The sequence below is a fragment of the Rissa tridactyla genome, chromosome 4, assembly GCF_028500815.1.
Source record: "Rissa tridactyla isolate bRisTri1 chromosome 4, bRisTri1.patW.cur.20221130, whole genome shotgun sequence".
In the NCBI taxonomy this organism is placed as follows: domain Eukaryota; kingdom Metazoa; phylum Chordata; class Aves; order Charadriiformes; family Laridae; genus Rissa; species Rissa tridactyla.
The window spans coordinates 9438046-9726403 of record NC_071469.1 but is presented as its reverse complement, the minus strand read 5'-3'; the positions used below and the strand labels follow the sequence as shown (position 1 = coordinate 9726403).

At 38.3% G+C, this 288358-nt stretch overlaps 7 protein-coding genes and 3 long non-coding RNA genes across 40 annotated transcripts in view; 4 read left to right on the top strand and 6 right to left on the bottom strand.

Annotated features, from left to right (window-relative positions):
• Positions 1-15303, bottom strand: part of LOC128909060 (uncharacterized) — a 33527-nt gene extending 18224 nt beyond the window's left edge. Inside the window, exons 1-2 of one of the 3 annotated variants that reach the window (XR_008466212.1) lie at positions 15203-15303; positions 56-158 (exon numbers count right to left, since the gene is read on the bottom strand). This is a non-coding gene — a long non-coding RNA (uncharacterized LOC128909060). Of the gene's footprint in view, positions 1-55; positions 159-13860; positions 14644-15202 lie in introns of those variants that run through there. The other 2 variants (XR_008466210.1, XR_008466211.1) reach the window with 2 other exon arrangements.
• Positions 14689-65465, top strand: CSTF3 (cleavage stimulation factor subunit 3). Of its 4 annotated transcripts, XM_054200228.1 has the most exons (22): positions 14694-14939; positions 16871-16955; positions 23880-23981; positions 24111-24206; positions 48883-48915; positions 49304-49401; positions 50845-50911; positions 51011-51045; positions 51153-51279; positions 53956-54033; positions 54230-54392; positions 54918-55027; positions 55440-55556; positions 56708-56782; positions 58110-58253; positions 58343-58445; positions 59877-59946; positions 61246-61441; positions 62960-63113; positions 63503-63597; positions 63727-63787; positions 64776-65465. In XM_054200228.1, exons 2-22 carry the CDS (start codon positions 16953-16955, stop codon positions 64976-64978), a joined length of 2130 nt encoding a protein of 709 aa, XP_054056203.1. In that variant the 5' UTR covers positions 14694-14939; positions 16871-16952; the 3' UTR covers positions 64979-65465. The 4 variants fall into 4 exon arrangements, with proteins under 4 accessions (XP_054056204.1, XP_054056203.1, XP_054056201.1 ...); XM_054200229.1 differs by lacking the exon at positions 16871-16955 and adding an exon at positions 23067-23108 and having other exon boundaries at positions 14689-14939; positions 23880-24206; XM_054200226.1 differs by lacking the exon at positions 16871-16955 and having other exon boundaries at positions 14699-14939.
• TCP11L1 (t-complex 11 like 1) lies at positions 55550-84024 on the bottom strand. 8 transcript variants are annotated; one of them, XR_008466209.1, is made up of 11 exons: positions 83454-83816; positions 80071-80236; positions 77151-77283; positions 73990-74110; positions 73206-73426; positions 71990-72126; positions 71345-71541; positions 70801-70982; positions 69945-70117; positions 67325-69731; positions 55550-59112 (listed from the first exon to the last, which is right to left on the bottom strand). XR_008466209.1 is itself a non-coding variant. In XM_054200231.1 (11 exons), exons 1-10 carry the CDS (start codon positions 83454-83456, stop codon positions 69496-69498), a joined length of 1569 nt encoding a protein of 522 aa, XP_054056206.1. In that variant the 5' UTR covers positions 83457-83816; the 3' UTR covers positions 66861-69376; positions 69471-69495. The 8 variants fall into 8 exon arrangements, 5 of the variants coding, with proteins under 5 accessions (XP_054056206.1, XP_054056207.1, XP_054056208.1 ...); XR_008466208.1 differs by lacking the exon at positions 55550-59112 and adding an exon at positions 65468-66027; XR_008466207.1 differs by lacking the exon at positions 55550-59112 and having other exon boundaries at positions 66861-67478; positions 68087-69731.
• A 2192-nt stretch (positions 84025-86216) lies between these two features.
• On the bottom strand, positions 86217-95355 carry DEPDC7 (DEP domain containing 7). 4 transcript variants are annotated; one of them, XM_054200962.1, is made up of 11 exons: positions 94806-95124; positions 94433-94458; positions 94007-94118; positions 92550-92937; positions 90484-90614; positions 89391-89580; positions 88458-88672; positions 87223-87365; positions 86901-87026; positions 86722-86800; positions 86217-86534 (listed from the first exon to the last, which is right to left on the bottom strand). In XM_054200962.1, the coding sequence occupies exons 3-11, from the start codon at positions 94116-94118 to the stop codon at positions 86320-86322; spliced, it is 1599 nt and encodes a 532-aa protein (XP_054056937.1). In that variant the 5' UTR covers positions 94433-94458; positions 94806-95124; the 3' UTR covers positions 86217-86319. The 4 variants fall into 4 exon arrangements, with proteins under 4 accessions (XP_054056937.1, XP_054056935.1, XP_054056936.1 ...); XM_054200960.1 differs by lacking the exons at positions 94433-94458; positions 94806-95124 and adding an exon at positions 95231-95350; XM_054200961.1 differs by lacking the exons at positions 94007-94118; positions 94433-94458; positions 94806-95124 and adding an exon at positions 95231-95355.
• A 9639-nt stretch (positions 95356-104994) lies between these two features.
• On the bottom strand, positions 104995-152339 carry QSER1 (glutamine and serine rich 1). 3 transcript variants are annotated; one of them, XM_054199331.1, is made up of 13 exons: positions 152156-152339; positions 135067-135179; positions 133683-133847; positions 126175-129876; positions 123030-123325; positions 121455-121571; positions 120716-120849; positions 118192-118403; positions 116404-116541; positions 114954-115051; positions 111229-111381; positions 109762-109857; positions 104995-109153 (listed from the first exon to the last, which is right to left on the bottom strand). In XM_054199331.1, the coding sequence occupies exons 1-13, from the start codon at positions 152269-152271 to the stop codon at positions 109013-109015; spliced, it is 5481 nt and encodes a 1826-aa protein (XP_054055306.1). In that variant the 5' UTR covers positions 152272-152339; the 3' UTR covers positions 104995-109012. The 3 variants fall into 3 exon arrangements, with proteins under 3 accessions (XP_054055306.1, XP_054055307.1, XP_054055308.1); XM_054199332.1 differs by lacking the exon at positions 152156-152339 and adding an exon at positions 151289-151840; XM_054199333.1 differs by lacking the exons at positions 135067-135179; positions 152156-152339 and adding an exon at positions 132412-132537 and having other exon boundaries at positions 133683-133796.
• Positions 151453-166724, top strand: LOC128908678 (uncharacterized). Of its 11 annotated transcripts, none has more exons than XR_008466058.1 (6): positions 152434-152707; positions 153770-153902; positions 155883-155976; positions 156932-159293; positions 162352-162749; positions 163983-166724. It is a non-coding gene; the product is annotated as an uncharacterized LOC128908678 (long non-coding RNA). The 11 variants fall into 11 exon arrangements; XR_008466061.1 differs by having other exon boundaries at positions 155883-157090; positions 159087-159293; XR_008466063.1 differs by adding an exon at positions 163456-163568 and having other exon boundaries at positions 155883-159293.
• Positions 165242-172571, bottom strand: PRRG4 (proline rich and Gla domain 4). 2 transcript variants are annotated; one of them, XM_054199344.1, is made up of 6 exons: positions 172525-172571; positions 171587-171702; positions 168418-168581; positions 167109-167157; positions 166231-166366; positions 165242-165470 (listed from the first exon to the last, which is right to left on the bottom strand). In XM_054199344.1, exons 2-6 carry the CDS (start codon positions 171690-171692, stop codon positions 165242-165244), a joined length of 684 nt encoding a protein of 227 aa, XP_054055319.1. In that variant the 5' UTR covers positions 171693-171702; positions 172525-172571. The 2 variants fall into 2 exon arrangements, with proteins under 2 accessions (XP_054055319.1, XP_054055318.1); XM_054199343.1 differs by lacking the exon at positions 172525-172571 and adding an exon at positions 172113-172223.
• Positions 172572-172777: 206 nt separating this feature from the next.
• Positions 172778-258145, top strand: CCDC73 (coiled-coil domain containing 73). 2 transcript variants are annotated; one of them, XM_054199335.1, is made up of 19 exons: positions 172778-172877; positions 200344-200490; positions 210815-210886; positions 213938-214009; positions 214799-214834; positions 216577-216651; positions 218740-218778; positions 225598-225733; positions 228610-228689; positions 234692-234820; positions 235161-235220; positions 237767-237871; positions 242301-242411; positions 243783-243917; positions 246236-246271; positions 247833-248001; positions 249141-250697; positions 253793-253926; positions 257231-258145. In XM_054199335.1, the coding sequence occupies exons 2-19, from the start codon at positions 200359-200361 to the stop codon at positions 257438-257440; spliced, it is 3288 nt and encodes a 1095-aa protein (XP_054055310.1). In that variant the 5' UTR covers positions 172778-172877; positions 200344-200358; the 3' UTR covers positions 257441-258145. The 2 variants fall into 2 exon arrangements, with proteins under 2 accessions (XP_054055310.1, XP_054055309.1); XM_054199334.1 differs by lacking the exons at positions 237767-237871; positions 242301-242411.
• A 113-nt stretch (positions 258146-258258) lies between these two features.
• Positions 258259-274548, bottom strand: EIF3M (eukaryotic translation initiation factor 3 subunit M). Its single transcript, XM_054199341.1, has 11 exons — positions 274408-274548; positions 272969-273101; positions 271442-271580; positions 270940-271063; positions 270298-270392; positions 264933-265016; positions 263444-263543; positions 262914-262995; positions 259626-259769; positions 258961-259021; positions 258259-258534 (listed from the first exon to the last, which is right to left on the bottom strand). The coding sequence occupies exons 1-11, from the start codon at positions 274447-274449 to the stop codon at positions 258414-258416; spliced, it is 1125 nt and encodes a 374-aa protein (XP_054055316.1). The 5' UTR covers positions 274450-274548; the 3' UTR covers positions 258259-258413.
• Positions 274549-277950: 3402 nt separating this feature from the next.
• On the top strand, positions 277951-285789 carry LOC128908679 (uncharacterized). 2 transcript variants are annotated; one of them, XR_008466065.1, is made up of 5 exons: positions 277951-278238; positions 278462-278514; positions 278965-279090; positions 283356-283418; positions 284393-285789. It is a non-coding gene; the product is annotated as an uncharacterized LOC128908679 (long non-coding RNA). The 2 variants fall into 2 exon arrangements; XR_008466064.1 differs by having other exon boundaries at positions 283356-285789.
• The last annotated feature ends 2569 nt before the right edge of the window (positions 285790-288358 follow it).

Genomic DNA, 288358 nt, shown 5'->3' with positions numbered 1-288358 from the left:
GATTTTCAAGAGGACTTTCAAATGGAGGCCACCATAGAACAGTATCTACACATACCCTGCTTCATGGAAAGATAGGAGCAAATAGGCTTTTTCCAAGAGATGGTGTATGCAGGAAGCCCGTCAGTGCCTTGTAATTCCAGTTACGGTCTCCGTCCATCCTACCAGCGAAAGCAACATGGATGTTAACATACAAAACTGACTCTGGGGAACAAAGCAGATAAATGGTAGTCAGCTGTGCATGATGCAAATGAATGGGTCAGGGATTACTGTTAAAGGGGCCCATCATACATATTTGTACATATATTTTTATACATACATATATAAATACACACATGCTTTAAAATGTGAAACAAGGGTGAATACATAAGCTTCAGACTTTCTATTTTCAGGTGCATTAACATCTGCTGTACAGACACAAAAAGCCAAAAAGGTTAGACAAACAACTATATGCAACTTATGACTTAATATGAGAGAACTGTGTCTGCTGCCTGTCTCTAGGGACTGTTCTTTCATTTGGGGCTAACTGAAAAGTTTTCTGCTTCCTGTCTATTTCTAGCTAAATGTAAAAGCTGTGACTTCAGCAGACTACTTCAACTATCACAACGGTGCTTGTTGAGAACAACATAGTCGTATCCTTCGTTGGGCTGCTCCACACCTTCATGCAGCTAGCACGGACAAAACACTAGTGCTCCATGGAGAAATTTCTGCATATAAAGTAGAGAAATTACTCTTCCCAGTCCAACCTGGGAATGATTCTGCTCAACCTTCAGTACCAGACTTGACAGGTGAGAAGACTGCCATTTGGTAAAGCCACTCGCCCATCAGCTTCATGCAGGCACAGGTCAGCTGATGAGCAGCATTTCTATTCTCTCCTACCCAAACCAGGGCAGAGGAAAGTAACATAAAATCCAAATAAATATTTAAAAAAAACCTTTAAGCATTCTTTTTACATTACAATTCCCATCACCATTTGCTTTTCTCAGTTGCTTAACTTAAAATAAAATTTGTAAAAAGGCAATTTTCAATCCAGAGTCACTGAGTATGTAGACGCCTGACACACCCCAGTGACTTGTTTTTGCGGGAGTTGCACAGTAGTCCTTGTGTTGCCTCAGTAACAACTCCTACACTAGGATACTTGAGGAAACCAGGGCACAATTTAATGAGTACCGTGGCACGTACTCTGTAGTCCTAAAGCTACCTCAGTGGTGTCTGGGAGGAGACTGTTTACTTCTTACCTTGACATTAACAAAGAGAATATGAAATAGACTCTGTCACTCATGACACATGCAAATCCCAGTGCTTTGCAGAACGATGTGACACAGCTACTGACACAAATGATACCAGAGAAATGACCAAAGTACATGTATTAGGTTTGGAGTTTGTTCCGAAAAACCTCCTTTTAAAAAAAAAAAAAAAATCCTGTCTGAATGAAATTTGTTAAATCAGATGTTCTGTAAGGAAGAAAAGACAGATAAAATTAAATAAAGGGGAAAAAAAAAAAAGAAAAAAAAAGAAAAGAAAGTCCTATGAGCCTGTAGAGAGAATAGGGAAGATCCTGCAAGGAAAGTAGCCCAGCTCAGCATCAACTAGACTAGTGAAGTTTTACAGTTCTCAAACTACATTCTGGATTTCCTATGCTGATTTGCTAATGGAGCTAGCCTAGAGTAAAGAAGAACTGGTGAGCTGCAAGCGTACTGTTGGTAGCAAAGACAGCCGTGAAAAAAGCAGGATGGGTGCTTCATCAATAGCAGAGATGGATATGACAGGATTCGCAAAAGCTGGTTAGGAAAGTTTAAGAAGCAAGCAAGTAAACAAGTTAAAATGTCTTTTTCTGGTTTTACCTTTTTGCTCTTCGTAATTGGAACCTTGTTTATAAAAGCAGTTTACTTCTCCCCCTACTCAAACAGCCTAGAGGTGCCATACCATCGGGATGGAATGCCTTCCCCCCGCCTTTTTCTTTTCTGGTCAGAAAACAGGCAGAGGATGCAGGCCAGGGAGACAATTCAATAATGATGTAGTGATTTTTTTTCAAATATAGCCAGTTCCTAAAAGGATTTGAAGGGTCAATAGGTGTCAAAAATACAATTTTCTCTGGAACAACTACAGCACCTCTTCACATTTTTATAGTAATTGTTAGGGACAACAGGACATTTTTCTTGCAATTATGGGACACGTGCAACGGTCTATAGGATCTGACAGATCTGATGTGCAGAAAAGAGCATTGCTCTCAGAACATGATGGTTACCTCAAATATTCTATAACCCCATATTGCAGCCAAAGCTCTGCAAATTACCACAAGTGATTCTCTAAAGCAGTCCAGTAGTAAGATCTTTGTGAGCTGTACAGTTAACTTCTCTAGGATCAGAATTTAATCCAAAAATAAGGACAATCTGAGAAGAAAGAAGGATCCAACAGTCAATATGAAATAATAGCCTTGTGGAAAGCACAGACTCTCCAGATGGTGGGTTTGGACTTTTTCTGCCTTTGGTTATGGCGACCTCAGGTCTGGCTGTTGTTTATTTTTATAGTATTTTTCAAATTACACTCCAATTTTAAGCATTCATTACTCTTTAATTAGAAATGGATTTGACTGTAAATGTCAGTGCTGGTTCAAGAGGGCCTACAGCTTGAAAGAGGGAATTCCTTACATACAGAGAGACAGGCTTTGACACATTGAATATTTTATTATTTATTTATTACTTTTGAAGCTTTGTATTTACAAGTTTTTATTTACAAAACTGGATAAAGGGGTGTGTGTGATTACTCTTTCCTACAGAAATAACTTTGTGAACTGGTAATGCTCCCTCAAGCATTTGGTATCTGCTTTAGCCTGTGGCAGGTTTCGTTCACACACATTTTGACGCTGCATTCTAAACATTCTTTCAGACATTTTTTTCGGTATGTGCCCTTTTTTAATAGAAACAAACTGCATTAGTCCCTAAAAAGAACTACTCAGGTGGCCAACTAATGAGATTACCTCTTTACCCCTAGTAAAAAAATCTGGGCAACTCTTCTAAAGGGTAGTCTATAGTTATTTAAAAGTACTGACTACAGAAAAGTAACATAAACTTTCCCTGCTTTTCATCATTTTACAAGTGCCTAAGTATTTCTTTACCATTTTATTCTCGGAATAATGGGAAAAGGTATTTACTTTCTGAAATACAAAAGGAATTGCTTTAATTGTATCCTACATATTAAAATAATCATTTGTGTATTCAGAAAAAATATTATTCCTAATGTAAAAGGTAAAATAGTTTCCCTTAAAATAGTGTTTTATTCCTCCTTCTTACATTATTGGAATTTCACAGTCATTTGCTGTTCACTGTCACTCAAACGTTTTACTGAAATAGATGGCAATGCTACCAGAAAGCTGTCAGATGGCTCTGAAACAACATGCCATATCACCTTAGATCTATGTGACTTATGTCGCACGTTTGGTAACAGTTCCATTTATTTTCTATAACCCTAAGACAAATACCCAAAATATTAGAAAAATGTACAAGCAATGCCCTGAGTACACAGCAACAACAGCATCAGCCCACACAGCTCCTAAGGCCTGTCTGAACTAAAATGTATTTTAACATTATGAAATATTTTAAACAGATTTAGAAAAAAAAAAATATTCAGGGCTGAAATTCCCTTTTCACTCAGATGCCTTATATCTGGGGTTTATAAATGCCTTTGTTTATGTTGTTACCATCATGCACTATATGGCCTCCCTTTTAATACAAGTTAAATACAAAAATCAGTATGAATGAAATACAGCTGGGAAAGAGAAAGGGCAGTTGTTTCCTCAATTTTATATATGCATGTCTTTCAGCTTTTCTAAAGCTGCTGTCTTTCAGCTTTTCTAAACACAACTACAGCCTTTGATGAGCAAATAATGTACGAGACACTACTACATGTCAGCCTTCAGTCTAATCACATATGCACACTGTCATCAGTTACTCCCTAAATGTTTGTCTTAGAATCATAGAACCATAGGGTTGGAAGGGACCTCTGGAGATCATCTAGTCCAACCCCCTGCCAGAGAAGTGTCACCCAGAGCAGGCTGCACAGGAACGCATCCAGGCGGGTTTTGAATGTCTCCAGAGACGGAGACTCTACCACCTCTCTGGGCAGCCTGTTCCAGTGCTCTGCCACCCTCAAAGGAAAGAAGTTCCTCCTCATGTTGAGGTGGAACTTCCTATGCTCAAGTTTGTGCCCATTACCTCTTGGCCTGTTGCCGGGCACCACTGAAAAGAGCCTGGCCCCATCCTCCCAACACCCACCCTTTAAGTATTTATAAGCATTGATAAGGTACCCCCTCAGCCATCTTTTTTCCAGACTGAAGAGACCCAAATCCCTCAGCCTTTCTTCATCAGAGAGATGTTCCAGTCCCCTAATCATCTTGGTAGCCCTTTGCTGCACCCTCCCCAGCAGTTCCCTTCCCTTGAACCGGGGAGCCCAGAACTGGACACAGTACTCCAGGGGCGGCCTCACCAAGGCAGAGTAGAGGGGGAGGATGACCTCCCTCGACCTGCTGGCCACACTCTTCTTGATGCAGCCCAGGATGCTATTGGCCTTCGTGGCCACAAGGGCACATTGCTGGCTCATGGTCATCCTGTTGCCCACCAGGGCTCCCAGGTCTCTTTCAGCTGAGCTGCTCCCCAACCTGTACTGGTGCATGGCGTTACTCCTCCCCAGGGGCAGCACCCTACACTTGCCCTTGTTGAATTTCATAAGGTTCCTCTTTGCCCAACTCTCCAACCTGTCCAGATCTCTCTGTATGGCGGCACAGCCTTCTGGTGTGTCAGCCACCCCCCCCAGCTTTGTGTCATCAGCAAACTTGCTGAGGGTGCACTCTATCCCCTCGTCCAGGTCATTGATGAATATATTGAAGAGGACTGGACCCCGTACTGACCCCTGGGGAACACCACTCGTCACTGACCTCCAACTAGACTCTGTGCCCCTAATCACTACCCTCTGAGCTCTGTCTTTCAACCAGTTATCTATCCACCTTATTGTCCATTCATCTAACCCACTCTTCCTAAGCTTCCCTATGAGGATGCTGTGGGAGACCGTGTCGAACGCCTTGCTTAAGTCAAGGTAGACCACATCTGCCGGCCTCCCCTCATCTATCCATCCAGTCATGCCATCATAGAAGGCTATCAGATTAGTCAGACATGTGTCTTCAGTGTGGGAACCAAGCAGCAAGTTATCACACGCTTTTCAACAAGTTTTGTCTATCCCTCCATAATACCACGCCATTGCTGATAAGTTTCCACGCTGCTTCCATGCCCTCGCTCCCACCAGCCTCAAATAGAGCTGCCTGGCTCTGTATGCCAAGACACGCAGGACCACAGCATACCACCTTATTTCTTGCTTGCACCCAAAAGAAATTAAGGATAACTTCTGTGTTAATCTCCAGGATCATGGGATAAAGGAGGCCCCTGAAATTAATTTCTTAGTTGTAACAAAGTTAACGTAGGGGTAATCTGTTACAGGACATAGAAATTGATTCTGTTTTCTGTAATTACTAAGATAGAGCCCTGTTGCTCTTTAGGCATGCAACATTTCTGCAAGAAGATAGCAATGGGAGTTTCAGAAGCTGTTTTAGAAATGAAGTCCACAAAAGCATTAGCAGCAACTTTGTCAGACTGCACTGACACAGATCCATGGGCTGAACTGGTTCTGTTCTGACAGACCAGTGATTCTTAAATAGGTTGTATTTCGCTCAGGAACAGAGAACATACTGCAGAAAGCACATTTTGACGTTTAAGCCACAGTAGGTCCAGAGCTTTTCATATGCATACAGCTTTCTGAGAAAGTTCCCTGGTACTTCCAGCATCCAAATGATAGCCCAAAGGCACGTTTCTACCATTCCGTGAAAACAACTACTGCTAAATCATTTCAGATCTGCTGGCAATATGCTTAAAACTGGGAGAGCTACAGTTGTTGCAATGGGTGCTTGTATTTACAAAGTAATTAGCATTGACAATATTCCCAATCCTAGTGTCACGTTTGAGTGGACGGCATTCCCAAACTGTGCTGAGATACAATATGTGCATCCTTCTGTGCTCATAATTTCTAACGATTTACAGAAATAAAAAGGAAAGTTGTGGGATTCATTCATTTTGGATCAAATTTGCATTGCAATTCTGATTTTCATACAGTGTAACGATGTGTACTTCTGACACACAGCAGCTCTTTCACCATTGCTTCAAGGAACAAAACCAGGATAAATGACTGCACAAAGACTGGAAATGGAAAGAATGAATGACAAGAAATAAAGGTAGATCATTTCTAGACAAGGAGCAAACAAATACAATAAAAAAAAATAGTATACTGATTTTTGTGTTAAATCATCGCAGCATTATTATGTTTTGGGTAATTTTACATATACATACACATACACATATATGCATCTACAATTTTAGTAATATATGATAAGAACTTCTTCATGGCCTGTCTTGTAGCTCACCATTGAGGGTTTTAACTGCTTCGCTGTATAGCAATAGCAACTCACAAACAGTATGTGACAACGTGTACCATAATCAGGGAGGAATTTTCCCCACGAATTGTCCCCAGACAGTCTTTGGAAAGTTACTACTTGGAACAAGAACTAATACATAAGCATGACATTCCCTTTTCTGCCTCATTGACCTGGGTAAGCTAATAAAATGAAATGACTGTTCCAGAATAAACGCTCATCCATGTATTATTATTTAAAAACTGACAAAATAACACAAGGAAAAAAAATAACAAATGCATGAATGCAATATGAAATTAACCGTAATGTAAGCTTTAAGTATAATCAATATGTAATTAGAGCTGTATGGAAGAGGCAATACTTTTCAGACTGTTGACCTGAAGGGTATCTTTTCTTATATTTAGGCTGAGACATTTCTTTTAACTGAGATTTCAAAGTGCAGTGTTATGCTATTTTAGAAATACAAAACCAAAGCAAATTCTGCTATAGCACGTGGTGGTTGAGCTGAGGTATCATGACTGAGGTTCAAATGAAATAACTTCACTGCTAACTACAAGCTAATAAAGAGAATGCAAAAGCACTTCCTTACCTTTGTGTCCCTATTAATTTACTAAAAAATACCACATGCTAACACTTGGAATCACTGTTTTACTAGAGAACACAGCTCTGTTAACATGAAGTCCAACTTCTCGTGGAAAAGGACCCCGGCATCGTAAATTAACATTAAATGCAAATTTAACTGCCTGCTTGTCTGATCTGATCACCATGGTACCCAGATGCTTTATAGATAAATACAGGAACATAATCCTTAATTCAAAGAGCGCACAATCTGCCAAGGTAAATTTACACAGGGGTAAACTCAAAGGGAGCTGTTATTTCAAGTGCAGCTTGCAGGTCTAATCTGGAGTAGGTAACATCACCAGTATAGGAGATTTGCACTGAGGTCAGAAACATTAGTTATTTCTTCAAAATAAACTTTGATAACCATAAACTCTGACAATAGCTGCATGAGAGACAGAAGTGTAGCTTAAGGTGGGACACACAGGACAGTCCCAATAGGTTTTGAAGGTGAACTGAGGCAAAGAAAATTTTGTGGATCAAGCTGTACATCATGAATGCAGAAGGAGAGGGTGATTGCTATTCCAGGACCATGAGAGTACTGGCATTTCCAAGATTTGTAACTCAAGCTTGCCTAAAATAAGGAGATTAAAACAACCCTAAACTTTGGTTTCTTTCACATTGCTTCTAGGTTTCTGAGAGTTTGCGATATACTGGGATCATACAAACAAGCTTTGTTTCGTAACAGAAGGAAACTAACTTAGAAGAAAGAAAGATTGATTGATTCTTATGTAAACCCTTGTTTCCTGGAGCTGAGCTTTCAAATAAAACATCAAATACTATAGTTGCATAGCAACCTCCCCACCCCCATTACAGGTGGACTGGTTGGCCAGTTCCACCTTTCCTGTTTCTCTAGGCTGCACAAACACAGCGCTTGAATAGGTAGGATTTATGTCAGCAGGGTGAACTTCCTCATTTGTGGACAACTTGTATTAAAGAAAACAAGAGTTCTACCCAAAACAGCCTGAGGTGGAAACCTGTGATGTTCTGAGTTTATGTATTCCAATATATTATGAAAATGAATAGCATCTAATGTCTTATATAAACTTACTTTTACACCCTCATCTTACATTGATTGGATTATTCAGATAGATAGAGGGCATTTTCAGTGCAAGCAACACTATGCTTAGTAGTCAATTTTTATTTGCTGTTAATCACTAACATTTTTGGAAGCATTCCAGTATTATATCAGATAATCACCATTAACACTAAATTTTGTATCACTGATCGTGAGAAATAACTGCAATCAACACTTTTAAAAGCTTTGTCTGCGTATTTACAACCAGAGTAAGCATATACTAGAAAAAAACCAAGAGGAATACTGGTATGCAAAAGCATGCAACCCCAATTACAAATGAGTATGTTCCACCCCACCTCACTTTGTTCTCTTTTTTTGTTTGTTGATGACTGCTATGCTAAATACTGGCAAGTTCGCCCTTTGATTTCCAATCATCCTTTGATGCCTCTATTTTCCTTCCGTATGTTTCTACTTTCTGCCCTTATTATTACCTTCGAGTATTAATACCCTTAAAACCAGGATGCGCGTGACTTTTTCTAAAATAAAGTTAAAATACTTTAAAAATGATTAATTGTTGCAAGCTGTGACTCATAGTAAGATTCATAGAAAGCTACTTCTGATGTCAAACAGTAATGTGGCAGGAAAAAGTCCTGTAATCTAGACATAAAAAGAACCGAAATTACTGCCATGCCATTTTCTCTGTTGGGTGGCCGCCAGGTACGTGCTGCTTGTCCCCTCGCTGGGCTTCCAGCCGAGCCAGAGTGGTGTTTGTCTGCCACCTCCCGGGTGAGTCACAGTGCGGGGGACACAGAGTGGTGACAGGCAACAGGGACGGGCCGCAAGAAGAGATCTAGCCAGGGTAGTGATCATGAAACGCATTATAACTACTTCAAAAATACTTAGGTTACGAAGTCAAACACTCAAAAATTTGAGAACACTGCATTAGTGAACTGTGCTGCTGTATTTGTATACATTATTTCATCTTTATCCCTCTAGCTGCAAGGCTTGTTTTGGACTCCACTTTAATTCAGTACACAAATAGCATTATTCAGTTGGAGGGTTTTTTTGTTGGTTTGTTTTTTCATTTGGTTGGTTGTTTTTTGGGTTGGTTGGGTTGGGTTTGGTTGTTTTGGGTTTTTTTTAAACTTTGTTCTGCAATTTCAGTTTTTTTAGATTTCTTCTGTTTTTCTGCCTGGAAATTTTGTCCAGGCAGCACTGAAGGATGTCAGTCTCTCTCTGATTTTCAGACACTTGGACACTGTTGCAGCCTGGTGGCAGGCATGCAGGAATGCCATAGAAATGTCTGCTGGACATGCGAGACTGGCTGTGCACGTACTGGAGACCTGATCTGCACACTTACTATACACCCAAAGCATTCAGGACATATTGGACTCACTGTATGTAGACTATAAACGGTACACCCATAAATATCTGTCCACAAATCTTAAGAAAAAAACAATGTAACCCCGCCTCTAAGGCTATACAGCTGTTGGCTTAAACAACTTTCAGCACTATTTTCACTGCTTAATGTTTCATTATTAAAATACAGTTTTAAACAGAGAGAGACATCCATCTTCAGATTTCATTTCATTATGGTAAATTTTCCAAAGAATCCACAAGGTAATATAAATAAATGTTGATGAATACTAATACTGATCTGCAGCAGCAAGTAGTGTTACAGAAAGAAAAGAGAACAACTACTGACACTGGGAAAGAACACTAGCAAGACTTTAAAAAGCTTGTTCAGTATAAATGTGGATTATTTACACTTTTCTTGGAAAGCTGAAAAGCTGCTTACAAAAAATAAACTCGGCAATACTGTGTTAAATAGCATTAAATTATAGCCAATTCAAGCAAATTAATTGACGTTGAGGAGGCTAGAATTCAATTCATAATTTTAACATCTTATTACGCTATTAAAATACATTACTGCAACTATGCAGTCTGCTACAATTATTTTCCATTATTCACCCCAGTTATTCACTAATCCATTCACCTTTGTTTTCTGCTCATATACTACATTTCTAAATTGGTTTCACTCCTTAAATAAACTAATTTTAAAATCTGTCAAATTTATCTCAATTCTCCAAAAAAGAAACTTCTTTTGATTGCATTTACCTCTGCATGTCACTGATTCCCTTTTTAATTTCATAGCAGACTGTGATCATGAAGCCTGATTCACTGGGTAACAAGGGACACGGAATTTCATCCTTTGCTATTGCCGACATAACCTACTTTTCTGCACCTGTAATCTAAACACCTTTCATGACACGTGACCCTCTCTGCACTTTCCATATCGTAGACCTCTACTGGGAAGATAATCATGAGTATCTCAGACACTGGTGCCTGGAATAACACATGCAGTGTATGCCTCCCATGCCTTTCTTGTGCAGACTGCCTACAGTAGTCAAATGGGAAAGATGACAACAAAAGCCGTGAACTGGAAAAAAAAGCAGAATTAGAACAAAATAAGACATCTCCTCAACTACTGATGATAAACAAGACCACTACTGTATCTGGCAATATAGAAGCAGCAACAGATTCAATACCTGGGCTGCATCATTTTGACACATTAAGGTCTTCCGTATTCCAAATCCCACAGAACATGTATCAGTCTGACTGAGTCTCACATAATAAGCAAGTGGCTCACTGCTCCAATATCCTACTTCAGCATCTGTACATCATGTATTTAGAGCAAAGAAAGGCTCTCTATAGGGCTGTGCTGCACCTGACATGGGGATCAGAGTTAGAAAATACCCAGAATGAAACCTATTTCAGAGAATATTACTCAGGCAAGAGATCTGATGCCACAGCTCCTACCAGTCACATACCAATGCAAATAGTTTCACACGCTGACATTCCTGTCAGCTGAAGGGTGCTTACAGGATACCACTGCCTTCTCCTCCTCACCGCCCAAATCCCTGCAGCTGCTTCCTTCATTCTTCACAACAAACCCAGCAGTACCAGTGCAGAGCACAAGAAAACAAACCCAGCAAAGCATGTTAGCTTGGGTTTTGCTTTCTTCCTCATCTTTGCCATTGATGCAACCAATTAATGAGACACACCTCACTCTAAACCATCAAGTGGGGAGCAAAACCAGTTTGGCACAAAGATGAATTTCATTCTTAATTATGGCCTATGGGAATATAAATTTAGACTACCTTCTTATTTTAGTGCACAGAATTCCTATGCTGTTGTTAATTTAGAAATGTAAAAGGACAGATTATGAGCTCTATAGGGGTACTCAAGTACTCCAGAACTCTCAGATGAGGAAACAACAGGGCCCACCATCATCCTTGCCAATAGTAAGACAGGGTCTGTCAGTTTTCAGGTCAACATGTCTTCACTCTATGTATGCTGAAATCCAACTTAGAGGAGGGGTGACAGAGCCCACAGCCTCCAATAATATTATGAATGAGTGGGGAGGACAATCCCCAGCATCACCTGTGTTCACGTAGCTTGTGATTCAGCATTAACATATAGAAATTAATAGGGCAGTTCAAATCCAAGAGCTGTAAACATTCTCTCTAGCATTGAATAGACATAATTATATCTGCGAGTGAATCCTTTTTGAAAGAAGTTTCTGAACAATGCTTTTATGGTTATAGAGTTGCACAAAACCTGTGATTTCACAAGTAGTATTAAAAAATAATCTGCTGTGGCAGCTAAAATTACATGGAAGACATGTAAGTCAGCTCTATTTGATAACCACTTGCCCCAACTCTGTGAACGCCATTTCCTTTCAAGTTTGCTCCGCTTTATGGTTTGCCAAGATCTTGGCCTGGCAACCTTTAAGGTTCAACATCTATTTGTTTTAAGATCTCATTTTTTTCTAGTTGTTTTTCCCTAAGTGACACATAATTTTTGTATATTTTTTCCAAGAAAAATATTTAAGTACCACTGAACTGTAGGTATAGGTCTTCAATTCATGTTCAGTTTCAGATTTGTTTTCAATTTCTGCAACACTCACAGAGCACTATAATCCACAATAGCTTACTTGTTAACTCATAGCTTGCCATTAAATTTCGTGTCAATTACGGAACTAAGCATGAATCACTACAGCATAATACATATTAGCAATGTCCTGTTGCTTTGATATCACAAACCATCTGAAAATTAAAGTGCAGCCATCCCAAGCAGACAGGCCTGTAATCATGTCTTCACTGCTCTAGTTACCTTGGGCTAGAAGCCTTGAGCTACTCCACTCGAGATGACGCAGCTTGAGAAGGATGGGAAGAAACAGCCACGTTTTAAAACAACATCAGAGCTATGCAGAAGAAATTAGCAGCTAAGTAGTTGTAAGCTTAACTGCTGCATCCCCATTATTTGCCCTCTCACCATCAGCCAGAAAGCTACAAATCAGCCTGTCAAATGGGTCAACCAACACAAACTCACACTACTGAACTCAACCCAGTAGACTTTTATGAGGCCCAAATTTAAATTACAGTGAGGCAAAACTTGGGTTAACACTGTTACATCTAAACTCTAAATTTAAGAGAAGGAAACATCTTCAAAGTTACTTTGAAACATAACCTATCATTTACACACAGGTTTTGTACATAATACTGCCTCATGTGAGATTCATGCTAAAACATAAACATCATCATTATCACACAGTTGTGACGAAGTTCACATTTAACTGCAAAACAAGTCGAACTATTAGGGCTTAACTGGTAAGATACAAGATATCAATACGAACTTAAAATTTAATTTTCTTTCCATATATTACCTTTTAATTTTCTCCAACTAACACATTACAGAGTTAATACCATGTATTAGAGCTGCAGTTCATGCAAACTATCACAGCAACACTTGACAGAAAGGGAATTTTGCCTGACAGCTGGGATTTTGCCTGAGGTCTGTTCTATGCATGGAATTAGAGAAATCAAGAGCAACACCAGTTTAATAGATAGTACGTTATTTTATTACGTGGGGTGAGGGGCTGTAGGAGAGAAGGAGCAAAAGTCTAAATGACATTAGGCATTCCTCATTTTGCTCTTTACTGACTTGTTCTATGAGACAAGCAAGATGTCCTAGGTCTCGTCATCATTCAAAAACACCTTTATCATTTTATGAAACTGAATAAGGCAATCCCAAAACCACAAACAGCTAAAACTACATACTTGAAAAAAAAACACAAAGAACTAAAACAGGTCCTGTAGACCTAAGAATAACTCATATTACTAATTGGAAGTTTCAACAGCATTGTTTTAAGCAATTAATTATAAAGAATTGATTCATACATGGGAAATGGAAAAACATTACATTGATGAATTTGAAATGCAATTTTTTAAAATAAATTGTATTTATGTATTAAATGTTTTCAAAATTAAATCTGTTGTGACATGGAAGAAAGCCTACAAGAAACAACAAATTAGTCTGGTATCATAAAATCACTATTCTCTAAGAAATTGGAGGACAGTTTATTTATCAAGACAGATTGATAAGCATGTCTGTATTTCACTTCTGAAGAGTAACAGAATCAAAATTCTTCAATACTGAGAAGAAAAATGTTATTCCACAGATGGTCAAATAAGCATTTATGATCGGCTCCCTCTTCTTTTGTGGGAGTCAAGCTTAAGAAGGTTATGTATTGTGTTTTTCTAATGTCTTCTTTATACACAGTACTGTGGTTTAAGAATGTGACTTCTGGAAGATGAAGCATAAAGGAACCCAAGGAGTGCTGGTATCAAGTTACTTTAAGTATTTCTGCATAAATATGACTGTATTATACAATTTTAAGAACACTTACGCTGCTGTTGTGAAGGCAGCTAAGTCAGCTTTTGCCTTGGTATCTGCCAAGCCTCCTTCAATGAGTTTGTTTCATACAGGAGTTTCTCTGCAGTAGCCGATTCAAAGCCCTTCTCCCGCAGACAGACTGGTGATTACTTCGCAAATAAAATTAAGTAGCTTTAGGGGAAGCTGCTTCCTGTGTCCTTGAGGTCTTTTGAGACAAGGACCTCTTAGCCTGTCTTTTGAACTTGCCTCCTTGATCAACAACAGCTCTCGTGAGGTGAAAGAGATAGATGCACTCCTAGCAGACATTGCTGACGCTACCATAGATGGCTTACTGTAAAGAAGTGACTGTTCAAGAGGCAACGCTTCAGTAATGTAACAGCCCATGACGAGCCCACAGGGCCAGGGCTAGAAGTCACCAAAAACCTTCTACTTTCTGCCCAACGTCCTTCAGAGCCTCAACAACAAGCAGTCGGCCGGGACACAGCGACCGGCCAAAGGGAAAAAACGCCCACACTGCGACCCTTACGGGCGCCATGACCACAACTGCTGTGGCGCCCGGGGCCCCACGCGCCCGTCCTCCGGGGAGCGCCCCACTGGCAGCGTCGCCGTGCCCCTATGCGGCGGCGGTAGCCGGTGGGAGACGGGCCTGCCCCCCACAACGCCAGGAAAGGGGGCCCGGGCCCCGCCGTCGCCTCCCTCAGGCTCTTCCCATGGGGACGCGCGCAGTGACCGCTTCCGCCCCGCGCGCTGCCGTGACGCACTTCCTGCCGCTCTCTCCCCCGCGCCACACAGCGGCCGCTCAAAGCGCCGCCCCCGCCTTTTCCCGGCATCCCTCGCGCGGCGCGGCGCGCGCAGCTCCTCCCCCGCCCTCGCGGAAAGCCGGGCCGCAGCCGCTGCGCCGCCATTTTGTTGGTAACGCTGCTGGAGCTCCGGCTGGTGCGGCCGGGGGAGCTGCCCGCGGCGGCGGCAGCGCCAGCGCCGGGCGCTTTTTAAAAAGGGTTGTTTTGTTTTTTTTTTTAATCTGTCCGGGGGCTCCGTGCCCTAGCCCTGTTTTAACACGCCATGTCTGGAGAGGGAGCTGCCGGCGACCAGGTGAGCGGGAGGAGGGGGGTGAGGTCGCAGGCCTGAGGGGAATAGTGGGGGGCTAGAGATGGTGGGGTGGGCCCGATGTTGGCTTAGTGTGGCCGCGTGGTGTAGGCCTCGGCGGGAGGAGCGGGGTATGGGGCCGGCCGGCGCCTGCAGCCGCCGTTGGGCTATCGGCCGCGGCGCGGGCCGGCCTGGGGGTGCTAAGGGGAGCCCGGCCGGGGTGCGGGAGCGCGGCCTTCGCCTCTTCCCGTGCCCCTCGTACGCCTTACCGGTCTCCTCGGCGGCGCGGTCGGCGAAGGGCTCCCCTCCCCCACCGCACACACCCATTTTGAGGAACTCGGGTCTGTTCCGTCAGCGAGGCGTTGCGCCGGGGTAAGGGGGTGCGCGGAGCCGCTCCCAGCGCCCGCCTTCGGTCAAACCGGTAATGCTCCGAAAAATATGCCTTTCTCGGCCTTCGCGTTTCTGGTAAGCAAACTTTAATTCAGGTCGAGGCGGACAATAGACGGTTCAGTGAGTTTCGCTTTCCCGATCTCATTTATTCGTGGTCGTTGAGTACACGCACTCCAGAAGAAAACTGAAATTTGGATAAGCTGTTTACATTGATATATTTCCAGTGTTTTGTGTGAACGTGTGCGCTTAACGTATAAGATTGTGTCCCTCTTTAACAATACCCTTTTCCTCCGGAATAGGGCATTATTAAAACACCTTTAAATTAGAAACAATAAAAATATGTTTATTTAATAAAGAATCTTAGAATCTTTATGATACAGCATTCTTGCTGTTGGGGGGGGGGAATAACTACTGTTTCAGTTAGTTTTGGCTTGGGTTTCTTTAATTATACTAAAATACATATTTATCATAACTTATTATTTTCTAGGCAGGTGCAATCAGTGTTGTATGTCACCTTTTAAAATCTGCTATTACCATGAGCTATCTTGCACTTACTGACATGATTTCTCTAAACAGGTCTTTTTAATAGTTAGGGCTATGTTTAAAATCGGTATCAATTCGAGCAGTGGCAATGAAAGTTCCTGACTGAGGGAGGAGTGATTGATAACGTTGTGGTATGCCTTAGTGGCCAGTGTAGCCTTCAAAAATGCTTAAAATTAAACTGATGACTTAGTGCTCCCTTAAGAAGCTTTTCTTTGTAGAATGTCATTATCTTTACAAAACAGGTTATGTTTCTGTGTGTCTGGGCCTGTACTCTGAAAGGGTGGTGTATAAACTCTTTGTAAGATCACTAATTCTGGGGGTGTAGGAAAGACAAGTGCTCAGAGTGTTAAATACCCAGTTTCTGTCTCATTAGGAAAATATTCTATGAATTACCAGCCTGTATGCTCAAAGCTGGTCAGGTTAATAAGTATATTTGTAGTACATTTTATCAAGAGATTCTAAAGAATAGTTTACTTTATCACTAGGTAGGTGGCTAAAAAGAAGTAGGAATATGCTACAATAAAATTTTTATAATCCTGGTGTGTAATATATCTCACATTTAAGCTTACCCAGTCCATGTATTTTTTAAAAGATTACATTGATGTTTAATTGCATAATTAAACTGCTAGTTAAAGTAGTGTGTTTGTTTCTATAGCTTGGAATATGTTACTATTTAACTTAAAAACTCTTTTAACAAGGTTGTATTTTCTTTTGTAAGGGAGAATTTAATATGCAAAAGGTGGAGTTATTGTCTGTATACTGAAATAAAAGCTGTTCTGGAAAGTAACAACTTTAATATCGTGATACCATATCACAGAGAGTTTTAGCATTCAAAAAACTGCAAATCATTATTTGTTGCCTGTATAAAGCATGTAGTTTAACGTATGGCTTGGTTTTGTTTTTTTGATCCATATTAAGGTTCATCCTTTTTACCCATTGTGATTACTGTTTTCATGTTGTGTGCAGTTAAAATAAAAATATTAAAAAACACAACTGTTTTATAGGTTGGGTTGGATTATTTTTTTTCCTACTCCATCTTTATGAAGGCCTCTGGATTCTGATTTCCTAGAAGACTCTAATTTTGCTATGGTCAGTTACCTCTGTTCCATCAGTTTGCTTCAGTTTCAGTGACTTATCATTTACAAATTTTTTTTCTTACCTTGGCAGGCTTCTGTTTCTTAGTCCTAATGTTAAGGCAGGCCATAATTTGATAGCAATGTCTTTAGCAATACTACCATGAAGTTTTCTGCACTGTAGGCTACCACTCACCCAGTTGCGTAGTGAGGGAGGTGTACCTTAACTATGTGTTAATGCCAGTTTCAGTGTGGTCTTACAGAACATGGTATACCTAAATTCACTGTGTCTCTGTGGAAGAAGGAACAACAGAGCATTGTGAATGGGGCAGTTGTGCCTTGCTCCCTTCCCCACACTGCAGCTGCTATATACTGTAATCTAGTGCTATCTGAAGGGCTCTCTGACTTTGCGTGCGCTATATTCTTATGGCTATAAATGTTCCTTTCTGTAGGAAGCTGAAGCTTGGGTTGTGTCTGGCTTTCCTGTTTCAGGTTTCATCTACTGCTTCCATGACCAGCTTCTGAGTTTTTGGGTGCCATTTTCATTGACAGTCACAGAGATCAATATAAAGGTGTGACTGTACAGTTAATTTGCATCTACATTGTGCATAAGATGTGTACATGGTAGTGTATGATGCAGATGTTAAAGATCTTTGAGAAATCAAAATTGGTAGCTCTGACTGACACTGAGAGGCGTCTGCATCTTGCTTCCCAGATCTGAGAGTCTGGAGGGGACTTCCAAAAGCAACCAGGTGAATAACAAATTGCCATTCTGTCTCTAGCAAGTATGAAATTGTGGTAGCGCGGGAAGGAGGAACAGAGAGTGGAATGCTGATGTGGGGAGGGTAGGAGAGTAAAGGTATTGTAAGGTTAAAGACTCAGCTGGGGCTTAGGAGGCTTTATTCTATCAGGTGCAGTGCAACTGAAATGTGGCTTTTCTGCCTTTAGACTGAGCTTAGTTTCAGGCATTGTTAGGGTGCTTTAGTGTGTATAGCAGGAGCCTAAAGTATGTTATGTAGATTGTCTCCTCCTTGCATCGTTATTGTAGAACGGACTGGGGCAGAGGGGCACAGAAATGTGGTGTTGCCACCACTATTGCAGTATATTTAAAATTCTTACACTGTGTTAACTATGCTGGACCCAAATTAATTTCTGCAGAACCATTTTAGTGATGTCAGGAATTAAAATCTGTTAGGTCTCTGCCATACTCCTGGCAAAGCATACATGATGTTAAACAAACCAGAATTTCCAAGGTCATTTTTTAGAATACCAAACACTTAGCCCAGTCTATATCATAGAAATCCACATTTGTAGACTGAAAGGCTACATCTGCCAGGGTTTGCCAGAAAATTCCCTGACCAGCTCATCCCAGTCTCTTCATGTGTCAGTTACAGAGCATACACAATTGCACCTACGTATGTCTTCACATTTTTCTGTACCTTAATGTACACATCTAGTTTCATTTCAGTTGTGTGGTGGTTGTTTCATGTACTCTCTAGCAAGACCTAAATTAGTTGTGCTCTCTGCCTCTTTCTACCATGGCAGAACCACTTTTTCTTATCCACTTAGTAAATATGTAATTGCCAGGCATCAATTTTGTCTGAAGACTTGATGCAAATTTTGCTCTACTCCTGCATTAGTTGCCTTCTAATCTTTTAGCAGTCATTTCTGGTTTCTTACTTCTTTTTTTTTTTTTTTTTGTCCCTTCCTACTCCTTCCTCTCATTCATGCCATGTGCCTGTTTGATATAGTACATGGTGTAAGTTTCTGAATTCTAAATGCAATAGTAAATGCTATTGTAGTTAACTGTAGTTTAAGAAAGTGCAAGGATTGATAAGGTATAACTATAGTGTAGTGAAGGCATGTGTTACGGAAGAAAGGATTTTAAAACTTGTTCTGTGCACATACAACTATAACTAAACTTTAAGAAAAAAACCCTAGGCTAGTTAAACCTGTAAATTAACCTAGCTGAACAACTAACAATGCTTGTTAAGTTGCATGTTAATATATTTGAAATTACATTCGTTGGGTCCATTACAGTCCAGGCTATGCTAAACTGTGCAACAGCCGGCCAAAACCTCCAAACAGTAGCTTGTGTCTTAATGGACATAAAACTCCTTTTGGATGTTGAACAAATTTGACTGAGCTAGCCATTAAAATGACTGTCTTTTTGTGTATAACTCTCTATATGTCTTGTTTGTAGAAGTTCTCATTTCATAATTAGTGGTGGTTTTAAAGCATCTTAAACTGGCCACTTCACAGGTGGAACAGCTGTTTAAATACATTTCATTTTCACTGCAGAAGATCCTTTTGTGGAAACAGGAGGATGCTTTAAGCAATTGGATGCATTAGGTGGTGCAAATAGTTGAAAGAGGTGTTTGGCTAGGTATTTTCTTACACGCTTGGAGTCATAAGGGTTCGTTCTCAAAGGCCAGGGGAAACTCTTAACTGTTGCTTTATCAGTAAGGTATAAACCAAGAATTTTTCTTGGAAGGTGATTGTTAAATAACTTGTAAATATCAGAAGTCAACTTTGTTTCTTCTGATCTTGTTTCCTCAGACATCCATTATGAATTCAATATTGGATTTTGTGCATTTGGTGTATTTTGCAGGAAAGGGGCTCCTAGATTTCTCGTTGTATAATTTGGTTTTAGGTCTTTTCAAATTTTGGAAACTGGTCATAAAGACCCTTTTTACACTCTTAGTATCTGTGAAACTAAAAACCTATTGCTATTTATCTGTGTATAAATAATAAAAGGGAAGCTGTGAATCAGACTAGGTTGTAGTAATACAGATACTTGTGGTCATGGAACCTTAAGTGATAAAATAATTCTGTGACCTTCAGAGGATTGTTTGTGGGACAGGAGCCCAATTACGTGGGTATACTGAGGTATACTGAGAACAATTATCAAAAGCAGAGGGGGAAAAAGTATTTTTCAGATTTGTATGCAACAGTTCTTTGCAGAATTTATTTCTTTTTCAGGCATTAAAGAAAAATTAAAAGCCGATATCTGTATGATTGGCTGCAGTTTTATGGTAGTTTAAGCTGATCTAAGTTGGGACCGCTGAAGTCCTGTATGGTTTTGCATCGTTTATTCTGCATCACATCCGATCCTGAAATCAGGGAACTGAACCATTAGAAGGTTACTCCCTTTTCTAATACAATTACTTTTGTGCTGATTTAACTCCCTGAACTGGGTTGTTACAGGATGAGATTGACTCAAGTGCCTCTGTTAACCAGGGGGAAGGACTGAAAATACTTAACTAGGGGTAGGATCATGGCAGCAAACAAACACCCAAGAATTAAGTATTCACAGTTTTGGATATTGGCAGTTGTACAAGCAGTACAATGAAAAATACAGAATCAAAAGCCACATGCCATTGATAATGGCAGATCTAAGCACAGAGTGCAGTTAATGTGCAGTTTTCATAACTGGGATCAAATATCTTTCTGGCTATAGTTGAGCTAGGTTAAAAGTCAAGCTCCTTGTTCCCTTTCACTGTGTGCTTGCGTTAGATGTTAGTCCTCACAGATTTGATGTGTAATTGAAGGCATCTTTGCTTACACACCTAATTCTGGCAAAATGGTCCAGACTGGAAATCCTAAGTGTGGATTTCTCCAAGTTATTAGGAGCGATTATTTGTAAAGGTGCAAGGCAATGAAGCGTTATTTTCACTCAGATAGAACCAGGACACTGATTTGCCTGCAGTGTCATGTGCCTCTCTGAAATATGGATGGCTTTTATCCATCCTGGAGATGGGTAGGGACAGGAGAGGGAGTACTCACTGGCCTTAAGAAGTTGAGTGTTTTCTTACGTATGCCATAAGCAATTCCAAGCAGTCCTGTTTAAAACCCTGATGATATAGTTATTTTCAAATCTGTAGAGCTTCTGTAATTTTTGTCTCATATAACTGCATGGAGAACTTTATCTGCTGCTGCTAAGTGAATATTTGCTAATTTAGGAAATCAGTCTTTCATTTTTTTCAATAAAAGAATGAACATTTTATTATGCATCATACACAGATTAGGAGTCCTGTATCAAACATACAAAATTCATGTAGGATTGCTATGTTTATGCATCTTATCAGCATCTGGTTTTTCCATCAGCTTAACTTATATCAACCTTTGAGTTTATTGCCCTGTTATCTCTAAAGGTGAAATCAAATTCCTGGAAGCCTTAACTGTTTCACTGCAATGTCAGCTGAGTTTTGTGTGTCACATGGAAAGGTTTGAGATAACACAACTGAACTACTACTAAAATAGTTGAGGTGTGTTTCAGTGGCCCAGTCTTTTTCTTCCTGTTTGAAAGTCACTACTAACAGTGCAGGCCTCTGTGCTTCAGGAAATGCTTCAGTTGTTTTTGTAGGGTGGGGTTGGTTTTTTTCATTGTAGCTGACATTAATAGTACTCCTGATAGGCATTTCTATCTAACTGAATGCAGAATAATTATATGCTTGATTGAATATTTGAGACAAGTAGATTTCACTGAGATGGAATATAAAGAGAAACAATGCTTACCACTGATTTGGGCAAATTTGAAGTAGTGCTTTATTGAATAAAAACATTTCAACTTTGGGTGATCTGTAGAGAAAACTTACATAAATAGTCTTTAAACTTTGGAAATTTCAGCTTCGGTGCTGTCTTCTATAAGCTGAAATATGTTTATGCACGTCATTTTGGAAGAAATAAAACCACTAGTTCATTTCATACTGTGTTTTGCATGTTAACCATCTATCAGTTGAACTATAATATGCAGTATTATAGAGTCAGAAATTTCATGGATTTAGTGATGAAAAAATATTCATATGTAAATTTATAAATTTACTACTTCTGAGTTGACAACTTTGAGCTACTAATTTTTTTTTAATCAAATTACTTTTATAATTTAATTTGCTGTGGGACATGGTACTTGCCTTTTGAGCTACGCTGTTTTGCACTGAGAAATGCATGTTAAGAATGACTCAGACTGAATCAAAAAGAGTAATGGTCTTTAAACTTCTATAAAGCCCCTCCTACAGATTTTTTTTTCCTTTTCCCTTTCATGCATGGCTGCTATTATATGTCAATTTAACAGTTCTGCAACATTTTTGATCATTTGTCCATTTTATAAGTAAATTTAATTTTAAAATCTTTTAAGGGATATGCCTTGAATTATATCCTGCTAGTAGGACTGACACAAAAACTGGTAGTGCTGAAAAATATTCAACAATATTGTAGCTTTAAGTGATCAAGTTGAATTGCAATGCATAACATAAGCAACAAAAGCAGGAGGGCAACAAAAGCAAAGGAGCAGAGCACTCCTGAAAATATGGTTAGTGGTCCTAAGTAACTCAGGCTTGCTGCATTTCCTAGCCCCAGCTTTTTCTTTTCTTTTTTTAAGTCACTGTTTTGTGCAGTACTTCACTGTCAGCTTGTCTTCATATAATGCCATTGTAAATGGTCTTCCAGCAAAATCGATTAATAATACCTTGGATTTGTATTCTTGCAATATCTGCTTTCCTTCAGGAGCGATGTGCAATAGTGATGCACAATAGTGCTGCCTGTTAATTTTACTGGAAGTCATACCTCTGTAGTGTCTAGTTACTTTCTGTTTCCCTTTGTAAGTGTGTGATGGCACCTTTGATAGACAGGAGTATCGGTTCTCTCTGTCCTGTTTACTGTCTTTCATCTTCAGAGCTATGTATTGACCTAGATCTAATATTAAGAATTAGTATTACTTCCTTGAAATACTCTTGTAGCAATTGACAGGGTTTTATAGAGTTTTCTGTACAGTAAATCAGTCACACTGTGCTATACAATACAGAAACATGTATTTTAACAGTAATTATGTAGATAATTGTAAAATTTCACAAGAAAGGTCTTGTAGTAATAATTTACAGGTAATTATCGTTACATCTCATGAAGGCAAGAATTTACTTGATCGTGTGATTTGGAACTGCTAACATCTGCCTGAAAATGAGTCAAGTTTGGAAAGTTAGTAAATAAGTTGTTTGGCGTACAGGTCAGAACAATATTTCATGCTTAATAAAGAGCTTCATATCATTTAGGGTTGTAACAAGCATGTATTTTAAGGCTTGTCTGATATGATCATCAGATTGTAATTTTTTTTCATCTACTTTGCTAACAGTGTTAAATCTAGGAAAAGAAATTGTGGACACCGTGAAGTAAGGTATTTCCACAAGTCTTTAAAAGAACACTTAAAGCTATACTATAATAGTAACTGTTAACAAGTTAATGTTCAATTTAGTAAAGCTTTTAGTATCAAAAAAAGTTTTTAAACTCCAATATGAATGTCTGAGTGTAAAAAAGAAAAAAAAAAAGGCAATTTAAGGTATTTAGTGCCAAAGCTACAGGAAGGCAACTGTAAGAATATACTAATAAAATATACTAACTGACAGATTAGATTGATTAATTGTGTTTGGATAACATGTATATGTTGCTGCTAGGACTGCCATCTTCTAGCTTTCTTGTTGAATCTGTAACTTGTAATACGAAATACTTACTGTCTTGGAAATGCGTATACAGAATGACTCATGCAGTGACCTGGATTTGTTTGGCTGAAATCTATCTGTAATAGAAAAATCGGTCTGAATTTACTTTTTACATCTTAAAAGTTTCAGGTTAGTAACACTGTTTAAAATTCATAGTGCAATAAATTTTGTGACAAACTCAAATTTGTTGTAGTGTTTCAGAAGCAGTCAATTTTGTCTTGCTTTTTGCTGGATCATCAAATATGTAGAACTTGTTGTGGTGAGAGTGCATTATCTTACTGGGACAACTTGTTTTCCAGATGAAACTACAGTGTAGTAACTCCAGCACAAAAACCGAGATCTGGAATGTTACATTGTCGGAATGTTGTCTTTGGTGTGACTCTGTAGCTGGGACAGAACTTTTCAAACTCTACTTGTGATTTCTTATGTCTTATTTTTAATTTTTCCAGGCTGCTGAATATGTCCCAGAAAAAGTGAAGAAAGCTGAAAAGAAACTAGAAGAAAATCCATATGACCTTGACGCTTGGAGCATTCTCATTCGAGAGGCACAGGTTTAGTGACATAGGATTACATTTCCTTATCTATGGTCCACTCACACTATTTGGTTCTGGAGTAAAATCAGCATATTCATTTACATAAATCATAATATTGTAAATGCTGTTTTGATTTTCAATTTTTAGAATCAACCTATAGACAAAGCACGGAAGACCTATGAACGCCTTGTTGCCCAGTTCCCCAGTTCTGGCAGATTCTGGAAACTGTACATTGAAGCAGAGGTTAATATTTTTACATTTTTTCTTATATAACATTTAATAGGAGTTTAAGTTTACACTTTCATAAGCATAAATAAGATAGGCACATAATATCTAGGGAAAGGGGGATTTTAAATATGCCTTGCCTTTATTTTGTAAAATAGGTGCAAAGGAGTGATTAAAATGAATTCTAAAGTATTGGGTCTTTTATGACTTGATGATTGTTGCATTATGGAATTGCAACAACATTAAAACCGTTTCAATGGTATTGGAGTGCTTTAGCCTTTTATTTACTTGTCGTGTCAATTTATTGCCTCCCGTGTCATTTATTTAGAGGACTTTTTTTTTTATTTATACGTGCAAACTTACTTGAATGACTTTCTGTGAATGTTTGAATCTTAATTTTTTTGCTTTCTTAGGGAATTGATTGTTTCTGTGAACAGTGTTTTCAGGGAGGGTGTGGGATGGAAGCTGATTTCTGGAATGAAAATGCTGGGAAAATGCATTAGCACAACTCATTAGCTTCTAAAAATCCTGACAAATTTGTGATTGTTTACACATAACTATATAAAACTTCCTGCTAAGTGCATTGATCATTTAAACAGTCTTTAATGACATGCACTGTATAATCTGAGTTTTGGTGTGGTGTTTTTTTTTTATTTTCTTTAGCTGATATTTAATACTAATACACATACTTTTTGTGGGCATTTTCTAGCTGCACATTTTCCTTGAGACAAATCTTCTACATGTTAAACTATAGGGGTGGGGACCTGTGTTCTGTAGGTGAGAAATGAGATAGCTAAATTTTTTTTTCCATTTTATGTGAAAATCGCTAAGCAACAATCTGAGTGGCAAAACTGCATTATATATTTACTATATCTTATTTTACATTAAATTACGTATCCAAATGTGTTCCGGCAGTAAATTTTGAAGACTACTAAATAAAATTGGGATCATGGGAATCTAACAGAAAATTTTATATTGCAGTTTATAGTAAGATGTTATAGTGCAAAATACTGCAACCGAAATTTAGTATTACCTAATCAAATATTGTAGAATTTTCACTATTTTCTTTCCAGTAGTTTGTAGTAGTAGTTGGAATGTTGGTGAATGGACATATGTGGGAGATTGTGAATGCACTAACACATACAGATGCGTATTTTTCCTTTTGGGAAAAGGAGCCAAATCCATTAGCCCCTTGTACCCCGTAATGTTTCCTACATGATCTAGCCTTTAGAATTTAATCTAGCTTGATGATCACATTAAGTTAGCTGATTTCTGTGCTTATTTAAAACCTATATCTTTCCCATGCCTCAGATTTAAGAGTTGAATAAGACCACCTCAGCCTGTACTACATTATAGATCTTTCAGCAGAAAGTAGTATTATCAGTGTAAAGCCTCTTGTCTGAGGCTTCTTGTCTTGAACCACGTTCAGAGATGAACTGACAAACATTACCTCCCTTAATCAATACCTTTTAACTAATTTGTAATCTAATAGTATTTAGCAACATTAACAGTAGTCAAGCTTAAAACAATCTAGGGTATAATTTTTTACATGCTTCTTCAAGGAAGGAAGATCAGCTTCTACCCAGCAGGTATGGTAACCAGGTAACACAAGGTAAATTCGAGAAGGAAAGAATTGGCATAAAGATCACTAGTTCTTCACGTGTGTGTGTGTGTGTGCGTCTGCCTATAACTATTCTTCAAATATAAGAGAAATGGAAATACGATTCTGTTATTCTAAACAATGGAAAAACATGAACTGTAGAGTTCTGGTAGAGGTTACACTTGAAAAGGGTTATATTTGAAAGAAACATAAGGGGTTACTTTTTAGAAATTTATCTCTCATTTTAATAGGCAAATTTTTAAAATCCCAGTTATGACTTAAATTTTCAACTTTTCTTTCCTGGTTCCAGTACCTTCACTCAAAACATAGTGACCAATTAACTAAAAAGCAACATGCTTATCTCTGCCCTTTTTTTTTTTTAATATATATAAACATTTATAGCTATCAGCTGAAATAACTTCTTATTTCCAAATTTATCTCTAAAAAATATATTCACACAATTGGGCACTGTTGTCAGTGTTGTTTTAAGTTGGATATCATATGTATAGTCCCATCCGGAAGTAAATTAAAAGTGAAATGTTTTCTCAAATGATCTTTTATCAGTGTGTTTGAATATAAGTTAAGATTTCAATTATTTTTGAAGGCTACTGAGATAGAGGAATTGTTTTGAGGCTTCTTTTATTGCAGCCTTAAGATGTACAAGGAATATAGGGAAGGTATTTTCCAAAATCTTTTTTCCTTGGAAATCCTTGTAGTCTCCTCCTGTTAGAAAGTTTCTCTTGGATAGTTCAGAAGTATAGATCTTTCCAGCCTTGAGTTGGGAAAGTAAACCTGTGGTGAATCTTTGTTTAGCATTGCTTTTGATCCACTTGCACTGCCTCAGTATTTAAACATGAAAATTGCTGAATCTTCAGTCATCTGTCAGCTGTGTTTTTCCTGATGTCAAAACAAGCATATTACTTTCCTCTTTAACATGGTAACATTTTCTCTTGGCATCACAGAAAGACAAAAAGGGAGAGGAAAGTGGGGGTTGTTTTCTGGCAGGTTGTCTTTCACTAGAGAATTTTGTCCTCTGAACGACATAAATTGGAGCTGAATATTATTACATAGTGGTGGTCTATTATTGGAAGATGAGCTAGGGTGAGGGTTACGATTACGGCCTTACAAAAAAGGAATGAGCCCTTTAACAGCTGTATTCTTTGTAAAATTGTTAGAAATCCTTAAATTTCCCTTTTCCTAACTTGAGAAATGTGTTCTTCTTAGTCACTTCCAATCTTCAAGTAGAAATCATTGTTTATATGAACAAAAACTGTTTCCCTGCATATGCCGGTTCAGTTTATAATGTATAACTTTTAAGTGCAGGCCTTACTGCTGTGATTACCTCTTGTTTTTACGACAGCATTTGTTCAGCTCACTGACTGTTTTCCTTTTCGTGTATGACTTCGTTCCCTATTGGAAGATAGTCCAAAGCAGTGCGCAGCGCTTAGTGTATCATCTAACTTACTGCTATTGATACACAGACTGTGCTGAAGTAACTGGATACTTCACGTTTCCATGTGCCAAGCACTGATTTTGTATGCTCTGGTCTCCCTGTTATGACTGATTTGGTAGCCGGTAGAACATGGAGATTAACTGGGAAGAGCTTTGACAGTTTGTTAATGGGAACTCTGCTATTAAAGTTTGAATTGGTCAAAACATTTTCATTCTCACACTGGTTCTTATTTCTTCCGACATTCAAAGAAGCAGTTGCAGGACATAGAAATAATAGAATTGGATGAAACAACTCCCAGCTCACATTGTTTTTGCGTCATAACATTTGAATGCTTGAGACTTGTGAGAACAGTTTCATTTAGTGAATTTGACAGACTGTGTAGTCTATTTTTGATACATATTTTAACAAGTAAAATAGTTAACTTGCTTTTCTGCATCTACCAAATTTAGGAAGTGGTACAGTAATGCCACTCTTCTTACTCAGACTCTTGTTTCCTGTAGTTGCTTCAAGCACATTTTTGTCTTGATACCTTTCCCATAAAAATCTACATCCAGAAAACTTGAATCAATTCGCGTCAGTGCCTCTTTCACAGTTTTAAAAAGGAGCATATAAGTCTTGGTCCCCCATGTGCCATAATGTTAAATTCATAGATCACATGATCTGGATTCTAGCCTGTTCTGCTGATTTGCCGAGTCTTCTTGGGTAAGTTATTTAACCTGTTTTGCCATTATTAAAACAGATACCTACCTACCTCACAGGGTTGTTGTGAGGCTCACTTTAGTGATTAAAGTGCTTTTGGCATCTGGCTAAAGGAGTTACAGAAATGTAAAAATAAATTCTGCTGTAATACCCTATGATCCCATAGGCCCAGCTGTCTTTTACTATTTCCTTTATCTCTTTGACTGTTTGAACCATCTTTTAGGTACAGAAAGACTTGATAATGCTTTTCATGCACTTGAAAGAACTTTTACTTTACCAGTGTTGTAAATATTTCAGTAGTTCTGAAGCAAGCATTTGAAGTTGTCACCTTTTTTCTGCTAGTTTCCTTTTGAGAAATCACCAGCTTTAAAATCCTCTTAAGCACATTTATTAAACCGTGTTCATGTATTTGCAACATTTTTTTAATGATCTAAAGAATTTTTAGTTCCAGTTGCTCTAAGTGGAAACCTTAATCTGTAATTGTCCTGAATGTTTCAGGCCAGTTCACACCACACCTTTTTACCTTTTTTATTGTTGAGTATGTTGCATTATATCCTGGTCACTTTGAATTCTCGTTAGTAGGAGATGAAAGGTTGCCATAATTAAAGATTTAAAAATCATAAGCACAAGACAGTTGCAACAAATACCCCAAGTCTAGAAACAATAAATACAAAGCTAGTAACGTGCATGTAAAGTGTTTGGCTGTTAATATGTACTTTTTGTCTTGCGAATTTTGCAAGTGAGACTCCTGTGTTATTGCGTGTTCTAAAGAAATTAAACTACATATGTTTGTTCAGATAACTTCTATTTGATATGAACACCTCGAATTTTAGATGTCTCAGTAACAAACCAGATGCTGTATGAGGATTCAGAGGGTGGGACCAAAGCTTAGGGTTGATTGTTTTGCATTTCATCATATGCAATACATCAGTATCTTTAATTTATGTAATTCACACTGGTGTGGATACTAGTCAGAATGTATCATTTAACATATTTGTATATGAAAAATGTAAATAAAACCATTTAGAAAAATGATTGTTTTTGTTTAAAATGTTTGTGTTTCTTCAAAGCATTTTCTTCCCCTGTTTTACTTCAATCTAGTTCTGAGTTCAGAAAAAAATCGTTATACGTACCACCAAAATTCTTCTGCGTGGGGAAAAATGGGAACTGACTTCTGTCAGGATGAAGTTGGAGTGATCAGAAGTCAAAGTAGTGTAGACTTCTTGGCTGAGATTCTGTTTAGTGGTACTCTCAACTGAAAATATTGTATATATCACTAGCCGATCTTTGTTAATTTCTTAATGAAAGGCATACCCATTATAATCCATGGCCACTCTGCTAGTCCATCACATTTCTCATAGTAAACTTCAGCTTTTGAGAAAGTGCTGTACAGCTGCTCTGTACAAATGTCCATATTGCACATTCTTGACTGCCTCAGTCTGAGATTTTTTTAATCTTTTTTTTACAACTGTATTATTTATGATCTTTCTTACTCATGTGTGGACTTGTTCCATTCCTGTTAATAAATGTTGTTCTGTCTGTGTGATTATTGTAGACTTGCACTAGAAAGTGAATGCAACTTCTTTCCTGTCTTTTCTACTCAATATGTAAATACAGGCATGTACATCTTGCATAGTTGCCATGGTTCTACAAGTTGTATAATATCAGAAAGTTATCCACGTGATTGACGTTTGTAGTTTCAGAAGATGCGCGGTACAACACTAGTGGGTTTCTTTGAAATTCTATTTTCTGTATTTGATCATAAAAAGTATCATGGGAAAGTTAGGAATTTTAATTTTTGAAGTGGGAGTGATGCCTAATGAAGAGATTACTATGAACCTTCTTCTATAGTGTGTTGCTGTTTTTACATGAATAAACATGAACTGCTTCCTGTTCTGTTGTATTCTTTCCATATGGGGTGACAGAAACATCCCTATTAGAAGTGTTAGTTACATAAAACTCTTGTTCACAACACTTTTGAAGTCTCATTTTCAAATGTAATGAAGACAGTGAAAACTTTTCTCGTTGTGTGCTTTCTTTTGTTGTGATGTTTTGAGGGGGAAATATGTGTGCTAACAGGCACAAACTTGAGCTTCTTTCTCATGTCTGAACCAGAAGTAAAGCAAAAATATAGAGCTTTCTTGTGTACTCTGTACTAGCTACAGATTGGTTATCTTCATCTGCGTGGGTGAGGGAACTGTAATCATAATTTCTCATTCACTTCTACATCTCTTCCAGTTGTCAGCTGGTTGAGTTACCAAACACTCTTTATTCAGATTTTGAGAAGCCTGATGACTGAGAGAACACTTCCCGTTAAATCCGACCTCCTAGTGCTACTGCCTAAAATAATGCTTGACTTTATTTGCTACAGAATCTCTTTGCAGACTGTGGAAAAGGCTTTGAGTCACTGCTGTGATGAAATATAATGGCTTCTCTTAGCTAGAGACTCTGTGAAGGCAAGCCGTTCATTCTGGCACTCTTGTGTACTGTTAGTACAAATGTTCTTCATTTAAGAGTGTGCATTGTTTTTTCCCCTTGTTAGCATATGCTTTTTCTCACTGATGGCTTCAATGTGACAGGTGCTCTACATCCAGTAACAGTTTTGGACTTCTGCAGTGAAGTGTTGTGTACCTAATACCGTAAGCTTTGATAATTTTCCTTTCTTACATAAAGCCATTCAAAGTGAGAAGAAATTATATGCATTGATGCATAACTGTACCATTGCACAGGCAGCTTTCATGTTTTTTGTGGTGGATTGTATACGTGCAGTTAACTACACGAGAAGATCTTCCGTGATTTTAATCTGATCCATAGTGGGGTTTAACTAGTTTGGTAGTGACAAATGTTCATCGTGTAGAAGGATAGGAACATTTCCAGAGTTCATTGGAGTTGTGGCATCAGAAGTGTTTTCATTTGGAAGGACAGGCATTAGAAGCAGTAAGATGTTCTTTTTAAATTTAGTTAGACAATTTTCAGTAATACTGCTATAGAGCAGAGTGAGTCCTATTGCAACTTGAGACAAGACAGTTGAATAGAACTCACTTCTAACCTAAGCATGAACATTTTTGAACATTTTGTCTGGGTTTGTTCCCTTAGAGGCAGATTGTACTCAGCCATGTGACAGGGTCCATATACTAATCTCAGTTTTCAGAGTTCCAGGGAGCACACGTTGCTGATCTCTTAGTGGATCCTGTAACTAAAGGTCTTGTAGACTGATTGCTGGGTTAAAGGCTTTCAGAGCTTTAACAACTTTGACTTTCTCCAAAAGGAGGAGGGTTAGGATTTTTGGTGTGCCAAGTATTTTTGGTAATTTTACTAATACTTTCACACTTGCACTGTGTTTCAGCAAAACAGTTACGGAGCTTGTGCATATATCTAAATTATATAGGCTTTATTTCTCTGAATTAACTAATTTGAAAAGTTCAGTAGTGTGATAGAGGGTCGACTGTCTTACTTCGTTTGATTCCTGTAATATGACTGTATAAAACTTAAGACTTTCTAATGAGGACAGCTTACTCTCTCCAGTTCCCCATGGTTTGCATTAGTGCTTGAAATAGAAATAAGAAATAACAAATAACCAGTGTGTGAAACTGGAAAGAGAAATGACTGTACATGCTTTGAAGTGTTAACTCATGACCAAAGCAGAACGAGCTCTTACTATAAACAGTCTGATACTTCCATATTGGTTTATGTAAGAATGAATATCAAACGTATTTTAAAAAATACTTTGCAAGTCATGCCCTTGGGCTGGAAAGCTAACTTGCAAAATGATGCCTAATTGTTTGATTTAGTGTTTTCTATGTCCAGACTGCAGCAAAGCCGTCAACTTCCTTCAGATACCATCCCTCCTGGAAGTACAGGTTTTCAACCACCATTTTTACTGTTTAAACAAAATAAAAATAAATTCTCTACTCGGAGATTAAAATGGATTAGATTTACAAAAATGAGGTGGCAGGTATGTAATGTATGTCCTGTCCTGCAGATAAATCAGTGGAACTACATTTATACATGAAACTAAGTATTTTTAAAATGTTCATAGTGTGACCGAATAGGAAAAAGGGCAACTCAGTTGCAGCTGGGTCTTTGTGTTCCTTAGGAAAGGGGGAAGATGCCTTGTCAAAGAACACAAAGTTGCAACTTAGTTGCAAAGTTCTCTTAATTTAGGAGCTAGTTTAGCATATTTTCAAAAAAGTTAGTTTCAAAGTGGAATTTGAACTATGAAATGACTTGTTCTATTTTAATACTGATACCATTCATCTCAAATCTGCTTTCAGACTATATGAAGGGGAAGAAACAGATGTTGTATTTTACTTCTGTCAAAGTCTGTCCCTGCAGCTTCCGTTAAGGGCTTGTTCCCCAGTATATACACACATCTGTATATTACTTAACCAAGCGATGGATCGGAAGCATAAAAAAGAAAAAGTATGCGTAGTATTTCCAAAGTTAAAAAGGAACCATTTAAAATTCACTGACAACATTTTTATTATTTTAGTTTTTATGGTTAAATGAAAACATGCTGTGGTTCCATGTCTGTGGATTCCTGAGGAACCTCAACCTATGTATGTGTATACATGTTCATTGATGTGTATATACATCTTAATGTAATAAGGTCACACAGAATAATTAATGTTCTTTTAAAACAGTACTAAATAGAAATCTGTGTATGAGCATATCAGTGCAAATTGTCTACAGAAAATTTACTTAAATTACTTACGTTTATAGGTACTTATAACTTAAAAAATAATTTGTGCATAATCTTGAATTGGAATATATTTAGAATAACAATGGATTTTTTTTTCTACATTATATACAGCTCCAGTCTGAGTGCAAAAACCTGACTTGATGCACTATGTAAATGATGAGAAAAGTAGAACTAGATTTCCTGCTTAACTTCTGTACTCTTGAACCCGGTATTGGCCTGCCTTGTCACCATTCCTCCCTATCCATCAAAAGATTATTTTATATGTTTTTATGGGCAGAATTAGAATTGTATTTGACGTAAGAATTGTGGACTTTATCAGGTATTGCTGTGGGCTGTATCTTTCAATGTGCCCTTGCAGTTCATCTTTCAGATGACAAGGTCCCAAGAGTCCTTATCAGGAAGCTGTCTTTGGACAGTTCAGACATGTTCTTTGAATTTAAGAAGCATGATTCTACTTAACATTTTGATGGGGCAGAAAGCCGGGGGGGTGGGGTGGGTGGTGGAATTGTCTAGTACTGAAATAATATTTGTAACTTTTTCCCACTGTTCTGTAACTTTCCTGATTCTGTTTTTAAAATATCTAAAACTAATCCCATGACAAACCTTTTTATTTCCTAATTGTCACAGAAGAAATATGGTGATCTTAACATCTCTTAATTATGCTAATGCAACTGTATGGCTGCTGGTGAGATTGTAATGGTATTGCATTTATAAAGCACATAAAACACATTTAGCAGCCTAGGATGTGCAGTATGTTGTAGGAACAGATCTGATTTGAGTTTCATTTAAACTTTCCCTGAAATTTGCTTAGTTAAGTTCTTCAGTTTACTCTTTTGTACTGTATCACAGATACGTAGAAGATAAAATAGTAATTACATTGTATCGTGCAGGAGCTTGAGGTGTAAGAAGCCCTCTCATTGATGTTACTATTGTGGAAAATAGAATGACGGTAACTTAATACATGTAGGCTTTCATCTACTTAAAGGTCTTAAGCACTTTTACTAACATCCAATTAATATAAGTTGAAGATAACTGACAGTGAATAAGTTTACAAAAAATTGCTTTATTAACACATATTGCTGGTGGAAGTTTAGCTTGCAGTTTTCCTTCCCTCGGCTATGTCAATTGACCTCTCTCCCCAGATTTTCTGTAGATGTTGCAGTAATTAGTATTTTTAGTACAAGCAATACACTTTGAAAGTCTACCTACATAACCTGATAGTGCCGACAAGTTCATACATGAAGAAACGTTTCCTTTATACTAAATTAGAATGGGAAGCCTTACACCGAGAGCCTTAGTCTGGCAGTTTTAATGTCATTAGGGGAATTTCATCATTCTAGTACTGACTGTGGCTTTGGGAATTGTAAATTCTGTCTAATTGTAAAACTGTGCTAGAAATGCTTACTCTGTGGTGATGATGACTGATCGTTGTGTAAAAAGTAACTGAAAGAAAGTACAGTTCATTTATAATGAAGAATGTAGTTTCAAGTGGACTGGTCTTAAGTAGACTGGAAGGAATGTTTAAAAGTACAAATAGGTGCCCTGGCAACCCTACTAGCTACTTAAGGTTTTCTGTGTAAAAATTCACTCTAAAATAGCCTCCGGTGCATGACTTTTTGGTTCCGAGCTACCTGAAAAAATGCTGTGGATGCAAGCTAAAATGTTTAGTATAAAGGAGTGTCCCCATCCCTACTCCACCCCCTAAGAAAAGGAATTGCTGCCCTGGAAAGTGTATGTTATTTGCTCATTATTGTTGCCTGCTAGCTAGCATTCCTCAGGGAAGTGTTATCACTGTATTGTCACCTGAAATTCTGCACAGGAGTACTGGAGCAGTAAGCCTGAGCAGGAAACTGACAATACAATTTATTGTTAAAGAATAAAACATCAATTTCTCCAACATAAGATGTGACTAAACATAATTCAGGCTTTGACCTTCCCCCCTCCCCCGTAAATTCAATTTAAGATTGATACTTAAGAATTATATACCACATGCTTATTTGTATGTGTTAAAGATGGGTATTAAAAGGGAAGAACTATGGAACTTTAAAATTAGCTGACAGACTGTAATTCAGCAGAAATATTTTTCTGGCACTAATCAGATGGAGGTAAGTCTCTCTTTTTCATAATGCCACGAAGTTTCTGCTGTTCTTTCTACTAGTCTTAGCTGTTAAAAAAGTACTGTTCCATAAGAAATCTCACCTATTTACCAAAAAAAGGCGCAAAGTTAGATATTACATGTTTATTTGTCATTTTACTTATGTTCCAAAAATTGTTTTACCCCCAGAAAAGTTCGGTGATTTATTTTTTTCCTCATTTGCAGAAATTTTAAAACTAAGGTCATTCTGTGGGTTTTTTTAATTTAATAATGAGAAAAGTATAGGTTTTCTAAATAAGTCTGATAATTCTTGTTAATCTTTGATTTGAATCAAATTAAGATACTGCACTGATGAGATGTTATCGATAGCCTGCATTGGATGTACAGCAGTCTGTCATTTCTACAAAAGCTTCATAGTCAAACATATTTCATTGCTCTAAGAGTGTACTTTTGTGCCTCCAATGCAGAGAAATCTTGACCCAGTTGTTAAGTTGCACTGACTGCTTGAAGTCAGTAGCATTATCTCCGTTTTGCCTTTCTCCCAGGCTGGCGGAGTTGCTAAAAACTGTCTAGATCATGATGTTTGTCACCTGTGTGAGCAGAGTTTTCTGTTACAATCTATATTCACAGTCAGTTCTCTGCTCAGGCGCTGGCTCATTCAGTGAATCACAGAGGTTTTGTAGCGATGCTTTACCATGTTGCTAAATCTTCAGACTGGATTTTTTAAAGATGCTGCATCACCGTGATGACGTACACCAAAAACAAGTCAAGCACCGTCGTCTTCCAACCCTAGGCTAAAGTTTGAATGTGGGGAAATTCACGCCTTTTCTTGTGAACCTTGTCTGCCTTGCCGTGAGCTGCTGCTTCTCAGTTTATGTAGTTTATGTTACATTTTAGTAGCAGTTCTTTGTTTTATACTTAACCAAATATTTTCTGCTGGTAATACAAACTATCAGTTGGGCTACTACGTTAGTTACATGTCGCTTTTACAGATTATGGTGGTTTAGTATTGTGTGTTTGGTGTCTTTACATCAGACCAAGTGCTGCTCTTGACATCCTAGCTTAAAGAAGCCAAATATAACAACAGAGAATTGTCATAGTATTTCTGAAATCCCTTGCGTGCTTCTGTACAAATTACATGGAAGAAATGAGCTGAGAGCCTGCATACTATTTTTTAATGCGATGCTTGATGCTGGCAGGCATTTTGGAACATTCTTTAATGCAAATGCTATCTGAAAGTATTCTGTATTTTTCTGTCCAGTCTTTGTCTGTGTAACAATGCATCTATCCTAGCATTTAAAGTACAGCCCTCAGTCCAAATCAAATACTTACTAGCTGTCCATCTACTGAAGAGGCTCTTTTTTGCGGAAAGTTATAGAACACTTTACTTGGGATTTCTGAATCATCAATTAGAGCAGAAAAGCCACAACATGCTTGAGGGGTGGAGGGAAGAAGTATCAAAGTGACTGGATCTCTGCTGTATCAAACAGCAGTTTCCTAGAATGTGTCTAATTCTACATGGGCAGCACTTGCCGGTGTCAGGGTGTAGAAGCAAACACATTTTTCATTACGAAAAGCAACAAAGAAATGAGATGATCAGTACCAAACGGGCCTTTACTGAAAGGAAATTAATTGTTCAGACTGCTCTCTAGCAAGGGGCACAGAACTAGCAGCTGTATTTGTTTGTTCTGTACAGGTGTACATAAAAGTAGCGCTTCCATTTCTGGGCAGTAAGCAGGGTTTTCTTTCTACCTTATGGGTCAAGGCTAGCCTTTCTTTGGCAAGTCTAAGGGTTTACCTGTGCCAGTGTCCTTACATTACTCCAAAGTAAGTGTCCTTACATTACTCAGAGGCTCCAGCTTAAATACCTGACCCTAACTTCTGGTATTTCTTCTCTATGTACTGAGATGGGGAGAGGTGGGAGGAGACTGCGATGTCAGTTGTATTGCATCTCTCTTGCTAGGCTACATAGGCTTGGAGTTTCTGTCCTGCTTTTGTGACAGGCTGTTGCATTTCATCGTTGTCATAAGATGTGAAATAAACTGTAAATGCACCTACCTAGGCGCATGTGAAACGAATGTTAGCACGTGACATTTCTGTTATATTGAAATCTGAAGTCAGAGGAGCTCTTCTCTGCTAATCTGACACCGGTGAATTTCAAATAGGAACAATGTAATGAATTGTCCTTACAAGTCTTTTGTCTTACAAAAAGTACAGTTGACTTAAATGTGTTTTAAACTTAAACACGTCTTAATTATTAGATTTATAAGTCTAATTGCATGCAGTGTGTACGAACAAACAAAAAATAACCAACCCAAACTCCCCAAACCTATCTCACATAAGGTGTAAGTTATTTTGACTTGACCTGTAAAATTAAAGACCTCAGCGTAGAGCTAATGCCTCTGCCCTTTCAGTGGAAATGTTACCTATGTAGCTTTCATTTCTAAAGCATGGGAATGTGTAATCTGTTTTTGTTTTCCATCTTCAGTGCATCTCTACATAGCCAATTATTGAAATGTAAGGTAACTTAATAAATGATCTTAGCACTAATATCAGCTCTCATAGATTTAAAAGTAGCTGCGTGTATATTTTTGTCTTAATCCTGTTTTATGAATAGTGGGACTATTCCCATAGGTGGAAGCCCAGCCAGTTGAGCTTTAACCTTTGAAGGCATCAGGCTGAAGTTTAAACGGGAAGGAGAAGGGCAAGCGACTTAAACACTGTACAAGTGCAGTTTTTAAAGTGGGGAAAGCAGTATAGCATTTAAATATTCTGGAAACCTGCTCTTTAATGTACGAAGCCGTCTGATTAGTTGGGATAGTAATTACACTCAAATTCAGGTATTCTGGAAACAGATCCCAGAATAGTCGTGTAGAGTCTACCCACTTAAATGTTTTTGGATCAAGTCTTTAACCAAAAAGATCTGTATTGTTCATGTTGTTTCGACTTGGGATGTGACCAGTCCAGACTTGGTAACTAGAAGACCCTGCAGTAAAACTTATATGTTGAAGGAAACCATTAATTCTTACCACTGAATGTTACTTTTATAGTGAATTGTTTTTCCTCTTCATATGGATGTTTAATTCTGTAATCAGCTTCTAAAATACAGTCTTTCCTTTTTTAACGTTATAGATGAGACTTTTCAGTAATTATAATTAAGAATATGCATTCTCAGAAAGGAAACAGTAGACATTTCCTTGATTTCTGACAGACTTTTAAGATGGAAAGATTTTTAATTAGGGCAGCTGCCTGTATTAGAAAAATAGGATAATTCCCTGAACTTCAGCTGGAATATCTCATTGCTGTAGAACAAAGACAGCTCAGTCATTAGGTTAATCTTATGTTTCTGAGGCAGATTATTTTCCCAGTTTAGTAAATGACTGACATAATAGATGTTTCTTCATGATTTTGTAGGAAATTCATGGCAAAGCCAGGACACGCATCCCTTCCTTAGAAAATTATTTTTGTAGCATTGCAGTTCGAGTACACTTGGTTTGGGTTTAGTAAGGTTTATTTTGTGATGCAGTATACATCCTGTCAACGGCAAATTGATGCTGCGAGCAGTTGAAGAGAATTACTTCTGCCTGAGCATTATTCTCCACTATTAACTTTGAGATTTCTGATTCTTGTTTTCCTGTGCTGAGACAACTGTCTAATGTGGTCAAACATTAAGGCCCTCGGCACCTTCGGAGACTTAGGTCCAATCTAACGGTTTTGAGAACCATTCTTTGGACCATTTTTGCAACAAATTATTGGAGAATTACTCTTTACGTTCCAGCCATGGAGAAGAAATATTAAGAACAATTTGTCCTCTGCTGACTGGCCGAGCTAGTGTTGTGCTAATGTTGTAACAGTAAGAGGATTATGCTGTATGATACAATTACAATCTTCTAGTACCATTTTTTACTCTTTGAGAAGCTCGTGTTCTTTTTCTTCAGGAGAATTGCTTGTTTGGGTGTCTTTTTTGGTGGGGACAGCCTTTATTAGACCAGTTCCATGCTAGAAAATGCAAGGAATTAATGCACAGTCTCTGAATGAATTTGACCGCTCAAAAGGGCAGCAGTTCTTTCTGGTACTAAGATGTTTTCGGGCTGTTTAAGGGACCTTTGCTGACTTCTAGATGTGTTAATTCTTTTTTTTAAATAGATATTCAAGGTTCCCTTTAAAAAGTAAGATCTTTCTGAAATTCTAGTTTGTTCGAGTGTAATATTAACATATAATCTTGGTTAGTGAGTGGAGAATTCTTAAAACCTTCCGTGCAAAAATTATTATTATTTGATAACTTTATTCTACAGAAGGAGATTCTCTGAAATATCATAATCCAGTGTGAAACAATTACAGATATCAGACTTCTCCTTTTCTGCACTTTTATGCAAGCATATTTGAAAAGAATACATCAAAAGTGTAGGCATGTGATGAGTGTAGTGAGAAATAACGGAACTATAAACCTAATGGGCAACTTAATGCCCCCTAAAATGTCCCATTTTCCTCAGCTATGTCATCAAATCACCATTTGCTTACAAACTTTGCTTTCTTACTTTCTCTGAGATATCTTGAAGATACCAAAATCAAAGGAATTATTTTTTTTAGAGCAGGATGTTACTGTAATGAACACTGATTTCTGATAGAAGTGAAAAGCAACTAGATTATTTTAAATTAAGGGTCTTAAGTTTGATCTTAAGTTAGAGCATTGTAAGGTGCAAGATCTGTGTGATGAAACAATTGGCTTTTATTTTTCCTAGGTAGTGATGCCCCACGTACCTCTTACGACATGTAATCTGTTGCAGCGGTGTGGTCCCTGCCTTGTTTTTAAAGTCAGTATTGCCAGGAGTTTTACGAGCTTAGTGCCTCACTAGTGGTGATGGCAGACTGCAATTTGTCTGTGTTCCTCAGTTAGGCAACCTTGTGTAAGATACTGGCACCTCTTATCTTACTAAACTAGCTGAAAAAAAGCATTAGAGGAGTGCATATGTCCAATTCCATTGCACCTGCTGAGGGACTGTTTGCTTACGATACACATTTGAGGTAGACGACCGGTGTAATTCATCTGAGTTTATAAATTAGGGATCTGTAGCCCAATGACATGGGCCAGATACCATGCTTTTAGGTTTCCCTCTTAATTTAACATTTTAACGTTGATGATCTGGACAATAGATAAGACGGCAAGTCTTTAATTTATCTCATTGCGTTTTGTCATGTTAACAGATTATCTTGCAATCCACGGGTGCTGTATGTGCTTTTGAGTCCTATAAATTTGTTCCTCTGAGAGTTAAACCAATATAAAATTAATTCTAGGCAAAAAAGCACTGCTTCTTTGTGAAATGGCATACTTCCTAATAACTGCAAAGGGTATCAGTAGATCTGTTAATGTTAGCTATATGAAAACGCATTTTAAAACTTCCCACTGCTTCTGTAAAATACAAAAGACATGGAGAAACAGGAATGAGGAGCGAAAGAGAACTGAAATACATAGGAAGAACCAAAATGGCTAAGTCGGGAAGGAAGCAAGGTCGTTTGCAGGAGTGTGAATATGGGGTGATGTTTTCTGCTGTGGCTTAAAGTGAGTGTGAAATTGAAGAGGAAATTACAAGCCACAGGGCACGTTGAAAATTGACTTTTTATTAAAATGAGATTTGCAGGCAAATTGAGAATCTAGGCATGAAGTTGAATCTGGCTAGAAAGGAGTGGAAAACGGAAGGATGCTTAGCATTTGTAAATTAGTGCAGTTAATATTACATTAAATTTGATAATGGGCAAATTGCCTAAATGAAAATGGTGACGATTTTCCTGATTTGGAGAAAATATTAAAGAGTGGGTAGCACAGATAAAGATGTGTCATACAGTAAAACGCAATAAATACTGAAGGAACAAAGAACATTGGATCGTCTCCCATTATTTGGAAAAATTATTGGAGTAGGTAACTCATACTTCCCCAATTAGAAGCATAAAGCGAGACACTGTTACAGAAAATATGCTTGTACATGGCAAGACCTAAGCACCTAAGACAAGTTCTTGTTTCCTTGAATAGTGCTGAGGAAGGAGCAGGAGAGACATCTTCCTGATGTTGGGTAGGAGGTCTTGGTGCTTTAAGTCAGATGTGTTTCGCAGTAGGCTGCTGGAGTGTTACAGGCACGTTTCGGAGCAGGGAGAGTGAAGGGGATGGTGCAGTTCAGTCAGGTGAAATCAGTGAACAGTATCTCAGAATGACCGTGTGAAGCTGGTAGATGCAAAAAGTGAGCAAAAGATAGTATAGGGGCCAAAATTGACTAAACAGAAAAGAATGGATCAAGATTTTTCTATTAAAAAATATTTAAGAAAAGTAACTGTAGTGATAATGTCGTCCTGCCTTTCTCTAATCAGGAAATACTGATTTCCATCTACTAAATATGGTATGACCACAAACAAGGTGTTTATTAAAGAGGTCTTACCGTCTATTGATTTTTAAATTGGTGTATAAGAACTGCTTATGCTAAGAGCAGGTATATGAAGACTGATTTGTGGGGGAAAGTGTAACTATTGATTATATACTTAATATGAAATTTTGTTGGGGACAGTTGTCTCACAACATTAGTAAGGGGAACTTCTGAATTATTTTGCACAAAAGAGTTTGAGGAGATAGAACAAGCAAGAAAAGCTGGCAGTGCTGCTGCTTGACATGAGCCATATATACATGAACTTTACCCATACAGCAAAGTCAGTTCAGTAGACTGAGGCCGTACTCACAGGTAAAAGAGAGAGGAAAATAGCAGTGCAAAAGATTAACATGAGGTGGGTTTGGTGTTTCAAGATAACCGCAAACCTGAAGTGTTCTTTTCTGAAAACTTGTTCTGGTCTGGAAGAAGGAATGAGAAATGTTCTGGAAAGGAAGTAAAACACAAAGAAGCAAAATAAGAAAAAACAGCAGCAGAATGAAATAGATAGGAAGAAAGGGGAAATAAGCTTGAGAAATTGCTTCTTCATTTTTGTAATCCACATTGGGGGAAAAAAGGAAGAAATATTAGAAGTATATGTGACATCAGAAATATATGAGATAGTGAATCAGTGATCACAATTCAGTACCATTCCCCAACTAGCGAAATCATTTAACAGTTTTGTCACCACAAAACTTTTTTTTTAAGGCTGAAATATTTCTCTGTACAGCCTCTGGCTAGTCTCTTGACAGTGGTGCCTGAGATTTATGCTTGCTTTTCCAAGTATTAACATGAATAAAGTGCCTCGCTGCAGGACCAAGAGGCCAGCATCTTCTGTAAGGGAGTAGAGGCAGGTGCTAGTCCTAAAGATTTGTCTGGACGTGGAAATTAATTCAAATTGCACTAAGATGTAAATTAAAGCACAGTAGCTATTTTTTTAGTAACTCCACCTCTGATCTCTGTTACTAAGTCCTTGTTCTTCTTTACGCTGGAGTAGATATTTAGGAATTAAGTGGGGGAGGTAGTTCTGTAATATTCCAAACTATTAAGTAGCAAAGTTAAGTTTCTTTACTGGGATGCGTTAATCTTTATTCACTTCTAGATCAGTCCATTTACTGTAAGTTTGTTCAGCAAGGTTGTCCAGATTCTCAGTCCCTGTATTACTGCACCTGCAGAATGCAAACAGCTTGCTGATACCTAAGGATGTTGGATTCATGTATTCTTCTGGATTGATTTCTTTCCTGGTGCGTCTGAAAATTAAAGGTATTGGGTTTTTTAGTCTAATAGATTAAACAAAAAGACATCTTCCACTTGCAGATATTTTTTTTTAATTGGTAATTACTTGTTTATGTAGGTTTTTTGATTAAGAATGCTTTAACTCTGTTTTAGCTGGGGCATACATTACTCTGGCTTTAGAGTAACATTTCACAATTTCTTCGTTTGCACTTTTTTCTGAAGACTTCTGCTCTGAGCTGCTCCCTCACTGCCCTTCAGCAGGCGCAGCTGGGTTCCTCCCTTTCCTGAGCTTCCAGATAAATCTAGTTTTATGTTCACAGATGTGGAAATAGACTTTTCAGGTCTTCAGTCATGCCTATTTTTTTTATGTTTAGTCAGATGGTGGAGATGCTCATGTAGAGCTCTCTCTAGGCTGCTGCCTCCGAGAGGAGAAAGGTTGGTCGAGTGTGTTAACCTAATGTGCTTTGGTTAATTGTTCCTGAAGGCTATTAAAAGCTTGAGGTCATGAGGCTGTAATAACAATTTTCAAGAAGTTAGAGAGTGAGGAGCAACCTTGCATATTCACGCAGCAGCTCTCTCCAGCTTTGCCACTGTTCTGTCCCAGTCTCCCGCTGCAACTTGGCTCCTTACGAAAAATGCTGCCCGTCATTTACTATTGATCGCTTTTCCTGTAGGCAGGGCTGCCTTTTGCTGGTTTTTTGTCTTTAACAGAGAACGGGGACGTGGCCCTTAATTTTGCTATAGAAAGTTAACATTTTCACTAGCTGCCCAGTAGGTGCCTGTTGTCATTTATATGTGTAGGATACTAACTGGTAATTGGGTTCACGGAATTACAGGTCCTGTTCATTAGCTTAAACAATAGTCTTAGTTACTGAAAAGTTGATTTATTCTTAAATACCATGAGCAAATTCAAAGTATGTCTAAATATAAATAAAAATACATGATAGTGTATATGATAGGCTGCTATTTTGTTAATCAGGAAACAGCCGTGAAACCTAAAGGATGGTTGTGATCAGGAAGCGGAATGCAAAATGGTGCTTTTTTCGGGTCTGTGTTGTGGCTGCCTGTATGGCAGCTGGGACCGCATCCTGTAAGGAGGCTGTTGTTTCGAGTGATGACATACCTAGTAGAAACAACATGATTTTTAAATTTTAATGTAATGTCATGGTTGTGGAAGCTCTAGAAATAATACATGTGATAGTAGTTGGAGACATTTCATTTAGAATAATTTTAAGGAACTTTTCAAATCCCATTTTATGGCAGACTGAAATTGAGACACAGCCATGTGAAAAAATACACCCTGCTGAATGAAGATACTTAGAATGTCGTTTTATTACATTTTGAGAAAATTAGTTTTCCCATACTCGGTGTACTATAGCTCTTCCTTGCAGTCTTCACTAATAGCAAGATAAAAGCTGTATCTTCACAAGGAATATTAAAACTCCGAATGATGACTGCAGAAACACCGAATCATTCAATCCTTATCTGGTACAAATTGCAGTAAAATTCTATATTGCAGAAATTACACCTGCAATTGTATGCTAATGTTTTTAAATAAAGGATTTCACTGGTTTAGCCTTGGAATATCTTGCACGAATGGAATATGTGCTTTGTTCATCATACATAAGATATGTTTTACATCAAGTTATCTAGGCAGTTATAATCCAGCCTCCTTGGGTTAATGACCACATGTGAGTGCAATGTTAGTCCTGCATTTCACCTGCATTTCATGTACTTGAACAGAGCTTGGGTCGCTATTTGCAAAGGTAATTGCTGTTATTTGACCTGTAGGAAAACAAATTTGTCGTGTTAAGCACTCACGCAATTAGTCAGTGGCTGGAAGCCTCAGCAAATAGCAAAAGGCTGAATGTGCTAAAGATAGAAGAATGAATTAGTGTGTTGCACTCTCCACATCCTTTCAAAGATTACATTTTGTTGAGGCAGTCTGAAAAGTTTGAACTGCTATGGTCCAAGCAGTATTTATCCTGCAAATATAGTGGAAACATCTCTCCAGCCAACCCTAGCCTATATTTTGGAAACGGGTGGAGAAATGTGAATGTTTTTTATTATACCTACGGTTCTCTACTAGCAGAGACCCGAATTACATCCCACTGGGCTTGACAGTGGCTAGTTGACGATTTACCTTAGCAGTCAAGATGAAAAAAAAAAAAAAACCAAACCAAAACATAAAAAGGCAAATGATCAACACAAATGGATTCAGTGATAATAGATTTTGTGTAGTCTGATTTTATTTTTAAAATTTAACTTTTTAATTATCTAATACCTAGTCATCTAACTGTTTGAATAAATATAGGTCTTTAACTGTGAGCTCCCTTCAGTTAATAAGCAAAAGCAATGCTTCCAAATACATACATGTATGCTCTGGTTGTCATTTTGTACTCTGAAACATATGTTGTGTGTATGTTTTTAAAAAAAAAAAAATTAAAGATGTAGCATACATGGCAGTATTTATGACAAAACCAGGTTTTAGGAAATAGTAATTCTAAAAATACCAGCCACTACGAACTAAATCCTTGGAAAGTTAACACTGCTGTGGTGTTTTCTCCTCTCCCAGCGTGTCCCTCACCAGCGGTGTGTGGTGTTTCTCTTCAGGTCTCTCTTCCAAATAAAGTTCAAAAAAAATGTTGAAGAGCAGTGCAGGGGCGGTGAGTAGAGGAGAGGGCAAGAGAATCTCTAGATTAATAAAATCACTTGCTTTGTATAATCATAAATGACACCTGTGTCTTTTAATAAGTCTATTAAAAAGGGTGAAGGGCAGTGTAATTTATGGATTAAATTTTGCCCTTGAATGTTTGTGAAGCTCGTTATTGGGAAGACCCTGTTGTTATAAATTCGTCTTGTACAAAGCCAATACAGTAGTGACTTAAATTTCCTATTGAAGCATCAAATTTAAAGTTACTCTTTCAGGAAAACAGGCAGGGGAAGGCAAGGTCAGGTGTGTTTTACTACAGGAGTGTCTAAGTAAGGTCAGGCTAGGTGGCTTTTGTATAGGCTTCAAGGACGGAGGGGAGATACTCGTATATACCAATTTTACCTTAGAATAACAATACGCCTAAGCTCATTCTGTAGGTGGTGGATTCATGGTGGAGACACCCCTGTATGTTAGCCTCCATGAGGGTAACACCTACCTCTTGAATTAAAGCAATCTGAATAGGAATACAGGCAGTGTTAGAAATTGAAGGATAATCAGCTGTAAAGATCTATAGTTGACTTTATGTTTGTCTTTAAGGACAAAAATACAGTATTAATGACAATTCTTTAATGCTTGTCCACGTCTAATCACCGCCTGTTCCTGTGTCTGTAATAGGAAAAACAAGAAATGTCACAGAAATGTGTGACAGTGGGTCCTGGAGGCAATGTGTGCCCTCTCTGGTCATGGGCTTTCCCCATCCATGTGGCATTCCTGAGCCAGGGCTCCAGGATGTTTGCCTGGCAGTGGTGAGCCAAGAAATGCAAACAAATTCCTGCAGGAGAAAGCTGCTCTTCCCTCTGGCTCTGCTTGGTAAAATCTCTCCAGTGAGAGACACCCAGTAAGCATTGACCAATATTGCTTTTTCTTTTCCCGTATTTTTAACAAATCCTGCCCATCCCCAACCTCCTAACTTCACGGGTACCAACATTTCTGAATTCTCAGATATCAATATCAAACCACTTGTGTGGATTTAACAAATATATAACACTGACTTGAAGTCCTGATGTGGTCAGCTTTTCAAATATCTGATAATTCATGTAGAAAGTATTTTTTTCTTTGAGTCATAACACATGCAAATAAAGAAAATAGCTTTTTTTCCTAGAAGAATATTTTACTTTTAAAGGTGTTTGGTTATTGGAAGCGCATGTAGTCTAATTGATAAGTACTCCATGTGCTCCGTCTTTTGGTGTTGCTTGGCGACAGTGCTGCCAGGTGCTAATAAAGTTGCTCTAGTAAACAATTAAGTGGGATTACTGTGCACTTACCTGATGCTGTGAACAATGGCTGAGGTTGGTCTGGGTCACTTACGCTGAGTAATAGCGGTCATTGGGCGTTTGGGTGACAAGGGGCAGGGAGACATGCTAAGCAGGCGGAGAGCATTCGCAGCCCCATGAGCTACGTCTAGGAATTCTCTGTGGCATAGTATTTCAAGGCAGACACACAAAACACATTTTACGTGGCTAAACCAGGAGGGCACACTGATTTTTGTCCTGCCTGCTTACAGCTTTTCATTCTGAGCTTTTAAAAATTATTTTTTGTCTTGTTCTTGAATAAGTACAAGGTGATGCCTTTTGTCAGTGGCAAAGCCATGGATTAATTTTGTTTAATTTTCACCAAAAAAGGGATTTATACTATTTCCTGGGGATTTACTTTTTTTTTTTTTTAAAAAAAAAAAAAAGCTTCTCCTTATCTTATTGAAGATTTTACTTGACTAAGTACAATGGAAAAAGCAGTGCAGGCAGCTGTTGTCTGTGCTAGACACACAAACCAGGATTAATTTGTTCTTTTCCACCCAGTGAAGAAGAATAAAAGGAGTTTGCAGGGGGCGGGAGGTGTAGACTGCAAGCTCATATTCTTTAGTGAGAGATGCATCTTTTTTGTCATATCCTAAGAGGTACTGAGGAATCTGAAAAGTTACTGGCAAAAAAGGAGGAAGTAAAAATGGGAGATGTCTTTTTTGGACTTTACAATGGACGAGAAATTTAAAATACAAAAACTTACTTTCCCTCAACTAGAAATAGGACAGGATCAGACTCATTAATTTGTGTCCACAAAAGTTCTAAACAGCCTTACAATTATTATAAGTGCTTTTTAAAGGTTGAAAAATTGTGCTTTACCCAAAAAAAGCTATGAGAAAGTAGGGGTGGGGATACATACCCGTACCTGAGGGTGTGCTGGGTCAGCGTGTCTTTCCACAGGGGTTGGAGGTATTCCCCGTAGCATGGACATGCCACCTCCTGATTTTAGTTAAGTGTTACTTCAGAGCATTGTTATTTCTGTAATCAGTCGTTTCTCTGGTCATCTAATTTTTAACTGAATAGTTTGCAGAAACACTGTGTGAAAATCGTGTGTGCAGGACGTAATTAGGCTTAACTTTCTGCAAACTGGAGTTTTGTGAAATCCTTTCAACCAGGGCAGGATACTACTCCGGTTCGAAAGTGGTACAGACACAAGGATCCAGTCTGCCATGTGTACCATTAAAATTTTTATGCAAAACCTGTTTGAATTCTGTTATTCTTAATTGATCTTGTTGAGGAGTGAAAGAAATGGGGGTGCTCTGTTAGGGCTCTGGAAGGCCAGGCTGTTGCTGGAGTATGAAAACTCGGGAAACAAGAACAGCAGTGCATGGTGCAGTACAGGACGTACTTATTTTAAGGCCTCCTGCAGATGGGTCGGTGTCTCCTAATGCTTCCGTTAAAAATTCTCTTGTGCTTTAGAATGGGAATGGTATAATTAATACCTGGTGCAAAAGGGTGCTGTTTGCTGCCCACCACCGAGCTCCTTGGGGAAAAGGAAAGGCTTTCAGAGCTGCTCCTGTGGTTCTTGTGTTTCACACTAAAATGAAAGCTGTGAATCCCTGAAGTAGGCAAAGAGCAATGAGATTTAAAAGGGGGTTTTGATGCTTTAAAAAAATGCAATACAGCGTAACAAATCCTTATTTTGTTAAAGGCTCTTTATTTCAATGCAGGTAAGCATCTTCTAGAGGCATTGTAGATTTTCCTTGTTTCTTCAGGATATGTCTCTACAGATTGCCTGCTATGTTAACGTAACCGGAGCTAATAAATACATGAAGGGTGCCAGTCTGCCCTCTGCATCTGTCTCATGCTTTTCTTTGTCCTGTCCGAAAGGCAACCTGTTACTTCGAGACTAGGTTTCACCCTCTGCCCTTGCGGTGTGCGTGCTGTCTGAATGAGTGCCGAGGTGTGAGCGTGGTTTGGTCCCTCCTGGAAGGGAGCACCAGGGCTGGGGGGCACCTGTCCAAAACCAGGTTCTCTATGGTTTATTATTCCCTTATTCAGCATCAGCATATTATAGCAAAGTGTACTTTGAGAAATAAATATTCAAATATAATACATTTATTAGCCTGTTAGTTTTGTAAATGTGATATTTTACCCTTAATTTACTAAATCCTGATCTACAGGCTTTGGTACCTAAGTCAATATATGCACTTAAGGCAACAGAGTACCTTGAAATAAGGGGCTAAGTCTGGGTCTCCAAATCAGACTTAAGGAAATCAACTTTACCTACCGATACCTAAGTTTTGGCCCTAGTGGAAGTGAAAAATCTAAAAAAAAAATATTAAAAATGCTAATTTTGAGAAAACTAAGCAAAGTACATGATTTTTGTGTGTTTAATTATATTTTTGCAACATTATGTGGTGGTACAATGTAATTAGTTTAGGCAGCCGAAGTACAAACTGAAATGTTATAGTACTGTATGAAGAATATATTCCTACTATTCTAAAATAGTTTCTTAAGTGATTTGTTTTTTTCTGCTTCCCTATAGATTAAAGCAAAAAATTATGACAAAGTGGAAAAGGTGAGTCCTATCAATATATGTAATATATCTCTATAGCAAGAACAAGTATCTTGTGATTGGGCTAAAGCAGGTTGAAAAGAACTATAGTTGTCATTGAATGCGCTATTCAAAAACACAGATAAGAAGTATCGCTAAAGTCGATTTGTTGTTGCAACCAAGCTGTAACCACTGAAGTGCGCAGAGGAATTTCTCTGCTTAATTCTCTCCGGCTCGCTTGCACAGCATGGAGATGCTTTAGTCAAAAAGATGAGTAGTTTAACTTACTCTTTCTTACAAATCTCAATCATAATTACGAAGGTTATTTTAATTCGTACTGTATAGCTTTACAAGTAGAAACCTACTTCCTGTATCTGGAATCCTGATCACGTCTTCTTGATGTATTAAACAGTTATTTCAGCGATGCCTTATGAAGGTTTTACACATTGATTTATGGAAATGTTACCTTTCCTATGTACGAGAAACCAAGGGGAAGCTACCTAGTTACAAGTAAGTTAACAGAGTCGCTCTGAATTTATCCTAGTTTACGGTGAATTTCTTCTTGATTTTTGACTAAGAGGTGGGGAGGAACCTGGGTGGCAAACCTGGCTGGGGTCGAGTGTTGGGGGGATAACATATAATCTGCACTTAGAAACATTTTCTTTAAAGTTTCTTTAATTGACCTTGTTGGGTAAAATTGCTTCCTTAGTCCGGATCCGTATAGCAGGGTGGGACAAGAGCAGGGAGCAGCTGGAGTATCCGTGCTGGTTCCCTGCAGGTGAGGTTGGTGCTTGAGCCAAACTGAAACACTCTGCTGCAGGCAGGACCTTTTGCTGTCCCCCCCCTTAGGGCCCTGTTTAGAGTCAAAATTCAGCATTGATTCCAGCTGAGGTACTGTATTTGACTAGCACTAGTAAATAGTTCAGTAATTAGAGAAAGTTTCTGAAGGCATAAAAAAGCATAAAAGTCAGGGTATCATAATTTTGGGATGCAGTAATCTTCATCCCTTTTCATTTACTACGTTTTGCTTGTTTATAATCCTGCAGACTGAGTCTAATTTTTTCTTCCTGATTGAGGTTTCAAAAAATATCAGTACCTTTCACCATCTATAAACTGTTTCTTTCCCAGCCCACCATAATTTATTTGTATTATAACTGGCAAGATAACTAACGCATTAACAGAAAAAAAGAAGATTTTAATTTTATTTTTTTACAAGACTGTTTTGAAACAATTTAAAAACATATCGGCGCCCCCCCCCCCCCCCCTTTTTATCTAATTTAACATTCCTCTTTTTTTCCTGCTAATATAGTCAAGGAATTAGTAAGTTACTGAAAGATGCTTGAGTAAAGGAAACTGGGAGAAAAGTGGGAGAGAGGAAAAGCTGTTTTCTTTGAAACTTTGACCAAGGAAGTACTGTGTTAACATTTTAAATTTGGGGGGAAATACTTTGAATCTAAGGGATAAGAAATCATGTGAAAGATTTTGGTGAGTTTCCACGCAGGGGAGCTACTCCTAATTGCTCCAGCCTTTTGGTGTTCCTGGAGAACTACAGCAAGGTTTGGGTGAGGGGAATAAAAAAGAAACCACTGGCACATCTGTCAGCTAAGAAGATGTAGAGAGCAGTTGTTCTCGGTCTTCTCAATTTCCAGTGCGCATAGTACGTCTGGATTTCTACTTACTTAAGGAAGGGGGTGTCTCAGGAACCGTTAGTGCGCTAGATCACCACCGATAGATTTAAATAATTTTCTTAAAACATGAAACAAACAACCAAACCCCTAAATGCAGAATTTAAACCTATCTGAATGCCAGTTTCTACTCTCAACTGTTGAATGATACTTTTCATACCTCAATACTTGTTTAGAATTTGCTGCACAAAAGAATGCTCTTAAATAAAGAATTTTTTTAATACTAAAGACTTGCTCTATGGTCTTTGTGGTTTGTTTTTTTCCTCAGAGAAAAAATGGCTCAGGCATATGATTTTGCTCTGGATAAGATTGGCATGGAAATCATGTCATACCAGGTATGTTTTTTTTATCAAAAAAACCCATTTTATTTCTTACTTTATAAGAATTAAAACTAAACATTGGTTTCATTAAATGTAATATTTTTTCTCACATAGATCTGGGTGGATTACATCAATTTTTTGAAGGGCGTGTAAGTACCTTAAAAGAATTTTTTTTAAACTCAGTTAATGTAACGTTGATGTTCATACGAGTTATAATCTGTAATAGCTGACGTTAATCTCTCTCCCCACTATTTAGAGAAGCAGTAGGATCTTATGCAGAAAACCAGAGGATAACAGCTGTCCGTAGGGTTTACCAGCGTGGTTGCGTGAATCCAATGATAAACATAGAACAGCTCTGGAGAGATTATAACAAATACGAAGAGGTAATCAAGAACATGACATTTGTTTGTGACATTTAAAAAAAAAAATATATGTATATATAATTAAGTATGGTGCCCAAACTGTATCCACTAAATAATTAACGTGTGAAAGAGATGACCAGCATTATAAACACATTTTGCATATGCAGTATGTACCAAGACCCATGGCAAAACTGTACAGGTACCTGAGTGTTAATTATTTTAAAGACATTCCATAGGATACATTGAACTCTCCCATTTCCTAGTTGGCCCAGTGGAATTGCTGGTGAATTAGAAATCAGTGGTATCAATGAAAGAGAATATATTTAACAGAAGCTAGAGCAGATCAGCTGGTAATGAGGGCTTGCTTCCCCAAGGAGGCACTCCCCTCCTTTCAGTTATAGTTGAACAGGGTAAAATGGCATTCGGCTGCGATGGTTTGGACTTCCTTCACAGTATTAAGTTATATGGTCTCAAGTACATGTAAAATGTTCCTCACCATCCTTCACCTGAAGCCATTACAGCATCAATTCAGGTGAGTCTGCTACCACACTGTCTTCAGCAAGCCTAATCTCATCTCGTTGACCTTGCACGCTAATTTGTAGCTGCAACTTTATAGTGTATTTGTAAACACATTTGGTAACAGCATATTAACCTCTCCCCATGTGCAGAGGTGGGAATGCAGAACTGAGGGCAGATGCCCTCGTGCTCGGCACCGTCAAGCAGGGATGCTCATACAGCCCTCCCCCTTGTCCCGCAGATTGTTCCTGGGGTTGCAGATGCCGGCATGCTGCGGGTCAGCCGCACGCTGAGCGGGAAAGAAGGGACAATTTCTCTTTCCTTGTTGCTAATTGTGCAAGTTGTAGGGTTGGTGACCCGACACTAATAAGGCCACTGTGCTTAGCCAGTGGGAGTACCCGCTGGCATCCACGGCCACAGCATGTGCTGTAGCAGCTCATCACCACGTTGATATTCAGGGGTACCACAGAGAGCCTGCTGGCCACCAGGGCAGGTACCCAGCGACATGCCTTCTCCTGCGTAGAAAAATCCCTGCTACAACTTCCCTGTAAACCTCCTCTTCCCCTCCCACATAGCAAATGGAGGCCTTCACTGCGGGTTCTTACTGCTTTCATTAATACATAGGGAGACTGTCCAAACAGTAGCTGAGAAATGTCCTACGTTCGATCTGTATCTCCTACGAGTTGAGGCAGCTTTGGCTGACACCTGTAACACAAACCAGTTCCTCGGGCTGTTCGGAGCTGCTGGAAGCCAAGGGCCAGCGCTCTGCTTGGACATGGGTTTCTGCACGCCCTGTTGTGGCTGGGCTGGCCTCAAGGGAAAGGGCTGCTACCTGCAGGTGTCCTGGCACAGGGACGGACGTGCTGCTCACCAGAAGGGTTCTTTGAGGGGGAAGCGATTCCCCACATCAGTAGCCCAGCAATTCGGAGATCACGTGCAGGTCTCGGTGCAAAAGGTTACCGGCTATTTGCTGCAACTAAAATACGCTCAGACTTCCCTTTAGCTCAGTCAGTAGCCGCTGGGTAGCAATATCGGCCTGTCAGTCAGCAGTATCTTTAATTCAACACAGAGTCAAAAGTGGTAACCCCCCTAGTGAATGGAGAAGTGACAATTTTTGTTCACAAAGCTGCACCTCACGAGGCTGGGAGTGCATCCTGGGAGAACACTGCTGCGTCCTCAGCCTGCTCCTGGTTTATATGGAGCGTTGCTGGTTTTGTATGCCAAGTGGCCCGGATAGCTACCCCAGACAGCACTCGGTGCGAGTCCGGGCAGTACATTTTCTGTGATGAGTCGGTAGCCTGCCCGGGTGCCTGTATGGAATAGGACTGAAAGCTTTGCTCGCCTTCCTCGAACTCCTGGCAGGCCACGCCACCAAAATCCGCCCTGGCACAGGCGTGAACAAAAGGGCGGCTGCTTATTCTGCCATAAGAGCGATTCTTGGAGGTTTTGTTCGTGCCTGGGACCCCATGACCGGGCCTGTGTTGCTGATGTTGAGGTGTGGGTTGTACCTGGGGGCCTGGCTGCCCCAGATCCCCTGCTGCTCTTGCTCAGCAGCACGGTGTGCGCTCCTGGAGGGGGTCACTCTCTGCCGTGACGGGTCTCAAGTGTCTCTCAGCTGATGTGTATGGCTGGGTGTGTGTTGAATATAACCTCCTTTGGAAGCTGTCAGCTGCTTCAGGAACAGAGGAGAAGGCAGAGCTTTGAGGTCAATCTCTGTTATTAGTTGTCCAAGAAAACTGCATTGCTCTTGTGCTGTCTCAGTCTCCGCCTGGTGAGCAGCAGGCAGCAGTGAGGCAGGGAGCTGTCGCTCTGAGCGGGCACTGGCCAGGATTTAAAAGAAAAAATGTAAATCTCTAAATCACAAATAGATCCTTTCCACTTTCTCCTCCAGCAGGTTGATGCGAAGTTCATTGTATTTTTAAAAGCTGTAAGAGATTAAAAATATATTGAGGTGCTTCAGGTCAGTTGATTTTTGGTAGTGAGTTTATACCCTGGTAAATAAATTCTTGCCCACATACTTATTAGGAGAAACACAGTACCTTTCGAGATCAGTCTTTTAAAATAACTGTCCTTTTTGCTCACTTTTGCATCCCCTTTCAGGCTGTTTTCTGTATGAAATGAGATTCAGTATTTCCAAAGTGAAATTGCACATTCCCGATTCCTTTTTTCACCCTTCTCCAGGGCATCAATATTCACTTAGCTAAGAAGATGATTGAAGACAGGAGTAGAGATTATATGAATGCACGACGTGTAGCAAAGGTACAACCTTCTGTTGACTTTTCTTTGTTCTATTTATTTCTCCAAACTAGCATTAAACTTGGTTGTTATTTTCAATTACGTGTTAGACTAATAAGGTTGATGTGCTAAAGTGTTTGTATGGGTATTTTAAAGCCTAACCTCAAATAAGTGTTTAATGTGTTTAAATCTGCTGTTCAAAACATTGCTTCTGTTTCAGGAGTATGAGACAGTGATGAAAGGGCTGGACCGCAATGCTCCCTCCGTCCCCCCACAAAATACCCCCCAGGAGGCTCAGCAGGTAGACATGTGGAAGAAATACATCCAGTGGGAAAAGAGCAATCCCCTGCGCACGGAAGATCAAACTCTCATAACAAAAAGAGGTAATTAGATACTGTGCTAGTACATGTACAATTGTATTTCTTAGCTCCATTAATGGCCTCCAGCGTAGTTATGATGTGGTTTACTGTTCAATGATCGTGCTGGAGCAGAAGTTAATCAAGTTTCTTGAATTGTGGGGGCATTTCATTTAAACTGCTTTTTCGTTTTTGCTCAAGCCAAGCTGAAAGTGAGACGTGGGATTTGGGGGCCAGTGCTATAGTCCTGTGCCACTGAATTTTCACTGGAGGTCAGGAAACGGTGGATCACAGCCTAATTTTATGGCTGGTGTTCTTGAACGAGTTCTGCTGCCTCCTCTGTGGAGGAGGCAGGTTTTAGCTGCTGGTTATGATTCATGAAGTCCCTGGCAATATAAAAGAACTGCAGTTGTAATCATTGTATTCAAAGCCAATTAGTGTTAATATTGCCCAATTTATTTGCTGGGTTTTGTATTTCCTACCTCCGTTGTGCAAGATGGTACCATTTCTGGGATAATATATGAGGCGTATTTCTTGCGTTTTTCCCCCCAGTTATGTTTGCCTATGAGCAATGCCTTTTGGTTCTGGGACATCACCCAGATATCTGGTATGAAGCTGCACAGTACCTCGAGCAATCTAGTAAACTGCTAGCTGAAAAGGGGGTAAGCAGATTGCCATTGCTTTTCTTTCTTGTTTGATTGCTTTGACATGGTGTACTGTTAATTTTTCCTCAAATACTTAAGAACCAGGGTGGGGAAGGGTGAAAAATATTTAGCACCGCAAGTTCTGTCACGTTCAGAATTTTAAAATTGGAGCTATTTTAAGAAATAAAAATAATTGCATTTGAGATAAGAATTATGAAAAACTTATTTCAGCGTTGGCCAGTTTTAGGTCTGGGGTGGTTTATTTGGCCTGATCTTGCGATTCCTTAAGTACTGGGGAGATGATTATCTCTTTATTGGAGCACTGCATGGAAGTTTGCGGGGACTTTTCACAGACAGAAGATATTCCATAGATCGGCCTTCGTTGTCACCAATGCTGAACAATTATATTGTCGTACTTATTTTGTAACAGGACATGAACAATGCTAAACTTTTCAGTGATGAGGCTGCTAATATTTATGAAAGAGCGATCAGCACTTTATTAAAGAAGAATATGCTTCTTTATTTTGCATATGCAGATTATGAAGAGGTGAGCAAAAATAGTGATGTACTGACGTTAAAACCTAAGGACATGTCCCATGAATAATGTTATTTATTTGAAACATACCGAATACACAGAGTTCTGTAGAATTAATGCACTGATTCTTCTAGCCTTAACTTCATTCAGTGTTTCGGAGACTGAGTTGACAAAATGGAGGGGAAAAACCCATAACATGAGTTACAAATTTTCTTAAAATCTACTATCTTTCCACTTACATATTGACTATGTTTTTCAAATTACCGTGAAGCTGAAAGGCTGATAGGTTTACATTTACCAGAGCATCGGCTTCTTTACATTTAAAATGGTGCTAAAGAACACCTTTCCTGTTTAATTCTTGGGAGCTTAGTGTTTGTATTTGCACGGCCGTGAGGGAGGATGGGAGGCACCCTGTACTGCCGCTTTCTTGGGGCATCTCTTTGCCCAGGCTACCACCTTATTGCACAGCCTCCGCAATGAGTTGGTTTTCCTTAACCATCAGGAATAAGGGCTGTCTCCCGCTGACCAGATGAGGACAATGGAGTTCTCTGCAGGATATATTTTGCCAATTTACCATGATATGGAAGAGTCTTTGCAGGAAGATCTTGAGGACTACAGCAAAAAAAAAAAACCAACCTTTGCCCTTAAAAGAAAAACGCTTCCTTGGCTTTCAGTGCAGCCTCTTGTATCCTAAGTGTGTTGCCTGTTTAAATTTTTTAACGTTCCACAATACAACTTGGAGGGCTGCAGCTGGCAGGGAGCAGAATGGCTTATTTGCAATGCGTAGGTTGGAGAGTGATGAAGGTGGTTTCCTGAGCTGGCTGCACGTTACTTTTAGACAGAGGTAAAGGAAACAGTCGTTTTATCCCAAACACCTACAATGGCAGCTCTGCCGCAGTATTACTAAGTCAGAAAAAGACTTCAGAGACTCTTGAAAAGCATGTATGTAAGCTATTACTGAGAAATTAATGTGGGAAGTAAAGAAATGACTGCACAAGACAAAAAATGCATCTGATTAAAGGGACTGACATACATAGTGTTCAACTGAGGGGAAAAAAGGAAACAAAAATTTTAGGTTTTCTCTCCGGACTGATTTTTGCATTCTTACAGGTGATTTGTAGTAGTATTACCAAGCAGTTTGTACTTCCTTTTTGTTTACTTAGAGTCGAATGAAGTATGAGAAAGTACACAGCATATATAACCGACTCCTGGCTATCGAAGACATTGATCCCACTCTGGTAAGATGATCCTTAGTATTGAGTTCTTCCACATGTGGCTGGATAGTCACCTGGGTACACCCGAAGAATGGGGAAGTGCCCAGAGGAGTTCATTGGGTCACAGGATGATTGAGCAGGTGGAGTACTGAGATGACAGAGTGAGATTAAAATTTCAGCAAGGTTGATAATTATAGCCTTTAGTCCACTCAGATACACCGAGTCATGTGCACTTTTCCCCTCTGTCTCTCTTGGAAAATCTCTTAAAAGAAGCGATGAAGATGTAAGATATTAAAGATTTCATGACGCAGCTCATAAGAATCGGTGTATGTTTTGTTGGCTCGACTAAAATTTCACTTTGCCTGCCCTTAACTGATGAGAAGCACGTTGCTTTTGCCCGTTGTTCTCCCCACATAGAAATACACCGTCCCGCATACATGTCGTTTGCAAATAAATTTGTAATGCAGCATGTAAGTATCAAAGAGTACTGCTGTACATCTGCTTAAGTTATACAGTGAACAACATTGTCTGTAGTGCCAGCTGTACTGAACAAATGGTGTAAGATGTCACCTGCCCTCAAAAAGTTATTTAGTTTATAAATAGACACAACAAAGCATGAAGAAGAAGAAGGTGGTCCCGGGTCTAAAATTAAACAACAGGTCAGTGTCAGAGGACAGGTATCCATTTACTGACATGCTCGATTTGTGAAACGCGGATCATAATGCTTCCCAAATACACGTTTTCTGAGAAGCCACCTACCATTTTTCCCTGTTTGCGGAATGCTGTTATTTGTGATCTGATTCAGAGTGGAGGGAAGTCAAATCCCAAAGAAATGCAAATCACAAATTGGCCGCTGCATTTAATAGCACATTCATTTTTTCCTTGATTGGGTATAAATATTCGCAGACAAGACGATTTGTATCTTGGATTGTATAATGTACAGTGAAATGCTTCATCAGGCCTTTTAGCTGTTCTTTCAGCCTTATGGATGTCTTAACTTTATTGGAAAGTTACCATTTTTACAGTAAGCCTCTAATTCTCTGAAGGCACCAGCTTATGTAAATGACATTCATCTACTTACGTCCCCTTCCTTGAAAAATCTGTATATTAACTGTTGTCATTTCAGGGGATCAGTCTTAGGTATATTCCGGTTTTTTAAAAAAGTATATAAAAAGCCTTGCCTCTGTATTTCCAGCAAAACCATATGGAAGCACAACGCAGTCTGGTTTCTGTTATGACTTATTAGCTGTATTTGTGAGTAAAGGTTATTTCAGATATAGTAAAAAACTTTATTATATCCTAGCATTCTTTGTTAGCACTGATACTATATAAACATTAATGTGCACCTTAGGTTTATATCCAATATATGAAATTTGCAAGGCGAGCAGAAGGCATAAAATCTGGAAGAATGATATTTAAGAAAGCAAGAGAGGATGCCCGGACCCGCCACCACGTCTATGTCACAGCAGCTTTAATGGAGTATTATTGTAGTAAGGTAATCGGAGATGCTCAATTTGATATTAGTGTCAGGAGGGCATGTAGCTCACTGAAGCTAAATAACTTTTTTCTTTTAAATGTTTGCAGGATAAATCTGTGGCCTTCAAGATTTTTGAGCTAGGGCTGAAAAAATACGGGGACATTCCAGAATACGTACTGGCATATATCGACTACCTTTCTCACCTTAATGGTAAGCTTTAAGCTTTGAGAGGTCTAATGAAGCGTTAATTTGCCTTCTCTGTGAGTTCAGGTTCAGGCCTAGTTCTTTGTATTTTAGTTTTAATTATTCTTGGAGAGCAATCAAACCTCTTCATAAAACTCAGCTGGGGAACCCCGGGCCAGGAGGTGGTGGTGTCGGAAGGTCTCTGTGTGTGATTCCTTAATGGAGGAGTTAAGATATCAAAAGAAACCCGAGCTGCTGTGGGGAGCAGGGGCCGACAGAGAGCCTTCTGTGGAACTCTCCTGGTCCGTGTTTCATGGGGAATTAGAGAAGTGGGAGAAGAGCGGTTCATCCCAGGCTCTTCCCCTGCACAGTCCTCTCTGCCAGGTACTCATTAGATTTTCACATTTCTTCAGCTCTTTTGTCACGTGTTCAGCAGTCTGGCTCACTATTTGTAGCATAACAACGCAGAGGTGTAACACAATCTGGTTTTTATTGCAAATCGCCAGCTCAGTTTTGTGAGGCGGCCTCCACGCCGCTGGTGTGAGCGGTGGCTGCAGGTAACTGTGCTGCTGCATCTTCTGAACCTCCCAGCACGTTCTGTAGGCACCAGGCACGTGAATCTCTCCTGTCAGTACCTTTTTCGCAGGCTCTGAAAGTCTCAACAGATTTAGAGGTTTTTTCCCCCTCCTGTGAGCTGTAAACAGAGAGATTTTTTTCAAATCAAAATATATTTAATTTTGCAAGAAATGGTGTTAAGCTTACATGAATATTTGCAACGCCTTTGCATAGATTGCCATCTGAAAACATTATCTCAAAACTTGCCAGTGTATTGCTCTGCAACACCCAGCAGACTTTACTGAAAAACAAGAAAATTGATCACTAAACTTTCGTAAATGTAAGCTACGGTAAAATACACGGCGCGAGAGACGGGGCAGAAGTGGGAGTTCTTAGGACAAAACCACCACCTTCTCCTTTCCCCCAGCTGGCCACGTACAAAGGCTGACTGCTCGTTGGGAACCAGCTCTAGTAACTTTGGGAGGACTTCTGAGGAATATGTTAATACTGCCCTAATTTAGAAGGGAAGTAATGGATTGGAATGCCAAATGTAAAATTACCAAGATACGCTGTTGTGATAATTAATGGGAAAAAATAGAGATCCTGAAGAGATGCCAAGCAATAGCTGTGCTGTCATAAAAGAACCCGTATTAGGATTGGTTTGTTGCTATCAACAAAAACAGACTTTCAAATAAAAAATTCACAGTAGAATTTACCGTTGGTAAAGTTTTATGCAGGTGTTCAGGTTTTTTTTCTTCTTTACTGAAATTCAAATGCAGGTATCAGAATATCAGCCTCATATTTAATTCAACGTACGCATTTATTTGAATGGAAATGATTTTAAAATTGTCTTTAATGTATTTTACTCAGTGTCATTTTTCTTTTTTCTTTCTATTTTTAAAGAGGACAATAATACAAGAGTTTTGTTTGAACGTGTTTTAACTTCAGGGAGCCTTCCACCTGAGAAATCTGGGTACGTCTGCGAAAGCAGTTTCACTACACTAAAAAAAATACCCTTTCAGCTACAAACATCCCAAAGAAATTAGAAAAATAAACAGCAGGACAAAATTAGGTACAGATGTTCCTTCCCTTCTTCATGCTGTCTAAAATAGCAACGACTGTGACAGATTTGTGAAAGTCCCTATCCCACTTGCGGTGAAATTCATTAATTTATTGACTTTAAAACCTTGTTGACGCAGGATTGTTGAGGATAGAGCGCAAAATCCTCCTGCGCAGTGAAGGATTGGAGGGTTTGAGCAGGTGGCAGGGCTAATGGCATGTGTCGCTCACCAGGCAGACGGTAGGTGGGGAGAGGAGAAGGTTTTTTAGGAGGATTATACGAGAGCAGGTGAGTCAGGAATTTATTGAGGGGAATGCTGAACAGTTCCCAGCCAACTGAAAATGAAACAGTGAAAGAACCAGAAAAGACTTGGATTAACCACTCACCGCCGCATTTTTATTACTAGTTTTTAAAGTTGTTTCTCTGAAAAAATGCTTACTAAAACCCTTTGCGGTCCAAGCGTTCACCGTTATTATTCTGGCAGACAAAAGGCGTCAAACCTACGAAATCAAACATCGCGCTGCTGTGCACATTCATCCTGCGCTTCAGCTCTCATCTTTCGCGAGAAATGTTTTTCTGTCCATTTGAAAAGTGAGAAAACCCAAGAATTTAAAAGCTGAACCTTCTTCGAAGGTGAACTCCAAAGCTAAACTGAAAGCTGAATCAAGTCCAGAAACATGGTCAGATGTTGCTTAAGTTATATGTGAGATTTTCTGCAGAGAAATAAGCAGTAACTCTCCCTATATTGGGCTATGTAAAATCCTGCAGTGCTGCCTGTTGTGTTGTAGGGTGTTGCTCTTGCCTGCTAGAATATGCTGGTCTAGGCAGATGAACTAAATCGTAATCTATGTTGAAAGGTCCTTCACGTATCAGGATCAGAGGGACATTCTGTGCAGCAGGCTGAGTAGAGTCTATTTGTGCATCTTACATTGGCGATAAAAGCTTGCCGCAAACGCTGAAGTCATTTACTCCAGTAATCCTTTCCTTTTCGCAACAAAGTCCTTTACAATCCGCTAGATTGAAAGCTTTTACAAAAATATGTAAGGCGCTGGGAAGGTAATGCACATTATAGACGCGTCTAAAATAAATAACAGAAATGGTCACCTGTTCCCAGATTCCCTTTGAATCCCTCCTCTGGTGTGTTTTTTGGTTGGGTCGTGAGCAGTAATTCTTCCTCCTTCAGCAACTGTCTATTTATCTGTTCTTTTACAGGGAAATCTGGGCTCGGTTTTTAGCTTTTGAAAGTAACATTGGTGATCTAGCTAGTATACTGAAAGTTGAAAAACGGAGGTTTACGGCGTTCAAGGAAGAATATGAGGGTAAAGAAACAGCTCTGCTGGTAGACAGGTATAAGTTCATGGATTTGTACCCTTGCTCTGCGAGCGAACTGAAGGCTCTTGGTTATAAGGTAAGTGGATAAGAACGCTTAATTTCACTGATATTCTTTTAATTCCTAGCAAACTTAAGCAATTCCTTGTTTAGGACTTGCATTACGCTTTTCTCCCTTGGTAGAGAAGCAGGTAAAACAGGCCTGGTGTGCCGCCTCCTCGTCGGGTTTGGCAGCAAAGTGCCAGGCGTTGTGGGCCGAGGGCAGAACGGGGCGAGGAACGTGACGCGGGTGCAACTTCACACGTTCATGTTTGCCTCTCGTCAGCCCACGGAAAGGGCGATGTGTTAATGCCATCGCCACTCAGCTACAGCTTTTACAAAACCCACAATTCTTTCAGAAGTTTGTAGCATCAGGGCACCTGTGTGCAGCATCGCTGGCTGCCCTTGCGCCCCAGCTGGCAAAGCTCCGCTCGCTTCGTTGGGAGCCGTATTAAAACCAACACCTACAGTCCCAATGGGTGCTGCAAACAGCCGGCTGAGGAAGATGATCTGTAGGGATCAGTGGCTGCCTGCTTTTTTTTCAGGTGTTTATTATGGTTCAAGTGCTCTGGTGCCGTGATTTGGAATTTAAAGTCTAGGCCAGACACCCGTCTCTGGTGGTCTCCCATCTCATTTCTGACCACATCTATCTTAACTACTGTTTTAGTCGTGTGGAAGGCCATAACGCTTTGGCAAACAATTAGAACAGAATAAAGCGTTGATTTTATTATTTTTGTTAAGCATGACGTAAAATAGGCTGCCAGAGAAGCAGGAACAGCTCTGTTGGAGGAACTGCTGTTTCCCATTTGCATGAACCGTTAATTCATGTCTCAAAAATAGTGCCTCAGCTGCCTTTATTTCTTACAGAGACAAGGAATTTTTGAAAAATACAGAAGTCGTCAGAGTTAGCAAAGCAGACGGATTACTGGTCTTCACGCAGTTGTAAAATAATCGGATGGGGGGAAAGAAGAGTCCCGTTGAGCCACTGAATACTTTAAATGTGGTGGGGACAAAGTTAGTGTGAAGTTACAGGTGTGCTTACAAGAGAGTAACGTCTTGATAAATGCAGGCGAGGTGGCGTGTGCCCGAGATGATTCAGCCCTTGGGCTGGTTTCTATTGCTCGCAACATGCCAAAATAGAATCCTGTTTGAACCGATGCTTTGCATGCCTGCTGACTGCCTTATGCTAGCTTTCTTTTCCAGCTAAAGCAATCTAGGGAATGAAATGAGGGAGAAATGATAGTTGTGAAGGCCTAGTGCTCTGCACCTGTTCACCTAAATCTTTTCAACCTACACAAAGGGGCCACTCAAAAATGACAAATACCGTCCCATTCGGTAACAAAAACAAGCGTTTCCGCTCCCAGCTGGGACACTGTAGGACTAAAATGTTTGATGAGAACACGCAAGTTTTGCCCAGATGGTCTTCTAGGAGGACATCTGAAATTATAATGATGACAAAATGAGAATAAGCGACCGGTCTAGAAAGATGTTTTGTTCTGTAATTTAAACAAGCGGTGCGATCCTGCTGGGTTCAGTGCTCTCTAACTGGCTTTCGCAGGATGTCTCCCGGGCCAAGCTGGCAGCTATAATTCCCGACCCTGTGGTTGCACCTTCCATCGTGCCTGTTCTCAAAGACGAGGTAGACAGAAAACCTGAATATCCCAAACCGGACACTCAACAAATGATTCCATTTCAGCCAAGACACTTAGCACGTAAGTCAGATGTTCTCTTGGAAGTGGTTATATTTCACCTGGCGGCAAGTCATTAACCTGTGCGTTTAGCAAAGCTCATCACAGAGGCTTCCCTACTCTTCAGTCATCTAAACATGTACTTAAATGTTAGGCTGTTATTTAATTGGATCGCTAAAGGCATATGTATTTTACTTACTAAGGTCACATGGAAATAAGTACAAGTAGTTTGGAGTCTGGCAAATGGTAATAAGCTGTTATACTGCTTATAGACTTCAGATCACTGACTAAACAATATGTAATTAGAGGCAAAAGTGACAGGGTAGTAATTATTTGCATCAAATAATAACGCTGCCAAAGCAATTGAAGTCTAGCTGTCTTGCGCTGGCATCACAGTGTCTTTCTTCCCACAGCTCCAGGTTTACATCCCGTCCCGGGTGGTGTATTTCCTGTTCCACCAGCAGCTGTAGTTCTCATGAAGCTCCTGCCACCTCCTGTTTGTTTTCAGGTGTGTTTTAATGAACGCTGAAAGCTTCAAAAAGTTGTGGAAGAGGTTCTGTTTGGACAGAACCGCGGTATGTATCACTCCATTGAAAATAATCCTTTAAACTTTTTTTTCCTTTTTTTAACAAATCAGGGTCCCTTTGTCCAAGTGGATGAGCTCATGGAGATATTCAGGAGATGCAAACTGCCAGACAGTAAGTTATTTGTTTGCTCTGGAGTCTGTGATAGTGCTGCCTGTGACTTTGTTTTACCTATGGATATTACTGTCTAAAACCCAGACCTCATTTACAGATGTGTAATTATTATTTAAGCGTGTACTCTTGAATCGGCTGCGTTCGTAGGTTGGAGTCTACATAGAGATGTTTGCGCATTTCACTGTGGGGAGATCAACAAAAAGCTGAAAATCACCAGCTGCTGCTTTAATAACATTTTGGTGGTACCCGTTAAATAAATTAAAATTTTTGGAATAGCTTTAAAAGCAGCAAGGCATTATTTCTAGCAGCGTTGCAGCTGTAAAATGAAATTACGAATTTGCAGTACGGTAGGTTCATTGGGAGGCGTAACTGGGAATGCGCATTGTTGCAGTGCTTCAGAACAGTGTTCTGGGAGCTCCTCCAAGGAAGGCAGAGTTCTGAACTCTAAAAAGAGGACAGATCCATGCTCCAGGCTTCACGTAAACTACAGCACATGATAATATGCTACTTTTCACCCCCTCTGTTAGTTTAAGGAGGAAATGATCAGAGAGAGAGGTAGGATTTAATTTCTTTTAGAGTGAAAATAAAACATCTATGTAAATTATACATGGTATTTTTAAAGCTTTCTCTGCTCATAAGCAGAAACTGACTTGCTCTGCGTACTTTCGGATGAATCATGAACTAGCTATACAGTTTCCCCAACAGGCTCTCCTGTTTTATTAAGCTTGCAAATGACCTAAATACTTGTATAAAGGGAGGTCTCGAGCCGAAGCGGCGGCATTTGCTTTATAATTAGTGTTTGCCATAGCTCAGAGTTTTTGACAGTCGAGACTTCATTCTTAACATTTGTAGAAGAGGGCAGGAAAATGTCTCATGTTCCAGAAATCTCCACAACGTATCTATTATCTCAGTGTCCTCGTCTGCATGCTTATTTCTCATCAGGGAGTTTAGTTTCCCAAATTAAATGAATCTTTTTCTCCTTCCGAAGCTGTTGATGAAGCTGTACGAATAATTACCGGAGGCCTGCCTGAAATAGCTGTGGAGGGCAACGGACCTGTGGAAAATAACGCTATGCTCAACAAGGCTGTTAAGAGACCACATGAAGATTCTGACGACGACGAGGAGAAAGGATCCGTAGTTCCCCCTGTACACGACATTTACAGAGCACGACAGCAGAAGAGAATCCGGTGAAACAAGCTTGGATTCTGCTGTGATAGACAAAGACTTGCATCGAGTCTGTCAGTCTCTTAACGTCAACCATCTAAAAGGGACATCTGCAAACAGAAAAATCTGGAAAATGGTTTTGTTACTGTGGTGCCTCTTCTCCCATATGGTTCTTGATCTGAAAACAGCCAGAACAACCTTAGAATGTGCTCTGAACAAAACTAGGTTTTCAAAACCAAAAGTGCAAAATGGCAAAACTGCATTTTGTTCTTCAAGGGTGTTCGCATCTACCACTTGAAATCTTGTGGGTTTTCAACAGTTTTATTTTAAAAACTGGATGGCTTATACTTGTGAAGCATTTTTAATTCACATTTTCTGGAAAACAGTTGTTCTCAGTTTGTTCATGTAGTGTCCTGCCTTATTGTTCATTTTTATTTATGGCAGAATGTATGGAATCTGTTTTGTAGTTGAAAATGGAAAAAAACATTCCTTTAAAATAAAAGGATATCCATAACGTCATGCCTCATTCCGGTTTTATTCAAACACAACAAGTTACTTCTTAAATATTACTCAGCCACTTCAAAAGCGATGTTAATAAGACCATCACAGGAAATTGATCAGAGCATACATATTAGAATTAGCTTTTCCCCCATTTTTCTAGAGGATACAGTATACTTTTGCTTTGAATTCCATGACTGTTTAAAGAAAACAGCATCGTAAGACAAACTCGGTACATATTTCTAATGGGGATTGTCCGGGAGGATGCGCTAACGCAGTCTGGTCCTGGATAACTGCATTGGTCTTCCGCTTACTGTACAAAGCTAAATGCTATAGATTAGCTACGTAGTTTCACCTGTTATTTTCAAACAAGCTAACAAAAACACTATATGAACTTACTTTCAAAGCGGTTTCTATGCATACTGGAGATTGTAACTTGTAATTGACTCCTCAGAATTGCACTCTGGTGAGACCCCAAGAACCCCTGGGGACTACAGGAAGGTCAGATACTCGGACAAGTTGCAAGACATTCCTGCCCCCGGCAGTGTAGGTGACTGCAGGTCAGCGCTCCTGTCTACCTAAAAGGTGAAAGAGCGTACGGATAACCATATAAATGTTCCCAGGGAGGGAGGGTCTGGCCTTATCAACCCTAGAATTTCTGGTTTGCTTTGCCACTGAGTCGTATCTCCCCCTTTCTTTTAAAGAGAATGTAGAGAAAGTATTTGTCAACCACTACCGTTAAAAAAGAAAACAACCTGGGAAAAATCACAAATGTGATTTGCGCTCATGGATGTTTATGACAGTCTCTTCACATCTTTACCATTGAAAGGCCTCCGGCACCTCCCCACGGAGGCACGCGTTCCCACTGCGTGCACCCCCAAAGGTCAGACTGGAGCCAGATGTGGGGGGTGCTCTTTTTTTCTACGTCTTTTTCTAAGCCTTGGGATCGAAGCCTTAGGATCGAACCCCTTCGGCGAGGAGAGATGGGACTTACTGTACTGACCCTGCGAGCAATACACACGCACAAGTGGCAGCACAATCCATGCTTCGATGTCAGCGTAAGCAGGAATCGGTCGTCGTGGACATCTGGACCCTGAGTTCCAGGACTGGGAGCAGCCATCGCCGAGATTAAGCACGTACAATTTCATCTCTTGCTGCCGGAGTGCCATTCATTTGGGCATCAGTCACACACTTTTCAAAGCCTTTTCTACGTACGTTGTTTCACCACAATGTTGTTCCTCCCCACACCCTTGAGCTCATCCCCTGCAGCATCTACGATTTTGTAGCACGCATAATTCACAGGGGCCTTTAAAGGCAGCTTTCTAGGCAATACTGAAGTATAAAATAACAGCGGCGGTTTATAACTTCTGCCACCGTCATTTAACAAAAATGAAAAACAGCTTTGTCCTGATTGTTTATTTTTTTTATATCTCTAGCAATAATGTTTCTGGTAGCTCTTTTGTTACGCGGACTACTGAATGAATTTTTTGGCGCGGCAGCGCTATAGGCTGTGTTCTGAGGTGGATCCTGCACGAAGAGCAAAGCAGAGCAGGCAGATGCAGCAGTCTTGAAGACCTCTGTAGTATCCTTTGCTGATTCCAACCGTGAAATAGGCCACCCCAAAAACCTACTCAGAACTCTGTTTTTCTGGCTAACCAACCTACTCATTTTTGAGTTACCAAAGAAAGATTCTAAGACAAACGGCCATTTTACTATCCGAGTACATTTAGCCAAGAGAAAAATCACTTGTCTGAGCTGGTGATCTCTTACGGGGTTTGGGTAGTTTTTTTCCTTGGGGAAGGGGGTTTGTAATGAATGAGAGAAGATTTGTTTTATAGTTGGACAGGCTAATATGGAATAAAAGGTCTGACTTACCCCACTTTCCTCCAAACTCATCGTTTGTGTAGCTATATACATGCTGACATTTAAAGGAAAACTGGGAAGGGAAGCATCGACACTGATTCATAATCACGTGCTTCCTTCTGGAAGTTCTATTGTTTCAGTTGGCTGGTTGATGAATAAAATGAACCTGGATGTTAGCAATAAAAGGGGCCTTTTATTTATTTTACTTTTTTTTAAATTAAAAATTATGTAAAAGAAGACAACGTTCTATTTTGGATAGTCTAGTACTTGGGACACTTAACTGTTTATAACTATGAACTTTGCTTTCATAAAATCATCAAATTTTGATTACTGTAATACAGCATCGTGCTCAACTAGAGGAAAATTTCAAATGTACTTACCTCCTAGCTGGGCCTGAAATTGCAATAAGGCTGTAAGATCATCAAATCATAAACCACTTTGGGTCGGAAGGGACCTTAAAGATCATCTAGTTCCACCCTGCTGCCCTGGGCAGGGGCACCTCCACCTCCCACCAGACCAGGCTGCTCAAAGCCCCGTCCAGCCTGGCTTTGGACCCCTCCAGGGATGGGGCTTCCACAGCTTCTCTGGGCAACCTGGGCCAGGGGCTCACCACCCTCACAGGAAAGAATTCCTTACTAATACGTAATCTAAACCTACCCTCTTTCAGTATAAAACTGGTACCCCTCGTCCTATCACTCCACTCCCTGATAAAGAGTCCCTCCCCAGCTTTCCTGTAGGCCCCCTTTAGGTACTGGAAGGGGCTATAAGTTCTACCCGAAGCTTTCTCTTCTCCAGGCTCAACAACCCCGATTCTCTCAGCCTGCCCTCATAGGAGAGGTGCTCCAGCTCTGATCATCTCTGTGGACCTCCTCTGGACCTTCTCCAACAGGTCCACATCCTTCCTGTGCTGAGGACTCCAGAGCTGGATGCAGCACTCCAGGTGGGGTCTCACCGGAGTAGAGGGGCAGAACCACCTCTCTCGACCTGCTGGCCACGCTTCTTGTGATGCAGCCCAGGATGTGGTTGATCATTGAACTCTTCTGTGAACGGTCATCTATACAACATGTAGCTAATTAAATTCAAGACCTATAAATATTTTAAGTTTCAAGAACATTTCTACAAAGCAGAAAGAAATCTATTGAAAATATTCCCTGTGTGTTCAAACGAACATTAAACCGTTCACTTCTCACAGGACATTAAAATCACTGACACTTCCAATAGTGCTCTGCACTTCCTGGATATTTTTGAAGACATGATTGAATATGCAACCATCTCTAGGTGTAGTTTTAAAAAACAAGTAAAATTTTCAGCCTAATGTTTCACACACTTTAAATCCACCTTCTGAAAATGACAAAGATTTACTTTAAAATTAGTATTTCACATAAAAAGGAGAAAACGACTAGCAAAAAAAGGTAAGAAATGCCACTTTATCAAAACATTTTAGCTCTGCCCTTCTGAAGTCTTTACAAGAGATAAATACAGCTGCAATCTATAAGATTGCCACCTTTGTAAGTACTGTACATAGCAGAGGACAGTTACCCAATAACCAGAAAATTTGCTACAAAAATATATTATGTGTTTTGTAACATCTGCAGGTAAACAGCAAAAAAATGCTATTAAAAATGCAGTAAAATGCAGAAAAAACTAGTAGACTACCATACTAACCATAATGTTACAATAAAGTGCTGTTTGACTTTGTATTTTGCCTGTTAAAGTTTCTCTTATCTAGAATTTTAGCTTACTTCTGAAGTCTTTAAAGTAAGATTTCTTTAAAGCCAAATCACCCCTTCTGGGAAGAACCATTGCTAATCTGCTCTGGATTAATTAAACTAAACTCACGGTAAATTAGAGTAAAACGCCCTAAAATGAGCCACTTACTTAAATACAAAGTTTGGTTCTTAATCTTGTCCTACCTGGCATCAGCTCAAAAATCTAAAAATCGCAGCCAGAAAACTACCAAGACACCCCCCCCAGGTTGCATACTTACATTAAAAATGCATCTCTCTCTCACCATTTACTTGCAAACCCCTTTTCCATCTCATGGATTTTCCTCATCAAACACCACTAGTGAATTAAAAGGAACCGATATTTACACGGAAAGCTGTTTTCCTAGACAAATATTGGTGCAATTTTTTAAAATAGCCGACAAAGTTAATACCATATTGGCAGCATACAAACTGGTTTTATGATTCTTCTGGCTTCCCTACAAGTCGGGATTCCTCCTGAGTCAGTATTTTGCCAAGGACTGCATCATAGTAAGGGCTGAAGACCATTTTGTTGTAGTTGACGAGACGAACGTACTTCACAGCAATTTCTTCCAGCTCTCTTTGAATAGGGCCTAATCCTCCAGGAACGGCAGGTGATGACTTCTGCTGACTAGATGCAAGATGATTCTCCAGAAACTTTTGAATTCGAGAATCTGGAAAAATTGGACCAAGGGTTTTGGTTTGTTTTCAAAAAAAGACAGTCAATTAGAAATAGTGTAATCTCATGTAAAATACAGAAAGCCCAAACATAGTAAACAAGTATTTGAAACAGATTAAATAAGAAACCACGCACGAAATGCCACCAACAGTTTTACAAAGACAGACGAGCGGTCACTCGAGACGAGAGCGGGTGTGCCACAGCATACCTATTAGCTTGCATATGGTGTTATCTGGGTTGGCCACTGCTTGGATTTGTCCTTTAAGTACAGTCTCTCTCTCGGCTGAGAACGGTGTAAAGCCATGCTGGGACAGGCAGCTGTTAACTTCCACACACACCTTTTCACCGATGGTAGCCAAAGATTCCTTCAGGTTAAAGGAGCTAGAGAATGCGGAGTGGAACATTACTCAGCTATTTCAGTTATTCACTTTTTTTCCCCACTTTTTAAAAAGAAACTATCCAATTACAGTTGCCTGATTTATCAAATGTAACGGAAGAAGTGTAATCCACATAAAGGCCAGAACTATAAAGAATAACACATTTTTTATATATGAAAAATAAAGTTGGGATATAAAACAAGGAGGTGGGATAGCATTCAAGTTTTCCATCCTGAACAACCCATGCAAGTAAGAGCTGACTTTCCTACTACACAGACAGCTCTGCCTGATGCAAAAACCAGTTATCACCCCAGACCGTGTACAGCCGTCATTCTAAGCCCGGAAGCAGCTTGCTGTACCACACTCAAATCCTCGAGAGAGCCTGGCCCAAACCGTGAGCGTGGTTGGCTGCTCGCACTCTCCTGTGCCAACCAGGCATCCTGAAAAACACAGGCTGAAAAAAAGCGCATGTACATAACAGAAAAGAACAGAGCAAGAAAAGACTGTTCTGTCCAAGTAAGCTGGGTGAAAATTGTCAGCCTGGGCTCATCAAAAGTCTTCGTCACTTCCTCTACATGCTCTGGGTCCTCTACATACTCCTCCAGAGAGAGGCTTAAACTGATTATTTACTAGGGTGAAAATGGACCTACACCTGCCTCTGCGTGACAAGGATTATTCAACACTCACGGAAGATGCATTCCCGTCAGCAGCACCTTCACAATGGTTTTGATTTTCTCAGCAAATCCAGGCATATCGACGAGCGCCGAGCCTGCTGCACTGAACGTGACCAGGAGGACTGTCCCAACCAAGAGGAGCTGCTCCAGCTCCAGCTGTATTTCCTGAAAGCGGGTCTGGTCCATCAGCACTGTCTGCAAAGAACGAGGAAGCCGGCATAGAATAAAGTCAGAATTCTGGGCTGTGAAGTGACACAGCGGTGCCTACCTGTTCACAGCAGTGAGGGTAAGACAAAGACACGGAAAAAAGCAACACACGGTCAGCAGGAGAGTAACAGAAACAAAGTGAAAGAATTAACTCCTCTTTTCCAGCTTAAGTAGGTTTCCATACTGAACAAGAAGTACCTCATAGAAGAGGTACAAGGGCTCTCAATCAAGAGATAAATGTTTCAGTATTGTACTTGTTGCAAGGCTACAAATCGAAACAGCTTCTGTTACATCCCAGAAATAGAAAAGTAGAACAAGCACAGAAATCCATTTTTCTGTTAAATACCTACTTCCGGAAAAGGCCTGTTTACATGATCCCACTTTAGGAGCTTCAGGTAGGCCTGGTTTTGTACAGCAGTGGAGCACAGGGCGGAAGCTCCACCAGTGGTACCATCACTACTACAGTGGGGAGGCAACATTTTACGCCTCAGCTTTGCAAGATCATCTGCTGCTTCTTGCAACCACCTTGTGACAAGGTCTAAAGAATCTGGAAGAGCAGGGGAAAAAAAGAAAATCTTGTTAGGAAAATTCCTTTTCAAAGTTAGGTTTTTCCACCAATCGTTTCCAAGTAATCCCATTAGTTACTATTACTAATACCCATTATATTAGTTTTTGACATGCATTTCATTTATTGCATTAAGCAGAACATCTAAAATAAAATTAAAACCATACAGCTACAGGAAATTGGAGGTGAGCTGATGCCAGCTAATTACGCCCTACACTGTATTGAAATGAAAGTAAACTCCAGTGTACTAAGCGCAGAACTATTGTTCTGGCAGACTTTTTTCAAACCACAGTTTTGGGGCACAAGCTGTCATTTACCAGATGAATTCTAGAACTTACAAGAAAATCTAATTTCTTTTCATGATCTACAAGCAAAGACACGCAGTTTACTGGGAGATCAGAGGGGAAGAAAGAAAGGAACAAAGTCATACTTGGCTGTTTCTCAAGAAACTCCTGAAACTTCTTTCTTTCATATTCAGCAGACTGCTGCATTAATTTTGGCCTAATACTACTGACAGCGAAGTTTGCCATATCCATTTTCATTAGGTCTAATACAGAGAAAATTGCTCTAAACAAACAAACAGAAACAGTTATTCAAGGCTGCAGATGTTTAAGAGGTACTATATACAAGATTTATTACAGATTGTCTAAGGAAAGAGCAAAAACATGCATGGGAAACATTAACAGGGTGCTTAACACCTTAAGAGCACGAGACAGAGAGAAAGCTTGAGCAAGCACGTACACACATGCATGTGCCTCTTCCAACTAGGAAATAAAACCTGCTCTCCTGTAAAAAAGCCTCCATGGAATTAACTTTACTAGCTCCACAGATTATATATCCCAGGATGTGCAATATTGTATGCTGAATACATAAGAAGACATCTGGATTTCCAAGCTTGCGTACTATCTCTCTTGGCCATATATTTTTTATATATTGTATATGTCTATAAAGCCAACCTCAGTGGGAAGTGAATAATCAGACCCAAGGGGAAAAAAAAGGAAAAAAAAAAACCCAAACAAAGAAAACCACCTTAATTTCAAAGTAACCTAATTCCTGCTGGCAATATTTCTGCCAAGTCAATCCTGAACTCCTAGAAGCTTATCAAATTAGAAAACAACAAAGTAAATGAAATTTCTTCTAACTGTTGAGACCTTGAGCTGTTCAATCGGTGACAAAGCAGAAGCCTCTGAGCTCCCAGATGTGGTATCTACACTCCCTTTAGAGCTGAAAGGGTATTATACAGGGAGTGAGGTAGAGGGTAGAGAGCGCTCAAACTGGGGGGGAAAGGAAAAACAATAATAACTTTTTCCTATGCTCCTGCTTGCTTTTTTTCCCATTCTGCTGTCGATATTAAATTCTGATACAAACTGACTGTTCACCTGCTATCTTAAGCCTTACATGCATTTGGTATTTAAGAAAATGTCCTTCAGTGACATGCAGGAGCCAGACAAACACTCCAATTCACCAGAACAAAGAGGGTCCTTGTTAAAGGCTTCTGGAACATCTCTCCCCTTCACAACTACATGCCTTTCCCTATCACTCTTTTTTTCTACGAAGATTTGCAGGTTGCCCTGCTGGAAACCCCTCCCCACATCTAAAAGTATTTAACAGATTCTCAACATGACTAATAAATACCATTTCAGTACCTGAACAGAGGAACTATTTCATTAATATCTTTCAGTTTCTTAATTTCTTCATCTCGAGCTGGAGCACAGAGAGTTCCCATCATGCCAATAACAAATTCGACCAACTTAGAAATGTCAAGGGCCCCATTCTCTGCCTCCTGTTTTATCAAATCCAGATCAAGAACTTCTGTAATCTGGCTCCTCAGTCTAGTATGACCAGGCAACAAGAAAGACAGGAGATTCTGAAATGGAAAGTTTTTAACAGTCCATTAGTTCTACATATCAAAGACTACAAGGATCAAAACAGTTACTGAACCACTTTTTATTTAAACTAATTGCCCTTTACAAGTGGAACCTCTTTTTTTTTTTCTTTTTTTTTTTTTAACCAATTGTTCACCAACTCCAAGTGTTTCACCTTATTCTGAAAGACAGTGAAATGACTAAGCGGTGAATATTTTGTAGTACAGGTCGCACTTAAGACTACTGTACTTGGTTTTGTCAGCCCAGCATTGGGGCATCTCATTGATTCCGTAATTAATACTACTATCGTAACATGAAGGAAGCTTGGAATTATAAAACTAGTATGACTTACCTTTTCTTCATCTTACATGGTTTTGCATTTGTTTTTACATTCAAATTTCTCCTCTGGGGTTATGCAAATTATATATGTTCACAGCTAATGTTATAGTAATGAAAAAGATCAAGAGAGTCCTTTATGAAAAGCCCAACTTCAACCACTTTTGCCCATTCATATCAATGCAGCTACACAAATTCACTAAGTTACCTTGATATCACATCATCTTACCTCTTTAATTTCTCCCAATAGTTTAATTGCATGGTCATACGTTGGTGGATCTTCCTTTAGCTGAGCTTCCAGACAATCCCAGAAAGCTTTATGAACAATATCTCTTACTTTTTTTTCTAAGCTGTGGGTAAATATGACCAGTTAAAAAGAACGATACTTGTCTCTGCACCACCTTACATAGATAACCTGCAGCTCCTGAAGAACAGCATGTAATAATATGAACATAACGTAGTAATGAATATATGACGATTAACAGAGATCTGTCATTTTAAGTTCCTCAGAAAAGCAAGAAAAACTGGACATGGGATTTGGAATGGCTTATATCCTAATAAAGGGTTACACACAAGCAAAGGCAGCTACAAATTACAATCCTTGAAAGTATCTATTATATGCTACCCCTAGAGAAAACAACTGGAAGAAAAAAAAAAAAGAAATCACAAAAATTATAGCTTGTCTTCAAAAGACAAGTATTCATATTCTTTTCAAAAGCCTTACTAAGGAAATGCAATTCTACTAAGTAATATTCATTAAGTAAACCTAACAGACATGAAGTAACTTCCCTGACATACAAACTTCTGCATTTCAATGCATAAATATTGCAACAACTCTGAGATAAAGGCCAATTTCAGTTTGTGTAAGAAAATAAACGAATTCCAGTGCTTCAATACAAATTCCTAATTCAAAATACTGGAATTTACTCCTCTTCAGCAGGCAGGCTCCTGTTCACACCAGGTTTAACTTCAACACCAAAGTAAAATGCTCACACGTACAGGCACGCACACAAAGAATGCCCACAACAAACACCAGATTCCCAAAGCTCTGACTCCATGTGCAGCTGAGGTTCAGGCAGCGCCCAGAGGCCCTTATGCCCTGTGGCCCTCTAAGAGGGGCCAATACATGCTCTACTGACAGTGCCTACAACTGCAAATACAGCCACAACTGCTTCCTCCTCCAACCACTTGTCTACACATACGCTAAAGCTGCAGGGGACTCTATACTCACACAAAACATTTAATCCAAGGAAGATTCCAGAGTGTCTCTTCAAGCAAAATCTGAAGGACTGCTCTTTCTTTTCTAGGTGGTAAAGTGCTGTACACAAAATCCTCACCAAAGCCACATACAGGGATCTCGTACTAAGGCAGGCCCGGCCCATCACAAAACCTCCTGAGCAAGGTGACCTCTGCAGTACATTTGTTTCTGTGATCAAGTGAAGAGATGCAAATCACCTGCTCTGGTGAACATCTACAGCCACTGCTCCGCATCAGTGAGCAAAAGCATCCAACTTTCCAAAGTACAGTGTAGGTCTCCAGCTCTTTTCCTCCTTTTTCTTTCTTTTTTTTTTTTTTAAAGGGGGATGGAAAAAAGAAAATATGCTAAAATTCTTCTTCCCTGAAAAATGCTGAGATCAATTTTATGGCACTGAGGCATACCAGAAAACTCATCCATTATCACAGCACGTTTTTACTTGAGAAGTCCATGTGAAGGAACATGGAGCAGAAGCAGACACTGAACAGAACAGCACTCTCTTAACTGTGGGACTTTAGATGAAGTATTTATTCTCAGCCATCAACTGCCGAGCAGAAAATACCTGATGGAAGTTCCCCCAAAAGATGCTGGGACAGAGAAGATAACGTTGAATGAGGAGAACGAGCTTTGCGTGTCTCAGACGTACTTCCCAAATGCTTGCTTCTAGAGGCAGCATTTGTGCAGGCTAGAGACAGGTTCCAGCTCATGGGACCACACATGAATTGCACACAACCTGCACGTAAGGCAACAAAGTAGGACTGGACCACCCTGCCCAGGTCCATCTAACAGACAAGGCAGACACTGGAAGAAGGTGCTGAGAAGACAGATCAAATCATTGCTTGAGCTCTAGAGTACATGAGTCTTGCTGGACAACAGAGAAATTTATTGTCATGTGCTAGCTCAGTTAAATGTTGTTTGTCCTCAGCATTTAAGGGGGCCACAATTCTGTTTCCTACCTCAGAGGCTGAGACAGGTGAACAAAGTATAGCAAAGACCCTCATCTGCTCCATTCAACCCCTACTCAAAGGCAATTCCTGCTGAGACCATGAGGTTCAGTGCATTTAATAGCACGAGCATATTTTCAGTCCACAGCCATTAATGAAACACCACTGGTATAATATGCTGGTGTCAGAGCTGGAAAGACAGTAATAGTCCAGGTGTGAAGGCAAGATGAGACTTCCCATTACTGCCTTTTCACTCAGGGACAATTCTAATTCCAAGCAACATCCTCTCATTACTAATGCTAACCGGAACCACCGCCACCTTGATTTGGTGGAGATTGGCACCAGACCTTTTGTCTCAGTATGACCACTTTCTATAGAGGACAACCAATGCCAGTCTTCTAAGAGCCACCCAAAGCATATTCTCCTGCAGCACCCGTGAAGGTAATGTGCTCTGGGGTCTCTCTCTCAAATGTTGACACCTTCAGACAACACTGGGTCCAATGTGGACCAAGTTTCTTCTATGAAATATGCACACAACTTTCACAAATTAACCCAAGAAACACACTGTCAGCCACATCTCTGTGTCTGAAAGAAAAAGGAACAGCAGATGAAGCATCTGTCGACAGGACTGGGGCAGCTATGCAGGCCAATATGCCACCAGACATCAAGGCCTCTTCTGTTCTCCCTCTCCCCTCTCAGCAGGGGAAAGAACTACTGTAGGTCAGAAAGAGAAGGAAAGACTTCAAAAGTTAAAAGGAGGACTAACTTAATAAAATATGTGAGTCTCTTCCCAAAAAGATCCCTGCCGAAACAGACATTAGGCTCAGAAAAAGCTAAAATGATCAGTTTCATCTTACTCCCGCGGGCAGTGAAATCTTAAAAGATGCTAAGAGCAGTACCTGCATCTGCAGCTAGACTTGGCTGTTCAGAAGACTGCAGACAAGGGGACACTGACAAAAACCACACCACACGTACACAAACAATTACTCCAAGAGGTTCAACTTTCACACACACACATTTCTGAAGAAGCAGAACTGCATGCTTACGTTCTTCTGCTTATGCTCTTTCCTATCTCTTGTCAGGCACTGCCAGACAAGATACTAGGCAGAGCCTTCGCCTGATCCACTAGAGCTGTTATGCACTTCTGCAAATGCACGTTTAATTTATGTACCTGTTTGATAACAATCTTACCTGTGCTCTGGCAATTCAGCTGGTTTTATCTGGAAGTCTCCATTAACAACAATTTCGTGTGCTAATGCCATGTTGGTTACTCCCTTAGCTGTTTCCATGAGCTCTTCTATTGACACAGGCCGAGGAGGGCTTGCTGCAACATAAATTAAACTGTCAGACAGCTATATATAAAATTCTGTGGAAAAGAGTGTCCTAATACTTTTGGACCCTTTCCACCTTCTCGACAGTACAAAGGGCCAAAAGACAGTATCATCTGAAGATTCTCCTCTTTTCCTTCTCTGCCTCTTCCCAGCTGGCAGATGATGCAGGTTTGGAGTTTTACAGGAAACAAAGGAGTGAACCCAAGTGGATATTCTGGGCTCAGTATGCCAATTGCTTCCAAGTTCCATCAAGCTCTTTTAAAAAGCAAAAATAAACCTCATACACAAACCCCCACTTCTTAAGGGTTGCTTAATGTCATCTTTCTCCATACAGTAGGAAGAAATCATTAAAAATACTAGTATTTTCACTGCACTAATTTCTCCAATTGTTGTGCAGATGTTGCCATTTCAATTTTATATTTTTCAAGGAAGTGACTTCATCTCTAAAGCAGTCAGCAAATAAACCACCATTAACATTAAGCAATAACGTACTAGTAGCTAATTATTCTCAATACTTCCAGTGCAACTGGCACCTCTCCAAACTTTTTCCCCAGAGGCCATCGTCCAAGTGACAAAGGACGTCAAGACCTAGTTCCAGCACCAATGCCTAAGACTTCTTCCTCTGGAAGGCATTTGGGACTGACAAGGATGAATAAGCAGCTTCAAATTGGGCCCTGGGGCACACAAGCGAGTAAGAGGAAGCACCAAACCTGAAAAAACAGGCCAGTTTTCATTAGGCAGGAGACAAAGGTAGTGAATGACTGTAGAAATCTAGAAGGTAGAAGAGGGACAGGGACAATCTCAGCATCCTGGATGAAGTGGGAATTACAGCTCCTTATTGTTCTGGACTACATAACATACTCCTGGGACGCTACTGGCATTGCTGTAGTGCAGGAAGCATCACAGCCCTAAAAACAAGGCAACATAAAGACAGAGAAGGCGCCATGGGTGTAGACCATGCTGGTGAGGGGAGTAATCCCATCCCCACCGAAGTCAACTGCAATCTGTTGCCACGGATTCTTTGTGGTGAAGATTCCTCCTAGCTGTGCCAGCATCAGTGCAAGCAGTGCGTGTGGGTGCCCTGAAATGCCTTGGCAAAAGCTAGAAGCACCACAGCTCTTCTCTGGTCCGGGTATTTGAGTTAAAGGAGAAGGCTAGGTCAATTAGTGTCCTCAGGCAACGCAGACAGGAATGGCAAGGTTCATCTTGGCTCCTCCAGAAAACATCTAGCGGAGCACAACAGGGGGAAAAGAGCCGCAACAGAATTGCCCTAACGGATTGATTCCTCTCTGTAGTTCGTTCACTTCAACTACAGTCTGGGCATAGAAAAGACATACTAATTCTCAAAATGAAAGCAACCAACCAGGGACCTTCATAGGCTGGGTTCACTGAGATATGTTTTACGCAAACCTTCACGTCTGCCTCATTTGATAATCCAGTTTGACTGGACTTAAACTAGTAACATAGAAAAGGTCCTTCAAAAGTAACTGTCCGTCACTTGTCTGCCATTCAAAGCTGTTCCAAGTACACACAGTATGGTTCCAATGTGCTAATGTTTCATTAATATCTTGCTCTTTTCGTGCAGCGCTCTTAAACCCTACTTCCTTCTGCTTGGAGTTTAATCTTGCACCGTGGCTCCAGGAACACAGCAAGGATTGATATTCTGAGAAGAACTAGCAGGACAACAAAGTTCATAGCTGAATGAGAGTGCTCTTGTCCGACTGCCAAATGACTTCACTCCAGCAGTGGATGCACTAAAAGCTAAGACTCTTTCATTTACCAAAGAATGCTCTTAAATCATGTTACTTCATCCTCATATTATATCTGCTCCCTTACAAGAGGAGAGGGTTTGAGATCAACGACTTCTTTGTGGTACAATGCAGCGCAAGACTGTGGTATGCATTTTACTTTCACATGTTTGTAGCCTCTCTCCATACATACACTGCTTTTCCTATCAGGCAACCAGCAAGACAAAACAACATAAACTCCCTCAGAACGTCTCCTTTGTGTAACGTGACACTAAAACCAACATTAAATTTCAAGTAATCATGAACACTATTAAAAAATAAAAAGAATGCAACATGCTGAGAATGTTGCACGCTGAGACACTCTCTACAGAAATTTGGAACTAGTTATCTGAGCAATTCTGCCTCTTTGAATTGAACCCCTGTGACCAGACAACTTCCCCTTGGTTTTATCTTTAGATTTACCAGAAATAATTGGCAGCCATATTGCATCCAGCTTCTCATTTTAAAAGCAGAATGACAAAGAAAAATACGCCCTAGGAAGAAACGTAAAATATGCAGTCCTGCTTGACACTAGAAGTACTATTAGGATTAAATATACAGCTTTCCATCTGTATTGGGGGGTGTGTGTGGTGTGACAGGACATTACTTTGTTGATAACAGCCTCCCTTGCCCTGCGGGTAGAAGCAGGAGCTGCAACAATCCAGAAGGTTCAGCTGATAATGCAAAGAGCAGCAACAGCTAGAATTTAGCTAGAATTTAGCTAGAATATACTGGAGTAGTGCCTGTCCTCTCCCTGGGTGCAGACACACAAAGGTATCTGGCTCAGAGCAACATGGTTATTGTGAGCAATTAAGTATTAAAACAAAATGGAGAGAAAGGTGTTACACACAGTTTCAAAGCAAATGATCAGGAGTCATACGACATTTATTTGCAAAACAGTCAAACTCGCACAGATGCTATAAAATGCCATGATTGTCTCCACCAACAAAATTCTAGAATTTACTTTTTTTTTTATAAAGCAGTTTTGCTTACACTTCGGTGTATCATCTCTGTGTGACCCTGGAGCACTCTGTCGTATTCTTTTTCTGATAGATGGATCTGGGTTGTCCAAGCTCTCCTCTTGACCATCCTCCAAAACACTCAACTGTTCTTCACTTGAATGTGGCTTGTCAGGATTCTGAGACATTTTCAGTTGGTTCTTTTCAAAAAAAAAAAAAAAAAAAAAAAGAAAAAAGATGAAAAAGGGAATGAATAAGCATTTTCTGACAGGGCTGAGTGGGAAAACATCACCAGGAGCTCTCCTGATTAAGAAAAAAGTAAGAATAAAAAGAATCTTATGAGGAATTATATGATGTCATTCCCATAATGGTAGGGGACCTGAACTCCATGACTCACTTCCCATCTTACACAGAACAGGATGCTTTCAACACAGCTTCCGTTTACTTAATCTGCATTCCTAGTAAATTCTCAAAAATCTGAAACTGTTCCCTCACCGCAATGCATACAGATGAGAAAGAAAAATATGTTTTATTTTCTTTCTTAGCATTGCTTATGAAAAACACCTTCAGAATAGTATTACAAACATGGTTTACAAAAAAATTGTGCCAAATGAGACATTTCCCCACTACATAACAATAAAGCTTTCTGAACAAAACACACTCCTGAATTATGATCTTCCCCAACTGCTCAGAACTTAAGTTTTCACTCTGAGCCATCCAAATGCATTAAGAAGCAGGAAAAGGACTAGAGAGAAATTAATATAAAATACTACTCCCTTATTTTCATTCCATGCAAGGGTCATGATTTCTGCATAAAATATCAGGATTATTTAAAAAACCCCAAAACATTAAGACAGTAAAGAACATAGTTATAGTATTTAAAATATTTGTTTATTAAACATTAGATATTAAATAATATTTATATTACATCACAGATACCTGCAGTGTACCCAAAATTACACTGAAAAAATGACTGCTAGAAAAGCATGTCTCACCATTCATTATCTTCACTTATTTCACATACAGGTTTCCCTCCAAATAACGTAATTTGCACGTCTTACCACTGAAAACTCTCTGTCATACAGAAGGCTACTGTTCACACTTCAATTTTACAAAAATCTATTAGAGAGCATGTGATGTCTCTACTTGATTAAATAACCTGGATGTTCTGTGAAGTGGGAAGTCAGGAAGCCTTTCAAAAAAAGAATAAAAGTGGACCATGTATCCCACCATCCCCACTCCAACAAGTGATACAGCCTCCGGAGACGCCTCACAGCTCCTAGGAAAAAATACTTGCAGCATCAAAGACTACACCGAAGAGGATGCAGCATAAGCAAGCAACAGTGTAGAAATATAAAACACATCACTGAGATTTTTTTTTTTTATTTTCATAGAACAGTTGTAATAACTAACCCTACTCCATCAGTGCTTAAATTGATTGCGCCAATGTGATTCTCCAGGACAGATGGAAAGTTCAGTGCCTGTAAGAAATGGTTTTGTTCTACAGCAATGACTCAGGATCATCATGTTGCTAGATGCATGAGATACACAACAGCACGCAACACTTGTCCCCAGCACTGTGTGATCTCTATTTTAGAAAAGAAAACAAAGCATGGGATAAACTACACAGGAAAACTAAGACATCAGCACGGGTGTTGTTAGACCCCATATATTAGCCCCCATCTCTAGCTGGAAGAGAGACACTCATGTCCCTGCCCCAAATTCTTGATCGTCTCCCACTGCACACACACAGACAGTCCCAGCTGGGACAAGAAAGTGGTAGTCTGTGCAAAGCTGGAGTCATATTGCCACCCATTTGACTAAGGCAGAGATAGCCTCCAGCTAGGTGTAACGCAAGGCACCCAAACCAGCATGCAAGCGGGAGACCGGTGACGTGCTCCAGGAGAAGTGAATCTCCTGTCTAGCAGAGAAAAGGTCTGTTACTGCAAACAGTCTATCAGTAAGAGGATGAGTAGCTCTGTTAATAAAGAAGCAGTTAGTAGAGAAGATCATAGCAACAATTGCAGTAGAAATTATAAGATAGGACTGGTTAAAGACAGGAGGGAAATACGTTGTTGAATTTGGCTAGAATAAAAGCATGATCATAACGGCTTCCACATTCATCCAACCAGACTAGACAGTGGTTCTTCCTATCTGTTCTCTACCACAAAGCATCCTCCTAAAGTGAAAATCTGAAGCATAAAGATGACTCAACTAAGACTCACTTAGGTCTTTAATGCACATGACACTTCATAATGCCTCGCAATCTCTCGCTGTGCTTTATCCTCACTACCCTTAGAAAAGCAGAGAAATACTATATCTTACTTACAGAAAGGAAACTGAGGTGTCAGTTAAGCTGCTTGAGGACTCACAGAAGATAAATGACAGGGCCAAGGTGATTATCAGTCTCATGATTACCAGCCCCAGCTTTGCCCACCAGGCCATCATTCCTACCATGCAGACTACATCCTAAAGTATTGCCTTCCATAAAATGGCAGATCAAGAGCTACAGTCTCAAAATGAACAATTTCATTTAAATACCATTTGTTAAAAAAACATTTCCTATTTCAGCTGCATAAAGTGGGAACAAGAACTCCTGGGCCATTCTACCAAATGACTGTTCAGCAGATGAGGTAAACAGGCACACTTGTTGGTTTAGTTGTTTAGTTTGCAATAGTCTACTCTTTTCTGCTGGATTACTGCTATTATTTGCCAGAATACATCTAGAACAAATCCTTTTTCCACCGGGTAAGTAAGCTTGACAATACCTCTTCCAGAAATGTGATCATCATCTTTCTTTTCACAGAAACGATTCTGACTCTTAATAGAACAGAATCTGTTTCTTCACGCTTTCCTCCGATTTATTTTTAGTAAAAACCGAAGTGCAAGAGAAAACCCCACAAATTAAAACAAAAAGATTTCCACGGGTTTTTTCCGTCTAAGGTCCTCAAATCATTTGATGCACACACCAGCATTAAGTAAGCTCCATTGCGCTTCTGTGGAGCATGCACAAGACTGAAGCAGATCCTCCTCACTTCACGCGTGACCCCGCTGGTCTGTGTGAGATAAGACTCGACAATTCCCCTTACCTGCAGGCCAAACACACAGGCCCTGAAGGCCACCTTTCTCCAAGCTCTGTTCCAACGCTGAACTGTCTCCTCTTCCCTCCCTTCGCCTGCCACACCAACACCTGGTAACCCACTCGAAGGCAAGCAGCACCTCAGCTCTGCGTGGTGCAGCTGCAGCCTGTCCTCTGTCCCCTCTTCCAGATTAAAAGGGATGCCTGTGAACTTCTACTGTTCTCTCTACCTGCAACCTGTTCTGTGTAAGGCCCTGAAAGTCCTGGTCCATCAGCAGGGTCTGCCAAAATACAAGGTATCACAACAGAAACACCGTATCACATAGCAGTAATCTTACCATTCCACCCCCTGACCCTCGCTGAGCGCTGATTTTCCTGCAATACGCATTTCACACGGGTCGGGAAGTTTCGGGGCGCTCTCCCTGCGTCGCCCAGCCGGGCTGGTGGCAGCAGCTCCAGGCACAGATACCACAGGGGCTCATAAACGGGCCACACGGAAAACGAGCCCCGGCGCGGCGCGGCCGGGTGTGTGTGGGGGTGTGTGTGTGTGGTGCGTGTTTCCAGACGCCAAACGGGCGAGGCAGGGAGAGAACAGAAAAGGGGATGTCACAGCAACGAATCCCAGCCGCCTTCCCCAGCAAACAGGGCCCGGGCCCAGTCCCGCCGGCGGGCCCGGGGCCCTCCACGCCGCCCCAGGCCCACGGAGGCCCGGCGGCCTCCCAGCCCCGCACCCCGCCGCCGCCGCCCTCCGCCTCAGGCCCCCGCCGCCTTACCGCCGCTGGGAGAAGGAGCCGCGGCCACCAGCTCTAACGGTGCTCCCGGCCCCGGCTCCCCGCTGCTGCCGGCCGGCGGTGCGAGGCTGGGCCAGAGGCGCAGCCCGAGCGCAGGGCGGGCCCAGCGCCTGCCGGCGGCCCGCCCCGCACCGGGCCCTGCCACCTCCCCGCGCCGGGGCGGGGCGAGGAACTCCGCCCCGCGCCTCTCTGAGTATTTATTGGGGTTTTTTTTCATCAGAAAGCGGGCCCACAGGGGAGGCGATGGGGCACCGCTCTCCTTCGTTCCAAGGGTGCGAGTATAATCCTCAATATTATGGGTCACCGATGCTTTTTTTTTGGGGGGGGTTTGCCACCATGTAGGCAAGGGGCACTCAAGAGAGCTGCACCACAACAGCCTCCACCTGGACTCTTAACACATACCACACTCTGCTCATTTAGACTAAATCCACCCAGCAACCAGGGAAAGCAGCCGTGGCTTTTCCTTGCTGTCCCACTGGGATGTGTTCACTCACTGACACTGCGACCATCAGTCCCTTCAGCCAAACTTAAACCTTAGCTACTGTCAGACAAGCTGTATCACACCCAAGTAGAGGAAAGGCCATGCTGGCCCTGCCTCGTACCTATCAGCGAAGGCTCCCAAACATCTCTCCTGCCCGGTTCTTCTCTGCAGACTGCTTTTGGGGAGCCTGAAAGCAAAGTTGGCACCGAAGCCAGGCGGTGACTCACACCACACAGTGGTGTCTGTAATTCAGAACTCGTTCTCCAGCCGGCGATGCCCATAGGCAGGAGCTCATTGTCAAGATCGAAATCTCATCCTCTTCCCAGTGAGGTCAGCCCAGACAGCACACAGAATCAGAGGCAGAGAAGGAATATAGTTCTGCTGACGCAACAGCACAAGTAACTTAAAAATACGATCAGAGATTCTAAGAACAAGAAACTGCCTTTCCACCCTCACATTTTAAAGCATGGATTAAGCCACTTTTTCTGAGAAAGTGCATTTATAATCAAAAGCTTTCAGTTAAAACTAAGAACTAAAAAAAAAAAAAACAAAACTGCTAAAAAGGGTTACGCTTCCCCCCTACTATTAGTTTTCAAGAACTGATTATCTTTTAGAAGTCCTTTCTAACTGACTAGAATAAGCCTCTTGTACGTTTGTCTTCCATCCCCCCTCAGAATACAGTAACACATTGTCCTGTTACACACCACGTCTGCATCTCACTTTCAGAGAAAGTGCTCGGAGAAGAAATAACCAGTGGCAACAGATGCCACTAATGACTGAAGAGTTACTTAGTGATACCTTACAGGGTAGTGTCTCAAATAGGACTGTGGTTTTCTCTGTAACAGTTACTACCACTTTGCTTTCATGATTAAGTTACTTTTGATCCCAATTAAACTAGCCTTTTCCCCCCTCAAATGAAAGAACAGACCTCTACCAACACTGGGTATGGGAACAAAATTTGTGAGTTCTTGCAACAGTGACTCTAATGAAGTTTTGCTGGCATCATCCCAAAGATAGCTCCACAGAAGTCAAAATTAGATCTCTGATTATGTTATATATTTTCCTGCTTGCAATTGCCTGTGTTGGCACAGCTTGGGATTTCCACTGTAGACTAGACACAGATAAAATATACAGCCATAAGAAGACCCAAAGGTCTTTCATTTGTTCTAGCTCTTTTCTAATTACAGCTGGTGACATCAATAAGACTTACAGACAGAGCAAAACACTGCAGGGATGAAGATAACTAGCCATGAACAGTACATTCTGTGGCAGCCAAAGCCAGACTGACTTAAAAATCCAGAATATCTTCACCATCCCAGGAGACTCAACAGTTCAGGGTACAGAGCAGGATTCAGCTGGGAAAGAGCCATCTTCCCTGGCAATTCCTCAATATGGTGCCACTTCACCTTAAAACAGCATAGTAATTTGTCCTATACATACACAGTACAGTTAGCTGACAAGCTTGAAGAAAAGCAGTGGAATATCAAGCAGAAGATGCTACTCAGCTCTGTCCATTACACAGCAAGTCATAGATCAATGCTACATGAGGGAGTCACATAACGCAAGGGGAATTAGGAAAAAAACCAAAACATGTTCAACAAAATTCAGTGCTGGTACAAAAGAAGGCAGAGAGATCTCATTCTTGGAGAGGCATCTCCCATCCTCAGTAATTTCAATACTTGAATAGAGGGAGTCAATAGACTTGGCTTTAGGTGAGGAAAAGAAAGGATCATTTTGGCCCTACGGCAATTAAGAATGAGCAAAGCTAAACTGTAAGTACAGGCTAAACTTGGGTACTGTTGGCTTTAGTAATAACTGTATAAATTCCATCCATTTCCACAAAATAATTTTATTAGATACATGAATACAAAAGATTTACAAATATATTAGTGTTTTCAATGCTGGAGTATAGAAAGTAATCGATATTTAAAGTCACACACACATATTAGTAACTCTGTCTCCAAAATACTGCATAAAAATACTTGGATTACTACTATGAAACTGACCTAGCAGTCTCTTTCTCTCTTTGTCAGAAAGCTTTGAATCTTCATCAATAGCTTTCAATAGAGATAATAGCTCTTCTTTTGTGGTCTTCTCTGTACTGGAACGATACTCTCTTTCATCGAGTTTTTGGCAAAAGGTATAGCCTAAAAGGAAACACGAGACATTCAGATAATTACCACCACAGTCAACCACCTTCAAGATTTTACAGACTCATCTTCCTTTAGAGGCAAATTAGGTCTTGTTTCAGCAAGTCTTTTTGCATCATCTCAGCCCCTTCCATTTCTTATCTGGGTGCATGACAAGAATAAAAGGTTCAGTTTAAACTGTTACCTGTTATCTTACTAGGATCTTGGCCTTTCTGCAAAGCCACCAGTTTATTGCTGACCATTTTATGCAGTGTCCCTGGGATCTTGAATAGAAAGAAAAGACAGTCAAACAGCAGCTCAGAAAAAGGCAATTCTGCATAAGCATACAAGGTCACAAAAACCTGGTCATTTTCTAGTACTTACCTTTAACACATCTTTTTGGTGATCCACAAGGAACAAGATCAGGAGGTCAGTTTTCCCTCTGCATAAGGTTTTATTGTTGATAATAGCTTTAGAAAATGTTCTTTTCACAACCATCCTGTTGTCACTCTAAAGAATAGTGTGAAATAATGACCAGAAGAGGAGAATTAGTCTGCCCCTTTAAGAAGGGCACGGCCTTTGTTCTTTTCGAGTCATAGCTTTTCTTGTAGTCACATATTTAAGCTACAAATATGTTTTCTGACCAGTACCCAGGACTTCTAGATTTCAGTAAGCGTAAAGCAACAAGTTCAGTATGCACATTTACCTCCCTCTGTAGTTTGAGCTCAGAATTATGTGCTGCAACAGCCATGAAGTACAGTAGCCTTCTGAACTCCTCCCTGACTTGGCTGTCTAGAAGTTTCAAATAGAGTTGAACAGCTTCTAAAGATTGTTCCATCTTCCCATTCACTGGGGAGAGATAAAGATATCTATTGCCATATTTATTTACAGAAGTGTTACAATAAACCACATAAATTAGCCACTGAAGAGACATTCATCTCTCTAAACAGAGCTGGTCAAACAGAGCAATCCATTCTCACGAAAATTTCTCACAGGCTGACAAGAGCTGTTTGCTTACAGTCTGAGAACAGCCCACACCCAGGCTTTTAGCCTGATATTTAAGAAAACTCACTTTCAATTAAGTTCAATTACAGTTCAGCCATCTTGAATGGAATGTGAAATACTGAAAAGAAGAAAACAGTTCTGATAACAAAATGAATGACGACTTGTTGTAGAAATAGAGATCTCTCAAGAGATGAGGAATATGTCCTGGATAAATGGGTTAGCTTGATGAATTAATTGCAAGCCATTTTGTAGAGCTTCACTAAGTTTTATTTAGTTTGCCTTACTATGCAGAATACCCATTTTAGATGCGTGAATTATTTACACAAAGTAGGTTATACTGATAGCCCCCCCTTTATCATGTAGGAAGGAGGAATGAGATATAAATGCAAAACATTCCTACCAACATGGAATAAGAAGAACAATCAAGCCAGAGGAGGATGAAAAATAAGGAGAACAGGGATGAGTAGATGTTAATTGATGACTAAAACATCAAGAGTTTTCTAAAATGCCATCAAAACATAAGTTTTAAGAAATGCACATTTCTATGGACAAGAGGGGAAGAGTTGCGAATGGGATACAAAGCATCCACGCAGCTTTTTAACTTTAGATCTTATTGCCTAAATATTTATTATTAGGCCGTATTTATATTTAATTTCACAGAGACATTTAATTTCCACGGATACCAACTGCTCCCAGATTCTAGCACACCAGTTTCAGAGCCATCCTACACAGACCTGGAGACAAACTACAGAAACGCATACAGTCAGGACCAATAATTTCAAACCACAGTCTTTATGACTAGAAATTAAAAAAAAAAACCCAACCAACCAAACAACAGAAACTTGCAGAAGTTAACCTTTAAGCTTGGCTGCTGTAGTAAATACTCAGTTTGTCAGAACATCTCTCACATAAGCTTAGGAGCTTTGTTTTACTTACCTAATAGTTCTGCAATTCCTGAATGAATTTCAGATGCGTGGCTTAACAGCGGCTCCTTTTTTTGGCCGTAATATGTACCAATACTTTCAAACAGCAGCAGTTTCCATGTGTCTGCTTTATCTGGTTGATCAGGCAAGTTCCTGCTAATATCTACCACCATATGATCTGGAAGATATTCCAAGCAATCTATTGCTGCTGAGAGCCATTCATCCGTTCTAGAAGAGAGAGTGGTTTAAAGTTTGTAGCATTACTGATGCCTTTCAGAGTTGTTTGTGTTGTTTTTCACGGAAAGTAAATAGACTGGTTTCCCACTGCTTGTGTAGGTCCTTAAATACATTAGAAATTGACACACAAACTAAAAATACACTTTTCCTGACACTCAGGTAGATCACCACCATATACCTCTTTGTTATGTATTTAATCAAGATGAAGAATTAGTAACCCGCACAGGTAAATAGTCACAAGCAGTTACACCTAAAGATAGTGATGTCCTCTGCTGTTAGACAAGGACATAATTATCGCTAGATAAACAGAAACATGAACCTTGATCTGATTCTATGTTTTTAACTGTATTTATACATGGTTTCAGGCTCAGCATTCTTGGCTTTTTTAATATAGTAGGAGAAATTAAACTATTCCCTCTTGGTAATTTTTAAGGAAGAAATTTCAAGGTAATAGCAAAATGCTCTTTTCTTCCCTCAATGCAGCAAAAATTTCCCCTCTGAATACTATCAAATACTACCATTGCATTCAACAACTCTTCCACTGTTCAGCAGAAATTGTCTCAGCTACTTCTGATTTAGAGCTTAGCAGTTGCTATTTACCAATTAATCCAGTAAAGTCTAGCAGAGAAAAGTGCCTACTTGCATCCTTTCTGCAGTACTGAAAGCAGAAAGTTTTTCAGAGTTGCAGAGGTGAGCGATGAATACTTACTGTGAGTCACTGAAAGCCTTGAGAATCTCTCTGTCTAGGTAGTTACTTGTGATGACATATCCAGTTCCCTTCGGTGGTTGTGGAAGCTGAGGTCTGACCTCTTGGTGCTCAAGTAAAGACTCAAGGAGTGGAAGGTCTACAAGCTGCAGCAGACGAGCAATTGTTTGTTCTCGCCATACTTCATTAATAACTAGGAAGGATGGAACACACAAAGCACACAGAGATTCAGCATGTGCAAAAAGAGAGATTATGAAAAGGACAACTCCCCATCCTCCCATCAGTCCTAATCTAACAGATTTCACCAAAATAAAGATATACAGTAGCAGAGAGTGAGGCCTTTATCAGCTTTAAGTGCATTTTATCACCAAAAAAGGAAATAATTAGCCATTTGTTTAGTTAACTACAAGCATCAGAGAACTGCTTTTTGGGTAAGTCTGAAGTGCCTTACAGTCTTTGTGCTCTAATTTGCAAGCAATCTTTGTTCTAGATAAAGGATTAAAAAAAGTGTAACAGCGACACTATCCTTAGTCCACAGGTCCACAGCGTCCACAATTATGATCTGGCTCGAGTTTTGAGTTTCAAGTTTCTAGGATGTATTAGCATTTTTAACCAAATGAAAAAACGCATTAGATCATAGTTTAGTCTGAGAGAAGACATGAATTGTCAATAACAGTTTTATGTAATACTGAAGGAACACTGGACGCTACAGATACACAGTTAAAAAGCTAGGGAAGAGTTTTAGCTAACAGTAGACCATTGTCCGTGATTAAGTCAAGCACAGATGAAATGCAGGTAGTTAAATATTACAAAGAATGCTCCTAACACAAATCAAGCTTTAAACAATTGTGTATTCTTCTCCACAAAATTCAACACTGATTTATTTCAACTAGAGATAACGGGTCCTTGTCTGATGAAACGAAAAGGTAAAAAGCAAGCCTGCAACAAATATAATTGGCCTTTGTTAAACATGGTGCTCAACACAAAATATTATGAGAGTCAGTTTGACTCCCTCTCCAGTCTGACAGGTATAAGCCTCTCCAGTCATTATCTTCCTTCTCCCACATATAAATGACCGAGACATCATTTGGCTTACCTTGACGGGACAAACTATCCAAGATATTTACTTGAGGGGTATTTGCAGGCTTTAAACTCAGGTTTTCCCAGAGATCCTCCAAGCTTTCTGGTTTGACAGGAGTAGAGTGAAACAACATGCTCTTCTCATGCCTGAGATTAAAAAACAGTTTTTATATATATTTATATACATACATATGGATAACCAAACGTATCATGTAACATACAGATGCGGATAACTGTCTGAGATTTAAAAAATGTTTTCTCTATATAAATATTTACATAATTTTCTCCCCCCGACACTTTTTTTGTCCAAGTCACACAGGAGAGAATGTATGATACCTTAAAGAATTACCGGCATGCAGCTGTCGCATGCAAGTGCATAGTTCCTCTCTTGGAACTTGTCACAGCCAGCATTGGCAAAATACTTCAATTACCACAGGGAAAAAAAAATAAAAAAATCTAAGAGAGGAAATAGTTAAGGAGGAGAAATTATTTAAGAAAAAAAAAAAAACAACAAACAACCCCCTCTCAAAACCTCCTGAGTTTTGAAACATTATTCCTGATGGTCAAGTGAGGACAAAAATTAAGAGCTGTTCTTGAAAAACCCAGAAGGTGGTTGTTCTGTAGCATCACCACTCCTAAAGTTATGAGGGTTTTTCATGCCATCAACTAGTGGAAGGCTTCAGAAACCTGTCACCCATTCCTGTGTTTTGGCTGGTTCTTCTCATAACTGCTTTCATATATTCTCAGGTAGCTACAAAATGACTACTTCTCCAAGCATATTTGTTTAATTTCAATTTCTATAGCTTCTTTGTTTTAGGGCACTGTAAAATCCTTTTGATGTCCACTATCTTTGCTATGTATGTGACAAGCTGTATGTATCAACAGATCTGTTCCTTTCACTAAACGGAGAAGTGCAATTCAACGTATCTGTGCCCTGCCCAGAAGAAAAACACCTTCGTTCTACACTAATAGAACATGAATAACCTTGTTTCATGACTGTTTGTCCAATATATTCTAGGTCTTGCTTTAACAGCCCTTGTGATGAATATATTTGAAAATATCACATTGATTAAAGTGTTTTTTATTCCTCACAAATCCTCCCCTTTCCATATAAAGGCATGGGACTGTTTGCTTTAGCACAGAAAAAAAGCTAGTTGGGGGAAAGAGGGGGGAGAAACAGGACGAAGGAACTATCAATTTTTAATCTCTGCTTCTAGAATTTTCTGATCAGTTAGGTTGATGCACTTGAGTTCGCATTTGCTACTCATGAACACATCAATCATTTAAGGTATTTTCTTTTTAGGTCAATACTATTTGCAATTTTCAAAAGTGTGCATTGCTAAAACTATTGCAATAGCTACACAAATGTAGTTTCTTGTAACAGTATGTTCGGAGACAAACACTTGACAAAAACTGTTTAAGGGAAGTTATTTGGCAAAGTCTCATCTACACAGCAGTGTGTTCTGTTTTGTGATTGTTCAGTTAGTACCGGGGTTTTCTTTGCCCACTCCTAAAGAGACGGGGAAACAAAACCACACCATTGCACTTCCCTCTGGTTCTACAATGGCATGCAATAGCATAACGGCCTGCTACCTAGTCTGTGAACAACTCATACACACATGAAGAAACAGCTGAAAACATTTCAAAAAGCTGAATTTGAAGCATAGTGAAACTAAGATGACAAAAGAAAAAAAAAACTATTTTTTACCTGTTCTTTTCCTTATGCCAGAGCTAGGTGTGCAATGACTAAAGATTGTTCCCTTGCCTTAGCCCGATGCACCTGAATTCCAGTTGGTTATACTGGTTTAGAGCCCAACAGATCAGTATCTGTAATGCACTTAATTTCTACCCTCCTTCCCTAAGGCAATGTGATAACAGACACAGAAAACCAGTAACTATGCAGGCTGAATGATTTACTCACTTCAAATTGCTGTTTCCTACCTATCTTCCACCCACAAACATCTGTATCTACTTTTCCCCCCACCCACGTCCTGTAATTGTATGACAGTTTTGTCTTCTCTCCCCCAGAACATTTTCTTATTGCAAAAATTTTCTTATCTTCATGTTCCTTTATGTACTAACCTTTGTGGTGTACACTGCTGGTAATCTTTATCGAGTTCTGTTTGGTTTGAGACATTTGTGAATCTGTAGAGGCTACTGCTACTGTCTTCAAATACAGAGCGTTTGTCTTTTCCAAAGACCCTAGTTGAAACAGCCTCGAATACTTTGTAATCCATCAGGGCTTGACATACGCGCACTATTTTAGCACGGGAAATATCAACATCCCCAAAATACTTGTTCTGTAGAAGATGGGCAAAGACAACATCCACCGCGTCCGAACCAATAAAACAGTCATGGTAGCACTTCAGGTTCTGGCGACGCTTTTTCACTTCCACTTGAGTTTGAAGTGCATTGATAATGCTGCTCCAGACATATGTTGCCCCAAATGGTTTCTGCGCCAAGCTAAAGCCTAAGAACAGAGAAAGCATAAAGATTGAATTCATGCTGCAACTAGAAGAGAACTGCCCCCTTTCTGGCTACTAGCTTTCACAAATCTTGTAAGGATTTAAAAATCTTTGAGATTTCCAGTGTGGCTTGAGTCGCTCATCTATTAACATTTTGTTACTTCCTCAGGAAGTCTGCCAAAGTACCAATGTACCTCACTCTGGTGATTGCTCTCACCAATTAGCCTGAAGCTTTGTAACCAGGACTTTCTACTTTTTCAGCCTGTCACTTTGTGGCACTACGCTTTTCCATGTTCCTCCATCACCTAATTGTTACTCTTACAGAACCTCCTCCTAAGCACACATGTTCGCACAAGGAAAAGCTAGCTGCATGTACTTGTAACTCCCTAGTTCCTCTACTGACACTGACAAAACTATTCACGTGGGCAGGGAAGAGGGAAGCAGGGATGAAGAGACACATCAGAACCTTGTTTACTACAGGACTGTGCATACACATAAGCTACCTAGTACCAGTGCTTAGCATAACACTAATAAGATCAAGAATTCTCTTGAGACACCACTCACTCAACACTTATCCCACAGAACAGCCTTCTACCACCTCTGCTCCGACTAAGACTTAAGCTCTGTGTACTCAGTACCACTTCCCTGAGCCAACCAGTCTTCCCTCCCACAATAAAACCACTGAACTATTACTCATTTACCAGTCTGATTAAGAATAGCATGCTAACAACTAAGTTTGACCAGAGGCTAGACCCAGCCTCCACAAGGACTTAAAAATACAGGATACACTTACAAAGTTTGCAGGTGGCACCCAACTGGGAAGAGTTGCAGCCACCAGAGTGGCTAGAATTAGCTTATATGTTTCTCAGTAAATCAAATGAATAATTTATTAAGACAGAAAGCAGAGGAAGAAGAGCGAAATCAAAAGCTGAAGGGCAAAATATGGAATGAGGAGTTGGCAGCAATCCTACAGAAAGCCATCTGGGGTTATGACAGACCTCAAACCAAATGAATTAACAGTGTGATGCAGTGTTTAAAAAAAACCAACATGAAACTCATTCTGGAACATATTACCATGAACATTTTCCACAGAGATGCAGGAGGTATTTTTTTTCTGTTCAGTCTGAAGTGGCATTAGAGAATTGTATTCCAATTCTAGGCACCAGAACTTCCAGCTGATCTCCATCTACCAGAGAGCCCAGAAATTAGCAAGTTGGCAGGGGGAGGAGGAGCAGGGGGAAAGCTAGGGCATGCAGTAAAGATTGTGTGTGGGGGGGGAAGACAGAGAAATCAATAGCATTTGAGCACACCAACACTGTCATAAAGGAAAGCAACAGACAGCTTCAGAGACATTATCAAATAAACACCTACTTTCTGAAAAGACTTGTATCAGGAAAAAAAAAGCTTTTTAATACAAGGCATTGAACCAGACTAGGTAGAAGCCTTCCAGAACCTCCAGTTTCTAAAGCTACAGAAGTACAAGAGAGACAAAGCACACACTTGCTGATACTTTAACGCGATGACACCTTCAGATAGGCAGAACAAACAAAACAGGATACAGCATTTCCTTCCAGTCCTACATTTTGCTGCTGAAAAAAAAAAAACACCAAACCAACCCAAACCCAACACCACCAAGCATACACCAACGTTGGTTTCTGCTGCTAAAATAAATATCAACACATACTACCTGCAATAATTCTACTATTAACCACTGCTTTATCACCTCTTCCTTTCAAACACACACCCCAAACCTTTTAGGGAATGTGGTATTAAGTGTGGCATTAAGCATTAAGGTGCTCAAGGTGGGGAAAAAAAAGCAAAAACTGTTCTCAACAAGCGACCTTTAGCCTTTTACATCACATTAACGACCCACCTGCTTTTTTACCCGCTTTTAGGACAGAAACAGCTGCTCGAGTCTCCCCGTTACTCACCGCCGCCCCGTGGGCACCTGACAGACATCGCGTTCTCGCCACCGCCCCCTCGCCCGAGCCCACCGCGACGGCCGAGCTCGGGGCGGCGGCGGCGGGGCAGGCGCGAAGCCCGGACGGGGCCTCCCGAGCGGAAACACCCCCCTTCACCGGCGGAGAGCGGCCAACTTTTGAACTTCTGTACAGCCGGGAAAGGCGCCGGGCACGGAGCTCCCGGCGGGCAGGGGCCCGGCGCGGAGCGGGACAGACCCGTCTCGCCTCGCCTCACCTTACCTCACCTCACCAGCCGCCCCCACCAAGCCCGAGCTGAGGGCAGCCCGTTCCCCGCGCCCCCCCCACCCCGGCCCCTCTCAGGCGTCCCGCCCCGTACCCGGTGGCCGAGCGGCGGGGCTGCAGACACCGCTGAGGCTGAGAGCCGCCGCCTTCTCCCGCACCGTCGCCATGACCGACGGCTGCTCCGCGCACTGCCGCGCCGCTCGCCGCCCGCGCGCAGAAGTAGCCCGCCGAGGGGCGGGGCCGTCTCGCGCCCGTGCCCGCCCCTATTGGTCGGTCCCGGGCGAGAGGGCGGGGCGGGGCGGGGCGCGCGCGGCGGCGGCGGTTGAACGGCTGCCCGCATGCCTGCCGCGAGGCCGGAGCGCCTCAGAGGAGCCGGCCGCGAAGATGGCGGCTCGGGGGGCGGGGGTGCGCTGAGGAGAAATCCAGCCCCGCCGCCCTTCTCCCAAGGGCCTGCGGCGGCAGAAAGAGCAGCGAAAGGCCCTCTAGCCGCCCCGCCCCGGAGCCGCGCCGAGGGGCCATCCGCCAACCGGGCACTGCCTGACTCGCAGCCGGACAGGTTGACGTGATTTTGTTGCTGTGAATGCGAACACCATCAAGATCCATAAACGGTGACTGTCCCTGGGGAGAAAATGCGGCAAAGAGTCTGTGTGTGTTTACTAACACTATGGTTCTGGTGCGAGAGGGTACAGCTGGATAACAACACTGCACCGAAACACCCGAGCTGTGAAATCCCCAGTGCCTCCCACAAGGATACAAACGCTACCCTGCATTCCTAGCAACAGGGCACATGACCCTGTTGGTAAAGCACTTTTCCCTGAATGTACTCTGTAATTTAAAAAAAATCAAGACGGTCATCTCAATTGCTTTAAGTTAACCCAAGAATAGGCCTCGTACGTGACCATTCAATAGTGTTCTTGCTTGTTACCACAACATATGGCTTTAACAACCACATATGGTTGAAATTTCCCTCTGATGTATTATATGAGCTGTTTATTATAGCAGTAGGCATTTTTTTATTAGAATGAAATAATAAATTCACTTTCAGGGTAATAAATTTTTTTTCTACTGTCTGCAGGAAACAGCTGAGAGATCCAACATCACTTTCTGCTAAGTAGGGGATATTTTGATGTAGGGGATATTTTGATGATTCCTTACTCAATGATAGTGTATTAGGACAACATGAATTGAATCTGTTTTCGGACTGATTTCAATAGGAGCAGGCACAAAGCCAAATTGATCTCCATGATAAACAAACTCAGAAACTCTATAATGCACATTAAAACCCAAATAATATAGATATCACAAGTGACATAAAAATTCATTTTGAGTTCTCAGATTATTGAAATGTTGATGCTAGTTCTGCAAAACAAAATCTCCCGTGAAACTTTAGCCTGTTCTACGATGAGTTCCATGTAAGCAAGTGTGAAGAGCAGGACATCTGCTATCCCCTGAAGCTCAAGTTAGCCTTCTTTTATCCTTATTTGTCACGCTTAAAGGTAGGGCACTCCAAGTTTTTTCATCGTATACAAATGAATAAACAATGGACTTCATTTTAGGCTGTGAAAAATTGGTACAGGGAACTAGAAACCACAAACTTACAGCAAACAAACATTTCTTCATGTTTCACTGACACAGCAATAAAGTACTTAATAATGGAGTTCCAAGAGTGGAAGTTCTTGTTAAGTTTTTCCCATAAAGAAGTCTTAAGTCTCTGGGCTTAAGCCCAGAGAGAGAGGAATCTATTCAAACTGTAACAGAATGCCAGCCTTTGAAAATGAAAGTTCATATTGTTGTTCAACAATAGGAAGTGACAAACAGAGATTTCTTTCTTGGTGGACAAGGGAAAGATGTTTAAAAAAACCCCAGTTCCGACTCACAGGTGTCTGTTTTGACAGTTGCCTTTCAGAACCTAATAAAAAATCTATAACGCACGGGTCAATGGGGATTTCTATGATACATTATTTTATTATTCCCTGCTTTTGGAATAGTTTGATGCTAGAGTTTTTTGATGCATTGCCAAAATATATTAACTGCAAATCAGCAAATGCCTGAGTTCATTTTTAAAAATAATTTATTTTTGCATAGTTGTTGAAATAAAGTGACACAGTCAATAATCCTGCAATGGTTCAACATAATCTTGAGAGAGGTTAGAATTACAAACATTTTCAGATAGGAGGTGTACCAGCGAACAAGAACATTACACCTTACAAAATATTGCTTGCAGGGAACAGAGTGAACCATGGCTAATGCACTGTGACCTGCTAATAAGATTTTTATTCTTGTATTTTATGATAAGTGATAAGCAGCCTACCTCGGATTTCTGCCTTTGCCTCCGCATTTTCCCACAGTGACCACAACCACAACACACCAGTTCCTCCATGGGCTGGTGGGCAGCTACTGGCTGGTCAGCCAGCTGCTCTTGAACAGTATCTGGTATCAAAGGATGTTGAAAAACGCGATACAACTTTTAGTAATTCTTACATTACATTATTATAAAATGCTTTCCTAAAGCACAGATGTACTTTTATGTAATTATTAATATATACGCAATTAATTTATTTATACTTTTATATAGTACTTTTAAAGAATGCAATCTTGTGCAGCCATTATGGTCATTCTTAGCTGCTTAATTCCTTAGACTGCAGTGGAAAGATCTGAGAATGAGATGGCAAGGCATCGTATTTGGCTTCACCTTCCACAGTGTTTTTCCCAAATTAACCTCCATGAAGTTGAACACAGGATGCGTAAGAGAATGCTAATTACAAAGACATAATTAACATAATTAATTCAACAAAACACTTAGGACCAACTTAGTGGCATTCCTACGTGCACATGGAACAGTAACCTTGCTCCAAAAGCAGTTCTACTGAAAAAAAATACAGGACTGCATACAGAGACAGATACTACTGGAGGCAAATGTATCAAAACCTGGTCTGCAGGGTGTAGGTGTGCAAGGGAGATTATAAACAGCACCAATGAAGGAAGTTTGATGATATGGAAAGCTTTACTGCTGCCTCCCTGTCTAATAATGTTATGTGAAGTTGCATGTGATCTAGTCATGGTGACTAAAATGCATTTTTAACAAATTATGCAGCCGAGTCCTAATTTGTACAGTTGTGTCAAATTCTTTGAAACTGTTATAAAGAACATTTACAGTGAGGGCCAGCAAAAGAAAAATCTATTTTGATTTATTTCTAGGTCATCTAGGAACTCTCTCACCAACTACAAGAGGATCGAGAGAGCGGCCTACATTTTGAAGAATTTACAAACTTAGTTTTCAAGAATTTCTGTGAGTCTTTTGTAAGAACTGTAGGGTTTAATCAGAAGCATAGAGCAGAAAGAGTATTTAAATTCAACAGCCATAATTTCAGGCAAGTCTGCTGCTCAGGTTCCGATTCACTTACTCATGTCAATTAAGTGTTTGCTTGAGGATAAAAATGATGATAAAGGATAACGTGGGCTCTCATCCACATTCAGGTCTTCTCTGATTATGAGGAGAGAGAAGGCAAAATGGAAACTTGTATCATCACAAAGTGAGAAAGTGATGAATACCTTTATGTAAAGCGCTGTCTAGCTGTTTCCATAATGAGTTGGAAGTTGGACAGCCAACCAGTATTTGGATGTGAGAGCACCTGTAATTTCCAGGTATTCTGGGCACAAATGAAGGAGATACAATTGAATACAAGACGTTACAAACTATAAAAATGACTGTGTGATTAAGCCTTTCGATATCATTACCGAAAAGACAAAAGTTGGAGGATGTGTTGCCTATAAAGATGGAGGCATATTAATTGAAAAGATGGGGTCCTGCTGTTTTATCTATGGCAGATCAATGCTTGGTTAAGTGACTGGAAAATGTTATGTGTTCTTGAAAGAAACAAAGGAAAAAGGCTGTTTCAATTTCAAAAGTTTTAGAAAAACTGAAAGGACCCCAAACCTAGAAAATAAAATGTTCTACACCCAAGAAGTATTCAATGTTCCAATTATTACTCACATTTTCAGTGACAAAAGAATAGGAAAAAAATATTGATGTCACTGAAAACTGACTATGAAATAAAGTCATTCTTGCAGAAGAGTACTATCCAATTTATTTTCAAAAGAATTTAGATTCCACTTTTCTGAAGGATTAACATAGACTCTCCATTTTAAATGCTAATCTTACATCTCATAAACACGTCAGACTATAGAAGACTATCTGTTTTACACCAAGCTTTTTTTTTTTGATTTAAAATGCCTTCCCATAACAACATAAGCTTTAAAGATTAAGTGTATGTCAACACAGCTTAAATTTATGTATACATACAATTTTATTGCCATAATCGCAACGATCTATTGAGACCAATCTTTATGGCTGTTTCTGAAAAAGCATAGCAATTAATAATTACCATAAAAATTCAGAAAAATATTCCAGTTATTTAGAACAGTTACTCTTTTGTTTTTTCCCCACTTAAATATCAACAATGCCTGTATTCACTGCAGTGCTGAAGTTGATGAAAGGAGAACATTTTAAACAGTAACCCTTAAAATGTTGCTCCCTTCCATTCACAAATGATGAGACAAATGAAATTTTGACATATGGTTCACTGTCACATAAAGATATTCATCTAAGGGAAAATCAACAGCTTCAGTTACAGAAACTACTATTTTTTTAAGTCACAGTTATCATAACATTATCAAATCCCCTCTATTTCATTGCATGAATATACAAAGTCCAGTATGTGTTTAATACTGAAACTGTCCTGTAAAAACCAGAAAATTTTCTCTTCCACCTTTATTAGTATCACATTTAAGAAAATGAACATCTATACATACAATATTGGATTGCAAAAGGCTTTTTGATATGCTAGACAGATATGAAGGAAGCTGAAAGAACTCCCACGGTGATTCTGCCTTATTACTAAGTAACGTGTTCTGCTATTCGTACTAAAGAGCTCGAGAGGTTTGCCTGGGGCTGAACTCCATGGGTTACAGAGGACTGACACTCTCCCTCAAGATGCAGAGCAGGTTATTCACAAATCCACTCTGCTTAGTCCCCGTTTCCCATCTACATTTGAATTAAAAAAGATCATGCAGTAGTAGGTTCTGTGGGACATAGTGATGCCATCCTGCAAAATTCAACCCATACCAACCACATCTGCCCCACCGCAGAGAGGATACTTGCAGGTGCACTCTTGCTTGGGCAAGAGTACAATGTATTCCCAAAATGCAATCTCCAGTATTTTATACCGATGCGAAATCTGTAAGGATTCCACCCTTGCATTTTTGAAGAGACTGGAACAATAAACAAGTTCCCAGGACAGAAGCTTCTGGATGACTGACTGAATTGACAAAGGGTGCATTGTTGAGGAGTGCAGTCCTTCCATTCCTGGGCTGGAATACCAATGTGGCTGCGGGACCAAGTCAAGCAGGGCAATGGCAAGTGAAGGGCAGGGAGGCAACGTGCCGAGCCTGCGCTGGTGCACACTGACCTCCGGTGGAACACACTGCACTCTGAGTAGGAATCCACACACAGCGGCTGGAAAGGGAGCGAACTGGAGACAGAACAGAATTACTTGACACAGCCTACTGTACGGAAGCGTACAGGGATCAAAGACTATTATCGATGTCACCAAAAACACAGGGACAGGCCTCTGCTTCTCAATCTTAATAAACAGTAAGGCATTTTGTCTTAAATGGATTTTTCAACTTTTCCTCTTGTGGAAGTTCTCTGTGACTTCCAAGAATTATTATATATTACGACCAGAGATGGATTACAGCAGGCCTAAAGGTGCGCAGGATGGCATGATCCTAGCAACACTGTTTGGTCAAAGACTCCTCACAGAACAGTACGGACTCACTGTCATCTACACACCAGAAACCTGTTCAACCAGAATGAGCAAGTACAATCAGACACAAATAATTGAAAGTTACTATCTGCCCAGCTGGGAGAGCATTTCTCAGGTGAGCTGCAGTAACTGACTGAATGTGAACTTCTATATATTGCAACACAAAACCAAACTCACTAACTTGTATTACTACTGAAAGAGGCTTTAGGTAGGTCATTAGGGGAGCAGCTCTCACTGTCTCATACAACTGTGTCAGCCTGTGGGGCTCCAGCTGAATGAGCAGTGATTTCCAGCTGAAGCATGGTGAGCTAGTAACTTACACTGATCTACTGGGGACAAGTTTCATGTCTCTGCTCCCAAAGTAAGCAGCCACTAGTGGCACCAGCTTAATGGGATAGGAGCTGATAGATAAAAGGGGAGAACTCTAAATGGATTTGCCAAGCTTAACTGATTCCCTGATTTTGACCATTTGTTTTGGCTTCTTTAGAAAACAGCTACATGCCCATTATACTTACGCTGAGTGTAAGGCTTGTGTTCTAGGGCAGAGGATCAGGCTTATTGTTCATGTACGGTACAAGCAGGAATCTGTAATTCACCTTTTATATTACTGTACAATGTGCTGGTGCCACCAAACTCAATTATGCCATGTTTTGCCAAGCCCACAGTTCAGGATGGGAAAACAGCCCCAGAAGCACCCTGCAGAGAGCCTTGTTACCCCAACTAAAACCAAAAGAGAACTTGCAGAGTTCACATCAAAAAGAAAATAACAATCCCTGGCCAAGCACAAGCACGTCTTACTACCTTTTTTTTTTTACCAGCTGGTTCCAGAATTGCGACACTTGAATTCTCACACAACACGCCAGCTTTCTCTTCAACTCCTTTAGTGCAAAGTCCATTGCCTGTGGTCAAACTACCTCTCTGGCTGTTTAAACAAAGTTGCTGGACCTTGCACTAAAGCAAATAAAAAGCATTCACTTACTCTGTGCTGTTACCAAAGCTGTAGGGATGGTAATTTCTACATGCTGACCAACAACAAAAATCTGGGAGGTTTCAGAACCCACCAAAGCTGCTTTACTTAGAGAACAGATCCAAGACCTTATTCACCCAGAGCTTTGAACAAGTTACCAATTTGACGTAACCACATGATAAAACACTGATGCTTCAGCTTTCATTCAATTATCATACCATTTACCTTCTGTTGCCGCAGGAAAAATACATGATACAAATAATACACAGACAAATCACACTAGCAGCCACCACAGTTAGAAAGGAGAGGATGATAACAAACAATGTAATTTTACTTAAAATGTCTTGCTATCACAAGCCCTGGAAGTCTTAGAAGGCTACAGCCTGTACTACCAATGACATAGTTTAAAATCAAGTAACACATGTAGAATAAAGAGAGACTTAATTTAATCATAATTTGAACCAAAAACACCTATGAAAAAATAGTAACTGGAGCCAAGAGTGGCTGCTACCATCTATAACCTTTATCACACACAGGATCAGATACACAATTCGAATTCTCCTGTGTGTAAACATTCCAGCGTGTCTAGAAGATGATAAATACTTTGATTTTGAAGCTTTTACACAAACTACATGATTAATAGTTAACTGCTCAGCATGTTCCATGAGGACTCAGTTATAGTATTTTGAAGTTAATATATTAATTGTACACTGGATGGAAATTTTAACAGTTTAGTTTACTGCTAGCATTTCTCACATTTTCATATTACTCCTATTCTTGCTAACGTGCACTTACTTGAATGCCCCCCTTCTAATGGCCAGTTCAGTGTACACTCACCATACACACATTTCTCTACATCAAGGTAAAAGACCTGACTGGATTAATTAAAATATTAGCAACTTGTTGCCAAAAAATTTCCTTAGCTATGTCAAAGTCACAATTTGCACAGGGCTGTAGCATTTTTTGGTTTTATTTGGAATAATCATAATTCAAACACTCTACACTCAGAGAAAAATCCACTCATGCTACGACACAGTCGTAGGGGTTTTTTTTTAACCCTTCACATGGACATCTGAAGTAAGTGCCAAACTTGTAATGACATACCTGCATTTGCAAAGATAAAATAAAAATTCTTGTCTTGGGTGACTGCAACACAAATACTTATTGAAAGGGCTTTTACTCTCCTCATACTTGTTGGAGCACTGACAATACAGGATGACCCCAGTAGGAACCACAGTCCATTAATACACACGCTCAAAAAAGGATTGTAGTAAGAGGCACTGAAAAACCACTGCTTGTCTGCAGCGATATACTGGCACCCACGCTTTCCAAAACTGAAGAAACCTCCTTTTTACAGCAAAACAAAAGGCAGAATTAGGACTAGACTGAATTAATCTTTTAAAGCCATCGTGTGTGGCAAAAATGCTAACAGCCCTCTGGTGGGACCCTCTGCTAGGAATATCCACCTGCCACCAGATCACTTTGCTGGCTTGTCATTGCTTTTCATCCAGTGTATCCATTGCAGCGTGCCTAATTGAAGCTATTCCCTAACTCGGACCACTCCTGACTCCTACACCCTCTGCTCCTCAACTACCTACACTCCAGAAGCTCCTTGAGCCTTAGCCTTTCCAAAGTCCTCCCACATCTGACCCACTTTTCTGCCAACTTCCCACTCCTCCCTCACAGTCCTCCTATATGATCCGTCACATACACAGGAGCCTTCCCACCTTATTCAGTCTGTTTCTCCTAAAGGGCCTTAGCTGCTCCTTCAGTCCTGCTCATGGGCACTGCTGTTATTGCCACTTCCATTGCGCATCGGGTAGCTAAAAAAAACCAAAACGAAAACACAACAACAAAACCCAACCAAAACTAAACACGCACACAAAAGAAGTAGCCCAGTGGAACTGGGCAGAAATGTAAGACATACCCAGGAAAAATGACAAACTTTTGTAGGGCTGTACTCTTTGTTTGCTGTTTTCCTTGACTCACCTTTTATTTTTCTCCATTATAAATAGCTTGTTCTCTGTATTTATTGCAGTGTTCTTATAAGAGACCAAATTAAAAGAATTTTAAGATAGTTTTCTGTTCTTTAGTTTCTGGAAATGAAACAAAGATTTGTTAGGTTTTCTATAGGAAAGGCTAATGCAGAACAAGTTATTTAGACTGCCTACGATACTTACCAACAAATTGCTGATAATAGGAACTGCTGTTCTCATTTGAAAAGCTGCATACATCCAGCTTCTTACTTTTTTGCCTTTCTTTTTTAAAAAAATCCTTAATACATTATAACCTATATCTGGAACGCAGTATCAAAAGCTTCAGCCTCCACACCGCAATGGGACATTCTCTGTGCCTACCCACTTCCCAAAGTGTTTTTTGGAGACAACAACAATCAACTCCATAGGCAAATGTCGCATTTTAGACACATCTTGGTTTGGGAAGCAGCTCTTATACAGGACCACTAAAAACCAAATATTCCAGCCTTTCAGATTCACCTTTTTCTGCAAATAAGTGGCTCAAAGGCGGCCTTCCATGTATCTAATGGCCAATATCCACAGCATGGGACTTCAGCTCTCTGCGTGCTGCAAAAATATTTGTAAGAATATCTAGAGTAATTCATCATAATTGGGGAGGAGAAAAAAAAAAAAAAAGAAAAAAATACTAAAACCCTCTACAGCACCATTTTTTCCCATAGGTACCTAGAGATGATATTCTAGTTTAGCAAGAAAGAGAACAAAAGAAAATAGTATAGCTGAAAACCACCTGAATCACAGCAATAGTCTCTCTCTCATCCCAGTTATCTGTCTCCTCACTTATCACATCAGTTTAAGATCTGGCAGATATATTGTGAAAACTGATCCAGAACATTTAGAATCCATAAACGTAAAAAACAAGATAAACCAGACATGTTCAACCCATGCAATATAATGAAAAAATCCCAACCTCTAGAACTGTGTTTCTTCATATTGAGATCCGAAAATGTAGTTTAAATCGCCAATTTTTTTCCAACAATCTAACTTTCCAAGACTTAATATTTTAATAATAAATGACTAAACATTATAAGGCTTTTGTTTAAAAAGTGTTTTCACTTTAATGGGTTTAGTTAATAACATCATGAATGGTACAAAACCGTCCTTTTTCACATTTCCATACATTGTATTTACGGACCACCTGAAAATCTGGACTAAGAATGCATAAAGTGTCTCTTAATTAGCCCTAGCTTCATTTTGCCATATGTAGAGGAGTTCCGCAGAAAAACATGCATTTGTTAACAATGACATGTTAATATTAGCTTAAACAATAAGATATGGCAGAACGTGCATTGTGTAATGCACAGATATGTAACAGGGTAAGGGAGACCAAATGTCAAGTGTTGGCAACAAAATAAGAAACGGTTGATGACACACTGACATTTTGTGACCATAGTTTTAGCTTTTCTGTTTTAAAATTGTTTTAAATAGTAGTAAATATTTAAATAATATTTAAAATATATTTCCCTATGGAAATCATTTACTTGGAAGACAGCCTGTAAGATTTGACTTTTTAAAAAGTAGCATATCATTTTGACAATATATGAATACAATACACGTCACAGAACTTCAAAGACCCTAAAGTCGTTAGCCATTTGCAGAAACAGTTTTTCAATCCAATTTTGTCTCTGATTTTTTGCTAGCAAAACTTTGGAAAGTAGCATCTCAAAGAAAACCTGCCTTTAAGAGAAATACTGTATTTCAATAAAAACAAGCCTAATGTAAATGGGGATGCCATACAGAAGGAAAAAAATAGTGGAATTAAAAACCCAAATAATTCATCATGCAATTGTTTTAATTTCTGTTTCACTAATTCATAGTCTAAGGAGGGTTTTGCTCCTTCCTAGTGCATCTTCTCTCGCAGTCAAATGAGTGCTCAATTTCCACTGTCAGAATGGTAAGGGATGAAGACCTCACTGTTATTTCAAGGGAAAAAAAAAAGAAAAAAAGATTGAGGTGTGGGTGCAGAATTAATTATCTAAAATGCAACAAAACAAAGCAAAGTATTTGTGCAAAAAAGTAATTTGTACATTTTCTTTTTTCTAAGTTTGCTTCAGTATAAAAAATCTCTTCAATCCCACTAACAAAGCTTTATTTTGATTTATGATCCTTCAACACACTTGAGAGTTCCATGTTTTACTTATTCTAATTTGGTAAATCAGTAATCCAGCCACCATTTTTGCAGCCCAAGACAAAGATGGAAGCTCCATTATATTCATCTTTAATAGTCTGGGGTAGTTATTTTTATTCAAGACAGTTTTTTCCTGTCTTCTACAGGCACAGTGCTTCTTTAACTGGCCTTGGAAATAAACCAGCCAAAAATAAGCCAGGTCACCTTCTATGGCAGTGCAGAGCATCCTGGCCAGTTGTCTGTTGTTTGGATTTTTTTTTAAGTGGTTGTTGCTAACACTAACATTACCTTATTTTAAATATGGACAAGCTACTCCAAAAGCCTCTCATTTCTTTTTTCAGCTTCTAAGGACTCGGATTAAACCAAGTAGCTTCCCAAAGCTACTTCTAGACTCAAAAATCCAGAGTAAGTATACAGTAGCAGTATAGAAATAATTTAGAAAGCACAGAGACCTCTCTCAATTAGTTGCTTCATAGTCATATTAGGAAGGTATGTGAGAGACACAAAGTCCGACAAGTTCTTCGCTATACCATCAGGGAGCCAACTTTATTGTTCCTTCAGTCTGCATCCTAATCATTTTTAAAAGTACAGATTAGGAATTCCCAAACTGTGCTGTGCATATCACTGTAACGCAACAACAGAACTCTGTAATGCGGGCATGTAAACACCCCTCATGAATCTACACACACTGCCAACCACCCCCACCAATAAAGGAATACACTAAGTAGATTTGGGAACCCCCACTATCAATTAAAGAGTATACCAGGCACATTTCTACTTGTATCTCCAGTGTGCATATTTACATTAAAATAATCTCCACTGATTGCTACCGACGTTGGTAACTTCGTTTGGTTTCACCATATAAACTCTAGCTCCTACCAGATTCAACACAGTAGGACTGAAACAATAGCAACTCTTCAACCCTGCGCCTACCCTTCCTTTCACTCTGAAAATTAATTAGCTTGGTGATTGCTCCAACAATCTGCACATTCTTCCTAAGCCAAAACCCATCTCCTCTCCTTGATTATAGTAAACATGGCGGTAGCACAATGCATCTATTGACATGAGAGTTACCTCCCTTTTTAAAGCAAAACTACTATGAAGAGGCTTTAAAAAAGGCACGGGCACGTACCCCTTTCTGTTCGCTGTAGTCTGCATACAAACTGTAAAGGAGAATTATTGCTTTTAAAAGATGAAAAGCTTTGGAAATATGGTAAACATCCTACAAGGTTCTAAAACTAATCAGCTAAAATTCTGTACATACTTTAATATTCAAACATCTATTTGATTAGTCAAGATCAAATCATTTCATTTTCACGTCTATTCATTAAACTCTTTATAGTTCTAAGGTCTAATGAATATTTCACAACTAAATAGGATCAAAACAGGTAACGGGGGAAAAAAAGGTCACATGGCAATGAACATTATTTCATTTGGCCAATGAATAGTGAACCCTGCTTTCTTGGCTGAAATTAAGGCACTCAGTGGCAGTGAAAAGATAAAGGAATGAATTTTTTTTTCTGCATTATCTGAAAGAAGACCAACATGACTATTTTTTTAGGACGCCAGTAGAGTACATATCCATTCTGAAAGACTCAGTAAGGCATTCTGTTGGCAAATTTAAAGAAAATGCTCCCCTGATTAGAGCCCATTACATTCATTGTCTGAGTGTGACTAGTGGCACTACTAACTGTTAACAAACTGGAGGGGAAAAAAAGCTACAAAGATGTCTGAAGACTTGAAAGGCACCAAAAAGAGAACAGCTCTGCAACTGCCAGTTCTACAAACAAATATGTAAGCTGTGTTTAACACTGCATATAGTCTATTCAATCATCAATCTTTGTTGACGAAGATAAAGTGTAGTAGCTCTTCATTTAAACTCTCAGTTAATCAAGTGCTAGTTTAGTAAGAAATTTATTTTCACGTATCAGAAAATAATTGCAGTGTCTAACACAACTACACTTAAAGCAAAACTAGTCTAGTATGCATTATTCTGGTTAACACTGAAGCAAACCTGTATAAACAAAAGGGTTACCTCGAGATACATAGTTTACAATATGAAATCAACATATAAATGAATAGGATTTACTGAAAACAATGGAAAGTGTATTACAAAGATACATGAAACAATTTTAACCACAATATTTTCTCTGTGAAAAATACAACTATTAGTGAGATAAAATGTACAATTGAATTTTTTTTTCCAAAAGAAAAAAAAAAACACAGTATAAAGGAAAATATTCTTTTTCTTCAAAACAGGGAAAATAGTTAAGGTCATTGTCTTTCATTACAATATAATTTGACACAAAAAGCAGTCATAGGATTGCACCAACTCCATGTTCAGTCTCCTGAACATGACAATAGTAAAAGGAGTCCATAAAGCATAATGACATTTCTGGATTTTATGATGGCAATATACGTATGCAGAAGCTGATATCACTCCGGCTCTGTTCACAAAATGTACAAACTCTAAATTTGGTGGCCAGACATGTAAAAATTAGTTCACCCCAACACTGACTTTTCTGTTGCTTAGTCAGGGATGGAAAAATCTGTAGTATTTTAAGTGTTGCTATCTTTTTAGCAATAAAGAAAAAAGTATATGTAGTGCATGCTTTATCACTTGTCAAAAACATTTCTGAAAATAAAGCTAAGTTATCCAATAGTTTACAAAATAGAAAATAACTCTTCAGGTTAAAAATGTGGTTAGGTTTACATTTAGTTCCATCTCCAAAGGACTGATCTCCTTGGCAGCATCACTTTTCCTTAGCAAGAGCCAAGGCACAAAGTTCCATAAAGAGAAATAAAAATGGCTACGAACAAGAACGCAGTCTGGCATTGTAAAAGAAATCAGAGCCTCTCTCTGAGCCTTCTGTTCCACCAGGTTAGTGCCGTAGAAAAATGTGAGATTTGGGATACATTTTTGTTATGAGCATTTCTGCTGGACACGATTCAAGAGTTCGCCAAACTTTTCAAAAAGATCCTCCACCCATTTTATATTTTTCATGCACAGCTGCACAATCTCTTCCTGTCCTAGATCTGTGCTCTTCTTCTGAACAGAAGAAATCTATTTGAAAAAGAGAAGGGGGGGAGAAAGAGAAAGATGCATACACGTACAAATGTTAGGCTGTCAGCATTTCAGAATTTTCATTTTTATAATATTCTGCAGTTAAGTAAGACCCTTTTTTGGAAGAAAACCTTTACACTTTAAAAACAAGGAAAAATGTCCCCAGAAATACATTTCTTAGCAATTGAGACAGAGCTCAACTCTCATGTTTGTGCTACCTGGAGTATTTCCACCAAGGATTTGCAGAAAAAATAAAGCTGACATTCTAAGACAAATGCTAGCTCCTAGATTTGAGGAGTCAGACACACTGATAAAGTTTGTGTAGTTTATTTTGGAACAGTGAAGAATGCTTGCCTATCCTGAGGGAAACTAATTTCACACAGATCTTGCAAGCCTCCTACCTGAATGATCTGGGCAGCAGGGCCCATTAGGGGCAACATATGTGCTCAGCATACCCTTTTGTGTGCCATGAAGAATTAATTAAAATAGGAGGCTACAATCCATATTCATTTTCCAAGAAGAAGAGAACAGTCCCTTCAGTTTGACTCAATTCCCTCAATAAATTTCCTCAATGAATGTAAAAGTATTTCAAAGTGAATAATACTTACCTCTTCTTTACATGTTAGATATATGTGATATTTGTAATGATGGAGTGAGTGATACAAAGAATACAACTGTATTTTTTCTGGATCTACCGTAAACTCCTGCAGAAAGAACAGTTATTTTAGGTAAATTCATGTTATTTCCAAGACAGAGATATGATAGACATTTTCTTCTGGAAACAATTTTTTTTTTCAACTGTTCAGAAATGGAGTACTTCATTCAAATAACTGCTTTGACATATTTTAGTACACTATAATTTATATGACATCATAATTATCTCCTATCTCCACCTTCCCTACCACGTTATTTTATCAAAACTAGGTTTGAGAATGCTTTTAATCCTCCTGAATGCACTGCAAGTATAAAACAGGCAAAACACCCCCCTTCTCAAAAACTAATGCAAGAATTACCAAACCTTAACTATTTTTCTACCAGATTAATGGGTATCAGTGTGAAAAAGCACAGTTTGTGCTTCAGAAGAGCTGATCTATGCTTATCTGACACTTACGTTGCTTTGGCAAGAAACACGAGCGTGGGCTGTATTTACAGGTCGTTTGGCTAGCCACTATTTACTGCTGGGAGGTAAGCCTGGGTGAGCCAGTACCGAGCAAAATCAAGTTATAGTCTTCCCTAGGAATACTACGGAAATTAACAATGTGTACATCTCAAGCTTTACAACCTTACTTTTTAAAGCTTTTTTTTTTTTTTTTTAATTTAAGACACACAGCTTCATTCTGTCATTGGAAATGAGCAATATAGAACTAAATTTTTAAAAAGCGTCATCTAATCTCAGTCTTTACAGTGCTAACACTAATTTTTCATTTTTGATCTAGAAGCCATTGTATCATTCACTTCAGAGATTTTGCAGCAAGTTAAAGAAACGGTTATGATTACGAGCTACACAGTGATTTTACCACAACTGCAATGTAGAAGGCAAAACGTGGCTGCTTCCGCAACAGTGCAGGAGGGCCGACTGCTCCACAGAAACGGGCTCCGACGTTCAGGGCAGCAGAGCGGGCTGCAGCAGGGCTCTGCTGCCTGGCTACAACAGGCGAGAGGCACAGCCACAGCCGAGCTCAGCTCTCCCTTCCCATCCACCTACACCTACCAACTGCTGCCTGCATCAGGGAAGCAGCACGCTACCCCTTCATCTTCCCGCAACCTTGAATACTTGCTGCAGAAAACTTAGAGCATTTGGGTCTAAACGTAGAATTTAAATAGGGGAGTACTTATGAAATTATTTATTATATTTTGTCTCCCTACTGCAATACGTTTCACAGATGAGTTAAAAAATGATTTAATATACTGCTTTAAGTGTTGTTTCCCTTGTTACAGAAAAAGCACCCCAGTCAAAGATTTTATATTTTGATAAATCTACCAAAAAACCTAATACATGAAGCGGTATTGTATATAAATGTGTTTATCATATTAGAAGTCAGATGGTGTCAGCAATAAACCCTCTGAACACTCACCTGTGCTAATTTAGTGGTTGATTTAGAAGCCCTCAGTGTTTTCTTGTTGTAAGCTTTACCATTCATTTTGATCTTAGACACAGACGTTCCTCCACTTTTTGTCTTAGAATCTCGAGTGATCACTGTCAGTTCAGGAAAGTTTTCCAAAGCGTTCTTTAAACAAAGCATATAAGGAGAAAGGATTATGAAAAAGTCAAGAATGGCCATCCTGCCACCCAGACTGCTGATAAATTGGCCATTTTTCTTTGAAAAGTTAAGAGTGTGGCCTATTATAAACTATTTGTTCTTCCAAAAAGACCTGATAAAAGGTATTTATCAGATCAAGCAACCATATACAGTTAGAAAAGCATGACCACCAGCCACTACTATAATTTTTCAAGACAAGAAGATCTCCAATTATCATCTGTGATTCTTTCATTAGGAAAAGCAAAAAAAGGCTCCACTAGGCAATTTTTACCTTTTAAAATGCTTTCCATTCCATTGCTACCCAAGAATCTCCAAGGCCAAGTTACTTGGAGTTGAGTAAGTACTTAATGCCTAGTCAGGCAGGGGAAGTCTGCCAACTGTAACAGGGATCGGATGCCTAAATATCTTCATAGGTTTTGTCCCAGCTTTTGCAAAATACAAATTAATTGCGTCTTATCGTATCTGTAAGGTAGAAAAGCTTATGCACAGTGAAGTACATGGCTGGTTCAAAAAAGCACAACTTTTTAAGACATATTAACTCATGGGAGTCAACTGCATTTCTACCAGCTTCAGTTTGACATTATTTGCATGAGTATATTTGAATACAACTTTGTTGAATAAGTGCAGCATTATGTTAGTAGCTGCTTTAGAATAGTTGTTATGCTAATGATCTGGTCTGGAAAAAAATATTTCGAGTTAGATGAACATATATATCTTTGTATTATACTCCAGTATGATGGAAAAAATCAGGCATACAGAAAAATGTATCAACGCCACAGCTTAAGGACCTAATTTGGACTATTGGGTTAAAATACGAAGATGACTAAATTTTTTTATTTTCTTTTAACAAGGAGTACTAGAATTCAGCAACCTCCCCTGCCTATAATTTCTTAGTACTTTATATACATCAGCCATTTTTCTTTTTTATAGAAAAAAAAATTTAGTAAAAAGCTATAAAATCTACTGCACAGAGATAATTGCATAGTGGTAGCAGTAACCTCGACTAGCTAACCTGTCCGTATACAATATTCATTGCAACGCTTTCAAACTGGAACAACTTCAGTAGGTTTAAATTATTTAGTTTTTCTATCCACTGTAATAGCCTTCCTGAAGGTTGACTCTGAGTGTCAATGGGCTTTGGCCACTTCTGCCTTCCTCTGGAGAATTCCTATCAACCAGAACAGTTTACATGGCCGGACCACTGACCTAAAACAGACAAATTTGAATTGGAATGAAGAAGAAAATACTACCAATTTCCACATCTTTGAGAGTACAAGACATAAAATGGTGATAATTATTTCCCAAATTAAATCTACACAATTCAGCTAAGATGCTTCATTTACCAAGCTTCAATTAAAGCAACAGTAATATTTTCTAATTTTGTTTATAAAGAACTGTAACCCAAAGGACGCGATTAACACTTAAAACTATAAAGACTGTTACAGGCAAAACTACCAAACACTGACTTAATGCTAACTTCAGTGTCTGATTTGATTTGTAATACTGTGCTAAAATATCCCATATTGACTGTACTCAGTGAAAAAAAATTATCTTAAATTCATCCATGCTTACCAATGCAGAATAGTAAAACTATTCAAACTGAATGATACTCATGAACAATAATGATATTTTTCACTTATTGCTTGCTTCAGTGCCTCATTCAGCTCTAATATCTGAACTAGTCAATTGATCAAAGCTGAACAGAAGCAGACTTTCCTGTATTAATCATCAGATTAACCTGAATCTTAGTATCAAACACATTTTCCTAACTAATGCAAACACTTATGATAACAAATAGGTGTTTCATTTTTAGCCAAAATACTGACCCAAGGACAGCACAAGTTGATACCTTCACACCAGAAGGCAAACATAAAAGGCTTTTTATCTCCCAGTTTACATCACAAGCAGATCCCTTCCCTACATCCGTAACTCCGTTAACTTCTTGCAGATCATACTATGAAATACAGGCTAAAGCTAACTTTAGAGACAGGATACATAATCTGCTTTTAAGTCAACACACAGCAAAGCTATTGTATTAGTTACGAACTCCAACTGAATAAGCAGCCGTAATTACGTATTAGTATTACAAAAGATTATATTAGGGGGTTTTTCCCCTTAAAGTGAGGAAAACACAAAATAAGCTACCTCTCGCTTTGTGTGTACTATGAATGTAACCAGAGCTCTACAAATTTGTATCCTACCTTAGCGTGGCCTATCTTCTCTGCAAAACTCTTTACCACGAAAGAAAACCAGAAATGGAGGGTTAATACATGCTACCTCTCTGAGGCTCTGCATACGGTTTGCAAGCACACAGCCCTCCCCAGGCCTTCCTACTGTAAGGAGGAAGCCACAAGAAATTCTGTTCAAGCAGGTACAAGTTGTACAGCTGTTGGGGAAAACAGTGTAACTAACAATAAAAAAGTCCAAGAATCATGTGAATTAAAGCTTCACTGGTTAATGATGTTCTCATCCATGAAACAGGGTCACTTAAGTGTCCCGCAAGACTTACCGGGAACGTGCTGTGGGAAGAAAAGATCTTTTAAAGATTTCATGATGAAAAAGGAGAACTGTCAAGTCTGCTATTATCTCCCTCCTCACCTCGCTCTCAAAAATAAGCACACAGCAGTACAGAGACAACTAATTCCCCAAGTGTCTCTGTACTGTGGACATAAGGGGACGGGAGAGAGACAGGCGAAAGAGCAAGTTTGGTCTGATGGTGTTTATAGACAGGTCTGCTTTACTGTTGTTGGCCTCAAAATTGCCACAGGATGAAATAATCAGTCTGATTATAGACATTGACAACTAAGGGTGAAAATAACCTTAATTCACTTTACTGCACTTTTGAAATCTGTATTGTTGCTTGGAGGCTGGGTGGGAACGGTAAAAACTGCAGTGATTATCTTCCCGTTTACCTTCTCTCTACTTAGATGGTACGGCTGCTCTCTTCCCTCTCCACATCCAGACCTGTTTTTATTATCATGTCAAAGCTGCTGTAATATGGGCTTGTTATTCACACTCTTCCCAACCTTCCATACTGAAGAGACACGAAAGAGTGCACAAATGAGCTGTTCTCGAGTCCCTCTGTCCTGGGTAGTTTTAAACTACTCTGATCATGTTCTGTACTTCAAAGAAGTTCAGACATCTGCTCCACAGCATAGCTATTTCATGTAAAAGTTTATTAAGGTTTTTAGGCAATACAGTCACAAGGTTTTTAGGCAATACAATCAATCTCTAGAAGGACAGCAAACAGATTTTCTTCTGGCAAACTTGAGAAGCTTAAAAGAAAAAAAATGCTTGAAAATGAACCAGAAAGCATGGGGAGTAAAACTAGAACTTTACCTTTGCAGTATAAACTCCTCCATCACAAAATGTTCTCCAAATGCCACATACAAGCATTGAATTTATAGCATCTCTTTCAAATCCATATTCACTTCTGTTACAAATTTGCCTTCTGGGTTTTAAGTTGTGCCTGCATGGTACGCATCAAATGACTTATTTATAATATTACTTTAAAAATCCTAGAATTTAAAAGAGAATACCTTGAAAGTATGATCCAAGCGTAATTTAGAAAGCAGCCTTTTCCTATTGTCATTCAGCATACCATCAATTTTTCTCATGTGAGGCAAAAGTAGCTCATCTAAAAGACACGTAAAAAAACCACAGCAGCTGATTATTAAGAGACAAACAGTAATGAAATACCTATTCAATCTATATTTCTACCCATTAACATAAAATGTGGAAGTAAAAAATAATGCAATTTGCACATAAACTAACTTCAAACGTGAGAGAAAAATCTCTCTTTCTGCATCAGCCTGCTAAGCTGATCTAGATGTTATGCAGTTTAATTGCTGACTGCAATCCCGCTCCTTCTCTGACTTTTCTTTGTTGAAAGGAAAAAATTAAGATAGAGCAATATAGTTCATAAATCTTAAGAGACAATTTCAAACCATTTCCTAGACAATCCTCTTCTGTGCAATACAACTGGCAGGTTTATGAAGACGAGTATGTGGTTTTGACATTCTCTGTTCCATATTACAAGAGATGACCCTGTTGGCATTTATAACATATATAAAGAAGTTGAGGAAAGTGCTTACTGATAAAAGTTATCTGCTGAACCACTGTAAATTGCACAATATACATTTGAGCATAGGCATGCGGCCACAAACGAAAATTTACAGCTCAGTACGGAGACTTCTATTTATAAAGTCAATTTCTTTGCTTTTAGTGGGACTACTGACATAATGTATGGGTATGAAACCTTGTGGTAAGTGTGCATTGACGGACAAGCAGAGCAAACCAGGAGAGGAGAGTCTAAAAAAACAGCATATAGTACAAAACCAACAGCCTGCAACTAAATAATATGTGAAATGATTGCTCTTTTGGGACCTTAATCTTTACACATGAGTGTTTCACTGAATTTTAAGAAATAGAACAGTTTTGACTTGTATCCTGGAGTCCACTATAGCAAATAAGTCCAGACATTTTCTCCTCAAAGAAAAAGTGGAATACAATTGTCTTTGGTCAAGAATTTTAAGATTTCAGAGTTTGAAAAGCAGGATTTTTAATATTAGCAAGAATCAAAACTACTTATAGTTATAAAGGTATTTCTTCACAAGACTGTAAACACACTCTTGAACCACTGTAACTTGAAATAAGTGTTTGCTAAGATTTTAAGAGATAGTAACAGCAGAAAAAAAGAGCTCAGTTCTGACATTCACAGTACAAGCTTAATATAACAAAGCAGACAAAAACAGTATGTCCAAATTACTCTGATTGTTCAAAGAGACAGTGCAAATATACATATAAATACATGCACACACATATAAGTAATTTACATAAAGCATTCTTCAGATGTGGGTATGTAGCTCAAAATTTGGTTTGTTGTTTTTTTTTTTTTTTTTAATTTCTTTTTTTTAAAAAGATACATTGCCTTACTGATTAATAACCTTAAAATCTAATAAAAACATACAAATGTTAAACATACTGTACCATTGCTCTTTTCCAAGGCTTGCATTGTGTCTGGATCCAAGGCAATGCTAACAAGCAACTCCATGTAGCTCTTAAAAGTCTCTTTCATAGCTCTTGTATTCAAAAAGCGAGTAACAAGGGGAGCTGGAGGTACAAGCTCTGGAAAAAAAAAAATCAGAATATTGTTATTTTTTTCCTTCAATATCCTGCATATACTTGTGGTTTTCAAAACTGAAGGCTTTCTCTCTTAAAACACAAGTGACCTCTGCTGGTATCCCAAGAGATTAAGACTCTGTACAATCAGAAATAACACTCAAACTACTTACATGCCTAAAACAGGTACAAACACCAAATCTGGTACAAATGGTACAATTTTTTGTAGAAACACTTACAATTACTTATAACTATCAGCATTTAGATTACTGTATTTTAGGGATTTTAAACGTTTTTCTATTATTGTACATGAAAGTCTAGAGAAAAGGGATAATGAATAACTTCAGCCAAGCAAAGTGCCCTAAATGCAGGTTTCATGCCAACGCAAGTACCTCCTAAAACCGCAAACCTCAAAGTCGCCAGACAGAGAAACATTCAAAAGCACCAATGTCACTTCGGAGCCTCCGTACCATCAAAGCTAATCCCACCTAATTGTCCAACTCACAAAAAACAAGTAAACCAAATTTTACCAGCAAAGCAACGTAGGCATATTTGTACTTATTCTGAGGAAGCTTTTATTTTTTCACAGACAGCAATTTTAAACACGCACACGGAGTAGCCATCAGTACTAGTAAGCATTCTGGAGCTTTTTATAGGCTCCATGTACGATACCACTATTTTGCAGTAAATTTAGCTAGCAAGGCTGTTCAACTTTCTCAGATACCCACATTTCTATGGGTGACAATCACCACCAGGTTACTTCAAATTTTAAATATGGGCAGTTGTACATATTAATGGTTATTTGGGTAAGTTTGCTTGAAAAAAACGTTATTTTAAAGGTGCTACCTTCAGCAGAGGTACTGCTCCAGTCCAGCAGCCCCCAGCTCACCTATAGTTAAAGTCACCGAGGCCAAAATGCTTTGGAAATACAGCAATACAAAGCATGGGAACTACACAGTTTAACTTTAAACATACAGGAAATAAATAAAAAACTGCAGAAAACACTGTACATCTGCTACCACAGGTAATCTCTATCAACATAGTACACTTCAAAAATTCCTTTCTGTTCTGGAGAATTACTGCAAACGTCGTATCTCAAGACATTCCAAGACACCGTGAATATCTTAACAGCAAATCTGCTCAGCAGGCTGCATTTGAACAGCTGGCATTGAGACAAGAAATGAAGCAGCCAAAAAGTCAACTGCTTTTTTCTCCTTGGGTTTTGAAAAAACAAAAGTAACATCTGAATTTTGCCCACATCTGCACGCAGACAGGCATCGCAGGAATGTTATTTTAGACATGACACGGGGTCGCAATGGAAAATTAAAGAAGAATCCAATTCTTGAGACGTAGCTGAAAAATCAAATCAGCTCCTTCTCCTGCAATTGCACCCATCTTTAAAAGCAAGTAGTAGAAATATATTTACGTAATTGATAGACTACATTTGCAGTAGCTTCAGTTGAATACATTTGCTCACACAAAAACAAGAAGTAAAAGAGTTTTAAGAAATCGATTTTGTGTGGCACTGACAGATGATTTTTTTTTGCCTGATGCTAGTAAAGAAAAATTTGCAAGACCAAGCAACGTATTTTTTATAATACTAATTGCAGTTAAGGTCAAAACAGACCTAGGTGCTAACAATAGTATCTTGCTTACCATCCTCATCACTCTGGGCCTCAGGTGAAGAATCAGACTGGGAAGATGAAAACTCTTCTTTCCACTTTTTCCTTTTCTTTGGTGGTGGTTCAGCCTTTACCTTCGGCTGTTTCGCTTTGGGTTTCACAGAAGAGACTTTAGTTGCTGTTGGTTTTGGTGTTGGTGGATCAGGGGTTTTGTTGTTGCTACTACTAGGTTTGCAATGAATAGTCCTGCAATATTTACAGAGATGATCTTTATGAAAATAATTACCACAGAAGTTTTGGCACTAATAAAATTGGAATAGTCTTATTTAACCAGAATATATTCCCCACAGATTATATATACTTATTTCATTGTCACATCTAACTAGGAATTAGGTCATACACACTATAGTACTGTATTTGTGATATAAATGCTTACTTATCCTCAACTACCTAAAACTAAATAGTATTCCAATTTTATAACTAGATTGCCAGGCACAGAAAGTTTAAATTGCTTAATGTTAGTAAAATATATGAGCTACAGGAGATTCGAGCAAATATTAAAATTGATTATTTAATTAAAAAAAAAAAATCAGACTTGACAGACTTAAGTACTAGTAATCAATGAGATTCACTGACAAAGTGAATTTGGGATACTGTATCCATACAAAGATGGGAGAGAATATCCAGGTAAAAATGCCAGAAATGCAGGGTCTGGAGGACTGGAATAAGAAAACAGAGAACTCCTCTCCTTTCTCTTCCCACCACTCAAAACAGGAAAGCAAACAGGAAACTTAGCACCATAAATACAAAGTTATGTATTTTAGGACTAGTAACGCACTACAGCTTTGAGAACACGGCGGGGAATACAATTCTGGGAAGTACCAGGAAGGTTTTTTTTTTTGTCCAAATGGTAAAGTTCAAATGGGAAAGCAGCTAAATGTACAGTGGAAACATTGCTAGTATCTTCTGGAACACTGAGAAGAATTCTAGTCATCTGTCAGAGACAAAGATTCCACACCAAAATGGATGGAGACAATAGACACTAGGATGAGCAGAGGACTGGAAAGCCTGCCTTAAGATGAGGAAGCTGGAAGCCCTTGATTAATCCAGCTTAGTGAAATGAAGACAGAGGTGGAATCTGACTGCTCTCCAGAAATACATCATGCAGTAAAAACACCAGGGAAAGACAGAAATAAAAGCCAAAAACAGTACTGAGAGAAGAACATATGGATACAAGCTAATCACGATCATGTTTTGGCTAAAAGACAGGACTGTTTCAGAGCACTGGAGGAACAGGTTCTGGAACAGTCTTCTGTAGCCCAAGAAGAAAAGAGCATCAAAATCCTAGCCAGTTTCAAGTAGATCATGATTATTTTATAAAATTATCTGATAGCATTGCTTTCTTTGACAGCAAACTAGACTTAAAACCCCAGTTATTTCTTGAATGAAGAGCACTGTAACACTTTTCGTTACTGTTTACCAATATCTGATAAAGAAAACATGTCTGCATTAAATTATAATTATTGAAAATCCATAGAGAGATAAAACCTTCAGATATTATCTGAAGTTGTGAGAAGATAAAATAAGCTGAGCATTAAAGCATGACAGTCTGTACAATAAAAAAATCTGCATTCTTTTCCAAAAGCACAATCGAAGTTGAACACAAAATGCAATAGCAAAACCCTTAGCAAGTGAATGACAGTGAAAACCTTGTCAGAAGGAAGGCGACAGAGGACACCTCAGAGATAGCCAAAGTACCTGTGGGAGAGACTCTTATGGTCATAACACTTTGCAGGATGAGCAGTATATTTACTAGAATAATCAAAACCATACTATGTTTGCCCTGCATTTTTTACATGGCTTGTGAGAGTGACAGACTTGTTTGGGTTTTATTTAGCCTTGGCAACGGTTTAAAAGCAATACCACTGGAATTATTGATTTTAAGGCACAGATAGGTTACATGGGATGACTAAAAGGTATATGGCTTTTTGCAGTGAGGTGAGTGGGATAGGGCAGGTACAATAAGAAAAGTAAAATACCCTCAGTGTGCAAGGACATACATGAGAAGGAAAAACATTCTTGCAACAACCAACTTCAATCATCAACTTTTGGTTTTAAATTAACTTGCCAGGATTGAGAAGAAAGCATGGTACTTCTAGTATACTGGGACAGGATGGTCATTAAAGCCATCTGGCAAAACATACCAAATTTGCAAAGTCCACAGGATAGCAGAAAACAACACACAAAAATTTAAACTCATTACACCTGTAGGCTGCTATCCTTACATTGAGTAACAGGGCAAAAGACGACAGAAAGAAAATAGTGTGTGCAGCCCTAACATCTCTGAAATCAAGGATTATTGCAATCCATGGACTCAAGGTAGAGAAGTCTTGATATGGCAGAAATTTTTATCGCATTTCTTAAAGCAAAACACATAGTTCTCAGTTTCCAACTTAAAGACGACTTAAACTTGAGTTATAATTCTTGTTTATTAAAACAGGTTTGTTCTTAATATTAAAACAATATGGCAAAATGAAAAACAAATTGAAATAAAATACCTTGCTGACTGTACAGGCTTGCTTCGTGGTTTTTTTGAACATACTCTGACATATTCCTTTTTGTTTGCATTTTCAATGAACTTCACATACACTCGTTTGTATTTTGTTTTTGCATCCCCAAAATACCCAAGATACTAAAAAAAAAAAAAAAAATTACACAAGTGTTTTTGTTAGGTAAAATTATTCAGTTTAACAATTTAAAAAAATGTAAATACTAAAGAAAAAAAGTAGGTTTAAAAACAACCTGTTCACATACAAAGATGAGCCATCTAACAGCATTTATAATTTAAGAGAAATTCTCCACATATCATTAAAAATAAGAAAATAAGGCAAGAGGTACTTTAGGCTTCATTTTCTCCCTTTACTTAATCCTCCCCATGTGTTATCCCAAAAGAATTATCTGCCTGGCAAAGGGCTGCCTGTTGAAATTGTGTTCTATCTGTATCCCTCCCATTGTGCAAAGCAGTTGGTTCCCAAGCCTGCTTCCACTGACTTTATTCTGGTTGTGAAAACTTGTTCCTTTACACAGCCTGAATGATACCAAAGAACCCATGCTGGAAAGCCAAGAATCTGCCCATGAATATATTTAGAGAGAATTTTAGAGTAGGAGGAAATCCAAGGATTCCCCCAAGGATGCTCGCTAGGAATGTATGTCAGAATGACATTTTATTTTGTTTCCTAGACTCCCATTAAGGAAATCAGTTCCCATGAAGCTTTACAAGGAATTTTTAAGACTCACACTATTAGTAGCAGCAAACTCTCTCTGTCCATCTCGCACTTCAGGAACAAACTTTTGCAATAAAGCCTTCTGCACTTTCCATATAGCTGGAGGCTCTTTTCCTGTTTGCAAAGCAACCTGTAAGAACATAAAATTATTTGCTAAAAACAGTGCTTATTTTTCTCCAAGGAGTATGTTTGTGCATTATATTTTTTTAAGCAAGTTACCCAGGAATAAAATGGAAATAAGTCATTCAAAATTCCAAACCCTTAGTTATTACAAGCCATTTGTATCAAGACAGTATGACATGAACGACAAGAAGTATAATGCAACCTACAAATTTTACTTTCACGGTGATGAAGTTGTGACAACCAGCTTTGCCTGTGGTGTGATGCCTTAACTCGTGTACCATGCAACTGAGCCACAGAACTTTGTTTTTTAAAACAATATAACATTTTTCCCATTTTTTATTCTTTTGCCCTGTGAAATATTTATTAAAACAAAAATGCAAGAACCACAACAAGCAGCAAAAAGCTTGCAGAAACCCAGGTACATTACAGCATGATGTTTGCACCAATGTGAAAAGAGATAGTTCAGTATGAATTAGTGATCCAGATTTTACACTTGCAGTTCAACTTAACCATAAAAAAAAAAAAAGAGTTTGAGTTTATTTTCTTCTTCATGTAAACTATGTCAAAACAAATTTGTAATTATTAACTCTAATGAGAATTCTTTATAAATCCTACACACAAACTACTAACTCAAAAGCTCACTTTTTGGAAAACATAAAGTCAAGTACTGGTTCTTTTCATGACTGTTTAAATAACTAAAGAAATAAACACCACAAAGATTAAAGTTCAAAATATCCCATAAGAAAACAATTAGTTTTATAAGTGACATGGGAATATTTTAAAACTGGTAACGCTTGTCTTATGTGACAAACCTACATGAATTCATTTGAAACTTAAACTCAAGAGGATAAACACACAGACAAGTAATCAAAAGTATTAGAAATTAACGGTAAGAATATTGTTGGCTATGATAGCAAGAAAAGGAAAGGCAACCATGCAGAAGAACTTAAAATGGAGAAACAACAAAAACAAAACAAGAAATCAAAACCAAGGAACATTTCTATACTCATGTGAAGAGCTGTCCTGGTTGCTTATGGAAGCCATTTTTTCTTGGAATAGAAAAGCAGAACCCCTTCCAAAAAAGACAATTCCAAGATCTTTTGCAAAAGCCATTTCACATGTGAAAGCCTACTACTATCTTAAAAAAAAAAAAAAAAGGTAGTGAAAAATTTCTGCCTTTTACTATTAATAAAAGATAATTTCAAGTTCTCACAGAGGTTACCAGCACGAGATTTACTTTATTATGTATGTAGCATAAAATGGATTATGTACATACAAAATATATTCATAACCTGCACTAGAAAGGCACCTTTAAGGCATCTTGGCAGCATCCAGGGAATATTAAAATAGAAATAGAAAACTAATCTGCAGCATTTCCCCCTTTGGTGGTTTGTTGAGGCTAAATTCCTATGCAGGACTTTTCATTATTTATTTTTTTTTCCCCCACAGCAAGTATTCAGATTACCTTTAGTGTCTCTATATCTTCAATCTTCACTACAAATTCATCACGTTCTCTGTACATGCCCTCTCCTCCGCTGTCCATATTCTCCTCGTCGGTACATCCTTCTATTGCAACAGTTGCCTGTATCTTTGCCAACTGGTCTGAAGTCACAGCATCCTGTTGAGCTACTTTTAAGGCGTCAGCTGGATTCATTTTCTCCTGCACGTTGACCACAGGAGCAGTTGTCTGTGGAGATTCCTGCTTTATTACAGCAGTAGTGGCGGCGGCAGCAGCAGTAACAACGGCCATTTTTTCAGCTTCTGAAGAAAAAACCCAAATTTTACTTAAACAAATTATCAAGGATTAGCAACGTAAAATGGGAACTAGGTTTATTTTTCTTCTTTTCTGTTACAATACATATTAAACAACTATTCTAGGAAAAACAACTCTTCTAGGAGTTAAAATCGAAGCATTACCTTGATCACAACTAAACCTTAAACAAAACCAAAATATTGTAGCTAGTATACCTCTATTTGTATTAAACTGCTGCATCTATTAGCATCTAGAAATAACAAAGGTGAACATTTTAGAAAAACTATTTGATAGTTACAGACATAATCAACAGGAAATACTGTTGTACTTTGTGCGAATAAGCAAATACAATAGTAAAGGTAGTAAGTAAAGTCTTTTTAAATCGGATTTAGGAAAGGGAAATACCCATGAAACATTAACATCTTTGCTGTATGACTTTTGGACATTTATATCATATAATAATGTAACTGGAAGTTCCAGATTAAAACTTTGGCAATATCCTAATAATTTTTAATATTAGCAAAGGTGAGCAATGAGAACTGATGATCAAAACAAAGAAGGGAAAGAACGTTGTTCTTCTCCTCAATGCCACGGAGGCAAAGGATACCCCCACCTTTCAAAATTACTATTCTTTCACAACTGAAAAAAAAATTACAATCCTTTTAAGGTATTACTTTATACTCTTTTATACATATTAGTTTTAACACTTACTTGCTGATCTAAAAGAAATCTAGTTATATTAGCTATAGCATAATTAGTATTACCACTTAGAAAACTGGCCTGAAGCTTGAGAAGATAACCATTTCACAGTTTTGTTAGAATCACTGTTATTTGTTGACTTTTTCACTTGAAAAAAAAATAGAAAAAGATAACATGACATATATTTTAACAAAATTGATCCAAACCAAATTATTTAAAAATCAAATTAATCTGTTGATACAAAAGCTATATACCAGATACATGAAGATTCATTAAATCAATTCCGTAAAATTGCTAAGCCATGAAATATGTTCTTCTGGGATACATCATATCACATTATTGCAAATACGTTGTATTTCTTTGTTCAGGGAAAGCTACGTCAGCTTTAGACACAGCATTATTAGCACCCCAAGCATATTTACGCATTCTTCACAACAGCAGATAAGTGTACAAACACTACTTAACACTACCAACAAAATACTATCTTTTAATATTTGACTTCCCATACTTAAGCACAAAAACAGACAGAAGGAGGAATTATATGAAAATCTGCAAAATAGCAGCAAGTAGGAAAGAAGTCATTACTAAGCACCTTGTGCGATTTACAGTCTTGTATACAACAGAACAGGAAGGTGAATTCAAGGAGTTATTGGTATAAATATTACAACCTTATGAATAATAAAGAAGATACAGTAATACTGTAAAAGAAATCACTGCAAATAAAGCACTAACGGAAATGCCCATCCAACAAAAAAGCTTATTAAAGCTAACAAAGTTCAGCAAGAGGCTCAAACGGTAACGTTGTCCACATTTTGGAATTTGGGGCGGGGGGGAGGGGGGGAAAGGTCAACGCTTTCTTGTTTAAAATACATAGTCAACTGAAAGAAACATGAGGAACTTCATCTTCTGTAACAGACTTTCCAAAATGCATGAACTTAACAGAATCTAAATAGAAATATCCACAGAAGAAAACAGAACAGTAATTAGGATGACAGATTGTTTAGTGTAGAGTGGATTCTGCAACCTTTTTCTGGTATTTTAGGTCTGATTATTACAATTTAAGTTCAGTTGTTCCATTTGTTTTTCAGTAAATCACATCACCTCCCGAGAAAAAAATTCTCCCTCTTTCTTTTAATCTAAAAAGAGAAAAAATTACTTCATAAAAATTACTTCATTCTACTTTGTTAAGAACCAGCCTATGGTTCATGGATCCTGAGAAGAGTTTAAGAAATGTTTCATTTTCTCCCTGTGATTATTTTGGAAGGCAATGGTATTTCTCTTGAATTAGTGTACAGTTTTGTGATTGGCTGGATAGTTTTTAATTGCTTACCAGAGAAAACAAACTTTACTGAAAAGGTCTATCTAGGCAAAAATATGCTATATGTTGAAAATACTTCAAAACAAAGCAGCATCAGTTAAAAGCTGTGAACACCGATGTACAGCATAGACGTAAACAAAGTGAAAATGAAAAGCTTGTGGAGAATTAGTTAGTGATCAGTGGTTGCTGCTTGCCCCTCCCTGCCCAACACAACCCTTCCCGGATTTCATTCCTTTGTTAACAGTGTATCAACACGAAGCTACAACACCGATTAATATGGCTGAAATCAAAGTCAAACGACTCCCATCTTGCACAAGACCAGCTAAACCAGTGCTTAGTTTACAGGTGCAAAAATTGTTTTCATAAACATATTCTGTGCAACTCCGTCATCACAGAAAGTGGATGTTTAACTCCACCTACGAAGAACTTAACCTCTGCTGATGGCAATTAATAATATGTTCTTTTGCTAGATTTGTTTTAAAATAGATTTAAAACCTCTGACACGATGGTTTGTTAAGGTTTTCAGATGAAAATCTTATTTATCATTCTAAGCCAGAGAAGAAGAGAACAGACACATTATTCCAAATTCTGAGCTAAAATAACTTTTCGGCATTACAAGAGTCCTACTTAAGTGGATTGAAAAAGTTTATCTACATATTATCTAACTGTGAAAAACACTAGTTCATAGTCAACACACCTTTTGAACAGAACTCTTAATTATGGGTGCAATTAAAACCAAAACCTTTACCTGAACTCAAGATACCTAAAATTATTTTTTGTTTTTTCCCATCAGCTACAGAAACCTCCTTCAACATACACACTTGTAGTTAACTGTTTTACCTGATTTATTCTTTCTGTCAGATGTATCATCCAGGGCGGACAATGCAGTGGAGATGCTCTTCTGAAGATCATGGTTACCCCCCACAGAATCATCTTCATCAGAAGAAAATGAAGGCAACGTTTCTAAATTTTTCTTAAGTTCTTCATCAACTTTTTTGGTTGGACTTTCTCCGCTAACCTCAGCAGCAACAGGTGCTGCTGCTGCTGGCTGAGGTTTCGCAGAGGACTGCAGGCAAGGGGCACGAACTATTTGGGTAACCGGCCGCCTAGTCCTGTTTGGCATTCGTACAGCTGGAGCTGAAAACTGTTGCCTAGGCCCAGACTTTAGAAAGTCTAAAAAAGATGCGATAAATCCCGTTTTGACTTCAGGCTGTTTTTCTTCAACTTCTTTAATTTTTTGCCTCATTCTTTCCTGATGCTGGTAAGTATCATAACAACTTTCAGAAACAGGAGACGAGTATGTCAAGCATGAGTCGTTTCCTCTTGAATTTTGTCGTTTACACTGTCCACTTCTTTTAACTTGTTTCTGAATTGCACTGTCATCTTCTGTAGCATTTTTGTTTTGGCTTTTTCCTTTGCTTTTTTTCTTCTGAGGGTTCCCTTGAGTTAAATCGTGGCATTCTTCTTCAGTTCTACTAATGGTTCCATCTCCACTTTGGGGCACAGACAGTGGCTGCAATGGACCCTTTGACTGGCTACCTGCTACTGTACCATCATCACCACCCATATTAAAATCATTCTCTGAAGCAGCACTTTCTTCACTTAAACTCTTACCGCTTGAAACAAATTCTGTGTCTCTTGCATTCAGTGTACCATCAGCAGAAGCATCATTATCTTCTTCAGATTCATGACTGATGCTAGATTGTTTCTTAACCGGAACAGACCCTTGTTCTTTCTCCTCTTGACCAAGGCCAAGGGTGGGAGAGGTTATTCTCGTTGCTACGTTTTGATCGGGTGTTTCAATGTGTTGTTGATCAAGGTTCACAGTTTTTGTCTGTATTGTTGACACTGGTGTAAGATTTATAGTAATTTGGCCTCCGTTCAGAGAAATATTACTTATGCTCGCTGGCTTTCCAACTACAGTAGGTGAGGCACTGAAACCAGAAGACACGTGTCTTACATCCATTGATCGGAACTGTGTTTTAGACTCCTCACTGTTTTCAACAGACTGGATTTCCTCTTCGTTAGAAGCTGACTTGGCAAAGTCAGATGGTGTCACTCCACAGGCTGCTGCTGCTAAGATGTCATCTACGTTGGATAATATATTCCTCTCATCGCTGAGAAGTATAGATTCTGGGAAACATATTGAACTAAGAGAAACAAACTGATTTTTTGAATCATGTTGATTTGTCTGAGTAAAATGATCTTTTGTTGTCAAGTGTTGCTGTAGTGGTTTTGAGGGCTCAGAAATGTCCATTTTCATTACTTCTGAATTCTGAGTATGAAGCTGTTGCTGAGAATGGCCCCCATTACTTTGAATAATATGACCATCTATCTGAAGGAATGGATGCGTCACCTGTTGAGGACTCTGTATTCTCTGCACTTGCGGTGATGCCTTTGCCTGTCCTAAACCCGACTGCAGTATCGACTGATGAAGAATCTGCAAGTCACAGGCTGACTCCAGAAGTACCTGTGCACTGGGCAAACACAGCTGATGACTGTGTCTTAAAGCATGAGGTTGAACCTGTGATGGTGTACTAATGACTTGGCCTTGCTGTTCTTGAGCTTTACTTTCATGTACCTTATGCATAAGAGGATGTTGCTGGTTTAGTTCTTTAGCACTCACAGTTACTTGTGTGGTTTGCATTAAATTAGCTGTCTTTTTTATATCATGGCTTAGGCTAGTGATAAGGCCAATATGTTGGGAAAGCTGTTCCACAGAACTGACCATTCTTTCATCTTTTTTTGTTCCTTGAAGAGTAAGTCCAACAACTTGATCTTCAAGACGAGAGTTACTTCTGATGACACTTTGAGAGTATCTGTCATCTGCTTTTGAGGCCCTATAGGATGCATCCTGAGCGTTGATCTCCTCATCGGTTAGCCTCTGAGTGGAAGATTCAAGAGTAGCTTGTTGCTGCAATGACTGCATATCCTGCATTGATAATTCTTCCTCCTGTTTTGATGAGGCATACAAATTAGAGTCAGACTTCCTTTTAACATATGACTTCGTTTCTGAGGAAGGCCTGTTGTTCTGCAGTGTCTGTGAATGAGCTGGGGATGCAAATGGAGGAGACTGGACAGATGGCAAAAACTTTTGAGACTGCGGAGAGGAGGATTCTTGTGACTGAGAATTCTGCGAAGAATGTAAAGAAATGTAGCTCTGATTAGGACTCGAGGCTGGAAGAGTTTGAATCCGGGGAGAGGCATTAAAGGAAAGAGAAGGCGATGTTAATGTTAAAGACTGCCCTGAAGAATAGCTTTCGGAAGGACTAACAGCTGATAAAACTTGTGATTGAGATGAAAAACTAACCTGGGATTGGCTAACTGGAGATAAACCCTGAGAGTGACTAGAAGAATAGCTCTGAGATTGGCTGACTGAAGAATGTTCCCTCGTTTGCCCAGAGTAGTTCTCATTTGGAACTGAAGTCAATACCTGTTCCTCCGAGGAATAACTTAGAGTTTGACTATCAGAAGTAATAGTTTGCGATTGCCCAGAAAAAGTCAACGTTTTATACAGTGAGGGCAGCTTCTCAACCTTGCTGGATGAGAAATCCTGTGAGTGACTGACAGGTGGCACATTCTGAGCCTGGGATGAAATATAGTTTTGGGACTGGCTGACCGACAAGAGGCTTGGGAGCTGTGCTGTAGAATAGATCTGTGCTTGGCCTGTAATGACTGAACTCTGGTTTTGTGCAGTTTTGGCATAGCTTTGTGTCTGCACAGTGGGAGCTACACTTTGAGGTTTGGGGGTCTTCGTTGACCTTGGAGGCTGTTTCACAGAACAGTTTTTCACTTTTGCTGTAGAAGCAGATGGAAAACCAGGTGACGGAATTGCAGACGTGTATGACTGAGCAAGTTCCACTGTGACTTGGGAAGTCTTCTGCTGTGGTCCTCCATTGCTCACCTGAGTAACATCTCCAACTGGGCTGCAGGATAATGCCGAGTGCCTAGATGTATCCTGAAAATTAACTCCACTTGTACTCGTTAAATAGCTGTGTAAGGAATGCTGTGAAACAGTCAGTTGAGCCTGAACAGACTGAGTACTTGAAGGCCGCTGATGGTGTTTAATAACACTACATTCTCGCTGAAGTGCTCTATCGATAGAAGCGGTAGAACCAGTAAAGACAGATGTGCTATATGCCTGAGAAACCTGCTGAGCTCCTCCAAGGGTTGAAGGCAACAAACTAAACTGAGGTTGCAAAAGATGGGGTGCAGATTCTTGAGCAGAACGATACGTTGATGACTGGGGTGGTATGCTGGTACTTAAAACAGAACTGCCTAGGCGCTCAAATGTCAAAGCAGTTGGAACAGTGCTTTGTGATGTTTTAATCTGTAATAAAGGATCATGGGTACTTAAGAGACCATTTGATGTAGCACTGAAAGTAGTATCTTGAAGAGTAAGAGAAGGGGTAGTAGCAAAGTTTCTACTGCTGAAAGTGTTGGGATGCTGATATGCTGATAAAGCAGATGTTGGTGGAAATGTTCCAGAGGTTGGCAAAGCTCCAGTAACAAACAGTTCTGTGGCTGTTGAGGAATGCATACCTGGAAAAAAACAAAAATAAAACAAGAAGGGAAAAAGAGCATAAGGGAGCTTTACAAGTTACAAAACTCTGCATTTCTGTAACTAATTTAATTTTAAGATCTTACAGTGTTTACAAATATAACCTTCTTTAGAATCACCATCACCCTTTTCAACAAAAACATAAAAAAAAAAAAGGAGGCACTTATTGTGGGCAATTTTCAAACTGGAAGTACAGGGTTTTTTTAAGAATTCTAAATTCTGTATCTACAGTGAATTGCCGAGGGAAAAAAAACCTCATATCCTTAAGATGCTAATTGTGGATAAAAAAAATTGTACAAGATTAATTCTGCTTTAAGCCTCAAAGTTCTTTATTATTTTTTATTTTGTTTTAAAAAGAAGTTCATAGTAGAGGACAACAGATCAAAAACCCTGGACACCTTTAATATACCATAAAAAGACAAAATTACACCATAGCAATTGTAATACATACACAGTTAAAGGACCAATCCCATCTCCTCCATCCACCCTCACCAATACTTTTATAACTCGCTTCATGTGAAATACTTCGTAGCTTAAAAGTGAAATAGCTAATGGCCTATGCACTCTGTAATGTAAGTTTCTTAAAGGAGGGATTTGACTTTCAATACAAAGAATAAATATGATTCGTATGCTTTCTAAAGTAAAACACTGGAGTCCAAAATATCCATAGACAGCAACTATCTGCACAGTGCAACAGCCACTATCCAACTGAAAGGTATAACATTACTTATTTGCATCCGGATATTGGTATGACATCCTGGCTTAAACAAGATTTCTCAACAGAATACACTACTCCAACTGAAATAGAAGCGTGAAATTCCCTTGCAAGCTTTGGGGCTTACAGCAGCAATCCATATCATTCAGTGCTTTTCACCTTGTAACTTGTAGGTGCTGGTGATGTTTGCGTACTATTTCTGAAGTCCATGAAAGAAAGTGAAGGCAAGTTTATTCTCAGAGAGGCTTAAAATTCTTGTAAAGGAATCTGTAAAGGAATCAATTTCCACTGGGAAATTTACAAGTGTATGCAAATCAGAAAAAAATAAAGCTTGTTTTGAGACAAATACTTAAGTTAAAAAAAAAAATCCATTTTCATTTTAAAATATATTAAGTCCCCTTAAACTGATTGCAACTTAATCACAAAATTGCTTTGGAAGTTTCAGATGAAGCTGCAAAAGAAAGTCTTTGTTTCTCTATTTGAGTTCAAGACAAACTGATATGAAGAGATGTGATACTGAAGGAACGCCAAGGTATTTTTTATGAGTCAACAATAAGGTCTTTCTGAGTAAGAAGCATAAGCAGTGTTTTAATGCTTTGGTTTTTTCCTATTCTAAAAATCTGCAACACCGTGTACAACTAGGTTCTCTTTTACTGATCCTTACCACTAATGCACAAAGGTAGGGGCATGTGGGATGTGTAGGGAAGTGATCGTGCCTCTGTACTGGGCACTGGTGAGGTGTCACCTCAAGTACTGTGTTCAGTTCTGGGCCCCTCTGTACAAGAGGGACATTGAAGTGCTGGAGCGTGTCCAGAGGAGAGCTACCAGGCTGGTGAGGGGTCTGGAGACCAGGTCATATGAGGAGAGGCTGAGGGAGCTGGGCATGTTTAGCTTGGAGAAGAGGAGGCTGAGGGGAGACCTCATTGCCCTCTACAACTACCTGAAAGGAGGCTGGAGAGAGGTGGGTGTTGGCCTCTTCTCCCAGTGAATAATGACAGGACCAGAGGAAATAGTGTGACGTTGCGGCAGGGGAGGTTTAGATTAGATATTAGGAAGAATTACTTTATTGAAAGAGTGGTGAGGCACTGGAACAGCCTGCCCAGGGAGGGGGTTGAGTCACCATCCCTAGAGGTGTTTAAGAAACATCTAGATGTGGCACTTCAGGGCATGCTCTAGTGGCAGAGATTGTAGGGGGGTTTTTTTGTGTGTATGGTTGGACTCGATGATCTCAAAGGTCCTTTCCAACCATGAAGATTCTATGATTTCTCATCTGACCTGTATTTTTCCCTTCTCTTCCACAAATTAAAGCCTTTCCTACTATGCAGGTAATTTCTTAAACCAGACAAGAGCCATTCACAGAAGCACTATTATGGCAGAACTGCTGTGTTTTATGTTTTACTTTTCTAGGGGAGCAGACAAAAGGTATGGCAAAGGTAGTAAGTTGTGCGCACAGACAGCCCTCACTACCCTAAGAAATCAAACCACTGATAATACATCCCACATATCAAAGGAAGACTTGGTAGGACAATATAAGAAACACACTGTTCCTCTTTCCTCCCCTCCCCTCCATGCCCCAAATCGGCAGTTGTAGGGTTTGGAGTAATACCCATAGTAAAAGAACCCTTCTAAAGAAAGGTCACCTTGAAGACTAAAGAGCACTTGGTTTCCCTCATCAAAAAAGTCTGCGGAAGACAAAGCTCTCAAATGACACTTGGGAGGATTGAGGGATACAGAAAAGCAGCAAAAGTATTAAAGGACAACAGAAAGCTCAGAGAACTGGTAATATTGAAAATAGGCTTACTGATGAGTTCTTAGTAATGAGTACTGAGAAGTCTCTCAATCACTGGTATCAACATCAAACCCGACCCACAGCATGTCTCCCCATTCTTCACAATTCACTGTTAGGCAGGCTGCAATGGAGAAAATGCTAGGACGAAGAGAAAAAAAGATTTCTTCCCAGCTGACAATCTGATGTGAGGATGGGTCAATCACAACTCTAAACACCACTGATTTATATTAAGATTTTTTAACAGACTTGCAGCATTTGTCTTCATCTGTGCTCTCACACACCTGCTTTTGTCCATGGTAAATAAAAAGCCACATTCTCTCCTGAATTTTTTGAGTGGCTCTTCATGGAATGCACCTGCACATTACACTTAACACACCAAGTGCAAACTGTCAATGAAAGGCTTGTTTGACTCTTCCCTCTTCCTACCTTATGCCTCCTCCCCAAAATCAGAACCAGTGATCACACAGCTGCACTGATCAGTTTGCTGATACAGTGGAAAACCATCCCACCAAAGGAAAAAAAAAAAAACCACCCAAACTTTTTCTGTCAGATCAGTGAATAGATCTGATTCACTGCACAGCTGCATAATCACCACAGGAGATTAAGCAAAACTCAAAGCTACCCACAGATGCAGCAGCAACACTTATCTTGGTGTGGCTGTCTACAGCAAGCTCCAAATATGCAAAGTTTCCTGCTCTGCACAGAAGGCTTGACAGATGGGGGAGGTTTGTAGAAGGCAGTCCGTCTGCCGAAAAAGACGGCATGTTTGTTTATTTGTAAATTAGATGACTTATTTCTATGCGACATGCACCTCAGACCCTCTTTTTGAGAGCACCTTGCTCATTACTTCTGCGTACAAAGGGGCTGAAGTTGTTTATTGACTTTTAGTAGTAATATCACAGTAGAACCACCATGAGAGGGAACAGAGTTTGAGAATGAAAGATCTGCTAGGGTGTACAAGCAGTCTACCTGAATATGCTTATGGTGTTAGTGAGACTAATTCCACACAAACTTAGAGAATAAATTCGACTCACTGGACAAAATAATATCCTATACACCTAAATTCCTTCTAAACAATTAGAACTTCTGCTCATGTAATTCCTCTTCTAATATAATTCTTCTGCTAATTGTAATTTCATTGATTTTGAGATTTTTAAATACCGAGACAGAAGAGAGGTAGAAGACATGTAGCCTTTTCAGCTGGTCAAGATATTTTTGTTTCAAATCCTCTCAAGCATGCAATATAATCGTGACAGAATTTTATTTCAAGAGAAATTTTTCACCTGTCTGCCAAGAAGGAGCCCTGAATTGTGGTAAAAGGGTAGATCCTGAAGAGACCGTTTGAGCGGTACGAGACTCAATAGCAGAGAGAAAATTCATAACTGAAGAAGTTTCCTTAGTGTTGCTTCCAGCACTGTGCATACAGGTATCAAATATTCCTGAAAGACCTAGACAGGGGTGGAGAGAAATGACACAAAACAGACAATTCAGATGAACTTGTAAAAAGCTCAATCAAGTAACAAGGATATACAATCACAGTTAACTAAAAATAACCTATGAAACATTAGTGATGTTATTAAAGTACATTGATTTTTCAGTGTTTAACTGTTTTAGTATTGCAACTGTAAACTGGAACTTAGGTATATTAAATTTATGTTCAATATGATGCTTAAAAGCAATATTTAGTGAATCAATCAAATTCGTCCTTCATCTGTTCCACTCTTTACATGAAGTGTTTAAACACTCGTAATTCCTTCTTAAATTGATTCAACTTCTCTGTATTGACCTTTTCCCACTTTGGGCAGCTTGTAGCAGTTTGGACTTTTCTGTAAGACTGGCACAAGGAAAGTTGTTTTGGTTGTATTCCCTGTTTCAAGAAATACCTTTGTGTGTTCCTGTTGCTCACATCTTTCAATGGCTTAGGGCTAGATGGGAAGCACTGGAGAGATCCACTTTTGAGTAACTGAGATTATGTCAAGACTGCAAGGTCTACACCCTGCAGTGTTCTGTGCAGTTCTGACCCTCCATCGTCCTGATTGAGGACCTGGCCAAGAGACTGCAGATTCCAGCCAGCACATGAGCTCAAGTAGCTTTCCTTAGAAACTGCGTTGCAAAGTGAGCATGAAGAGGTCATGCCCTGTCTTCTTCTGACATGGAAACAGGATACCATCAGAATCACAGACAGATCCTGATGCAGATGTAAATTTTAAACTTTCCCCCAGCACTATGTCTTATTTTGCACATGTAAGTACTAGCAACAGTGTGTTCCAACTTGCATTAGTTTTTCTATTTGCTTTAGTCTAAAAGAACTGGCACGATTTCTGCAGTTGGCTTTGAGGCATACTTAACATTTGGCCCTTATGCATAGGCCAAATCTTGAAAAGCTGTATTTTAAAGAATAAATGCAGTTTCTTTAAGAGCCAACAATGTTATTGAGCATAACCTCACCCTTATACTTTCATTTCAACTTACAACATTTTGATAAAACCTAACCACCAATTGTTAACTTTGTACTAAAAACTCAGCTGTTCTAATACCACTTACCACCACCTGCATGACAAACTCGCTCCGATTATAAAATTCATCAACTTGAATCAAAATTATGTAACAGTCTGGGGTATTTTTCTTTAGCTATTTAAGTTGTAACCTCATGATATGGACAGTTACCAGTAGGATGGTGTGTAGTAGAGTATCCAGAAAGCTGATGAGAAGCTGTGTATGTCTGTCTGTGAAGAAGATCTGTTTCTGAATGCGATGAATGTCCTCCTCCATAGCTTAAGCTAAGGAAGAAACGAAACATTATTAACAAAAATACACAGCTATAGATACAAAGTACAACTATGAAATCTCAAGGACAAGCTAAAAAGCTGCAGAAATAAACCAGAACATAAGGCCAAGATCTGACAGATGTGGCTGTGCTAGGACATCACTAAAAATGTTAAGCAGATTTAAAAAAAAAGTACAAAACCCAATGAGACAAAGGTAGGGGTGGAGGGGTAAATCCTTACAAAAATCAAAGTTCATCATGAAAAAGTCTACAAAGGACTATCAGAAAGACAGAGGTCTTCCTAGTTCAACTGTAAGAAACACTGGATGGACATTTCTTGTAATGATTTACTGACACAAAGTCTGCAAAGCAGATGACTACAAATACATGCCCAATTTAACAATTCAATTTCTGATTCCATTAAAACTTACAGAACTACATTTTCTACAAAGGCCGGAACGCCAAAGGCTGCAGGAGCAATGGTTTTTAAAGATTTTGTTAAGTTTTGGTACGATTCTAACAAAACTGACAGTGAGCGCAATAGTAAGTCACAAATCTCAGTCTTCAGACCTCCTAGCATTAAATATAAGCTAATGACCCAAAGTTTTTATTTAACGTTTTGAAATGAGTCATCTAAATTAACATAATGTTTTAATCGGGCTTAATGGAAGCAAACTGAAAATATACAGTGTCTGGGCACATGCAAAAGCAACAAAGCAGAAGATAAAGAAAAGCGATCTAAACATCAGGCAACATTAGGAACCTGCCCAAAGTGCTAATGATTTCCAACTTAAAAGGCAGAAAAAGGAGGGAGAGGCAAAACAAAATCCCAAGGCTTTCAAGCTCCCACGGATTCAGCTCTGTACAGCACCTGTCAAATGGAAAAAATGAAAGCCAGCATGACCGAGTAACCATTTATCTTCTCCTGTTCTTGCCTTGCCGACATTAAGTTTATAGGTAGCTGCTACTTACTCCTGTGCACATGTGAGACTGCTTTAAGTTCAAAATTCAATTGTAAACAGATGCCAAAAAACCCCAAACAGAGAAACCCACAGCCCTCCCTGCTCACTGCTATAAGGGAGACTTCCCTTACCCTCCTTCATCCCCTGGGATGAGGGGGCAGTCCCTCTGCATAAGGGAAAAATCGAACACTTGGTGCCAGGAATCATGACATCATGGGAAACTTTTATAGAAGTCACCAAATAATACAAAATATTGGCAACACTACTGGATTTGCTTCGTTTTCATTAAGGTGACAAGAGGAGGCGGTGGAGATTTGATGAGCCTGTAAGAGCACTGTGACCTCCACACATTACGAACCAGCAAGAGCCTATGTGTAAGGGACACAACATTTTTGACTTCTAGATTAACTTCTATGCCCGAGAGGTACTAACAGGGGATATATTTTCCATTTCAGCTGCTTATAGCATAGCAGTGCTCCTACAGACTAAGGCACAAACCTAAAGAATGAATTAAAATCCTCCGAAAAAGCAAAGAACCTCAGCTACAGCTTTTCACAGTTGCAATCCCTGTCTAGAACTTTAACACCTATCACAGCATTAATTACCTTTTAGAGAATCACCAAACCACAATTCAGAGTCAGCGTGCTTCTTTCGTAGACAGACCTTTGTGCAGTTCAACACTATGAATCAGCAACTGATTTCTGTTATATGCTGACTGAAATCTAATGATTTGCATCATCACTATGGACAACTGGCAGGCATAATTGCATGATGCTGTAAGTTATTTTTTGATTTACAGCATTAAAAAATGTTAATATTTCCAAACAAAAAAAAAATTACAATAGCATTCTGCACATAAAACATTATGCAACTAATAAAGCTAATTTAAATGCAAATATTTTTAAAAGACAAATATTAAAATTAAGGTGGTTTGGTTTTTTTTTTTGAACAAACTTGCATAGCTAGGAAAAAACCATACAACTTAGGACACAATGTTTTCTTCAGCTTTTTTAAAAACAAAAATGTGCTACATGAGAAAACACGCTTCTAAACTGAGTCATGGTAATGCACACATTGTCAGCAAGAGTTATCTTCACCAACACAAATGCTGATCACGTGAAAACTTTCCATGTGTAAAAGGTTTTACCTAGTTTTACTTTCAGGTTTTCTTAAAGCATTTACCTACATAAAAGTATGTGATGCTGACTTTGTTTTCATATACATTTTAAAGGGCAAACTATGAAGTCACAGTACGTATATTGGTCATACAGTGGAACACCTTCCTTTTCCCATTTCAGGCGTTTTTGGGCGGAGAGGCGTGTCTGGAGTTGTAGGGGTCTTCTAGGAAAGCCAGCCTACACTTTGCAGCAAACGTCCTTCCAAGCGAGGGGAGACCCACAAAAACTGGTACAGATTGCATCAAGTAATACTGCATCATTCCTCCTCGTACATTGTCACAGAAGAAGGTCATGAGCAAAAAGTGGATGAACTTTACTTTAAATTCACCACCAGAAAATTTGGGAAATTGAAAAATTAGTTTGCTGGGGGGGGTTGTTGTTGGTTTAAGGTTTTTTTTAAGTTTGATATTTCTACTTATTCTGGTTGTTTGGTGAAGATTGTGATTCATTTCCCCCTCTTCACTCCCTTGCAATAAACACCTTTTTTGTAAAGGAAAGGAACACTATATGCAAAGACTAAAAGACAGCCTAACACGCAAGCTTGTAGACAAGGCACCATGTGCTGAATGACAAAAGCAACTTGTAAAAGAAACTTAGACAAAGACTTTGTAACACTGAGGAAGCTAGAATTAACACTGGGATGCAAAATAACCTCTAGACTTAGTATCTCAAAAGCCTTGTTAATTACTAGAATCTCAAAATTCTAGTAATTATGAGCATCATAAGAACACTCGAAGTATATGATGCCTTTTTTTTTTTTTAATTTATTTTTTAATACAAACACTCAGGTCATAGTTAATGAAACCGCAACCTCAAAAATGAATCTGTCTTTCAATAAAAACATTGTATTTATTAGAACAGTTAATTGTTTATTGTATAATTACTAGTTGCTGGAATGTAGATTCTTATCTCAAAAAAACCCTGCATATATGCCTTCAGTTTACATAAGCTTATCCTAAACACAAGCACAGCAATCTGAAAGAACACTACTGCCTCAGGGTTTCCTTGTATAAAATTTAGCTTTTAAACAGACAAACTTATACAGCATGTAATTCGCATATCAAAAACACAAATTTAGCGTGGCAAATAACATTATGGCTATCTAGCCTTTTGCACTCGAGTTTCAAAGTTTGTTAAAATTGCACGAGTTCTCACTTGTACTGAAATGTCAGATTAGTTACTGAAGAGACACATTCACATAGCTCAGTACTTTGTTATTTGTTATCATTAGTTGCTACACAGCGTTCCAAAAACACTTCCCCCTTATCACTGATATATCACAGAGATTTCTCTCTTCTACTGGCACAGTTAACTGCACAGTGGAGTGATTACTGCCAGAAAGTAATACAAATTTGACATACGAATTTGGAAAATAGTTCCCCCTGAAGTATTTTTCATTGAAATGGTCCATTCCATTTTAATATTTAAGTGTCCTTTTAGAGATGTCCTATAAAGAGCCATCATTATTTGTCATTGCTGTAATGATGCAATCAAAAAGTCCTTATGACAATGAAACAACTCAAAAATTAATCTGGTTTTTTTCAGCTACATCAGTTGGGCCAACAGAAGATTATTACCTCTCCAGTAAAATTTCCGGAAGAAAACATATAGCCATTGCACTTAGTTACTAAAATTCCTCAACCTTGATTAACAACTCCTTTTTGTTAGCCCATACTGTCTTTCCAGAATCAACTCTTCAGATATCTGTTTCTATTGCTATTCTTATGACAATTCATTTTCACAGCATTCTTCAATCTAGTAGTTTCAGATGAATTTAGGTCTCCAACTGCAAAACGTTTTTGGGTTACCTTGTACTTGCCACCCTCCTCACCTGCTCACACCATGATCTGGTTTGCACTTTACACAAATGATAGATGCATTTCTCAACTTCAAACACAAATGGAAGGGTTACAAGGAAAAAAAAAATTAGTTGCAATAAGCACTGTACATACAAATAGATCTTTATTTGTAATTCTCTCATTTTCTTCAAATAACCTTGCTCTCCTAGGCATCCGTACAGAATGAAATACAGAAACAAAACCACTTTAAACAAGCATCTTAGTTTACTTAATACTCAATACGAAAAGTATCATTGCATGGAAAGAGGGCATTTTCATCTTTCTATTTTATTCCCTAGACCAATTTTCATTAGAGCTTAGCAACTTTAAAGATTTTTTTTATTTTTTTTAAAGTTTAGTAACAGCAATTATTCAAGCTCTAGGGAAACGTTTAATGCCTACAGGAAAAACAGACCTGGACTTTTAAGCAGCAAAGGATACTCCTGGGTGCAATACCTTGTTCTTAGGCACTTTCAACTCCTGCCTCTGACAAAGGGAAATTGCTGAAAAACCACATTAAAATCACAGAGCATTTTCTAAGTATTCAAACCGTGCAGGCCGCACTCGAAGCGAAATGAGACACCTACAAGACCAGTAGTTGCACAGGAAACCCCCAAACAGAGGAGAACGGGGATGGCCAGTGGAGGGGAAGCCTCAGCAGCACAACCCCAGGCTCCGGCGCAGACTGACCAGTCTGAGGTCCACACCAACCAAACCCAGCGAAACACAAGGAAGGAACCCAGCATGCACCACACAGGTGATCACATTTGCGATGGACCAGGGAAGCAATATGATCTCATTTGTGGGCAGCCTCTTCCGCCTTACTTAAAACAAGAGGAGCTTCCTGACTCCAGTGGGAAAATGACCAGGCATACGGTCCATTTCTAAATAAGTCAAAAAGGAGATTAGGAATACAGTGATAACCTCATACTAACAAGGAAATACCTTAAAACTCACACTTTGCATTTTATTTGACTTGAGATACATGCAAAATAGGGGAAATGTTACTCAAATTGTCCCCTCTATCCCAAGGCTCTGGCACTTGGCAAAGGAGTCTCTCCTCAACCAGCTCTTTCGCCATGCAATAGCAAGCACGAGTCAGAGGCTGAAAGCAAAGCCACTTAAGATCTAAACACCACAAAAATGACAAACGCCTTTCTAAATATTAAAAATATTATTCTAAATATAAGATATACAAACTAATACGCAGCTTCCACCTCTTTTTGCCCACAATATTTGATTTTAAACATGTAAAATACAGTTCCAGGTTGCATCACCTGCTTGCAGGTTCATATTTAGAATTGTTTTAATATTAGATACAGTATTTAATATTTTGCTTAAATATTTATATTTGTTAATTTGCCTTTATTGACAGCATCCCATGGAGACAGAATGGAAGAATATTACTTGGAAACAATATTTGAATTTAGTACAGATAAAAAGGAGGCCTTTTAGCCAGCATGCACTTCAGCTCACCACCATTTGCTACAGCCTAACCAGAATGTCATTCAGCATCTAGGCTTTATCTATCTGCAGCTCAGAATAGAATTAAAATTTAAAAGCAATGTATATGTATAGATATAGGTAGATATATTTAATCCAAAAATGGGTTTGATTTTTTTTTTAAAAAAGCAATGACTCTAAGGGAGCAGGATCATAAAGGACAGAGGTATTTGCCTAGAAAGAAAGTTGCTACTTAAATGAGTTTAATACTTTTAATAACATCAAATCACTCCTGTCCAACAGACAGGCCAATGCACTGCTGGAAGCTTAAAAGCAAGCCCTTACAGACAACAGAAAATGTTTCAGTAATTAATTCCAATAGAAAACAAAGGAAAATAAACTCCTGCTCAGCCCAGAGACTCACTTCAGTGCAAAATATTTATTTAGAAATGTATGCAATATGTGATTTTTCACTTCTATTTCCCAGCCACAAACAAACAGAAAAAAAAAAAAAAAGACACTGCAAGAACAAAGTTGTTTCAAAGCTTGCAAATGTTGGCAGGTTCAGGAAAAAATGGAAACCAGCCTACTCCCTGCATCTAATTCCCCTGATCCTCTCATAAAATGATACAAGACAAGAGAATCTTTAACATTTGATGATTCAACCAACCTTTGCACAAAAAGAACGAATATTTAACACTCTGGAACACAACACAAAAGAAAAAGTCTGCTATTTGAAAAATAAAGTCCAACACCAAGAAATTAGAAGAAAAGCATCTCTAAAGTTAACACATCTTAAAAAGGTACATAAAGCGTTCCTTTGGGAATGGCATACATCTTTAGCATTTGCCTGACTTGGTTTTGAATTATCCATAAAAAATAAATATATGTCAATATTTTAAAGAATTATTACTATATAATAATATTATTATTCAAGATAGAAGATAACTTTTTAAAAGGTGGAAAATACAAAATCTGACTCCAGTACTACGGTATTTCAATTAAACACAGAAGAGTAGTATCTTATCGACAATCTCAACTGTCTGTTGGTTATGTCACATTCTTCCCTTTTAATGTAATTACAGACTACATATTCAATGTAGAATATAACAAATTGTAACAAACCAGAGGCAATCACCTTTCACTCTTTCATTAAAGATGAAGTTGATGTGTTAATTCCCCACTTCAATTCCTATGCAGAGCCACTGAGAGCATGGCTGAGACCACCATGACATGGATGGAGCTGAAGACTGCCTCGAGGTGCTTGTGAGAGGAAACACTCATTGCTTCCTTGCTTTCTAGAAGCTGAGATATAGGAACTTCTAAGAAATAGAAACTTCTAAGAAATAGATTTTGAGGTAGAAAATTATGTGCCAGGAACTGCCTGAATGAGTAAAAGTTCATGCTGTTCCTGTGATTCTCTACCTGGATACATGTTGTATCTTAAGAGAAAAAGATTTTACAGCAAAAAAGGGCCTTGTTAATGTGTCTGAACTCTTTATGCTTGATCCTTTTAAAAATAAAAGGCCCAAAACTGCTTCAGAAAAGCCAAAATAGTCTTACTGGTACTTCAATACATGAGTGCAAGTGCTGGCTTGTCTGATTAAGTAACCTGTGGAGTTCTTAATAACAAAGACAATTATAATTCTGTTTTCATAAAAATCAGTTAAACTATGCCTTAAAACTATGTACATGAAAACTAATATTCTGATAGAAATGAGCTATTTATAAATTTCAACTTCAGTTACTATGGAGGGACTGGACAAACTATCTCATGTTCTTATTTTTTAACACATACTATGTAAATTACCTCTTTGCTGAGGTTATCTGTGGTTGAAATACAGTACATTTAACAAAAAGTCTTTTTTTTTTGCAAATATTAGCTAACACTTCTCTTGCCAAAAAAGGGTGAAAGTGTTTTAAATTTAGAATTAAAATTCTAAATATGAACTACTTAAAATTTCTTTAATGAGAAACTCCAAAACTCCTGCTCACAGGAACCCAGAAGCCAGAGGAGCACCCAGGGCTCTCAGACCCCTGCCACATGCCCAGGAGCAGGGCTGCAGGGCTGGGGGTGACAGCTTGACCATAGCAGCCCCACATCACTGCGGACCCCCCAGCCGTCACCCCATAGGGTGAGCGGGGCTGGCAGCACCAAGGCAGGTTTCAGCTGGAAACCCGTCTGTGTCCTATCAGGAATTTCCAAGGAATTCATTAAAATCAATTACACTAAACACAGTTGACATATTTTTTACTGTGGGGTGTTTTGATCTGAACATCGCAAATAAAGCTGAGCATAAAGTGCTATATTAGTTAAGAAACTCTTTACAGCTTACCCACTTTTTCTCCATTCTTTTCTACCTTAACAGGACTATGGCCTGCCAAAACTATTTGAGCTCCTGATTTGCTTTTTAAGAATTCAATGTCCGGAGAGGAGCTTTCAGCATTTCCTACTCCAAGTATTGACGCCTAACTTTGATGTCCTCGCTAACCCAGTATCATCGGTCCCCACATCTAAACAGACACTGATATACCCACATTTACCACCCAATTTATATTATGATGCAGCGTCAGAAACGATTTTAAGGCTTTTAGTTGTCAAGCAATGTTTTGGGGGTTCACACATCTTCCCTGTCACCTTCTACTCTACTGGTCCCTGCAGAAAAATGAGTACCCACTATGGTCTGCGTAGCTTACAACACTAAGAACTACAATCTTCTTTTCTCACCTTTTGAGGCACTGGACTATTTTGTCGCCACATTTATTTATCCTTTTCTCTATGAAAGAGCTTTCTCTTTACCCAGCATGGAAATAATAGCTGTGATTTTTTTAATTAGCAATACTTCTGTCCTACAGAGCTTTACTCACAATTTCAAAGATTTTTTGTAACAGACAGTAATGGAAATTTAGCACTTTTTAAGGGTACCTGGAGATATTTGAAACTCTTCTCGAGATCATCACAGGCTTAATGTTGAGCACAGAGCATAATCCTCTATTATACTTGACCAAGATATGCACAAAAAGATTTCATTACTTTTAATAATAGAATTTTATCTCAAAATATAAAAATCAGCAGAGCATTATATCAAGATGTGGCTCAGCCACATCACTGCATTATTAAAAATACAATTCATCTCAGCTATTGAAATACTTCTCAACCTTTATCCTCTCACAGTTATTACAGTGCCATACATTGTGACAAGCTTGAGTATTACCTTTGGGATGCTATAGGAATGCTTGATATCTCATTTCTTAATAAGCCCATTATTTTCCAGTTATATGGAAAAGACAATGCTGAAGTTCAGATATTAATCACAAAAGCAGTAAGAGGTGCAAATACATATATGCCCTATCGACTGACACAGCCATCTTAGGCAATGCCTCTTTTCAACCATTCTCCAAGCACTTCACAGTTTCATAACCCATTAAATATATTCTCTTTTAATCTAGGAAAACTAAGGCCCAAACACTAACACACTCAGATTTACAAAAGAGGTCCCTCACAATCCAGTTGCAAACACTCACTACTGAAATAAGTTAGTTTCTCAAGGTTTCACAAAGTTAAAATGTCTTAAGAGCTCGGTATGTAACACACCAAACCACTGAGAAGGCCGGTGGCTTCCCAACTCACAGCCACAGAACTTGCACAGAATCGAGGCATCTACTGACTGCCTACACCTGAGACCACAAACCTTACTAACCTTGGTCATCTGTACAGCCTAGAATTCAAGGCCATTTAAGCCTTCTAGCATGCCCACGTGTTTGGTACCGTGTTTTACCCATCCCACAACATACTACAAAGGGCTAAGCAGCTCACATAAGCTCCTTTAGACTCAATAAAGAGGCATCCCTATGACTAACGCCACTTCCATCCCAATTTAAGAGGCGTGCCCAGGAAAGATCTAACATATTACCAAAACACAGTTCATCGTAAAATGCAGCAGCAAGAGTCCTTTACATTAAAGGAAACATCACAGGGTGTTACTCCCTACCTTTATAGGAAAAATTAGCACAGTCCTTACACCTCTTTCTTGGTGCTCTCTTCATCCTAAAACAGATCTAAATTTACGTTTCTAACCTTGCAAAGAGGACCCTGGCTACCACATTGTCACCAGTTACTGTTTAGCTGAAAATATCATATGAACCCAGTTGCTTGTGAATGCTTCAACTAGAAAATGTGCACTGTTCAAAACTGTAGAAAAATAGTTACAGCTACATGACATTTATTTTGAGATGGGAAAAACTTCACTATATAAAACAAATTCCTTAAATATGCCCCAGGTATTGATTTAAGATTTGCTGATGTTCAGGCAGATGTCTAAACAAAAACAAGTATTAATGGAGATCAAAACGGCACACACACACACACTAAAAAATTCCCGTAATTGGTGAAAAACCTGAATTCTCTTTTAAAGAGAACAACAAAAGGGAGGTTTCTTAGAGGGGGAAAAGAAGAAAATCCCAGTTCTCTTCAGTGGTACTGAGCATCAGCAACCTCTAGGTCACCAGCTCCAGCAACAACTGAAGGCAGTTAACTAACAGTTGCTGCTGAGAGTCCTAAGGAGTTAGTTTTCTAGGATCACTCTTTGTACAGCAAATGAGCAAATGTTCACAATGAAGAGAAACCTAGTAGAAATGCTATCCTTGGCAGACAAGGTAGAGAATAATGAAATGGGAGGAACATAGGAATGGAAGGATTATTCACTATCTAGCACTGGAATTTTTGACACGAAGAGGAGAGAAAGTAAACAGGATGTGGTGTGAAACACAAAGTTGCCGAATTTCTAAAAGGGATTTCCTGGTCAGAAAAAGTACAACAGGGAACATGCAGCACACGCTGGTACACTCAGTATCACCACGAAGCACCAACCCGATCATGCAGGCACAGCAGCCACTTGTCTGGCATGTTCGGGATGTCCAAAAGCACTCAGAGCTACTTGCCAGACATCTGGAAACACTAGACAAAGGGCCAGAGCCCTCAAACTCTTCCCACACAACACTACCAGGTGAAAAAGAGGGTTATCTCCAATGAAATCTAAATGTATGACAGCCCCAAGTATAATTCATGCAGGGTTATTAAGGAATAAATGTTGCTTAGTATCCTCCAATGTAAATAGCATTACTCTAAGATAAGGATGCCTAAGGGTGCCTTCTTCCTGCTGAGCGTAATTGGTTACACTTATACAAGTCCTAAGCAAGCACCAGAAGTAGGCATGTAGAAGGAAGATGAAAAACGAGAAAAGCAATATGGGCAAACAAAAGCTTGTCTAAACATATATAGGTTCTTGCTGAATTGTTTTGTAGTAAGAAAGTCCAAGTGTGCAGGGATTCAGGAATAAAAGCTCCTTGCCCCTATCTATTGTAACCCGTGCTCAGAGAGGTTCTGAGCACACTCCAACTGTAAGTGTCCATTCATCCTCAACAGTCCCTTCAGAGGAATAAAGCAAGGAAGTAATAATGTAAGAAGAGGTGACAGAAAGAGTAGCAGAAGTAAAAACAAAAACTATGGAATCTGCCCAGTGAGGTAAGTAAATCTAGTAATCTTAGTGACGAAGAGCTCTGTCCTCTCTGAGCACATTTTTTCTCTTTGCTTAAAAATTCAAAGAATTTTTCTTTCTCTGTCATTTGCATGGTACAACAAAAAATGCCGTGCTGGAAAGGTTAAACCCTGCATGGTGCTCAAAGTTATTTTTGTCACACTTAAGGTCGCTAAGGAAGGCCTGAAGTAAGACTATTGATGTGCTGCCTTTTAACTGGTTTTTGTTTGGGGATTTTTTTTGTTTCATTTTTTTAATGTATGGAATAGGGATCATACAAAATAACTTTCTGACATGCAACTTCATGAATACTTTGACTAAATACAAGAAATAAAAAAATCCAAGGAAAATACACCCACTAAGAGCTCTAGTACTGTTTAGAATGAATATAATCCAGTCATAGGTGCCTTTATCCTGACGGGAACAAAGATTTTTTTTCTGAAAAAAACCAACCTCTTCCCTGTGACAGCATCATGCCAGAATCAACAGCATCTCCAAGAACAAATAAAAGGTGGGCAAAAGTACAGAAGAAACAAAGGGAAAAGGTTGTTCTCTGGCAGTATAAAGGCCTACAACAAAGTTAACAGGATGAAAGGTAAGACACACGTATGGGACTGAAAGACTTTTTGCATAAGTGGAAGAATGCGAAAACCCCTTCTTTCAGAACAACATATTCGGTAACCTGTGTTGAAGTTGTTGGCTCCGTGGGAAAGAGCTCACATCTGAAATATTCCAGGTGACCTCATGAGAGGTCAAGCACTCAACGAACATGGACATGTACTAAGTGCTCCTGGTAGGGAAGTGGGCAGTACAACTTGGGTGCAACACTCACTGAGGACAGTGACAGAGCAAGGCTGAGTCCATCTAAAAGCTGCCCAGGACCATGGGGCATAGTGCCACTGAGGACACACAGCTCACTCCTTACAGCTCTGCTCCCTGCTCGTGCCCTGGTGCCACCCCTAGATTCCTGTCTGACAGCACAGGTACACCAGCACAGAGAAAGCCACTCACCTCCTGGGTCAGGTTAGTTTTCTCATGGATTAACAAATCAGACCAGCTCCCTGTGCAGTTGCACAAACACCAGAGCCAACGCAAGGGAGGAGGAAGGGAGCCCCTTTCAGCAGCGGTGAGCCTGAGCAGGGAGTTCAGCCATCTCATGTAACTGCACCCTCAGACTGAGTTTCAACTCGTTCCTTTTGCAGGGTGCTCTATGTCACCATTTCTCACTGCACCAAAGCAACATAAAATGCTTAAAATGCTCCACGTAAAGTTGTCTTTAAAATCTTAAGACAGGTAAGCGGCACGTGATTCCAAACGAGCCTATCTGGCTCCTTTTGAAACTTTAGCAAAGATTTTACAAGATGATCACACATCTGCATCTGTGAAAAGCTGAGGGGCGCACAGCAAGAATGTGTTCAGCCTCTGCTCAGTCAATCTTTGACCTTGTCACAGCTGTTATTCAGTGTGTACTCAATGCAGGTTAAAACAAGAAAGTCTAAAAAAAAAAAAAAAAGAAAAGACAACCAACAAAAGCTAGCAAGTCCCTGTAAGGTATCTGTGCTACACACTACCTGTGTGTTATTTTGTGCGTATAAACGTTTTACATATAAACTATGACAGAAAGTTTGGAAAGATTTTAAAATCACCTACCTTTTTATATGTTTATAAAGTTTATTTAATCCCTCTGTGCCTTTTCTTTTAATAGCAAATGTTCTAAATATATTCACAGTTTATGAGCTCCTTTCAACATTTGAAATACTAAGCCATAGGGAACTTTTTGTAAGAAACGTGTTTAACAACAAACATTGTTTATACCTCTCAGAACAATTTCATTTGATGAAAGAAAACGTTGTATGCTTTTCTAAAACACACTATCCACACTTTTAGAGTTTCAATAGCTACGCAAAAATTCATTAGAACTTAATATTGAGCCTTAACTAAATCACGATCATCATACAGTTGTTACAATAAGCATTGTTTGACAGCTCTGCAAAAATACAGGTTTAAAAAAATCATCATAACCATTTATCTTAGAAGTTTGTCTCCCACTTACGTAACTCTGCATATGAACTATCTCTGTGAACTCATTCTATTTGAATAGCTGGTATAAATATAGGTTGCACTAACTAAATGTCAGTGTTGTCTATCGTAAAGAACCATCTTAAATTAAATTATATAAAAATCCATATGTTTGGGTAGGATAGAGATTGACAAAGACTACCAGGCATGAAGAATCATCAGACACCCCTGCAGTCGCCATAAAATTTAAAACAACAACAAAATAATCATAACTGACACTCAATCACATATAGCAGAAGATTTGGGTCTCAAAGCTGTGGTAAAAACCAAACAAGAATAGTGAGCTCCCTCCGCTACTAAAAATCCTCCTCTGAATGAAACTCTACAAGTATCCAGAAGTCAGACAAACTCAATGAGAAGACTCATCCGTTATCACCTATCTTCATTTCTCTTTCCAAGCAATTATGATGGTCTCAAACTATTACACATTCACCTGTTTTCTGAAGACCACGTTTTTCTCGAGCAAGTAACAAGTAAGGATGACATACATGATCCGCTCTTCAATATGTCAAGCTTTAGATGCTGCCACAAAAAGAGACAGTTTCAGCACAGAAGCAAGGTTTTATAACAGCAACAGAAAAAGGTCAAGAGTGGCAGTGTGCCCATACAACCATCAGAAATTCCTTCAAGATGCTGACAGCCTACGTAAGAGACTGGGGTGGGGGGAACATGAAGGATGGGAGCACCCTTTTCACCTCCCTGCTACAGGGCTGCCATGCCTGCACTGTCCAAGTACACTCTTCAGTGGGAGCAATCTCTGTTTGGTTAACGCAGTGATTCAAGTGATTTCCACCAGCTCCTGTCCCGTTTCACTATCTTCTCTCATTCCATGGGAAAAGTTATGTCACAGCAGGCCTGGTAGCAATGTCCTTATAATACTTCACCACACATTTCCTTTCAGTCGATAGGAATAGTGCCATTGCACAGACAAAACAGTGCCTGCAAGAAATAAGGAGCAGGATAAAAACCAGATGGCTGAAGTTAAGCGCAGGAAGACAGGAGCAACGCTTGCAGGGAGGAGAAATCATTTTGATGAGCTGAGACTGTGAACATGGCTCTCCGCACAAAGGGAACATAGCCTGCCACAACACGGCCTGCAACAGCATAAATATGAAATGAAATTTGAATGAAACACTGTTATCTGTATCACCTAAAGGCTGAATTCTTTTCAGGCAAGTACCAGATGAACATGACACACATTTTTTTAATTTAACATCAGGCTAATGCAGCTTCAGCTGTTTAGACGACTACCTGTCAACCACAATCAAAAACACCATTTTGAAAAATGTGAAGTGATCTGTAATGCAAGTCAAGACCATTGACAGCATATTCCCTCACAGTACATCTACACCTTCACAATTTACTTCCAGGCTGGTACAAGCCTTGGCAATGAGCGGCATGACTCTTGCATCCCAATTCCCCAGCAACTGGCTCCATCCATACAAAGACAAATGTTATCAGTGACAGAGGAACCAGAAACACCTATGCAAGCCCAGACAGCATTTAACATTGTGTCCAACACGGTTCCAATCTTTAAATCTTGCTGAAGACAGGGTATTTTAATTCTTACTAAAATGACGTGAACTCTAAGCAGCCAGTACAGGAGAACTACAAGCACAAAATATGATTCACAGTATTTTCCCTGCCCTTGCTATGGTAAAAAAAAAAAAAAAAGTTAAAACATTTCAGTCAACGCATTTAAAATGCATCATTCATCACCATCTACACAGCCTCCAGATGAAACTTTTAAGAAGTAAAAGCAAGGTCTTCTTGACTTTGCTTCCTAAAGTATAGCATAAATATTGTCATATCAAGAATGGATTCAGTAATACTAATTTGATTTTTTTGATTAACAATTTGATTGGTGAAGGTAGCAGGCATTGATCCAATGAGTTTCTGCACAGTACTTGTCTTGGGACTGTTCTTCATGCTGTTTCAATTAAGCAATTCCCAAAATATATAATTAATATTGCATTAATATAGCAGCTATTAAAAAGATTAAAGTTATGTTTTGCAACAAGGGAATTTTTTTTTAATATAGAAAATAATCATCAAACACTTGTGTTTCTTCTGAGATCCCAAAGGGATCTTGCTCCTGCACTACATAGTCTTAAATACCCTGGAAAATCCAAACCTTCCCCATGGAATAGATGGCAAAACCCTCAATAGATGATGAGAATTGGTAAAAGCAATTTAGAAAGGACATGTCACTGACTTCCACTAAAGCCAACATAGCAACATGACCAAAAGTGGTTCAACAATTAGGAAGAAAGAACAGCAGGAGACCTTACTTTGCCTTTTAGGCAACTCTGCAGAGAACTCGGCTAAACATAGATTCATAAGGCAAGGTTTTGGCCAAAAAAACTAACCATCCTTGCAATTCTCTGTGAAACAAGGAATCTGGAGCCTCACACCCCAGGGAGGTCCTATTATCTTCATACTTAACATTGACTTAATTGCTTCTAAACTGCAACGTCCATAATTCAGGAAGGGTGGCAATAAATTGGAGGAGATCCAAGAGAAAACCGAGAGAATAACTGAAGTAAAAATAATAATAAAGAAAGAATGTCTGGTAACAAGCTTCAGAAGGTTATTTATTTTTCTTAATAAAGAGAACATAAGAAGCAAGAAATTAATCTAAATTCATAAGAATTCATACTTGGAAAAACATGAGTTATAATGGGACTTTCAGCATCAGTGGGGCGATAGCAAGATTCATTAGCTAGAAACTAAAGGTAGTCCTCTTCACATCGGAAATTAGAAATAAAATACTAATCAGCCACTTATATACTTTACCAAGAACTGTGCTGAATTTTGCCTCATTGGAAATTTTTAACTGCACCTCCTAAAACATAAACTCTAGTTTCAAACACGGATTGAAAGAAAAAAGAAAAAAAAAAGTCCTATGGCCTGCATTATGAAGAGGTCAGACTAAATGATTGCCACAGTCCTTCTGACTTGATAATCTATTAATCTTATCAGACAGATCAGAATACACCCCTAACCGCTTTCAGGACCGAATGCGAAGTCATCCATAGATGCACCTATTTTGACGGTATATTTTTAGCCTGAGACTATATTTTACCTTTAAGCGTCGTCGAGATTGGAACTGCAGATACATCAAGCAGGCGATAACAAAAAACTAACCACCTAGAAAATACTCATTTTCTGGCAGAATTACACCATCTAAAAAAAAAAAAAAAAAGCAATCCGAAGCCAATAAGATATCCTGTATTTTTTCCGCACTTCCCGGAACTTTACAGAACTCTCCGTGGGACTGAGTTGTTCCAGACAAGTTTGAGCTGAGAGGAGGCTCCTCCGCACGCCCGAGGAAAGAGGTTAACCGGCCTCAGCAGAGCGAAAAAACAACGAAGCGGAGAAATAAAAGGGCGAAAGGAGAAGGGGGGAGGATGCTAGCGCGGCGCCTGCCGCCCGCCCGGGGGCTGCCGTCTGCCGGCGCGGGGTGAGGTGGGCCCGGTGCCCCGGCATTGTGCCCGCGGGCTCGGGCAAGGCGGAGCGCTCCCCCCGGAGCCCCGCTTCCCTCCCGGAGAGCCGGGCAGGGACGCGTGAACTCTTGAACCCGCGCCGCAGCCCAACGCCAGTCTCCGGGGCGGAGAGCGGCGGCGCGCCCTACGCGGGGAGACCGCCCCGCCGCCGCCGCTGGGGCCGCCGGTGCCCGGGGAGCCCCGCTCTGGCCGCCCCCAGCCCGCCCGGCTCGACTCGGCGGCCGTGCCCCCCAGACACGGAGGCCCGGCAGGACGCGGCCCGCCCGGCCTCACCCGCCGCTGGGCCCCGCTCGCCCCCCGGCCGCGCCGCGGGGACGCCCCCCGCCGCCCTGCCTCGCCCCGCCGGAGGGGGACCCTCGCCCGCCCCCTCTCGCCCGCCCCGCCGGCCAGGCCCCGGCCCAGACCCCGGCCTTTCCTGCCGCAGCCCCCCGGCAGACCCTCCTCACCTGGGCTTCAGGCTGCCGGCGCCCCGCTCGTAGGCCCAGGAGGCGGCGGGCTGCGCGGCGGCCGGGGCCAGGGGGTCGGCGAAGCTGGGGGTCGTCGGGTAGTTCCTGTCCATCATCGGGGCAGGGCGCGGGGCCGGGGCGGCGGGGGCTCCGCTGGGGCCCTGCGCGCAGGGCGGCGGCGGCGGGGACCGAGCGGGGCGGGTGGGAGCGGCCCCCCCCTGCCTCATGCGGGGCGGGCAGCGCCGCGGCCCCCTCCCCGGCGCGGGCCAGGCCGCCGCGTCCCGGCCCCCCTGCCCTGCCCTGCCTCCACTCCCCTCCCCTCCCGCTCAGCTGCAGGCGACGGCGGGCGGGCGGCTGAGGGGAGCTGCGCAGGGCGGCGGGGGCTGCGCGGCAGCCAGGCGGAGACCCATGTCGGGCTGCTCTTTCCCAGGATGCACCTCCCCCGCCAGCCCGCACTGGGGCTCACGGGGCTCCGGCTTCGGTGGCCGGGGGGCAGGGAGGCCGCGGCGGAGGGGGGCCGCCGCCGGAGCCCGGCGGGGGGAGAAGGAGGAGGTGTGTGACTGGGGAAGCGCGGCCTGGCAGGCAACCGCGGCGGCTGCAGGGGAGCGTGGCGGGGGGCGGTAGCCGCCACCGGGGCGGGGTGGGGGGGCTGAAGGCGGGGACGGCCGGTGAGGCGGGGAGGGAAGAGGCCGGTTTCTCGGCGGGGCCGCGTCAAGTGAAGCGCTGGCGCTTTGTTGGAGGGGCCGGGGCGGGGCCATCTTGTTTCCCGCTGAGGGGAAGCGGCGTCAGCGCTCGCGGGCCCACGGTCCCCGCGGGGCGGCCGCGCCACCGACAAGATGGAGGCCGACGGGCCGCCTCAGCCCCGCTGCCGCCCCGAGGCGGCGGGTTGTCTCACGGAGTGGAGGAGCGCATTGTAAAGCAATTTGTAGGGCGGCTCTCCCGCCCTGCCCCGCCGCGGGAGGAGGCGCCCGGGCGGGCGGGAGCGGCGTCAGCGGAGGGTGACGCCGCACCCGCCCGCCCGGGCGCCTCCTCCTGTCCTCCTTACAGAAAAATTAAACTTCTGAGGGACATACCAAATAAAAGAACCCGGTGGTGGGCGCGGGAATTCGGTGGGGCTGGGGCTCACCGGGGGAAAGCTCATGGCCGCGTTTCCCCTCAGGGCAGCCCAGAGCCGCGTTAAGCTCCGGCGTGCCCCTGCTTGGCGGTTTGGGGCTATCGTCACTCTTCGTAGAGGTTAAATAATATAAAAGCACAGCCTTTTGGCTACTTTTGGTTTTCTTTTTGCAAGCTAAAAGCCTCTAATGTAGATATATCAATATATAGCAGAGCTTTCCAAATCGTTCCCCATCAATAAGTTATTGCAGGCCTGGAGTCTGCAATAGGCCAGAAGTCAAACAGCGAGAGGCTGAAGAGAGGAATGGGCGGAAAGAATGTTTAAGTATTTAGACCGATCTAAGCCACCTGCTGCACAGACAGCAAATTCCTATATCTTTGTGTGCTTGTTAAAACAAAGTATAAAGGAAACGGGCACAGAATAGGGTAGGAACAAAGGGGGCGTCTGCTTGAGGCAAGGGGGATGGTGGGTTGAACTATGGTGTCTTGCTTTCCCTGCAGGTTGAAGGTATACAGGCTGAGCTGAGTAGGAGGAACGTGCCTCAGAGGTAAACATGAGGAATATGCACTTGAAAAGAAGGTGACTGTACCTGAAGGCAACGCTCAGAAGAGGAAGGTGTATGCATGCTAATGAGTAAGTCTTTTGAAGATTCAGTTTGTAGTACTCCGGGCAATAGCGAACCACAAAGTGAAATGAATTCTGTAGTGAAATGCAGAGTTTAGAAACTTGACTACAGCCGGCCAGATTAGATGCTAAGAAAAAAACCCAAAATCTCAACACTTGAATAAAAAAAGTGGATTGGTCAATATTAAATGACAAAGCAGGAAGGTAAGAGACTTTAGGAGGAGAAGCTGAGGCTCTGCTTTTCTCATGCCTAGTTTTAAGAAGCAGTAGAGCCCACTGTAGGAAGAAATGCAGCCTTGGATCAGGAGGGAAAGGTAAGCGTGAAAGCCATCAGCACCGGCGAGACTGAGTGAAGTCACCCAGAGGCCAGGGTAGAGGGAAAAGAAGCGTGCTAAAGCCAGAAACCAGCAGAGTGAGTTTTCCTTGTGTTTGCATAAGTTAGCACCTGTATTGCTTGCAGCTGGAGGAGAGTATGTGGGGGTGGGGGATCCTCTTTCCCTGGGAAACACGAGGATTGCTGTTTTACATATGAACGAGGCCTGATGACAGAAAATGACTCCAGTTTTATGCTAATGATGAAGCACTTACGCTGCTGATACTATTGAAAGTAGTGTTTCCAGCGGGGAAGGACCTACAGTTTTTGATTTCCCTGCAGGATCTCCGCTAATCTACATTATCATTTACACTTAGAGTGCATTGTTTCCCTCGAGTGGGCCTGAGGGAAGGGCGATACATGGACCTAAGTGACACTAAATGCCTTTTCCACCTAGCTGTAGTGTTTGGTTATCTGGAGCGAATGTTTTGGTGTGAAGCTACCTTAAAAGTTTCTTGCCACAGATTTGGGACGACATATTAATAATGTCAACATGAACTTTAAAGAGCTGTGTATTTTCATTACAGGATATTTGTCTAAAGAAAAGGGGGGAAGTGTTAATATTGTTAGATATGTGGCTGTAAAATCGTGTTACATGATAAATCACAAACAAGAAGCAACAGGCCAGATTTACAGGTACGGAGACATACACACTTAGTTTAGACCACTAAATGAACTAATTGTCGATATACCACAGACGCAGGGTTTCCCTAAACGTTGTTGGAATAGATCCTCTTTCTTGTAATCAAATAGCGAAGTTGAGTGAAACAGAAGTTGTGACAGCTGTTGTTAAGTTTAATTTATTTTATATGGCTTTAATAGAGGTGGAGTAGACTGAAAACTTCATCGCTGAGGTCCATAACCACCAAATAAAGTCGGTTTCTCTAGTAGTTTGCGTTTTCTGTGTGTGAGAGAAATCTACTTGTTCTGAGACCAGCCCATGAGACTTCTGCAGTTTTCTCATTAAAAGCGATCCCTGCTGCTTGTTGCCGTCCTCTGTCTAGGAAAGCTACCCTCAAGTTTGTGCATTTTATCTTTTTCTAACTAAAGGACATTTTGTAACACCATTCTCTAAGACAACAAAAGAGTCTGTTCAGAGTAAGTGCTTTTACAGTATCTTGATATTTGTAATACATATAAACAGCTTTTCTGAAAGATGTCAGGGATAGAAAAAATCATTTGATTGATCCTCTTAATTATATGTGTTGTTTCAATGTGTAGATTAAAGTGTAAAGATTAAGATGCATATTTAGAGGTCATATTACACATGTTCATCATTCTGAATATTGAAAATAGTATGATTTTTGTGTTAGTAAGGTATGCTTTTGTTTCAAATGCAGCAATTACTTTCCGTTTAGGACCTGAGCTTTGGTGGGCTTTAACACCTTCCGAACTGTAGCTCATAAGTGAGTGCCTATAGCCAGCAATGATATTGTATGAGCTTATCTCTCAAGTCAATAATTGAGTATAATAAATACATTTTGCTGAAACACAAGCTAATGTATTTTTTCAGTCTATTTAAGAACAAAATCTTAAATTACAGCACCGTAACACAATCTGTACAGCATACTAGCCTGGGGCAGTACTGAATTTTTGTTGCTCATTTCTTTCCCTAGATGAACAGTCTCTGCTTGGAAAAATAACATAACAAATCCTTTACAGAGTCGAAAATGTCGTAGGATGGCTAGGAGACAGATTTAACTACTTAAGGTAACACTTTAATTGGAATCCTCTGCCTAAGGTCCAAGGAGTGATCTTCAAAGCTGCAGCATGCACTGCTGCCTCCAGGTGTGGTGGTGTGGCAGCAGGGCTGCACTGGGCTGCCTCATATGCTTGCTGACACCCAAAGGAGAAGGCTTTGTTCACCCTTCCTCCTTCCCTGCTCCACCCTCCCACTCCTAGCAATATGCTCTGGCCATAAGGTGAGCAGTAAATTCCCTCTGCTGACAAAAGAACGCTTACTTTTTTGCCAGAGGTCATTTTTCTGTAATTTTGCTGAGCTGAGTCAGCTTGCTTTGCATCAGATGGGTGCTGGCTCAGGGCAAGCAGTGGTAGCGTGTGGCCAGAAGCAGCTGGGAAGGGAACGAGATGACAAGAAGGAGCAGGGAGCTTTTACTTTTGATGATGAGATGTTGACTTGGCTTGTGGTATATTCAATATAGAAATCTCTATAGAGTCTAGGAGTGCTTGAGGATATACCTCTGTGGACAGTAACGGGCTTCTCTGCCCATATGCTGGTTCAGCCAGAATCAAGCCAGCTCTGTTCCAGAACTGTGTTAGCTAATACGCACTGCCCCTTAGGGAAACTTTCCTATTTTCCTCTTTCTGTTTAAATAATTTAATGTTGCACAGTGCTGAATGGCAGTATTGCTTTTTGAAGTCTAGTTTTATGTTTAAAGTAACTATGCCAAATGAAAGGCAGGATCAAGCTAATGGGCAGTTGGCAGTTTTCTGTGATGTGATCATAATTAAAACCAATATATCAATCACAAATACAGGGCCAGAGTAATGCTCCAAATCACGCTTGGCATTATTTACTTGTAACTGAATTATTTATTTAATTAGTAACTTTGTTCCTTAGTGTGCTATTATTATTACTCACGTTACCAGAAAAATGTCAGCCAGTGTTTGAGTGTGGGTATTTTGTATGTTTTATATGTACAAGACTGGCCAGGAAGAAGACTTAAGAGTACCACAGATGTTACATACCAGGATGGCACCCCTAAGGGTCCTTGTGAGTGCGGCAGGAGATGTTACTGAACGGGGTGATTCTTCTTAGGGCCAGCAGTTGCTGCCTGTGCTTTTGGCATCCTTTTTATTGCAGGTAAAACAACCCTGGCTCTACAAGGTTTTTCCCATTTCTCTCTATCCCCATATGCCCTCTTCTCCCACAGTAGGCATTGTTTCTGCCTTTCCGTGACACGTGGTGCCTGGTTTTGGTCATGTCTTGGCTCTTCCCTCATGTTGAAGTGCCAGAATATTATTGTTTTTTTCTTGCATTAAGAGGCTTTCAGCTAAATCTGTAAACTGTTGGTTTTGCAGCAAAATTCTTGGGATGCTTCAGGGCAATTTTTGATGGGCTGAAAAGAATCATGGAAGAATAGTCAGATGCACATGCTGGATCAGCAGCTTCAGCTGTTGTTGATTGAAGAAAGTGGTTAAAGACATGGCATGCGGTTAACGCTGCAATTCTGAGATTACAGCTTGGTTGTTGAAAGTGGACAAAAAGGATTGTATTTCAGTTCATAATAGTACTTTATTTTGGAACTATCACAGTATCATAAATAGTTCACTAACATACACAAACATCTTAGTGGTTAGCTTTCAGTGGCTAGCCATTTGTCAACAAAAGCTCTAGAAATGCTTAACAGTTAGCCTTGTGCTGAGAGAACTAATCTTCACAATTGTTTGAAAATAATGTTTCAGAGACTTGAGGATGTTCTTTTTTGAAAACTAATGTTTCAAAGATAAAACATTCAAATAATTTGAATGTGTCTGATCAGACGAAGTTTGAAGAAGTTCAGGCCAAAGCTGAGCTGCGTGTGACTTACTAACAAATTCTAAAAAGAGTGCAAAATAAAATTTGTGTATTGTCTTTCTCTTTTGAACGCTGATGGACAGTAGGTGTCTGCTTACACATCATGTATGCAGCACCTTAGTGCAGGCTTTCTATGTGTACTGTCAGGCCGTGGTATCTTTCATGAGCAGCAATGGGTAAGTACATCAGATATTATGCGGTAATAACATGAGTCTTGGTCAGGCCTACTATTAATCACCGACTGGTTTGCATCATGTCCTTTGTTTGTAATTGTGACTCTCACCGAAGAAGAAAATTGCAGTTGCTTAACAGATTAGATTTTGCATTTAATTTGGCACATGGCCTCTTTAAACATAAAGCTAGACATTAAGAAATGTGTAAATAGGGAAGAAAGTGCTGCCTTTCAAAGAACGCACACTTGATCTTGAAGCCTCACAGCAAATGCTCTTTCTTTGCATTTATTTACATATACTACTCTGTGCATTTATTTGATAATAAGCTTAAGTATATGTACACACAAATGAAGCAAAATCTTCAGAATTCATTCTATTGAACTAAAGTTGCTCTGCTAAGCCACGGTACTTCTCCTGACGTGACAAGAGATGACTGAGCTGGTAAAAGGCTGGCTGCAGCAATGAGATGGAAGGCCTTGTTTCCTTCACTTTCCCAGTCCTCCTTTTGGTCATGTGGTCCCAGACCTTCCAAGGTGCCACCGCCGGCACTCGTGTTGATTCAGTTCACCCACTCATGAGAAAGCTGTCTACGTTTTTGCTGGATGATTTATGAAGGGTTTTAGTAAGCACCAGAACAGGTATAAGGTAAGTGTGAGAAATGTGCAATGACATGTAGGAAAAAGAAAACTTGAATAAAACCTTTGCTCTTGACCAAACTAACAGTTTTAACAGGAAGTATTTTATTTTAACCCTTACTAGATATTTTAGTTTGTATCATATCTATGCTGGGTATTTAACATTAAATACTGGATGTTTAAATATTCAGTACTTAGTAGTTGCTGATCTTCAGAGAAGTCAGACTGAAGCTGCTTGAGCACCTTGAGTGATCACAGGTGTTTCCTATTTCCTAAATGAAGTCAGCACTGCATCAGAAATCTAAAACCTGTTAAAAGGCCTTTTCAAAACCTGTGTTTGTGTACTGATTTCTAGACTGAAATATTTTTCCTGATCCTTTGAAATCTGGCTGCTACCTTTAAAATGTGGGCTTCGAGAGGCTCCCAGAATGTAAGCAGCAAGATGCCTGCATCTGGTGACCCGTTTTGTTTCAGTGTTTCTGTAGTCTAGGTGCTGTGCAGAGAGCCCCAAGGACTCTGAAAGCAGGAGGGAAAGGAGCAGCTAAAGGCCTTGGTGTCACTATGAGGAAACACGGGAAGCTGTGCAAGAAGAGTGGTTTTCAGGCAGTGGGAGGGGACTAAGTACTTGGGAACCATGTCCAGGAAAGAAAATAAAAAAAAAAAAAAAAAAGCAGAAAACAGGTGAGTGTGTGGCATAACAGGTTATGAATAGATACAGAAAAAGGAAACAGAGAAGTAAAAAAAATTGTAGGTAGAATAATAATTAAAAAAAGAAGGAAATGAAAAGTTAAATGTTAAGCAAAAGTAGTTAATGTAGTTATATGTATTTTCAACATGGACAAAATTTACTGTATCAAAAATAGGCAAAATACATTTGATATTGTTCTGTTATTTTACATATAAGCAATTAGTGTAGTTGCCATTGTGAAGTTACTGTAAGAGATAATATATTTTTATGGTAAAATAGAGGAATGCTGTCCACTTGGTGAAAATTTGGGCAGGCTGCTTCCACAGGGGGCGACAGCAAACTAAACAGTAATTTAAACATTAATGGAAGTACTATTGCTTCCCTTGTTGGTACATCCTAGAACCCGCTGTTCCCAGCTGGAGCTAGTCCTTTGCTGACATTTCAGTATTTTGCCAAATGAGTCGGGGCAGTTTTGCAGTAATTGTTTTTGACATTTCAAAGTGAATGGGCTGGCTTTCTGTTAAATGGACACCAAGATTAAAAGTTAGATGTGAAATTTGATTAATCTGAGTTTTGGCTAGTTGTTTGTTTGTGTTTTTATAAAAAATAAGTAGTGTCGAAATGCTGTAAATTTGCTCAGTTTCCACGTAATTTTTCAGAATTGATGAAATCCACTAGATACAAACTCCTCATTTTTTTGTAGCTGGGAACTGTATAGCTAAAGTCGTAATATAGTAGACAGGTGACATGAAAGACACTTTACAAAGAACTGGGATCCTATGTTTCCAAGACATTTAATGAGAATGAATCATTTATAACCTACCAGCTCTATTTCAAGTCTCAGTTCAATTGACTGATTAAAAAGCTTCATTGGGTGTTCAAATACAGGAGGAGGATCTGGTATTCTTTGTGGAGTTTTAACCAGCTAGTTCAGCTCATCTTGCATGGTTGGGAGAAGAAGCACAAATCTGACTATTGTCTTCTAGTGGGCAAAACAAGAGCGGTTTAGTTTCATGTCATTTGCTGTGCTACAGTATTCGCTCTACCTAGGTGCACTCATCTGTCCGTCCTGCCTCCTGCAGACGATTATTCTCATTGCATGATGTGTACCTTTACTTCACATTGAAATCACCATTACCATCGAGGAAGTCCTGCTTCCTGCATTGCTTTTGCATGCCTGTTCTGGTCCTCGCTGGACTGATCTTCCTCACTTCACTAACCCTAAGAAAGTGGATATTTTTCAGCCACATTATTGTGTTAAATCATCTCGCCAAAGGTCTGGTGACAGTCAAGGAAGATGGAAGGGTACAACACCTGGTTCAGTTGGCTTGTTTGTCTTGAAGACTTTATCTTCAGTGACTGCAGTTCATGATTCAGAACCTCAGATGCTTAAGTGAACTAGAGCATTGAAGTAGGAAGCTTCTGTCCAGAGCAGAAATTGCCAATGTTAACAAACCATGACCCTTCTTCCCTGCTATATATGTGCCATGTGGCATGAAGAAGAGTGCATGCTGTTACCAAATCAATTTAAAAAAAATAGGGTTGTCAAAGGTTTTTTAACTTTTTATCATAGGCTGAGTTAGCATTTTCTCTTTTGCCGTGATTAACCTGCGTAAATGTTTATTTGGAAATTGTTTTACAAAATAATACAGACTATCAGAGTTTAAAATATTGCTACCCCTCCCCCAACAAAATTGACAGCACTTAACATCAAAGTTAGACTTAAACTATAACCAGTGACAAGTGCATTTCAAAGGCCCTGTCAGATGATTAGAAGGAAATAAGAAGATTAAGTAACAAGAACTGTTTACACAGTTCAGAAATGACTGGAAACAGTCAAAAGTTACCACCTGAGTAAAGATGTGGGAACACGTGCTTAAAGTTTTTGAGAGGAAAACACATGCAAGTTCTTGATTGTGGAAATTATAATAGTGATAAATATCCATATGCTAGGAATTAATGGAAAGATGGCATTTACAGCATAGGAGGAACAAGCTTGAAGTGTTCAAAAGATGGCTTTTAAACCTGAGGTTTCCTTCCTGTTCTCTACAACACACAGAACAGGTGAGGATAGCAGCAATAAAACTTTTGTTGGTAGATGAGACTGTGGATAGAAAATTTTCTTGGTTTTGTTGTGGTTTTTTTTAAGCTTTAAATGAACCTGTCCTATTGATCAAAGTAATAAAAAAGTGTTGCTAATAACCTGCAGGTAATCAATGCAGCTTATTCACAGCTGGTAATCTGAGGAAAGACAAGGCATTTTCCTATGCTCTCCAAATTTCAAATATATTTTTAAGGGCAGATCAGCCTCAAATATTCTAGTTAGTGTAAGTAGGCATCATTAAAACAATAGAATACTCTAAATTAGGATTGGCAACAGCATTGTGGTAAATAATTTGGCAAAGCGTTATAGTCTTTGTTACCTGAAGTGATCAGTTATTTCATTTTTGGTGCCAATCCCTGTTCAGTTGAAGCTAATAAAAAGCTCCCATAGGCTTTGACAGGACCAGAATCAAATGCTTCATAACTCACATTTTCATGAGCTGTGGTGAGGAAGTGTACTTCCATGCAACACTTTGGTTTTTCTCTTCTAACCAGAAGAGGAAAAAACCCCAATAAAAAAAAACCCAAAACCTAGAAATACATAATGCTTATAATAGTATTCATCAGATGATTTGATAAATCAAATAGTTGCTTTCTTATTTCACTGTAGCAAGAAATGGGTTAAGTTATTTATTTTTCAGTTTACAGAGCAGGAGACCACCTTTCTGACCCTTGGTTATTTGCTCTAACTAATAAACTGTCCTGAGTTATAAAAAGTTGAATGCTGTAAGCTTCTCTGATGCTGAAAGGGCAACACACAAAGTTTTTTCCAAAATGGTTAAAGGCGATGGCTAGCAGCATTTAGTGTGACATGTTTAAACCTGTCCTGAGAGAAACAGACTTTAAGTACTATGCAGTTTTTTACAGTGTTTTGTTTAGACACTTCTGTTTTCAACTATCACAGTAGATCTCTGTTAATTCACTTAAAATCCACTGCCTTTCCTACAGGCCTTTGAAAGAAAGTCTGGAAGTCAAAACGCTGATGATTTAGATTAAACTTGTTGCTGCTTTGCTCCTCAAAAACTACCTCCTCCTACCACCTAAGGACAGTTATATTTGCTGTCTTCTATATTCTAATAGCAACTGCATTTTCAAAAGAGACTGCTTGTAAAATTTGGACATGCGGCAAACACTTCTGAATTCACGAGTCACCTTAGTTGACGTCTTGTTGACGTTTCCTCTGCTAACCCTGATGAATCTAAAAAGAAATTCTAAATGAAGTTCCAAAAAGAGACAAGATACAACGTAAGAGTGTCTTGGGCCAGGAGTCAACGTAGGAAAGAAGAAAAAGTCACTCAACCCAAACAACTGCCATTCAAGGGAATTTTCTCCCTTTACAAGGAGAGGTAAGTTCATGTTGTGTTCAACTAAATTTTAAACTTATTTATTTATAAAGAGTAGAATGTGTGTTGCAAATTGTCATGTTAAATGCAAACAGTATTTGAATGTTGGTCACTGCATATTTTGAGTATATTCAGGGTGTAAAGTGCAGATTCTTTGAGTAAATTTGAAGTGTTAAACCCTACAGAAGGTGCAGTTTACTGCCTAAAGAGCTACGGCATTGATGTTTAACAGTTACACCATCTAAAGGTTTCTTTTTTAATCATGAAGGTCAAGATTTGTGCTCGCATTGCATGGAATCATTTGCAAATGATTTGTAGGAATAGTAGAAGAATCAAATCTCAAGTGATTAAATAGGTTTCTGTACAATTTCTGTAGTTTATTTAAAATGTGACCTTGCCAGATGCATACATCACTGTAGTAATGTTAAAGAATCTCTGAACTCTCTCATGACTGTGTGAAATCCCTTTCCTTGAAAGTGCTCCTATCAGTCCCATTAAATTAGTCATTTTTGAGTCCCAGGAAAAATCTAGAGAAAAGTGTGCTCTGTAGCTCAAGATGCACATTAACAAATCTAAATTTTGTTAGCTAAATGAAAAGGAAATATGGGAGAAATGTTTTTGCAAGCTTTTAATTCCATAGCTTCATCATAACTGTGTATTTTGGTTATCAACAGTTATCTCGCACAATTCACTTACTTCCGTCTTACAGAATAGTAACCTCCAAGAACTTCAGAATGCTTTTACAAGTAGAGCAAAAGTGAATTGAAGCTGTCCAAACAAGGGCATTTCCCCATCTCTCCCAAAGAAAGAAGCTGCAAAGAAGTTTGTGACTTGTCAAAAGCCAAGTCTGATGCTGAAACTTTAGGAATTAAAGAACACAGTCCAGTGTCCACTGATACTAGCTGGGTTGCGTGTATTTTTCAAAGGGCAAGACCTCCTTGTGTAGCATTTTCAATGTACCCTCTTTATATTCCAAGATTTGGAGCATTTTCTTCTTTGCAAAAGCATTTACAGATTAGAAGTCTCATAGCAATCCTCTGCACTGTAGGTTCTAGTATGTTAAAAAACATAAAATTAAGTGAAATGTTACACATAAATATTCAACATTTATAATATAAAGTGCATTTTGGGCACCAAATTAAAATACCATCGGCTTCTGTCAGCATTGGTCAAATGGGAGCGCGTGTGTGTAAATCTGTTGCTTAAAAACTTCATTGCATCTGTCCAACTATATAGGTACCGTGATACAAGAAAACACCAGCCCGACGTGTTACCTGTGAGACGCTGCAATATGGCTTCCTGCGCCTCTGGGAAGCCTTTTCCACTACGGTGCCAAATATTTAACTAGGAGGTAAAAGGACAGCAATGTTGGCCTGTGACTTGCTCAGCAAGATCTGCAGGCCACATAATGCTGGCTGTTGATACTTTAACAAGATGTAAAATTAAGGGTGGCTACAATTGGAGATACAGAAATTGTGTCGATACAGTTAACCAAGAACTCTCTGAAATTCTTGACTATTGCTCTGTAGATACTGGTTATTTATCTAATATGATGTTTCATTCTGCTCAAAGTTACCATTTTGTCCTCCCAGCAGGGCAATACACGCTCACGCAAAGTGTTTCTGTGGGGTAGTTTGGTCTTTGATTTGACAAGAGAAATGTCTTTTTCAGCATTTACATTTTGAAGTTGCAAGAGAAACAGTATCAGTGAAACCTGCGTAGTTTTTAACAGGGGACAAACCTCTAGCCATTTGCTTAGCGTTCCCAACCCATGGTATTCTACTTCTTCAGCACTAACTGCCAGGTCAAAGTGAGTATCAAAATAATTTGATAGAACTATAGTTTGTCCGAATGGATAATGTGGCACACAATTAATTAATGGTTTCTTTTCATCCAAAATTATAATCAAAAAAATACAATAAATTGAGTAGTGTGTTAACCAGCAATGTCTAAAACAAACCAGTGTAATCCAGAAGCAGTAATTCATATACATTTGAAAGATGAAATCATGAAATAATTTTCATACTCAAATCTATTACTAGAATGAATAGAAAATTCACACAGCAATGAAGCAAATATCTCAACAAAGTAGAATTCTTACGTAATAGTCAAAAGATTGTTAGTTTCAATAAAACCAATTAAAACACTGTTCCTTCTAAGGAAAAAAGAACCCATGAAACTATTAATGAAACATCAATAGTAGGATGGGATGGCTCAAAGTGCTTATGGAAGAGGGTGGCAGTACAAGATGTAGTCTTCATGCAGTCCCTCCTCAGCGAAATAACCTTGTGCAAAGAATAGTCCTGCAGCCTTTGCAACAGATCACCTCCTTTCCCAAATGGGATTTTCACTTGTTCCTAGTTGTGCTAAAGATCTTTCACATTTTTGTAAACTGTCTTGCAATATGCAAGGTAGCACACACTTTTAAAAAAAGTATGTTATGTTTCAGCATTCCCCCCGCCCCTCGCCACATCACCCCAGAAGGAGGTTTGTGACTAGGGGGCAGGAAGTGACATAGATCTTTTAATCACCAGTGCCTCTTTTGGTGGCCCTGGATAAGGGGGTGGTGGCACGTTGTGTTGTCCATCTGAAGTAACTGCTTGCTCATAAGTTGGTAGTTCTGAATCATCAGTTCTGAGAGGAAGTGGGTTTAAAGAAAATTCTTCGTGCCTTCTGAAGATGCTAGATGAATTACGTCTTCTACTTCTTCCATAATCCAAATACCTAAACAAAGTTAACAGCATTATAAGTGTCAACTGCTGTTTTAAAGGCAAGAATATAAAGTCCTAGTTGTAAAACCAACAAACAAACCTGAAAAACCAACCACACCAAAAAAGAAAAAATGCAAACAAAAATCCCCCACCAAAACAAAACAAAAAACCTACCCACCACAACCCACTTGCCTTCAATGATCATAAAGACCAGAAACCAAATACTGTCTTCAAACTACAGGGTAAGAATAGCTCAGTAACATGAAATTTATAGGGAAGAAGCAGCACGGAATCCTCTCGTGTTCCTTTCACATTTAGGATCAAGGAACAAGCAGGGCTGGAGAACTGGTAGAGAAGAATTTCCTCCAACCTACTTCATCTCGCATCTGAGGTAGGCTACATGCCATGAAAAGCATACACCCTACTTTAAAGAGCAAACAGAACATGTTAGACTTTCGATTGCATGCCCCAACGTATTAAAATGATTCCATTGTTTTAGTAAGAATATTTTGGAACCAAGAACATACGCACACAAAAAATAATCCAAAGATACATCAGCCATGCAAGTGTTGTTTTATGTTTTTGTGTTACTAATTTCAGCATAACTGCTGCTAGTGCTCACCTAACTTTGCTTCCAGGAAAGTAAGAGCTAAAACATCCATTGGATTCTCTGAGAATACAGTTAGACCAACCCAAGTAAGTTTTGAATTCCACTCTTAAGCAAGGGTTTGTTTTGGTGGTTGTGGGTTTTTTTAAGCAGTGATCTTCCTTACCCTGGTGGTTGCCTTGATTTGCATCTACTTTTGCAGCAGTAGAAGATAAGAAGTGCAATTATAACTAACAGCACTCCAGCAGCAACTAGGCTGATGAGAAGTCCTGTAACGTTAATCTTTTGTAGTGTCTCATCACCTGAATATAAAACATTGGTTATTTTCATTATGAGTTCTTTCCATCCACATAGAATACAGTATACACTGTGAGATATTAACTTTACTGTGCCTGTAAGGCTGTTCCTTTCCACAAATGTCTAGTTTGCTGCGAGAAGCCGTATCTCTGTGACACAACCCAAGAGTATCATTCGCATTCAGCTCAAAGCAAAAATGAGTAGGTATTTCTTTTCTGTACATAAAACTGTTGAGATGTCTGTCTTCTAATGCCTTCCAAATACTATTTCATGTACTTGTGACCTTGATCAGGCTGTAGATCTGTCCTCAAGTCATACTGACCATTTTTTTAATAAAACATCTGGCGTAAGACTGAACATGAATCAGACTGTTATATTACTATTAAAGAGATTGGGGGCGGAGGGGGTGGAATGGGCAGGGCAGGACAAACAAAACAAAACCACAGAAAGCAGCCACACAATTACTGTAAAGTTTACCGATTGTGTAATAAAACAAAGAAATGGGCAACAAAATTCATATTGTTTTTTACCTACAGACTTATAATGGATCCCACTGTAAGACACTTCAGTGAGTGTTTTATTGTATCAGATAATGCAATAGACTCGCACAGTTCACAGTGAATTTCACTAAAAAGATCAATTCTGATTTTGACAGCTGAATGCATAGTATATTTTTAAGAATGTACTATCATAACAAACACAAAATGCAATATAAGAAAAGAATAAAAGAATAAAAAGATGACTTACCTATTTTTATTTTAGGACCTTTAATTGAATAGTCTTTCCAAAAATCCATCTATAAAAACACAAAGGATCAGATTTATGTGAGATACATAATTGGCAGGCTTATTGACATTTTTTTTTCATATGGTGCTGAGGGCAGAATTTACCAAGGGCATAAATAGAAACAACTCCCACTGAAGGATTTGTACTTGCTTATCCCTGCATATTTTTCTCATACATTGAAGTTTGCATAAAAATGACAATTTCACAAAGAAGAAAATGCCAGCTGGTGAAAGAGAAAGTGCATGTAACTGTCTTATATTTCTACCTGATGACAGTAGAAGTTAGCATATATTCTTACACTAAAAAAAATGCTTGCAATTAATCTTTGTAAACCTCTACAGAAGAGCATTAATGAGGCAAAGTCAAGTTCTTAAGAATCAGACATTTGCACAAACAGTATTTGAATTCATATCAGCTAGGAAAAATAATGGGACTCGTTTAAGAGAAAAACCTTTATGTTGCATGACTGTTACACCTTAAACGTGTTTAGCCATAATTTCCACTTTTGCTACGCAGCAAAAGACTCCATCAAGATTCTGATTTAACACTTTCACCTTTTTCTTCGGAAAATGCTACCAATGGCAAACTAACGTTCCCCCCTTCAGAAAAGGAGTGTATTCCTTGCTCTTTCTGCAGGTTAGTGCAGAGCACACCTAGAATCACGAAGAGATTCTTGCTGCGTGCAGCAAGAGCCAGTCTTCAGACAATCATCATGTTCCATTATTGGGCTGAAAGGTTTCTTATGTATTTTTCTCTTTTTTTGTAACAGGTTTCTTCTAAGCTGCATATAGGTAGTGATTTAGAAGATAAAGCTATAGGAATACTCAGCAATAGCTGAACCGCGGATTTGCTCTGTACTCCTTTCTTCTAAAACACTTCTTTGGCATGACACAAGGACATGATCAGCCAATTAATACATAGAGCATGTGGAACACATTCAAATTGGATGCTGAGAAGTTACTAAAAAAAAAAAGTGAAGTTGTGAAAACACATATAGGTATATCCGCAAGCGGTACATCTGAAGTTTCATTTATATTTGTTAGCAGAAATGGAGCTCTTATCTAAAATCTTGAAGACAATAGTACATATTCAGATGTATTCACTGTGTATCTAAAGCAATAACCCCATCTAATTGAGGCCCCTACTTTTACAGTAGATAAGCAATCATCTTTTATTAAATGCTGTTTTCAGAAGGGCTACAGTATTTAGATACAGTAATGATTTAGTCAATAACCTCCTTCAGTATATTAAATTCAGTTTGAACAGCTACCGTTTTATCAGGGTCTTCAAAAATTTCTCTCGCTTCTTCATAATTGCACAGCTCTTCAAAGCATTCTCTTTCCAGGTTATCTGCTGTGAATGCTTCAAAATCAAATCTGTTATTTAGAAGATGCCGTCCAATGAATAAATTGGCCTCCTTTTCTGATGTGAACACTAATAAAAAAAAATCAAGTTGATTTAAAACAAGTAAGGAAAGCTAAATTTGGTATTTTTAAAGGATAGTTAATAATCCTACCGGAGTGCACTGAGACCCCTTCGTCCCCTAGCATCTCTCAACTACATACAGGAAAAAACTCCAAGGGCTCCTGCTAAAACGTCGTCTTCACTGCTAACTTTTCTAACTATGCAATATAAAATAAACATATCTTCCTTTCTCATAAAGCATTTCAGCTATTCCGTATACGGGCCAAGAGCATTTGATTCTCATGACAGCTGTTGTTTAAGTTTTGGTATTGCCGCTCTGGGATGTGGGCATCGGGTTTTTACTGGAGCTCTTAAGAACAAAAGTATTAGTCGCGTAAAGCAGAAATTCAGTCAGATGCAAACACAGCAAGACACTGACCTACTGGAGGGAGGAGGCAAGGCGGGGCGGGGGGGAACCAACCAACCAACCAACCAAAAAACTCTTCCTTCTAAAAAATCCTCAATATACATTGATCAATATTCTGGTATCTGTGAGTTCCAAATTTCGTTTATGGAATTCGGATTTTACATCATGGCAGCAGAGTCCTCTTCATTTTACATTTCTTCTCTTTTCATAATTGTGGCAGCAAGTTTTATGTAAAGGTTGGCGTATTGCCAAGTTTATTTGTTTTAAATTAGTCCATGATAGGGGTTTTACTGACAACAGGCACTTCTGAAGACATTTCTTTTCTTCTTTTGTGCTTATTACAGGCTCCATGAGGCCTCATGGAGTCTGTTGTGAGGTGAGATTCCAGAAGAGTTAGTGAAATTATAGAAGGCTTTGGAATACAGGAATGCATTTTCTCACCAGGCATTTTCCATAGTCAAGTTTTAGCCTGCTCTTGCTACAGCTTCTTTAAAAAAAAAAAAGAAAAGAAAAATCTTTCTATGACAGAAGTAGTTTTCTGGCTTGGTTTTCAGTGAAAGCCTAATCTGTACTCCAAGAAATTCAGACTATTTCTTTAAGCAAAATGACTGGAGGATTATTTTTGCAAGTGTAATGCAGAAACAGCATTGTTACATACCAAGCCAGACAGCTAAAAAAGGAGATGAGGTTCAGAATAATGTTATTCAGCTACAAATTAGTTCTGTGTTCTTGTTAGCTTGTTTGGTGAGATTATCACATCATTCAGGAATTTTTACCCATATAGTTACTGTTAAATCTTGCAATAGTATCTCGAAATAGTTTGCTCTCTGAAAACTGCAACATAACTTGCATACTGATTGTTAATGTCTTTAATATTATAGTATATTGAAGGAGTATGACAGTATATATTTATATAATTTATATAATATTACAGTATATATTGAAGAAGCCACACGTGTGCGCACACAATTGCATAGGAAGGGAAATCTGTTATTCTACAGTAATTGCAAGAAAATGTAAGCTTAAAGTATTTATGCTACATATAAGAGTAACCAGAGAGAAGGACTTCATCCAAAGGGATCCCCCAAACCCACAAGTGGAAAGGGAAAAGGATTGCATGGAGAAAAATACTATCAACATCTTGGTTGAGTACAAATCGCATGAATAACTTCATTCTTCTGAAACCAAGATCTTCAGTGTTGCTCAGTAGCGTTTCATTCCTTACCATGCCAAATAGTATTCGCTATACTTCTGAATTAATTTAGATAAGATAATTGATGCATTTTTATTACTATGGAACGCACAGGCAAGCTGCCTGGAGCCTAGGACCCCTAATTCCCAGTGATAGATGCTCCATTTCTCTTTTGAAGAGTCTTTATGCATTTATTTGCACTTTCTTCATTTTGTAGGACATAGTCAAAGCACACCCGTCTCCATCTCCAAATTATCTACAACCTGGTGATTAAGATAGTATTTGGAAGAATGAAGCAGACGGATTTGAATTCTCTCCTATACGTGAGGGAACTGAATGCAGTCCTTAGGCCATGTTTCAACAGAATGGTAAATCCAATTTGCCTAGCATTCAATTAAAAATGCATCCACATGATGTGCTGAATAACGTAACTCTGCTGGTAAAAGATGTTCAGAAAATGCTGAAGGGTAAACTCTCCATGCAGGTACCCCAGACTTGTGGCAACTGTTCTACTTGCTAAATTATTTGATAGAGTTGGTCCCCTCTCTTTCCAACTCCGTCTTTAAAGGAGGAATGATCTGGGCTGGTTGTCAGGAGGGGGTTCTCCGCCATGAACTCACAGGAAAGAGGCAGTCTGGCAGCCTGATGTTTTATGCCCCAGGGCAATATGGATTTTAATGAATAACCCGCTCAATTTTCTGCTCAATACGCTCCCCTGAAGGAGCCTCCTGCTCAATGTGACAACTTTTTAAAGCCTGTCTTAAGGTTTCAGCACTCCCTACCCACTAGAGGAGACCCGACAGCTAAGTTACAAATTCCTTTTTGAAGTCCTGATGCTTAAATGTTAAGTATCGCACAGCTTAGCATCGTAGTGCTTGAGTCCTTTTGGGCAACTTAATTTGTTTTTACCTCAATTCCTCTCCCCTTCCCTCCCTCCCAAGTGAAGAGCTGTAATAGCAGCACTGTGTTTATCTCAAAAAAACAAGCAAATAAACCCTTTCAAATACAGAGCAATTTTAGATACACAAATAAAACTGTGATGTGCTCAAATAGTGCCAAAACAGTACTGCCTTAATACAGATTTCAAACTTTTGGAATGTTGATGTTACTTAAAGGATTCTGTTTATATCAATGGCAGTAATCCTACAGACCTAGAGAAAGCTCAGTTGTCCCAATCTGCACTTACTACTGGATCTGATAAGTACTTAATATCGACACCCCAGTCAATTAATCATTTCAGCAAAAGATATTCAAATATTCTAAAATTAAGCATGAAACAGCTTATTTTTTGTAATGAAGTAAAAAAACAAAACTAAACCCAAAACTATTTACATACATAAGAAGATTTCTCAGTAAAAGCAAAATTAGATACAGTTTTATTTTGGAAAGCATAAAATCATGTTAAAAGTAAGTTACCGTCTTTCCATTCAGGTAGCTTCAAGTTATTTAATCTCCCTGTGCAGTGAGGAAATGCAAACACCATCACGTGTAGTTGACACAGCAGTACCAGAAACACAAACATGGCGTGGTATCTGTCAGACAGAAACTAACCTCAGTTAGAAAAAAAATAAATGACAATGCAATCTCCTGAAGTGTCCGTGATGAACCCTGAGTGAATCCTATAAATGAAGTCACCCAACGCAAGCGCCTACATGCAGTTGAGGGTAATGGATCCCTAGAAGAAAGTCACCGATCCAAACTGGTCCTGCGTGTCTCTCGTTAATTCTCCGTTGCGCAAGCCCCGCGGATGCCAGCGGGCCGCTCTCCCCTCCACAGGCTGGCCCTTCCCGGGGAAGTGGCAGCCCGGTTAAGCTGGAGAATTAACGGGGAAAGACCACACGCAAGGTGCTGCCGGTACGCTCCAAAACTTCCCACTGCCACGGTTTTGCTGCCAGAGCGACCACGGGAGGTTACAAAAGGTACCCGACATAAACAGACGTACAGCAATGGTTTCGTGGGGAGAAGGCTCTTGCCAACCTCACACCAAACGCTCCCGAGGAGAGTCCGTGCTCTCCCGCCCGTATGACTGTAGAAAATAAGAACGAAGTAAGACCTGAATTATTCCGAGAGACGCCCAACACCGACAAAAACGCGATCGCCGCCTGAAGCGGAGGCCTGTGGCGGCCACCCGAGGGCATCTGCGAGGCCCGGGGAAGAGCCGCCCCGCGGCCCTGCCGCCTGCTCCCCCGACGGCTGCCCCGCGCCCGCCGTGGCGATGGAAGGCCGCTCTGCCGCCCCCGGCACCGGCCCCGGCTCCAGTCAGGGGAGCGGGAGGCGTCGGCCGGGGAGCTCCCCACGTCCCACCCGGCGGGGAGAAGGGCCACCCCGTCCCGCTTCCCGCCCCGCGGCCCTACCTGCTCCAGCGGCGACCTGAGGAAAACGGCCGGCGGGGCACCGTCTCTCGGGGCGGCTGCCGCTGCCGCCGCCGCACTTCCTGGAAAGGGCGCGGCGAAGTCACAGGGCCATACCTGGGCCGCCACCGGCCCCGCCCGCCCTGCCCAGGGTCCGCGCCCCCGCGGGCGGCACCGGCACCGGCAGGCTGGGGCCGCCCCGGAGCGGGAGGCGGAAACGCCCCTGGAGCCTGAGGGAAAAGGGGGTCGACGGGGAGGGAGTCGAGCAGGGCTGGGGCTCTCCGGTGGGTTTCGGCTCCGTTTTCAGAAACGCGGCTATCTCCTCAGCGCAGCCCCGGGATCCCTCTGAGGACAAGGTAGCAGTCCTTTCGTCTTCCGTGAACACTTTTTACTCTTAAAACTGACTTTCCTTCCCCCCCTCCCCCGGGGTTAATCATGATGCTGATAACCTGTTCTGGCTTTTTACTACCCAGAAGTGAAGCCCTTGGCCTGATGGCAGGGCGTCTGCTGAGGAGAAGCTGTGGAGAGGGGCTGCCTCCCTGACAGTCTGCCTTTGAACTTATCCACAACTAATTATTTATCTAACAGCAAACTTAAGTGTTTAGCCTCCGCCAAGCTCTTCTAGCCAGGCAGGTAGCCACAGGGAAAAGGACCAGCATAAGTTTTGCACATGTAAAAATAACTGGTGGGTTTGTTGGGTTTTTTGTTTGTTTGTTTTGGGTTTGGTTTGGTTTAATCGCTGGAGCAAGCCTTAATGTATTTCTAAAAGGCTGGAGAGGGGCAGAGGTGGTTCCCTGAAGTGCATGAAGCTGGTCACCACTCTCAGACACCTGGTTTGGGGCCTTCCTTCGCTCTCCTTCCCTGGGCAGAAGAGCAGCCCAGCATGGAGGCCAGGTTCAAACACATCCATCTGTGGCTGCTTTGGCTTCTCCAAGGGACAAGAGAGAAGTAGTCAAGCACTTCATGGTTGTTTTAAGAGTATTTTCCCAAACCATTCATAGTGCTCAGCAAGGACAAGAAGTGGTACTTGAAAAGTCTTTTAAAAGGTAAGGTTGAGAATGCATTTAACACAGTGTGCTGGTAACGTTAAATATGTAAAGAATTTTGGGATGGGTTGGGTTAAAAAACTGCACACCAAAGAAACTCTTGAAACACACGAGTGGAATGCTTTTGCTACCAGGAAATCCAAGGACTGAGAGTGATTTGTGTTTGTGCTAGCAGATCTCCTGTAGTGACTCTGGATTGTGTTATTTATTTAAGTGCTGGAGTGACTTGTATATACGGAAGTAGGAAAGACTAGAATAAGGGTATTGGATAACGCTTGTGGAAGTGATCAGATATTCCCAGGAGAAAAATAGAAACTTCTGATGCGTGAAATAAGGAGGAATGATGACTGTAGTTAAATATTTACTTTATGATGTCAACACACTGCAGTTAAGAGATGCTTGATGAATACGTAACAGAAGCTGGGGTGGCACTAATGCTTTTTAGGTAGTGAAGATCTCGACAGAAATGTTTGTACTATGATTGCGTATATGCTTGTAACACAGAGGAGGACTAAGGGAACAATATTGTATAAGAAAAGAGCAGTGTAGATTGTTATCCAGATAATGCTCAGGAGATAGGAACACTTAGTTGCTACATGTTGGAAAACAGGAGAAACTGCGGTTGCTTTGTAAAGTTCCTACACGACTATCTCTGAGGATGGCATCAACCAGCAAAATCCCTGCAGAGAGCTACAGTGCAAGGGCATGAATGCAGAAGAACTCCGTGGAGCGTTCAAGTGTAAAATACCTGCATGAGTATATGGAAACTTTTTATGTGTCATAACAACAGCTTTGTATGAGGAACCTCTGTTGTACAAGCAACAAGTAAATCTCCATTGCGTTATGCCACTATTGCATATCATTATTAAAAGAGAAGGAAAGAGATTTTAGAATTGCTTATGTATGGCGCCTGGGGAGTGCAGGGAAACCTGCTGTCCTCAAGGCAAGAGTGACCCCCGGGCCCAGCCCTGCCTGCATCACAGGAGAAGGCTCCATGTTCCTGGTGTGGACTGAAACACCTCAGGCCCGTCCGAACTCTCTGCTGGACCTCACCCCTGTCCTGAAGGTGAAGGAGCAATGCAGGAGAACTCCGGTGGGAAAGGCCCTCAGATCTTTAATGCTCAGCAATGGTTACTCAAATGTTTTTGCCTATGTGGATCTTAGCAGAAAATTTGTAAGAGTCTTCTGTCTGTGTGTGCGTGGGTGCTGGGGCGTGTGTAGCGGAGATTTTTCAAAACCATACTGTACAAAACATAAACAGTATATGTTGTTTATTATTTTTTAACAAGAAAAGTTGTTATAAAACAGGAAAGGGTGGTCTTTACGTTGGAAAAGACTCTAACTTTTTCCTGTGTGCCCCTCTCTGAGCTCAGTCTGCGATCCCACGTGCCCATCTTTGTGACCTTAAGCTGTGAAACCCTCACTGAGGGCTACTACACAGGTACACAGATGCGTGAAGAACCTTCAACATGTTTATGTGTTAGTCGCTACAGAAAAATGAGTGAGAAGCTGGTAATGGCAAACATTACAACAAGTGTACATCTCTAGTTCTTTTTTGTATTAATGAGGTAAACCTTTCTTGTGTTATGTTGTCATTACATATCCTTATTAAGACAGAAGACCAAAGAAAGACTCAGCAAGGTTTCCCCCCCCGCCCATCAGGTGAGGCTCAGCTCCATTATCCTCAAGGTAGGAGTCACCCCTCTCTGAACTACACCTGAATTTTTGCTGTTGCAACCCAAAGACTCAAGTTTGCTGTTTAAAGCAGCATTACAGCAGCAGGTGCAAAGATGACAACACTGTACACAGCTTAAGGTAATTATTGTATAAGAAAATTATTCAAATTTTAGGGTTATGCTATAGATAATGACTAGAAGTGTGCTTAAATTCTGGTTTGTTACACAGAACATAGAAAAGATAAATATAAGGGGGGGAAAAAAAGGGTGCAGCAAGTGCTTAGAATAAATGCAACATCTCCTGTGTATATGCAGATTTCGGCATGGCAGAACAATGAGTAGCTTTTACATGTTACTTCCCTATTTAAGAAGTCATTTTTCAGGTAAAATAGCCTTGATTAGCAAGCTATGTGATGAAGCAGCTCAGAAAGGAGGAGCCAGCAATAAGGATTTTATTCTCCTCAACCTTTTCAGATAAATATCTGTAAGCAACAGAGTAGATACATAATTAGAGGTAAAGACCTGTAAACAACGTAGTAGATATACAATTAGAGGTAAATACTTGTAAACAATGTAGTAGATATGTAATTAGAGGTAAATACCTGTAAACAATATAGTAGATACGTAATTTGAGATATTCTGAGAGCTGAAAAATAGGGAATTAATTTAAATCACTTATACTTAACGGGATGAATATAAATTCACATTTCTAAAAATAGTTCTAATTTATTGGCTGTACCAGCTAGTATGCTTATTTACTTGTATTTTAAATCTTCGCTCATTACAGTGATGTTTGGTAGAATATTGTTGGAGAAAATAAGTATGATGCTGTTGAAGTTACATATCTCCTCACAAGAGGAGGGTGATACAGTCTAAGATGTTTATGTAGCAGTTATTTCTTTCTGCATCTATCGATTACTTTGCTGCAAATTAATAGTGGTGTATTCATTTTATTATAACAAAGGGTAATATGCATAACTGATGTCTGATTCGGAGGACTTTGGGTAAGGAATGCATCTAGTTCCCTGTTAGCAGTGACCCCTTCAGATTGTGCTATCAAGGATTTTCTTGTCATTGTTTTTACAAAATCATGAAAAGTAATGCCCTTTATCTCACCCCAATATGCAAATATATCCTATCATAATTTGAGTATTAAATTTCTTGTAGCTACTTTTCAGTTTCTCACGTAATATTTCTCAATTGATAAGATAAACTTGGGATAGAACTTTCAAGCATTTGAGTAATGAAAATCACGCAAATGTATAATTGAGAACGACCCCTCTCATGGACTTTGGAAGTGTGTGCATCTGGTTTGCTCTTTGTAATGGTTTATTTGATGTCCTGAATCATATGGTACAGATTTGTCCTTTGTACAAAACTATTCAAAGTTCTCATGTTTGTTAATTAAATTTCTGGTCAGGTAGCTTTGATTTAGAAGTAATGCTTTTTTACTAAGGGTAATCTGACATAATTTAGGTTTTAATTATTGGTTTTGTACAGTTAGCATCAGAAGGCTTTGACCATTGCATTAAGTAATAAGAGCCTCAACAAATGAGTGAACAATATCAGAATCTTGGATAATCCTGTTATCCTGTTCCACATAGTATGTGCTGTAGGGAAGGATTGTTTTAGACTGCCTTCTATTTGGAGAAGGCAGATACTTTTTTGGGGTACCCCTAGTGTCCCTTATGCCTTCCTGTAGAAATGCCTCGTTGTCCACCTATATTGATTGGTTTAATAAAAGACATGATAAACGATATCATGTTGTTTGGCAAACCATTGCCAATCAAATCTTTACTTGGAATCAAGATTACTATTGTAATGATGCTTTAATGTAATTTTAAGTGTATTATAAATGTGCTTAAATTTCTAATATACTCATCACTTTGTGTTTTCAGTTAAGGCTATCACTTCATCCCACAAGACATGATGAAGTCTTTTAAGTGTTGGTCATGAGATTCTTTGGCATTAAGAGGTTGAATTTAGCTGATAAACTAATTTCAGCTGAGGTTATTGCTTCTCTCCTTCAGAGGAATATTAGTGATTTTTTTTCTAATTGAAAATAATGCTGGCACAAATATCCTATGGCAGTGTAGGGGGAAAAGCAAGAAACACATGTGAGAAAAATTAGGTTTTTAATAGCAAAATAGATAGTATTTTAAGGACAGATTATAGATCTGTGTCAGTTCAGTTTCAGAATGAGGCAGGTTTTTTCCTAAAGATTTTTTTTTTAAGAAAAACCAAACCTACACCTAATTTGAATATTTAGTAATTAAGCACTAAGCTGTTGAGTAATTTTTACTGCTCAGAAATAATGGTAGACGTTTGTAATAGCACATAAATAACAAAAGTAATTATACATCCAATTAACAAAGTTTGTTATTGTCAGCATACTAATTTTTATGGTGAAGTTACTCAACTAAAAATGCTTACAGAGGGACAGTAAAAGCCTTGCAGGGCTGAATTTCACATATGCTTGTCTCTGTATTCAATATTTGAAAGGGGATGGAAATGTTACCCATGCTGATGGGGAAGCAAACACCCGCTCTGGTTTTAGAATGGGCCGGATGCTCCCAGCTGGCGAGTGCTGTCGGCTCCCGCTAAAGGCACCGAGAGGCTGCTGCTCTAATAGGATTAAAATTCTGCATTGTCAGTTGCTCAAAACTTTTTTGGATGCAGCAAGTTTAATAAGGCCGAACACTTTTGTCATTGGGAAGACCAGTATGTTGTGAGACTTGTATGTACGTGTCCTGACGTGAGAATTCCATGAAATTTTCTGTGGAAAACCATCAGTGTAAATTGGCTCATTTAAAGCAATGTGCTCCCAAATACACACAAGGTAAAAAAAAAAAAAAAATTAATGTGAAAACCTTCTAGCAGGGTGATGAAAACCTGCTTCTGGCTTTTCGTGCTACAGTTTTGACTTGTTTTGGTGAGATACTTTGACGAGCAAAATCATCCTGTTTGGTTTTGGTATTTAAGGTCCAAAAGCCTTGGTGTGAAGGGGTGATAGCTGGATTCTCATCGATGTGTACAAATATTTGAAGGGAGGGTGTAAAGATGATGGAGCCAGATTCTCTTCAGTGGTGCCCAGTGACAGGACAAGAGGCAACAGGCACAAACTGAACCACAGGAGGTTCCTCCTGAACATAAGGAAATACTCTTTTACTGTGGGGGTGACTGAACACTGGCACAGGTTGCCCGGGGAGGTTGTGGAGTCTCCGTCCTTGGAGGTATTCAAAAGCCATCTGGACATGGTTGGTGCAACTGGCTGTAGGAGGACCTGCTTGGGAGGTGGGGGACCTCCAGACGTCCCTTCCAACCTCAACCGTCCTGTGGTTCTGTGATACTGTCTGCCAGTAGAGCAAAAGCCCTGATGTTTCCAACTCCCCTCAACTTTTTAAGATCTGGGGTTAATATTTAGGTCCTTAACTTTTTCTGTTGCATTATCTTTTTTAAAAGTCTCAGTAACACATTTCTCTGTAGAGTTGACATCTTGGACTTCAATTATTTCCTTTTTTTGTTGACACTAGAGGGAGCTGTCTGGTGGCGTTTCAGCTTACTCTTACAGCTCTGTTTTTGCTTACAATTCTGTATATTCCTGCTTGGAATCTTTTATCAAAGTATACAAGACAAAGCTGTATAAATTGTGCCTTGAAAATGTTTCCTTCTCTAACAAAACTGAGCTTTCAAGTTATTTGTAATTTAAGTAATAAGTTTTGGCTGTGTTTTAATTTTGCTGAGCTGCAGCGGCAAGGGAGGCTTTTGATGTGCATAAATGCAATAGATATGATGTTTCTGTTATGTTTGGCATGTATTTTTGGTAGCTGTAGAGATACATTTGTAAACTTGGTATTTGTTGCTGTGATACAATCAGTTTGTATTTGGTGTGTGTTTGATCCACAAGGATCTTGTTTGTGATTGTGGAAGGGTTGCTTGAGGACTTAAGGTGAGAAGGGGATTTTTAAGAAGTTTTCTTTAGACACGTGATCTTAAAAATTCAGTTTATTTCCACTGGTGAGTGAAGCCAGCTTTAATTGGGTGAGGTGCTTATTTTAGGTGCTTTTATCCAAGCAGATGTAATTGTTGTTAGGGTTGATAATAAATATTGACTGGTTTTCATGATTACCAATATTACAGACAGGGGTGTTAACCTGTGTTTTTTACCTGCATATTTTAATTTGCTGTTCTTTTATGTTTATTACAGTTTCTAGAAAATGGTCTAGGACATCACAGCCAGATAAAGAGCAAAGTGAATTTTATTGAGTTTGAGGAAGCAATCATTGAGAGTTTCCAGGTTTTTAGTCCAAATGAGAGAAATTCTTTGCTGTGGTCTAAAAGCTGATTCTACAAATATTTGTAGACTAGACAGAAGCAAAGATTTTTCTGAAAGTCTTAAGATCAGTGATGACAAGCTGCTAAAATAGTCTTTCTGCCTAAGAAAATATGCAGAAAATTTAGGTAAGCAGTCTCTCGACAAGGAGAGGTCCAGTGAGGAGGACTGGTACGAATTCTTTTTGCTCTTTTTGCTTTGCGGACCGCAAAACACTGCTTTGCTTCCAACAGGCTAGTTTTAGTGACTGCATCTCAGGTGTCCATACAACTCTTGACCATTTGGAACAAAGGCAAAATATTTCACACTGGATGCCGAACTCTTTAGTGCTTGACAAGCGTTTGTTCTCAGGGACTTAATCTATATTAGCTGAGGCAGGTAAGCAAGCAATTACCTGACTTCTGCATTAGCTTAGGAAAAAGAACATGGGTGAATGATTTGGCTGCGGAGAAACTGTTGGATAAATTATATTGTGGATTCCTTAGATCATTGAAGAGGGTTATGAAGATCAGGTAGTATGCTGCGTGGCTGTTGTGGCACCTGCTGCCATTACTGAAGGAGAAACTCATGACTCTGAAGGAAATAGATGAGTTTAGGTCAGAAGTCTGGATATTGGTCTTATATTCTAAATATTCACAGTGTTCTTATGATGCCATTCTCACCTGACTTATGGGCGTGCAGGCTAATAATGTGTACAGTGGCAAGGATGGTAAGCAGTGTTATGTTGCCCCATTCACACAGAGTTTTTGTTGTATATTGGAAAAGGCTACTGAGTCTTGGCTCAAGATGGTTTGAGGGTGCTTTCTATAAATTATTTTTTTTTTCCTTTTTTATCCTGAGATTGTATAGTTGTATGTGAAATCTTCTGGAGTTTCCTTGCTGCTTGATCTTGGGGAGTGTTTTTGTTTTAATTTAAAAAAAGTCCTGGGAGAGGGGAATAATGTGGTGTTTTCATTGGAGCTGTGATAGGAGTTTGTGGGACAAAGAGGATTGCAGGACCCTCAACAACCTCCTCCATGAACGCACAAGGCAATTTAAACAGCAATACTGGTAAAAGTCTATAAAACTTTAAATTTTGATAAATACGACGCCATTGGAAGGGACTCCACTCTGTATTGGTTTCATTATAGGGTGGATCATAGATTTTTTTTTTCTTTCCTAAGGAAGAGAATTTTTGGTGGTGGTTTCCATTCCAATGGTTTTCACCATTGACTCGTTTCCTCGGGCAGTTGAGATCTTGTCTGCTACTTACTTTTCATCCAGACGTCCTCTTTAAATTCCCCTAATAGGGGGAGATAGACTTGAAGTTTGTCTTAACTTCTCTATGCATTAATTGTTAATGTTAAATTGTTTCTCTGGGCAAAGAATGAATCTTATTTTGTCTTTGCAAATTATGTTTAACATGTTAACAAAGATGCTATGTGGACTCAGACTTTTTAAGAAGCTACTGCTCAAGCAATAAATTGTCTAAACATGTGAAGAACAACTTCTGCTTCTTCCTCTTGGTTGCATTTTGCAATTTTATTGTTGGCATTTTTGAAAGAAGAACTTTTCTAGTGGAATGGATTAAACAGGTTGGTCGAATCATGATGTGTGAATACTTTTGAGACAGTCTTGCTTTTGTTCAATATAAACTTTGCCTATTTAATTCCTATATTCTGTATGTCTAGAATTAAGATGTTATTTGTTTGACCAACCAAATGAGAACTTCCTAGTAAGATCAGCTGTAACTTCCCACCATTGTTTAATTACTTGTATTCCACTTTGTCGTCTTCTCTTATGATGAGAATAATCTCATTATAAGAATTCACCAGAATTCTATTAACATAAATTAAGGTGGAGCCCATGAAAAGGAGGTGACTTGAGAAACTTCTGCAGAGATGAATTGACATTAACCGTGTAGGGCTTTTTCTGCCTTTAGTGTGTAACTTGGGGAATAATTTTCTGTTTGGATTTTTTTGAACCTAGAAAATGAATGTAAAAAATACACCAAGCTTTTAAGGAAATAATATTTTTAGGTTGAAATAATTTGTAAGCCTAAAGGTCATTGGTTTTTGAGGATTACAAAGGCAGTTTGGCCCTCTGCATTCATGGATTTTAATTTTATTAAATTTTATACAACAAGGCATTTCTTTAGTAATCAAGACTATCAAACAGTTACAGATCTTACTAAATAGAGAAATTGGTGGCTTTCACTTGGGAATTAGTGGCAGAGGTTAGAGTTTGAGTGTGAGTTTACAGTAACTGCAGTGCAATTTCAGAAATAATTGTCTTCTGATTTATTTCTTAGATTTTTCTTTAAGAAAAGAATAATACAGTAACTCATGCAAAAGACGGTAGAAGTTGCAAAGTTGGCCGCTTAAGTTTAAAAAAATAAAAAGATGAAATTAAAATAAACTGTTTCTATATTGATATAGTTTTAGACAGAATTACTTATTTGTACAGGGAGACAGAGACCCCACAAAATAGGACGGACTTTTAGTTGTCTTTGAATGAGGGATGAGAAATTATATTCCCTGTTTAATGCATTTGAGGTACTTGAGGAAAATTAAGTTGTAGGAGGAAAAAATCTTATGATTTTTTATTTGTCTTTTGAGCCTTTAGACCAAAAGTGCACAAAGGACTTGACACTCCTAAAGGACTAAGCTCTTGGGTTCCACTATGGTATTCCTATATTCAGTCCAGAGCTTATGTTTGGCTGAAGCACGCTGTTTGATAAGGCATCTAGTCTTCATCCGAAGATACCAGGAGATGGAAAAGTTACTGTTGCCATTGGTAGCCTTTTTCCACTGTTTAAACATCAAAATTCTCTAGAAAAATGTTTATGACTTATTTCTTGAGTAAGAAAGATGTTAGAGAAAATTATTATCCTATTTAAGCAACAGAAGGCTAAATAAATGAGCTTATGCCAACAGTATTTTTAAGTAGTTGACTTTGCATAAAAGAGTGATAAATAATGTAAATAAGAGAATATAGTGATGCAATGATAGAAGTACACCATATGAAATACAATTAAAATACAAACAGATATAAAAACATTCAGTGCGTAAGAAGTAAAGTGAGTAACTTTGAGATGCTTTGTAAATTCCTCTAAATACCTATACACACATGAAGATATCTAGATACCTCAAAGTACTTTGCCTCATTCTTCAAACTAAGTGGATGATACTTTTAAAAACTACAGTTTCTTGTTAGAGCAATCAAAACCCCCACTTTTTTGATGCATATACCTGTATGTATGAAAGCATGGACACTCGGGTACACGTCACAAGCTGTAAAACACAGGTACAAAAATTATACAGTCAGAGTAGGAAGAAATGAAGACTAAACAATATGCTAGTTAATACTACAAAAATTACTCTAGAAAAATTGTTTTCAGATACTTTTGTCTATAGAAATCTTTATTGTACTGCGGTTATATGATCCATTTTTTCAGTATTTTTATAACATTATAAAAGGAAACAAACAAACAAAACCCCCATGTGCTACCAAACTGCTTTAAAAATGTCTGTTTAGGATTAATTTAGAGAATTCTTTCAACCAAAAAGTATGTGTATATATTTATCACTTTAATAAAGATATATTCAATTAATTTTGAAATCCAGAGTAGAAAATTAATTTCCCTCCCACAGTCTTAATGAAGAAATAAAGAAACTAATTTCCCATTGCTGTTAGAGGGGTAATCCACTCCTTCACATATTAAGAAATTAATGTAACACATCCAGCCAGCCAAAGAGTCTCTGATTCTTCCCCTCCCCCCCAATCTCTTACACCAGCTTTTTTTTGTATAATACAATTAGGAAAAACAAAACTGAAAGAGACTTAAGTCTTTCTATGTCTTTCAGATGTCAGTACGTGCTAATTTTGGGTCTGACGCTGTTCCCAGTAAAATCATCTGCTGAATTTGATAGTGCTTCCTAGTTTGGGTTTTCTTTTAACAACAAGAAAAAACCCTGTGTGTTTAAAAAAAAAAACAAAAGAACAACAAACCCCAGACAAACAAACATAAAAAACCCACCCCAAACAACTGAACACCCCACACCCTTTATAAAAAATGCCAGAAAAATGTTAAGGAAGAATTGTGACTGCCTTTATATACCTTTGTAGCAATTGTGGGGGTTTGTGTGCTCCAAAGGTTGACTTTTTTATTTGAGCTAAATATAGAAGAAAGATATTTTCTTACTTTTATTTTAAAATTGTTCTGAATACGATAGCATTTTTTCATACTAGGAACATATTTGAGCAGATTTTTATAATTGAAAAACTAGGTCAACAGGTTATTTTAAGGTATTAGAAATGGGTATTTGAGAGATGCTCAGAATTACAGTACTAGAAATTATTTTCTTGTCTTAAGACAGACTTTATTTTACATACATAAGCAACTTGGTTTTTTTACTTTTTTTTTTTAAATGGCACTCCCTGCATGAGTGATACACTAGCTGACAATACATTCAGTGTGAGTGCAGTTTGTCCTTAATATAAGGAAGAAAACCATGAGTTTGTGTTAGTGTTCCTTTAATGAGGCAGTTCAGATTTAAAAAAAAAAAAAGGGGGGGGGAATCTCTGATTTAAGGCTTTGAAACTCTTACTTGTAGCAGACGTTTTTTGGGTTTAATCTTTTCTTGATGCTGAGTGTTCAGCAAAGCAGGTTCTTGTGTACTTAGCTTAACTTGAGAATAGTGTCTTTGATAGCAAAAAGCTAAAAGGTAAGTATACATTTAATTGATTTCTTGATCAGGACTGCTTCTGCAATGGAAGGAACAGCTGAGCTTTCTTAGCCATCACTGGTTGGTTGGCTTGTGTGAATGTGGCATAATTCAGAAAACTGGGAGATAGCCCGAGCAAGAAACAATGAAAATACAGCTGCTCTAAGGACAAGGGAGATGTAACACCTAAAGCTTTTTGGAAAGGCTTGAGACCATAGAAGCTTAAAGGATTTAAAAATCAAAGATAGGAGGCCAAAACCATGTTTTGGTATGCAGGGAAGATGGAAAGAAATGCATTTCCCTCCTTCATGTCCCTCTTCCCACCCCCTGGTTTGAGCAAAAGTAAGAAAAATAGCATAGGAAGACCTGCAGACCCATTTAACGTGAGAGGAAGAGAAGGAGGACTCTGGTGCTGGCAGAGCTTGGCAGAAAGGAGGAGTCCCACATTCCTGCGAGTCAGGAGCCCCAGCCCCACGTGAGGTCTGGCTCAGAGCAAGCCAGGGTGTCCCCTCTCCCAGGGCAAGGTGCTGCTGCCTGAGGGGCAGCATCTCTGTGTGCTCCCCTCCACCTCCGCCCTGTGCCCAAACTCTGCAGGGCATTATGTCCAGCAACCCCTGCCACCAGGGGCAAGACCTTGTGCAGCAGCAGGAGCTTGCAGCCGTGAGAGGTGGCAGCTTCTGAGGAACCCTCTTGATTTAGGGTGACTGGCTGTAGGTTCCACTGAACTCCTTCAGGGGTCCCAAATAGCCTGTTTTCCCATCCTGGTGTTGTGCCATGCCAATAAGAGTCAGTCTGGCTGCAAAATGAATTAGCCATGGTGAAAGAGTTAGCAGAGGGAAGACAACTACATGAAGGTCCATTACACCAGACAGAGGTGTGCCTAGGCTGTGATATATTAATTTTATTCATCTGGACTCTCTTGGGCATGAGGGGGTACTGCAGGCAGAGTAACTGCGCTACCTGGATGCACAGTCTCAGTTTTGCAAAGGAAAAAATAAACACAGAGGCTAAATTCAGCTCCCTTCGGTAAATTTGGAGAAAATAATTCCTTCCTTGTATGCCAAACCAAAGGAAGGCGTGACTTTTTGACTCTTACTTTCTTCTTCAATGATAAATATTTATTCTCTGTGTTAAGTGAATATTTTCTTTTATTTTTGCTTCCGTACCATGTGCAACATGATGGCTCAGTAGTTATGATTTATCATCTATAAGAACCATTGGTTCCAACAGGAGCACTCTATGAGAAGAGCAGTGTGTCTTTTGGGACTGTATTCGTGGGTTTGCTCTGTTATTGTTTTGATATTTATATGCAGCTGTATTGCTTATTTTCAAAAATGAATCCCAGTGGTTAGTTCTTTTAATGTCTCTGGTATGTCTCGTTCGCAGTATTTCAGTCTGTTGTGGGGTTTGTTTTTTTTGTTTCAACATTTCCTTCTATAGATACATTTCTTGTAAACTCATTTTACTTGGTTGAAAACAATCGCAAAAAGACTGATGCTGAATTAAAAAGCAGCAGTCTAACTGCAGTAATTAATAACATGGAAGAACATACCACAAATGTTTGGGGACAGATGTTCTGTTGTGGTTTTGAGAGCTTGACACCAAAAAAGTGAAAGGCTGAAGAACAGTCCACTTGCTGTAGTCCATCTGAAAGGGAATATTCCTTCCAGGTGCATTTGTCTGATCATATTAAAGATTTATACAAAAATTATTATGAATGGAACCACCAAATAAAGCTTTGTAAACACAAGCCAAATCAGAGGACTGTCCCCATTTTCCCTCTTGGACATCCTTACCATATCTAAATTACTCACAGAACGCACTAAAGCAAGCTGTAGTCCAGATTATTTTATGATGCTTCCGTACTGGGAATATGAGTCTTCAATCTCAGCATTAAATAAAATCTCATTATATTCTTTAGTTATATGGGGAAACTCCTATGGGAGCATAATTTAAAGAATGTGGAAATATTATTTAATATATAAAGTTCGGAAGCATATCTGGTCATTACCTATCTTTAATCCTAAAAATCATTGACATTTTCCTTTCGAATTGAATTTGTCAGATTAGCGAGGATATCCTACTGTTAGAACAGCAACTGAGACTGTGAATTTAATATAATCCCTGAATCATCATAGCTATATAATTCAAATTGATAATTGAATTTGCGGTTCCATGCTCTACTTTTAAAATTACATAAAGTGAAAACACCAAGTGAATGTTTTCACTTCGGTGCACTATATTCAAATTACCTCAGAGGTATAGGGATAATGTACCTAAGAAACTACAAACAAACAAAAAAACCCCCCAAAACAAAAACACAACAAACCCCACAATACAAACTGATGTAACTGCAAATATTACTTCCTAGAATATGATTTGATGGATTCCAAAATTGCTAAATACGTGTCACATTACTATTTTATTAAATATCTCAAGTTAACAGTAATATGTTCTAAGTATAAATTCAATGAATTTGGGTTAAATCTAGCAACAGCGTGAGCTGAGAGAGAAAAGGAAGCAGCGTTTGGCATGTTTCATTATGAAGTATACTTTGTATTTAAAAAGTATGCACATCATCTAAAGCAAATAGTTACAATAAAGATGGATGTAGATTTGAGATATCCAAATATATTAGTTATGTAGAGTCTTCATTAGAAGTATTTTAAAAATAGACTTTTCTTCAAAAAGGTATTTTTTTTTAAGTACAAATTTGTAAGATTAACACTATCAGAATTCCTAGTGAAAACCATTAGAGGAATGATAAAGGTTTGCTTATCTCTGCTTTGCTTTAAAGGTATGTTAATCAGACTGCCAAATGTATTTCAAAGGTTGGAGTGCTGTCCTGAATTGCCAACATCATGGTTTCCAACAGCTGCCACAGCCGATATATGCTAATCTAGTGTTCATTTGTAGCACTGTCTATAAACGTCAGTATGAAGGTCAGCCCTCCGCTCTATTCATTTTTTGGCTTCCAACTGTGGCCTTGACAGGAATAAATTTCATGTTACTGGTGACATTCCAAATTATGCCCCCGTCTAGTAGATCTAGATTACATATTTCAAAACTTCTGCAAAAGAATGTTTTCTGAATTGTACCTTGGAAAATATTACATTTCCAGGTATCGTTGTTTCAAATAAATACTTTATTTTTGCCAAGTAAATCACAGGATTTCAGGAGGGGGAAAAAAGCGACTCATTCCACAGTGACTATTTTATCTTTCCATAAAATGCGATTTATGTGTAACATTAAATATACAGAACTACTTGCTATGAACTTTATTCAAAGACACTTGCACTATACAATTTACAGAAATGATGCTTTCGTGGAAGTTCATGCTGTTGTTGAAGACAGTAATCCAGGTGAAATGCAAACAATCTTGAGTCAAAACCAAAGTATTTTTTGTACATTTATATTTGAATTTTAGCATGGAGATGAAAATAAGTAAAAAGAGTTCCTGTATTACCTTCAAATTTGTGTTTTGTTTTCTTTTAAAGATAGGACACTTATTCCTGCAAGTCGCTTAGATTGTTCTATTCCCCTTGTCCAGGAAATTAAATAGTTACTGGAAACCTATTTATTTCTCATGTTCATTATGCCATTTCTTTTTGCCTCTTTCAAGTTTGATCAAACAAAAGTAATGGACCCTAATAGCCAGTTATTAGATGACTTCAGCTCACATTCCATGTTAAATGTAGAACCTTGATAAATAAATTCCTGCATACCTTTTCATTACAGTGCTCCTTTTCACATTACATTCCTATGCTTTGCCTGAGTAGTATGACTGTGTATCCCCTTTCTTGCTCTTATATCTAGTTCTTCTTCCATGCAGTAGTTCAGCATTGATTTATTAATAATATGAAGAAATTATAAAAAAGAATGTTAAGTTTTGCAGAGAACTAAGTTGGTAAAGTCATAAACTGACATGAAAGTTACTGCATGAGTAATGAATAACAGCATACAATTTTGAAGCCGTTCTTAATGAATCTTTAAAATGTTGTGGTGGTTCTTTATATAGTGGTATTATAAAAAAATTGCTGGATAGTATTTTTGGTTTTAATTCTCTTACTATTTTCTATGAAAATTTCAAAGCAGAGTTGGACAAACCATTTTGCATTATCTGAACTTTAATTAATCCAACTGCATTTAACATGCTATGCTTGTTGTGTTATCTAGCTCTTTTTATCTTGAAGTCAGCAGGAGTGAGAGCAGGATTGAGTTCTAAATACAGAACTGCAGTTGAAGGTCAAAGTAAGTATTTGTGTAAATAAAAGGTCAATTTCATTGAAAAGTGAAAATCCCATGGCAGATCTTCCTGAACAGATAGAACATTCCAGTTGTATATTTTCACTAGCCATTCAGTAATACTCAAAACAGCCATGAAGACCTATGGGGACAATACAATCTCAACCAACACACAGCTCTGCTGCTTCACTAGCCTAAGCCTTGTTAGCTGAGGATTTTTGTTGTAATACATCTGTAAAGATCCATTTGTGACACACAGAAGCCCCATCACTCTGTCTCATGAGCATGGCCGTGATGGTACCTGGTAAGGTTAATGAGGACGAACTTGATTGTGTATTAGAAAAGCGATTCACTGTTTCATAGGCACAGGAAGCATTCAGGAGGGTCGGTGTCACTGCAGGTTTCCAGTGTTACTGGAATCAGCCTTCCTAAGAACGTTCCTTTGGGACTCTGTGCCCATGGAGCCTCATAGCCGAGAAAACAAAGTTTTCGATGAGAAATTATTTGGGCTAAGGGTGTAGTTCTGAGTGTCATCATTCTGCTTATCTCTAATACCAAGCATGTATTATTTCAGGTATCCCATTTTAAAAATATATATTTTTTAACTTGAGTGTTTTGCAAGTGTTGATTTTGATATATTTTCTTTTTCATTTGTGTTTCAACAAAGTTGGGCTGCATACCTCCCAAAAGTCAAATCACCTTCTCCTTAGGGTTATGTGCGCTTTAACTAGCCCTTAAATCAAATAATATTGTTATAGTTTAAATAACATCAAATTGACAAATCTAAGTCATTGTGCCAAAAAACCTCTGAGAAAGAGTAGTACAGATCTGGGGCAAAGCAGTCATCCACTTCAGAACGACATAACGGGATGTATGAGGTGAGGGGAAAAGAAGGTGTCATAAATGCCTTTGAAAAACGAATTATTTTCTGGGTCCCGTTCCCTTTAAAAATGAACTTACGCGTGGTGTCGCTAGAGGGCAGAGTAAAGGCCGTGGGGGTGCATTAACTGCATTTCCGTACTTTGTGAGAAGTGTGCTCACCCTAAAGGCCTTTCTGCCCTGAGGGCGTCTGCTCCTCTCCAGCTTCCCCTCAGGGCGAGCTTGGTCTGAGGGCGGCGGGGCCTTGGAAGCACCGCTCCCGGGGAGGTTTACGTTTCAGACTGGAAAGGGTTACGTGTCCTACTCATATATTGCTAATAAAGTAAAATTTAACTTTCATCAATGTGTGTTGCCTTTCCCCGTGCCCGCCCCCCCCCAGCGGCGGGGGTGGCTCAGGCCCCCTGAGGAGAGCCCCACCGTCGGGTGCGAGGGCGGCCGTTGGCGGGAAGGCGGCGCCGGTGGTGGTGGGGTGTTTGTGAAGGGGCACCGCGGGGCCGCGGCTCCATGCCCCGAGGACGGGTAAGCTGAGCGGGGGGTCTTGGTGCTGCTGTTCCTGCTGGAGAATAACCTGCCTCCTCTCCGCTAGAATTGGGGGAAAACAATGTTTTTGGTTTTGTTTTGTTTTGTTTTTTTAAAAAGCAGTTTTCCAGTGGAGCCTAGGAGGCCGCAGTGCTGTTAATAACCTTGGGCCTGTCCCGACCCAATGTCTTTCCTCATTTTTATTATGTGGGGCCTAGTCTCCCACTTTTCATATGGATCTGTTTATGCAACACCCCATCCAAATTCTGGAAATCCTTATTTAAACTCGCAGCCAGGCTGCTTGCCTGTCAGTGTAAGAACAGTTCCACTGTGCTACAGCTCTGTGAGGAATGTATGTTAATGCCTGGTGCATCTTTTCCATCAGTGCTGCCTTTTCCAAGTCTGTTCTGAATCCAAATGGAGAAAAGAAGTACAAGAGAGTTTCTTCTCCTTTTCCTGTGCGTCTCCTTGCATTTCCACTTGTTCATACACCATCGCTTTGTTTATTTGATGCTTATTGCATTGTTTGTGTCTGACTTCCAGTGCCTTTCAGCCTACAGGTAACTACAGAGGAACATTCCCGGTTTGAACCTGGGGTGGCTTTCCTGGTTTAGTTTCTTCTGATGCCTCAGTGCTAGTTATGTGTTTCTGTAGCCATGGTAATAATTTTTAGCTGAAAAAAATAACTAAATGTGTAGCCAACAGTAGAGTGCTTCAAGTTGCAAAATTTATCCTCAGTAGGAAAGTTTTAAATCTTGCCTTTCACTTAGGAATCTGAACAAATATGTAAAGCATCCATACTTACTATTTCTAGTAAGATCTCAGTCATGTTGTCTTTCATGTTCATGGTAAAGGCTAACATGAAAAAAGCTCTAATAATATTTATTATATTATAGTATATTTATGTGCCCTCCTAAAGCGTTGCTGTTTTGGTTTCTTATGCCTTTTGCATTCAAGTTTTTATCACTATGCCATGGTCTTCTAATGGGCCTTTAGAGAAACATCATGCATCCTGTCTTCTGTCCTGCAAAGCTGCTGTACCTGTTGATCATGTATTAGACTGGGTACCAAAAGAGAGGGAACATCTGCCTGGTCTCTGCAGCTCTGGAGTTTTGGGGATGCTGTGACATGGGAAGGAGACCTGAAACTCTGCGTCCTGGGGCAAGGCTGCTCCCTCCTTTCTCCTGCCGTTCCTGTGGGAGCTGTTCCAAACCTGGTGCTGCAGAGACATCCTTACACTTAATCTATAGCAGGATGCATGTATATACACTTAGGAAGTTGTTCTAATGATGAAACATGATATTTTTTTTCACTGTTACCGACATGATCTATGACGCTCAGGCAGAAAAGAAACAATTTTCTTGTCATATTATGTCCCGTCGAGATAATAATTCCTTTCCTTTTGAAGCTTTGCCATAGGGATCCCAAAATATTTAATAGGATTGTTAGTGTAAATTGTGTTGAGGAATGGTTTGTAGAGGGAAAAAGTAGTACTTCTTGTCAGGCACATTTAAAAGAAGAGAGAAGGAAAAAAAAACCAAAACAACACAAACCTTCAGGCAAATCAGTTCTTTCTGAGTATAAAGAAGGTATTTCCGAAATGTTGGAAATAAAGTTAAATATTAGTAGTCCCTGAACTTGGTGACACAGGAGATTGCGTTTCCTCCTCCTGCTGCCATGTTCCTAATCTTTTGGATTAGATCTAGCCAAGAGAGCAATTTATTCCCCTTAATGAGACTGTCATGTAAGAAACGCTCCACAGCTCAACTTGGTTCTGAATGATGCTTTTATAGCAGACAGCCTTCTTGAATTGATAAAACTAAATTTCACAGATCTTTAGATTTCTCACGTATGGGTATGGTTTTCTTCAATATGTTCGTCAGTGTAAATCTGTTTAATGTTGATATTCTGTTATTTTGGACTGATCACTTACTTGATGGTACTGAGTCTAATTATTTCCTTGTTTTACACTTGCTATAGTTATTTCACAATTATAACTACAAACAAGTAGCAGCTGCCACATCGGAATGCTAGTTGAGTACATCCGCCCTCTTTGCAGCGAGTGACACGCTGCAAATGAGTTGTGAGAACTGCAGTTGCTGCTTATTTTGTGCTGCCAGAGTACTTCAACTGGACGGGGAAGTTAGTTGGAGCTCTCATTGCTTCTGATACCTTAGTCTTTGCACAAACGCGTTTTTAGGAAACAATTTAATTTTTATTCCATGGCTTTAGCTGTAATTGCCGTGCATCAAGTACGAAGACAGCAATAGTTCATTATGTTGTCGACTAGGTGGCAGTATGGTGTTTAAAACGAAGGTAAACTGCTTTTTAACTCAAAGACGTCTAGATTTTTCTGTGCCTGTAAAATTGTAGTAAATCTGTGTTCTGTTAATCCCTTGAACAGTTAATGTCTCTATACTAATAGGTAAAAGGACGCTGACTAAATCTTGAAAAAATATTAGGATTGAAAGGTTAGGGAGAAGGAGAATTTAATCCCCAAGACAAACATGTTGTAAGAAGGTACACATTTTTACAGTCCTAACTAGAGTGCAACTGTCTTACATTTTCCTCTTAATTTGAGCTGAAATGAGTTAAGATTTTTTTTTCCTGCTAATTTTTTAATAATCTTTTTTACTTGTGGTTGAAAAAAATCTGTCATTGTCTATGGTCTTACCATAGTATTGTCCTATAAAAGACAGATACAACATACTATGTATTTAATTTTGATTACAGAAGGCAAGGATCCTGAAAATGTATTTCTGTGTTTGTTAGACCGACTAGCCAACTTATGTGATATGGAAATTTTAAATCACCTGGTTTTGAAAAATGCATGGGCTGGCTAGCTTGTGAAAGATTGCATATTTTCATCAAAAGAATTCAAATTACTGAAGGGAACCTCTTGTAATGGGGGAAAAATGCAGATCCCAAGTGATGCAGTACTTGGACAAGCAGTTCCAATTTCTTAAATTTCATCCAGAATTCAACATGTAGCTAATACAGACTTCAGACTAACTGACAAAACCTGCTTAAATAAAACCTTTGCTCTTCAAGTTACATTTACTATAGCTCTGTATTTGATGGGAGCAATCTTTACTGGTTTAGGATCTAAAAAGCTGAATTTGAGCACTGTGATAATTGCTATTATCTCATAAAAATCGAGTATTGGCAGATTGAATAAAAAAAGGCTTTCAGAGGGACTTTCCCATATACTTTCTGGGTCATCAGTTTGGTCTTCTCAGGAATGTGTTGTTCAGCTTTCCTTCGTGTTTTTTTGTTGTCATGTGATGAGTATACACATATAGTGTGCTTAGCTGTTATATTTATATGGGTTTGAAACACAGATAAAGATGTTAACCATATCACCATTTTTTATAATAACTCGTTTATCTGTACTCCCTAACTTCATTAACTCCCTAGCTTCATTAACATTTTGAAACAGAGTTGGATAAAACACCCAAACTTTTAGGGAAATGAGAAAAATGACAAACAACCCAGACCAGTTACTTCTTGACCAAGCAAACCTCACAATTCTAACAGCTGAGTTCTTTGTCCAATATTTTTTCCACAATTTTATCAAAACCTGTAACTTTGAAAAGAGAGAGAACGCCAACCAGATTGTCTCAGATTACTAGTATCTAATGATGGTTTTGTCAGAAAAGATTCTAAGGCATGTTTTTAAGGACAACTGTTGTGCTCTATTAAGGAGGTAATGTTGGTCTCCCTCCTGCAAAGGACACAATACTTTCCTGGGTTTTGACAAAAGCAACTTAAGAAGTGTATAGATTCCAGAATGAAAAATCTTTACACTTATCTTGAACTTAAACAAATGCCATTGAATTTAGTCCAGAAGCTTCTAATATCATAGATAAGGGCAACTTGATGTGACTAGGACTATTTTTTGTTTGGAAAATAAGAAATAATAGCAGGTTCACAAATCTGTTCCTTGGATAAAATGTGCTGAATTGTGGGATATTCCATATTCTATGGAATTTTAGTATAAATCAGTATTTATTTAGAATTAATATCAGTATAAAGTGGTCCTTTAAAATAAGTCCTTTGCATTGACAGTACTACCTGATTTATGGTAAAATTGCAATAAATCATACAATCTTCTGCATTTAAAAACCACAAGTCTGCCCCATCACTCCTCTAAATGATTTTTGATTTAAGATGACGTGACTACAAAACCACAAATATTAGATTTTTATTTATTTTCTGGTTTTGAGTCTTTTTAAAGAGTCCAGGTCTTGATACTATATTTTGAAGAAGAATGTAATTCCTTGTAAATGAAAACCAATATACTGGTATATTAATCTTAGCTTTTTTTTTTTTAATTCTTATAAGGTTGGCAATACACTTTTGAAAACTGAAAAGTTTGGTATTTTTTGAAAATTGATTAGTTTCTAAACTTTTAGAAGACTGAAGGAAATATCATTTTTGTATGACTTTTAGATCATCATGATAACAGACGATGATGGGTAGATAGAGTAGTATTTTTAACAAAACTGTAGAGGAGCATCTTTAAAATATGAGTTGCATGGTGGATTCCCTTCTAGGAAGGAAATATATCTGTTAATAGCAGTCTGTTGGATACAGATAGAAATTAAACAAAACAAATACCTAAACACTTCACAAAAGAGGGCACTACCTCTAGCAATTACAGAAATTATGTATGTGTGAATGGAGCCATTCTCAGCTACAAAACAAAGCAATTTCCAAAGGACACACAACCTAAAAGGAAACAAAATAGAGAATTAAACCAACACATCTCATTCAAGAGTGTGTGTTACATCCTGTATCCACCATGTGTTCCTCATGGGCAGTATACACCACTATCAGCACCTGAAAGGAGCTCCCGGTGTAGTCCTAACCTGCCAGCAGAGCTTTTTCAAAGCTCAAATGAGTTGCGTCTTCTGGACCTGTACAGATGAATTGTGGGTGGGAAAATCCAGTGTGTTGGTTGGCTGCGGGTGATGTCTGGTGTATTGAAAGGTAGCTGTTTTTCCTAAAAGGTAATATAGGATGGTATATATTCTTGTTGGAGAAGTATTATAACCTTCTATTGAAAATGAAAAATAATTTAATTTTCTATACACCCCTAAATTGAAAAATGGTTTAAGAGAACATCAAACATAACTGTGTATAAAATTTTTTCAGCCTGTAAAAGTTTAAAAATAAATAACCTTACCTACCAAAAATCTCTGAATCTAAAATGGTGGTGGGGGGGAAGCACCGATTGTGATAGGGAGAGTGCTGTCTTCAAATTTTTTCTTTATCCAAGTGAGCCCAAGAACTTTAAGATGCTGTAACTCTCTTGATCCACTAAAATAGGTGTTAACCCACTTAAATATTTACATGATGGATTCTTAATAAGTTAGTGGTTCTTACATGACGTTGCTTCTTTTAGATTTCTTGTCTGTTGTTGTCTCTACATAGGCAATGTACCAAGTTGTCTTATAGTCCAAATTTTATGGCACTGTGTGCCAGTAGGTTATCTTATCATGGAGGAATCCCATCTGGCTTATGCAACCAAGGTGTGAGACAGACATGATGGTTGGAATCTGGAAAATGATGAACACCTACCTTCCCCCCCTGCCCCCAGTGCTTTTTGATGAGCTCTTCCTAGCATAATCGTGTAGTCTAGGCTGTTATGCTCCTTTGGTACAGCTGAAGGCTTGTTTTCTAATTTCTGAACTTATATGTAAGTTATAACTTTATCAACTTATACTAGAATTTAAGTATTTATCCCTTTTTTAAAAATTAAGATAAGAATGGATTCAAGTAAAATCTGGTTTTAGTTCTCCCCAAAAATGCAGGTATTTGAACAGTATCAAAATGATACTTCCTTGGAAAGTGAAAATGTATACGTGAGACTTATTATCTTGAATTTTATGAACCAGACAGTGCCTTTAAATGTATTTTGGTCTTTAATAATAATAAAAGTAACCTTATCCTGTGTGGTGTGATTACATATTTATTTTTAATACTGATAACATCTTGTATAAAACTCAGTCATACTATGCCATTTCTGCATATAAATATTTTTTAAAAGAATTTGATTTAAAAGTGGACAGTATTCTTGCTGTTAAGTTTAATATAACAAGAATCTGGAGTGTACTTGTTTAAACTGTAATCTGATTTGTTGGTTCTGCAGCATCATTAACATCTCAAAAATACAGTAGTAACATATTCAGTTTTAAATTTTAGCCCTTGACTAGACGTAACTATATGAATGTGAATGTATTATGTACCTGGATTAATTTATTTGGGTTGCATAAACTTTTGTTCTGTTTTTCACAAATAGTTGCAGAAGTGTTTCTTGTAGCTAAAATGTCAGTTTTAGTGGGCTGCATCTGAAGCACAGGGGTGATAGAGTTGATTCTTAATTTGTGTGTCGGCATCTGATGGGAATAGCCGTATTTTTATGGCCATCACTTTGATCAGAAGTTATTAGACGTAAGCAGGTAAAGTTTCTCCGCTAATATTTTCATTCCTGTATTTCACCAAGAACAGAAATTGAACAGAAAACAGAAATTACACGTCAGTGTAATTTTTCTGGAGGTAATGCAAACACTTTAGACTATCTTAAGGCAGATGTTTTGTCTGTTTCTTGTAAGTACGTACCTGTGAACAAACAAAAGAAAATCAATCATTATTTATCAAGGATGATATGTGTTTAAAAACTGATTCAGCCTACATTGAAATGCCATAAATTACGCTATTTCTAAAAAGTCACTCAGGGTGTTGTAAAAAATGTACTTGAAGGGGTTTTTGTTTAAAAAAAAAAAAAAAGTTATAGAATTCTGCACACATGCAGTCTTCAACCGTGTTAAGTCAAATAACAGGGGGAATGTATTTCAAAATAGTTTTTTAAAGGTATTGCTATCAGTTGCACTTCTGGTGTTCAAGTGTTTTAGTTAATATCAAAACCTACAGTTGTTATTGTGGTAAAATGATAGTGTGAAATTGATGCTGTTATAGTATAACAATAAGGACGTGACTCATGTATTTTATGTACACATGCATTCAACTGTAGTGACAAATGGCTTCATGCTGTGTGATTAAATGCATATTAGCATTTGCCCTAGGCATTTGATTATTACCATCTTTACTTCATTACATTACCACACTGTATGGCCATATAATTTATAAGATAATACAGACATCACTTTGTTGCTGATAGGAATTATTCTGTTTTATGGATGGTGTCCTTTAATTTTGCCTTTCATGGATTATAAAATTGGTTAATATCTGCTGAAGTGAATCACTGGAGAAGCAAATAAAGATGTTGGCCTCGGGTCACAGTGTCATTTGTGATACTGGCAAAATCTTACAGCCTCATTTATCCCTGTACATGATTGATAACACCATGGGTTAAATGGAGAAAGCTTTGCTTCCATTAAAGGATCATCATGAATGAAGACCTCCCACTTAAAAGTCAGGCATGATGAGAAGACAAGAGACTATCTACAGGTCAAATTAAATAACTTAAATAATTTAAGTGGAATGACAGTGTAATTTGTTCATTCTGTGTTATTACCCTGACCCCTATCAGGCTTATAGGCTAACTTACTTTCTAGTGTAGGGTATTTAAGATGTAATTTTTAATAAGTGCTTTTCAAAGATACGAAGACCTTTATGACACTTAAAATTGTGTTAAAATGGATTTTATAATGTGCTTTTTAAAAAGTAATTTTTGTCCTTATTTTGCTAGACGTAAAACAAGTAATAGGAAAGCAAATGTAGTAAAAGCTTCAAAATAGGAACTTTAATAATTTTTTACTTTAACTTTTAGAATGTTATGTCATGTATGCGCTAGATTTTTTTAATTATTTTTACAGGTATTCCCACAAATACTGGTTGTTAAAGTAAAATGCATCTATTTGAGAATGTCTTTGATTGCCCAATGATTTTTTTTGTATTTTATGTGTCAAAGGACATTTATTAGTTATCCTATATCTTTACAGTAGCTCTAGACAGTTATATTCATGTGTGATATTGAAAGTAGGCATTTTATCAGTACATGGCTGATATTTTAAAGTATTTAATTTTGTAACTTTATGATTATATTTTATGGTTGGGTTGTTTTTTTTTTTCTCGTCAAGCATAGTGTAAACTATTTGGCAGGTAACAAAGTTCTTTGATCTCTATGTGGTGGAAGAGACCACAGAGGTGTCTTGCACTCAACTCGGAGGAGGAGGAGAGGGAGCTCACGTAACACATACTGTACCTTGCAGTTTTCAGCTTCAGGCTCTGAAGCATTTTGTTGCAGTCTTGGAAAAAAGCAGTCTGAGTACAAATTGCCCATGAGAAAATAGTACTTTCACAATGAAGGGATGGGTGAAGACTCAATGAGCTTCACTCAGAGAAGCCTTTATCCTTACTGCATTAGGGAGGTGAAGTCTTGTTTGTCAAGTGCTCCTGCTGGGATCAGTGAACTGAGAGAATGCCCATGGATGCCTGAGGCCCATTTTCTTCCATCCCTCAGAGTACAGCATTGGTTTGAAAATATCCTCCAGACAAAGTAATTCTTGGATTGCTTCTGTGATGGGAAAGAAAATATCAAGCCCAGTGTGCATCAGTTAATACATGTTCTTCTACCAGTTCACTTGAATGGTTATTTCATAACCAAAGTTCACTCCAAGCGTACCTACCTTTGTAGGATGAAGCCCAGAGTCAGACCATCCTTTTTCTGTGTCAAGTTTTTCACAAGTTTTTCACTCTTATTTTCACCCCCACCCCCTCATTCACACAGGCTACTAGCATTCTCCATTTGGTAACGGTACTGTCTTGTAGAAATTCATCACTGTAGAATCCCCCAACTCCGGACCTGTAATGTCAGCTCCAATAGAATTGGAGCATGCATCATGTCTTAACATTATATTTGCAAAATCTTACCCTTCAGATCAGAATATGGCATGATTAAAAGTGGAATCAAATGACTCTGTGCCTAACCTATTATGCATGTTAGCATTTTTATTATCTTTGTAGCTATGATGACCTCTCAATACTTGATACAATATAAAAAGTTTATATTTTGGGGGGCAGGGGAACCCACAAATCGAAAATTAGGCCTAAACTGTGTCTAAAATATATGCAGATTGGCCGCACGATGCCTGATTCACGTTGGCACATTGACACAACAGACTTGTTACCTGAATGGTACATGTTTGTACATGGTTCTTGTTCAGACTTACACTCACTGCCTCTGCAAAAGTCCTTCAAACATACACATTTTGATGCTGACAAAAGAACTTATATAAATATTTCATATTCAACAGTTCAGTAGTAGTTATATCATTTAAGATGAAAGACAAAAATTAGCCTGATTTTCCTTTTTAGTAAAACCATGGTTTCGGTAACTTAGAATAACTTTTGTGGTGGGGCAACTGAGCAGGGAAACAATCTATTATCTGTGACCAAGCAGCTTAAATTTGATCTATGTTCGGGTTTTATTTAGACAACAGCAGAAAAAGTGGTGAGCCCTGATTTGTGGTTGTTATGGCCCTGTGATACAGACCAGGTCTCTGTTCTTCCTGCAGGAATTCCTTCCTGAGGGTTCTGTGGCAGTGGCCAGGTCAGTCATAACTCCTGTGCTCTACCTCTTTAATTCTTAGTCCAGAAACACACATGGGATGCCTCTAGGAAGGGATAGCATTGTGTATTCTAGTGGACTGGTGGAAATTCAGTCTCAAGTACTAAAAAATACAATCTGAAGAGTACAGCTGAAATATGTACAGTTGTTATCTTTTTGTAAATCAAATGCTAAGTGTTGTAATCATCTCTGATGTCACTAACAAACGTGCTTTGTCTCTACACATAAGGGTCATATGTTAGATAACTCCTTGCTTGATAATAGCTGATGTAGATAGCTTAGACTAAAACATTTTGATACTTGATCTTGTGGGAACAGAACCAAAAAGTTTTCTTGTTAAAATTCAGAAGCAGAAACTGTGCATATTACCTTTAGTTCATAATTTCAACCCACTCTGAAGGTCTCCTTTAAAATTGAGCTTAGTCTTGTGATTTTTTTTAAATCTCGAAGGTAGGCAGTTAATTTTTCATGGCCTGATGTGTTAGTTGCAGTACCTTTCTGTCAGTGCAGGGCAGTAGCTCTGGAAAAAAACCCTGTACTACTTTCTTTTACATGCTCATCACGTTTTTTGTTTAAAACTAAAACCAAGCGAAAAATAAAAAGGAAAAACAAATGAATGTGGTGAATTATGATAAAGCTGTTTTCTTTTACAATATTGCACGTTAATTTAAAATGCAAATATGGTTAATGGCTAATATAATGGCTGTAAGTAGTAGTTTTACTCTTTGCAAAAAGAATTTGCTTCCACATTTGCAAGTTTTGCAGTTTGAATATTCTCTTAAAGATAAACTGGAGAGGAAATACACGTTATTTTTTTTTGCAGAAACAAGTTCAAAGAATGGATGAAGATTTTAAAACACAGGCACTTGACTCTACTCTTCAAAGTCCATCAGAGACATTACTTTCCATTCGACTGTTAGACTTTAAAACGAGTTTATTGGAGGCAATGGAAGAACTGCGTATAAGAAGGGTAAATATGTATATGTTGTTTTTTGGTGTTTCTTTGTCTTATTTCTGTCTCCTTGTATGTAATCTTATAAAATGCTGCATAAGTGTGGGTAAACTTCATGCTATATTTTAAGTAATTCACCGACCAGGATTTTGTTTAAAAATGTCATGGGTTTAGGCAGTGTCTGTATTAGAAATTTCTCTGTAGCTAACACAAAGGCAACAGGGTTGCATGGGAGTGAATTTGGCTTTCCTATGGTAACGTACAAAGTTGCTACAGCTGATCACCAGGCTATTGACAAAAATGATCTACATTAAATTTCATTGTAGTTCTCTTTAAGAGCAGCCTTTGATATGAAAAGGAAAGAAAGAGAATCCAAGTCATTGCCAAGTCCATAAGCCTTTCTCATTTCATAGATTGATTTACCATTTGCTAGAAAGGCAGTGATTTTGACTTATTTTTGTCTGTTTACTTGTGCTTTTCAGAATTACCTAAGAGGTCAAAGAGCTACTGCGATAACCAAATCCACTTTATTTCACCATTTTTAAATCGCTAAACTGTTAAGCTAGAGCCCTACAATAATAGCGTATTGCGTATTGGGAGGGTGGGGGTGTTTTGTTTTTGAAATATGAGTTGAATCATCTTGCAGTATTAAGGTAAAATTGTTTCTGCGCTGTTGAAGGCAGCTATATTTTGCTGTGGTTAATTTTTCAGTTACATTTTTCTGTGGTTACTTTTTCAGTTGTATGTGTGTAAACATTTGTTTCTCTTTCTCCCCTTAGTGTTTCTGAACTGTTGTATTTTTTGAAAGACCTAAAGTATATCTTTCTGCATTTGATGAATTTGACCTGTTCAGATGATGTGTATTATTACTTTTGAAATATTAGTATTGATGACATGCTTGATTTATGCTTATTTTGATCTAAGTTAAATGCTATAATCCTCTCTTTAAAAACCATAAACAAAAGAATGACTGCCATAAAAAAAAAAAATCCAAGAAAAAAGCTGCATGATCCTACTTTCTTGGTGCAGTATTGTTGAAATTCATGACAGTCTGGTCCCTAGACTTTTGTTACAATGGTAGTGTTTAGTGTAGTCTAACTATTTTTGTATTTAAAAAAAAAAAAAAGACTGAAGACTTTAACTTTTATAATAATAATTGGAGTGTACTTTTCCTTATAAGATCTGTTAGCTGAATTCCATTTACATCTTTACCTTAACTTTGCATTTTTAATGCACTTGATCAGAGCTTAAAATGTTTATGGAGTGCTATGAGGTTTCATCTTTTGAGATTTTTTGGTTTTGTTTGTATTGTGTCTGCTATACTGCAAGAGTAAGTGATTGTGATTTTTATATAAGGATGCCTCAGGAGGGTGAGCAATTTTTTGGCGTAAAGGTATTTTTAGTTTCAAAATTGATGCTAATGCCAAAAGCCAATTCCATAGTTAAGACATAGCCCTAAATTTCTAAAACATCTGTGCCTTCCTTTACCCTAAAAAAAAAAAAAGTGGATGTTTGCCTGTTTCTAGTTAGAAATTTACATTAAAAAAAAATAAAATTAAGCATTTTACAGCTAGTCAAGTTGAAATCTTGAAGTATCCCTGAATGTGTTTTTTACTTGCTTTGCTTTAGCAATCAGTATAGGGCTGTTTGCTTAGTATTTTTGAAATTTGGAATATAAACGTTAATATTTTGAACAAGCAAGCGTTATAGAACAACATGGACATGCCCTTCATTTTTATTTTTTTAAGTAGAACTCTATATGTATGTTTTTGCTTAAAAAAAAAAAAAGCTACAAAATCTTCCCCTAATTTTACCTCTTAATGTCTTACACTCAACCAACATGAGGTTATTATGTAAATTTATAATCAGCCCTGAGAAAAAGGTAGTGCATAGACCAAAATACAGTGCTAACTTGGAGAATGCAGTGCTTGTCTTGCACCGTGATAGTTTTTCCATAGACAAAAATGAAACACACTACCTTAAACTGTGTCACCTAATGCATAAGAAAGTGAAGTAAAAGTTGAAGTTCTGCTGGTTTCTTACTACTTTTGCCACTTCCCTTCCAAGTTGCTTGTGAGGCTCACAGTAGTTTGATAGCCTGATGGAGGCGGTATAGGCAAGTATAGTGAATTTTACTCTCAGTTTTGTCTTTGACCTGTGGCTTGACCTTAGACAAGATATTTTACCTCTGTTTGCTTCTGTTTCTCTTCCTATTGTTGGTATTGCTTGTCACTTAGACAGGAGTCTCTTCAGGACAGGAACTATCATGTATTTTGAGTTTAATAAACTGCCTTGAGTGGTTGGTTGTACTGCAGCATAGCTTCAAATTAATAAAAATAAATTTGTAGATAAAATTATCTGTGCAAAGCTAGATAGACAATTAAATATTAAAATATTTTGAGACTTGATACAATCCATACTTGTTATTTTAAAGTAGAAATTTAATTTTTCTGAATATGCTTATTTATAGAAATGCATTGAGTAACTTCAGAGCACTTATCTGTTTTTCACTTTCCTTGGTTAAACATATAGCTGTAGTTAAACTCTCAAATTAAAAATAATTTAGAGGAGTTGCTCATAATAAGTGGCTGTTCTGCTATTTTACAGATGAAATTCCAGTTAATGGTAACTGTGGATGTTTATTCTGGAAAACGCATTGCTTAAATTATTATACTTGATACAGCTTCACTTTATTCCTTTGGCTGTTCATAGAGTCTTTGTTCTTAATATGAATTGACTTAATATGAATATGTATGTAATTAGAAGCTCCAAAAAAATGGTATTACTCTTTCCCCCACCCCTCAGGGATTACTTCACACTCCAATAGAGTTTGAATGTTCTTCTATTTTTTGCCAGTTTAGCTTTCCCACTCATCAAGTCCCATCAGCCCAGTGATTCTTTTGTGGTGGATATCCCATTCACTTTGTTCAAAGTATGTCAGCCTTGCTCTGCAATCACCTGAGTTAATTTTATTGAGTAATAAGAGATGATCCTTTTCTTAAGGGATAAATATAATCGATTTTGACAGTATAAAGTTGCAGCATAGTGGGTCAAATTGGAAGTCTTTAATGCTTCCTGAAGTACAATGCATATAGGACTACTGTCCTTAGGTTTAAAGATAATGTTTACAAGGACAAGAAACCATATATATTGTGTATTGAATTATTTTCTTGTCCTAGATACAAAAGAACCCATCCTTAGCCAGAAAAGCATGTAAACCTAGAAATCAAGGAAACTCTTCCTTACTTCCATAGAAATGTGTTCTAATACCCTGAGGACATGAGTATTTTTAGCAGCAGTTGAAGCAGTGTAGGTGTTGATTAATTGGACACAAGAATGATAAACCTTAGTGATGATTTTTAAAATTGTACTACTGTTTTTCTTTGGTGCAAAGGACAAGTTTGAGTGACCTGTTTCCATACCTGAAAACAAGCATCTGTTTGAGGCTCTTTCTGGTGTTAACTGGAACATCACAAAGTCTGGCTAGTAACATAGATTCTGTCATTTTTTGTCTTGAGTTCATTAGATTTGATACTCTTCTGTTTAGTAAAAATTACAAAGAATAAATTTTGCTTTTTTCTCTTTGGGGCAGTTATGATATAGATATAACTTGGTAATGCTTATCTTTTAGCTAAAATACTTTTTAAGAAACATTTTTTCCCAGCTCTCAAATTTACTCATGTTTCTCACAAGGTAATTTTTCAAATAAATATTTTAATATAGGATTCTTTAAATATATCCTTTTGGAACCCTGGACACCTCCCCATGCCCCCCGAATTTTGTACGTTGAAGCCATATTTTCTAGTTACTGGTAGTTACCATCCTACTATTTCTGTCAAGCACTATATAAAACGCCCTTGCTTGAGACAAAGAAGTATGTTGATGTAGCAGGTGGTATCAGAATCAGCCACCAGAAGTGGGGATGAGATGTCTCATTTGCCAGGGAATATCATACCTGTGCTCTCACAGCACATGAATGCCTGGTCTCAAGACTTCTGCAATCAGTTCCACATTGTGGACAGGAATATTCTTTAAAGGCTGGTTGGTCCTATCACTTTACTGTTATTGACTCTGGTCTCCTTCCCTGCCCCTAATGCTCTTTTTCCTTCTCTCTTTTCCCTGTTTTTCTTAGTTTCTGTCCCTTTCTGTCTTCCATTCTGCCTTCCGTTTTGATATAAATTAGACCTCCTTTTTGTGCTTACCCACTTTCATGCTGATTGCCAGAGAGCAGTCACTGAGAAAGAAAATTCAAGAAGGATATTTACTTACTTATTTTCTAGAAGAGACAAATCCTGAGTCATATCTCTTGTCATGATGCAGACATTGTGGCTCACAACACCTCACCTTGAGTTTTTTCTGGTTTCTGTTCTCAGAAGCTGCAGCTCACGCTCATGCTGCAGAGCTGTATGTGCTCTTCCTTTCAGATAGATTTGAGCAAGTTTATCTCAATTCCTCTTACTCTACCCTTGCTATGGCTTTGTTATTCTAATCCAAGTTCTATTGGATTATGGCCTATATAGTGGCCTATTTCTAGGTTTTCTTAGAGGAAGGACATGGAGCATTGCTCACCCTTAACTACTCTCTCCCATTTCTAAAATGTACTGCTGCTTTCTGGCAGCTACGAAGAGGTTGCGCTGCACAGCGTAGCACCATAGAGCACATTGTAGCTCAGGATACCTGAGCTGGTCTCTTCCAGAATGGAAGAGGTGTACGTAACTGTGCAGAGCTAACTTATCTATCTATTTAGCACTGTTTCACAGATAAGATGGGCAAGTGGAGTTCACTATTGAGATGAAAATCGGAAGTTGCAGTATAAAGTTAGTTGGGCCCAAAAGGCAAGTTGGTTTTTGAGAGATTAAGTGAAGAAAGTTGATGAAAGGGAATCAGAACCAAAAAAATCCTAACACTTTTATAACTGGATTTTCTGCCTAAGTGTAAGTTAGGGTACTTCTTAGCAAAATGATAGAAACGAAGAAAGCTGAATATTAAAAAAAAGGGGGAAAAAAAAAAAGTAAGTATGTGGATATAAATGAATAAGCAGTATTGAAGTTTATGGATCTCATGACTGTGACATACACAACATTGTTATTCAAGTCAGTAAGAGGTGTGTTAGCTTATAACTTGTGTTAGCAAATGATGTGGCTTTTGAATAGGAACTGATTACTTGAACTTGAAGAGAAGAACATTATAATTATCAATGCAAGCATTTAAAGGAATATATTTAAATAGAGGAGATTTATTTAAATACAAAGCAATTTCAGTCTGTGCAGTGGAATCAAGGACAGAGCAATGAAAGATTTCCAGAGGAAAAGAGGTAGTTGATATACATTTCAATTTCTCTGCTTCTGAAAATGAAAAATTTTTGAGAATAAATTCCAAATATATGATTACTAAAGATTTTGGTTAACTGTCATAACTATTAGTATCCAAAAATGTATCAGGAACTAAACCTGGAATAAAGCTGTGATAAATATTTTCTTTCCCTTTAACATTTGTCCTGGGAACAAATCTTAAGAAGGATATCCATGCAGACTACTAAAAGTTGTGCTGGACTCTTTAGTTCATGAAGGGTATTCTAATTATAGTATGAAACAATCAGAAACTGTAGTTTCTGTGAGTACTATTTGATTGACCTGCATGAGAAATTGGATGTGCAATTTTGTAGGAGGTAGATTATGAGTTCAAAAAAGATAATAAAAGTACCTAGCAGCAGTTTTGGCTGCTTGGACATGAGCCAGCTGTACTCTGTTCCTAAATCTGTTCAGGGTCAAGAATCGAGGGGGCTTGACCAATCCACAGCCCATCGTGTAAAACTACAGCCTGAAGCAAACACTTTAAAGAAGGCTTGACACTTTCTAAAGGTTATAACGAGTAAATAAACCATCAAATTACTCCTCTTTTATTGTTATGGTAGTCTTTTTTATAAAAACACTTAAATCCATGTAGTCCTAAGGCATCTAATAAAAAATGAACACTTTTAAGGTTTTGTGGTTTTTTGATACCTCATGAAAGTTATATACAATATTATTCTCCAAAGTATAGCAAAAATGATTTTGTTTTATTAAACAACTGGTGGAACTTCAAAAAAGAAAAAAGTGTTTCACAAGTTTTAAAAGCTTTCAATTCAAAACAGGTAAGCTATAAATGTCCTTTGAACGAAGTAAAAATGATGGATAAGGCTTATAATTTTTAGCTATTTCACATGAGAACATTTTTATCATATAATTGTCATTCTCAGTTTAAGTATTTATGATGTGTATTGTTTTCAACAGTAGTTACACATATACACATTTTTGATAGCTTCCAGAGTTTCCTTTATAATTTGGGAGTAAGTTGGAGGAGTGTTGTTCACTTAGAACTTTGGTTCTTATCCTCTAGTACTCAAAGCAAAGGGCTCACTTAAAATGGAATGTAATGCAGTTTGCAAACTTCTATTATTGTATTTATTTAGTTAAATGTGAAGTTCTCAGTATGGATGTGGGAGTTAACAATTATAAATGTCTTAAATTTTAATATGCTGTTTCTTAGAACAATTGTAAAATTTCAAACCAAGTATCTGCACAAAAATATATTTCTGCGAGTGTTTTCTTTTCATTGTTCTTATTAGAATTTAAAATACCTATACATTTTAAAATGGAAACGCTGTATATGCTTGACTACAAATAGTCTACCAGTTCCATTGTTTATGAAATCTTTCTGTTGTTTTGTACTAAACTTGCTTCTTTTTTATATACACCAAAGGCTTGGTTTCATTTGGGTAACTGGTGCATTTTGGTAAGCCCTGTCTATTTGAATTGAAGTTTTCTTTGTCAAGAATTCGTGACACTAGTATCTGCTATGTTGCTCCCCTTTAAAATACTGTATTCTTTTCCCTTTATTTCATGATAAGTTAAATATGGATAGATACTTGTTGGTCTCCAACAACCATTGAAATTAGTGATATATTTGCCATAAATTTTAGTGAAGTCAGAAACACAGGGCATATGTTAAGCTTTTTTTTTTTTTTTAATCTCTGTTACCACTTTATCTTCATAGCTGTATTTCTTTTCTGATGGTAGTTGCACTTTGAAGCTTGTTTTGTAAATGCTCTAGACTTGAGGTTTTGGCTTATAACAAATACACCAAACTAGATGAGTTTGGAAAGACAGACAGACAGCTATATGCACGGAAGCTGAAGAAATGCAGTAATTGGTGTGATTAGTTTGCATGTTTTCAAAATATATACCTGAAAAATGAGCTAGCATGTTCTGAAAAAGCATATTAGGACTCAATTGTGCAGGCACTTCAAGTATTCTGGAGGCAGTTTTACTGTCCATTATGTTGATTTAAGTCTATGCTAAGTGTCCCGCAGCAACATGTTACTGTTGCTTTTGTTACACCTAGTACAGATTCTTGGGTTCCCCAAGGCTAGATCTGATCCATGGGATAACTGGCTACCTCCTTCCCCTGTTTAGTTGTGCACTAGATAAAAAAATCTGTTTTTGTCTCTGAAATACCGTAACATATGCTGGTGCCTGTACAGGGGAGCGGTAGAAATACATTGTCTGTAGCTAGAGAAGAATACTACTGCATGCATTTTGATTGGTTTAGGAATAAGTTACATGGTGTGTTTAAAGGTCAGATCTTACAATCCTTCTTACAATTTTGAACAAGGCTTTTGCTAATAATATATCGTTTTAATCGTGTTTTGGCTTAATGGCATAAATTGCTTAAGGTTACACTTCTATAAGAAGCGTAAGTCAACCTCATTTCTTTATCACTCCAGGGAGCTTAGGGGGAAGTATTTTCCTTCAGTACTTATAGATTAGTATCAAAAACCAAATTCATTGCAACTGCAAAGTACTATTTGTTAAAGCAGAACTGGAAAGCATTGATAATTTTTCAATTCTCTTAATTTTATTTTATTTCTACCATAAGGCACATGAAAACTTTTAAGTCTCTTCTCTGTCTATATTCTACTGGTACATATCAGAGAAGCAAAAGCTAAAGAACTTTTTTCTACTTCTCTGTGAGCCAAATTTTTATTTTACACGTGTTCAATATTTTATATGTAAAATTCACAAAAGAGTTGAGGCATATTTTCAGATCTCACAAGTAACTCTTGAAAAGCTTAGGAGCAGCCTCCTGTGGAAAGAATTGTGTTATTTCTGTCCATGCATGTGCCTGTAAACTGCCTGTTAATCAAGGAAGTCAGTTTTGACGCTAAAACCTATAAAAGATGTAAATGTCCCAAACCTATTTTAAATCACCTTGAGACATATTTTTACATTTTATTTCTATTGACAGTACAGTGGGGCTATGGGTCAAATGTTATACCGAGTGAGAAAATGTTGCAAAATCTTCTTTAAAACAGTTTTTCAGAAATTGTTGAAGAGTTGTAAATATCCTTGTATCAAAAATGTGGAACCCTCATTTGTACTGGGTTTAGGAAGGAATTGCAGGTTTAGGAAAGAACTGCATTTCTTAAAGACCCAGCATACTTTATTCTTTGTAGCCAAAACTTTTGTATCATCTGTTTCACTGTGGAGGGAGGAAGAACCTCAGTTTGATCTTTCACTGTTTCAGAAAATTTATTACTTCACCCAGAGGTAATATTTTTCTTTTTTTTTTTTTTTTTCTCATTGTAAGTAATATTTGTTCAAATAGTTGTTCATGGTATTGCAATTCAGTAGAATTTTACTTAAACCCTGATATCAAGAGAATAATCTTTTTGAGGCCTGCTTTTAATTTTTCACTAGAGATCCATAAATGGCTTTTTTTGACTTGTCACTGTTTCCCTGAGGTTTATAACCATTTCTTTTGCAGTAGTCTGGGTTGTTGAGGTATAGGTCATTTCAAGAGTGCTTATTTTTTCATCAATTTAGAATGCAGGTTTTAAACTGGAGTGGCGAAGTTGAACTCAAAAAAGCATAAAGGTGCACATAATATATCAATATACAGTAACTCACGGAACATATTTCAGTTGTTGGGAGTACTCTTTTACCTTCACACAGTCAGTTTGACCCTTGTTAGAGTGTCCAACAAAAGGCCTCAATAAATGTTAGTAGTGCATCAGTTCATCAAAGGGAAGTCAGTTTTGCCTTAATATGGTCACTTTTTCAAGGTGCTCATCAGTGTGCAGAGAAAAGGCAGGAAATTAGCCTTCTGAAGCTGGGAACAACACATTAGTGTAGCTCTCTAAGTCTTTAAAGGATATTCATTATTTTGACTGTATGCAGTAACAGGACAGCAGTGAATTGCTTATGATATACATCAAAAGCCTAAATACTGTTCTTGTAAGAAGTCATGACTGTTTGATAGGGGAACCTGTTGCTTTTCCTTTGAGTATTGTATTTGTAAAGGAAGGCCAGTGCTCATAAAAAATTTACTCAAAAGGGAAGTTGATTCCAGTTAGGAAAATTTGACTTTAATACCAGAATGTTTCAGGAAAATTAACATAAATTTTTAGCAACTGTGATTATCAGCAGATAAGTCTCTCTTATCACAGTAATAGTTTGATTCTTGACAAAGTGCTTCTGCAAGAACAGGAGATCTAATGCACCTTCCTGGTACTACTCCGTCTTCTGCATTGTGAAAGAAACTTCAGACTTCTCAGGTTTTCAGGTAGCTCATCTTATTGAAAATACACGTTGATTATCCATGACTTCTCTGTAACCTCTTGCCTTCACCTGGTAGGTCAGAAGGCTTCTTGGCACAGAAGGTTATGACAAATATTTCACTTTTTGTAACACTTCACAGCAATTACAGAAGTAATTGCTGGCACAAACTTCCAGTTCTCCTGGGAGATGTCAAAAAGAGTGAAGATTTAGGTGCTTTGAGTTAAATAATTAAGATGTCCCAAAGACTCATTAACCATGATTATCTGTGTAACTGACTAACAATTGATTCTTGAAGCATTTATTGCAGCTTTCTGAATTTTTCTTCATCTCAGTATTTTGACTCGGTTTATCAAAATATTCAGTTTTCATTTTTCAACTGTTAAGTCAAGTCTGGTTTATTTCCTCTGAGTCTGGTTTTATTGTAAAATGCAGAAGAGAATATGTATGAAATGGGAACTGTTCCTGCTAATGAAAAGAGCTATAATCCTAGCTCCTAAACTTCTGCTATGCATTTCAATCTAAGTTATTTATTGTGCAAATTTCCTGACCAAAACAATTGAACTCATCTACTATTTCACCACATACAGAGAGCTTTTGTTTCCTTTTTTTGCTGTGCAGTGTGCAGGCACATACTGTTCTGTGTACTGGACTGTAAATGAAGAAGACTATGAATATGCAAATTATGTTGGTGTTTGATTTGCAGGTACTGTCTTATGTAAATAATTTATTTTTTTTTTAACTAGGAAATGGAGATTAATTATGAAGATCAAATTAGTAAAATTGTTGTAGAGAAACAGGAACTTGAATGGCAGAAGGTAACTTTCCTCCATGGTTTTAGTGTTTTAACTGCTGGGATTTCATTTCAGTATGTTAATATAATATTTTATATAGAGACATTTGGTACAATTCCCCTTTTGAAGGCTATTGTCATTTCTAATAGTAGAATGTGGCCAATAGTTTATTGTCTAGTCATGAACTTCTGTAGTTTTTATACTAATTTGGATTGCGCCCAACGTAGAAATCTGATTAACAAAAGAGTGCCATCATAATATTTGGCATGACTGGAAATGTTCAATCAAAAGGGATGTAAATATTGAAGCAATAAGACATTTAGCTTAACAAGAGGGATGTTGACATGTTAGTGTGGGGGAAGCTACGCAGCAGCTTCTCTCTATTATGGTTGGCTTTGGCAAGTGCAAGTATCAGTGTAGTTGTACAAACAACTTTAAATGTTTTGGGGGTGAGATTTTTTCCAAAAAAAATTATTTTAAACAGAAACTTATGTTAGACATACTCAAAAGTGGTTTGACAGCTTTTAAATGCTCAGAATGAAGTTTTCCGTAAAATAAGCCTAACATTCTTGTAGGGTTAGGGCTCTTGAGGTTATGCTTTCATAGGAAATCCATTCCCTTCTTTAATACAATCAAACCTATGACCCCTGTCACTAGGTCAAAAGATAAAAGGCTTCACTCTGTATATTTTATGATCACAGAAAAAACAATAATTTCAGCTCTATCCTTGATCTTGGGATATTTAACATCTTAGTAGTAAAGGAAGACTATTTCATCTTGGAGTTCATCCTAACCATCTTAAGTTAATAATCCTAACTATGTGCTTTTTTTTTCCTGAAAGATATACACGTGCATACAGAAACAGGAAACATTTTATATTTGTAAAAGCAACATTGCTTTCAATTTGTAATCCTTCTTTGCTTTTCTTAACTTAGTATTGCAGTTCTTAATAATCTATGTTCAAAAGGGATGATTTCCATTCATTCTGGGACCTTAACAGCAATTTAATTTACCATTAATAAAAAGATGGGACGTAAAGGCAGTTAGGTGTCTAAGTTTTATGAATACTGCTGCTGGTCTTGAAAAAAAATATGCTACAGTAGGGAAAACAGAGTAACTGGAGAAAATATTCCTTTAAATCTAATAAGTATAATCAGTATATTTGCTATAACATCACAATATCAAAGGTGATTTTTGTTTATATTTTTAAAAAGCAACTTAATTCTTCACTCTCCCTGCACCGCACATACAGGGTATGTATGAAAGAATTTAATACAAAACTGAATTTCTGAGAAAGTTATATATAATAATTTTATTTAATAGTCTCAGCTGTGAGGCCTGTTAGGAAATGAGTATTTGTAGAAACTTCTTAGTCTCTTTTTTAGAATAAGTATATTATTATATATATATATACATATAATACTGTATATATATAATACTGTATATACTTGAATATACAGTACAAAGATGACTATGGTATGTAATGAAGACCTCAGCAATGCTGTTTTCCAGTTACCAATTACATTAATGACAAAATTGTGTTAAGGGTGACTGTTCTGTGAAACCAAACTTATAGCTGCATAGACTATTATGTAATATTGCCTTGAATTCCTATAATTAAATAAATGTCATCTTAATTTGACAGTACTGTGGCTATAAAGTGTTATCCTGTAGTGAGTAGGAATACTCCACTGGGAGTAGCTGATTTGCTGTCACTGCAGTAGTGTTTCTGGCTCTCTAGTGTACTTGGTATGCCCTTTACCCACTAGAGAACCTGTGTCTTTGAACACAGTTGGAAGTGACAACCTAAGGAAAACATTCCTCAAGACTTTTGTTTTCACGTTTTTGAATATTCATTCATGTGTTGAATATTCGCAGTATGTATTGTTTGTTAGATGCAAATCAAAACCTTCTCCCCATATCTTACAATGAATTAATGAGTATGTTAGCGAATATAAAACACCTTACCTCCACAGATTCTTGTGTTCTATCAAAGGGCAACATCTCTCACTTGTGGAACTTGAAAGCAACACCAATTTGCTAGGGAAAGTAGCAATTTTGGAACAGGCTTTATGTTTGAAAAACTCCCAATTTCTCAATTAAGGCAGGAGAAGAAATTAGACTTCTTGGGTGTAAAACAAATGATCAACTTATTTTCTTGCAGTCATTATTTTTAATAGCCTCAATTTGTTTTTGTGTGGTTATTGCTTAATCATTTCTTAGTTAAACATTCATCTATATTTTGAGATAGCTGTTCAAGAACAGCTGTTCAAGTCAAGAGCCTCTTGACTACCTTTACCTAATATTTTTTTTAGTGTCTAGAACTTTAAAAAATGGTCTTACAAACATATCTTCTGTATTACTTCACCACAGTTGGGGGAGATGTGGCCCCTATCTTGTATAGGAACATGATGCTTAAAGATGTTAAAGAATTCCAACTTGCAGAGTGTAGTATTAGTATATGAGATTATGATATGAAATAATAACAAAAATAAAGATAATAGTACATCTTTAACTAATTTTCTTGTTTTTATGTATGAGAGTAAAGCCAGACAGTAGGATGATAAAAATCTTACACTATCACCTTAAGCTTGGTCTTTTCTGCTCTCCTTCAGCTCTTTAATGTAGTTTGTTAAATGGCTAAAATCTAACTAAAAACAGAATAGCAGATTGTTATTTTTTAATGGGATTACATATTTTTAATGGAGATTAAAATTAAAATTCTATTATAACTACCTGGGACTGTGTCAAGATGCTGTCTTAAGATGGCAGTGGGTGTTGGATTGCTTCTGCAGGTTGATGAGTTGGGTAAGAGTTGTTTATGGAAGTCTTATCAACAACAAAGCTGAATTCCAGAGGTGAGAATTATTACCTGTTATGTATTAAAAAGAAACTACTACCAAAAAGATAACTAGTTAACAAATGTCTCTTTTTCAGTCTTCAGGTTTTGTTTTTAGTCAATCATGTCTTTCTAAAAATATTTAGCAAGGAATTAGTTTTTTTCTTGAAATACTATATGTAAGGTTTGCTGTAAGATAATATTTAAAACACATGATTGTTATTTCACATGAGCAGGAAACTCTGCAGCATCAGACGGTCACATTGCACCAACAAAACAAAGAAGCCATGGCAGATTTTAAAAAACAGGTAGCAAAATAAGGCCTTCTAGCTTCGACAATAACATTTTAAAATATGATGGCATAATAACAAGCTATCAGTTGGTATTATAATATTTTTCTGTTGCTTATAAAATGTTAGAATATACAGCTCAAAGAAATCAGGTCTTTTTCTTCCAGATACAGTATAATACCTGTATTTTGACAGTTTATCCCAGTAAGCCACTCTTCCTGGGATTTTTCACTTTTATTTTTCCAAAAGTTCCTAGAGAAGAGAATGCTTCTTTTAATCTATTTTTGGGGCTTTTTTTTTCCCCTCTCTCTAAGATGGCGTGTCCTCTGCAAGGTTAGATTCATAAACCATGGTAAGAGATCTGACACATAACTTACTCTGTTCAACGTTTGAAAGCGTGCTTCAGTCTTTCAAATTGCGGTTGTGATTTTTTTTTTTTCTCCATAATAAAAAAATATGAATCCTGAAAGAACTTGCAGAGAACAGTCATAGGAACTGAAACTCTTGCACATGATGATGAAGAATTTATCACTAATGTTGCATCACAATCATATCGCCCAAAAAAGAAATTGACAAGGAATTAGGTTTTTCTTTCTTGCAAAAATAATTGTGATTCACAACCTTACTGCTTGTGACTCTATAGTTACTATAGTTAAAAAAAAAACCCAAAAACAACAGGAAGTACACTATGCAGGGTAATGTAACTATATTGCCAAGTAGTATAAATAAAATTAATCCCATGTGATGTATTGATTTGTTGTTTTTTTTTTGTTTTGGGTTTTTTTTTTAATGCCACTGACAATCAAGTTACAGGCACGGATGTTTGCCATGGAAGAAGAAAAGGTACTCTCTGTTCCAGTAATTTGTTATTTGTTATCCAGTGAAGAACATAAGCAAATGATAATAAGTAAAACTTACTGAACATATTCTAAGTATAAACTAAGTATATTGCAATTAAATTATTTTTCTTGCTATGGCCTTTGCAAAATAAATTTCTTTATAGCCTTTGTTACTTTTGGTTTTTTGTTTATGGCGCATAGAACTTTAACTACTTGTGAAATGTCACTGTAAAATATACTTATGCTAAAAATTGGGGGAAAAAGTGTTCTTTGATAGTTCTATATTGAAGCTATACAAAATTTACTTTGTTTTGGGGGTTTGAGACAAATTGTCATAAGACTTTTCTGCATGCTAGTGAAAAATAACAATTCTAATTGGTTTAATAAAATCAGATTTTAATAGGGCTTTTACTGATTTATCCGGGCTTGTTTCCTAAGGAACTTGTGCTAAACTGAATTAAGATATACTTAAACCTGAATTTATGGGATTTTTCTTAACTACATGAGTTTTTATATCAAGCTGAGTGCCTGCTTCCTCTTCTGAATAAAGGATTTGCGTTTGGTATACTAGAAGCCTGTTTGAAACAGTGAATTCAAGGAATGTCTGCATGTGGACTCTATTGTTTCACTTAGATTTCCCAATGATTAAGAGTCGATGAGTGTGCTGTATGTTTCATAAGAACTTGCACAGAGCTTTGCAAACAGGTGAAATTGGTTTGAAAGTATATCAAAGTAAACTTTATTTGCTGCATTTATATTATCTGCTTGAGTTATTTTCTTGCTTGCACTTGGAGTTTTTCTTGTTTTTTTTTTTTGTCCACACATACCTACGTAGTAGTCCCTGCTTTGTGTTTTAAATGACAGCTACTGTTTCAGAATTAAATTGTCAGCTGATTTCCCCCCCCCTCCCAAATACTTCTGTTGAATTGAATAGTACTTTTAGCACTTTATACCAAAGTAACTGAAAGAATAAATTAAACTGTAATGTTTCAGGACAGAGTTTGAATACAATGACCAAATTTTGCTCAAATTTACATTATATGTACTTTTACTCATCAAGAGGGTTTCAGGAGATTGCACAGCCAGCACTGTCTTAGAAATGAATGGAACCCGCAGAGGTGGTTGAATGGATGTATTTGTTTTCCATGGCGTATTTTCTGAAATCTAGATTCTGCTCTCCATTGTATTGATTGCTGCCCAAGATTCTTACCTGATTTAATTCCACTGAAGTCCTTTGATTTAGTCACATGCTTATATATGTGTGCATGTATATATACACACACACATGCACATATATAAAAATATAAAATATGCTTGCATGTATTTATTAATTCTAGTGGTAGCAGATTACAGTTCAGTCTGTGTGGGCTGGAAAAGTTGAGGAAGTTGTTTCTGTGAAGACCATGCTACAGTGGATAAAAAAATGGATTTATCTGATACTTCATTGTTTAGTATATTTGTTCTAAAGTAACTTATTAATTCTGCCTCTTGTCAGGCTTGTCTCTCCTAGAATAGAAAATTTTAAAACTTACTGATTAGTCATAAGTGGTGAAAATATATTATTGTGTTTTCACTTTTCTTTTTATAGCAATATATACATACGTGTTAAAATTATTTAGCTGAACTTTCACCCGTGTTCACCATTGAATTGTTCTGTCATAGTGGAGTAGTGCTATACTTTCATAACATTCTTGTTGTAAATACATTTATTCTGCCCAAATCCTGAAGTACCACTTCTGCTGATAGGGAAGATATCAACTTGCTGTGGAAACAAAAGAAAATGAAATTGATGGACTGAAAGAAGCATTAAAAGCATTACAGGTAAACTATTATTTTTGTTAAATAACTTTTGTTGGTATGCAAGTGTCTTGGTTTAGGTTTTTCCACTGGTAAGAAAATAATTGTAAGAGGGTCCTTACGGCCTTCTCATTTAATCTTTCTAGTACACGTACACCTCACTTTCTAACACTGAGTTTCTTTTCTGGCCTTCAATGTCAAGACTACTTTTAGTTATCCTTCCAGCTAAACTTCTTTTTCTTCAGAAGAAATGCAGGCTCAAAAGTCCAAATAGCACGTGAAATGTGCTTTCTTTTAATTTCCATAGTCTTCCTCTTTCTTTCTATTCTTGTCATCTTATTTCTCACCTGTCTGGAAACTCTGGTTTTGGACTCCTAAACAGAAATAAGTATTCACACTGGGTCTCCAACTCACAGTGCTATCTCTGTTTTTTCCTGTTTTCCTTTATTTCACTAGGAGGTTTCTGTATTTGCCACTTTATCTATGGTTTTCCAATGCTTGTTTATCAGTAAAATTGTCAGATAAACACACAATTTACTCTGGTGACACTTGGTGTTATTTCTGTGTTGTATTTTATATCATGACATGGTGTTGGAGCAGTTGTGGCTGTGATTCACAGTTGCTTGAAATAAAGGAACACATAGGGACATAGCTAGTATGTTGGTTTTCTTTTAAAGACCAAGGCAGATATGTTGAAAATGGATTAAAAGAGTAGGGCACTGAAGGTTTTTGTTCAACACAGAAGAGAATTAGCATTGTATCTCATTGTTGGATTTCAGGTATTACCTGGAGCTAATTATTTTTCTACCCAAAACTGAGTGGGATAATAATTAATTCTATTGAAAACAAAATGGTTATAATGAATTACTACCTATGATTTTGCAACATGTTTGGTTCTTATTAACACTCTCTTATAATGGGATACATTTTCTTGGTATCAGACCATTTGTTTAATCATTTAGTTAACACTAAAGGTATTTTAGGAGCAAAAGAAATTTATGCCCATGTCTGGCCTTCTGTGCAACCGCTGTAAGGTTTTTGTTGCCTTACTCAAACCGTGGCACAGCACAGATGATGTAGAATATCCCTCCATGGTCTGCTGAACATAATATGTAGACCACAAGAGCAATGAAAGATTCCACTGGCCTTTCTTTTGTAAGATAAAACAGAAATTTCAAAAAAAGCTTAATATTAAGTGTTTAATTTTCACAGATCAAACATTTGTATAAGTATAGTTAGGATCTAGGAAATTCTGCTGTGGCTTGAGGAAGCAGGAGGTCACAAGAAACCTGTGGACCCAGAAAAATTGTTTGGCAATCAGCCTAAAATAAGAGTGAGGAATTTCTAATTCGGTTCTGTATTCCTCTCTGGACACAGAGTCAGAATTCTACCTTAGAATGATTATTCTCCTAGGCTTAGGTTTTTTCTAGAGATAATATTTTCTTTATAAGATTTACACACACTGGGTTCTTTGACATTTCTCTTTTTTTTTTTTTTTTTTTTTTTTTCCCTGGACGTTGTCAAAGTTTCTTTAAACATTCTAAGAGATACAGAGACTAAAGCTCTTGTGATCTTAAGTATTATGCAAATCAAAATTCTCTGATGTCAATGGTGTATGAAAAATAGTGTTAATGACTTCAAATGTCAGTGTTACATTATTAGAGCATGCAAGATTGGTACAATGTGTCTTTATATGCCATCATTCAGAATATATACCCATATTATATTCCTCTAGGACTTGAGGGAATACTTTCATTTCTATCTCTGTTTCCTCATGTGTTTATTTCTAAAAGTCTAATTTACAGACTGTGGTCCATTTACACATTATTTTTATGATACGTGTCAGAAAACACAAGTATTTATGCATTTTTCAAAACTTCTCTAGTAAATTAGTGTAAAGCATTTTTACATAACTTAAATATTCAAGTGAAATTACGTAAAGTCAGTCTAATAATAACAGAAATAGTGCAATCATTAATTCAAAGACAGATTACTGTATTGGATTGGCAATAAATGCAATTAAATCTTAGGTATGAGAATACTTCAATATGCAGGTGGTTGTTGGAAAAATTGTAACTACAATTTAATGAATACCTCTCATTCATTTTACAGATTTCAAAATACACTTTAGAAAAGAAACTGAACGAAATGGTAAGAAATTAATACAAGTAAAAAAAATAAGGAATAGCTCTTATGAAACGAGAATGTCTGCTTAGAGTATAAGGCAAATATTAACCAGCTCTAATACTTAAATGATGTGTGATAATTATTACAAATAACCAAAAGAGGTGATATCAGCTTTGAATCTGAAAAACTTTCAAACACAATGTTTTTAGATTTTTATAGTGTGATAGCTATACTTGGTATATTAGTTCTCTTTATAGATTAGATTGAAGATTTTTTTTTTATATAAACTGTGATTTGAATAATGTATTACCCTTATAGGATCTAGCACATTCATCTCAAAGAAGTGATACAGAATTCCAAGCAATTTTGTTTTTAAGAAAAACTGATAATGTTTTTCCTCTCACTCTTTTCATTCCTGTTCTCAGCATTACTTCTTAACATTAGTTCCCCTGAACAGTTTAGATTTCATCCAGTCCAGCTTACTCCCTTTGACACAGAGAATAAATTTATAGAGAGTGACAGCATAGTCGCTCTGAACCCTGTTGTCTGTTTTAGCAAGTGAAAGAGTGAGCTGCAGAAACATTGCTAAGCTTGATTGAATAAATGCTGTGAAAATTCTGCTGCTGCTCAACTGGAAAGAATAAAGATAATATTGTCAGACCATTACAAACTGTGATTTTAATTAAGAAGCTCAAAAAACTAGGGTCCAGTTTAGCTTTAAGTACCATGACATTTGTACTGAAAGTCATCTTCAACGCTACAGTGGTTTTACACAAAATATGGTGAAATTGAATAATGTGCCCTCTGACCTGGGAGATAAGGCTACAAGTTAAAGATCAAAGGCAACATAAAATGTGTTTTGTCTTACTTCACTTTTAACTTGTATTTATTCTTAAAATACATCTGATCTAAAAATGTATTTAAAATATACAAAATTATTGAACTTACATTTAGGTCATTTCACATATTACCTTTCTTTCATAACTTGCAAGCTCAGTCTTCCGTATGAATGAGAATATTTAAATCACACCTTTTCTATAAGCTGGAAATGCATCTGTGCTGCTTTAACAAATATCTTCCTTTTTTATGGCTATAAACTTTTCCACAATTGATTATTTGGATATTTTGAAAACATTGAGTTCCTGTGACTTTGATATAAAGTATGGTTATTAAAAATGCTATTGAGTGGGGGACCAGATATTAGAAATCCTCTTTGCGTGTAGCACTAAACATAACACATATGGCTTGGCCATATCTATAGAAGATGCTCTGATATGAAATGATGAAAACAAAAAAAACACAAGGTAAACAGAATTGAATTCTTTCCTAAAACCTTATTCAGGCTAATACAGTTTTAGACCAGGTCAAATTCTACCAACTTTACTCCCTGAGCAGTTGCACTGAAATAAATAGGGATCCCCTAGTTCTAGGGATCAAAGCATTAGTAGACCATGTAGACTCTCTCAGTCAGTTATCACAAATGGCAAAATGTTTAAAAATAAAATAGATGAAATTACAAACCATTCATTTATCTGAGACCCATTTCTATTTCAATTTTAAGTTTGTTAAAGACAGATTAGATCATGTCCTGGCTAGTGTTTTGAAAGTAAGCAGATGTGCTGTTTAGTTTATATCTGGCACCTTAGAAACCCTGCCAGTCAGTAAAGTAGATTTTGTATGTGATGGGGATTGAGTATGCCTCACTGATATAGCATTTTAATCTGCTTTTGTTCCTTTAATTCTGTTCTTTTAGTCTAGTATATGTGATGTTAATATTTTGCATATATGCCATGTTTTAGCATGCTATGCAGTTCAGTTTATGTGAAAATTGTAGTGCTGATATAATTCTTAGGATATATGCTAGAATTTTGAAACAGTGGAAGGTTTTGTTTCATAATGAAAGACTGTATGGAGACAAAGAAATAAAGGGTTTCTTTTTCTTCCATCTTTCCTTTGTTTCTGCAATAAAAGTGTTGATTATTGTGTCCAGTGTAGTCACTCTGCACCTCACTGTGTATGGATAGTAGCACTCATGCAGTCAGGAGGCTACAGGATAGTTACTACAAAGCTAGTTGTCTTGACAGAATATGCTTGAGTGTGGGTTCTGTTTGAAATTCTTTTTCTTGCTGCTGAAATAAAGAAATAGCTGGAAGGAAATGGCCTTGGTCAGGTCTTGGTTTCCTCCTTCATTAATTTCCTGGCAAGTGATTCAACCTGAATGCTAGAACTTTCTGAGTGTAGCATCTGTTTATGTGTTCCCTTGTTAACTTGTGTTGTCTGATCCTGGGCATGTCTGAGAGAGTGAGGATTTAGAGTTATTTGTCTTCTGCAGTTCCTAAGTCTTAAATATACGGAGCTAAAATATAAAAAAGAATGAGACTAAGGCTAGTGTTGGCTGGTTTAGGGACCAAATCTTGTGTGCAGTTCAGAAGAGCAAATTTGGAGTGCAAGATCTGTGTAGTCAATGGGGAAACATCACTGTCCACAAGGTAGTGATTCAGTGCATCAATATTAATGAGTAAAGTAGACGGCGTGACTACCTCCGTGAATGACTGGTAATTAGTCTAGTTTCACTCGCTGACTGTGTTTATACTGGTAAACTAAATGTTTGTGAAACCACTTAGTGAAGCTGCAGTCAAGGGATATGAAATGGTCCAGGTTCGTTAAACTCAACTGCTCTTGAAATGAGGGAAGCTGCATCCAAATAACCCACACTGTTCCCAGCAGTCTCCTGAACCGTGCCCAGGAGCTGCTTACACGAGCACTACTTGGCACAGGCCAAAATATATCAGGGACTTTACAACTTAACAGTACAGGCATTTCCTGAGATCTTCCCTGCCAACATTTAATTTTCTAATACAGATGTAGTTACCAAACAAATGAAAAACGAATTCCTGTAAAATGTTAAATAAACATAATTTTTAAAGTTGGTTTGTTCTTAATAAACTAGGATAGGAATCCTATTTTTATTTCCTTTCCACATTTTTTTAGGAATTTGCCTGTAATTATACTGTGTTGTTTAAATGTACAGTGAGGAGGCAGGGATACAGTATAAATTAAAAATAATGATTTTTAAGTAGAAAAATGGTGGTAACTAAAGGAACTATTGTGGAATCATTTTCCTATTTTGAAGATTTAGAATTGGTAACCCTTTGCATAATTTTCACGTGATCTTGCCTTAGGTCTCCATGCTATTACATCTCTTTTGTTTCTCTGACACTTTCACCTCCCAATTACCACCTTCTGCTTCACTGAGTAACTCTGACTAGTGACTCAATTTCCAGAATATCTTTGAGATACGAGCAATTCCCTCTTTGTCTTCCTCCAGTCACCTACCTGACCCTGAGCTATTTCTCTGGTCTAGTTCTACCAAGAAATCATTGTGCCTTAACAAACCATATGGCCACAATCAGTTCCACTCCCCGTCCCAGCTTATCTTTATTACTGGTGGAGGGCAGGGCAATAATTCCTGTTCTTGCAGTATCAGCCGTTAGAAAGGAGAACCAAGATTCTGTGGGTCTTACTCCAACTCCAGGGTCATACCCTCCCTATCCTCCAGTGTCTCCTGGTGTTTCTTGATTGTCTTCTATGGAAGACTGTTTTAAGAACTTTTCACTGTGAATAAAAGAATCACATAGTCAGGGAAGGGTGTCAGACGGCAAACCAAACTGGTTTTATTTTACTGTGCACTAAGCCTGGAGAACAGCTTGCCATCAAAAATCATATTTAGGCAAGTGATAAGCTCTTAAAAACTTTTGAGGCTATAGCAGGCCAATTCCTTTTCTCATGGGAAAGAGCCCTAGGAAACAACAAAGTATATTTCTACTTTTCTAGCGAGGAGGAGGGACCACACTGTCAGCTGACTTAAGAAAGAAATTGGGAGAACACTAAGGAAAATCTATATAAAAGAAAGTGCAAAAAGGCTCAGATCTTGCTACAAGATCTGTTCAAGTCTCAAATTAGCAATGCTTCTCTGTTTATCAGTCTCTTAGAATGAATGCACCTGAATGATTATCAGGAAAAACAAATACAGTTTACATATGATTAGGAAAAAGTATACGAACATTCTCAACCTACATTCCTTGCAGTGATTCTGTAAGTGGTGGTGTTCTTTAGCAGTGCTTCCATTATGACTTTCCATTTGCTGTAGTGTGTTTAATTTCATACCTTATAAAACATGAGAAATTTGTATTGTATATCCTATTTTGCTAGCCTTATGTTGGTCATTTCTTTTGATTACTATCAGCTTTTATTATCCTCTGATCCTTGCACATGTATTGCATTTGCTACTGTATGGAAATGGAGCCTTACAGAAGCCAAACAGACTGGGCCAGACTCATCTTTCTGTAACTTGAATTTACACACAGGAGTGAATTTGGCCCAATTCATTTTAATTGCTGTCGTGCTCTCCTGTAGATTAGAAATAGATTAGATGTGTAAATAAATGGATATCTTTTCTGAGGCATTAATTTAATCCCCTCTCTTCAGAGAAAATTAATTTAAAAATTGACCTACAAAGCTATTAACAAAAATACAGTATAAAAAGGAACACAAAATTCTTAGTGTATATGAAAGAATAACAAATAATTTTTTAAAAAATCAGTGGCATGTGTCACTGGATATAGTTTCCTGTGAATATGTATTTTTGATCACCCCCTCACAAAACAAGAGACAGTGATAAAATTAATGAAACTTAAATTTATTTAACTTAATTACTGTGTGGGATTCATTGCAATAAGATATTACTTAGGCAAGATGTTAATAGAAGTAAAAATAAAGTCCTAAGTGCTTACAAAAGTAGTTAGAAAAACTCCCTACAGATACATAATATTAAAGTAGAAGTGAATTCATCGTACTTCAAGATATTACAACTGCTAATTGATACTGAGGAATTAATGATTATTCATTAAAAGCTTACTTACAATCTGGGAAGCATGGGGTAATAATCTACATTAGTTTCACTAATATAAATAAAAATTGCCACTACTCTTTAGAAGTAGTTGATGCACTGCTGTTTTTTAGTAAGTATGTTGAAATTCTTTTATTTAGGTGTGTCAAATTCACAATTTTTCTTCCAGTTGTTCTTCCACTCTGTCATTTTTAACAGTCTCAGAACTGGAATGGATGAGGCTGGCTGGCGTCTCTGGAGTTGGCTTAGTCCGACTCTGCCCTGCTCAAAGCAAGGTCACTTAGAGCTGGTTACACAGAGCCATGTCCAGTCGGGTTGTGAATGTCTCCACAGATAGAGACTCACAGAATCACACAGAACCACAGAATGTTTCGGGTTGGAAGGGACCTTAAAGATCATCTAATTCCAACCCCCTGCCATGGGCAGGGACACCTCCCACTAGACCAGGCTGTTCAAAACCCCATCCAGCCTGGCCTTGAACACTTCCAGGGATGGGCCATTGACAACTTCCCTGGGCAACCTGTTCCAGTGCCTCACCACCCTTACAGTAAAGAATTTCTTTCTAATGTCTAATCTAAATCTCCCCTCTTTCAGTTTGAGGCTGTTACCCCATGTCCTGTCATTACACTCCCTGATAAAGAGTCCCTCCCCATCCTTCCTGTAGGCCCCCTTTAGGTGTTCCAGTGTTTGACCACCCATACAGCAATTCTTTTCCCCTCAGATTTAAGTGAAATTTCCTGTATATCACTTTGTGTCAGTGGGCATCACTAAGAGGAGTCTGGCTGTGTCTTCTTTATTTCCTTGCCTCCGCCCCCCTTCCCCCAGTATTTATACACATTGATAAGATCCCCCTGGCTTGCCCCTTCTCCATGCTGAAGAGTCCCAGCTCCCGCAGCCTCTCCTCGCATGCCAGGTGCTCAAATCCCTCGATTATCATAATGGTCCTATACTTTGCACAATGCTGTATTGAAAAAAAACCCACAATATTTTTGTTTGACTTTGTATTGCAATAGAGCATAAGAAGTCTTCCTTGTTGGTTAAAGAAGTGTTACACTGGAAAATGTTTAAGACAATAAAAGGAAGACAGTAAGTACTTTTACTAGTGGCTTTATAAAGATGACTGAACACTGTTTGCATAATAGATTGCTTCTGTTATGGAACAGGAGCCAATAAATGTGCATAGGCCTTATTTTCATGATACATACACTAGCACGGTTGCCAAAGTTTAAGGATCTACTTTTACCTGTCTCCAGCCACTTGCTCATTTCTGCTCTGTGTCCCTCTATGAAGGTGCTGGGACAATGGGTTGTGGGGGCTATGTTTTAAGCTGTCTGGAATTTTTAACTGGGCCCTGTATTTTGTTGCGCTACTACAACCTGAGAGCATGGTATACTTGGTTTAATACTACAGTAGGGACAAACAGCTGAGGCAGTGAGGTACAAACATAGAGCTGCTGAAGCCACTGTATTGTTTTGAATCTGCAGCCAAAGACATGGGCAGGTATTGAATAGCTGATGTGGGGTGGATACTGCGTTAATCTGCATGGACATCTTACATCAAAGGAGTGAGAGAATACAATGCTGTACCGAGTGGTAGTGCAGGAGGACAAATATAAACACAGGCAGCATTAGCATGTTAGGCTATGTTTGCAATACAGCGATGGATTAAGTAACACATTTAAGCCACATAACAAAGGAAAACTTGAAACCAAGATTTGAAAACAGTTAATACAGTTCTGCAGACATTTACATAAGAGTTCTCCTAAATATAAGGTACAGTATGTGAAAATGTGTTAAAGTGCTTTTTTGATAATCTAACACACAGGTGAAGGTCTTTGGAATGAGGTGTTATCTGGAAATGGGAGCATTTGGAGAGTTGGTTTATACGTGCTTGTTACTGTCATTAAGTAGGTGCTTCATTTATGTTTCTAACAGGATCAAAAATTACAGATGCACTTAACGGCGAAAGAGGAGCATCATAAGAAACTGAATGAAATTGAGAAATGTTACGCTACTATTGCGTGTCAGTTTGGAATTGTAAAAGGTGTTCATGGAAAACTGGAGCACAGTGGTATGTGCGTCTTTAATGTTCTCCAGCGTTTGTTTTTGCTGTGTTTTGACAACACCGAGTTGTCGACACATGAAAAGTCAGAAGAATAGCAGCTACCCAGTGCCAAGCATAAAATATAACAACTGATAATAACTGTAACTGAGTAGCTTCGTCACTGTTTCTGTGCCAGTGCCAGGTTAAGCAGCACAGGCCCGTTACCTCTTCTGCTCTTTGCTGATACGTTGGTACAGTTGTGTGTGTGAACACATGGTAAATCATATTGAAGAACTGATTTGTGTTCAAAACAATCAAGCAGCAGACCCAACCCTTTAAAAAGAATAATAAAAAAAAATGCTTCATTTTGATCAGCTTACTGTTGCCATTCAGCATAATTAACATAAACAGTTGTACCAGCTCCAATGGAGGAGTGAAAATAAAGGAATTAGCAAACAGGGGAAAAGGAATGCTCTTTAAAGTAGGCTTATTGTTGAGAAATGGACAGAAAACATTAATGAAATAATAAAAATTATTTTCTTGTACAGAAATATAAAATCTCAAAACCAGTTCAGTAAGTAAATAGGGAGGTATGAATAATTTTATGCAGTTACCATTGTTACGTAGATTCTGACTATTCGGTTATTCAAGCTTTATAAATCAGTACCTTATCCTTGATCATGTGTTGAAATGTAATAAAATTATTTGTGAAACTACTTACACATGGAAATATTACTCCACATGCATTCATATAAATATATAATTTTTATCTGTAAAATAATAAAGCTGATAACCTCAAGTAATATAAATACCTCATTTAAATGAAGTTTTGTACCTATTAATTTGAGAGAGAAATCTTCGTTTCTCATAATAAAGTGATAAATTTCTATGCAAAGATCACAGTGTATGTGTAGAATATGGACTTTATGTATAGTTCTGTGTGCCCACAGTTTTTATCCATGTAAACACATACACAGGACAAATAAAAATAAGTACTTATTTTTTAAGGAAAGGGAGAAGTAGTTGTATAACTCAAAACAAACAAACAAACAAACCCCCCAAGCAAACAAAAAAACCCAAACAAACCCACAAAAAACCTTCAATACCGAAGCTTGTAAGTTTGGAGGTTATTGATGCCTGAAACCAAACAGTTTTTCAGATCTAGTTTGAATAAATTGGTAGCACGTTCAATGTGTATTTGTGATATTTCAGTACCTCAAGTTACTTTTGGTATTCAGGTTTTTTTAATAGACTAATATTTAATATTAAAAACAAATTAAGAGAAAACATTGCAGTGTTTTCCTTTTGTTTACATTGGACAAGGCTTTTCTATTATGTCACGTACAGAAAAGTCTTCTTGCTATTTCATGGAAAAATAAAATTTACTCTGTATATTTACACTATTTGAACCACATATAAATGCTTTTTGCTGTGTTTCTACTTACATTTATCAATAATTGCAAAACGAACCTCTAGAAAAGATTAAATGTGTTACTAACTGCTTCCATCCAAGAAGCCAATCTGTTCACCAGCTTGACTCTACTGTGTCTTTTACTGCAGAGAGAATTCAATTTGCATTGCAGTATGTAACTTATAAATGTAGGTAACTTGTAAATTCTGAGCAACAAACTGCTGGTAGTGGAAAAGTCAGGCAGAAAGTATACGAGGCATTTTTAATGCAAATTGTTTAAATTTATAAACTGTTGTTCTTTATCTGCTGTATTAAAGCAGTATGTAGGGACACAAGAAAGTGAAAATTGATGTGTTATATGCTGTATAGGTGAAATATCACAATTTATAGTAAATCTAAAACTTTATTGCCTAACCAATGTCCTACTATTAGTATTTTAAAGCTAGAGAGTGAACACATGACTCTTGTTGAAAGGTCAGAGAGAGTTTTACCAATTTTTGCCTGCTTGTTTTTTTGTTTTTTTTCTAAGTTGTATTGGAAGATATTTGTTACATTCTCAAGTGTTTTAATTTGTTAAGCACGTTCTCATACAAAACTGCAAAATTGCTTATTGTATTGTAAGGCAGTTAGTTGTCCATCGTTCCCCATGATGCTTACCATCTTTAACAGAAAAGGAAAGAACTTTCTGGGTGTTGATGGAGTGTCTAGAGTTCTTGTATTCAAGTGTTGTGCTAGAAGATTTTTGAGAAAATTAAGGGAAAAGATTAGCGGTGAATGAAGAGGAATCGGGAAATAGAAAAGGCTGAAGAGAGACCTGAGAGGATCAAAATACTGAGATTGAATACAGGTGACTGAAAAAGTGCAGGGACCAGTGAATATCTTCAGCTTTTCACTGTGAAACTTCACGCAATTTCCTAGTGATATCTTGGCCTATATAAAGTCTAAGAGAAAACTCCCCTTTCAAAAGGGACAGAGGTTATTAGCATTTCCTCTCTTTCGTCCTCTGTTGTTTGCTGTCTTCCATGTCCTATATGCATATAACTCTGTACATCTGTTATCTCAATTATTTGAATATTCTGTTGTTCATTATGGTCTGTGTTCCTCTGAAAATAATTAAACTCATCAGAAAATTACAAGCAAAGCCTTAGTTAAAAAACAAAACTAAGATTAAAAGTTAATGGAGAAGTGGTCCTAATAAAGTGACATCAAATGACACTAAAAATTAAATTACAATTGAAAAAAAAAAGGCAAACCAAGATACAGAAAAGTCTTAACTCATTGTCTGAGGTGTAGAACAACTGGTACCACCTGGTGTAATCCTCCAATGTAGTATAACACTGTACAGAAAAAGTAGTTGAGTCCTATTTTCAGTCTGTTTCCTTTCCATGAAGATGTTTAATTATTTTATTAATTATACATAATGCATTGCAGTTATAAATCAAATATTCAAATATGAAAGTATGTGTTAACATGTTTTATTTTTTTTCTAAAGTACAGGAAGCGATACAGCTCAATAAGAAACTAACATCAGTGAATAAAAGACAAGAGACTGAAATAAGTAATCTGAAGGAAGTAAGTATAGTATTTATTTCTGAATGTATAAGTGTGACTGGGACTTCTACAAGCTGCAGTACTATTAGCAGAAGTAGTGGACAAGCAGCAGAACTGTTCTTCATTCTATGATTAATGGCTAAATTAGTCTTCAGATGAACGCCAACTAAAATTTGAACGGCTCTGAATAGTTTCTGTAACTTGGGAATTTCTGTTTACTGCTACAGCATCCTACTTGTTTCATGTCAATTATTAGCAACTTCTCTTCTTCCAGTGCCACGTTGTCATTGCTTCTCACATCTGACGTGGAAAGGTAGCAGTGGTTTCAGTTTAGTCAAAGAGAAATAGAACATGAAGAGTAGTTGCCATAGAAGCAAGCTGGTAGCTTGAACGTAGGATAAAAAGATAAGTGAATCCACATCAGAAATGTGAGAGCTTTCTGATAGGGCAACTGTGACATGAGGTAATAGTGATACGATGGACAAGTTTTCTGGCCATTAAGCTCTTTTCTGCCCTCATCTATTAAAAAACTGCTATTTGCCAGGTACGATTTTGAGTTGCACTCCTGAATAGATATATCTAATAGTGGGAAGAATAAAGTTCTCTTTTCCCTTTGAGATGTTTCTTAAGTGCTGACAGAAGAGCAAAGGGACCCTCTGAAGTCAAAATTGTCCTGTAAACTCAGTATCTTTCCACAGCACATCCTTTTCATATCTCCTTATCTTTCTATTCCACTTTTTTTTTCTCCCTTTGACTCTCTGAGGATTTTAGTAGGGAACAAATGCACATCTGTTCTCGCTTTCTTGGCCTAATGTTAATACATAGCTTCCAGACAAATGCTTTGGACTACTATGGAATCTTTGCAAAGTTTGTGATTTTCTTGCAAAATAAAAAGGGGTGGGGTGGGAGGGGAGATAACTTGTAAATGAGAAGGGACTATTACCATTTTGTATTTGGGTGAAATTGATCAAAAATTGGGTATTTACCTGCCATACCTCTTCTTTGCCTGAAAAATGAGATTTGAAGGTACAGAAGTACTTGAAAGCTCTCCGTGAATCTAGTGTTGTTTTTTGTTCTTAAGAGCACACAGCTTCTTATTGTTAAGGTTCTTTGGAGTATGATGCCTCTGGAAGCCTGATTGGTAAATTTTATTTTGAACTAGAGACAGTTCAAGGCTTTTTTATCTATTTCAGTCTTACCTTCTCTAGTGCTTTGCTTATTTTTTATATTTATTACATGAATATATCCTAGCCACGGTAAAGGTTAATCGTGAATTCAATCTAGAATTGTTTAGTTACATACTAGAATATAACATGGCAAACCTCAGTGTCAAAAATATCAAGTTTTGAAGTGACTAATCAAGATTGCAGAACTCCTACCATCATAAAAACAGACTGAGAAACACAATAAGAGTAAAGCAGAACACTGGGAAAATTCTCAAATTAATTTCTAAATCACAATTAGGTTTCATGGCATTTAGAAATGTTTATTAGCTACGTAATTCAAATGATAGGTTATACACATATATATTTATGTATTATATATACACATAACCTATATGTATTTATCTGAAATATTTGATGGATGGAAGAGCAACAGAAAAACAGTGGAAGTTGTCAGTGGTAACTTTTCTCTATAGAAGCTGTATTTATTAGAACGCTAGTGTCATCATAGCCATGAAGGTCTGAGGACAATGTCTTGTGTGCACTTAGTATGCTTCAACTGTACAATTCCTTTTTAAAGGAATTGTAATTTGTATGTGAAAAAAAAGAGGGACATTCATCTAAAATACAGCACATCTTTATTGTAATATGTTGCAAATACAAAAAAAACTTAGGAGTTTTAGAAATTTTTAAGCATTGCAGTAAATTCGATTTGTTGCTTTTGATTAAGAAACTGAGAATAATTCATTACTTAGAATTCTCTGAGGGTAAGTAATTTGAGAGGTAAGAAAAGAAAAATGTTTAAGAAAATTTTACATAGTGAAACTTGTGAGTAACAGAGGTGTGTGAGATAAACTGATGGTGATTTATGTACTCCAGTAATCAAATATATTGCTTGATCCATTTTTTTTTCAGCTGTATTCTTGATTCGTAAGGTCATGGTGATGAATTTTAAATAAAATACTGTTAGATAAGCAGAAGAAGAGGCCAACTGAAACTTAATCTGGCTTCCTCAGCTCACCAGGAAATGCCTTTATCCTGATTATTTCTGCATTTCTTATTGGTTCTTTAGTATTTGACCATCCTATTCTGAATGTCAGTGGAAAACTGAACTGGAATTTAATTTCTTAGCCTTTTAAAATTGCAGGTGGTGCTGCAGCACTTTGCTGTGGCAATGCCTTATTCTGCAAAAAAAAGGTCGGTGTTTATTTATTTGTAAATATAGTTTTATAGATAAAAGTTGTGTATAATAGAAAAACATGCCTTTTTCCTCAAACTGCAGAATTTCTGTGAAAACAGAGTTAAAAATGAATAATAGAGTAAAAAAAAAAACAAAAACAAAAACAAACCAGCCCGTTTTTCAATATTCCCTATTTCAATGGTTTGCTTATAAAACATTTCTGGAATGTTATGTAGCGAGCGTGTGCAGTTCTGAACTCTACCTTTAATGGCATCTGTTAGTTCAGCACGACTTCTGTTTGTGAAGGGCTGTGGGCTCATCTTCTGGGTCACTCCGTAAGCAAAGAGAAGCGCTTGGACCCAGTAAGAAGTGCCCTGAGCTAGTTTCATTTCACTGTGGTTGTTACCTTGTAGTTAGCCTAACCATCTTAAAGCAGTTGGGGGTTTCCCCTTGTTGAGGAATGTATCTCTTGTAGACCGAAGGGGGATACAAGAGATACAAAGCAATAAGAAAACTTTGCTATTTGAAGAGTTTGGAAGAGGGATTACCAGGCTGTTTTCACTTGCTGCGTAGCTGAAAGAAGCCGTAATATCTGCAGCACAAGTTGGGACAACTTACAAAGTTGGTTTTATCTGCGTTGGGGATTTGACTGACCTCTGACAACTTGTGGGTTCAAACTTCTTTCCTCTAATATTCCCACTCCAGTGCTGGAGGGGGAATGACTATCCATAGTACTAAAAACTTAATTTGGCTGTCAGCTCTTATCACAGCCATTACTTTGACTCAGCCCAGGATGATCTCTCGCATTTGTTCTTAAGGGGAATATGAAGTTAGTGAATGCTATTCAACATTTGTGGATAAAACTAAACTCATCTCCAGTTTTAATGAAATTGCAAGTATGTGATGCGGGTGTTAAATATGTACAGCAGTAAAAACTGGGTTAAACTGAGGTCCGTTCTGCACGGGTTTAGTCTTCTGGGATTTGTGTAAAGAAATATTATTTAGAGAGGTTATAGTTTGCTCTTGACATTGCCTGCTTACAAAACCAGTTCCTAAATCTTGGCTTAACAGACTGTGGCATAATTTCCTTTTCAGAAGCATTTGTTTTAGAATTTGAACATTTAGATATCCAGTGTGGTAGTATTCTTTTCAAGCACTACGAAATCTGCTAGCATTGAAATCTGGCCAAGAAAAGCAGCAGAATGAAACAAACCTTTAAAAAACAGCTATGCTGCTCAAGGCCTGAAAGATCACAAGAGGGTTGCACTGATCCAGGAAGACAGCGAAAAGATATTGCTGTAATTTTGGATACACTTAAAGTTTGCGTAAGGTATCAGCACTGTCTTGGGAAGTGGTTACATCTGCCTGTGCTGGCTGCTTTTCCAGTCCTACACCACCTCTTCGTGGTGGCACATACATTTGTGTGGCCTTGAGGGAAAGTAGAATGAAAATTTTGTATTGATCAAAACTACATTTTACCAAAAAAAGGGAGTAAGTTTTAGCTTAGAACAACTGGCAAAAGTAAAATACATTTAAGGAGCAGAACTGTTTCTTTTGTGACACTCGTGACGTACGCTGGCTTGAAGCGTTTCTGAAGCCATGTCCCTAAGCGTTGGCTGCTACTAGCAACACATCAAAGGAGTAGGTTTAAAGCCTTATCCTTCCTTCTCAGCATTCCCCAAAAACTGATAAAATTATTTTCCAGATTCTATTTAATTTATAGCATTCTGAATACTACTAGTGGTCTTATGAATAACAGAAAGTTACTAGAAAAAGGAGCAAAAACTTTGGGTGTGAATATTTTTTCATTTCAGAGTACGAGAAAATACACGTATATAGGTATAAAGTTATATTGTTTTCACAGCTGCATACCTTGTGCTTTCACTGATTTTTGGTGATCTGGTTTGTGTTGGTTCTTTTTGGGTTTGTGTTGTTTTTTGGTTGCATGTTGGTTTTGTTTTTTTCCTGCCTACAGCTTTGTCAGATTAGCAGATCTGGGTTCATTTCCAGATGGATTATACACATCTACCTGCTACATATAAAGAAGACAACCCAGTCGTCTTTTCACCTCGAGGGCATGATATACTTAGTATGACTTCTTTCCCCGTGACAAAAAATGTAGTAAGATTTTTCTGCACATAATAACCTCTGAATTTTGGAAAATATATAGTATCAAATCCATAGCAGGTTTTTGCACCTGCTTGTGTAGCACACAACCTGTTAGCTGTCTTCTGTGTACTGTTAATCTAGTTCTTGGTAAAGATTGGCATAGTTAACCTTTTCACTTTGTAAAAAGTTAAAAGTGCTTTCACCTTCTGCCATTTACATGTAGGAACTCTCCTTGCTTATTTCATTGCAGAGCCTTCTAGTAAAAAATATTACAACTAGTATATGACTTTATTGCAAAAGATGGAAGAAGCCTTACTAGGTTACAGAATATCACAATTCTAAAGCATTGCTGTCTTTGGATTCTATAATTAATTCTACAATTACACTTAATACTTATTAGATCATTTTAGATTTATTTATGGCTAAAATATGAGAAATAAAGCCTCTAGGAAAAAAATGATCTATTTTAAAATAGTACCTATATTGTCTGTACCTATATTGTATTGTCTGTAAAACTTTACATTTGTGAATTTCAACATAATCTTCCCTTTTCTTTTGTACTGCTATATGATTTTGTCCAGAACAGTTAAACCATTGGTCTGTGATAAGATGGAATTCCAGTTTTGTGAAGAAAAGTTAAACAGACCAAACTTAGTTGTTAGATAAAACTATTACCATTCTGCATGCTTGGTTCACCACTATGGCATCATGAAGAATTCTTGATACTATCTGTGAACAGCATTCATAACCTCTGCTATTTGTCTGAGTAAACGTCAGAGTGCTCAAGGAGAGAGCGATATTAAACAGACTACCTTGTACCAGAATGGGAGGGGTGGGGGAGAACAGGGCACAATATTTATGACTCCAGGAACTATAAGTTGTAATTTAATGAGATCAAAGCATTTACTGTTTATTTGCTGCACTAGGAGCTTGGAATAAACTGGTTAGAAAACAGACACCAAAAAAAAAGCAGGATATTTAAAAGATTATAAAGACTATAAAATCAAAGGCATATTTTAGGTGGAAAATCATGTTGTAGAAGTCTCTAATATAAAATTAATTTAGCATTCTCCTGAGATTAAGTAATTAATGTTTCAGGAAAAGCAAAGATCCTCCAAATTTATAGCCAGTTCCTGTTTTTACCAGATAGTCACTGTTCTTCCTTTTTTTTTTTCCTAATTCCCAGGAACATACAGAGTAGTTATAATAGGTACTTTATTCCTATTGTATATCTCAGTGTAGGAGGTTTTACCAATACCAACTCAATGCCCACTTCTAATAAACATTTTGTTATTTCATCTTCCAAGAAGTATAAGTATCATAAATACTTCAAACAGAGTAGAATTAGTACAATAACATTTTACCTCTGAAAATAAACTTTTAGCCACGTGTGACAAATTTAAAGTTTAGCAAGTCAGTCTTATGAATTTCAGTTCCTCTTATTTATTCTGTTGTTTCCATACATTATTTAAAAGTAGGGCATGACTCAGGATAGTTTAAAAGATTTGTCTTCGTTTTGAATTGCAATGCCTATGCTGGGTGAACTATTTATATGTGTTTCCTGTGTTAAGGAACTGAAGAAAGTAACTACAGACTTGATAAGGTCCAAGGTCACATCTCAGTACAGGGTGGGAGAAGAAAACATCAATCTTGCAGCAAAGGAAAAACAGTTTCAAGAACTCCAACAAAAAATCACAATGGTATTTTGGAATTTAAACAAATTAAAATTTTGGTGAATATTTTCTGTTCTTGCCGCAAAAATCATGGCAACGATCTCTCTGATTTGTATAGATTCCTTTCTACTAACAGCATATACAACATAACAAAACTGTTTCCAGAACATTTCTACGGAAGTAAATATGCTATGAATTTAAGTGTAATTTTATAGTAAAAAAATATGGCTAAGAGGACATTTCAAAACCATTTAGTTTCTTTAAATATACTCATGATGATTCACAATATCATGTTAATACAATACAACTAAAGAAAATGGACAGCAATTTTAAATGCCTTTTACTGTTCTTCATGCTCTTTTTTAAGGAGACAGCAGTTAGTAAAAAAGTTCAAGAAGAAAACACTCACATTAAAGAAGAAAAGTTGGTGAGTTATTAATACAACTTTGCTATTTAAAAATCACTTAAGTATATATGTGTTATATTCATACTTAAGTTTCTGAAATTATTATACTAAACTATCAAACCTAGTTAAATTCACTTATTTTAGCTTCAGAAATATTTTAATACTACCATAAATAGGATCTGACTTCTCAGCTTTTACAAAGTATATTAGCAAAACAAAGTACATTATTTGACACTTTATTCCAAGTTTTTTCTTAACTTTGATTCTCTATTCTTTTGTCTTTGAATTCAGATGGGAGAAATTTGGTATACCCATGAAAAATAAGTACAAATAAGCAATAAGGTTTGCATAACACGCTTGCTCTTCTGCTTTCTGGTTGCCAACAGTTTACTATAATACTCCTGGTATTGAAACCAGATAAAATTGGAATCATGTGTCAGTCATATACAAAGGAAATGGTGTTCATTCATACAGAACATGTACCTACAGAATATTAAGCTACACCTACACGTAGCTGAGCAGAGTTAAAACTGTCTTGTATCGCAAACTCAGGTATGTTCCAGAACAAATCCAGATATTCAAACCAAGGTACATGAAGTCAAGTATCAAATACAGCAAGAAAATTATGTTCCCTGTAATAACAGCAGAATACATTGCTTTGCAAAATATTAAGTGTAAAAAGGGCTTTTTTTTTTTTTTTTGTAAACAGTTGCAGAATTTTCATTCTACAGTTCATTAAACCAAACATGTCAGGGAAGTGTATCGTTCTTGTTCTCAGGGAGGGACAAAAGCAGTAGCTTGCTCCTGTACCCACTGGGCATTCATTGAAGGCTAATCCAGCAGTACTCTTTCAATCCATAAAAGCCTGGTTGTGTTTGAATTTGCTTTTTAAAAATACTTGCCAATAAACATCAGAGAAAAAACAAGAGACGTACTCAGACCTCATTACTCCCACAGCCCTGAATGCACTAAAAGCATTTATGTGGAGATGCTTGTAGCATAATTCATATGCATATTTGATAGGTATTATCTAAGAGAAGGACTCGGGTTTTTTTCTCTATTTTGTTCTGTGTGAATTGCTAGAGTTTGTTTGGTTGGTTGTTTTTTGACATATGGAGGGGTTTGGTATAAATCTGGGGAGGGCTCTAATACAGAGATCAACTTCATGTTTTCTCCAAGAACCTGGGTTAGAAAATGTCGATTTCAGTGTTACAGAGAGCCACAAATTCACTGTCTGGATTAATTGAAGATGTTGGTTTCAGTGGCTCTTGGACTAAGGCTGAATATATTGTCTAAATTGTAGTTTGTTTACGCTGAACTGTATGCAGAGAAGCAATCTTGTCTAGTTGAGTGAATACTGTACTGGATTTAAAAGACAAGGCCAACTCTGCTACCGACCTCAGATGACACTGGCCAAGCCATCTCACATCTCTGTGGTTCAGTTTTCTAGATGTAAAATTGAACTAAAAATAGATGAAGCTTCAGTGCAAAAATATTATTTCTCCCTGCATGACAGCATACGTGCATGAAAAGGAATGAGAGTACACCCAAAATAATGATTTTATTTTTAGTAGATAACTGTATCTGTGTATATGATCAAACCAAAACCAGATAAACATGAAAGCTCTTTGTAGGTAAATGAAAGTACTTTATTTTAATGATACGTTCCCCTCTCAATATAGTTTGAAGCAACTGAGAATATTTAAGATTATCTTCTACCTGAAACTCAGGGGGTTTTTTTCCTGTGCAGGTGGTCTTTTAGTAATTGCTGTTCTGGTGTTTAGGGAGTAGAGATTGGCTTGGGTATATCATCCCTCTGTCTTTGAATCTTTGGAAATGTGTTTTGTTTCCATCCACTTTTTCAGCTAACTGCAGCAAACTTAATAGCAGCACCGATGGGTTTGTAAATCTATCCAACCTTAATCAACTCATTTTGGATGGCTCTTTTTTTAGAACTTATTCTTCTTGAAGTAACAATATACTTTTGATGAAGGTACCACAAAATCTGATGTACTTGCACCATATAATGCAAAGCTAATGTGTCTTAGTTCACATCTTTTGGGATTTAATTCAGGAGATACAGAATAATGTCACATAAGGGTGATCCATTAATGGAAGTGATTACTTGCCTGCCATATAATTTCTCTGGGTTTTTCCATATTTTCCAGAACTATAATATGGTACCATAAAATTATTCTGTTAGATTAATTGAACTCACAGCGGGGTTGGATTTGCTATATTTTGTTCAGATTTGCACTGAAGTATGTTTAAAGTATCAATGGATTGTTCATTTTAATGATAAGAAAATTCTCTGGAAAAGAGCAAGTTTTAACTAGTTGTAATAATGTTATCTTCTCCAAAGCAAAAGGACGGAAAAACCTGGAGTTCTGATTTCTTCCTACAAGCCCTTCCCCAATGTTGACATTGGAATACATTTTTATATACATGATTTTGTAGACACTGGCAGAATAAAAAATAAATATATTCATCTAAAAGACATAAATTATCTAATGTTTAAGCTTCAGAAACAAAATCTTATTCAATTTATACTAATTTGTTTTAATAAGGAAATTCTCAGCTCTCTACAGTGTGTGCAGGAGCTGCTTCAGCGAACAACCCAAACAAATGTTAGAATGGAAAGTGAATTAAATGCACTGAAAGAAGAATATCAGGTCAGAGTTTTCTTGATTAGACAAGCTGCTACTATCTGTTATGTATTTTTTAAGTCCAGGGCTGTTAAAGACATCTGTATGCTTTTCAGAACTTTTGACCTCACTTCCATTGCTCCCTCAGCTCCTTAACTGTCAGCATGAACCTTGAAACGCAGTCTATGGTTTCCCTCTTTTAGTTCTCCCCCTAAAGTAAATCATGGTTGCTATTCTTACCAGCCATTTCTGGAGGATAAAACCAGAACATATTGGGGGTTGCTTTCAAGTATTTTGAAATCAAATGATTTTATGACTTTTGTTTCTTACAGTTTTCATGTAGGTATAAATTTATTTTCTGGAAAATACTTCAGATTTCAGATCTTCATAGGCAGATTTTGTCCCCAGTTTCGTTAGAGCAGAGGGCCTAAAAAAGAGCATATCCGTAGCCGTTTCTTACTGTGTTGTCAGGTGTCGTATTTATGCAAGAGGTGGTAAGTAGCCACACTGGAGAGTGTGGAGTTGCAGCATTCCTCAGGTCCTCTTTGAGTGTGTGAAAGTGGCTCAGAACAGTTTGGATTCTAAATTCCACTAGCAGTCAGACTGGCCCACAGTGCACTAAAGATTAAGGTCATATCTGTTCCGGCCAGCTGTGCCATGCAGAGTTTGGGTACAACCATTAATCACACTATTAATAATTATTATCTATCTACTGTTTGTTCATACATAACCACAACTATTCCATTATTTGCTTGGGCTGTGAGGCCAAGGTTTTGAACTAGGATCTCAGATAATATCAAATTAAACTTCCTGTGTGCATGTGCAACTTTTGTTTCTAAATGCTTCTATGCTAAATTGAAATTAGATTCACTTCACATAAGCCTTATTTTGTCTTTTAATAGATGTAAGCAGTTTGCTTTCTGCCACAATATGAATTTTGCATTTTGATGAAACAAGTAAGGTTAAAGATGAGTTATGTTCTCCTTCAGAAACTAGCTAAAATTTCAATAGGAATTAAAGTACCTGCTTTGTAGTACTGGGTAAAGCTGCAGTGACTGGAAGAGAAAGAGAAGTCACTGATTTCAGATGCCTAGGTTCTTGTATTTGTATTAGTGTCGGATTTTCATGACTTAAAGTTCTGTGATCTCAAAGTGCTCTAGAATCAAGAGATGCTTCTCAACCTGGAGAACAGTCCCACCAGTTCATTATGAATCTTCAGAGTTCTCCAGTTCCCTTTTTGTATATAGGCTCTTTTTTTAAAAAAAAACAACACACCCAAAACCAAACCAAAAACTAAAATGACAAAGTACAGTTTAGTGGGAAAAGATTTGTATTTTTCTTAGCACATTTGAAACTTTTGACCAAAATTAATTTAACAGTCCCTTGGCTGTAGAATTGCCTGAAGTGGCATGCTTTTCTGTAACCTCATTTATATGTGGGGTCCAGTGAAACAGCTAGATTACTTGCTATTCATACAATACTGTTTTTTTGTTAAAGTAAGAAGATAACATGCATTTTATTTTTAAAGATGATTGAAATTACTTTGTAAATTAAACCAGAACCTTGAGATAATTTAATTGGTATGTAACCTTACTAATGACGACTTTCATAATACAGGGGGGCCTTTAGGATCTTTGTGTCTGGATTATTGAATAGCAGGTGTATTCTAAAAGTACTTTTTCTGATAGTATTTCTAAGCTATTGTTTCCCATCTGAGATAAAGTTTATAGTATGCCATAAAGCTCCAGCTAAAACTGTGAAGGGTATCTGTGAATCTTATCTTTGAAGACTCCACATAAATGTCTGAAAATGTAAGAAAAACATAGCTTGTTTTCTTGGTGTTAAGGTATGAATTCAGTACAAGTCCCTGCTTAGGCCTGTACAGGCCAACAATTGATTTCTGTTTTGCAATCATACTAATTCTGATTAGAGAGCCTGCTTTGATTTGGGTCCTGTTTATGTTTGACAATGGGAAAGTATTAACGTTTTCTATTTTTCTAACTACAAGACAAACTTTCTAGTCATCAAAGCTTCAGTGTAGTCTTCAAAGCTAATTTCTTGCAGGCACAGGTGCTTTAGATGAAATTGGTGTTACAAGACATGGATCTCTAATAGGAGGCTCTTGATTCAACCTTTGAACGCTCTGTTGACTGTACAGGGGCTCCTTAATACTTAGTTTGATGTAAATATTCCTTCTTAGTCTTCAATGTGGGGCTTAAGATCAGCTAAGATTTGATCTCAGTTGAGTTTTGTGAGAGTGTCCTGTGGACTCTCAAAACCAAGATGTTCTCACTTGAGAATGGGAATTAAAGGATTCATAACATTTATATATTCCCATATGAGTGATAAGATTTCAAGACATCACATCTGGAAACATAAAAGTGGCTAGATATTCTAATGTGCTTTTTTGTAAATCAAATAAATATATGCTTAAAATAGAGCAATTCCCTTAAACAGCATGATGTAAATGCAATGCTATGTTAAAAGTGAATGTCACATGTTCTTTCCATATGAACTCACGGGATTATTTTGATTTGTCAGAAATGTCCATCTCTCTGTTTAAACAGTAGTTGCTTTTTACTACTCATTTGGCTGACAGTTTGATACAGTGATGTTCCAGGGAATGAGACAAAGTTAACTACTTATTTTGCAGTGTCATTTTTTTAAAGCAACAAATGGAACTTATAAAATAGGGAGCTGAATACATAACTTGAAGTGGCTACCCACTCTCTTGCCAATGTGAGAGTTATTGCTTACATCTTTATTGGCTCTAGAACCGCAATATGATGAATTGGGTCTGAAGGTCATGTATTATCCCTATGCTCTATCCTACATCCCTGTCAAATTTGTGGACCTTGCTGATCAAGGAAAAGAGTTTCTTCAAAATAATAAAAAAATTGAGGGAGTGATTGTACAATCCCATGGAAATATTTTTATTCATATACTCACTCACAAAAAATTACTGCTTATTATCTATGCGTGCTTAGTGCTAGGATACCAATGTCCTTAAGAGTTCAGAAAAACAAGTTATAATTCTTTACCGGGTGACGGAATACTTGAGAGTGCAAGGAATTCAGGTATTCCCCTCTCTGTACAATTGGCTTTAACATATGATGAGTCATATTCCTCTGCTCCTCCTGATCTTTTGCCCTAAGAGCTATGCTGCGAATAATTACTATATTCCATCTCAAAGGAGGTTGCATTTGAGACACAAGTAAAAGAATCCTTGGAGTTAAGCTGGTTTATCAGAGAGAGGAGGTCTTGGACTCCTACTTTATAAAATTGGGTGAAAGGTGCTACATCAGAGTGCAATTATTCAGGTAATGTATTGTTGAATTGCCTCATCTTTTTAATTATATAATCTGTCAGAGAAGATCCATTATATTCTTATGCACAACTTTCCCTATGTGTATAAAAATGTAAGGGAGTCTGAGTTTTCCTGGTGTTATACCTGTAAAATATATTTGTATTAATAGTGTAGCTAAATTAACATAGACATTTAAAAATTGAATCAAGAAGTAGACTCATTTTTAGCTAAAGATTAAGTAAAAAGGAATTGCTTTGGAGCATTGCATCCATATCTTAACATTTTTCAAGTGGACTTTCAAAGCAGCTCAGCAGAATCATACATATGTAGCTGGTCATATAGCTACATGCATTAAAGATATGTTTACGTTATCAAATATATTTGTGTCATCTAGATAGTAGATAATGGATGCAGTAAGTCCTTTATCTTCCATATTGTTTGCTATAAAAATGAGATAGGATTAAAAATTCCAACAGTACCTGATGTGTGTGGAGTTACTTTTGATTTACACAAGACCTGCTTTAATTTAGCACCGTAAAGCTGAAAGAGTTAACCCCAAAATGTTGCAAGTACAATTATGATGGTATAAAACATAATATTACTGTTATTTTAATGCACTCCTATTTCAATGATCTAATAAAAATAAATTAAAGGATAATCAGGCGTATGCTTCATATTCCAATAGATATGTTTTAGAATTTAAAGTTTATACAGTTTATATAGATATGTTAATAAACAGTTTTGGACAGAAAAACTGGTCAGAAAAATAAAAAGATTTTATTTGGGTATGCAATAGTTTTTTCTTTAAGTACAATGGGTCTAGATTGTGCTACATTTCATATTTCTTATCTCTGGACTTTATATTACTTTTTCAGCACATTAAAACTTATGCAGTGAAACTGAATAATGGCAAGTGTTTTTATACCCTTTTATAGCCATTTCTTTTTTCATAACCTCCCCCTGTTTCCTGTTAGCTAAACTATAAGCACCTTTCTGTTAATTTATGAAAATTATTGTTGAGATAGCACATTATCACTGATCTGTATGGCACTTCCAGCATGTTAGAAGCAAAGGTCCAAGCAACATAAAACACATCAAAATTCATTAATGTGGTATTGATTATTTTTTGGATAATTAATTTTATTGCAGACCCTTGAAAGAGATAATGAGCTGCAAAGGCAGAAGGCCAAGGAAAATGAAGAAAAGTTCCTTAATCTTCAGAATGAGCATGAGAAAGCACTAAGAACTTGGAAAAAAGATGTAGGTTTATTAAATTAAATGTTAGAGTATTAAAAGGTTTCTGAAATAGTCATCAAGCATTTCAGGTAATTCCTAAAAGCCAAGAAAATATTACAGAAATAATACAATAAAAACAACCAATTTCTTTTCCAATAATGCAGACTCTTCTAGAAAGGAATACTTTTAAAACATAGATTTAGGAGAAATGTTGACTTCTGTGCTCTAAAAGGTCAGTGCGTTTGCTGCAGCTCTGTAAAGCAAGAGCCAGGGTATTAGGTGTTGCCTTGGATTTACACACTTGCTATTACCTAGACATAGAAGCTGATCTAGTTTTTAATTTACATTGAATTTTATGTATTCTTCAGGAAACTTGCAATTTTTTATACAACTTATTCAGAGAACACCAGCATTTCTAGGCTGCAGTCTTGTACCCTCTCAGTAGGGTAACTATCAGTAAACTGTCATATACTAAAAAATGAATGTAAGCCCCCATAGACAGCTACGGAGTTGTCCTTGTAATCCTTTTGTCTGAGGCTAACTCTTTTGTGTGCATCCACTATGGAGATGACTGCAGCCATGAGACTACAAAATAGCTCAACTGTTCTGATGCTCACTGCCCTGAGAAGATTTGATCTCCCTAATTCCTAGGGGTCTTATACCGTAGTTTCCTGTATAGATGTGAGATTTGGCCCTGCTTATTTCTCAGGAATGCTTGCAACTATTGTTTAGAACCTAATTATTTTTTTTCTCTCCATATTTCTGCTATGGCTAACTACAAATTTGGTCTCTTAAAGTATAGCATCATCATAGATAATGTTAATATTATACACTGCTCTGGAAATATTTGTCAATTAAATGAAGGTATTTCTGTAAAATTACCCTTCTGTTCTTTCTACAACTTGTATTTTTGACCATCCTTTTTGTTAGAAATACAAAAATTTGTTACATACTCACTGAAGAAGCACTGGACCCTTGAGGCTATTTACAGAAGTGAAGTGCCAAGGAAATTATTTGCTGTTGCAGTCTAGTCTTAACACTGTAGGTGGACAATGAATGTTGACTAGCATGTTTATCTTTGAGCCAAAAAAGGAAGAAAGCTATAAATACAGATCTCACTTTTTTAAGCATTGCTACTTGAAGTAAATCTTAAAAAAACACCAATTAATAAAAGGCATCGCCTGCAATGGAAATGTGGTTAAAATTTTGGTTGGAATGAAAGAGCTCAAAATTATCTTACTTTGTACAAAGGAATTCCTTAGCATCTACACTTTCTTTAAAGGATGTACTTTAATTTGCTAAACTGTTGATACTCCTGTAAAACACTGTTTTACATATTTGAACACGCAGTAAAGATCTGTGTTTGTGTGCTCTGTGTACCCTCAATTATTACAGGAGGAAAACATGAGAAGAGAAATAGACATTATTAAAAATGAGCTGAATTCCCTTAAAGGAGTTCATAGACATCTTGAGGATTATTGTCATCCTCCTCAGGAAAATCAGCGTTCTGAGCAAGTGGAAAATCCACAGGTAAGCGTCTTCAATAGCTGCAGTACGTTCCATTTCTTATAAAAGTATTAGAGAATGAGACACATGACAGTTTTTCTAATCTGGCTGTCATGTCCACTGACCTTCCTGTGACATTGCTAAACCTAAAAATTTGTCTGATGTAACCAATGATCCAAGATCCCATTAAAACTTACTGTACCCAGAGAATGTTTCCCTTTCATCCCGAGGGCACTTACATCATAGAAACTTGAGATGTTACCTCATTAATAAATTTATACACAATAGATAGCAGTTATCTTAATCTATCTTTACTAAATCCTATTTCACAAACACATTTTGCATGGGCGTTTCTCAAATAATGTGGCAGACTCATTGACCTCATATGTATATGAGTTCCCTGGAAGTGTGGAAATAAGTCCACTTCTCCTCAGAGGAACTAACTTTAGCCTCTGTAACATGGGACAGATCAGAAGATTTGTATTGTCAACATACAGATTATGTAAGGTCTTCAGTTAGAGTTTAAAAACCCCACACCTTTATTTCACTTATTATCTTAGAATAAGATAGAAGCTTAGAAAGGAATGAATGCAGGAGGTAAGAGACTGTTGTATGCAGTGCGGGTTGAACTAGAATTGAGCTTGCATTGCTGGGTTAACCAAATCTATGTTCAGTTCTATATTCAGAGCACATATAAGAAGTCAACAAGTGGTTAAGCACATGAAGATGGCCTTCTGGAGCAAAAGGAAGAGCACATAGCCCTGCAGCTATGTGTCCCTTACTTAAACTGGATTGCAAATTTATATTCCAGTCTTTTATAAGGTTGAAAAAATGGGAAGAGTCATAAGCAATAAGAAAAACATTCCCTGTGCATTGAATGTATTCTGTTGTTCAGTTAAGTATTGGTTATATTATTGTTTCCATTAGTTTTTACATCCAAATAATGAATTATCCTTCAGAGAAGGGAAAAATCATTTTGCATGTATATAATTTCACTTTCAGTATTAGGAAGACACTAGGACTTTAAAGACAGATTATTTTTTAGAACTAGTCTATGAATTGTCGGTAAAATGACAAACTGTAATAATATTTTAGAATTTGGAAGAACTTAAAATCGGTTTCTTCACAATGCCTGTACATATGTTAATAGCTCAAAAACATACGTATGCACACATGTATGAATATACACACACGTATCTGCTGGTACGTGCTTAACACTGCAATGGAAGTTAGACTTGAAAGTCACTCATCGTGCCTAAGCTGTATGAATTCTGCAAAGTATAATGCAAATTGTGTAACTTTTAAAATTCATTGTTTCTTTAAATGAAAATGAAATACGAATTAATTAGGATGCAGAATCAATGCACACGATCACTTGTTCACGATAAACAGTACTTGTGCGTACTAAGATAACCCAGTGTTTGAAAGTAGATAAGCTTAAAGCACATGCCTGTAAATGCAAAAAAAAGTCTGAGATGTCTTCTAAATATATACCTTGCACTATTTTATGGCAAATTGCCATACCGCTTTGTGCTGTATGATCATAAGAGTTCAAAAGCTAGGCAGGTTAGGCTGAGTCACATCTCCAGTGGAACACTGCCAAGAAATTACAGGCACTGCAGCAGATCACATTGATTATTCTAATCTGTGGAATTTCACTTTGTATCATTAATGAGTCCGTGTCTAGCAAAACATAAAAGGGCAAGGTGTTGGCTATGATTTAGAACTTGACTATGGCTCCAGGTGTTGCAAGGAAATAGGCATATATTTATTTTTACATCTAGTGCAATCTGAAATCCCTGCAATTACTTGTGGGACATGAAATTTAGAATGTATGTAAACTTCATACTGATCACCTGTGGAATAGTAATTAAGCAAAGGCCTTTTAAAAAAGAAAGGTACAATGTCAGACCTTATTGCAGACTCAAATTGCAATTTAGTTTAATTTTACCATGGTTCACATTTATTTTAATATAATTTGTAATACAGCTAACACCTAACAACAGGTTATGGTAATTCTTTTATGTGTATATGTACAGGGAGATCTAGGTTTGAGGTTTTGAATTTCATAGTATGAAATATTCTGTTGAGGGAAAAGTCATCTTAGGTAAGTGTATGTTGCTTAGGTAGACTTCACTAAATCACAGGGAAAAAATTAAAATCCAGGTCTGATAGTTTTGATATGTAGGCATTTTAGTTTATGCATCTTGGACCTATTTTTGAAGGGCTGAACAGCCATTTGAAGTTAATGGAAACTAGGTTTGTTCAACCCGTCTGAAAATCTGGAAGGAATTGTGTAACTTTTCTCCCTTTCTAAGAGCACTTTCTCATGTTTACTTCAGATGCGTTCAGCGGTTCAGCCCATACCAACAAATGTGGTAAGTTCCACCATAGTAGCTGTTTTATACCTGTACAAAAGAGGAACATGCACAGTTATATCGTGCTGTTTAGTGTTTCTGTCTAAAGAAACGGCTCCTAGAAGCAGGAGTTTATTAAAGAATTACAGCTTTCATGAAAGAAAAAGGAAATTTCTTGTATTTGAATTTGAAAAGAAAAGCTTGAAAATGTAATGCCAAGGCTGTATACAGCCAAGAAGCAAAATTAACTAATTAAAAACTTAAAAAATAAAAAAAAGTTGTAATATTTATGATTTCCAAATCAGAATGACAGGGAAAGATGATAATAAAACATGAAGACAAGAGAAAGAAATTTCAATTGAAACTTCAAATTGAAGGTGGCGTGTTTGGTAAGAGAAAACTATTTTTAGGACCTTCTTCTATTCACCATGACTCCTCTCTCCCTCCAAATCAGCCAAGCTGGGAGCATCAGGATGTTTCTGTGACCTGTAGAAATTTGTTCCCTGCAGATTTGTATTCTACATCATCTACTTTGCCACCTTTGCCATAATCCCATTTTTGACCAGTGTTGTCTACGCGCCTCCCTCCATTTTGCAATATACCGTCCTCCCCGCATGTACGATGCCCGAGCATGGCGCTTGTAACTCCCTCCCACACCCCAGCCCTCCTTTTGCAACACCTCCAGTCACCCAAGTATCTCCAGCTTTTTCTAACATCTTTTATGGACTAAGCAATACCCCTGCTCCCTCCCACATCTACCTACTTTTATATCCTATCTGTAGGGCAAGAGCCAGCGCGTGCTCCTGCCTTCAGCTGCCAAACAGCTGATGACAATAAAGGATCTTTTTTTCCTTTTTTTTTTTTTTTTTTTTTTGGTGGGGTTTTCTTAGGATGTTTCTTTACTATTCAGCTCGCAGTTTTCGCAGAGCTTTAGCAAACGCAACTTTGAATCATGAAGGCAAATACAGATGCAGTATTACACCAGTGACTTAAACTTTAAGTAGACATTATCTTTCAGGCTTCTACTCCTCTTGAATTTGACTGAAATTCAGGTTAAAAAGCCACCTCGAAAGGAATGAGGAACTGACTGACAGGAACTGCAAATTCATAAGCCTTATTTGCCTATGAAACAAAGTTAAAAATCCTAGGTGGTTTGTTAGGAAAAAAAAGAATAGTGTTAATATTTGTGTGTATGCACAAGTGTTTGAATGTAATTAGTAATCATGCAGATTTTTTCTGCATGTAATTACTGAGCAGTTCACTGATTTAGCCGCAGAGGGAGTGATCCAGCCAGCACATGTACGACATGTATTCCTTCCTCTGAGAAATTCTGTCAATCTGTGTAACTTTTTCTCTTGTGGACTGTAAAGTAGCAGGACCTAATTTCTTTCCTACTCTTCTAGAGTATTAGTCTGCTTTTGTTCTCCATTTACATTAACTTCATATACTTCAGGTGAATGGTCTTTATTTTCCACCAGAATTGTAAAAATAATTTTAAATCTAAGTCCTGAACTTTAAATCTAATCAATAACTGTAGTAAATTATTAAAATATGTATAATCTTTTGTTCCTTCTTATGCTAGAGTGGTCAAGAACACTCAAAAGACAGTGAAATACAGGCTATTCAGAAAGAAAATGAGTGTGTGCAATCTATAATAAGAAAAGACTGTAATTTTGGACATGAAGAAGAAACTGAAGTAAAAAATGCAATGGACTACTCTCGAACCATTGAGGAATTACAGACAGAACAAAGTAAGAACATTACACGGGTAACAGAGATAAGTAGTGTTGTTGAAGAAAGGATAAAGGCTTACAGATACAGTATATGACAAGAGAATGCTTGAATTCTGAATTAAATCTTCTTTTACTAACAGTAATAAAATCCTTGGTGTCAGTAGTGCTAATCTACGATAAATTCACAAAGTTCTGAATTGAAAGCACAGTGCTTATGGTGGCTGCCCTGGGACAATAAGTAAGATCTGTGTGCTGTTGCAATACTCTTTCTGCATGCCAGTTTGAGAAGTGAATGGGGGTTAGGAAGAACCATCGTGTATAGAAGGGTTTGGAAGTAAAACCAAGCACTTTCCCTTTCCAATAAAACAATGAAAAAAAGGCAGAAAGAGGGATTGTGCTGCACAGGGCAATGAAGGTTTGTTCACGTGGATATTTGTAATACTTTCCTATGCAAAACACTTTTTAACTCCAGACAGTAATTTTTTAAGCCAGCTGAAGGAAAAGTACTTAGTGTCTAATGCTTGGTCTCTAAAATGTAGCAAAGATAAGTGGAAATTTAAAAGCTTATTAACTGCAAAGTGACTGCTCTAAAGGATCAATGCTCACAGCCTTTGAGCGTATCTTTCAGAAAATACCTTTCTGATATTAAAATCCTTGTTACTCCTCACTGGTCCACTACCGTCAAGTCATACCATATTCCTTTTGGTATCAATATAGTCCCTTAAACATTTTCGGTTCGTGGCTACAAATGCCACTTTCAAAAATAAAGACAAATACAGCCGCAGCAGTAACCAGTGGCTTAAACTTTACGTGGGCACACAATGGTTGATTAAGGATGTGTAATAATTTCATAATGAGGATGCCTTTCAATAATAAGGCTGACAGATATCAGTTGGGCAAGATTTCAACTGTAAGCCATAGATCTACAAAATGTTAATATATTTTCTGTCTGAACAGTTTATAAGTATTTTGTAAGTTATCATAATACACTACTTAAGTAACTTTTTGATAGACTTGTGTGTGTAACGTAAGATAAGAAAAATCAGTATTGATACTAATCTTGAGTCTGTCTTTGGAAATTTTAAACTGTAAAAGTAAAGCATTACTTAACCTTTGGGTCATCTATCACTAACTAGAGAATACACTTACTCTAACAGATTTACAAGTTCTTGAAAACAGTTTTAAGGATGAAATTAATGTTGCTAGCCCTTATGAAGAAAAGCAAAGGGAGGCTTCTCCCAGGAATATCCTCTGCACAGATACTGATTTAATTACCCAAGGACAGATCTCAGACATACATGTCACTGAGTGCAAAGAAGCAGAAAACCTGGGAACAACACATAGAATGTTACTGGAGAAAAAAAATTCAAACTTAGAACCAAAGTTACAGGACAGCAGTCAGCCATTGGCAGCATGCCACACACAAAAAAGAAAGGTCTTTTTAGACAGTACTGACACTGTAGGTGTCTGCAAGAAAAATGCAAGTGAGGAGACTGACTCTAGCAAGCAAGAATTGTGCAACACTATGGATGAATCAATTTGTACTAAGGCAGATAAAAAATCAAAGAGCATACAACACAGCAGAAGTGTCCTTACACCTGAAGCACCCAAACCTGAGTCTGAAGTGGTTCTTTGCACTGCGAAGAATGCTGTGTGTGAGAAAAGTACAGATAATCATCAAGCTGAGGAATTAAGTTTTGGCTTCCTATCTCATACTAAAGAAAATTCTCCAACAGAATACCAAAAATGTAGCTTGCTGGACAGTGACAATTATGTAGGCAATGGATTGCATAAAACAGAAAAAAACTTGTTAAATCTGAGTGGTTTGCATAGAGATAAACTTCCTTTTATACAGCCCCATGGAGATGCTGAAGACAGAAAGTACGCTGGCAATGCCAGAAATATAAACAGAAATGGTGCACTGAGGAGTACTGATGTTCCAGCAACTGATGCTCAGAATCTACCAACTCTTTATTGTGGAAATGCAAGCGGTGATGATGCCACAAAAGAACACAGTGATAATATGTGTCTCTTAGGTACTTTGAATTTATGCCCCGCCAAAACAGAAAGAGGAGTAAATGTGGATGACATGCTCAGCAAGCAACCTGAACGAGACAGTGCTGAACAAACAGGGGATGATACAAATACATATACTTTGAACGCTGAAGACCTATCTCCAGTAAAGGCTGATGGTCTTGAAACAGTTGCTCATAAAAAACCCCCAACAGATAGGATTAGTACAGATAAACTAATTCCATGTAAAAAAATTAATGATATTCAGATACACTCCATCAAAAATGGACATTCCCTGGAGGTCAATAATTCAACAAACAACACATTGTTAAAAGAGAAAAAAGACTCACTGAATAGTACGGTTCCAGGAAGGAAGTTTGCTGAGGGTGACCTGAAAGAATCATGCCCTTTACCCATGAGAACATCTGGAAATTTAGTAAACAGAAGTGGAAGGTCATCCTTTGATCTTTCAACCTCAGATAAAAAAGCTGAGAAAACTCCAGTATACTTAAATTTTTTAGACCTCGGTTCTTGTTCAAGGGTAAATCAAATGAGAGGTCAAGATCCATGGACTTCAGCTTCCAAGGAACCTTCCCTTTTGAAAGAGAAACTACCATGCTTAGTGGAAAACACAAAGGTTATTTCAAAAACACAGTGTCAAAATCTCAGTGAAAATGTTGACAGAAGAGAAACAAGACTAGGTAAGAAGAATAAGCATTTATGTTTTGAAGCATGAACTGAATATACTTTAAAAAATACCAAAATATGAAATTTCTGCATCTAAGTTTAATATAGCATTAGAAAAATGTAAACCTTCTGACATTTCAGTTATATGGTAAAAAAAATAAATTATTGAAAGATGAGATTTCTCCATTAATTTATAGTATAAATGCAACTAAACACCTTTTTTTTTTTTGCTCAATTATCTGATTAAATAAACTTTTTCTCCCATTTCGCTTTGTGACAGAAAAGCAGTGAAATGACAAACTGAATTTTTATAGGCATTTTTAACCCTAATGTAGGACGTACTCTATTAGGGCTCTGCATTTGTCCGGAAAGCACTGAGCAGCTTTTGGAAATCATTCAGTGCCCTTGTTTTGCACAAAAATTATGATAGTTTTTGAAACCAGTAGATGCTTCTTTTAATGGGGCTTAAAAAAGGTTACTTTTTTTATTTTATTATATATCTTTAATTCAGATGGACACTTAAAACCATCTGGACGCGCTGAACGTGAAAGAAGGTTCTGTTCTTTGAAGCTCTGGAAAACACACTGAGCTGTTACGATTGCTCAAGGAGCTTTTTCATCTTCTACTGCTGGCACTAGCTGATTATTTGCTGAGCAATATTTTTAATATGCAAAACAGTAAATATGAACTTTATTCTATGTGTTTCTAAATCATTACTGTGATGTGGAAAAACATATTTTAGATTTGTTTTGCAATAAAATTTGCTTCTAGGTTACCTCTGTATTTATTTACTAAAAGTGACATTTTTAAACTCAGTCTTTTACCAAAGTAATAAAAGTATCATCTGTATTTCCACAGTAAATTAACTTAGGTTCATTTACAGTTGTACTTAGTTTACATTGTACAAGTTTACATTGACTCAGGTACAATTACTTCAGTACCTGGACGTAGTAAAAGAGAATATAAGTGGTGCTTTCCTTTCTCAAAATAAAGTTTGCATGTGGATTCTATTCCTAATGCATACTGTAAGCTTAAAAGCAAATGATCTCTTGGTCTCTGGAAGAAATGAAATTTCTTGAATTTCTTGATTTTTTTGTAGAAAAATAGAGCTTGGGGTGCTTAGATCTTTTCCAAGAGAGGTAGATCCACAATATAAGGGTGTTCGTGTCTATTTGATGTAGTGTTTTGAGCTTTGCCCCTTGAAGGTACAGAAAGAGGAGAATGGAGTCCTGTCCCTCAGTTTTGTGGACAGTGGCAGTGAGACAGAAAACCAGCAGTCTGGTTTCTTTATATTGTTCTGGTGTTACGAATTTAGATTTATGGGTGATTTTGCCTATGTATATTTCTATACAGATGCGCAATTTCTTGAAGTTCAGTTTCAGAAAGGTCTTTGTCCCTAAAACAATAGTGGTGGTAGCAAGGTAGCAGAATCCTGATCTCAGATGGTACACTATTTCTTTTAATAATGTGAATGTTTGTACCTGTTTCAAGAAACTGAATGCATAGTTATGTGATGTCCTGCACGTATCTTTTCTGTAAGAACAAGTAGCACTATCTGAAGTTCTTCCATGTGTTCTTCCTCCTTTTCTTGTTAGAAAACTTTCTGTATGCAAAGTAATGTAATTCCAATAAGTGATTCTGAGAGGTTCATCCAAAGGAGTTGGTAGGGATTTTAATATAACTCAAATTCCCCAAATAACTTGCCTGTTGACCAGTACAGTCACCAGACCTCTTGAATTCTAGAAAAACTTCCCAGTGAGGATCTCGGTCTGGGTTCCAGACGTGCCTCTCCCTCTCACCATGCTGCCTAATTTAGATAGGTCCCTACTTCAGCTTGCTGACCTCTCGCTCCTGCACCTCTTTTGGAGAGTAGAGAACCTTACTGTCAGGGCATCCAAGAGTTATTCATTGTGGTACTCAGCACTGCAACTTCCATGCTTTACTGTGGTTGGGTTTTGTTTTCAGATATTTTCCCAACTGGCAAACCTGGAGTGGAATCCACGATGTCCCTAAATTTTTAATTTTTTTGAATTTACTGAAGCACAAACAGTTTAGACATATGGGAGACCTAGAGGCCAAGAGAATTGGTGAAAGAGTTTAGTAAGCCTATCTGAGGGAATTCCTTTTACTGCCTAAAACCACAATGCCGTTTACGGTTTAGACAATTCTGGTTCCCAGAGAGCAGCTTCTCCACATCAGTAAATACAGGAATGAACTGGGAACGAGCAGGATCTTCCTGGTGAACTCTTTAAAAAGGAAACAAACACAAACTCATAACTGTTTTCCTCTCCCCCCGCCCCGCAAGAGAAAATGACAGGATTCTTAACTGTTACATAACCATGAGGCAACGTATTTTCTTAGCAAAATAAAGATTTTACTACTGTAGCAGTGATCGACAGGCATCTGTGTAGTGACAAAACAGCAACTGTTTGCGTTGTAATTGTGAAAGTACACTTATGTTTTGATCTTGCAAGGAACTTCATATGGCTTTCAACGGAGCCTACTAGCAGTGCGCAAAGCCACTGCAGGATTGGAGCCTTATACTCTGCTATCATTAATCTACTTGTTTGCCCTTTCTACCTTTAGTAGATGATAGCTATAGCCTGATTTCCTGAAATATTAGGTATAGCCATTTACAAAAAGACTCCGTAGGTAAAAGATGTTCTTTGTTCGTCTAAAAACTTTTGTATTTAGAATGTTTTTTTTGTTACACGTCACTCTGGAATATGATGTCAGGATGGAAGTAATTCTGTATTTTATTATCGTTATCGGAAGGTGAGTCTCAAAGTAATACTGCTTGAAAAACATATATTCAGATAGAATATTCAGAATACATATATTTTCTATAAATCACAATTTTAATTTGTCATTAACTTAGTATGTGAAAATGATATAAAACATTTTTAATCAGAGTAGAAACATACCTCATCTTCAGAGACAAAATATGTGAAAGAGAAAAAACGAAGAAGGAAAAGCCTACAACAGTCAGTGATTTAAAACAAAAATATTTGATTTTTTAAGATCAGAGGTAAACCAGAAGTTTAGTGACTTTACAATTAGTGCCTAGAGACTAAATTGCAGTTGTTACCATTTCCTTTTTGTCAATCAGGTTCTACCAGTTTTAACAGAGCTGCCGACACTTTGAATACCTCTAGTATCCACCGAGACCCCCAGGGAGACCCTAGTGAAGAGTGGAATGCTACAGCAAAGACTTTTTATGATTCTTCTTTTCCCACAGAACATGTAAGTCAATTAAAAATATTGCGAACCAGACCTCAGTGAGCTAATTCCACAGATATTTGTACAACTGTACGCATCTGGATACTTTAAGACTGAGTCAATCTCCAAAATAATATCAAAAGGGCAACAAGACACCATTTTTCACAATTAAGGTTGATAGAAAGCAGCAGGAAAAAGTCACAGCATATGAATCAAACAGATGCTAACCAGTCTGTTTGGGAGGGGAGGAAGAGGGTAGTTCATTGTGTACCCTAATAAAAATCATCACCTACAGTAAAAGTAGGAGTTAAAAAAAAAGAAAGAAAGAAAGAAAGAAAGAAAAAAAAAGTAGTGTATAAAAGTATGAAAACATTGTTTCCTTTATTACTTGACAGGAACATGTTATTTAAAAGAATCTGTTAAAAACTGAAAATTCAGCATATCTAGGAATTACGCTGCAGTTATGTGATGCCATATTTGGAGTTATATTTAGTAGGATAACATTACGCAAACACGTGTAAATGCAGAGAATTAAAAGGAAACCTATTGTTTCCCTGTAAGACAACTTCATTCAGGATGGCACTAGCAATGGCTCATACTGCATTGTAGATCTTTCAGACTGCGGAGCTTGAAGAGCTGCAACTGCTGTCTTAGGACTTGACCTAATGCTAAACATATTATTCAAAAGTGATACAATAATTGACAAGTGCAGGTGACCTTCATTGTTAGAAGAGGTTCTAGAGGTATTTCTCAGGTAGTTATGGCTGTCGTCTTTGAAGGAGTCTGAGGTCAGGTTGTATAGGGCTTCTGAGTGACAGAGTTGGCTGACTTTAGCAGACAATGCTCTCAATGCCATTAGCATTCACATTCTCTGAAATTCAGAAACTGATGTTTTCAATTACTCAATTTTCCCAACGTGACTCTACTTGGGAATGACAGTGAGGTGGATTTTTCACCAAAAACAGTGGTGTTATTTACTGTGTCTCTCTTGCTTTTTCTTATTGAGATGGAGCCAGGAATTGATCAGTTACAGCACTTTTCTCACTCTGCCTTGCTTGCTGGCCCCCCCTCTCCTTCTTTCTCAGCTGAGAACTTTTGGAAAGGACTGAACTAAAACACCTCATCTACACCTAATACAACGCTGTATTTCATTCCCTGATCGTGGTTATATCTACTTTGTCACCTCCGAAGCAAAGCTCCTTATGTGCTGGCCAAGTAAAAGCTGAGATGGACGAGAACAGAGTGCCTTGCTGGTTTGACCTTAGATTATTTTCAAAATACTTAATCTACGAAATCTCAGCCTAGGATATTGCAGACCACGCGCTCCCTTCTGTGTTGGTGTCATTCTAATAACTTCCGTCCTCAAATTTGTCATTTTTATGACTGATATGGAAAAGCTGTTGGGAGATTAAAAATAGGCTCAGTAGTCTTTTTTGCTGCTCAGTTTGTTTTGACTAACATGTATGATTGTAACTAGAGCAGACTTATGCCTTCTACAACTGGGGTAATCTCATTCAACCGTAGTACTCTAAAAAGTGATAAAAATTCAAGAGAAATGCTACAGGTGCACTTAAAATTCTAATAAAATTTGAAGAATTGTTTTAAGCATTAGGCTGTATACGCCTGAGTACCAAGGTAAGGGTGAATAAACACCCTCAGCTCAGTTTAAACCCAAGTCCCTAACCGTGCAGTCATGCTATTCAGCAACGAATGGTTTTTATGCATAGGTGTCCCATAGGTTGCCATATTACTCAGTGCTGGTAGTAAGACACATTTTACTTGTATTTTATTGTGAAAATGCTGAGGCCTTTTAGTTTGACAGCTCTGGGTTTGTTTTTTTTTAAAGCTTTATTCTAAACCCGCTGTCACACAACTGTGTTAAAATGCTATATGTATTACCTACCTGCAGTTACTTCTCCAAAGAGGTCTAAACACTTGTTGTCTTCAGTAAAATCCAAGTACCATGGCATGGCTCTATTTCACTTCCACATGTGGAAGACCTAAATGAAAGGTTTTCTCTTTGATTATTACTACAGGATAGATGCAGTCCCATGTGCTATTCCATAGAGATTTTGACTAGTGGCTTATAATGAAGTATGATCTGTTTCTTTCCGAGACCTTGGGAAAAAGCATGGGAGAGTGTATATATACGGCCACTAAAATTAACAGCTTGAAAATTTTATTGCTCAAACGAAGAAGTTACTTTCTCATTGAAATGGAGATTAGTCATTATTGACCTGAAGTATCAGTATCTTCAGCTGAATGGCAATAACGTTTACAGATGCAATAGGCTAAGTGAACAATTTGCATGAAGTTTACTGTTCATATTTCAAACTTCAGGAAATGCTTGTGCATTGTGGAAGGAAAGTTTTCTAATTATCAGCTCATGTAGTAATACGCTGTCTCACTACAGGCGTTCCCTCTTTAAATTTGTATTTGTTTATAGACAAAATACACGTGCTAAAATAAAAGCAGGCCTGATAAAGACATTGTTGGTTGGGGGCAGAGTTGCCTAATATTAAAAAATAATTGAGCAGAGGGGGAAGGCCTCATCTTGCGATCCCTGTAAGAGAATTACCTTAGCATGCAGCCAAAGTATTAGATGTCACGTTACAGCTCCGCAGGAAGCGCTGCAGCGCTGTCTCTGTGTAATGGGTCTCTGTTGTACACCTGTGCTCAGGCAGGTGGCTGGGGCTCCCCGCTGGCCTCCCCGAGAGCCACAAAATGTTGGATTACAAGTGGAGAACTCATCATTCAAGCAAAAAGCTGTTTCCCTACTGTGTTGCCATATGTGTTTGGTTTGGTTAGATAGGAAGTATCTATCAAAGAATAATTAAAACTATTAAAGATCTTTTTGTTCTTTGAACATAAAACCCCAACTTATTACAGACCTTGCACTAGTTAATGATGTTTGCTTTGCAATCTATACAGCGAAGCAGAGAGGGAGTTAACACTATAAACCTCATGATTTTGGGTTTTGTTAATCAAATGCTTGCATAGCAATAGAAATGTCAATTGCAACATTAAACTGTTTAATTGAACTATTTATTTTGCTAATCTGCATTCTAGTACAAGGTTGTCTTTTTTTAATCATATTCTTCTGTACTAAGTCCTACATTAAGGTTTGGTTTGTAAAATATATTTGTCATTATCAAGTTTTCTACATTAAAGCTGAAGCAAGCACTTCAAATTAAACATATTTTTTACAATTGACTTATCTTTCTGTTCACATTTCCTTGCTTGCTTAATGCTCAGCAAAATCCAACAATTTGATCCTCTGTACCTGAATTGCACTGGATTATTTACTGCTAAGTTTGTATTCTGTCAGGTGAAAGAAGGATTTACTGCTTTACAGCAGGAGCAGAAGTCTTCTCACACGGCTGTAACTCCAGCAAGAAGTGAAAGTGCACCCAGAGACGAGGACAGCTGTTCTATTCGGAACTCCATTATCCAAAATCAAATAGAAGAAATTGAGAAATTCCTGAATTTGGAGAGACTTCATTCAGCAAGAAAAAGAAAATACGAAGAAGGCCAGTGAAGATCAGTGGCAGAAGATAAAAAGCATATCTTTTAGGCACAGATAAATCACCTAAGTAAACCAGATTAGTTGAGGTATTCCTATAGAATATGGTATATGTGCACTGTGCTTTCATGTTTAATACAGCATATAGGCTTTTTTCATGTTCAAAAATGGATAAAATCCCTACCAATAACACTAGTACTCTGTTTCTGCAATCAAATCCAAGTTATGGGTTTTGCCCAAAGTTAAAAAGTTCACAAGTTAATGTTTTAATAGCCATTAAATAAAATTAAACGATTACTTAAGAGTACCCTTCTCCTGCTCCTCAGGAGTTTTGTCTAAAATATAATTTGGTTTCTCTGTCAGAGTGCTCACTCAGTTTTCAAGCAAAATCAGCTGCAACTGTTTCAAAATACAATGGTTTCTACAAACATGTACAACAACTTACAGCAGTTCTAAGTGGCAGAAGAACAGAAAAATCTTCTGCTTGCCTTTACTGCCAAATTATTTAAATATATCTGTGGTAGTTGTTTTTGTATCAATAAGGTCTCTTTCAACACTAAAGCATCAGGTGTGATTTGCAGAGATAAGGCACCAGATCTTGCTTCACAAAGCTTCACTTCTAATTCATGTTTTTCCTCCCTTAGGGTCGAAGGGAGATTTTTCTCTTACTTTACAATTACTTGCACTATCACTTTTCTGATCTCCCTCCCTTCCTCCCCACACCTCTTGCAAAGAAAGATCCCCATATTGTAAACTTAAACAAGAACAAAAGAAGCATAACCAATGTTGCTACTGTTTCTTGTTGCTAATTATGTAAGAAAATCAACAGAAGGTATTTTCCCACGTTAGTTTTATTGCTTTTTTGGTGGTGCAATTTAGAATATTTAGTTTCTTTTAAACCAATTGCATACATTTTGGAAACATTCACAAATTGTCAAAGTTTTGAAAAATTTCATCTATAGTGACATTACTAGGTGAAAAAAAATTTTTAGGTGTCTGAGAGACTGAGAAGACTGTTTTTCACTTGATTCAGATTTTGTTTCCAGGTGTTTAGAGTGTCGTACAATTGCTGCCATTGCTGCTTTCCAAAAGTCCGGTGTGTGCTGTGACTAGAGAAGTAAAACAAAATTGGAAGATGATTATTAGATTTCATGCTCACCTAATGATTCTTTTATAGCATTACTTTACTCTCACAAGTGAATAGGAAAATTTTTATTTTCTCTAGATAAAGGGCTGCACTTTACCAGTTCGAGAATTCTGTAGCCTTCCCAAATATTTAAAGCAACAACAGTCATTAGTATTCCTGTCACTATTAGGTCATTAAATGAAATGTGCTGGAAAATAGGACTCTTTCATTAAATAAGCTAATCACATTCAGTGTGAGCTTTAATAAAATTATGATAAATAGCAACTATTTAACTACCAGCAACTGATAGGAACAATACCTTGCTTCTAGTTAAAATATTCTACAAATGTAAGTGAAATAATTAGAACACACTAAGTTCTGCAAAATGCTATGAAGAATTAAGTCTTACCTGACAACTACTTTCCTCTGTGTCTGATCTATTTTGCAGTACACCATCTTTGTCTTTACAGCTGCAAAAAAGCAATGCTGTTTTGAGCAATCTTCTCAAGATAGTGCGAAGGTATTAAACTGCATGCAAACTCTTCAAAATTAGACCAATACAAACATATAAACACAGAAGTTCACTTAATATTGTTTTGCTGTTGGTTTTAACAGTAGTCATGGTTTGGGCCAGACTGGCCGCTCAATTCAGGACAACAGCCTAGTAGGCAGAAAAGCAAAATGATGTAACAAGATGAAGGTCATGCATGAATCCTATTGTTTGGTGCCAATCTATTAAAGCAATATCCTGTACAGTTTTTATGAAGTTCTCTCCCCTACAAACACATCCTGTTTTAATGACAGCAAACAAAACCAGATGAGAAATTAAACCTGCAAACAATTTATTAGATCTATAAAGAATTACATGAAATACAGCTCCTGTCACTGAAATGAAAAACACTTTTTAAAAGACAACAGTTAGGCATGTCTTTAAGCACGAAGTTTTGCAGATATGTCTTGTAACAAACACAGAAATTAAAAATAAGTTTTTCTCTGTATATGTTAACATTAGCTTAGAAGACTAAAAGGTATGGTTCACTAGCGTTACGTAAAGCATGGGACTACAGTTCTTACCATCAATAACAAATGCTTCTACATCATCAGCTCCAATCTGAAGTTCCTGTTGCATTGTGTCAAATGATATTTCTTTATTCTCTACAGCCATTCCCATGAAAGTAAGTAGCCTCATTTTTGCCATATTGTGTTCGTGCAACAAGCCTGTGTAAAAGCATCAATAGTTTATGGATAAATTATAGTTCAATAATTCACTAATTTGTTTTTCATGTTATATTTACTATGTAGGCTTCCAATAATTTAAAATTTGTTTCACATCAAGAAAATATTCCACCTGTCCTTATAAACATTTTTTGAGGTAAAACATTAATTCCTGCATCTTCCTTGTGTTTTGCTAAAATAGCTAGTTTAGTTGTGAATTCATCAAGACTCAGTTGTTGTCAGTAAAAGGTAACAAATATCTACAAAAGCGAAGCACAGATTATTTTTTTTTAAAAAGTAAAAACATCACCTCAACAGAATTTTAGGTGGTGAGGGTGCAAGTGAATTTTTTCAGTTGCATCATCTGGAAGAACAGCAATGCAACAACAAACGGCGAATACGTGACTGGTAATGTCAAAACCTTCTTACAGCCTCACCGCTCATTCTCATGTAGTTACTTGAAAATAAACCTCTCTCAGTAACGGTCTAGCAACTTAACATTTTTGTGCCAGAAGAATGTGTTTTGGCACCAAATTAACAGTTTATACCACAACAAAAAAGCAAAAAACCATGTATGTTTACAGCATCCAGCGTGGCAAAAAAGTGCTCTACAAGAATAGAGAAAGAGATATTAAAAGTTAGGTTAGATCTTTTACATGATTGTATGAATGGCAACACGAGGAATTGAGCCAAGGGCTTGGACATCTAAATCAGAGACCTTTTTCCTGAAAAAACGTCCAAGGTCAACAAAGTTAAGACGTTCAGATGAACCAAGGTATTTCTTAATCCAGTTCTGTGAGGTACCAACTAAGATTCAGTGGAAGGTTCTTTAAAATAAATGTCAATCATTTTGTTGTGGAATGGCATTATAAACATTCACACTGCTTCAGTAAATATTTAAGTTTGGAATTTATAACATCCATACACTAATAGGAAAGCACATTAGTGCAGGACATCATGTTGTGTTAATTAGCTGTAATTATGATGCAGGTTCTCTATTTGGCACCGATTCAACAAAAATGTGATCACCATAATTCATACGAACGAGGAGCACCAGCAACTATACCTAACTGGGTTTAATGGAACTCTACAAGCATCAAAAAATCAATTAGCACACATTAACCCTAATTAACAAATGCAAATGAGATGCTGATTAACTTTCCGAAAAAGACTGCTGATAATACCAGATTAAATGTGGACATGTTAGGGCGATTCAGTTGACACAGATAATGCTACTGCTGGCCTAAGTTGTCAACATTAATAAAACAACAAATTGTAACAAACCGATGCCACCTGTAGGAGCATTCCCTGCACAGCTTTCCTCCACTAGTTTTAATTGGTCCTGATCCAGGAAACGTTAGAACTAAAGCCGATGCTGTACGTCACTGAAACCCTATCATTAATATCCTTTATGTTAAAGCCCAATATCATGGCAAGTTATTTTAAAAAAAAAAAAAAAAAATCTTTAAAGCATGGTTAAAAGTCTATTTATTTTTGGGAACAGATCATAGGTATTCTGAAGAATTTCTGAATGCCTCATCTAATAATTTTATTGTTTTCAACACCAAACTGCCCTTGTTTTTTCAAAGGCTGAAACACTCAGACCAAGTTCCTAGCATTCCGGTCTGCGCTACCTCAGAATCGCTACCTCGTCCACTGCTCAGAGACATTCAGAATTTTCTGCGTACACCATAAAGCAGGTGAGAAATCAAGATAACTGGAAGTAAGGCTGTCTTTCAAAACAGCCATACAGATATTTAAGAATTTGACTTGAGACTGTGTAAATCCTATATATATTGAAAATGCCCACACTGTATATTCACAGAGGTAAACACAGACACAGGGAGGCATAGCAAAAGAAGTCATAACTATTGTATATTATATGATTAATACTACATATATGTGTAATTAATCTTCCATAAACTTATTCAAATGTTAGCATAACAGCATTTTCAGCCAATACTTCTGGAGTCAAAAACTAACAGATAATCCATTTCAACACATAAAAATAATTACAATACAAAGCCCACTTTCCCCTAAGGAAGAAAAGCGTACGATGTCTACGCAACTAATGTTCAAATACGTATGACAAAAGGTATGCTTATCCTATGTACGCATTTACAAACTACCAAAAACTTGCTGCTAGTTTTATCCACGAAAAATCACATTGATATTTCCATCATTTTAATACTCAAAGTACCAGCATTTTAAAGCTTTGAGGGTAATTATTCTCAGAATTATACCACACTCCATTAAACAAAATAATGCATGTGTTAAAATGCTGCACTAAACTCTGTTTTAGCAAAACTATGCCTTTCCCCAAATGCATTCAGCCAGTGTTCAAGTGTCATTTCAAAATCAAAGTTATAAAAAAATAAAAAAAATCCATTTTTATGGAAACATTTATTCATTACCAATATGTCAAAACCTTAATGCAGTAATAAAAAAATCTGCATCATTGAGCAATTTCTGCATTGTCACTGACCCCTGTCCTAAAAAGCTGGAATATAAAAAACGTAATTTTAATGCATGCAATAGCTTATGAACCAGTGCTCCTTTGAAACAGTCAATTACACATCAACGGGGGAGTGTCAAAGTGTTAATTACTACTCCTTTTTTCCACAGTGTGTAAATAAAGAGGGTGCTGACATTAACATTCCATCACATTGCTTCATGTGATGAAACAAATTAACTGGGACAGACTGTGGCCTGCTAGGTCTAATGCATCAGCACAGGCAGACACACACACACATTTTGCATGTTTTATCTTACTGTTCACAAGTATTCGCTGTTATTAATCATTAAAAAAAAAATGTACGAGATTTATACAAGCTGCTGGCTTACTCAATGAAGTGGTGATCTCTGGCCTAGCCTAGAGTATCAAAACTCCCCTCCCAAAAGGTTTAAGAGAAAAGAAGTGGGGAAAAACACAGTTCTCTTCCAAACCCGTTAAACAGCTTGTCCTACTGGAACAAATCACAGTTAGATGGTCCGTTTACGATCCAGAAGAGGTTAGAATCTACAAACTCTTACAAATTCCCATTAAATTTCCTTGGCTTCAATATATGGATTCAACCTGAAGCACTTTGCGGCTTCCATATTTTAAGCCACGTAAATAGTGAGAAATGTAATGATCTGAAAACTTACCAAGGGAGTCAATGAAGTCTTTGTTGTTCTGATAAAACTTGACATAGGATGCTAGTTTAGCACTTACAAAAATTGTCAAAAGCTAGAAGATGGAAGACAAAAGAATAGTTTAAATATTATCTATGTTTCCCTCCCTGCAGACTGGACAGATAGATATATATATATGTATATAAAAAAAAACATTGGTATTGAACAGAAAAATAAACCATTAAGAGCTAAAATTCTGTCTTCTGTCAGTAGCTGAGGGCGATCTGTGCTGAGCTTACTGCCTTTGCTCAGACTTGAGAGGCGGTTTTGCTACAGAACTCATGCGAGGCCGGGATTTTTAACTCAAGTTTATGAAACTTCTAAAGGGAAATATTAAATATGTAGTATTTTAAGTTTTTAGTTCTTAAAGCATTAAAAGAAATAGTACATTGCAGCTCAGTATTACTGACATGGATAACTACTCCAATGAATTTCAAAAGCCATTAATAAAACAAGGCACTCTACAGATGTCAAACCATCTTGCTAAAAACAAAGTTACTTACATCATGAATAAGCTCCCCTTCCAAAAATTTCACTGGTTTTAAGGCAAGAAGATGATCAAAGAGAAAGGTATTTGGATCCTTCAGTGCTCGTACAATACATCTAATTAGAAAAGGAAAATGCTTATTTTTACAGCAACAGACATTTTTATGAGTAAGTGCAACTCATTGTTGCACTTGTTGTTCCTTGCTTTTTATGAAATACCCAAGGGTTTTTAACTATTCTTAAATGTAAGACGTGTCACATTCCAATTTTAATTTTCATTTTACAGATGGAAAAAACAAGAACAGAAAGCATTAAGTAATTTGCTCAGTATCACAAATGAAATTTGCCAGGTGAAATTTGCCAGGAAATTTGCCAAGACTACAGATCACCCTACTGTTTCCATCTATGCATTTATTTCCAGCCCAGCCTTCATTCTTCGAGGTATTTTTACTGTCCTCCTAAAATTGCATAGAATTAAGTTGTTTAGGAAGATTAATTACACTTGAATAGGTGACACAAAACAGAGAAAACCCCACTACCAAACACTGCAAGGCCTATGATTTATCAGTTGCAGCTCCAGACTATAAACAGACCTAAAGTGTCTCTAGAACTCTAGATGAAAGCTTTTGTTCAGCGGCACACTAGAAGACTTAGTGCTACACTCGCCCTGAGAGCCTGGACCGCCACCCTGCCAGATAACATACACCCAGAAGAACGTCAGGTCTGCGCAGAGGCAGCAGTGCGATAAACCCTAGGTAGACGTGCTCTTTCAGATGTAAAAGGCCTCAGATGGGTAGGGCAGTCACTGAAGTTTTCATTTATGCACAGACACTTTAATTTTCAAAATGAGTCATCCCGATTTTCCTGCGTACTCAACATAAACAACTCTCTGGAGAACTACTGGGTGTACACACCCTGCAGAACTACATGACTTATTAAAAATCTAATTCCTAAGATTCATGAGAGGTAGAATGTCAAAATACAAGCTTTTACTAATTTTGGTCAGTGGGGAAAATACACTGTTAAGAATCAATTTACTTCCAGCTTGTCCAACAAGCATGTTTATTTCTGTGCAGTTCACATCCTTAGTACTTGCTTATAGAAAAGAGAGCAAGAATTTCTTTTCGATGGAAAGCGCTATTTGAAAAGAACACTCGAAGCCAGAGAATCAAAAAATCAGTAAGTAAAAAATCTGAAACAAAGGACGGCAAATCAAATTTTGATTGTACAGTTGATGTAAATGAAGTCCTTACCCAAGGCTGATCTCTCTCTCAGCAGTGACCAGAAATACACGTGTGCGCTCGCACAATGGAGTAAACCTGACTCTGCCTGGAAAGAACCAAACCTACTGTGGACTGCGCAGATAAACTCTTGAGCAAGTCAGGAGAGAGCTGTGGCAGGGCCCTTGCCTGCCAGGCCATTCCATACTCTTAATAGTAAGGCGGTCAACATAATCTAGCAGTTGAGAAAAAGCTACTTTTAAGGAATCGGGGAAGTCAGTATTACCTGTGAGCATCAACTCGAGCCTGGGAAGCATTGTCCTCTGTGTAACTTCCCAGTAGCTCCACCATTACTTTTGCTGCAGTGTCACTACGGAAGAAAAATAAAGTTACCTCAAGACTGCTGAAAAAATAGTTCAAACAAGACACTCAAATATTTAAATAATTCCATTATGATGTTATAGGTCAAATTAAATTACACTTGAAAAGATGTAGATGATCCATTTTAATTCTAGTGGAGAGAACAAATTAACTAGATGTATTCTTTCAATTCTTGTTCTACAAAATGTTTATCTTCACCCTTCATTTCATTCTCTTAAATTGATAAATTACCTGCTGGTTATGGAAAAAGCTTTCTGAGCTAGGAACAGCTTTATATGGTTCACTAGAATGCTCCTCTTACGCACATCTGGATTTAATCATTGCAGAATAAGTAGCGCTGCAAAGTTTATTTCAAATGTAAAATGGCATATCTTAAAGAATATTTATGGTCAGGAAAAATGACTGTATAAAAGCTGCCTTTTCTTCTTCCATGGATTCTCTCTTCAAGTATTCAGAGTGAGAGCTGCTCATTTTACTGACGAAGTTAAGCAGCCAGCAATTAGATTGGCTTAGGCTGCTGTGAAGCAAGCAGCTTCCCACATTGCTTTGACAGACAGCTTTTAGAAAAGCAATTCATTCTCAGAAAATTGAGTAAAGCTACAGCCTTGTCTACCCAGATTATTTTGTAAACAGCAGCTCATCAACCAGCTCCAAGACTGTTTAACAGAGTGTTATTTTAACAGATTTTGATTTATTTCCACGTAACGGTTCTTACCACTAGTGAGCAACTGTTCAGCAACTGCTGAAGTTTTTTTACAAAATTTTCAGCAAAAAATATACGCAAAATATATGCTGTGTGTATACACACAAAAAAGCTATTTCCTGTTTCTCATTGAATTCTTGCTAACTATTAAAAAGAAGGCTGTGCCAGTTCTTCTATACAGAGAATAGATTTTGCTGATGCCATCTTACTACTTCCTTTGAACAAGATAGGATGTGGATGTAGATACGACCAAAACACAACAGTGAGAGCACAACCAAAACTCGGTGATGAGAGCATGAGCTTTGCAGAAGTCTCCCATGCCCGTACGCACACCGGCTGCTACTTTACTAGGAGGTACTTCCTCAATGGACAGGAGGAAGGCTGGATGCTACTCTCCAGAGTACAGTGAGTTATAGTGTCAAGCTAAGCTCTTCCTTCAAAGTAGCTCAATTCCAGATACAGCTAATTTCCCCGTGTGGTCTAATTGGCCTACAAAAATTTTCCTTAAAAGAAATAATTGTGCAAGAATAAAGTTTCAATTCGCTTTAACTATTTAAATTAATGGCATAAATTGCACAGTGAAGGAACAAGCCGACAGAACACTCCCAGTACATACCGTGCTGTGACAGAGGCTTAACCCATATAGCAGCACATATCTATCTTTATATGGGTATTTGTTTTAAATCTCACAATACTACTATTTGACAACTTCTCTATAGGGTGAGGTTTTGTGCTCCTAGAGAATTTACCAGATGTCATAGATGTGCCGTACAAATATTAAGACATGATGGAAAACAAGCAATATCATACCTAATCTGGTTGTACACTGAGTGAAGACAGTTTGTGCCCAAGGCAGGGGAATTTTCTATAGGTCCCAGCCATTATTCCAGAACTGTGTTCAGGGATGAAAACTTGGACAAAACACTTGTTTTAAGACTCCACCATTAAAGAGGTCAGCTTATGTCTTGTCATGGCAACTGATACTGGTGTATAGAGGGATGTATAGCTCCGTATCAGTGAAATAAAATGAATTTAGACAGCTTTAAATATGAAAGAACAATTTGCACGTAAATCAGTCTATGACAGACTATGATTTTTGCACTGGTGAAATCTTATCAACACTCGATGTTCTAGCAAAGACAAAGAACCAGTTTAATACAGGACTGATACTATATAGACATTCAAACAAAGAGGGTCAGCTCATGTGTTATCCAACCTAACAATACAAGTCTCCTTATTTAACATAAGCTTTCAGTAGTTGCTCTTATATACTTCAGAACTGCATTTCTGGAACTTTTCCTCTTCTCCCCCTTCCCTTAGGAACAAAAACTGAAAGCTGTTCATTTAACTAATTTCAAGTAGTATTTGCAATCCCCCCACCTTTTTTTTTTTTTCACTTGTATTTCTAGGAAACATCAGAATGCTGTAAGACAATTACTCCCAAACTTTCTATGCTAAATTCTTGTGAGCCTCAGCCTATTCAGTGTCAGATTACTACGTAAATTAGGATGTTTAAAACAGTAATACAGACCACTATTTTACCAAAGCTCATTGCTAATATGTATCTCACCTAAGATGCAAATGTGAACATTTTTTCTAGCAACACGGCTTGCCCAAGTACTCTTGGCTCCACTTGCCAGTCTAGATGTGGAACTTGACAAGAAGCCAGTGCGAACTGAAGAGTGATGGTAGATAAAAGGAAGAAAAAAAAAGTAGAGCATTCAGAGACTTAGTAAGATGTTAGAATGAAGTCCCTCTACATTATGCCATGTTAAATGGAATTAAAATGAAATGAAACAATTATTTTGCAGGTCCCTGACATGCTGAGCTTTTTGCTACAGGTGTTAACAACCAGACTTGCCAGACCTGTTTGAATGTAAACCTGGGCAGGACTAACCCCATTCTGAATCCTGCCAGGTCAACGGCAGAGACCAGCCGTAAGCTGCATCAGGCTGGCGCCTGGCATGATATTCAGGGCCTCCCAGCAGAACTCAGCGCCCTCTGCATGCAAACCACGCGTGCCTGTAAAAATCCATCTACGACCAGAAAAGAAAACGGGTTGAGGTACCTTGCAGTTTCATACCAACACAGCTAGGAAAATGCTGAAGACTGAAGCAGCTGAGGTACAAAACTCTACTGCTGAACCTTTATGGCAAGGACCATAAGCAGCAGAGAAAGTAACTAATCTCTTGCAAAGTTCAACCTCCAAATAGAGATCTCAGAAACAAGCCACACCAGCCATCTGTCTTCCAGCCACCACCACCAATTTTTCTTCAGTTGATCATGAGAAAGGTAAAAATCTTTGAAGAGATCATGATGATTTTGATCATCAGAAACTTCAACCAGAAAGTGACTGGAAAAGATTTAATAAAAGAAGCTTTCACTTATCACTGCAGGAAAAGGAACACCACACAGAATATCTGCATGATCTACTTTCACGAGCCACCACTCTGTTCGCTACCAAGTTATCCATTGGGGAAAAGTCTATCATCTACAGAAAACCACCTCTTCTGCCACACTGAGTGAAGTTAAAACATAAAACGAACCAAAAAAATTTAAACTCAATTGTTTTCAACAACATATTCTCTCCCCTTGATTATAAATCAACATGGTAACCGAGGTATAATTTTTATTACTTATTTTTCAGTTCCCACTTATCTTCCTATACTGCTTGATAGTGCAACATTCCTGAGTGCTAAAGCTGGAATGCTGCCGTGAGTTTCCCATACTATTGCAAATACTGCCCACTGATCCAGGAGAGTGAACCAGGTCAAAGGTGCTAGGGTCACTTCTTGTTTTCTTTTCTGGAGAGAAGTCTAAGTGCTCTGAAAAATTGCTCCATTCAGTGCAAAGCTTGCTGCAACAGATGGTAAGGACACTGAGTGCAGGAGTAATACATTACAGCGTTTGTCAAAGTTTTTAATGCCTAACTTAAAAATATCACCTATTATTAGTATGCAAAAACCATTTGATAGTAAGGCTATTGGTAGCACTGGAAACAAAAATTAGAAGTTTAATCCACAGATTTGATAACAAGACTAGGTAAAACCAGTTAGCTATTAAGTATGGGAATTAGGCTAGTTAAAACTTCTCAATAAATCAATAGGATGAGAAGTGTTTAAAAGAGTAGGAGCATTACAGAGTAGCAGTGTAAAATTTCTGAAACAAAGTAAGCACTAAGCAATGCATAAGGTTTCTAATTAACATTTCTGAAATTATTTTGACCACCTGAAATCTGTCATACAGTACTATCAATGCAAAAGCATTTTAATATTAGTAACAGGATTAGGAATTCCCAATAATGTCGCTCACACTGTAACTACTCCACAAGGATTAATCATCCCTAAATTGAGGTTAGTTAAAAACGATCCTACTATGCTTATGCTGTCACAGCAATTCCAGGCTACAATTTCACCAGGCCAGAATAAGCTAACTCTCTTGCCAGAAGAAACTCTCCTTCTCCTAAGACAGTTCCACACTTGCCTTTTTTTTTTTTTTTGCCTGGCAAGGCCACCTCCCCAGTACAATCCACCATGTAGTTGCACAAACGCCTACACCAGCACAAACACAACAAGGTACTGGTAGCTGGAGGGGACAGGACAGGAATGGGGGTACACGACAGAACTGCTTCCTTCTGCAGCAGTACCAGGTTATGCAAATGTACGAAGTGCAAGTGCAGTTCTGCTACCAGTGTCAGAATGTAGAGGTCCTGATGCTCCCTCACTAAGAAAATTTAAAAAAACTTAGAAAACTAACTCAGAAAAGACAGTGAAAGGGAAGAGCGCGGGGAAGCAACACACACACACCACGCACATCCCCCAAACTACAGCAGGGACAGTTTAGATAGGCTGAAACTGCTGTGGAACTACACACTGAAACTACTTCTGGATACCAGCCCATCCCTATAGCCCTGGCCAATGCAGTCAATACACCGTATCACATCTCTAAGATAAACTGATGACAGCTCTCAGTTAAGACATTAATTTATAGGCATGATACACACAGGATTACTTTACATGCCAGAAGACACTGGTCTGCCAAGTTTGTTAGATCAAAGATGCTTCTTATGATCCAGGATAATAATTTAAAATGGCCAAGCAGGTATTCTGCGGACATTAATTTCCGTGACTAGTGGAAAGCTCTGTCCTAAAGGTAATGTTTACATAAAAAGACTGATTCTGTTAACTGTGATTGATAAGCCTCCCAACATCATTAAATAAGAGATAGCACTACCATGCACTAAAATGTCAAAAGTGCAATTAAATAATAAACTTGGCATAATGCTACAATGCTCAAAGATTAATATTTATAGAAAGGAATAGGGTTTTTTTGGGAGTCTGTGGTTTGCAGCTAATTCACTACTAACTTTAATATTCTTGGAAACACCGGTTTAATATAAGAGTGCTTAAAAACATAGAAAGAAAAAAAACCCCACAGGTATATCTGGATCGCACTATCAGTACAGATTAATTTTAAAAGTGCTGTGAGAAATACTTTCCCTACAGATCAGTTACAATACATCAAACTAAAATGCAGTTATCCAGTGTCTACTTCTTGTCTTTTATACCTTTTTTTGCAGTCCACTAGGACATCATACAGCAGTCTCAGAAGAGTATGCTTTTTCTCTGTGCCGAGATTCCAGTCAGAAATCCATTTTCGGACCTAAGTAGAATACACGTGAAAAAGATGCATTCGGGAAAAGACTAAAACAAAACTCGAAATATTTATCATTTTCTCTCAAGCAGAAAAGGATTGAAAAGATCTTGCAGAGAGATTTCTCCTTTGGCTCTGACTCTCAGGCTCCCCATGCAGAACCTGGAAGTTTTCCTGTGAGATGCCAAAAGTCCGTGCTTTCCACATTACTTCCTAAATAAGGATGAGTGATTCTAATACACTACAATTCCAGAGCAAGGGACAAGAACTTGGTGCCTCACTCCTGATGAAAGCTTCTCGCTTTCATTACTATCACAGGAATCAAACAAACATAATCGAACGACGTTCAGCATCACAAATGGAAAATAAACAGCAGCTTGATTTAGGTTCTGTAGACAGACCTTTAAAAGATAAGAAATTCTGTATTCTGCGTTTCTTATTTCACTAGGCTCTGACAATTTATAACAGAGCCGGTTTGTATCAACTCTGACTAATATGTAGTGAGATGCAACATCGTTAATGCAAAGGCTGTAACTTGAAGCACCACATTAATTACCTGATCTAGTTCAGTTGGAATGTACTGGATGGCACCACACGATGAGGCCACTTTAAGAAGGCTGCAGTACACTGTGTATCTCACAGGAGTGTTCTTATCCATACCATGGAAGAGGTTGCTCAGTCTAAACCACAAACAACGAAAAACTGAGTTAAAGAGGTTTCAAAAAACTCTACTGGAGTGCACATAAATGTTTCTATGAAGATGTGTGTTCGTACACACAAAGCACCGGGTGGCACCTTATATCCGTCATGAATTGCAATGGCTTCCGCTTCCAGTTTTGTTTCAGCAGATTAGCTGAAAACTCTATGCATTTTAATTTTAATTTTGTAATACCCAAGCAAAGAAAGTATATTGATACTTCTATTTCATGATAGGGAAAAAGAAGGTAAAAAAGAGTGCTTCTTGCAACAGAGACATATATCTTGATACCCCACACTTTGATTTAAAGACATACAATTGCAAGATATGATGGTTTCACTTTCATCTGTACAATACTTACAGCTGCAATCTCAGAGATGGGCGCTCTCCTTCCCGAAATTTTACTAACTTCTCACACAGGCTTTCAATCAGTGCTTCTTGTTTGTCAGGTTCCAGGATAAGAAGCAAAGAGACTACACTGTTCATCACGCTCTCAACATCTGCACAAAACAAAACATGCAGCTGTTTAAAACCGCAAGCAGCAATTTGTCAGTAGCTATTTAGAGCTGGAGAGTTACTTCTGCTACGAATGATTATCTGCATCAGCAAGAACTGTAAAAGAAAGAAAATGCCAAGATAACCAAGCTGGATATTCATCAGAATGTACAAGAGATTTGGCGCATGTGGTCTTTCACCAACACATACATCTTCATGTAAAGCAAGAACTACCAGTCTCGGGTCAAAACAGAATTTAGTATTTGATATCGCACTTGCTCCGAATTCTCTGTTCACACATAAGAGAAGACAGAGGAACTTCAAGTTTTGGTCTTCAAGAAATAGTGGCTTCCTCCTGCACATCCAGAAAGCTGCGCCATGGTTCTGAATGAAAATAATAACACCTAGTGCTCAAGTACAGTAAAAGATGTCACCAAGAGCACAAGGAAACCGAGACCACAGGGAAAATGCCCACAAGAACAAAGTATATTCAAAAGCCTCCCCAGCTCCTTTTTTAAGCATGATGTTCCATCCTTTCCAAACAGGACCAGACAGGTTTTGTGTTTTCTTTTCACAGTCTGCCCAAATATTATGCAAAGGATAAGAACAAAACTCATTACATATGGAAAATATTATTTATTCCCTGAAATGACATCTGAACATCAAACAGCAGGGCAATAAGCTTCTCCAGTATTTCACACTCATTTGCCTACAGTAACTCCTTCTTAGATGAACTATGCATTCTTTCAAATTACACACACAATTCATATTAGCAATTGATATTTTACATGCAAAAGTTCTAAATGGAATTTGGTATTGCTCTATTGGTACAGAGCACAGCAAGCACAGAAAGATCATTTAAGGCTACTACAGCATTAGCAGTGTCACGAAAACATATTGGTACAGTTTCTAAGGAGCTACAGTCCTAACTAAAGAGTTACTGTCTACTGAAAATTCGAGTGTTTTCAGACAACATTAATCAATTCATGCTTTGGGCCTCCTACTTACAGACATCTAGTTTTAATTGTTGTTGTTACCTTACATTTTGTTAATCTGCAGCAACATAGCCATTAACTGAGACTAAGTCTTACTTATATCATACTTTTTTTCCCCTAAGAGAAAAGCTATTTTATATACAACTCTCTATGCCCTCATAACAAGCACAGTCCAGCTCAATTTCTGACTTCTTCAAAAGGCGCTGGATATTTGGAGAAGGTAGAGCACATACAAATTTAACATGGTGATGATGGAAATAAGCACTTCCAGTTTTATAAAAATGCATGTGTTAACGTCCAAGCCATGCAACATACCTCTAAGTTCTGTCAACTATTACTGTTTGAAAACATTAATGGTGATACGTTTAGCAAAAGCAATAAGACCTAAAGATGCAAACCTTTGTCATCCTCTTTCAGGCACACATCACAAACTTCAATAATCTGTGCCAAATCCACATGAAGTCCACCTTCAGCGTTTTCTTCGGAGATTTCTGCTCCTTTGGATTTCAAGTAAGCTCGAAGTTCTGCAGCCTTAAAAAAAGAAAATAGAAGACGACAACATACACAAGACAGTCGTGTTGTGAACAGCAAAGTCAAGGTAATGAAATTTCTTACAGATTTTTGTTCTGCAACCACTCCTCTGCCCTTGCTGCACACTCACACTTCCTCTCACTTCTCCCTACCACCCCACTCTTAATGTACAACCCAAATACCAACTCAGGGAAAAACGCTGCAGGTGCTGTGGCTGGTTTGCCAGTAACTGAACAGATCACACAGCTGTTGAGCTTTCTCACAGTGGGAACATGTCACTTACAGCTGCTGGTTAGAGGGCAGCACTCCTAGTACGTTTTGGTGATGAAGATGTTTTCTTATAAATTTTTTATTATCTTTTATTCCCTTTGAAAACTTCAGAAAACAATAAAACCATTTAGTTGTGTCTTCACCAGAAAAGGTGATAAACAAAACTACTTTAGAGAAGGCAGAACTTACAGTCTTCACACAAGTTAAAGACACTTCCCAATATCATGCTACGACCTGCCTTACCTTGTTAGGATTTAAACCTACACTGAGAAAATACCTTTTCCCAGCAACAAGCCTATGCATTAACTTTACCTATTTAACCTATTTATTTCTGAGACAATCTGTATGAGACCATAAAACTTGTGGCACAGGGGAACTGACTGATGTAACTTACATCAAGTTTGGTGTCAAATCATTACAGTACCATAGGACATAGTGAAATGCTTTAGGACTCTTCCCTGTACTGAAAAAGTTTCAGACTAACTACTTGATAGGCAATTATTAGACATTATAGCAAGTGAAAACTGAACATACACGTTGTGTCTGCATTTCTCATAGATTTCCAACACTAATCTAAAAGACACTAGGCACAACAAACCCTAAAATTCAAAGTTAAAACAAAGAAGTAACTCAAAGACAAACTTCACGGCTCACATGCCTACAGTATTGGGAATCCTGTAAAACCAAGACGCGTAGGTAGCACGCTAGCCTATATCCGAACTAGCTTTCCTCTCCAAAAAAATAAAGTACTGCTGAGGAGAGATGAAAACCAAGTATTAGGGAGGCGAGGAACTTTGAAAGAGAAAACTGCAAACACAGACTTAGCTTTCAGTTTCCAGTTTCCTTAATGTGCCTGTTCAATCTCCCTGGGTAAAGCCACACAGGAGCTTACCGAGAGCTACACAGGTCCCCTCCACGGGGACAGGCCTGACAGGGCCCCCGCCCCGCCACCCCCCGCACAGGCCCCCGCCGCATAGCCCGGCCCCCTCGCCCTGCCGCCGGCCCCCTCGCCACCCGCCGAGCCCCGGCCGCCGACCTGATCCTCTTCCGTGATGTCGATAAACGCCGGGACGCTCATGGCGGCGGAGGCTCCCGCGGCCGGACCCGACACGCCGCCCGCACCGGAAAGGCAGATCGGCTTCCGGCCCCGCGCGACGCCTGCTTCCGCTTCCCTGCCGCTGAGGGGCGGGGCGCGAGTTCGCGCGTGCCCCGCCCTGCGTCGCTGAGGTGAGGGGCGGGGCGCTTCGGCTGTCGCCCCTCAGAACGGGCCAACAGCCCGACCCGCCGTCGCCCCGGCTTCCCCGCCGGCCGTTGTTGTGGCTGGGCGAGCTGGCGGGCGATGGCTGGGGCCTGGGCCGCAGGGCGCCGGCAGGCCGCCGCCCCAGCGCTCGCCCGTGCGGGGGAGGTGGGAGTAGCCGCCGCCTTCAGTCAGCTATCCCCAGGAGGACTACTACCGTGTGGAAAGAACGGGATTTTTTTTTCCTCTCCAACTTTTAGGTGTATTTTTTTTAGGTATTATAGGAGTATTTTCTACTCCCCTTAAAACTGTAGGTTTTTACCTAGTCTTTTGTCCTGGAAGAGGTCAAATAATAGACTTAGTTTAGGTATGTTGGGGGTGAAACCTGATCAGAGATAGGACAGAAGTTTGTAACCAGCAATAGCAACCTGTTGCTTAGGTTGTCTTAATCCCACCTTAGCTCATGCTCCAGTTAAAAGTAACAATGACTTCATTTTACCAGTGTGTTGCACATTTTTTCAGCTAGAGAGTAAAAAAATTTCCAGTCAACAGCTGTGGTAGACCAACAGGAGCATAGTATGGCTTTCCCGATATTTCAAAGGCTGAAATGAAAGCCAAGAATAAGAAATAGAGGAAAAAAGAAAACCACATGCAAACTTTTATTTCCCTGTGGCTTATGATAGGTGTTCACTGAATATAGAAATTTAGAAAACGCTTAGACACATTCGCAACTATATAGGTTAAATATGTTCTAAAGACTTAGTAAGAGCTGGAGGGTTTTGAGAGAAGGCTTCGTGGATGGCCTCTTACTGCTACATAACTACTGTTTAGAAAGTAATTAAGACCTTTTTTATTACTCTAAAAGCTGTTGAGTAGTTCAGGATAAATATTTCTTTGGAGAAATGCAGTCTGACGACCGGTAATGGAGTTTTGAAATGCCAGGAAAAGAGAGCCGAGGTGATTACACTGCCAATGAGAAAGTTGAGGCTGGTACTACCACACTGTGTTTTGTGTTGTTTACGTTAGAGCGTGTGAATCATCTTGGTGGTACAGTGTTCTGTAAAGTCTGGTCCCTGATGTAAAATAACAGATACCATTCACTGGGACTGAAGGTAGTGTCTTATGCCTTCAAGAGTTTAAATAAATAATTTGCAGTATGAAAAACTATATTGATTTATTGATAATACCAATGAGTTCCTAGTCTTGACACTGTTTAGCAAAAAGACCCATTACTCAGCTGTTGGTAAAACACTCAGCCCCAATTTTACAAATGAGATTTTAGCAATAAATACAGAAACACAAGTAAAAAGGGGCCTTGACAATGATACTTCGTTTGTATTTAGAAATCATTTACGCAAACTTTGGATACTCATTGAGTATTAATGCCAGCCTTGGAGTTATCAAAGAGGTTTGCCAATATATTTGAAGGTAACTAGGAAAAAGTAGCCATTGATAATGAACTCAAGGGTGTACAGACTAAAGGAAGCCACTCCAGGCAGCTGCTGCGCTTAAAAAATAGCAGATGCTATTTTTGTTTTCCTGGAAATTCCCTATGAAAAATTTTTATTCCTCAGTAAAACAAATTGTGATGAATTCAGCTTCAGTGGCTGGGGAGTAGGAGTTCCTCCCCTTCTGCAGAGGCTGAAAAAACTTAATTCTGCTGTGGAATTACTGGGCAATTTGCAGGAATCAAAGCCATAATCTGAGATTTGGGGGAATATTGTGAGTTTGCAGGACAGCTTTTGCATGTCTTGGCTCTATAATCTGAGTTTTACACGTTTGTATCACAACTAATACACATAACGTGGGTCTATCCATAACCTTGTTTTGGTTTGGATCACCAGACATTTTGGGAAATGTTTCTAATATAAGTTTTATATAAAATATGTAGAAGATATTGAAAGCACTAGCAATTTTAACCTTTTGTCAGTAAGGGTTGAATTAATTATTAGCTGCATCACTTTATTATCATTATAGCCACCATAGTTTGCAGACATAAAAGTGTCTGTTAAAAACTTACCTAAAATACCTAGCTTATTAAGGCTGCTGTACACAAACCTTCTTTTATTTTTATTTTTCACCTACAAACCTGACCAAATAATGACTAGACATTGAGTCTAATAACCAGAGCAGGGGTCGCACCTGCTTCTGAGTTTCCACAGCACTGAGCACAATGAACCTGACAAAGGTCCACACTGCCTTTAATAACGTTCATGACTCAAATTAGTTTTCATCATCTACATGCTTATATTACTTTTGAATAGTGGCTCAACTCTTAATTTTTCTATCATCCAAATCGTGGCTAATTAATTTATTCTAGTTTGGGCAGTATTTTTGAAATAACATCCCTACTTTAACTGATGAGGTATCTTTACTAAAAGTGGTTTTATAAGGAGTATTTTAATACTGCCTGATTGATAGTCTTGCAAGTATTTTGTAGGTCAGCGTTCTGGAAGCTATAGATAGGTATAGAGATATGCCTGTCCTTTGTGTGCCTAATCTGAAATGGGATCCGATTTTTTAAGCGTTTTTAAAATGCAGATGACTTTCATCTAGTACTGCTTAATACAGTCCTGTGAGGATAAAGGTAACTTGGCATCCAGCACACTGGAGGAGCAGGAGTACATCATATATTTGATTTGCACAGATCTTTACAAGACATTTCAGGTGCTGAACTATGTGCTTAGCACCAGTTTGCTTTCTGGGATATTGTGCATGGCTACAAGCTGCCACGAGTTTCGTACAGATCGTGTGCTGTGTCGGAGATTCCTCTGCAGATGGCTGATACCCCGGGGCATATAAATGGCCCAAGTCACGCAGGCAATTGACTCACAACCTCGATGTCTAATTTTTGTTTAGGTAGTGCACCCAGATGGAGGTTTGTCATGTATTATTCTAAATATACAAAAATAAAATAACCATTGATCACACTGGGTAGACAGGACATGACTCTAAAGAGCTCTGCTGAAATATCCACATATGGTATGTTGCATGATACTTTATTTGTCCCAGAAGAATTAAGATGATAGATGTTAGCTGGGATTTGAACTTGTGCGTCAGGAAGTCCACTTTGAATATAAAGGGGGCAGTATGTGTTTTGTGAAACTACCAACGTAGAGAGGATGTAGCAGAAGAATGGGTTTCAGTTTAATTGGAATAATGACATCTCTGTGGAAACGAGGCAACTGTTTATAGTCCTGTCTGCAGTTTGTGAAGCCAGTTTGGAAACGTGGCATGGATGCGGTTAAAAACTCTCCTGAGGGCGCCAATGATCCCTTTGGAGGCTGCCAGGATCGGAGCCTGGGCCAGCCAGTGCCCTGGGCCAGCAGGTCTGAAGGGTGGACTGGGAGCAGCGCCTCAGGGACAGGCCAGAGCAGGAACCCAAAGGAGGTCACTGCAATTTCAGAACTGGCTAATCTGTGTGTGTATGTATGTATACACACAGAGAAAGAAACATCCAAGTAAGTCTTGGCTGCTGAAGAGTGGAGATTAATTTTGAGTGGCACCCACTGTAAACTGTTTTGTTTTGTCTCTGTAGGCGAACCAGAAAGAGAGAAATCGAGTCTAAAGAAGTGATATTCTGTCCTTCATGCTTTAAACGTTGTGATTGAAGAAAACAAAGTAATTCAGGTGACGCATCTTAAAAAACAGTCTTTATGGAGGCAATAGCTCTTTGAAATCAACAGACAGCTTTTGAAAATAAAGGGTTTAGGGTTGACTCGAGAAACTGATCCTCTTTTGTTAAAAGCATTGATGAAACGGATCTTCTTCAATGCAGAAAAGAAGTACAAACTCTATGATGGCATATTTTTCCCTCTTCAGAATTTCTTTTCCTATTTTTTTTTTTTTACAGTTCTATATTTGTAGTGGTGAGATGAAAGCTGAGTTGGCTCTCTGGAAAGCTGGGTAAGGATAACTGCCTTCTGTGAAAACTGGTCAGTGACACAACTGTAGACCCTTTCATTCCTGTAAAGCAGTACGTTTTGTGCTGAGTGCCCTCTTGAGGTCTTTGGCACACAGTGACCTGGACGAATCCTGGGTAATGTTACTGTAGCTGAGCTGTTCGTGGGTCCTTCCTTTAAAGGTTTTTCCTTTCTTTTTTTCTCTTTTTGGAGAGATGTTCTAACTAGCCTAGGCTGGGGGGACACGGTTAGGTCAGCTATTACTTTAAGTCATAATTACAGACAATGAGTTACTCAGGAAGGGGGAAAAATAATGCAGAATTTCTTATCAAATCACCATTAAGCCAAACTAAATCTGTTTGATCTTCAGGAGCTTTTATTTTCTTTATTGATGAATAGAAATGTTCTTCCTATTTATGTTTCTGGGTTTTTTTCCTATTTCTGTCAGGGACAGAAGGGAAAGTTCTAAAGTACCCTTTGAGTCTTTTCTTGCAAGACATATCGGAGATCTCGGGGGGAAGCCTGTTGTCCTTACTCTTCCAGCCAAGTTCTGTAGTCAGAGGAACTCTGGAAAGCTTCAGTAAGTATAGTATGCTTATTGTGTGCTTATCTGGTTTGTTTACAAACTGTTTGTAAATTTTCCACATTTGCCCACTTATTTTAATTCCTCCAACTGTATCAGTTAAAAAAAAAAATACCTGCATTTATGCTTACCAGCATGCTATCACAATTCAAAATATTTGTTAAATATTCTGAATTTAAGAAGCAAAATTCAGTATTGCATTATTATTAATAATATTGGGTTCTTACATGGAGCATTTTACCTTTGAAAAGCCTTTAGAAATATATTTTTTTAGACATTAGATACCCTTATTTTGCTGCTAGTGTAGCAGGTGTTTTTCTTAACCGTTTTTTTTTTTAGGAGAAATCCTGAGTTTAGAGGAAATGAGCACTCGATTATTTAAATTTCCTGAGATTAGAGGAAGAACACTTTGCCAAACAATGCCTCTTCACTTCAAAACCTCTCCCCATAAATTATGTTAGGAGATCTTATTAAAAGTCTGTAAAAATTTCCTATTAAAAATGGTTGATTGCAGTCCAGACCATCACAGCTTTTGTGCTTTCAGTGAAATACCACAGCTGTCGCAAAGAAATATATTGTGAGACAAAAGGTTTTGTTTCCTTAGTCATAAATTATTTTTGTGATATCTGAAGTAAGATAAAACTTTCACTTATGTTTGAGTGAAGGAAGATTCCAGTGATAACTTGTTCAAAAATCTATAAAAAGAATATAAGAATGTAGATCTAGATAGCAAATTAGAATCAGACTTCCTTTTTGTTTAAGGAAAGCAATTATTTCTGAAGTCAGCGAAGATTATAACCAGGGATAATAGCATAACTTTGCAAAGCACAGTGCCTTTATCTCAGTAGAACCTGAAGTTTAGGCTTTCAAGTCTGACCTTTGAGAACTATACAATAGAAACCTTTAGTGTTGGCTAGTTTTTAAACCAAAGTTAAACAATAGTAAGTAGTCTGTTTGCTAGTTATACTTACAAACAAAAATAGACCATTTTTTTGAGATTTTGAAGAAGCATTAAACAATTAGGCTTTGACAGTATTCGTTTTTCTGTTGGCAAATGAGTTTTCTGCTAAGGAATTCTGCAGAAACAGCAGCCTTTTAGAGGAAGAAGGGCTGTTATGTACGCTGAATAGACTGTGAAGTATTTGCTGTCAGGATTGGATTCTAACTATGTTCACCCAATCAAGAAGTACGTTCTGCATATGACCTGTGTATGTAATGAAAATATAAAAGTACAGCTTATATACTAAAGATTATTTTCTGAAATCAGTTGCTAAATAATTTTGAATGAAAGATAAATTAGGATATTGATCATTTGTGCATACATCATTGCTTTATGTATAAAGGTCAAATTTCTTAGTCTCCTCCCCTGCTCATTTTATAGAGATTACTGAATAAAGAGAGATAGTACAGGTGCTAGAACTCAGAGTTTGAGAGACATTCTGGGTTATGTGTGGAAAAATCAATATGTTTTTTCTAACCATCAACAGCATTTATTTATAACTAAGCCAGTTCTCTTTACCCAATACCATCACAAGAGTTTACTGGAATTTTTTTTATATATATATTTAAATCAGGAATGAGGAGTGTACAAAACAGAAATGCAAGATGGACTTCTCTTCTGCAGTGTAATTCAGAGAAATAGAGTATGCAGCCTTGATCCTTTAATAAGATCCATTACTGTAGCCCCCTACTTTTTTTCCGAGTGATTTTCCGTATAAATCAAAATCCATCTTTGTAGTGCTTTTTTATGGCAACATGTGCTATGCATTCTTCAAGTCAAACTTGCTCAAACTGAAAGAACTGTGAAGATAAATATCTTTAGCATAAGATCTAAAGCAAAATAATCAATCTTTGGGAATTATTTCCTTTGTGAGGATGAAGAGATATATATATACTTTACGTCCCATATACCTGGAGCAGGGACAAGGTGAGTCCCGTATTTGTGTTGGTCGGATCCAGGAGTTGATGCACACCAGTGGAGATGAGGTACCTTGAGCACAGAATTACATACTGCTCCAGCCATTGCTGAAGGGTGCGTGGGGTGCTTTCGGGGTCAGGAAGGAGTACCTAAAACCTCTGTAGTCCTCTGTTCCCTGTTAGGATCTAGCTCTGTGTTCTCACTCCTGCCGAATGGTCTTTTACAAGTAATCCCGCTGATGTCAGTGAGACTTTTCTGTAATAAAATGCTGTCTGACAAGAATATGGATATCAGAATCTGGCCCTGCTTGTACTAATTCCATTTTAATGAATACTTAAATGGAGTTGTTATTAAAAAAGTCTATTTCCTAATATTCAATAAATCAAAACTATAAAATCAGGTTGCCAGTTGTTGCCACTCTAGTCAAAGCCAGTTTCTCTTGTATTGAAAAGAATAGTACATACTGTCTCCATTCAGGAGGGATTAATTGTAATACTTTTATCTGCTTCATAAGATTTATTTCTAATAATGAAGAGTAAAGAAAAGTAGGGGAGCTTTAAACATTCATTATTTTTATTACAGCACCATATATTCATGAGATGTTTCACAAACACAGAATTTGCTTAACCTAAGAAGCTTGTTAAGTGAACGAGCAACTTCAAAACAGAATAAAAAAAGCATTATTCATTTCGCTGATTGAATTTTATAAGATGGAGCCTTGGACACTATGTGATAATGCAAACATACATATTAAAGCCTGCTAAGACTTTGTAGGCCAGTCATCTAATGAAAGATTATTAAAGCAGTAGCGTGGCGTGCTACTGGGGCAACTACCTGACATGAATCCTTACTGTTGTGAAACAAAGTTGGACTTTCTGTATGGAAAGTGTTTTGGATTTGAGATGGTTTCTCCGTGCACGTGAAGAGGACTGATCTGCTTAACTTCCATGGTGACTTTCATACCAAGAAGTAGGAAGAATGCTCATGATGCTATTTGACTTTGTTGCAGATTAACAATATAAAAATAAAAAGCAGTGAAGGGAGGGCAAAAAAGAAGCTGAATTCACTTAAGTCAAAGATCAAGCTGACACTGTAATGAGAACCCAGCAGAAAAATTCTAGCAGACTATTATTTCCTTGGAATTTGCTAAATCTTTGAAATCCAAATGTTTCGTGAGGGTGGCGAGTGCTCAGTTCCCTCAAGATGTTCTTATAGACAAAAGGCAAGTTTCCTGATTTTATACCTTTACACATTTCCAGAGTCTCTAGCTTTGGTGCAGTCAACTAGACACCCTGATGTGGTGCCAAGGATGCCAACTCCTCCTTGCTCTGCAGCAACCTAACAGGCTGTTTTTATAAATTACATGTTTTCTCCAACCATAAATATTGTTCCTAAAAGGGATCTGAAATGAAGATAATATGACTTTTCAGTAATAGGTCTTCTAATGTCAGCCATTCTGTTTAAACTGTTCAATTTTCAACAGAATTAAAGATCTACACAGTATATTCTACCTCCTGCAGACTGCAGTTGTTAAAAGAAAATAAATCACTTAAACAGGGTCATGAGCAACAAAGGCCAATGTGGGTTCAAAGTTTACAGGTCTCTGCATTTATCAGGTAGAAATATGCTACATTTCACTATTTCATAAAATATCCTTTTATGAAAAAGCCATCAATCTTTGTATGTCCTACTAAAACTGATTTCTCAAATGAAAGAAATGAATGATGACACCAAATCAAGAAATCGTTTATGAGTTTATATTTTTGCAAGACCACCATGACTTTCACATACGTTTTCAATTTTGGTAAGGATGTGATTATCATGTGGATATGTTTTACTCCCACCATCTGTACTAAGGGAACTGTCAGAACTGTGTACCCTTTCTTGGGCAGTTCAGGATTTGTTCAGATTTTTTCATTAATCTGTAGTGGGTTTTATCCAGTGATAGTTATCATTTCTGTACATTATCTACAGATTTTCTGGGGTTTGAAAGTATACATATATATATATAATCACATACATCATGCAAGTTCACATTTAAACTAAAACTGCATCTAAATGTCTTAGTTATATTTCAAAATTTTAACATTTCCATGGAACGATTTTTGTGTGATTTCTGTCACAGACTCTACGAAACATTGTCTTAATTACATATTTTTGGTTATCCTGCTGGTTCTCCCTTACCATTGCCACACATCCTCAGGAGTCACAAAGCTCTTTGACCAACTGAACAATTTAGATACTTGAAACTAATATTGTATATTCATGCTTCAGGTATTGTAGAACTACAATACAGTGGTTTGGGGCAGGAATAATATAAGAAATTACTTTATTTCTCATCTAGTAATGGCAACCAATACAACAACAGCATGCTGCACTGTAATAAGGAAAAGTTATTTCTGTTCTGGTAAGTGGTGTGGTCTCCCTTTGTGTCTACACAAAACAAATGATCTTGGCCTTTCTAGGTCACCAGTGAAAATGGACAAAAACAAATTAATAAGGTTTATTAAATATCAGTCTCATAAGAAGCAGAATGTATGGGGAAGTTAATCTGAACTTCTGAGAAACAACTTGATACTTGGGTTTTCAAGAGGAGCATTTTGTTCCTTTTGCTGTGGAGTTCATTTTGAAAAAATATCATTCTTGTGCTGTTTTTTAGGAAATTCACTTTTTTCAGTTAGTTTAGGAATTATCTTTTTTAACTGTCTGTGAGTCAGTGATGAAAATACAAAGTTAAGGAATGTTCTGTGCTTCCTTTGTGACTGAGAAGTTAGACTTTTAGTCAAAGAATGTATGCTCTCTAAACACGTATTTATTCCTATCACCCTAGAGAGAGAAAATAATGGAGTTTAGTTGTAATTTTTGGGAAGAACCCCTTTTGTGAATTCACACACAGAGTAAGTGTTTAATGTGGAGTAAGCACTATTGGAACAGGAGCCTTGCTACACTATGCCTAGCATTGCTTTTTCGCAGCTTTTATTGCAGTTACAGGGTCTTGCATAGTAATTTAAACAGCCTACTTTTGTATGAGCATGCTATGAAATACATCTTATGACACCACCAAAGACTCCGGAAAACCTTACATACAGAGAAAACATAAACATCTTTCAATGAGCACTTCACATCACAAACCAAACATCTTCCCAAAACAAAATCTGTCTTGTCTGAGTAGACTGAAAGGTAAACAAAACTTTCTTTTCATCTGGTGATGACCTTAGAGAAAATGTTGCTGTTAGAGCAGGCAAGATAGGAAGTTCTGGATTTTAATTTTTTTTAATGAATCTCAGAAGAATGGAACTTACCTGAAATTGCAGGGCTTTTGTTCTAGGTGCTCAAAGCATCCTGAAAAAAATTCACCAAATTCTCTAACAACTCCCTCAGGTGCCAGAATAATGTCCCCAAATCCACAGATGAGTCATGAGAGTTCAATATGCTTTGCCTTTACCTCTCAGCACTGTACTCAAGTTCTTCCAGTCAAGGGACCACCACGATTCGCACGTCAGAAACATTCAAAGTAGCTGAGAGAATCTGGGGCCACGTGCATAAAGTATAAAGAGCACATAACCCTGTTTGAGAAGTTGTTCATCACTTAGTGGATTCTATACCTGAAGAAAAGCAGATTAAGAACTCGGACGCTTTAGGTGTCAAAAAGGCAGTTTTCATTCTAAGTGGAATGGAAGTGTTATCTTAAAAGTATCTTAGAAGCACCTTCCCTCCCTTTGACCCATATAAAATCTGTGGAAACCTTGTTAAATATCCAAGATATGGCAATATTTTTCAAATGGCTAAGATAGTTAAATTCCATTCTGGTGACCATCTACACTGTAAACAGTGTGTGTAATCTTGAATTTGAAGAGGAAGTCTCTAAAGAAAACTTTATTAATGTGTTCTGTAAATGCATGCAGTTTTGCAAGTGCGTTAGCATGGTCACAGAGGAGTGTGTCATAATGTGTCGTGTAGTTTGGTATGCTGTGTCCGATCGTGGCTGTTGGGGGATGATTTGGAGGATGATGGATGGAACTCCGGAACAGGCTGTCAGAACAAGTTGTCCAGGGAAGGCAGGGGAAAAGGAGTGGAAAGGTTCTTCCTTGTCTCTTCTCAGCCACTGTTTGACATGCCATGAAGTGTGAATGTAATTTCCTTCTCTAATAAAACATGGAATGTTTTTATAATCTGTCATCGATCACCAAATCATAATGGTAAAGTATCTGTAGCTGATCCATGCAATCACACCATTTTTATAGTGCTTTCAATTATAATTTTATTAAAGAGTGGAAGATGTTCTGTGAGAAGTATTGCAAAATATCTGTTCCAAAATGAGTGGGAAGCATGTCTTTACAATGTTTTAAATTCCTTTTCCAAGCTTATTAAAGCCAGTTAATTATGTGCTGTTACACTTTGGTTCCATTAAAAGTCAGTTATAATACAGACTGAATACAGAGTTTTCTCTGTGTCTTTCTTTAATACGCATGTGCTGAATACCCTCTTACTCAGTAATTCTCTAAGCTGAATGGTCCTCATCGTGACTGTCTCTCCTCATCAAGAAATCTTCTCATACATCTAATCATTTGTCTGTGGCTCTGACCCTCTTTGTGAGAAGAGGTCCCATAAGCTGTCTTGAAGAAAAGTTTTGAAGGATATATCCCTCTCTAAGGTACCAGCAGCGCAGCATGCTACTATTGTATAAAAGTCTTATATGAGAGCAGAGGTATCTCTAAAACAGTGCAGCTTTCCTTTTCTGAAGAATCCCTCTCCCTAGGAGTTACATTACCATTGTTATTCTCCCTTGCCATTTAATTCTAAGAGCGCAGTGATACGTGATATATATTTGTCTTGCTCTGTCCTCAAGGACATACTAATGTGCTGCTGGGTTAGAAATGCTTTCTTTAAAAGTACTCAAATGCTGGAAAGCTCTTTCTTCAGGGTAGCTGCAACCTGAGAACATCTTTTCTTAGGAAAGAGAGCAGTTCAGAAACTTTTAACCATTTAAATGCACTGCTAGTTTTTGTAATTTATCTTTTTTAAAAAAAAGTTACAGTATGTAATTATGAGCTATGTATTTCAAATAAATAATGTATAATTATCACTTTTTTCTTTCTTTTCTGTAGAGTCAACTTTTGTGATAAATCTCAATTTGCTAAGAGCTGTATCATGCTTCCATAAGTTAGTCATAGGTAGTACCCTTCATGTTATTCTTTTGTTGTTTTTAAGTTTATTTCCTGTTGTCCTTGTCTGAAAAAATATCGTCAGGGAACCGCAGGAACTTGACACGGTCAAAAAGTTTATGCTTTCACATTTACAGCTGAGTGCAAGCTTCTGTCTACTGCCATGTTGTCACGGCAAGGTCTAAACTTACTGAAAAAGCAACAGTTTTAGGTAACTGTTTGAATGTGATACCTCTGATCAGACAGTATTTTATACTGTTAATTCTTTAATTAACCTCTCTGTAATTCCTTCTCAGTACTCCTTCCTGCTGCGTGTTTGCAAGAGTGGGAACTGATCGGAACTTATAACCCTGTAATGTTTTACAGCTCTGCTGGATTTTACAGCATTTCATTTCTTGCATCACCTGTGAAGAATTCCAAATGACAAAGCTCCCAGAAACCTCAAAATAAAGAAATTTGCTCTACTTTTCTAAAACACTTCTAAAAAGCACATCCTGAAATTAATATAATTAAGGACTATAATAGCTGTCTAGCCAAGCTTTAATAAGGCTACACATGAATTTCAATGAATAGAAGTATGAACGTGGATCCTAGAGAAAAAAATGCTGCATGTTTATTTACTGAGGATAAAATTAATGTCTGTTTAGTGTAGATGTCTGCATGTGATCCAGTCTTAGAATCTTACTTGATGAAGAGAAATCGATGCTAGGGTCAACTCATTTTACTTGTGTTAATTGTCCACCTAAGAATGTCTGCCTTATCTTCAGCTCAGAGAAGGGGCAGGTTGATTAACATTCAGCATTCCACAAGAAATGTGCAGGTTAGTTATTCATGCTGGATAATACAATGCTGACACAGTCTCACGTGCATTCCTAAGACCGTGTCTCACACTATTTGTGAATTTTATGTTCCTCTGATTTAAGTAGATTTGTTTGCTGATTATTCTATGCAATACTGAAAAGTAACATATTATAAAAACACTTTTCATTCGAAAAGTTATGGTGGGACAGGACGCAGTGCAGAAATAAGGGAAGAAGCATTGTCACTTTTGCCATGTGGCAGGTTTTATAAGTTGGTTAATACAAGGTTCAGATCTGACATTTGAATGTTAAAGCTCCGTATTTAAAAAGAAGCCCAAGTTGGCCTTTAATTTAAAGCTCTGGCATCTTTAGTGAGCATAAGTAGTATAGGTGCCTCTTCAGTTAGTTGTCCAGTGTACAACAATTGCAAAGGGACAAAGTGAGCAAACAGAAATTACTCACTCTACTGACAAGTATGCAATACTACAGTAATTATGTGTGGCTTTGACTATTCACGTTCAAGGAAAGCTTTGCTTACTCGCTGCTACTGAAGTTGGTATTGTTTGTAGCAATGCTAGATATTTAGGAATACTACTGGACAGTTTCAGAAGTTTAGTTCCAATTGATGTTTTCCTTCCAAATATCATATTCATGATATTAACCTAGCATTCTGGAAAGTGAGCACTTTTCACTGGAAAACCACTGGTCAGAGGTATTTTGCATTGGAGAATAGCTTTGAATGTAAACACCATAGGAAGGGGTGCTCTTAACAACTAAGAATTCTGCACTCAAAGAGAGCTTTAATGGAAATAGCTGGTTTAAACTCCTGGTAACATTTGGCTGGATTTTGTGTCGGTTGCTTAGTGTGTATTGATGGAGTGGGGTTCTCCCACTTTTCCAAATCACCAAGAAAACTATCTGCTTAAAGAGTAATTATACGGCTGTGCATGTTCAGTCACCTGATGATTTTGGACAAAAGCAGTCATGTTGCAGCATGTGTTAGTTTTCTAAGTGTCATGTGAAGGCTGACAGAGATCACATTTCTGTGTTTTGGTGCTTGGTCCAGACCACAGCCTCTAGAGGTAATGGATCTCTGCAGAACCTCAGTGGAGCAGATCACCAAACAGTGCAGGATTTCAAGAGCTGGTGCACTTTTATTGCTACAATATTCTTGTCATGAAGGTGATGGGTTTTGTATTGTGGTTTCGTATATCAGTGTGGTTTTATGTCTAAAAGCTGAGCCCTGTTGGTAAGCTGGATACCTTTTTTTTTTTTTTTTTAAAAAAGAGTTTTCTTTTGTTCTTAGAGGTGAGTTGTAGTAAAAGGCTTCGGAGTGTATAGATTCATATATGCTACAGTGAAAAGACTAGATGCCCATATAT

Bases quoted from the DNA above. Each gene is read 5' to 3' on its own strand.
- DEPDC7 (XM_054200960.1), bottom strand. From the start codon at position 94,118: ATGGAGATCAGCTGGAAGTTCTGGTGCCTAGAATTGGAATACAATTCT. The intron at 86,801-86,900 runs GTAAGTACTAGA...TTTCTATTCAAG, and splicing joins ACCAAAAAGATGTGTTAAAG to ATCCCAGGGACACTGCATAA. The intron at 86,535-86,721 runs GTAACAGTTTAA...GTTTCCTTTTAG, and splicing joins AGATCCTAGTAAGATAACAG to GCTATACCTTTTGCCAAAAA.
- EIF3M (XM_054199341.1), bottom strand. From the start codon at position 274,449: ATGAGCGTCCCGGCGTTTATCGACATCACGGAAGAGGATCAG. The intron at 271,064-271,441 runs GTAAGTATTGTA...TTTGTGGTTTAG, and splicing joins CCATCTCTGAGATTGCAGCT to ACTGAGCAACCTCTTCCATG. The intron at 270,393-270,939 runs GTAATTAATGTG...TATTCTACTTAG, and splicing joins TTCCAACTGAACTAGATCAG to GTCCGAAAATGGATTTCTGA.
- PRRG4 (XM_054199344.1), bottom strand. From the start codon at position 171,692: ATGTTTGTGTTTCTGGTACTGCTGTGTCAACTACACGTGATGGTGTTT. The intron at 167,158-168,417 runs GTAGCTGTTCAA...GTGTTTTTATAG, and splicing joins TTGAAGACCCTGATAAAACG to ATGGATTTTTGGAAAGACTA. The intron at 166,367-167,108 runs GTAAGTCATCTT...TTTTATATTCAG, and splicing joins AGGTCCTAAAATAAAAATAG to GTGATGAGACACTACAAAAG.
- CCDC73 (XM_054199335.1), top strand. From the start codon at position 200,359: ATGGATGAAGATTTTAAAACACAGGCACTTGACTCTACTCTTCAAAGT. The intron at 200,491-210,814 runs GTAAATATGTAT...TTTTTTAACTAG, and splicing joins AAGAACTGCGTATAAGAAGG to GAAATGGAGATTAATTATGA. The intron at 214,835-216,576 runs GTACTCTCTGTT...TTCTGCTGATAG, and splicing joins TTGCCATGGAAGAAGAAAAG to GGAAGATATCAACTTGCTGT.
- CSTF3 (XM_054200226.1), top strand. From the start codon at position 14,910: ATGTCTGGAGAGGGAGCTGCCGGCGACCAG. The intron at 51,046-51,152 runs GTAAGTACCTTA...CCCACTATTTAG, and splicing joins ATCAATTTTTTGAAGGGCGT to AGAAGCAGTAGGATCTTATG. The intron at 58,446-59,876 runs GTAAGCTTTAAG...CTATTTTTAAAG, and splicing joins CTACCTTTCTCACCTTAATG to AGGACAATAATACAAGAGTT.
- TCP11L1 (XM_054200230.1), bottom strand. The intron at 77,284-80,070 runs GTAAGCAAAACT...TTTATGTTGCAG, and splicing joins CAGAGATGATACACCGAAGT to CAAGCCCTCCTCGGCCTGTG. The intron at 69,732-69,944 runs GTATGCTGTGGC...CAATTTTTCCAG, and splicing joins CACCATATGCAAGCTAATAG to ATTCTCGAATTCAAAAGTTT.
- QSER1 (XM_054199331.1), bottom strand. From the start codon at position 152,271: ATGATGGACAGGAACTACCCGACGACCCCCAGCTTCGCCGACCCCCTG. The intron at 111,382-114,953 runs GTATTCTCTTTT...CTTTGTTTAAAG, and splicing joins GCTTGGATCATACTTTCAAG to AACGCTTTGGAAAACTTTCC. The intron at 109,858-111,228 runs GTGAGTGTTCAG...TTCTTTCTGCAG, and splicing joins CAACCACTAAATTAGCACAG to GAGTTTACGGTAGATCCAGA.